Source organism: Dendrobates tinctorius, unplaced genomic scaffold (genome assembly GCF_039654945.1).
Source record: "Dendrobates tinctorius isolate UK_male_01 unplaced genomic scaffold, ASM3965494v1 ptg000314l, whole genome shotgun sequence".
NCBI lineage: Eukaryota > Metazoa > Chordata > Amphibia > Anura > Dendrobatidae > Dendrobates > Dendrobates tinctorius.
Window position 1 is genome coordinate 1,337,605 of NW_027361981.1, and position 281,587 is coordinate 1,619,191.

The 281,587-nt window shown below is 44.0% G+C and overlaps 1 protein-coding gene across 6 annotated transcripts; it reads left to right on the plus strand.

Moving 5' to 3' along the window:
• Nucleotides 1–9,038: 9,038 nt before the first annotated feature.
• RHOH (ras homolog family member H) lies at nt 9,039–216,887 on the plus strand. 6 transcript variants are annotated; one of them, XM_073561107.1, is made up of 18 exons: nt 9,040–9,241; nt 21,915–22,200; nt 22,307–23,237; nt 25,774–25,898; nt 41,401–41,489; nt 64,425–64,501; nt 65,976–66,125; nt 76,040–77,982; nt 80,991–81,076; nt 84,880–84,922; nt 88,134–88,312; nt 88,433–88,545; nt 91,583–91,706; nt 108,837–109,019; nt 109,119–109,287; nt 114,026–114,149; nt 114,992–115,022; nt 215,464–215,623. In XM_073561107.1, the coding sequence occupies exons 2-18, from the start codon at nt 21,993–21,995 to the stop codon at nt 215,488–215,490; spliced, it is 4,602 nt and encodes a 1,533-aa protein (XP_073417208.1). In that variant the 5' UTR covers nt 9,040–9,241; nt 21,915–21,992; the 3' UTR covers nt 215,491–215,623. The 6 variants fall into 6 exon arrangements, with proteins under 6 accessions (XP_073417209.1, XP_073417208.1, XP_073417210.1 ...); XM_073561109.1 differs by lacking the exons at nt 21,915–22,200; nt 22,307–23,237; nt 25,774–25,898; XM_073561110.1 differs by lacking the exons at nt 21,915–22,200; nt 22,307–23,237; nt 25,774–25,898; nt 41,401–41,489.
• Nucleotides 216,888–281,587: the final 64,700 nt, after the last annotated feature.

Genomic DNA, 281,587 nt, shown 5'->3' on the forward strand with positions numbered 1-281,587 from the left:
TAGGTCAGTAGACCTTTCGGGTCAGTAGACCTGCGGTTGGGTCAGTAGACCTGCGGTTGGGTCAGTAGCCCTGTGTACTGGTCAGTAGACCTGCAGTTGGTCTATACGCTTGTAGGATAGGCGAGGGGAGGGGTGATCCAACAGGAATTGGCGCCGACAGACACGAGACAGAGGCAAGAGTTATATTCAACAGGTTCCGCTTTTATTGGCCGCCTCTCTGATGACCAGCACAATTCTTGACAGGAATTTTTCACTGTTCTCTTGCTCACAGACCGGGTTCCTTCACTTCTTGATTGTCACCGTCGTGGTGTCCTTCGTGGCTCTTCCCACCGTGGCTGCCCTAGGCACATCCACCACGGCGTTTCACCCTTCAAAGTACACCGAACACTTGGTACTCACAGACCGACTCCGTCCGCGGCTACTGTCCTTTTGGGTCACCCCCCGTGACCGTCTCCACTGTCAGTTACTCTCTGTAGGTTTTATCCACCTTCCTCCCTACAGCAGGTCCTCCTCTCTAGTGAGCTCCCTTGGCTGACTCGACTTTCCAGAACCTTCCCTGACCTCTTATACTCCCAGTCCCAGTAGCCCCGCCCACTATCACCTGACAGTTACCTTTGACCAATGGCAGTTACCTTGACTCATGGCAGTTACACAATCACCCTCTCCTATACTCCCCACTGCCCTCTAATGGTCAAACTGCTACATGACACTCTTTTCACTATCTCTCTGTCTCTTACTACAGACAGACCTGTCTATCAGCTCAACTTCCCCACACACTTAGGTAGCTGGACCTTGAATGTCTGAGGTGTAACGCGGCTTCAGGCCTCTGGCGGACGTGAGGCTTTCATCACTTTGTTGATTGATGCCCTCATCAGTGTTCGGCCTTGTTCAGTCGCACATGTTTTTCACAGACAGAACATGTTCCCATTATAATCTATGGTTATGGTCATTTTTGACTGCACCAAGGTTTGAAAACCAGGACTTTTGGCCACATGAGATTTTTTGCATGGTATTTGTTGCTGTTGCTTTCATACAGAACTTTGGGCCATGGATATTCCCACCATTTCCTGTATAAGGCTACGTTCACACGTAGAAATACAGCACAAAAGTGGATTAAATACCCACAAATTCTCACGATACAGAGTAGCAAATCAGCAATAGAGAAATAACATAAAACATAACTTTTAATAATTAATGTAAAAGCTACCAACGATAGTAACAGATTACTACCAATATATACATGTGGCTATTCCAAGTCCAAAATTTTGAGAGATTGGACCAAAAAGGTACTTGGACTAAACCAGTGCAAAAAAGGCCAAGTAAAAAATGAACAGTTTCCTTATCAGAGGAACTAAAGAGACCTCTACCCTGTAAAGGTTATCAAGGAATATGCCTATTCATGTATATAACAAAGACATCATAATAATAAGGCCATCAACATAATGTGAAAAGGAAAGATCTCACCACATGAAGATGGAGGATGTCCAGGATCAGATGTCCCATCAGAGTCATATCAGGTCAGGAAGAAAAGGGGGTTCACCCTATACAAGCCCTGTTTGAGCTACAAATACTGACACCCATGACTCCCGCCCTAACAAGGGCAGTCCACATCTAATCCCTATAAACCATAGCCCTACAAAGTCCCTGTGCATCCCGACGCGTTTCGTCACTTAATGACTCTTCAGGGGACCTATTAGCACAAATTGGGCATCATCACAGAGTATACAGGCTGCCTCCTAAGATGACAATGGAGTGAGGCAGACTGATGAGGAGGGCACTTAAATAAACTGCCAATCAAATAGAACACATCCACCTGAGATGACTTGGAACGCACGCCGTCCACCATTACCCCTTGTGGGACGCAGGCACATGATGAGTGTGTTAATAAGAAACGCCCACCTCCTATACCAAGCAATAGTGTGTAAACGCCGGCGTATCCCGCGGCAAAGGCCGCCCTATTTCCGGTTGCGTCATACTGCCCAAAAGCAAAATGGCCGCCGCACTTCCGGTCATGCGCACTCATCGGTGCCAGCAAGAAAAATGGCCGCCACACTTCCGGTCATGCGCACTCATGTTTAAGCAGTGCCAGCAGGGCGGAAGTAAAGCATGCGACAAAGGTCGCAATACTGCTAGAAGGCAATATCGTCATGCGCGCTTTAATCAGTCCGTGAGCCGATATTAAACAAGCGGATAGACAGATCATGCATCTCTAAAAGGCCTCAACCACCAAAATGATTGCGAAAAATAGTACCCAACAACCTAAATCATGGGATGGATATTGTCCCAATCAGAAGGCCTCAAGAGAGCATTGCCAGAATCAAAATAAAACAAAGGTGGAAAATAACAAAAATTCAAACTCAGAATATAAAGGTAGCAAACACATATATAAAAAGGGGGTATTTTACAGTATATACAAAGAAAATAATAAAAAACACACATATCAAACCCTAGATATAGCAGCCAAAATTGAGTTGGTCATTAAGCCCTCTTGGGGTCATGGTGTTCAAACAAAAGATCCACTTAGTCTCTTTTTGTAGAATGATGCGATCCCAATTACCACCTCTTGGTGGTTTTTTTACCCTTTCAATCCCCAGAAATTGGATGGAATTAACATTCCCTCCTTGACACTGATTAATGTGGCGTGAAATAGGGGTATCTCTCTTATGGATAATGTCTCCAATATGTTCCCCAATCCTACGTTTGAATTCCCTAATGGTTTTACCCACATATTCTTTGCCACATGTACATGTGGCCTTATAAATGACTCCCTTGCTGCTACAATTAATAAATTCCCTAATTTGATATGCCTGTCCTGTAACATTACTGACAAAGCCAGCACCAGGGGAAATGTGGGAACAAGCAACGCAGTGGCCACATCTAAAGCAACCATTCACATTGGTGGGCAACCAAGTTGTATGGGAAGGTCTGGTGAAATGACTGTTGACCAGCCGATCCTTCAATGAACGGCCTTTCTTGTACGTGATTAGAGGTCGTATCGAAAGTTCTCCTCCAACATCCTTATCCATTAATAACACAGGCCAATGTTTGGCCAGGATAGCACGTACATCACTTGCTCCATTATCAAAAGTGGTAATCAACCTCATTTCACCTTTATTTTCAACTCTGGGTCTGGGTTTAAGGAGTTCCATTCTGTTTTTACCCTTAGCATGTTTGTAGGTACGTTTCAAAACATCAAGAGGATAACCCCTATCCAAAAATCTGTCTCTGAGTTCTCTCGCCTGTCTCTCAAAAGATTCATCTGTAGAGCAATTTCTACGTATCCTGAGGTATTGAACCTTAGGTACTCCATGTTTAAGATGTATAGGGTGACTGCTGTCCCACCTCAACAAAGAGTTAGTAGCCGTGGGTTTCCTGTAAGTGCAGGTGGTAATAGTGCCATCATTTTTCCTCTCAATCAATATATCAAGAAAGGACAATGAAAACGGGTCAATCACAGAAGTAAAAAATCGACCACACTCATTGTGATTCAGTGTATCTACAAATACAGAAAAACTATCCTTAGAACCCTTCCACAAAATCAGGATGTCATCAATATATCGAACCCACAGCTCGATTCGTCCCATGACATCCAAGCCACTCCTAAAGACCTGGGTCTCCTCCCACCAGCCCAGGAACAAATTTGCATATGCCGGGGCACATGGACTCCCCATAGCGGTGCCCCTGAGCTGGTGGTAGATCTTATGATCAAACAAGAAGAAATTCTTAGTGAGACAGAAACGAAGTAGTTTGATGACAAACTCGCTGTGGGCCCGGTATTGACATCCTCTAGTGTTCAGGAAATATAACACAGCTTCAAGCCCCTTATCGTGAGGTATGGAAGTGTAAAGCGCCTCCACATCAATACTACCCAGATTAACCTCAGGATCAACACATAATCCCTCTATTCTCCGAAGAAGATCAGGGGTATCCTGCACGAAGGATCGCAAAGAGGCAACGAAGGGTTTCAGGACACGATCTAAATAAATAGTAGATTTAGTAGAATAGTAGATCTTTTCCAGGTATAATTGTACGAAAACAGAAATGGCAGTTATCAATAAGCTTGAGCAGGATGACCGCATTGTCATTAAACCCTCAGATAAGGGTGGCAATGTGGTCATCCTTGACTCTACACAATATTCTAAAATGTGTGAGACCCTCCTTGAGGACAGAGTGAGCTATGAGATTTTGGATCATAACCCTACCTCTGATTATTTGTTTGAACTTAAAAGCATCTTGGATGAAGGTCTATCCATGAGAGTTATTGACAAATCTGAATTTGATTTTTTAATGCCTAAAGATTCAATAGTTGCTACCTTTTACTGCCTACCGAAATTACACAAGGGTCTTTCCCCTTTAAAGGGGAGACCTATTGTGTCAGGAATGGGCAGTATTAGCCACAACATTGGCATTTATTTAGATCGTGTCCTGAAACCCTTCGTCGCCTCTTTACGATCCTTCGTGCAGGATACCCCTGATCTTCTTCGGAGAATAGAGGGATTATGTGTTGATCCTGAGGTTAATCTGGGTAGTATTGATGTGGAGGAGCTTTACACTTCCATACCTCACGATAAGGGGCTTGAAGCTGTGTTATATTTCCTGAACACTAGAGGATGTCAATACCGGGCACACAGCGAGTTTGTCATCAAACTACTTCGTTTCTGTCTCACTAAGAATTTCTTCTTGTTTGACCATAAGATCTACCACCAGCTCAGGGGCACCGCTATGGGGAGTCCATGTGCCCCGGCATATGCAAAATTGTTCCTGGGCTGGTGGGAGGAGACCCAGGTCTTCAGGAGTGGCTTGGATGTCATGGGACGAATCGAGCTGTGGGTTCGATATATTGATGACATCCTGATTTTGTGGAAGGGTTCTAAGGATAGTTTTTCTGTATTTGTAGATACACTGAATCACAATGAGTGTGGTCGATTTTTTACTTCTGTGATTGACCCGTTTTCATTGTCCTTTCTTGATATATTGATTGAGAGGAAAAATGATGGCACTATTACCACCTGCACTTACAGGAAACCCACGGCTACTAACTCTTTGTTGAGGTGGGACAGCAGTCACCCTATACATCTTAAACGTGGAGTACCTAAGGTTCAATACCTCAGGATACGTAGAAATTGCTCTACAGATGAATCTTTTGAGAGACAGGCGAGAGAACTCAGAGACAGATTTTTGGATAGGGGTTATCCTCTTGATGTTTTGAAACGTGCCTACAAACATGCTAAGGGTAAAAACAGAATGGAACTCCTTAAACCCAGACCCAGAGTTGAAAATAAAGGTGAAATGAGGTTGATTACCACTTTTGATAATGGAGCAAGTGATGTACGTGCTATCCTGGCCAAACATTGGCCTGTGTTATTAATGGATAAGGATGTTGGAGGAGAACTTTCGATACGACCTCTAATCACGTACAAGAAAGGCCGTTCATTGAAGGATCGGCTGGTCAACAGTCATTTCACCAGACCTTCCCATACAACTTGGTTGCCCACCAATGTGAATGGTTGCTTTAGATGTGGCCACTGCGTTGCTTGTTCCCACATTTCCCCTGGTGCTGGCTTTGTCAGTAATGTTACAGGACAGGCATATCAAATTAGGGAATTTATTAATTGTAGCAGCAAGGGAGTCATTTATAAGGCCACATGTACATGTGGCAAAGAATATGTGGGTAAAACCATTAGGGAATTCAAACGTAGGATTGGGGAACATATTGGAGACATTATCCATAAGAGAGATACCCCTATTTCACGCCACATTAATCAGTGTCAAGGAGGGAATGTTAATTCCATCCAATTTCTGGGGATTGAAAGGGTAAAAAAACCACCAAGGGGTGGTAATTGGGATCGCATCATTCTACAAAAAGAGACTAAGTGGATCTTTTGTTTGAACACCATGACCCCAAGAGGGCTTAATGACCAACTCAATTTTGGCTGCTATATCTAGGGTTTGATATGTGTGTTTTTTATTATTTTCTTTGTATATACTGTAAAATACCCCCTTTTTATATATGTGTTTGCTACCTTTATATTCTGAGTTTGAATTTTTGTTATTTTCCACCTTTGTTTTATTTTGATTCTGGCAATGCTCTCTTGAGGCCTTCTGATTGGGACAATATCCATCCCATGATTTAGGTTGTTGGGTACTATTTTTCGCAATCATTTTGGTGGTTGAGGCCTTTTAGAGATGCATGATCTGTCTATCCGCTTGTTTAATATCGGCTCACGGACTGATTAAAGCGCGCATGACGATATTGCCTTCTAGCAGTATTGCGACCTTTGTCGCATGCTTTACTTCCGCCCTGCTGGCACTGCTTAAACATGAGTGCGCATGACCGGAAGTGTGGCGGCCATTTTTCTTGCTGGCACCGATGAGTGCGCATGACCGGAAGTGCGGCGGCCATTTTGCTTTTGGGCAGTATGACGCAACCGGAAATAGGGCGGCCTTTGCCGCGGGATACGCCGGCGTTTACACACTATTGCTTGGTATAGGAGGTGGGCGTTTCTTATTAACACACTCATCATGTGCCTGCGTCCCACAAGGGGTAATGGTGGACGGCGTGCGTTCCAAGTCATCTCAGGTGGATGTGTTCTATTTGATTGGCAGTTTATTTAAGTGCCCTCCTCATCAGTCTGCCTCACTCCATTGTCATCTTAGGAGGCAGCCTGTATACTCTGTGATGATGCCCAATTTGTGCTAATAGGTCCCCTGAAGAGTCATTAAGTGACGAAACGCGTCGGGATGCACAGGGACTTTGTAGGGCTATGGTTTATAGGGATTAGATGTGGACTGCCCTTGTTAGGGCGGGAGTCATGGGTGTCAGTATTTGTAGCTCAAACAGGGCTTGTATAGGGTGAACCCCCTTTTCTTCCTGACCTGATATGACTCTGATGGGACATCTGATCCTGGACATCCTCCATCTTCATGTGGTGAGATCTTTCCTTTTCACATTATGTTGATGGCCTTATTATTATGATGTCTTTGTTATATACACGAATAGGCATATTCCTTGATAACCTATACAGGGTAGAGGTCTCTTTAGTTCCTCTGATAAGGAAACTGTTCATTTTTTACTTGGCCTTTTTTGCACTGGTTTAGTCCAAGTACCTTTTTGGTCCAATCTCTCAAAATTTTGGACTTGGAATAGCCACATGTATATATTGGTAGTAATCTGTTACAGAGACTTATACAGTTACCTCCATTATGATTTGTGGCATTTGATCTAGTGATTTACTTGCACTACTATCGTTGGTAGCTTTTACATTAATTATTAAAAGTTATGTTTTATGTTATTTCTCTATTGCTGATTTGCTACGTTCACACGTAGCAGAACTCTCGCGGAAATTACAGCGAGAATTCCGAATTCCATGCCGTGGGAAAATCGCATTTTAAATTCCCGCGATTTTCCCGCGGAAAAACTAGCATTTTGCAAGCGTTATTAGCTTGCAGAATTGCTAGTGTTTTCCAAACGATCTGTAGCATCGCTTGGAGAACTGATTGACAGGTTGGTCACACTCGTCAAACATAGTGTTTGACGAGTGTGACCAACTTTTTGCTATTGAGGCCGCCTATGCGGCCTCAATAGTAAAAGATAGGATGTAAAAAATAATACTAAAAAAATATATTGTTATTCTCACCTTTCCGGCGTCCCGTGCAGCCTGCCCGCCTCTCTCCACGCTCCCGGTCCCAGTAATCCTTTGCGAGAATTACTGCGATGACGTCCATTCACATGGGATCGCGACGTCTCGCGGTCATTCATGATGACGTTGCGCGAATGACCGCGAGACTTCGCGATCCCGCGAGAACGGACGTCATCGCGCGCAAAGGCTTACTGGGACCGGGAGCGTGGAGAGAGGCAGGAAGGCTGCGCGGGACGCCCGAAGGTAAGAATAACAATATTTTTTATTATAAATTCTATTTTTTACAGGGATATGGTACCCAAAGCCCGGAGGACAGTCTCCTCTCCTCCGGACAGTGGGTACCATCCGCAAATGTTCTGCTTACTTTTCGCATGGAGACACAGCCACATGCGGGAAATAAGCGGAACAATGCATTCCTATGGGTGTGGGATCGCCGCGATTCCACTAAATTAATGAGCATGCTGCGTTTTTTACCGTGAAGCGATTCTGCCGCGGTAAAAACCGCAGCATTAGCACAGCATTGCGGAATCCCATAGGAATGCATGGGATGCTTATTTTTCGCGGCAAAATCGCACGGTTAAAACCGCCGCGGAAACGCGAAAAAACCGCCACGTGTGAACTCAGCCTAAGGCAAGGTGCACATGATGCAGATATCCCGCGAATCTGCAGCGGATTTTACCGCGCAGTAACGCTGCATATCCGCATTGTGATGTACAGTAGCATGTTAATCAATAGAAAAAAAAACGCTGTGCAGACGCTGCGGATTTTTCCGCGCAGTTTTCTTGTGGTTCAAAATATGCAGCATGTCACTTCTTTTGTGCGGTTTTCCACCTGCTCCATTCTCCAAATCCGCAGGGGGAAATCGCCCAAAAACCGCAAGAAAAATGGAAGAAATCCGCAGGAAAAATGCAGGTCATTTAACCTGCGGATTTCTTCAATTCTGCGCTGAATAATCCGCAGGGCAAAAAAGTACGTCTGCACTCAGTCTAAGGCTGTGTGCACACGCTGCGGATTTTGCTGCGGTGTACAGTACCATGACTCCCTATGGGAATCAAAAACCGCAGTGCAGACGGTGCAGAATTTTCCGCGCGGATTATCTGCGGTTTTCAATTGACATGTCAATTCTTTCTGCGGATTCTCCTGCGGTTTGCCATCTCCTCTATTGAGGAAATGAAAAACCGCAGGGCAAAACCGCAGAGCAATCCGCAGGTAAAACCGCAGGTCCGACCTGCGGATTTTATAGAATCCGCACCTAATCCGCAGCGTGTGCACACAGCAGGGCCGGACTGAGCGTTCCCGGAGCAGCTGCTGTGACTTGCGCCCACTGCCCTGAGGAGTCGTCCAGCAGCCTCCTACACGTCTAGAACGCAGGCGCAGAGTAGTGAGGTCCTCCAGGCCACATGAGGGCGCTCGGCGGTGAGCGCGGGAGCTCCGGCGGCGCTTTGTCGTGCAGCGCAGCACGCTTCACCTTGTTGTTTGGGTCATGTGATGTGCCCGGTGTGTTGTTGTTGGCTCCGGTCCCTGTGTGTCTGGCGGTGCTCGGTACAGGTCGGGAGGCAGAAGCTGCGAGGTGTGAGGAGGCGGGGTGACCGGTTCATGAGGTACCTAATGGCCAGGAACGTGACTATGGGAGTTGTAGTTCGCAGGACTAGTTGTTTGCTGTGAGTGGCCGACCTCATGCACGTATGGCAGTGGGGACCACCAGTGCCAGGAGCTGCCGAGCAGCCGTGCTGTCCTCCTGACAACTGCAGCCATGGGATGGGATTTTTAGTTTCTCTCTGCTGTTGTCACCAGGTTTCACCATACAATCTGGGTGCATCATTAGGGGTTGTGCAGGACTCTTATAGTGCAGGCCTATCATTATGGACGACACCGCACACCCCTCGCCGATCAGTGCCGGCCCGCTGCACAGCACCGCTCCACCACCTGCATTGTGGCCGCAGCGGGTATGGCAGATTACCCTTATTTGTTCGTATAGGGGAGATGTGCTGTACCCAGTCACGGCCACTATACAGTGGATGGTTCTTGTACAGCTCCGCAACCTATCAGCTGGGGTGCTGGGTCCTGTATCCTAAGGACAGGCCATCAGTATAAAAGTACAGGACTACCCCTTTAATTAGACCTGATGGGGAAGGTGTACTTACTTCCATGCCAGAATGGCTGTATAATAATGATAGTAAAGAGGCTTTCTCATCATAGTAAAAGGTCTGCATTTTCAAAGCATGTACTTATTAAATTCCCTGTTCTCAAGAATGAGATCGTTGCCTAGGTTACCTGCCACCTCTGCAGTGTGTCTGCTGAGGCCACGTGATGCAAGGAGCACATGTTTGGAAGCTGTTTACAATAGAGTTGGCTGGATCCGGCCAACAGCAGCCCCCTGGTGCTCCTCCAATGCTGTAGAGGCGAAGTTGCAGAGGACAGTTCGGGGCAGGGGCTCAGCCAATTTTTATTTTCGTCCTGTTTTAACCTACACTTTTAAGGTATGTGCAGACGTTGCGGATTCTGCTACGGATCCGCAGCAGTTTCTGCAGTACAGTACCCTTTTAATCTATGTAAAATGAAAACTGCAGTGTCCACGGTGTGGAATTTTCTGTGCGGATTTGCTGCGGTTTCTAATCCACAGCATGTCACTTATTTGTGCGGATTCCGCAGCGGTTTCGCACCTGCTCCATGACAGGTGTCAAACCGCAGGCTAATTTGCAGAAAATCCGCAGATAAACCGCAGGTCTTTTGACCTGCGGATTCAGACAAATCCGCTCGGAAAATTCCGCAGCAGAGTGTGCACATGCTGCGGATTCTGCTGCGGATTGATATGCGCAGATTTTCAAAATCCACAGATAAATCCGCAGGTCAAAAGACCTGCAGTTTTACCAGCTCCACAATGGAGGAGATGGTAAACCGTTGTGGAATCTGCAGCAAAATCCGCGTGGACAATTCCGCAGCATCTGCACTGCGGTTTCCTTTTCCCATAGGGAATAATGATACTGTACACCACAGCAGAAACTGCTGCGGATCTGCAGGGCCAAATCCGCTGCGGATCCGCAGCAGAATCTGCAGCGTGTGCACACACCCTCACAGTCCCTCTATGTGACTGCAGACTTGAGTCCTCACATTGATTGCCCTGCACACTGTGAGGATTTTCCAGTGCTGGGATAAGAGGAGGGGTGACCAGAAGTATGTGATTTTCATACATTTGGTCAAGTGGTAATTCTGTATCTGGCTTCTCTCTATATGCTCACATTGAGCAAGGCAGGAAGTAGTTTAGTCAGCATGTGACCGCATGTATGCCGTCCTCCTATACCAAGTGAGTTCCTGCATGTTTCCAATAATGAACTTAAAACTAGAGATTGGGAGCGCATTTCCCGAAAACTAATTTCATATCAACTTCATTCTTCAACTCTTCCTGAATATCACAGATTACAGCAGATTCCAAGAGGTCTCCTAGTTCCAACCTACGACCTACGTTATTTTCATATAATATTGACTCTTGCAATAAATTTGAAAGTATCATTAACAAATGTTTTTTTGATTTAAAAATCATCTGTGCTGTGGTGTGTATACTATATCACTTCTATCCTGGTGCCGGAGAATCCTCGGTGTTTCAGAGTGAAGTATGCCTTGCTGTAAGGGTTCCGTTTCACATAGCGACGCACCAGCGATCCCGACAACGATACAACCTGGTAAGGATCGCTGGTGCGTCTCTTCATGGTTGCTAGTAAGCTGCCAAACATGCAGATCTCTTCAATGACGCACCAGCGATCCCGACAGCGAGACGACTGGATCGCTGGTGCGTTGTCACACAGCAGCTGTTCTGAACGATTCCCGCCTGCGTTGGAGTTCTGCGTCACCAACGAGGTCGCTCGTCGGCGTCAAACACAGCGATGCGTGCTGGCCAGCGGGATGCCGACAATGAAAAAATGGCCCAGGACATTTGAGCACGATCAGCGATATCCAGCAGGGGGGCCGCTCACCGCTATGTGTGACAAAATCGGTGACGCATCAGCAATCTCGCTATGTGAGACGGGGCCTTAAACGTGCAGTCAGGATCTGATATACAGGCCACATGAATCAGATAGCCGGTTCCTTTTAACACCTGGATTGTGGATGCCCCATTTGTGCCATCATTTGCATCAAGTAGAGCTGACAATCTGCTTGCAGCAAGCTTTTTGTTGACTTCAATGGAAACACGGGGCGATATTTCACACCTTGTTTTAGTGGGAAGGGGGAGCGAAATGTAAATTTGTGGCACGTATTCCTCGCATACATCATTCACACAAAAGGCACCAAAATATGTTTGTTTTCAGGGACTTTTTTGGCTTATATATAAACAGCTTTTTTTTTTTCTTTCTGGAATCCAGCGATGATAGGAGAGCTCAGAGTTTATAGTTTGATTGTCTAACGTGTACCTCTTTTTTTTCTTTAACATGAAATTCAGATTATTTTGAGTAGATTTATTCTACATATTCGGTGTTGATGCATCATGGGTTTTAAGTTGTCTAAATAATATAACGTATTCCAATGGAGAGCACCATAGTCCTTCAATTGGTGGTTCGGTATATGCGCATCAGCGTTTCCAGAGTGACTGTAAGGCTCTATTCACATGTGAAGTAGCAAACACAAATGTTCTTGTCCAGCACCCAGTCTTTTAAGAGGGAACAGAAGTGTCCCTGCTGTTATCTGTTTATTAGCTGGGCTAAAAAAGAAACATGGTCTGAACAACTTTTTTTTTCCAGCCTAAACATAGATCGCAAATGGATTCATTTTGCGTTTTTTTAACCCATTAGTGACCAAGCTAATTTTGACCTTAATGACTAAGCCAAATTTTGCAATTCTGACCACTGTCACTTTGAGGCAATAGCTCTGGAACACTTCAACAGATCCCACTGATTCTGAAATTCTTTTTTTCGTAACATATTGTACTTCACGATGGTGGTAAAATTTAAATTTGTTCGCTATAAACTGCATTTTATTACTGAAAATTTCTCAATTTTTGGTGAAGATTTTGAAATCAAATCTCAATTATCAATCAATTCAATATCCTTAAACCAGTTAATTATTCTGTACAGCACGACTAAAGGCCCCGTCACACACAACGAGATCGCTAGCGAGATCGATGACTTTGTGACGCAACAGCGATCTCGCTGTGTGTGACATGCCTCAGCGATCGGCCCCCCGCCGGGTATCGCTGATCGTGCAGGAATGTCCTGGGCCATTTTTTGAATGTTGTTCTCCCGCTGGCCAACGCGCATCACTGCATGTGGCAGCGGGAGACCAACGATCAGCGAGCTCCCACAGCTATAAGCAGACACTGGGAGCTGGTATCCACGGTAAACAGCGGGTAACTAAGCGCGTGCGTCGCTTAGTTACCCGCTGTGTACCCTGGCTACCTGCGTGCTCGCGCTGGGAGCTGGTATCTAGGGTACACAGCGGGTAACTTAGAGGCGCACGCGCTTAGTTACCCGCTGTTTACTGTGGATACCAGCTCCCAGCGCGAGCACGCAGGTAGCCAGGGTACACAGCGGGTAACTAAGCGACGCACGCGTTTAGTAACCCGATATTTACGTTGGATACCAGCTTCCTCGCTGGTTCTGATCGCTGGTGAGATCTGCCTGTTTGACAGCTCACCAGCGATCCTGACAAGGTCGTATCGTTGTCAGGATCGCTGGTGCATCGTTTAGTCTGACAGCACCCTTATGTTTATTTTACATCCGCATCATTTTTAAAACATGATGTTAGGGGTCAATAGTTTAGCAGCAATTTCTCTTTTTTTTTTTTTCTTTCCCAGCAAATTTTCAAAACCTGGCTCTTTAGGGACCTATTCAGATTTAAATAGACCTTGATGGGCTTATATACTGGAAACGCCCCAAAAGTGGTACAGTTTTAAAAACCGCACCCCTCAAACACTTCAATACTGTTGTTGGGAAATTTTTTAACCCCTCAGGTGCCGCACAGGAATTAATGAAAAGTTAAAAAAAAAAAAAAAATAAATAAATTTTCAAACGTTTGCAAGAGTTAGCACAAAATAAGTGGACCCCATAGTTTCTTACTCACTTTTTTTCGAGTTCAACAATACCTCACATGTAATCAAAAAGTTCTCTTTGGACAAATGGCAGGGCTGGCTCGGAAAGAGCAATATTTGAAATTTGAAACAAAAATTGGCTGAAAAGATGGTGGGCATCATGTTGCAACTGCAGGGCCCCTAAAGTGCCTAAACATCAGACGCCCACACACACACACACACGTGACCCCATTTGGAAATGACACCCCTCGAGGATTTTATCCAGGGGTAATAGTGAGCATTTTGAACACACAGGTATAACACAGAATTTGATAATATTAGGTCGTCATATTAAATGTCATTTTTTTTTTTTAACGCTAATGGCAAAGAATGAAAGAAATAAAAATTATAAAATAAAAATGTAATCTCACTTGGGGGATGACGTGGGGGGTAATTAGGAGCTAAGGGAGGAATTTATTAAGACTGTGCTAGAAATGTGATGATTTTTTTCTCTGACAGGACATCAATTGCACGTAGTGTATCTCTTCTTTCTCACAGAACAATTAGGCTATGTACCCACGTATGCAGAAAATTCCTGACTGAAAACCTGACTCCTTCCCAAAAACCGCTCGTTTTTTTGCGCGTTTTTTATGCATTTTTTTCCAGCGCGTCCCCAGTCTCATAGAAAATAGTTAGAAATGTGGATTTTTCCGCAAAATTAATGAGCATGCTGCGTTTTTTTACCGCGATGCGTTTTTTCGCAGAAAAAAAAGCATCAATATGCACAAAAAGTGCAGAATTCATTAAAATGAATGGGATGCTTCTTTTAAGTGTTTTTTGCTGGTAGAAACGCGAAAAAAAACTCTTGTGTGCACACAGCCTTGCAAGGAGAGAATAGAGAGGCACAGCCCAAGTGGTGCCATATTTATGAAATAGTGGGCTTTTGATCACTGTGATAGGGTTTATCACATTGATCAAACGTCAGGAACCAATAGGAACATTCCCTGTGGTTGTCAGGTCTTGTGGCCACAGTAGAACTGGGGACATACGTCTCCTGTTCTGGGGTTCAGTAGTGGTCTCAACAATGGGAACCGTTTTGGAGTAAATTCTGCCTCAAAATCCACGTAAAATCCTCCTTGAATAAACATCCTACTGATACCAATGGGAAAACGTATCCATAGTTCACACTGTGCTGTTTTTTTTAATCAGGTTTTGAAACTTTAAAAAAATCTAAATTTGACCACTGAAGGATCCCCCCCCCCCAAGAAAAAAGCTATTCACAAACTGTCAAAATTCTGAGAATTTTTTTTATCCTGAAAAAGCAACTACAAATAATTGTTTAAAAAAATACTCCCTGCCACCTGAAAAAAGTGTCTCATTAATATATATAAGACAAAAATGTATCTTGTATGCCCCTGCCTATGTAATATAAATGTTTATACATACATGTAGTCTGTGCCCCCTGGCTATAATGAATACCCATTCACCTGACGTGTGCCGGCTGCTAGAGATGCAGGAAGCCGCACCGCAGGGCTATTCAATTACCTTTGTGCTTTAAAGATGAAATTGACTATTTTAGTTGTTATGCCAAGAGTGGGTTCCTGCCCAAATCAAGTATTTTTTTTTTTTTTTTGTGTTAATTTGGCTGCCATCTTTAACTGGGAATCGCTGCACTAGGAAATTTTTAGTCTGTTTCTACCCCGTGTGGAGTAGTTTTATCAGTTTGCATTGCACAGGTAAAACCCTATACGTGGTTCTTCAGTTCATTCTTGGCGACTCCTAATTATGCCATATAAACTCTGGCCAGGGGAGAGGACGAAGAACTTGTGTGGCTATGGCAAAGTCCGACCCGAAATAGCCAGCTACTTACATTTACAAGACGTTGTGAGAGCATCACATACATGCCACCAATTACTAACATGACTTTGAGGTTTACCAACAATCAAACTACAAAACAATACACTAACAAGTTACAGAGTCACGTACCAGGACCCGTGTCTGGTGGTGGATATTGCAAATTACCTAGAAATATAATTAGGGCTGAGCACAGAGTCTGAAACGTCCTCATAGATGATACTAAAATCCAAGGCCAGAGAGATAACAAATGAGCCTTGGGGCTACCGACGAGACATCGAGACTAAAAGTATAATAACATGATAGACTGAGACTCAAGGTTAATATAATATGTGCTGAAGGGATACGTCAGAAACAGCAATATCACAATTACGCCATCACCCTTTAGTAGATGTATTCAGTTCTGGACATTCCCTCACATGTCTCTAAAGCAATGGCTTTTATTAAGCTGGACGTACACTGACTTGTCCTCGCCTGTTAAACAGCGACTGATTGGCAACATGCAAGCAGATCGGCAGTCACTTAGCAGCCTGTTTCACCAGGACGCAGCCCGTTTTGTAGAGCTAGAATATCGCTGTTACAAGCAGCGCATGTCCTACTTACACAGGACAATGTGCTGCAGAGAAAGATGATTTCTAAAGGAAACCTGTCAGGAGATTAATGCAGTCCGAACTGGGCAGCATGAATCACAGCCAGGCTGCATGATTGTATCCAGAGCGTTACAGAGAAAATATATTTAGAGTCTGGTGCTGCCTACAGCCATGTGTTTCCATTGCCGCTGCAGGTGATTGACTGACAGGTTCTCTCGCTTGTACGTAGATCGAGACCTGTCAATCACCTGCAGCAGTGCTGGAAGAAGCTGTCCGGGGCCTGTACTAGACTAGTCTGTTTCCCGGCTACGGTACCGGGTCAAATCTTCAAAGTACATTTTGTCTGAAACATCTGGCTGTAATCGTGCATTTCATGCTGCCATGGTTTGGGCAGAATGAATCACCTGACAGGTTCTTTTTAATCCAGAGTTCGCTCTGCATATAACTCTACTACTAACGCATGGCGACGCAATGCAACTATGCGTTAATTCATGTGTTGACGCATTCACCAAACAAAAAGGCAATTTGGGGCACATGGTTAGCGCATCCAATTAACGGATCCGTTAAACGGATTGCACTAACGCGATGTGAACCCAGCCTAAGGCAGAGTACAAAATATTGCAATCCTTATTTTTTATAAAACCAATACGTGTGTGTGAACAGTGAGTACAGATGGCATAATGTTATCAGTCCTGTGAACGTTTGCTGCTGATAGTCTGCACAGAAGACCTTGGCCGCTGATAAGAGTTACTAGAAAAATGTTGCTATGCAGTGGGACAATATTCCGGAGAGCGGCTCGCTGCTGGAAGGTAATGACTCTGCTTACATTTATTTTAGGGGAGTTAGTGTTAAATAACTTTTTTCGTTATGTTTTCCTCTCTTGGATTTTTGATAGCACTGCCATGTGCAATGATTTTTCTGCTGGGTGTGTGACATTTTCTGTAGATATGCCATGACGGTCTGCGGTGGGAAGCTCTAGATTTGCTCACTGACATAACTGATCAACTGTGCAATGCATATAGTCAACTGTTATCGCATCAGTAATTGCTTCCTCTGATCCATCCATTTCATGTTCTTAGGCTGAGTACATAAGTTTTTATTATGGGATGTAATCAGCTATGCTGAGAACAGGTTTTTTTTTTTCTGTGCTTCATCAAAATTTAAGAAGTATGGTTTCTCCTTGCGGAGAATGACATGCTAAGCATGCCGAGATGAGGAGACTTAAAGCCTCAATGCTCCCCTGGGAAATATGCAAATTGTCTCATCAGAGAGGAAGAGGACTAGAACTCTAGTGCCACCTATTGGAAGTAGCAATCCTAAAAGTCAATGTCGACCCTTTAACGAGCCTTGTTACATGACTTAGGATAAAAGCCAATCATCAATATTTGACCCAGAACCGCAGCAGTTCACAGGACCGCATTGTATTTTGCCATTCTGGACCCTGCAGCTGACTTTTCATTCCCTTGTAAACACAATTTGCAGTAAACCTGCAGCTGTTGCATCTGGAAGTTGCTAATGTATATATTCTTCTATTAAAGTCATAGTCGCCAAGAAAACCACTTGCCAATTGTTGTCAACCTTGGACATTTGTTGCGTATCAACGGCGCATTGCTAGACTGCTAGGGGTAACAAAATAATTGCTAAAATCAACTGTGCAGGGAAATTAATTACCCCAGAAGTTTGTTCTTGAAGGGAACCTGACAATCTGATCCATGCTGCCAAATCCAGGAGCAGCTTGTATCTGGCACTGGCTGTACAACCTCATCCAGGTGTTTGACTCTGAAACACCGCAACATTTCGGAGAAAAACATACAGCTCTGGCAAAAATGAAGAGACCACTGCAAAATTTTCAATTTGTCTGATTTTTCTCTTTATAGGTATATTTTTGAGTAAAATGTAAATTGCTCTTTTATTCTATAGACTGACAACATGTCTCCGAATTTCCAAGCATTAAATTTTGTATTTATTTTCAGAAAATGAGAAAAGGTCAAAATAACAAAAAATGCAGAGTGCTTGCAGACCTCAAATAATGCTAAGAAAACAAGTTCATAATTATTTAGAAACAACAATAATAATGTTTTAACTCAGGAAGAGTTCAGAAATCAATATTTTCTGGAATAACCATGATTTTTAAAAACAGCTTTCATGCGTCTTGACATGCTTTCCACCAGTCTTTCACACTGCTTTTGGGTGACCTTATGCCACTCCTGGTACAGAAATGTAAGCAGTTCTTCTTTGTTTGATGACTTGTGACTATCCATCTTCCTCTTGATTACATCCTGAGGTTTTCAATGGGGTTCAGGAGATTGGGCTGGCCATGACAGGGATTTGATGTGGTGGTCCTTCATCCATACATTGATTGACCTAGCTGTGTGGCATGGCGCATTGTCCTGCTGGAAAAAACAGTCCTCACAGTTGGGGAACATTGCCTGAGCAGAAGAAATCAACTGTTTTTCCAGGATAACCTTGTATGCGGCTTGATTCATACGTCCTTCACAAAGATTAACCTGCCCAATTCCAGTCCTGCTGAAGCATCCCCAGATCATCACCGATCCTCCACCAAATTTCACAATGACTTGTACGCCTCTCCAGGTCTCTGTCTAACCATTAGACGACCAGGTGTTGGGCAAAGCTGAAAATTAGACTCATCAGAGAAGATTACCTTACTCCAGTCCTCTATGGTCCAATCCTTATGGTCTTTGGCAAACTTCAGCCTGACTCTCCTTTGGTTCTCATTGATGATAGGCTTTTTTCTAGCTTTACATGACTTGATCCCTACCTCTAGTAGCCTTTTACGAACTGTTCTTACCGTGCACTTCACCCCAGCTACCATTTTCCATTCCTTTTGTAGGTCACTTGACTGTGGTTGCTGAGTGACATTCGAATAAGGTGACGGTCATCCCAGTCAGTGGAGAGTCGTTTTCGCCCTCTGCCAGTCTGAAACTTTGTTACCCCAATCTCTGCAGCTTTACCTTGTTGTAATGGACTGCTGTCTTAGAAATTTTAAGGATGGAGGCAACATGACGCTCGCTGTATCTCTCTGCTAGTAAAGCCAGAATTAAGCCCTTCTTTTCAACCCCTTTGGCAAGGTTATAAGTTATTTTTTCGTTCCTATTACTTTTGGGATATTACTAGCAGTTGTTTTGCCATCCAGCTTGTCATATTGTAAGAGAATTGTGAACACCACAGCAGGGTTTTTTTTATACTTTCCTTCGTTATATAAGATTTGGTTCAGGTGATCACCTAATCAGAAGCACATTAAGCAGAATGAGGTGTACTCTGGTTGGAATTCAACTGACACTGGAATGGAATGGCTGTCAGTCATGTAGAGAAGCTAATTTTTATAAAACTGTGCAACGGTCTCTTAATTTTTGCCAGAGCTGTACATTATTCAGGGACAAGTGTTATATGTAACAAACAAATTCGCAAGATGACTTCACTACATTCAAACAGGCAACACTCTATTTCAAATCTGCCCTCACCTCTGCTAAACAGGCCTACTTCACAACCCTCGTATCTTCCCTATCTTACAACCCAAAACAGTTATTCAAAACTTTTAACTCCCTCCTCCGCCCACCCTCATCTCTGCCGAGGACTTTGCCGCACACTTCAAAAACAAGATTGACCAAACAACGCAAGTATTCATCACTCAACCACCACAACCCCTTTGTATACCAGACCAATGCCCAAACCCCATAACCTCACTCTCCAACATCACTGAAGGGGAGCTTAATCGCCTCTTCTCCAAATCGCACCTCACAACCTGTGCACTTGACCCAATCCCATCCCACCTCCTCCCCAACCTCACCACCACACTTATCCCATCCCTAACCCACCTCTTCAACCTATCACTAACGTCTGGTACCTTCCCTTCTGCTTTCAAGCATGCCACAATCACGCCTATCCTTAAAAAGCCACCCCTCGACCCAACCGCTGTGTCCAGCTATCGCCCAATATCGTTGCTCCCATTCGCTTCCAAACTCCTGGAACAGCATGTCCACGCTGAACTTTCCTCCCACCTATCATCTAACTCGCTCTTTGACAATCTACAATCTGGTTTCTGCCCCCATCACTCCACTGAGGCAGCCCTGACCAAAATTACTAACGACCTACTTACAGCCAAATCAAATGGACAATACTCTATACTCCTGCTTCTAGACCTGTCCGCTGCATTTGACACAGTTGAACACTGCCTCCTACTACAGATCCTCCTCCTTCGGCATCAAAGGCCTTGCCCTATCCTGGATCTCCTCATACCTTTCCAACCGCACATTCAGTGTCTCCCACTCCCACACCACCTCCTCATCCCACCCTCTCTCTGTTGGAGTGCCCCAAGGCTCTGTTTTAGGACCCCTACTCTTTTCAATCTATACACTTGGTCTGGGGCAACTCATAAAGTCCCACGGATTCCACTACCACCTTTATGCTGATGACACTCAGATCTACCTCTCTGGCCCAGACGTCACCTCTCTGCTGTCCAGAATCCCAGAGTGTCTATCAGCCATATTCTCCTTCTTCTCCTCTCGCTTCCTCAAACTCAATGTAGACAAATCTGAACTCATCATCTTTCCTCCATCTCACAGATCTTCTTTACCCGACCTAGCTATAACAATTAATGACATCACACTTTCCCCAGTACCAGAAGTCCGCTGCCTCGGAGTAACCTTTGACTCTGCCCTGTCCTTCAAACCGCACATCCAAGCTCTTTCTACCTCCTGTCGCCTCCAGCTCAAAAATATTTCCAGAATCCGTCCTTTCCTCAACCCGCAATCTACTAAAATGCTTGTGCATGCCCTCATCATCTCCCGCCTCGACTACTGCAACATCCTTTTCTGTGGTCTCCCTGCTAACACCCTCGCACCTCTCCAGTCCATCCTTAACTCTGCTGCCTGACTAATTCATCTCTCTCCTCGCTACTCCTCCGCTTCTCCCCTCTGCAAATCTCTTCACTGGCTCCCATTCCCTCAGCGTATCCAGTTCAAATTACTAATTCTGACCTACAAGGCCATCTATAACCTGTCTCCCTCATATGTCTCTGAACTAATCTCCCGATACCTTCCCTCACGTAATCTCTGGTCCTCCCAAGACCTCCTTCTCTCCTCCACACTTATTCGCTCCTCACCCAACCGCCTCCAAGACTTCTCCCGAATAGCCCCTATTCTCTGGAATTCTTAGCCCCAACAAGTCCGACTATCAACCACACTTGGATCCTTCAGACGGAACCTGAAAACCCACCTCTTCAAGAAAGCCTACAGCCTGCAATGACCCCGCTACCTCCTTCTCTCTCACCACTACCGGTGATATCACCTCAACCAACATCGGAACTGCTGCAACCCACCAACCTACTGTCTCCTTCCCCACCATCCTATAGCATGTAAGCCCGAAAGGGCAGGGTCCTCTCTCCCCTCTGTATCAGTCTGTGATTGTTAGTTTGTTTGCTGTAAGTGATATCTGTAATCTGTATGTAACCCCTTCTCATGTACAGCACCATGGAATCAATGGTGCTATATAAATAAATAATAAAATAATATGTCAAGATTTATTTTTTTAGTACATGCTGTGATATGAAAAATAATCATTGGCAAAGACTAAAGCGAAAAAAGTGATTTAGATAGTAGGTTATTATATGATGATGCATTCCTTTTGATGCCACGCATATTAATAAAACAGGTTTCAGTGAGTTGTTTGACGAGTCTGGGCAGAATATACCAACCACTGATCATTTGGTGCCTTTTTTGAAATTTTTTACAATATTGTTAAAATCTCTTATTCTGTATTAGACTTTTTTTTCCAGCACATCTTTACTTGCTAACAGTGGTCTCACTTTTCCAGGTATATATATATATATAGATGTTAAGAATGGAAATTACGGTAAATAAAACACAAGACTGATGAACATCCAAGTGTGAAATGCCTAGAAAAAGAAAGAGTTTATCGTCAAGTCCTCAGAGAAGGGTTTCTCTCACCGGCTCGCCATCAGTCCCATCGTTCTCGGCTGGCCTACCCCTTCCTCCAGCAATGAGCAATAACAGGGAGGAAGTTTTTAGCAATATGTGCGAGATGTTCCCCAACCTTGACCCGTCCTTGGTTGAGATGGTGCTCAGTGAGTATAAAGAAGGTAGGTAATACTACTAAATAACATACTATTCATGATGTAAGTCTATAAACCTGATTTAGAAAAGCAGCAAGGTTTTATTTCTGCATGTTTCTGTTTTTTGACCTAGTTGAGACCGTGATGGACTACCTTTTGGAGCTATCTACATCAACCAAAGGGAATACTCAAGAGTCAACAGGTTTTGCCAAGGTGCCTTCATTCCTGGATGATTTTGAGGTGGAATCACAAGTTCCAGATAATTTTCCACATGTGCCTGATCAATTAGAAGAACAAACAAATACCTCATATATGGATGAGACTGTGTGCAATGACTTGGATATGCTCTTAGATGAGGCACTTGATAAGTACAGCCTAAACTGCGCAGAACGATGTGAGGATATACTGAAGCCAGAGCCGGATCACACTGGGAATATTCACGATACTTCATGCCACACAGATCATACATTAGCTGAGCAATCCAAAGCAGATCTGCAAAGTGAGGATCACACATATACCTTGGATTCAGATGTTCTATTAGATGAATATGACACGGGTGCAGTTTTGGGTGTCGCAGAACCAGATGGGTTGGTAAATGAAGACTTTTCTAATTGTAGAGCCACATATTCCCAAGAAAATGTCACAAGTGTTGAGAAACCTCTGGAAGTAGATGAGCCAGTTACTGTGCCCATGACAACGACAACACATGTGACAATGCAAAATGCATCTCCAAACTCTCAAGCAAAGTGGAATCCTATGGCGTCCTGCTTTTATCCAGTATCCAATATAAATCCTGCATTCATTGCACCAATAGCTATTAATCCGTTGCAGTGGCCAGGTGTAGCTGGTATAAGGTCACCTGTTGCAGGAGTTTGCTATAACCCTCCCCCATTAGTCTGGAATTTTAACCATTTTCCCCAAACCCACTGGATTGCTGAGAATATTAAACCTATAAATATGGCTCAGAATGGTCCTCAGATCTCAAAAAAAGTGACCCCGTATGTAGGAAAAGTACTGGTTCTTTTGAGGGGCGCTCCAGGCTCTGGAAAATCTACATTAGCAAGGTAATATATTTTATCATTAAATGTTGTTGCAGTGGTTGTTCATTCACTAGTGCCCTTTTCACTAACATTTTTAGGACTTATGAATTTTGCATGATAAACAGTTATTTTGAGATTTTAAAGAATTACCAGCCTGTGCCCTAATTTGTCATTTTTCTTGGTCTCATTCCAAGACCTATAACTTTTTTTTTTTTTCTCTATGTCATTGTTACTCGGTGTTATGTTGATTTTTGGTTAACATTGCACCTTTGAAGCTGGACGGATGGCTTCTCCGATGCCTCAGAGGCAGAGCCGCCCAGTTCAGACCAGTGACTCCATGCCGCCAGTATGAACTCTCAGGCTATGTGCCCATGTAGCGATTCTAAAGCAGAATAAACCTGAGCAGAATCGCACACCCTGCTCCCAGGAAAACGCATGCGTTTTTTGACGCGCTTTTGTAAGCGTTTGTCAAGCGTTTTTGCATGCATTTTCCTAAGCGTTTTTGCCAATATAATTGATGGTACGCGGAATCGCGGGCGATTCCGCAAAATTAATGAACATGCTGCATCGCAGCGGTTAAAAACGCACCATTGGCACAACATGTGCGTTTTTCATTAAAAATCAATTGGATGCTTTTCTTAAGCGTTTCTGCAGCAGAATCGCTTATCTAAAAGCGCTGCAGAAACGCTTAAAAAAACGCTACGTGGGCACACAGCCTCAGGCTATGTGCCCACGATGCGATTTTTAAGCGTTTTTGCCGCAATTTTCAGCGCGAAAACTTTTAAAAATCGTGTACAAAACGCCCCCCATGCATCCCTATGGGATTCCGCACATGCTGTGCATTTTTCCGCAGCGGAAACGCATCGCGGAAAAAATCGCAGCATGCTCATTCTTTTGTGCGGAATCGCAAAGAATTGCCGCGATTCCGCACCCATAGGAATGCATGAGAATCGCTTAGTTCCCGCATGTGGCTATGCCCACCATGCGGGAAGTTAAGCGTCTCATGTGCGGTTGGTACCCACGGTGTGGAGGAGAGGAGACTGTCCTCCAGGCCCTGGGTACCATACCCCTGTAAAAAAAGAATAAAAAATAAAAAATCGGGGTATATTTACCTTCCGACGTCCCACGCTGCATTCCCGGCCTCAGCGTTCCCAGTAATGCCTTGCGGCAAGGTCCTGTGATGACGTGGTCTCGCGAGATCGCTATAGTAACGTGAGACCAACGTCATCACAGGTCTCGCAAGGCATTACTGGGAACGCTGTGGCCCGGGATGGCAGCGCGGGACGTCGGAAGGTAAATATACCCGGATTTTTTTAACATTTTATCTTTTACTATTGATGCCGCATAGGCAGCCTCAATAGTAAAAAGCTGCTCACACTTGACAAACACTATGTTTGATGAGTGTGAACAACCTGTCAATCACTTTCCAAGCGATGCTTCAAATCGCTTGGAAAGTGCTTGAGAAAATCGCGGCAAAATCGCGAACAGAATCGCGGTGAAATCACGCGGAAAAAAAACGCGTGATTTCTGGGAAGGAGTCCGGTTTTTAGTGTGCGTTTTAAAACGCTACGTGGGCACACAGCCTCAATCTTTCCTGAAGAATGAAGGGAGCACAACCCAAGAGAGGGTTAATTTTTTTTCCGTAGTGTGAATTTAAAATAAAAGTAGTTATAATTTTATAGGTTATATTGCTTTCACGTTTACAAGACCCTTAACTTTTTTTTATATTTTTTTCTGTCGACCTAGCCCTGTGAAGGTTTGTTTTTGCTTACCCAATCGTAGTTCTAATTTAAACCATTAAATTTACCATACAATGTACTAAAAACAGGAAAGTAATACCAAATAAGTTTAAATGGTCGGGGGAAAAAAATAAATTTTGATTTTTGTGTTTTATTTTTACAGTATGCATCGTGCAGTAAAAATTACCTGGGAATATGTAATTGTGGCACATGGCCAGCTGACTTTTTTTTTACTAATTTTATTTTTGGTACACACTACTTTTTAATTGCTTTTCATTACGGAGATGCATCAAGTGAAAAAACTGCAATTTTTTTTTTCTTTTAATACATTGTTTACCCACTTTTGCAGACGTGGCAATACTAAATATAGTTTTTAATTTTAAATTAAAAGGGAAGTGATTACAACTTTTTTACTTAATTTCTTAGTATGGTTAAAGGACTTGAACCTGAGATCATTTGACTGCTCGTTCTATATACTGCAAGAGCCACAGTATTTAGCAAAAATGCTGATCTCCAATGAAGCCTAGCCTGTGGTTAGGGCTTAACGAGGGTACCAAGATGGCAGCGACAGGTGTCTTCATCAGGCCTCTGACTGTCATGGTAAGACATGCCGATCAGTGCAGGTCCCAGCGGTCAGATCTCACCGATCAATAAGTTATCATCTGCCCCATGGATAGGTGATAAATAGTTTTACCAGACAACCTGCTTAAACAATGAATCCATACTCGTGAAAGGGAACATGAATTACTCATACTGTTCTTATTTTGATGATCTCTGTTTTTATATTTTTTTCCTTAATAGAAAATATCCTTGTCTTCCAGATTAATATTAGAGCAGAATCCAACTGGAGTTATTCTAAGTACTGATGATTACTTTAGCCAAAATGGTGATTACCATTATGATATAAGCTGTCTTGGTGAAGCCCATGAGTGGAATCATAAGCGAGGTAACAATCTGCTTTTTGTGACTCCTGAAATTTTATTAATATGAAAAAATCTAGCAGAGCAGCACTCCCAGCTAAATTCCTTCGTGCACTAAATAGTGGTTTATTGCTTCCAAAACACAGACCGCTTTAATAATTGTATTCCCTGGAACGAAGTTTCGATATGTTCACATACAGTATGTATTAACCCCTTCACCCCCAAGGGTGGTTTGCACGTTCATGACCGGGCCAATTTTTACAATTCTGACCACTGTCCCTTTATGAGGTCATAACTCTGGAACGCTTCCATGGATCCCGGTGATTCTGACATTGTTTTCTCGTGACATATTGTACTTCATGATAGTGGTCAAATTTCATTCAAATAACTTGCGTTTATTTGTGAAAAAAACAGAAATTTGGCGAAAATTTCGCAATTTTCCAAATTTGAATTTTTATGCCCTTAAATCACAGAGATACGGCACACAAAAAACTCGATAAGTAACATTTCCCACATGTTTACTTTACATCAGCACAATTTTGGAACCAAAATTTTTTTTTTGTTAGGAAGTTATAAGGGTTAAAAATTGACCAGCGATTTCTCATTTTTCAACACCATTTTATTTTTACGGACCACATCACATTTGAAGCCACTTTGAGGGGTCTATATGATGCAAAATACCCAAAAGTGACAACATTCTAAACACTGCACCCCTTAAGGTGCTCAAAACCACATTCAAGAAGTTTATTAACCCTTTAGGTGCATCACAGGAATTTTTTGAATATTTAAAAAAAAATGAACATCTAACTTTTTTTCACAAAAAAATACTTCAGGTTCAATTTTTTTATTTTACCAAGGGTAACAGGAGAAATTGGACTGCAAAAGTTACTGTGCAATTTGTCCTGAGTGCGCTGATACCTGATATGTGGGGGGAACCACTGTTTCGGCACATGGCAGAGCTCAGAAGGGAAGGAGCGCCGTTTGACTTTTTCAATGCAAAATTGTTTGGAATTCAGATCGGACGCCATGTCACGTTTGGAGAGCCCCTGATGTACCAAAACAGTGGAAACCCCCCTACAAGTGACCCCATTTTGGAAACTAGACCCCCAAGGAACTTATCTAGATATGTGGTGAGAACTTTGAACCCACAAGGGCTTCACAGAAGTTTATAACGTACAGCGGTACAATTAAAAAAATCATATTTTTACTCTTCGCCATGACAGCACACACTTGGAGAGAGGGATCCGCCCATAGGAACAGGAAACCTACAGAGATAAGAGGGCGGTCCGCCTCTCCCCCTCAGTTGGTTTCCTGTTCCGAAGGGGAACCGCAGGATACGCTACAGTCTTACCTGGGCCCAGGAACTGCCTGTGCAGGGGTTCCGGTCGAGAGGCAGCGACGGGGGAGTGCTGGAATCCGGCTCCCTCCTCGGCTGGTATGGATGACGGGCAGAAACCCCGGTACCTGGTGGCGCCGACCGGGGTTCTTCTGTGGACAACATGACACCGGGCGGGAGGATCCATTCCGGTCCATGTGGGGGCGCAGGAACCGGAGAAAACGACAGCCTCCGGCGTTCCTAAAGAGCTTCAGCGTCCAGGAGGACGCACAGGCAGCGCGGCAGGAAGTGGTAAGGAGGAACTTCCGGGTTACCGGAGGTTCCTCGGCTCAGAGCGCACGCGCGGCTGGGCGGTGCTGCAAGCAGAGAGGCGCTCCCCGCCCCCTCCAGAAGAAAAAAAAAAAAGTGATTTGATCTGCAGAGCGCGGGCGGCTAGTCTCGGCGCTGTAGCGAGGAGCCGCAGATAGGCGCACCTGGAGGGGGAGGTACCAGGTATGAAGGGGCTTATAAAAGGCCTGGGGCACAGAAATATGGCGTGCAATCATGTCTTCACCAAGGCAGGACACGCATCCCCAGGCAGGCGACGCAGCAGCAACCAAGGACCACGCAAGACGAGGGTCCTCGGATCGTAGCCACAGAAGCCATACCAACAAGCCTCCTTCTCAGCCTCCTGAGCCGGTACCTACAGCTTCTCTGGGTGAGTGGACGACGCTCTGCCTATCAAGCTGATAAAATGTCTGTCTCTCTCTCTCTCTCTCTCTCTCTCTCTCTCTCTCTCTCTCTCTCTCTCTCCCCGCCGTCATGATGTCTCTATCTCAGACTAAGAGGAAGGAAAAATCAAAAAATAAAGAATGTGCCCTGTGTACACGTCCGCTACCGGACTCTTACACAAAAAGACTGTGCAAAGGATGCATAAACAAAACGGCAAAGCAGGCGTCAACATCAGCCGCAGACATAAGGGCTATAATTAGAGAAGAACTACAGGCCCTAAATCAGTCTAGCAGGCCTACTAATATCGAAACAACTAGGCCAGCAGACGCCGTAGACACCGATGAGGGCGAAATAGCCTCGGATAGTTCTAATGCATCTACATCGGCATCCTCCTCAGAGATGGAGGGCCGTTGCTGTTTTCCATTAGATCATATGGATAATTTAGTTAAATCCGTGAGGAATACAATGGGTTGCACAGATACAAAAGAGCCGCAAACGGCTCAGGAAATTATGTTTGCAGGTCTAACAGACAGAAAGAGGAAAGTTTTTCCGGTTATTCCAGCAATAAAATCTCTGGTTAAGAAGGAGTGGGAGAGACAGGACCAGAGAGGGTATCTTCCCTCAACTTCAAAGAGAAGGTACCCCTTTAACGACGAAGACTTGTCGACATGGGTTAAAGTCCCGAAGGTAGACGCGGCAGTGGCCTCCGCCTCAAAGCAAACAATCTTACCAGTGGAGGACTCGGGTGTGCTAAAAGACCCTCTGGACCGTAAAGCTGACGCCTCATTAAAGAGGGCATGGGAGGCAGCTACCGGCACGTTTAAACCGGCAATAGCTAGTACTTGCACAGCTCGCTCTATGCTGGTCTGGATCGACCAACTAGACCAGCAAATAGACCAGAAGATCTCCAGAGACAAGCTACGTGCCGCCATACCTCTAATCCGCGGCGCAGCGGCATATATAGCAGATGCTTCGGCTGATTCCTTACGTTTGGCAGCCAGAACAGCAGGGTTGGCTAATAACGCCAGACGTAGCCTATGGCTAAAAAGCTGGAGAGGTGACACCCAATCCAAAGCAAAGCTTTGTACCATTCCTTGCGAGGGTGAGTTCTTATTTGGGAAAGCCTTAGATGAAATCCTTACGAAGGCAAAAGAAAGGAAAAAAGGATTCCTTAACCCTCCTCTCCCATTTTATAGGAGGGCGTTTAGGAGAAGACCATTTGGCCGAGGAAGACCAGCAGAAAATCAAAACCGCTGGGCTACAAAGGAAGGAAAGGGCAAAGGTGCCATGTTTAGGGGATCCTCCTTCCGCAGGGACAGGAACTGAGGAGCCAGTCCCTCCAGTAGGGGGGAGGCTAAAAAATTTTTTTCGAGAATGGGAGAAAATTACGCTTAGCCCTTGGGTCCTGGGCATTATTAAAGAAGGGTTAAAGATAGAATTTCATCAAGTACCCCATAATTCGTTAATCATAACATCCTTCAGCTCGCCAATTCAACAGCAGGCCCTGGAGGCTGAGATTTGGAGCCTTCTGGACAAAAAAGTTTTGGTCCATGTGCCTAAAAGGCAGGAAGGGAGAGGATTTTACTCCCCTCTCTTTCTGATACCTAAACCAGACGGGTCATTCCGGACGATAATCAACTTGAAGAAATTAAATTCATTTATAATAAATCATAAATTTAAGATGGAATCCATAAGATCCACGATTAAGCTCCTCTTCCCTAATTGTATGATGGCAGGCTTGGATCTGAAGGATGCTTATTATCATATTCCCATCCATTGCAGATATCAGAGATACCTCAGAGTGGCGGTCCTCCTCGATGGCACCATACAGCATCTCCAGTTCACAGCCATGCCATTCGGCATTTCCATCGCACCACGAGTATTTACAAAGGTGATGCTGGAAGTGATGGCTTTTTTACGCCAGAAGGACACACTAATAGTACCCTATCTGGATGATTTTTTGATAGTAGGGAATTCAATTCGGCAGTGTAATGAGCGGGTTACTGATACAATCTTGTCCCTACAGGCCCTAGGGTGGATAATAAACTTCAAGAAGTCCAGAATTGAGCCGCAGTCTGTTCAGTCCTTCCTAGGTCTCGAGCTAGACTCCATACACCAAAAATGTCTACTGTCTCAGGTAAAAATTTCAGCAATTAAAAAGAAAGTGAGGATAGCAATAGATCGGCCACACATATCTTTAAGGGAAGCAATTTCCCTCCTGGGATCCCTTACTGCCTGCATCCCCGCAGTTCGCTGGGCTCAGTTCCACACGAGGGAACTACAACACCAAATTCTCTTAGAGGAATCCCGGGATCGGGGTAATCTGACAAAGAAAATCACGCTATCCCAGGAGGTCCTAATCTCCCTTACATGGTGGCTAAGGGATGATAACTTAGCGGGAGGAGTACCTTGGGTTATAACACCCTCCCGTATAATTATCACGGACGCTAGCCCCACAGGATGGGGAGCCCATATGGGAAATAGTTTTGCCCAAGGCCTATGGGATATAGGCGAAGATCAGGATTCGTCAAATTTAAAGGAACTAAAAGCAGTCTATCATGCATTGTGTCATTTTCTTCCGCAGTTACAAGGGGAAAACGTGAGAATCCTTTCGGACAACACCACAGTAGTCGCATATCTGAACAGACAAGGCGGAACTCGATCAGTCACCTTAATGTCTTCCGCAAGAAGGATTTTATCCCTAGCAGAAAAACAATTTTTGTCTCTCTCAGCCCTCCACATAAGGGGAAGAGACAATTGGGAGGCAGATTTTCTAAGTCGCCATACACTGCGACAAGGAGAGTGGTGTCTAAGCCGGGAGATATTCACACGCATCGTGGCACTATGGGGTCGTCCCCAAATAGATCTCTTCGCCACCAGAGAGAACAGACAGGTGCGAAGATTCGCCTCTCTAAATATGACAGACAATCCGGAAATTCTGGATGCCCTCCAGGCCCCGTGGCAATTCAAACTGGCATATGCATTTCCCCCAATCATACTTCTACCGCAGGTGATCAGGAAAATCAGAGCAGAGGAAGCACGAATAATCTTAGTAGCACCATTCTGGCCCAGGAGGCCTTGGTTTTCTTGCCTGCAAGCAATGTCAGTGACAGACCCGTGGGTGCTTCCTTCAACCCCCAGGCTCCTCTCACAGGGGCCATTCTTCCATCCTCAAGTGGACAATCTCCACTTGACGGCTTGGAACTTGAAAGGGAAATGTTGAGATCAAGAGGTTTCTCGGAGGGATTAGTCAATACACTCCTACAAAGTCGAAAAGTGACAACGACAAAAATTTACACCAGAGTATGGAGAAAATTCCTAGAGTCTCACGCAGAGCCGGATTTCGGAGAAATTCCGATTACAGCGATCCTAGAGTTCCTACAGAAAGGGAAGGAATTAGGGTTAGCTGTTAACACACTAAAAGTACAGGTGTCGGCTCTAGGGGCCCTCTATAGTTATAACGTGGCAGGCAATAGATGGGTAAGCAGATTCATCTCGGCCTGTGAGCGGAGTGAGCCGGTGCACATACCTAGAGTTCCTCCTTGGGACTTAAACCTGGTTCTGGAGGCTCTAACACGTCCTCCCTTTGAACCTTTAGATTCAATATCCCTTAAACACTTATCCTTCAAAACAGTACTGCTAGTTTCACTAACCTCAGCCAGAAGAGTTAGCGACATACAAGCCCTTTCAATAGAACCCCCTTTTCTGTTGACATTTCAGGATCAGTTAATATTAAAACCAGACCCCTCATACTTACCAAAGGTAGCAGGGAAGTTTCATAGATCACAAGAGATCCACCTCCCTTCATTTTTTAGTAACCCTTCTACTCCAGAGGAAGAAAAGTTCCATACACTAGACGTTAGAAGAGCCTTATTACAATACATCGAGAGGTCTAGCAGCTGGAGGAAGAGTAGGGCTCTGTTTATTTCCTTCCAGGGCCAAAAGAAGGGACATGAAGTCACAAGGGGTACTTTGTCTCGGTGGATCAGAGACGCAATTGGGCTGGCATACTCCGAGAGCAATGAAAATCCTCCGGAGGGTATCAGAGCACATTCCGCCAGAGCTATGGCTTCCTCCTGGGCAGAGAGGGGAGACGTCGCAATCGAGTCTATATGTAAGGCGGCAACCTGGTCTACACCCTCTACCTTTTATAATCACTATAGGCTTGATTTATCATGCTCATCCGACCTAGCCTTTGGTAGAGCGGTCCTCAGCACGGTGGTCCCTCCCAGGTGAAAGTCTCTGAAAGTCTCCAAGTGGGTGCTGTCGTGGCGAAGAGTAAAAAGCCGGATTACTTACCGGTAATGCTCTTTTAATGAGTCCACGACAGCACCCGTTCACTAACCCTCCCTAGATGTTAACATTTAGTATATACACCTTCTTAGTTGTAAAGTTAATACATTTAGAATACTGGATAATATAATGGCCTAATAATTGGCGGTTCTCCTGGTACTCTGAAATCCAACTGAGGGGGAGAGGTGGACCGCCCTCTTTTATCTCTGTAGGTTTCCTGTTCCTATGGGTGGATCCCTCTCTCCAAGTGGGTGCTGTCGTGGACTCATTAAAAGAGCATTGCCGGTAAGTAATCCGGCTTTTTTCCACAAAAATGATCTTTTCACCCCAATTTTTATTTTCCCAAGGGTAGCAGGACCCTAAATGTTATTGTGCAATTTGTCCTGAGTACGCTGATACCCCACATGTGGGGGTAAACCACTATTTGGGCGCATGGCAGAGCTCGGAAGGGAAGCAGCGCCATTTGTCGTTTTTGGCTGGAATTGAGATCGGACACCATGTCGCGATTGGAAAACCCCTGATGTACCAAAACAGTGGAAACCGACCACAAATGACACCATTTTGGAAACTAGACCCCCAAAGGAACTTATCTAGATGTGTGGTGAGCACTTTGAACCCCCCAGTGCTTCACAGAAGTTTATAACGCCCGGGCGTGAAAATAAAAAATTCGTATTTTTTCCACAAACATGATCTTTAAGTCACCAATTTTTTTTTATTTTCCCAAGGGTAACAGGAGAAATTGGACCCCAAAAGTTGTTGTCCAATTTGTCCTGAGTACACTGATACCCCATATGTGGGAGAAAACTATTGTATGGGCACACGTCGGGGCTCGGAAGGGAAGTAGTGAAGTTTTGGAATGCAGACTTTGATGGAATGGTCTGCGGGTGTCATGTGCGTTTGGAGAGCCCCTGATGTACCTAAACTATTGAAACTCCCCACAAATGACCCCATTTTGGACACTAGAACCCCCACGGAACTTATCTAGATGTGTGGTGAGCACTTTGAACCCCCAAGGGCTTCACAGAAGTTTATAATGCCCAGGCGTGGAAATAAAAATATTGTTTTTTTCCACAAAAATTATATTTTTGCTCCCAATTTTTTATTTTCCTAAGGGTAACAGGAGAAATTGGACCCCAAAAGTTGTTTTGCAATTTGTCCTGAGTAGGCTGATACCCTACATGTGGGGGTAAAACACTGTTTGGGCGCATGGCAGAGCTTGGAAGGGAAGGAGCACCATTTGACTTTTTCAACTCAGAATTGGCTGGAGTTGAGATCAGACGCAATGTTGCATTTGGAGAGCACCTGATGTGCCCAAACAGTGGAAACCCCCAATTCTAACTCCAACCCTAACCCCAACACACCCCTAACCCTAATCTCAGCCCCAAACCTAGCCCTAACTCTAATGGGAAAATGGAAATAAATACATTTTCTTTTAATTTTATTATTTTTCCCTAACTAAGGGGGTGATAACAGGGGGTTTGATTTACTATTTATAGCGGGTTTTTATGTTTGGCAGCTGTCACACGCTAAATTGTAAAAATAGTTTTTGCATCACCACATATTGAGAGCTATAATTTTTCCGTATTTTGACCCACCGAGTCATATGAGGTCTTATTTTTTGCGGAACGAGTTGACGTTTTTATTGGTATCATTTTCGGGCACGTGAGATTTTTTTGATTGCTTTTTATTCCGATTTTTGGGACGCAGAATGAACAAAAACCAGCGTTTCATGAATTTCTTTTGGGGGGGTGCATTTACACCGTTCCACGTGCGGTAAAATTGATAAAGCGGTTTTATTCTTCGGGTCAGTACGGTTACAGCGATACCTCATTTAGGTCGTTTTTCATGTTATGTCGGTTTTATGCAATGAAAACTATTTTATTCTGCGAGCTATAACTTTATTTTTTTCGCTGATGATGCTGTGTGGCAGCTCGTTTTTTGCGGGACAAGCTGACGTTTTCAGCGGTACCATGGATATTTATATGCGTCTTTTTGATTGCGCGTTATTGCACTTTTTGTTTGGCGGTATGATAATAAATCATTTTTTGCTTTGTTTTTTATTTTTATTTTTTAAGGGGTTCGCTAAAGGGGTTAACTAATGGGACAGTTTTATAGGGCGGGTCGTTACGGACGCGGCGATACCTAACATGTACTTTTATTGTGGTTTTTTTTTCCAAAAAATGGATTTATTGGGGGAATTTTTTTTTTTTCTAATTTATTTGGCGATTTTTAAAAAAAATTATTTTAACACTTTTTTTTTTGAATTTTTTTAACTTTATTAAATAGTCCCAGGTGGGACATCACTGTCCTGTGACAGATCGCTGATCTGTCACATCACAGATCACTGTGACAGATCAGCGATCTGTCACAGGCACTGCTGCAGACTTCCTCATGCCTGCGCTTTGCAGGCACTGAGGAAGTCGGCTACCTGCAGGCCCCCGTCGCCATCTTGGATTCGGGGGCCTGCAGGAAAGGAGCCCCCCGCAGCAGCGCTGCACATTGCGCTGCTGTGGGGGGCTAAGGGAAGCACGGAGGGAGCCCCCTCCCAGCCGATGCTTCCCTTTAACCCCCGGTACACCGCGATCATGTTTGATCGCGTTGTGCAAGGGGTTAACGTGTCGGGGGCGGTCCGTGACCGCCCCTGACACATTGTGCCGGGTGTCAGCTGTGATAATCAGCTGACACCCGGCCGCGATCAGCGGCGCTCACCACGTGGGTCATAAAAAAATGAGTTGAGTCATAAAAAATGACTAAGTATGGAATGGACAAGGCAACTGTTAGGTGGATTCATAACTGGCTTAGTGATCGGACCCAAAGAGTGGTCGTAAATGGCTGCACATCCAGTTGGAAGAATGTCTCAAGTGGGGTACCACAGGGCTCTGTCCTGGGCCCTGTATTGTTCAACATCTTTATCAACGATTTAGATGAAGGAATTGAGGGTAAACTGATTAAATTTGCTGATGACACAAAGCTAGGAGGGATAGCTAATACTAGAGAAGAGAGAGAGAGGATTCATAAAGATTTAAATAAACTGGAGAAGTGGGCAGCAACTAACAGAATGGTTTTTAACAGGGAGAAATGCAAAGTACTACATCTGGGCAATAAAAATGAAAAAAGCATATATAGAATGGGAGGAATAGGGCTAAGTGACAGCACATGTGAAAAAGACTTGGGTATACTAATAGATCACAGACTGAATATGAGTCAACAGTGTGATGCAGCAGCAAAAAAGGCAAATGCAATTCTAGGATGTATTAACAGAAGCATACAGTCTAGATCACGTGAAGTAATTATTTCCCTCTACTCCTCTTTGGTCAGACCTCATCTGGAATATTGTGTCCAATTTTGGGCACCACATTTTAAAAAAGACATCAACAAACTGGAGCAAGTTCAGAAAAGAGCGACCAGAATGGTGACCGGTCTGCAAACCCTGTCTTATGAGGAAAGGTTGCAGGATTTGGGAATGTTTAGTTTGCAAAAGAGAAGACTGAGAGGAGACTTAATAGCTGTCTACAAATATCTAAAGGGCTGTCACATTGTAGAAGGATCAACTTTATTCTCATTTGCACAAGGAAAGACTAGAAGCAATGGGATGAAGCTGAATGGGAGGAGACACAGATTAGATATTAGAAAAAACTTTTTGACAGTTAGAGTGATCAATGAGTGGAACAGGCTGCCACGAGAAGTGGTGAGTTCTCCTTCAATGGAAGTCTTCAAACAGAGGCTGGACAGACATCTAACTGGGATGATTTAGCGAATCCTGCTTTGAGCAGGGGGTTGGACCAGATGGCCCAGGAGGTCCCTTCCAACTCTACCATTCTATGATTCTATGATTAGATGGTGGGCTGGTCTAGGTGAGAGCGACACGTTTGCCGCTTCAGTGTTTTTATTCACTGAGCCACTTGGATATCGCTTATTTCTCAAATAACCCCAACACATTAGTGGTCTCAGAATAGTTTACTGTTGGTCTGACACAAAGCTCAAGGTAGGAGAAAATAACTTTGCCCCCAGTCTTAAGCAGTCCACTGCCTGTACTTCTTGCATAGTATTTGCTCTGATGAAGTCCAAGAAAAGGTTAGCGCTACCGCGAGTCCGGTGTCTGTCAGCAGTAAGGCATTCCGAGACCATTCCTTTGTGGGGACTATTCATTCATGGAGTGGGCTTACTTACAATTTTGGCTAAGGCGATTGCCATGAATAAAGAATTTGATTTAAATGTCATCCATCCAAGAGCAACAACTCCCAATGATACTGGAGCTGTTTGGTGATGAACACTGCTTTTTTTTTTTTAACATGATGGAGGACATGTCACTAGGCAAAAGTGATGACTAAATGGCTCAAAATATTGAAATTTTTGATTAACGGCCCGAAAACTCTCCAGATCTCAACTTGTGGTCAATTTTCAAAAAGTGGGTTGACAAACAAAAACCCAGAAGTTATAATCTGCAAGCACTGATTATCCAAGAATTGGCTGTCATCGGTTAGTCTACCCCAGAAGCCGATATCCAGCCACCAGGGTGAAGGTCAGAAAGCTTAAATTATAAGGGACAACTCTGTAGATATTGAGTCTTGTAACAATAGAAACATCTGTCTAAAAGATCTAAAAACACTAAAGAACCAAAATATGTGTGGGTCTCAAAAACTTTTCGCCACAACTGTATATCTAATCTGTATGGCCAACTTAACGGAAGCTGTAGAGAACACAATTTTTAATCCTAGATAAGAAACATGAATTTTACACACTGACATTTTGTACCACTCTGCAAATGATCCATGTGATTTTGTGTGTTAGCGCCTACAATATTTCAACAGATTTTGTTGTATATAATACATAACACAAACCATACGAGGTTCATTGATCACCAGTAATCTATATACACTTCACTTTTAGTTTTGGTGTTTTTCTTCTGTTTTTAACTACTTGCAACCGACCAAAGGCTTAAAATGTATAGATGGTCTGCAGATTACACTGCTGTGACCTTCTAAGACGTAATTGCTGCACGGGAATGTTCAGCTGCAGAAGTGGGAAACCCCATAGAGATGACGAGATAATTTATTGCAATCCTTACCTTCCTGATGGCTGAACAAGCGCTGTGTCTATAGTATGGGAAGTGCCAAGAAAAATTCGCCTTTGGACCCAGCAGTCATGTGATTTCTGGGTGCATGGACGGAGCATGAGACTGAATTTGTCCTGTAACTTGAGCTAATATATCAGCCCCAGAAACAGGACAAATTTGATATATAAAAACTAAGTAAATATTGAAATGCCCCAAAAGGTTTTTTAATGATTTATGGAAGGCACAATGTATAAAAGTTTATAAAAAGCTGCTGGCAGTCCAGTTCACAGTTACTAGCACTGCCCCTCCTGTGAGGTGTGAGGGAGATATAGATATACACTGCTCAAAAAAAATAAAGGGAACACTTAAACAACAGAATATAACTCCAAGTAAATCGAACTTCTGTGAAATCAAACTGTCCACTTAGGAAGCAACACTGTTTGACAGGTAGGGACCACAGACCACACCTCAGTACTAATGCTTTCTGGCTGATGTTTTGGTCACTTTTGAATGTTGGTTGTGCTTTCACACTCGTGGTAGCATGAGACGGACTCTACAACCCACACAAGTGGTTCAGGTAGTGCAGCTCATCCAGGATGGCACATCAATGCAAGCTGTGGCAAGAAGGTTTGCTGTGTCTCTCAGCGTAGTGTCCAGAGGCTGGAGGCGCTAGCAGGAGACAGGCCAGTACACCAGGAGACGTGGAGAGGGCTGTAGGAGGGCAACAACCCAGCAGCAGGACCGCTACCTCGACCTTTGTGCAAGGAAGAATAGGAGGAGCACTGCCAGTGCCCTGCAAAATGACCTCCAGCAGGCCACAAATGTGCATATGTCTGCACAAACGGTTAGAACCCGGCTCCATAAGGATGGTCTGAGGGTCCGACGTCCACAGATGGGGGTTGTGCTCACAGCCCAACACGTGCAGGACGCTTGGCATTTGCCACAGAACACCAGAATTGGCAAATTCGCCACTGGCACCCTGTGCTCTTCACAGATGAAAGCGAGGTCATACTGGGCACATGTGACAGACGTGACAGAGTCTGGAGATGCCGTAGAGAGCGATCTGCTGCCTGCAACATCCTTCAGCATGACCGGTTTGACAGTGGGTCAGTAATGGTGTGGGGTGGCATTTCTTTGGAGGTCCGCACAGCCCTCCATGTGCTCGCCAGAGGTAGCCTGACTGCCATTATGTACTGAGATGAGATCCTCAGACCCCTTGTGAAACCAAGGTTTGCCCTGGATTCCTCCTAATGCAGGACAATGCCAGACCTCATGTGGCTGGAGTGTGTCAGCAGTTCCTGCAAGATGAAGGCATTGACGCTATGGACTGGCCCTCCCGTTCCCCAGACCTGAATCCGATTGATACATCAAACTCGACAAAAAAGTTCAGCCATAAAATTACAACTTTATTAAACCAATAGTGTGCAATCAATAAAAAACATATTAAAAGGAGATGCCAATCCATACACCGAACAAGGGAATATGCAAGTACTTATCCTATGTGGAAAAATGTACACAGCAGGGAGATCAAAAATACAAATGCCTGAGTGGTAACTGCTCATTCAGTATACCCTGCAGAGTACATAGTGTATCCTCAATGTACAATACTCATAATAAGAGTAATAGTAGTGATGTACACAATATACATAGCCCTCAATATGTGACTGTCCAAAGAAATGACATCATTGCCTAAACCGTATATAGCTATTTTAACATATACCATATGCTGGTTGTGAACAATTAAGCCACAAAGTTAGCAAAATGCATGATAGACAAATACATATGAACACCAATGACACAGGCGTTCCCAGATGTAAAAAAGAAGATATTTCACGCAATATTGGGCAGTAGAATATCTCAGTCTAACTTGTGTTAGCAATGACTGCCCACAGCTAATGGATTGGGCATGTTGTAAAAACAGTCACCCTATAGTCCCCACATTGTTAAGACAAATTCATGGGAGTGCAAAATACATTAAGGAAACATACAACCTTGTATGGTGTTATCCCCGACTCGCGTTTCGCCACAGCTTCGTCCAAGGGGGTAGATTGAGTGGTTCTCATGGGCTCCTATCCTTTAATAACCCCATCAAGCTAGAAAATTGTGCACCATATGTGCTGAGAGAAAATACCGCCAAACCGTGCTAATTCCAGCAGTATGCATCCTACCAGACATTGCGCTCAGCTCCCGAGGTGTGAACATGTACCTCCGTCTCACCGGAAATGGTCTTCCAACAGTCTTGAAGGAGTTCCCAGAGATGCTTAGCTCTTGTTGGCCCTTTTTCCTTCACTCTGCGGTTCAGCTCGTTCCAAACCATCTCGATTGGGTTCAGGTCTGGTGACTGGAGGCCAGGTCATCTGGCGTAGCACCCCATCACTCTCCTTCTTGGTCAAATAGCCCTTACACAGCCTGGAGGTGTGTTGAAAAATAAATGATGGTCCAAATAAACGCAAACCGGATGGAATAGCATGCCGCTGCAAGATGCTGTGGTAGCCATGCTGGTTCAGTATGCCTTCAATTTTGAATAAATCCCCAACAGTGTCACCAGCAAAGCACCCCTACACCATCACACCTCCTCCATGCTTCACGGTGGGAACCAGGCATGTAGAGGCCATCCGTTCACCTTTTCTGCGTTGCACAAAGACACGGTGGTTGGAACCAATGATCTCAGATTTGGACTCATTAGACCAAAGCACAGATTTCCACTGGTCTAATGTCCATTCCTTGTGTTCTTTAGTCCAAACAAGTCTCCTGCTTGTTGCCTATCCTTAGCAGTGGTTTCCTAGCAGCTATTTTACCTTGAAGGCCTGCTGCACAAAGTCTCCTCTTAACAGTTGTTGTAGAGATGTGTCTGCAGCTAGAACTCTGTGTGGCATTGACCTGGTCTCTATTCTGAGCTGCTGTTAACCTGCGATTTCTGAGGCTGGTGACTCGGATGAACTTATCCTCCGCAGCAGAGGTGACTCTTGGTCTTCCTTTCCTGGGGCGGTCCTCATGTGAGCCAGTTTCTTTGTAGTGCTTGATGGTTTTTGCCAATGCACTTGGGGACACTTTCAAAGTTTTCCCAATTTTTCTGACTGACTACCCTTCATTTCTTAAAGTAGTGATGGCCACTCGTTTTTCTTTACTCAGCTGCTTTTTTCTTGCCATAATACAAATTCTAACAGTCTATTCAGTAGGACTATCACCTGTGTATCCACCAGACTTCTGCACAACACAACTGATGGTCCCAACCCCATTTATAAGGCAAAAAATCCCACTTATTAAACCTGACAGGGCACACCTGTGAAGTGAAAACCTTTTCCGGTGACTACTTCTTGAAACTCATCAAGAGAATGCCAAGAGTGTGCAAAGCAAAAAATCAATGCAAAAGGTGGCTACTTTGAAGAACCTAGAATATAAAACATATTTTCAGTTGTTTCACACTTTTTTGTTAATTATATAATTCCACATGTGTTAATTCATAGTTTTGATGCCTTCAGGGTGAATCTACAATTTTCTTAGTCATGAAAATAAAGAAAACTCTTTGAATGAGAAGGTGTGTCCAAACTTTTGGTCTGTACTGGATATAATATATATATAATTTTTATGGTCTTTAGAATTGGGGTTGTTCACAAGATTCCCTGTGGGCCTGTCTTTTGGCTGCTCTATATTACTCTGTGAACTGCGCCCCATTGGTAGAAACAATAAAAATGAGCACAAATAAAAAGGGCCATTTCTCTGGAACAATATGGCGGATTAAAAAACAAACAGGAAAGCAGGGAAAGTAAAATAAGAGCAGAAATTGGCTACTCTTGACCTGGGGACAATCCTCTTTAATGTGTGTATGAATCCCAGTTAAACATATTTTGCAGGTTGGATGCTTATTCGTTTCTTGACGTTTTTAAAATTTTGGGTGATGACTTTGTTCCTTTTGTGATGACAATTGTAAGCTTGTCTAGGCTAATAGTGCTTGTTTTTTGCTAGACTGCTCATTCTTAAGACATGCAAAGGTAATACGTGTGTACTTACTGGCACTGAGGGCTGCAGTTCCTGTGCTAAAAAAAGGGACAAATTGTTCACTATTTTTGTACTTCATCTTTGTACAGTCTGTGAGTAGAAATTTACTTTATTCTTTGCTCCTGTATTTCAGCTAAGGAAGCCTTTGAGAAGAATGTCTCGCCCATCATAATAGACAATACCAACTTACAAGGATGGGAAATGAAGCCATATGTTTCTATGGTCAGATTTGCTTAATTACATTTTGGAAGTTCTATATTTATGAAATATATCTTCGTTTTTTTTCCATGCGCGTCGGTGTACTATAAATTCTGTGTACAGGGTGGGCCATTTATATGGATACACCTAAATAAAATGGGAATGGTTTGTGATATCAACTTCCTGTTTGTGGCACATTAGTATATGGGGGGGGGAAACTTTTCAAGATGGGTGCTGGCCATTTTGAAGTCAGCTATTTTGGATCCAACTTAATTATTTTCAATGGGAGGAGGATCATGTGACACATCAAACTTATTGAAAATTTCACAAGAAATTCTACCCATTGGAAAAAATAAAGTTGGATCTAAAATGGCCGACTTCAAAATGGCCGCCACGGTCACCACCCATCTTGAAAAGTTTCCCCCTCCCATAAACTAATGTGCCACAAACAGGAAGTTGATATCGCCAACCATACCCATTTTATTTAGGTGTATCCATATAAATGGCCCACCCTGTAGTTTCAGCACATAGATGCATTCTTTTTTGCAAAAGGATTGGATTCCACTGTTGTGATTCTCTTGGTGGCAATGAGGTGCTGTCTAGCTAAACATTGATTCAGACTAACTACTCCTTTTCATGTGCAATAGCCTGTTCACAAAGGAAGAAGACAAAACTCTAGTCCCTCTTATTGGAGGTAGCAATCTTAAGTCATTATGTGCCCTTTAATGTGCCTTTCTACATGGCTAAGAATCTCCAATTACAGACATGTTTCAGGGTATTTGCCCCTCATCAGTGCAAAGCAGGTGATAAAGTTTGGCTGGGTGAGGATGAGCGGTCTTTGACGCAGTCAGAGGTAAGGTTTTGTTTTGTTTTTCCCTGTCAGAGGCCTCTCACCCAGCCATATCAAATGTCCTGCTTTGCACTTATGAGGGGCAATTATTCCTCTATGAAGAAGCTATTTCCATATTTAAATACCCATAGGAACACATGGCCTATAAGACTCAAACTTCAACTTGGCAGTCTCTGCAGGGAGAAACCTTAGAGATTACCAAGTTGAAGTAAGATTCTCTTAGTAGTCCCTAATGTAATTTGCAGTTTGCGGTACTGATGGCTTTGTGCCATCAGTGTCTGTTAGATATGTATTTTACAGTAGTTGTGATAATGGGCTGGACCCGCTGCTTTGCTGAGTAATTTGCTTGTACTTATGAGGACTTTTCAGAGGAATATGGATAGGGTTTAGCTGAATCCCTCACGTGTCAAGCATGTGTGTCTTGACAGACTTGAAGGGCTACAAGAAAATAATTTCACACCGGTGCTAGGCAAATCTTTGCAGACCGCTGGCTTTGGTGTCTACTGCAGGGAAGCTGTAGGCCATTACATTTCCCAGCTTGGCTCCAGGCTTCCCATGCATGATGCTCTTACATGTAAATGATGAAAATATATTAGGAAAATCTTATATGTTTGATACTCTGATATACTATTGTTGTAGGTTCACTGAAGACTTTATATGATGCCATGTTGTGCTTTGCAAATGATAGCAGTTGAAATCACTCTCCTTGTTAATAGCCACACAAAGAACAGTCCTTTAGATAACAGTGTAGCCTTTACCAGTAAAAGTGCTTTCAGCCAATGCCACATGCAAACCTCCCATCTTGGCAGCGTGTGAATGCAGATTAAAGTTAGGCTATGTTCACATGCCCAGTAATTATCCGTTAGAACAGATCCAGTAGAAGTCTGTTAGGATAGAAGTTGTGCTGCCACAAGTTTTTGGTTCCTTATTCACTAACTGATCTCTGCTGGATTTGTTTTTCTGACATCCGAGTCAACGGGCCACGGATATGTTGGGCTATGCGCACATGTTGCGGAATTCCCCGCGAGAATTCTGCTACTCCCTGCCGCGGAAAATACGCTAGAATTCTGCATGCGGAATTCCTGCATATTTCCTGCGTTTTAACTAGCGTTTTGCAAGCGTAATTAGCTTGCAGAATGCTAGCGTTTTCCAAGCGATCTATAGCATCACTTGGAAAACTGATTGACAGGTTGGTCACACTCGTCAAACATAGTGTTTGACTAGTGTGACCAACTTTTTTACTATTGAGGCTGCCTATGCAGCATCAGTAGTAAAAAGATATAAAGTTAAAAATTAATAAATATAAAAAATGGTGTTTTTCTCGCCTTCCGGCGTCCCACCAGCGTTCCCGATCCTCGTGATGCTCCCGGCAAGTCCCGTTCCCAGCGATACCTTGCGACAATGACCTTTGACGTAGCGGTCTCACAAGACCGCTACATCATCAAAAGTCATTGTCGCAAGGCATTGCTGGGAACGGGAGTTGGCGGGAGCATCGCTGAGTCCCAGGGACGCTGCGATATGGTACCCAGGGCCTGGAGGAGAATCTCCTCTCCTCCAGACTGTGGGTACCATCCGCACATCTTCCGCTTACTTTGTGCATGGTGGGCATAGCCACATGAGGAAAGTAAGCGGAACAATGCATTCCTATGTGTGCGGAATTCCCGCGATTCCGCACAAAGAATGAGCATGCTGCGTATTTTTCCGCGATGCGTTTTTGCAGCGGAAAAATACGCATCTTTAGCACAGCATGTGCGGAATGCCATTGAATACAATGGCTTGCTTATTTTATGCGTTTTCACAGCGTTTGCCGCGTTTTTGCGGCGGAAAAACATGGCAAAAACGCAAAAAATACACGAGAATTCCGGACGTGTGCACATAGCCTCAGTGCAGCATTCGTTATAGTCTATTTTTAACAGATCTGGCAAGAAAAAGGTTTCAAAAACACGTGATTAAAGGAAGTGCATATCACTTTTTTGAAGCGGCTCCTGATGGAAAATTCTCCAAGGTAGTCTTCAAGAAGTAAAAAACTCCCAAAAGAGCGAGCCTTTTCTGAAGGATGTCCCACTAGAAAACACTTAGTTTTTGATTGCCTCAAAAAAATCACTGTATGCACATATCTGAACAGCAGCGATCAGAACTAAAATCTGATCGCTGCTGTAAGTCTCTGATTTCATGCTCCAGTCGGCCCTCCCACTGCTTGATTGTGGGCTGCTGCTGGTGTGCCATGGCAGACAGGGGCCTGCTAATGGTCTCCATGCCTGCCATGTGCATATTCGTGGCTTGGCTTCATATGTCACTTCATAGGTTTCTCTATAGACCGCAATTCTGTGGTACTGCAGTATATAAAGTATGAGACCATTGGAGGCTCAACCCCTTAATGAAATTTAAAACGAAGGTAAAAAAAATTTAAATAGCCGCTATTAATTCGATTCACCCTCCCCTAATTTAAAAATAAAGATTTGATATATCACATTAGGTATCGCTGTGTCGATAAGAGTCCAATCTATGAAATTATAAATTTATTTAACCTGTACAATAAACGCTGTAAAGCAAAAAAGCAAATCATCAAAGCAACAGAATTGTTATATACAGTGACATGTAAAAGTTTGGGCACCACTGGTCAAAATTACTGTTGTTGTGACCAAGTCGGAAATGACATAAGCTCTAAAAGGCCTAAAACTCTAAAAGGCCTAAAGTTAAAGATGACACATTTCCTTTGGATGTTAGCCAAAAAGTCTTTTTTTTTTCTTTTTTACGTTTTAAAAATAACAAAACTGAAAATGGCCAATGCAAAAGGCATTATCGAACTCAGGCTCCATAGCACGGCCTTACTACTACTGAGAGAGTACATAAAGTGCAGCACAGATTAATCTTAACTAAAGGCCTAGATCAAGAAAAGAACATAGGATATTTCATAGCTTTCTCATATTATGAAAATATTTACAGCACAAACTGCACTGAACTACTGAACCCAATTTTATACCGACTCCAACAAAATGGACACCAATTTCACAACTCCATAACCCTGATGCCTTGTTCACTATTGTCGTTAGGAAAGGCCAGGTGATGCAAATTTCCCAGTTTTTTTTTTTTAAACCCAGCCATCTCTAATCTTGTGCAAAAAAAACAGCAGCCATGGGGTTTTCTAAGCAGCTGCCTTGCCCTCTGAAAATGAAAATAGTGGAGGCCCACAAAGCAGGAGAATGTTATAAGAAGACAGCAAAGCGTTTTCAAGTTGCACTTTCTTCAGTTTGAAATGTAATTAAGAAATGGTAGTTAACAGGAACATTGGAGGTCAAGATAAGATCTGGAAGGCCAAGCAAAATTTCAGTGAGATCTACTCGTAGGATTGCTAGAGAGGCAAAACAGAACCCCCGCTTGACTGCAAAAGACCTTCAGAAAGATTTGGCAGACTCTGGAGTTCTACTGTTCATAGAAGAGCCATCAGAAGAAAACCTCTCCTGCATCCTCACCATAAAATTCAGCGTCAGAAGTATGCAAAATAACATCTAAACAGGCCTGATGCATTTTGGAAACAGCCTCAACCTTCCACGGGACTTAACATAGAACTCTTTGGCCACAATGATCAAAGGTATGTGTGGAGAAAAAAGGACACAGAATTTCAGGAAAATAACATCTTGCCAACCCATAAGCATGGGGGTAGATCAATTATGCTTTGAGGTTGTGTTGCAACCAATGTCATGGGGAACAATTCATGGGTGGATGGAAGAATGGATTCAATTAAATTTCAACAAATTCTTGCTACAAACATAACAACCATCTGTAAAAAATCTGAAGTTGAAAAGTGGATGGCTTCTATAAATGGATAATGACACGTCAAAATCCACAAGAGACAACCTCAAAAGGAGTAAGCAGTAGGTTTTACAATGGCCCTCACAGTCCTCTGATCTGAACATCAGTGAAAATCTGTGGCTAGACCTCAAAATAGCAGAGCATGCAAGACTACCAGGAATCGCACAGAACTGCAAGAATTCTCCAAGGAAGAATGGTTGAAAATCCCTCAAACAAGAATTGAAAGACTCTTGTCTGGCTACAAAAAGCATTTACAAGCTGTGATTCTTTGCAAAAGAGGTGCTACTCGGTACTTGCCATGCAGGGTGCCCAAACTTTTTCATTGGCCCATTTTCCTTTTTGTAATTTTTAAAATGCAAAAGATGAAAATATATATATTTTCTCTAGTCACCTTCCATGACAGCAGTGTCGAAGGATGTCTCCCCACCCTAATGGGGGACAAGAAACAGAGGTTAAATACCCCTCCCCTTCCTACCACCACCAGTGTTTTTCCTGTCCTCTATGGGACATGAAGAGGTCTTAGTGCTGCTGGGGCCGGCGATTGGAAGCGCTTTTTCGTGTGCATGCCGGGGTCAGGGGCTCCGCTCACCTCCAGTGGCTGCTCCCATCTCCACGATCCTCATGCGACTCAGGACCCTTTCTCGTCCACCTGCCCCTCCTCAGGGGGTAAAGCGGGGCGGTGACGGGGTCCTCCTGCAGCTCCTCGGCGTCCTCCTCTCCCCATTCGGCTGGTTCCGGAGTCGCGCGCGCATCGGAATTGACGTCGGTGTCGAACTTCCGGTTTGCTTCCTATGCGTTCCACGCTGGAACGCACGCGCGAGCCGTCTGGTGTCCGCATTCGCCAAAGCAGCTGCATGATTGGGGCGTCCACTTCGGGGCTTCCCCCTATGGACCCAGGGGAGGAGGAGCACAGAACTACGCTGGGACCTCGATTCTTTAAATCCTGCTCAGGGGTTGCCTCCAGGTAAGGCCCATTTGTCTGTGTCCTTCTGTGACTGACAACAGACTGACCAATGGACGGTGACAAACCCTTACTGTCTGCTTCTGCAGAGCCCATCGTTCACCCTCCTACTGTAAGTAGTGGGTCCCTTGCTGTCCGGGGTATAATCATAGTATACCTTTCTCTCTCTCTTTAGGGAGACAAGGTTCCTGCCCCTAAAAAGGATAAGGTGCCCAGCCGCAAATGTGGTATATGTGCTTCCAGGCTTCCCTCTGCATATAAGAAGAAGCTTTGCACGGATGACGTGTTGCGTGCTGAACAGCCCTCTCTTGGACAGCATCAAAACCCTCATAAAACAGGGGTTTCAATCCTCTATGGCTACCCTTTCCCAAGCCCCGGTACCACAACCCCCTCCTATTAAGAGAAGGAAGATGGTACCCGTGGAATCTGACTCGGGCGAAATCCGTACCTCTGGTTCAGAGGATATTTGGGAGAATGAGAGTTCCACTTTCACCCCCAAGTACGATAATAAAAAAATATTTTTTCTCCGAAGATATGGAGGAGCTGATTAGTATGGTGAGATGCACCATGGGGATGGAGGAAGAGGAAGTAAGACACTCTGTATAGGATGAAATGTTTGGGGGGCTAAAATCTAAGGATGAGAAAGGGTTTCCCATACATGAGAATATTAAGAACCTTATCCTTCATGAATGGGGACTCCCTGAGAAAGGACTTAGCATCCCTTCGGAGTTGAAAAATCGCTTTCCCCTTGAAGGAGATTGTTAATTATGGGAGATTCCCAAAATCGATGTGCAGGTGTCGAGGGTGACCAAAAAGACTGCTCTTTTCAAATATTCTTCCCAGTTCAAAGATCCCATGGATCGTAAAATCGAGAGCTTGTTAAGAAAGTTCTGGGACACTTCCACCAATCTGCTGAAAGCAAATGTGGCTTCAACGTGTTGCCAGATCTCTATTCCGCTGGCTACATACTTTGGAAAATCACCTTATTCAGGGGACTTCTAGGGAGGAGATGCTTGACTCTCTTTCCCTACTCCAGAAGGCAATGGGTTTCCTTGCTGATGCCTATGCTGAGTCTGTCCGAGTAGCGGCATGGTCAGCAGTCCTCTCCAATTCATCCAGGAGAGCACGTTGTCTGAAGTCTTGGGAAGGGGACTTTACCTTCAAAACTAAACTCTGCGGTATTCCCTTTCAGGGTCACTATGTGTTTGGCCCAGCCCTTCCAGGGGTTGTGGCCCCCAGACATCAGTTCCAGCACCTCGAACCTGAGGGAACTGAAAGCAGTAGAGAAAGCGTTGAGAGCTGCATCAATCCTCATCCAAGGTCACCACATGCGTGTCTATTAAGACAATGTGACCACAGTGGCCTATCTCCGACACCAGTGAGGCACGAAATACACCAGCCTGAAATTAACTGCTGTAATGATTTTTTCCTGGGCAGAAAAACATCTTTTGTCCCTCCACAGCAGTACATCTAAAGGGATCGGACAATATCCAGGCGGATTTCCTCAGCAGGAAGGACGTCCACCCGGGAGAATGGTGACTGAACCAATAGGTCTTCTTGTCCTTGGTATCAAGGTGAGGGAATCCTGATGTAGACCTGTTTGCCAGTGGTCAGAACACAAAGGCCAAGATGTTCTTTTCCCTCAGTCCCACGGATGGAGCGCAGAGGATAGACTCCTCCCATCCTTGGAAGTTCAGCCTGGCATTCACCTTCCTACCGATTCCAATGCTAGCAAGGACGCTCCTGAAGATTCAGTCAGAATTGCGCCCATGTGGCCAGGAAGAAGCTGGTACGGCACGTTGATGGACATTGGTCAGGACGGTCCACTACGTCTGCCCCAGAAGGTCGACCTTCTTCAACAGGGTCCCCTGGTACACTCAGATTTACACAGATTGAATCTTGCAGCCTGGTTACTGAGGCCAAGATTCTAAAGGCTAAAGGACTCTCAGATGGAGTAATACAAACTCTCCAGAAGAGTAGGAAGCCAGTGACCAACGCCATCTATGGCAAAGTTTGGAAAATATTTTCATCAAGATTTTTCACACATGTTAGACTTTCTTCAGAGGAGGTTTGATTTAGGGCTCACACCTAGTACACTGAAAGTACAGGTGTCAGCTCTTAGTTCCTTTTTTGATCAGGACTTAGCTGGCCATTGCTGGGTTAAACGCTTCATGACCTCTGCAGCTTGGATTAGTCCTAGACTTCATAGTCAAGTTCCCCCCTGGGATTTCAATCTGGTCCTTAATAGTTTTAACTCAAGATCCATTTAAACCCCTACCATCCATGAGTTTAAAAAACCTGATCCTTAAAACCATTTTTTCTAGTGGCAATTACTACCGCTTGGCGGGTAGGAGAGTTACAGGTCCTTTCAATACAGGAGCCATATCAAACTGTCACTACGGATAGCATTGTCCTTCGGTTAGATCCCTCCTTTATGCCTAAGGTAGTCTCGAACTTCCATAGAGACCAGGATTTTGTGCTACCCTTATTCTGCCCAAATCCCTCCAATGTGAAGGAAGAAGTCTTCCACACCCTTGTTTTCAGGGTGGTTCTCTTTTACCTCCAACAAATGGAAAATTGGAAGATTGACCAAAACCTATTCATTCAGTTCTCAGGTCGAAATAAAGGCAAGATGGTGGCTAAAAATTCAATTGCTAACTGGATCAAGCAACCTATCTGTCTGGCTTATTCATCACGGATCTTCAGCCTCCTGCATCAGTGAAGGCCCACTCTACTTTCAGTATCAACATCATGGCAGGGAGGAGAACGTATCTTCTGAGCAGATATGCAGAGCAGCCACCATACATTCACCAGGCACTACAGACTGAATTTCAATAGGTATTTATGGTTTGGCAGATGAGTTCTGCAGGCTGTTATCCCTCCCTAAAGAAATTAATTGTTGGTATTTCTCTGATACTGCTGTCGTGGAAGGTGACTAGAGAAAAAAAAAATTAGTCTTACTGGTAATTTGTATATCCTAAATAGTGAGGTCTACCAAAAATGGCACTTCAAAATAACACAAATATCATAACAGACAGAGAAGTAATGCCATAAAATATAATATTTTATTAAGGCACACAGGCCAAACATTAAAAACCACAATAAAAGGCGATTCCGGTTCAAATAGTCCAGACAAGGTAAGTATACAGATAAGTGTAAAATAGTAAATGGCAACAATGTTCAACCAGTAGGGAATCACATTATATCTCATGTAACATCATAATGACAGATATCTCCCTACAAAATTATTATGCTCTTACTGCACAGGTTATAGTGTACTGAAGACAGGTAGAGCATGCCTAGTAACCACCTAAGATGTAAATCATCCTGTAATATAGCCCAAGTGATATGTCAATATAAATGAAGGTCATATAGTATTGGTGTACTAGACATGTGGTCTCCACTGCGCAACAAAAAAAGGTCAAGCACCAATGCACACATAAAGTGCATATAATGAGGCCATACAATGTCTACATAGAGTAAACTATCGTATGAGTAGTGTCCACCCAGAGTATCTCTATAGATATATATATTAGCTGATTTATAATAAATATGCCAAGTGCGATCATAAAGGCAGGTGTACACATAGAGCCATGTTACCCCAGTGTATATTTTAAGCGGAAACCTGACCACACATCTATAACCGCAAAAATGCACAGTATATGGTGCGAACTAACAGATGAGACGTCCGCACCCAAGGTAACCCTATATATGTACAGTCATGGCCAAAAGTATTGACACCCCTGCAATTCTGTCAGATAATACTCAGTTTCTTCCTGAAAATGATTGCAAACACAAATTCTTTGGTATTATTATCTTCATTTAATTTGTCTTAAATGAAAAAACACAAAAAGAATTGTCCTAAAGCCAAATTGGATATAATTCCACACCAAACATAAAAAAGAGGGTGGACAAAAGTATTGGCACTGTTCGAAAAATCATGTGATGCTTCTCTAATTTGTGTAATTAACAGCACCTATAACTTACCTGTGGCACCTAACAGGTGTTGGCAATAACTAAATCACACTTGCAACCAGTTGACATGGATTAAAGTTGACTCAACCTCTGTCCTGTGTCCTTGTGTGTACCACATTGAGCATGGAGAAAAGAAAGAAGACCAAAGAACTGTCTGAGGACTTGAGAAACCAAATTGTGAGGAAGCATGAGCAATCTCAAGGCTACAAGTCCATCTCCAAAGACCTGAATGTTCCTGTGTCTACCGTGCGCAGTGTCATCAAGAAGTGTAAAGCCCATGGCACTGTGGCTAACCTCCCTAGATGTGGACGGAAAAGAAAAATTCATAAGAGATTTCAACGCAAGATTGTGTGGATGTTTGATAAAGAACCTCGACTAACATCCAAACAAGTTCAATCTGCCCTGCAGTCCGAGGGTACAACAGTGTCAACCCGTACTATCCGTCGGCGTCTGAATGAAAAGGGACTGTATGGTAGTAGACCCAGAAAGACCCCACTTCTTACCCCGAGACATAAAAAAGCCAGGCTGGAGTTTGCCAAAACTTACCTGAAAAAGCCTAAAACATTTTGGAAGAATGTTCTCTTGGTCAGATGAGACAAAAGTAGAGCTTTTAGGGCAAAAGCATCAACATAGAGTTTACAGGAAAAAAAGAGGCATTCAAAGAAAAGTACACGGTCCCTACAGTCAAACATGGCGGAGGTTCCCTGATGTTTTGGGGTTGCTTTGCTGCCTCTGGCACTGGACTGCTTGACCGTGTGCATGGCATTATGAAGTCAGAAGACTACCAACAAATTTTGCAGCATAATGTAGGGCCCAGTGTGAGAAAGCTGGGTCTACCTCAGAGGTCATGGGTCTTCCAGCAGGACAATAACACAAAACACACTTCAAAAAGCACTAGAAAATGGTTTGAGAGAAAGCACTGGAGGCTTCTAAGGTGGCCAGCAGTGAGTCCAGACCTGAATCCCATAGAACACCTGTGGAGAGATCTAAAAATGGCAGTTTGGAGAAGGCACCCTTCAAATATCAGGGACCTGGAGTAGTTTGCCAAAGAAGAATGGTCTAAAATTCCAGCAGAGCATTGTAAGAAACTCATTGATGGTTACCGGAAGCGGTTGGTCGCAGTTATTTTGGCTAAAGGTTGTGCAACCAAGTATTAGGCTGAGGGTGCCAATACTTTTGTCCGGCCCATTTTTGGAGTTTTGTGTGAAATGATCAATGTTTTGCTTTTTGCTTCATTCTCTTTTGTGTTTTTTCATTTAAGACAAATTAAATGAAGATAATAATACCAAAGAATTTGTGTTTGCAATAATTTTCAGGAAGAAACTGAGTATTATCTGACAGAATTGCAGGGGTGTCAATACTTTTGGCCATGACTGTATACTGGCAGTCCTATTGCACAAATGTCAAACGGTCATATAGGTTAGTGTACATATACCACCATAGGCCTAGTATATACACTAAGTAGAGACCTGGACATACATCTATAACAGCAAAGGTGCCAGTGCATAAGAGAAGTATACAAGCTTGTCAGGCCCTGTCCCCGACGCGCGTTTCGCCACAGCTTCACCCAAGGGGGTAAAGTATGTGGTACTCATAGATTGGCGTCCTTATGTAGCCCCAGGCTGTCAATCAGTAGCCTCACATGTGTGCTCAAATATGTTGCTGAAGGCGGGTTAGCTGACTTCATCAGTGCGGTTAATTGACAGCGGTTACCTGTCAGCAGTGTAAACCAGGTCACAGGAGCCCAACGCCACCATCTGCGGCAGTCAGCCAGCGATGGTACTTGTTCAGCACGTGTCGCTATCCTGCGGCACGCCAACTCACCGCGCTATCGCTCCCCCTTACGACACGTCAGGAAAGGGGAGGTCCTGGAAGCGCCCGGAGTGACGTAACCACCTGACAGCGAACCACAGTGCAAGGGCCCGCCGTCTGCCGCTCAGCCACACCCGCATTTGACGTGTCAGAACAGGGGAGCTGCATGTGCTGGTTAGACGGACATGTCCTACACCATGTGGAACATAGTCTGAACAGAAGTCTTCATAAACTATGTAACGGAATACTAAGGACTAAATGCCAACTATGTATGGGTCCACATAAATACCAAAGTAATTAACACACTAAGCGTGGTACAGGGCACAGAGAATTATACAGATAGTATACAGAATATATATATAAAGAGATTCAAAGCTTATTATTAAAAAAACACCAACATTACATACAGATGTACATATCTGTATTTTCACATGTGCCCATTAATACAAACACAATAGGCCTGTTGTTTAACCCTTACATGGACAATATTATATGTACCAAAGATGCCCATATGGTAAAGATCTATCAAAAAGCTGAGGTACTGAATGGACTAATATATATATATATATATATATATATATATATATATATATATATATATATATATATATATATGTATGTACCTAATAGGATATACGGACTGCATACGCAGTACATTGTTCTTAAAAAGAGGATATTGTATGACCCAAACCAATAATGAAAAAAGCTTCATATATAAATGTAACAACGCTCAACATCCAAAGGCAAAAATTCTCCACAGGTCTTGACCACGTCCCAGAGGCCGGCCGTCTTTTTCAGGTATCCTCCCGGGAGCCAATACTAATCCCATGGGTCCTCTCATGCAAGGTGAACCACACTTAGAAAGAACATCTGCAAAACAATTCTCATATTAAAACTCTTAAAACCCAACATAAAACCACATTACAAGAAAGGGGCAAAGCTTAAGACCTCGTTCAACCCTTTTGGTTGAACTGAGCCTATTTTATCTATCCATCGGGCGTCTAACTGGGCCAGTCTCTTCCTCAGATTCCCACCTCTCTGATCCATATGTATCCTATCAATGCCAATGACCTTCAGTAGGTCTGGGTTACATTGATGATGACTCTTAAAGTGCCTAGGTATAGGTTTTAAGGTAATGGTCTCATCCGTCCCAAAGGCATTCCTGATGTCTCTGTAGTGTACCCTGACACACTTTCAAGGGTCTCGAGGTCATCCCAACATAGATCCTATTACAGGGACACGTAGCATAGTATATGACTCCTACTGTGCTGCATGTTATATGTTGCGTGATATTAAATATCCTCTCACCATCACTCGAGGAGAAAGTGAATGCTCTCCTCATATTTGGGCACGCAATGCAACTATTGCATGGGAAAAAACCCCACTTCAGACCCTTAAAGGTACTGTCACACTTAGCGATGCACCAGTGATCCCAACCAGCGATATGACACGGTCAGGATCGCTGTTGCATCGCTAAGTGTTCGCTAGGGAGCTGCCACACAGGCAGATCTCACCAGCGACATCGAAGGGGTCGGGGGTCGCTACTTACCTGTCACACTAGGCGATCCTGACGTCCTCCCGCCCGGCTCCACGCTCGTCTGTCCACAGGAAGCGCCGCAGGAAGCTAACGACGAGAAATGGTCCAGGACGTTCTCGCGCGATCAGCGATAACCAATGGGGGAGCGGGTCGTAGGTAAGTATCAAACATAGCGATATCGCTAGCAATATCGCTATAACGTCACAAGTTATAGCGATATCGCTAAGTGTGACAGTACCTTTAGGCCAAAGGCTCTATCAGGTCTGGGAGCACCATGATAGCTATTCACAAGGTGATCCCTTAAGGGCCTGTCACACTAAGCAATATCGCTATAACATCACTGGTTTTTGTGACGTTATAGCGATATTGCTAGTGATATCGCTATGTCTGATACATACCTCCGACCGCTCCCCCACTGGTTATCGCTGATCGCGCGAGAACGTCCAGGACCGTTTCTCGTCGTCAGCTTCCTGCTGGGCTTCCTGCTGTGGAGACGAGTGACGCGTGGACGCGGGCGGGAGGACGTCAGGATCGCCTCTTGTGACAGGTAAGTAGCGATCCCCGACCCCTGCGATGTCGCTGGTGAGATCTGCCTGTGTGGCATCTCACTAGCGACCACTTAGCGATGTACCAGCGATCCTGACCGCGTCATATCGCTGGTACATTGCCAAGTGTGACAGTACCCTTAGATTCTCTGACCTCCTATAGGTGATTGAAGGCCATTTGGATACATATTTCTCCAGACATTTGTCCGTAAGGAGGATGGGCCAGAATTAATCCAAGGCCATTCTTACCTTGGACCACCCATCACTATAGGTGGAAATAAATCTGACTTGATGACAGTTCGCAGCCGAATGTTTCTTTTTGGGGATCAGAAGGTCCCCTCTATCCGCCTTACTAGCCTTATAGAGTCCCCTTCTGATACTCCGGTTTGAATAACCTCTGGCCCTAAACCTCTGAGAGAGGTCTTCCGCTTGTTCTCGAAAATCTGATTCTGTAGAGCAAATTCTTCTAGCTCTTAGGAATTGACCCAGTGGTATGCTGTTGATAAGAGACTTGGGGTGTGACGATCTAGCATGCAACATCGAATTTACGGCTGTCTCCTTGCGGTATACATTAGTATTCAGGAAACCATCCGCACCCTTGGATATCATGATATCAAGAAAATCCAGACTGGTCTGACTGTATCTGCACTTTATGTGTGCATTGGTGCTTGACCTTTTTTTGTTGTGCAGTGGAGACCACATGTCTAGTATACCAATACTATATGACCTTCATTTGTATTGACATATCACTTGGGCTATATTACAGGATGATTTACATCTTAGGTGGTTACTAGGCATGCTCTACCTGTCTTCAGTACACTATAACCTGTGCAGTAAGAGCATAATAATTTTGTAGGGAGATATCTGTCAGTCATTATGATGTTACATGAGATATAATGTGATTCCCTACTGGTAGAACATTGTTGCCATTTACTATTTTTTCTGTATAACGTTATACTTATCTGTATACTTACCGTATATACTCGAGTATAAGTCGATCCGAGTATAAGTCGACCCCCCCTAATTTTGCCACAAAAAACTGGGAGAACTTATTGACTCGAGTATAAGTCTAGGGTGGGAAATGCTCCATAGATTATTCCCCCATATGGTGTCCCCAGAAGAAGCTCCATAGATTATTCCCCCATATGCTGCCCCCATTAGAAGCTCCATATTGTTCCCCCATATACTGCCCCCATAAGCAGCTTCTTAGATTATTCCCCCATATACTGCCCCCATAAGAAGCTCCATAGATTATTCCCCCATATACTGCCCCCATTAGAAGCTCCATAGATTATTCCCCCATATGCTGCCTCCATAAGAATCTCCTTAAGATTATTCCCCCATATGCTGCCCCCATAAGAAGCTCCTTAAGATTATTCCCCCATGTGCTGCCGCCGCTGCTGCATGTAAAAATAAAAAAATGACATACTCACCTCTCCGTCGCTGGGTGTCAGATTCTCACCTGTCCTGCGTCCATGGCTGCTCACCGCTATCTGCCACGTCATCAGTCAGTGACGTTCGACTTCAGGGGGCGCGGCGCGCACTAATCACGTCACCGCGCCCTCTGCTGTCTGAAGTCACTGACCGATGACAGACACAGACAGCAGCAAGCAGCCATGGACGCAGGACAGGTGAGTATCGCTATACTTACCCGTCCTGACGCTGTGTCTTGAGCCCCCAGCTTCTCCGCGCTCTCTCTTCCTGCCTTCAGCGGTCACGTGGTACCGCTCATTAAAACTCATGAATATGCGCATATTCATGAGTTTTAATGAGCGGCACCACGTGACCGCTGAAGGCAGGAAGAAAGAGCACGGGGAGAAGCTGGGGGCTCAAGACACAGCGTCAGGACGGGTAAGTATAGCGATACTCACCTGTCCTGCGTCCATGGCTGCTTGCTGCTGTCTGTCATCGGTCAGTGACTTCAGACAGCAGAGGGTGCGGTGACGTGATTAGTGCGCGCCGCGCCCCCTGCAGTCTGAACGTCACTGACTGATGACGTGGCAGATAGCGGTGAGCAGCCATGGACTCAGGACAGGTGAGAATCTGACACCCAGCGAAGGAGAGGTGAGTATGTCATTTATTTTATTTTTACATGCAGCAGCAGCATGGGGGCAGCATATGGGGGAACAATCTATGGAGCTTCTTCTGAGGACACCATATGGGGGAATAATCTATGGAGAATTTCCCACTCTAGACTTATACTCGAGTCAATAAGTTCTCCCAGTTTTTTGTGGCAAAATTAGCGGGGTCGACTTATACTCGGGTCGACTTATACTCGAGTATATACGGTAATTCTATTTTTTCGCCTAAAACAGAAAGGAAAGGTGTCATCTTTTAACTTTAGGCCTTTTAGAGATCTTTTTATCTTCAATTTGCTTAACTGTTCACAATAACAGTAATTTTGACCAGAAGTGCCAAAACATTTACATGCCACAATATCTACAGAAAAATAATAATAATAATAATAATAATCTTTATTTATATAGCGCCAACATATTCCGCAGCGCTTTACAGTTGAACAGTTTCAAACACAACAGTCATAAGTAACAACGTTAACAATACAATAATTAAAGCGAAATAAGACGACCCTGCTCGTGGAGCTTACAATCTACAATGAGGTGGGGGGGATACAAAGCACAGGTTTGTAAAAATGAAATAAAAAGTATTTGAAACGTATTAACCTCAAATGGATACTACTAAAAGTATCATACCTGGACCCGTTGAAGCGTCTGATGGACTCAAAATGGCCATCGCCCTCCGCTGCACCTGCTCCCCTTAATCCATGTACTACTTGTAATGAATAAAGAAAGGATTGTTTGACTGCATCACGGAGGTCACCTATTTATCCTCTTTGGCCTAGATACTGACCTGAAGAATCACATTGCCAGATCATGTTTTCTGCACAAGTGGATGTCTTTAAAACAAACGATGGTGGAAATGCAGTTTTTTCACAGTTTCTCGACACTTGGAATTTTATTCCCATTTTATGGTAGATTGTATGGTAAAATAATTGTTGTCATTCAAAATTGCAACTCCTCCGATACGGCTATGAAGGCAGAAAAATAAAGTTATGGTTCTTAGAAGATGAAAAGGAAAAACGAAAGTTGTGCGCAATGGAAAAGTAGTAAGTCATTTCAACTAATGAACGAGTGTTTTTGCACTTTGTCAAAGGTCGATAATTGTGAGCATTCCTGGTTATTGGCCTGTAAACGGGCTCTTAACCTTTTAGAATCATTTTATGTTTTTCTGCTTCTACCTTTTTAATCGAAGATTTTGCGTAACATTAGCGCTAATTGGTGGCTCTGTTTGCATGACAGCCATTCTCAGTCGTGTAACTATTTTAGTGAAACCAGCCAAATTGCCGACTAGTCGTATACAACTTGCAATAAATAAAGCCTATGGGGGCAAAGACGCAAGCAGGTTACAAATTCTGTGCATCCGGCAGTATAGTGCTGGTAATGTGCTTGGGCAGCTAAACTCTTATTACGGTAGAGACCGCTTCCCACCAGTTGGATGATACGTCATGGGCCCTATTGGGTCACCTTACTTCATCCCATCGCTGCAGAGGGATACTGTACATAATCTAGTTCAGACCCTTTGTCTTGCAATGATTATAGAGTGAGTCTAAGAATGAAAGATTCCACCGATCGACACATGGTACATGAGGCTGTGGTTTTTTTAGCAGGTGTTTCCTTGTGAGATGGGTGTGCACCTTGGAAAGTAACAGACAAGTGCAAATACTGCTGCTTGTGTACAGATGTATTGTTTGACGTCGCCCTTCTCACTCCCAGTTTTTAGGTATTTTTGTGTTTTCATGTGATACAGCAGTGCAGGGACTAACACAGGAGCATTAGTGTATGCCGTGACATTCTCACATTAATTCTGCTGCTATGTTCAACGCTGAGTCTTCTCATGTTTATTATGTGAGCATGTGAAAGCTGAAGTGGCAGCCACGAAGCAGAACGTGTTTGCTGATATAGTCCCAGTTGACCTTGAATTTCAGATTTCCAGTTTCACATGAGACGTGGGCCTATCATTTACTGGCAGGTTTTCTTCTTCCCACCCTCAGCTCTCTGTAGCGGTGAATTGCTGATAGATATATACACGTTTGTACTCTTAACCTGCCAGGACTGTCCAGGAAAATATTGATTTCAGTGGAGAGCGGATGGACTGCCAGATGTCATCATGAATGCGATACATTTGCAGTAATTCGTCAAGTGTCCTTGTGTGACAGAATCATCTCGCTGTCTTAGCGATGCCATTATTTTATTTTAGCACAAGCGATCAGTCTTAAAGGAGTTGTCCACTACTAGGACAACCCCTTCTTGAACTAAATGTTTGGCCAGATTTAAAAAAAAAAAAAAAAGAAATGAAGCCTATACTCTCCTCCCGTACTGGCGCAATTCCAAGGCTGATCTCCCTTTCTTTTTCATGTTCAATCCACACGAAGACGGAGACAGTGACACCTGCACTGATTGGGCGATGGGCACCACGTGTCATTCCACCGTACCAGAGCTCTGGACCATGAGTGCTATTACCGCTGGAGCGGCTCCAGCATGGAAGCTGAGTATAGGTTTTTCTTATTTTATTGGGGTCAAACATTTAGTTCATGAAGGGTCTAGACGTCTTAGCAGCCGACAATATATTTCAGATGGTCAAATACGTGAGATCGCATCTGCAGTGCCACTTGGCTCCTCGTCACTCTTTTAGGCATGAATGAAGCAGCAGCTGCCATATGTTACCATAACACTTTCCTGGTGACTCTGGACTTTGACTCAAAAAACTGAAATGGGAACTTCATGTGTGAATGCCACTTAAAGGAAAACTGGGCTTTTTTCCCCCCTATTTTTGGATTCTCTTGTATTGCGTCTACTTTTTCTCACTATTCGGTGGCATTCAGATAGCCATGATTTTTTTTTCAGTACTCAAAAAATAGACAGTTTTTTATCAGTGTTTTGGATACGATTTTGATCAGTGTCTGGTCAGTTTTTACCATCTTTGACTGATCAGTGACTTTCTCTTCTAAATAATTATATTGCAAAACGTCTACACATTGTAGGGTTAATCATTGACGGCATTTGGATTACACAAAGTTGACAGTATGTGCTATTGTTTTTTTTTTTTTATTTTCATGGGTTCAAAGACTCGGATGTGTAATGTTGATCTTTGACTCGGATCAAAATGATACCTGTCTCCATGAGTGTTTTTGCGGATGTATGGTTTGCAAAAAAAAGTTTCCCCAAAAATAAGCCCTAGCATGATTTTAGGAGTATGCTTGAAATATAAGCCCTACTCCAAAACTAAGCCCTAGTTACAGTCAGGGCCATCGTTAGGGTAAGTCAGACTGGGCAGTTGCTCAGGGCCCCCCCAGCCTTTCTATTCCAAGGTTAAGACTGCTTAAGGACATTTGGTGAATTCACAGACATGTGACCGTTAACTACAGGAATCTAGCTATACTGATCAGGAGACAGGCTGGCATGCAGGGCCAGCGTTAAGGGACATATAGTGGAAACTGGGCAATTTCTCAGAGCCCTCACTCTCTTGGGGGCTCCCAGCATTTCATTTCTGAGTTTAAGATTATTTAAGGTCCTTTGGTGACATGTGCACATACATGCGTGTGTGTATGTATGTGTGTGTATATATGTGTGTGTGTGTATGTATATATATGTGTGTGTATATATATATATATAATATATATATATATATATATATATATATATATATATATATATATATATATATTATTATATAGTATATGTACTTACATTCCTGCCAAAGGTACTCAGCACTTGTAAGATTCCTATCTTTTTAAGTGGCATGCGCCTTTTAATGAATAGGGTGCAGCTTAGTTCAGCGACCCCCGTTCATTGAGATCGGCATGCACAGGGGCAATTTAAATGAATCTGGGCCATTCTTCTCGTTAGCAGATTGCACGGTGTAAACGGGAGAAGTGCTGCCTATAACATAATGTATGGGGACAGAATGATGTGTTGGTGATTGTTCTAACCCCATCGGTATTCATTAGCATGGGTAAAGTAGACATTGTACATGGAAATAGGATATAGGTTCTCAAGAGATTCATGATGGAATTCAGGGTTTGGAGAGTTATGGCGATGTTCCAGAATGTGATCACACGATTATATTTGAATAAATGTTGATTTATTTTGTTCAAAAATAAATGTTGATTGTTGATGATAGAGGGGAAAAAAACAAGACATTCCCTGAAACCCATCTTTCAGAGTAAATTATTATGTAAGAAACTCTCTTATTTTCTGAGAAACATGGTATGTGATCAGCCCAATAGACTATAAGGGTTACGTGTTCTATGTGCGAAAAACAGTGGTAGAACATGCATGTGAAAAGCAGACTGCTGAATGAGGCCTTAGGCCTGTTTCACACTTCAGTTGTTTGACGTCAATCAAAATCCGCCGTTTTTGAAAAAAACGGATCCGCCCCTTCTTTTGGCAGATCCGCCTTTTTCCCCATAGACTTGCATTAGCGGCGGATTTTGACAGATGGTCATCCGTTGCATCCGTTTTTTGACGGATCCATCATAGTTTTGGCGTCCGCTATCTGGAGTGGACGGACAATGAAAGGTTTTTTGTCTGCGTTAAAACAGCAGATAGCATCGGATCCGTCGCTGTCCACCATGCGTTATAATGGACGCCTATGGGCGACGGATCCGTTGCTAACCGCTAATTGACGGAATCCGCCTTTTTATACTGAGCATGTCCGGAAGAATTTCCTTGCTTGAAATTTAACTCCAAAACCCGTTCTGGCAGCAATCTCTCTTTCTCTCTTTGTCTCTTTGTCTCTCTCCTCTCTCTCTCCTTTTCTTTCTCTCTCTCTCTCCCTCCCTCCCTCTCCCTCTCTCGCTCTCTCTCCCTCTCTCGCTCTCCTTCCCTCCTCGATCGCTCTCCTTCCCTCCTCGATCGCTCTCCTTCCCTCCTCGATCGCTCTCCTTCCCTCCTCGATCGCTCTCCTTCCCTCCTCGATCGCTCTCCTTCCCTCCTCGATCGCTCTCCTTCCCTCCTCGATCGCTCTCCTTCCCTCCTCGATCGCTCTCCTTCCCTCCTCGATCGCTCTCCTTCCCTCCCTCCTCGATCGCTCTCCTTCCCTCCCTCCTCGATCGCTCTCCTTCCCTCCCTCCTCGATCGCTCTCCTTCCCTCCCTCCTCGATCGCTCTCCTTCCCTCCCTCCTCGATCGCTCTCCTTCCCTCCCTCCTCGATCGCTCTCCTTCCCTCCCTCCTCGATCGCTCTCCTTCCCTCCCTCCTCGATCGCTCTCCTTCCCTCCCTCCTCGATCGCTCTTCTTCCCTCCCTCCTCGATCGCTCTCCTTCCCTCCCTCCTCGATCGCTCTCCTTCCCTCCCTCCTCGATCGCTCTCCTTCCCTCCCTCCTCGATCGCTCTCCTTCCCTCCCTCCTCGATCGCTCTCCTTCCCTCCCTCCTCGATCGCTCTCCTTCCCTCCCTCCTCGATCGCTCTCCTTCCCTCCCTCCTCGATCGCTCTCCTTCCCTCCCTCCTCGATCGCTCTCCTTCCCTCCCTCCTCGATCGCTCTCCTTCCCTCCCTCCTCGATCGCTCTCCTTCCTTCCCTCCTCGATCGCTCTCCTTCCCTCCCTCCTCGATCGCTCTCCTTCCCTCCCTCCTCGATCGCTCTCCTTCCCTCCCTCCTCGATCGCTCTCCTTCCCTCCCTCCTCGATCGCTCTCCTTCCCTCCCTCCTCGATCGCTCTCCTTCCCTCCCTCCTCGATCGCTCTCCTTCCCTCCCTCCTCGATCGCTCTCCTTCCCTCCCTCCTCGATCGCTCTCCTTCCCTCCCTCCTCGATCGCTCTCCTTCCCTCCCTCCTCGATCGCTCTCCTTCCCTCCCTCCTCGATCGCTCTCCTTCCCTCCCTCCTCGATCGCTCTCCTTCCCTCCCTCCTCGATCGCTCTCCTTCCCTCCCTCCTCGATCGCTCTCCTTCCCTCCCTCCTCGATCGCTCTCCTTTAAATTGCAGACATTGGTGGCTGAACGGATCCGTCAAAAAATGGATCCGGTGCATCCATTTGTTGTGAAACGGAAACAGATCTGTTTTTTTTACTCCTTGTTGGATTTCAACTGACGTCAAACAACTGAAGTGTGAAACAGGCCTTAGATGTATTGTCAGTGACCCATTTCTAGAGTCCAGCTCCATTCTGCTCCTCTTCTCAATGATGTCACCGCTCTTCACACTCTTCTGGTCGCTCTATGTATGAGCTGGAAGTCTCTTTCACAGTGTAAGCCTATTGAGCCTCGTTCTGACACTATATACACTTACATTGCAGAAAAGGAAGAAGTTTTCTCCAGCGATTACAGGTAAGGTAATACAATTTCTAGTTTATTAGTCCATGGTAAAAATCAACTTTACTAGCAAACCACCAAATGTCCATTGACTAAACCAACGCGTTTCGGCTAACAAGCCTTAGTCATGGTCTATTTTAGAAGATTTTTGTAATACTTATATACTAATCTATCTCTTGCTAAAGAAAAATTGAAATCATACTGGATTTTTAAGCTCCAAACAAGAGTCCCCTAGGGAATGAATGTAAGACCAGATCTGATTCTGCAATATAATTAGCCAGTTTTTTTGCATGATCCTCATGTATTCAAAGTTTTTAATACATTTTTCCTCTGTATATATTTTTTCCTACCGCAAAATATAGGGTTAATCATTGCTTTTTATTTGAATTTATTATTCACACTGGTGATAAGTGGGAGGAGATGGATTAGTATATAGGCATTACAACAACCATCTATAATAGACGAAGGCTTATTAGCCGAAATGTGTTGGTTTAGTCGGTGAACACTTGGTGGTTTTCTACTATTGTTAGTTGTTAACATGGACTAATAAGTTTGAAATTTTATTACTTTACCTGTCATCGCTGGAGAAAACGTCTTCCTTTTAAGCACTGCTGATGCGACCAGGACTACGGCAGCTCGGTGTGATGATTTCTACCGAAACAAGGTGCATCCAGACACTTCCTAGTCATGCAGAGTTGACCCCTAGAGTCTGCGTCACTCGGAACAGAGCGGCACTAGATGCCGGAGAAAGTGGCGGTAGGTGAGTGTATTAATACACTCACACTACATTACATGCACATTAACACAGATATAGTTATAAAAAATATGGGAGAACTTCTTTAAATAAATTCTTGAGAAAAAGAGTGATATCTAAAGTAAGAATATCTTCTCAAACAAGAATGATACATGTCCTATGTGTCAGGGAATGCGCTAGCTAAAGTCCTGCGATCACATTCACACTGATTCAAGCAAACTTAAATGAGTTCATTTTTTTTTAAAAAAATGTCTACCGTAACTTTCACCTTCTGATCTGTGTCCTATTTTCTGTGGTGAATAAAATAGGGTTCTAATTTTTTTTTTTTTTTTTTGGTAACGAAAAGTAAAATAGTGCTGCTTATGACCTTCATATGTGTTTATTACTAGGCTTTGAAGCACAAATACAAAGTAACATTTCGGGAACCTGACACTTGGTGGAGGTGTAAACCGAAAGAGCTTGAAAGGTAATATACCAAGCATTAGTAAGTACAGTAGTAATAAGTGTTTTTTTGCAGCTGGATCTTGGCTTCCTTACTGTAATACTACTTTGTTTCTGCTCAGCTTCCCAGCTGCCATTCTTCTGGGAAGCAGCAGAATTGCAGTGTAAAATGTGAATTATACCCAATGTGCCCAGGGTAGACGGCTGTGGTATTTTATATCTTCATGTCCGCAACTGCTGCAAGATCCAGACCTCATGATGTTCTCCTGAAAATATTTTTGTTTTATAATGGGTATACATATTTTACAGCCGTATGACAACTCTAAAATATGCACCTGTTGCAGCTTATCCCATCAATATAGCGTGCCCATAGACATGAGATGGATGTTGGTTAAACAGTTGCTGACGGTACATGTGTTCAAATTCTCACAAACACATGAAGACTCAGTCAAATGTTTGTATTTTAATAGGTAGAGGGAAGTAAAGGTCCATTTACATGGCCCGACCGGCAGCACAATATGACCGCTGATTGGTAAACTTTCACTGATCGGCAGTCATGCCTCTTTACATACACAGGCCAGCGTAAACACTGTACTAGATCACTCGGTGCGCATAGGCTGCCATGGTTCTTGGCAATACGAGTCCTGTTTACACAAGACAATGCACCTCAAAGTGTAATGATTTTTTTGCGTTATGCAAAAGATCATTTCGCCCAAATAACGAGGGTTTTGCTCGTTCATCGGGTGAGCGGCTGCCTGTTTGCATGGCAAGAGAATCGAGTTTTCACCAACGCTGATATCACAGTTGTCTTGCTGTATAAATGCCCTTAAAAGGTGTTATCCTATCTTAAGCTACAAGTCTGAAGTCACTTTGTGGCGGGCAGACTTGTGAATCCTCGCATCGTGCACAATGTGCACTGTGAGGATTCTTTGGTGCTGCATGTATTTACGGTCACATAACAACTAAACGTCCTTGCTCAACGCAAGTGTATTGAGCGAGGCTGGACGCAGTCTAGTTGGAATATGGCCACAAGTATGCATATCAAATACTTGCGATCACATGACCGCCCTCTCCGAGCACCAGAGAATCTTCATAGCGTGCAATGTGCACAATGTGAGGATTAACAAGTTTGCAGACTTATAGCTTAAAACCAGGCAACCTCTTTCAGAGGCTGTCCGACACCTGCAAGTGTTTGTGAATGCAAAAGCGTTGGGTATTTGCATTTATAATTTCCAATTCTTATTTCATCTGATCTGTCATGGGAGAGTCAGATAGTCATCTCGTCCCACTAAAATCGTCTGGTTTGGCCATCTTTTATCAAATGTGTATGGGGCCATTACAGTACAGATGTGGAATAGTAGATTAGGACAGCAGCAATAATTGTGAATTGCTGCATGCCAGGTCAGTAAAATTTCACTATAGGAATGATGTAACCTAAAATTACTTACATTATTATAGTGTCATATTTGCTAACGTTCGTGTGTTGATTTTATCTCCAGGCGTAACCATCATGGCGTGAAAAAAGAGAAAATTATAAAAATGTTAGAACACTTTGAACGTGTGACTGTGAATTCTTTATTAAACCTCTCGCATTCAAAGGCATTGAAAAATGCTGATAATTCTCAAGAAAAAATAAACAAAAGAAATGGGTAAGTTCTCAAGTTTTGGTATTACTAAATGCAAAACGGCATTTTTCCACAGCCATCTTTGACTAAGACTAGCTTTATGGCAGGAGAATATACATCCATGTTTCCTTCCATTTATCAATCTTGTCTGGATATTCGTGGTCAACAAATGATATATAAAACAATATTAACAAATATAAGAAACGTTCGAAGATATCTTTTCAGAAAAAATTTTTTTCTTTCTCCCTCCCCTTGCCTCCTGATTTGATCATTTACCCAGAAAAATTGTTAAAATCCATCTTGCTCAAGACAAGACAGACTGCCAACTCACTCGCTGAAGGGGATCAGATTACAGTTGCATATTGTAGTCTATGAACAGGGGAGGGGGATTATAAAGGATTAACAGAGTTATTCTGAGAGGCACCTATGATGATGCTTTTTTGTAAGTTTTCTCACCCCAGTGTTGGATTCACAGCTACATTGCTCAGTACTGCTGTATGTTGTCCTCCTTCTGCTTTTGAAGATGTGCTAAATAGAGACAGGAGAGTAGGAATCCCTCATCTTTCTGTGTACTATGTATAGGAGACTTTCTAGCAATTAATCTGCAACTACTAACTCGGAGACAACTAAAAATTAGACAGGGAGCCGCCTGATGAATAGTGCGCAATAGTCTATTAATGGCAAGAAAGTGTTTTTAGTCATTTACATTCACACACAATAGCTTAGTCTGAATTTTTCACCTGAAAATACAGATATAACTTCAGGTAAAAAAAAAAAAAAAAAAGTGGTCTGATGCCGAAAATGTCCTTTTATAAAAATTTATTTTTACACCCTAAGCACTTTTGACATTTGCATTATTACTAAATACCTTATACTTCTTCCTATCTAGCTAATCCCTAATTGTGTTTTTTTACTCCACTTTTTGTGACGTTTTGTTTGAGGGAGTCTCAAACGGGATATCACGGGAGCCTGGGGTTGCACTCACTTCCCTGCAGTGTCTATCACCTCTCTAGGAACAGGACGTCTTCAGATCGTGGCAATGAAAGAATCTGTCGTAAGTGACTGCAGCACCGCGCTCTGACGTCCTCTTCCTAGCTGGATGATACACACCGCAGGGAAGTGAGTGCAGCTCCAGCCTCCTGTGATTTCCCATTTGAGACTTTCCTCAAAAGAAATGTCACTTGAAGTGAAGTTAAAAAAAAAATAAAAAATCACATTTAGGGATTAACTAGATAGGGAAAACTTAAGGGTATTTTGTAATGAAGCAAATTACAAAAATGCTTCGGGTGGAAAAATAGCTGTAAAAGACGTTTTATGTATCGGACCACTCTTTTATTGGTGAGATAAATTGCTCTAATTTTCAACAATCTCTTTTAGCAAAAAGGGTCCCAAAGCCTTCCTGGGACAATCAGTTTTGGCCCCACCCGGCAATCGCTGTGATTGATTTGTCTGTATACACTAGGGTGACCGGATCTCATATGGGGGGAAAAAATGTCAGAATCTTGTTCGTCTGGACCCCACAAAACGATTCCCCTTTCCAGATATTGAGAGATCCAAAATTTGAGCTCGATCAAACGACGTTAACCCGTGCCGCTCGTCGCTCTAAGTTTGAAAAAATCCAAATTGAGGTATTTTAAGATTTAGGTATTTTGCATAGTCTGTTAGACTATAAAGAATGTGACAACAACATTGCAGAAATAGCCCTGACCAAATTTTCGAACCATTTGTGGTATTTGAATGCAGAGTTGGTGGGATTATCGTTTTTTGATCCCACCATTACAGACAATGAAAAGTTGTTAATGGCTAATAAATTGCTCAGTAGCACAGATGAACCATCAGAGCACGCTAACCTACATGAGTTGATAATTTTACATAGTTATCTAATCTATTCTAGAGCTTTTGTTAAAGTAGTTTTTGAAACGTCAGAATATAATGCTCGGCATTTGCTTACAACTTGCAGGACATATTGCTTTTTTTCTTCATCTTTTGTCAGAAGGTCGTTAAAGTCGGTTACTTCCTACCTCTTTTAATTTTTCTTTCCTAACTTTTGGATTTACAACCCTAGCGTGCTCTGATGGTTCATCGGTGCTACTGAGCAATTTATTAGCCATTAACATCTTTTCATTGTCTGTAATGGTGGGATCAAAAAACGATAATCCCACCAACTCTGCATTGAAATACAAATGGTTCGAAAATTTGGTCAGGGCTATTTCTGCAATGTTGTTGTCACATTCTTTATAGTCTAACAGACTATGCAAAATACCTAAATCTTAAAATACCTCAATTTGGATTTTTTCAAACTTTGAGCGACGAGCGGCACGGGTTAACGTCATTTGATCGAGCTCAAATTTTGGCTATCTCAATATCTGGAAAGGGGAATCGTTTTGTGGGGTCCAGACGGACAAAATTCCGACATCGATTTTTTGCGGTCACCCTAGTATACACAGACAAATCACAGTGGAGCAGGCTGGTTTAACCTGTCTTTCTTTTAGTTTTTCAGTGATGTCACAGAACATATCAAAACCAGCTGTCAGGTAGTGCATCAGGGTGTAGCCTCTGTCACGATCAATGTTTTTCTCTGATCATGGTCTTTTAACCTCCTAGATGCTGCTGTCCGCAGCGATAGCAGCATTTAGATGGTTAACACCATTGGTACCCTGTGATAGTTAATCATGGCATGCCCAAGGCCAAGTAATGGCCTTATGGTCTGCTAGCTACAGCGGCCCAGTGGCTCGTTAGGACCTGCTAAAAGCAGGTTATAACAGGCCAAATGTCAGCATAAAACTGACAGCTCTCATCACTGCAGTATATGAATACTGCACTGTATGAGACCAGTAATCGACTTGTAAAATATTCAGCTTCCTTCATAGGGCTAAGTAAAAAAAAAAAAAAAAAAAATCACTTATAAAAATATTTTGCAACTAATAGGTTTTATCTAAAAACAAAAACAAAGTATATATAACTGGCATTGCCACATTCAGAATGACCCAAACTATAAAACTCACCTTATTCACCCCGTATAGTGGACACCATTCAAATAGTAAGCATTAAAAAATTAATCTGTTTCATCATGCAAAAAAACATGGAATAAAAACATCAAAAAACCGTATGTAAATAAAATGGTCTCACTGAAAAACGTCCTTGTTCTGTAAAAAAAAAAGCAAGCCTTCATACACTTTTGTCTGGGGAAAAATAGAAAGTTATAGTTATTAGAATATGGTGAATAAAATGTAGCAAAAAAAAATGTTTTATATAAATTTGGTTTGGTACCAACGTAATCATACTGACTGTAGAAGAAACTCTGTCTTATTATACTGAATGATCAGCAGCATAAAGAATAAAAATAAAAGCAGTTCTCAAATTTCGGTTTATTTGTATATTTTTCCTCCCGAAACTCAGCATAAGGCTCGGTTTACATTTATCCTCGCTAGCACCAACGTCAAGATTTTCATCTAAATCCCCAAAGAAATGTAATTCCTATGAAACCCCTGAAAGAACCATTCACTGCAATGAGGCAGGTTATGTCCATTCTGGATTCTCTTCTTGTGTTCTCTTTATTTTTAGGCATCTATTTAGCATGAAAAGTGTGATTGGACTTGTTTTTGTGCATCTCTAGAAAGATTGTACTCCAATGAAACCGAGGCCGGACAGAGTCCAAGGTTACTCAATTTGACTCATTATAGTGAGTGCTTCTGCCTGAGGTTTTGTCTAATTTGCGTTTGTCTAGACAGAAACCTCGAGTTAAGGGGGTTGTCCTACAAACAAATTACATTATAAATGATATATCTTGGAACAAAAAGTTCTAGAATTGGATGTGTTTAAAAAATGTTCCTGTGCTCAGATAATCTTACAATTGTGCCCCTACTATGTACTGTGAACTGCTAAAGTTCCCGATCATCTCATACCGCAGCTCCTGGCCAGGGGAGGAAGCATAAGTCACTAATGGTAAGGGAGTATACAGATAAGACAGCAGAGGCACACACATACTGCTTTTTGAAGTAGCATATTTCCATGCCTGTTTTATCACAGGAGTGAGTGTTACTACCACATCTCAAGCCTTTTGATGGCATCATAACTCAAGTCAGTGATATAGGAGCTACAGCAGCCGCTGACCTTGAGCTTATATGTAACAAAAATGTGTAAATTTGCTGCTGAACTTTTTGCCCTTCTAACATCTAAACAAAATAAAAGATTGTTGGAAAAATGGTGCTGTTGTAAAGTAGATGTATTTCTACTGTAAGATCATGCAAATTCAAAGTTTGGAGTTTTGAAAAGTTTTCACCAAATGTCATAAATGAATGCTAATTTTATTGACCTAAATTCACCACTAACAGATTACATCAGATTTTTTCGTGACACATTGTACTTTATATTTAGAAGCAGATTTTTTTCAAACATCGCCGGCCTTCCTCGTTTAAGATAAATGGCCTTCTCTCTGCACAATGTGAGGTTAAGCTTATTTACATATTCTTTCCGCGTGGGGACTTTATCTGAAATCCAGTGATACGCTATTAGTTTCCTAGCAATAAAGAGCATTCTAGCAACTGATGTTTGTAGAGGATCGTCACCCTCACCTCCTCCACATATCCCAGTACACAGACAGTGGGATCTCTGGGAATGTCCTGCTCAGTGGCTACATATATTAAGTTAAGAACCATAATCCAAAATATCTGTATGCACGGACACGTCCAGAGCATATGTAGAATATCTGCATTGTCAAGCGCACATTTGGGACATTTTGAATCCAGTCTCAAACCCAAATCAAACAACCACTTTGGAGTTCTATAAACTCTGTAGAGGATGCATAGTTGGGACAGATGCATTATTGATTCCCATTGGTCTGCCGAAATCCCACCTACTTGATGTTCCTTTTTCATTAGCGCCGTTATCGGGTGACCTAATAGCACCTTTGAAAGGAGTTCCCCATTCGCTCATAGTCTGGTATGTTATTAGATACATTAATACCCAGGTATTTAAGGCACGACACTACGGGCACTTGAGGAACTCTGATCACAGTTGGGTCTAATGGGAGAATAGCAGACTTTTCCCAGTTTATAACTAGTCCCGAGACAGCTCCAAATGAGGTAAGAAGTGACATTGCACTATCCAGTGATCTGTCAGGGTCTGCTAAGAACAAAGGAATATCATCTGCATAAAGAGCCACTTTCTCCTCCAATGACCCATACCTATATCCTTCAGTTTCCGGGTTTAGTCTTATCCTCGAAGCCAAGGGCTCCACCGCCAGGGCAAAGTGCAGCGGATATAGAGGACAGCCCTGCCTCGTACCCCTGTGAAGAGGGAAGGGCCCAGACAGCACTCCGTTCACCCGCACTCTTGCCAGTGGTGCAGAGTACAGAAGCTTAATCCAACCAATGAAGCCTTGACTGAAACCCATGCATTGAAGCGTGGCAAAAAGGTATTTCCACTCCACGCTGTCAAATGCCTTGGCAGCATCAAGAGACACTTGCATGTTAAGATACAATCTTCTAATATTTAGGGCCGTTGACTTTTACGAGGCATAAATCCCGTCTGATCCGGGTGTACTAAAGATTCCACTACCTTCGAAAGACGAGTGGCCAGTACCTTTGCTAATAATTTAATGTCTACTGTCAGAAGGGAAATTGGCCTGTACGAGGCCGGGAGGGTAGGATCCTTATCTTTTTTCGGTAAGACAGTAATAATAGCTTCCCGAATGGACGGCGGGAGGATCCCAAGTCCAAGACTATCATTAAGTGTAGTCAGCAGCAGTGGGAGTAATACCGACTTATATTTTTTATAGACTTCCACTGGCAGGCCGTCCACCCCCGGTGCCTTACCATTAGACATGGTGCTCAAGGCCTCCTCAAGCTCATCCAAACCCAGGGGTTCGTCCATCAAATTTCTGTCTGCGTCAGAGAGACGTGAGAGCTTAGCTAATCCCAAAAAAATCCTCAAGATCTTCCGCGGAAGCCCCAGAATGAGAGGAATACAAGGTAGTAAAGAAAGCCCCCAAAACTCCCAGGATTCCCGGCGCATCAGTAACAAGTGTCCCATTTTCACCACTGAGCCCAGGTATGAACGAGGACCCCTTTTGTGCTGACGTTATAACTGAGAGTAGGTGCCCCACACTTTCTGCATTTTCAAAGAATTGGGTCGATTGGAACATGCGTTTCTGCGCTGCCGCTTCCAGAGACATTTTGGTCACTCACAACTGAGCATCCTTAAGTCTCTGTTGTGCACTGGGAGTGACCTGTATTGAAAAAGCCCGCTCTGCATCTTCCAATTCCTGGAGCAAAAGTTTGGATTTCATTCTAGAACTAGACTTAATCTTTGAAATATCACGTATGAACATGCCACGCAAATATGCCTTCAGAGACTCCCAAACCACCAGACTAGAGGCCGAGTTCTCATTAAACCCAAGAAATTCCTGTAATTCAGATGTGATTGAATCAGTCTTGTCCACTAGTTGTAGCCAAAACGGATTTAAACGCCAAAGCGGCCTATCTCGTGACATATTATTATCTCCTTTAATTATAATAGACAGGGGTGAATGGTCTGACACTGTCCTCGATAGATATTCAACATTCATAATTTTCCCCAGTATGAGACCGTCGCCCAGAGCCAAGTCGATACGAGACCAGGAGGAAAAAGTAGAGGAGAAGCATGAGTACTGATATACCACAGGATTCCTGCATCTCCACAAATCAGTTAAGGCTAGTTCACGCAGGAGCGCCCCGAATGGTGTGCAGTTGCCTTCCGGTTTTATAGGTGCATGATTACCTCTATCCCAATGGGCGTCCAAAATGTTGTTAAAATCACCCACCACTAAATATGGGACTCCTGGAAAATCTCTCAAAATAGTTAGGATTTTATATATGATTTTGCTACTATATGGCGGAGGAATATATATAGATATGAGTACCATCGTGACCGCAGACAACGTACAATACAAAAGAACAAATCGCCCCTCATCATCTACCACTGTCCGATTACATGAAAATTGAGCACCCCGTCTAATTAGTATACTGACACCTCTAGAGTACTGGGAATATGTAGAATGATATCCCGCCAATATCCACCTTTTATCCAGAATATTAAGTGTTTCACGTGTAAGGTGCGTCTCTTGCAAGCAAATTACAGTTGGTTTGCGGTCCATAATAAAAGAAAAAATCGCCTGTCTTGTTACTGGGGATTTCATCCCTCTAACATTAAAGCTAAGAATTTTAACATCCCCCATAATTGGTATTTTTTAAAAACAACAATATCCAACTAATCTTAGCTAAATACATTTGGACATATGTGCACCTATCAAAGGACCTAACACCCCCCCCCATTCCCTCCCTCCCCATTAATAACACATCCCAACGTAACTCTCAACTGTATTAGGCCCATCACAAAGAAGGACAATGTTATCCCCCTTAAAATGTATAAAGCCAAATACCGGGCGCTTTAGTTCCTATCTCGCCCTCCACATATTTCAGGATAATACCCCACAGCACAAAGCAACCATCTAGACACAGGAACAGCTCAAAACGTCCAGAACGTCCAAAAGATTCATGTTTCTTCACCACAGTCCTCCACCTCCCTTCTTAGATGTTGTTCATTCAGATCCAACCATTCAGCTGCCTCTGTAGCTTCCAGAAAAAAATGAGATTTGTTCCCAACTTCGACCCGCAATTTGGCCGGAAAGATCATAGAGTACTTGAGGTCAAGGGTCCTCAGTCGTTTTTTAATATCAACAAAATTGAGCTCTCATTTTTTGCACTTTTGGTGAAAAATCCGGATAGAATGAAACTCTAGAACCATCAACAGTTAGATCAGGGTGGTCTCTTGAGAACCGAAGAATACTGTCCCTGTCTCTGTAGTGAAGTATTTTAGCCAGGATGGGTCTTGGTGGATGGCCAGGGGGAGGGAGATGAGCCGGGACCCTATGAGCGCGCTCCACCGCATACAAGTGAGTCAGATTGTCTGGCCCAACTTTTTCCTTTATCCAGGCTTCAATAAAAGTAGTAGGGTTTTTGCCCTCGCAGCGTTCCGGGACACCGACAATATGGACATTATTGCGCCTGGACCTGTTTTCCAGGTCGTCCGTTTTATTCCATACAGCAGCAAGATCTTATTTGAGCTCCTTATTATGCTGCGCAGAGTTAGAGACTGTATTTCCACCACACCAACTCTTTTTTCTAATTGCCCAGTTCTGTCCTTAACTGTGTGGAGGTCATATTTTACATTCTGCATTGACTCCTGTAGAAAGCCCAGCTGAGTGAGCACATTAGTATTGGCTGATCCACATTGCATAACAGCCACCAGCACGTCTTTTATAGTGGGTTCAGCAGGAACCTAAAAACTTCAGCGCTGTGAGCTGTTTCTTATTTTGCTCCACCAGTTCTTCGCAGTTAGCCAGAGCCTCCTGGTTCCTCTGCCCTCCGACACTCTGTCTCCTCCTCCCCCTCTTCACTCATCCTCCACTCTGTACCTTTTCCTCCGGTGCCTGGATCTTCTCCAGCTATTTGAGGAGATTCCTTCTCCACTTCCTTCACTCGGGCAAATCGCTGCAGACGAGCCGCTACTTCTCTATTTCTGGCTGCACTATCAGCTTCTGCATCTGCCAAAGCACGCGCTGAAGCAGCGACCCCATCTTGGGAACCAGAGGCCATCTCTCCTGCAATACTCTTTTGACCTTTTTTCGGCATGTTGCACGCCAGGAATGCTCCCACGATGGCCCTACGACCTCCACCAGTCCCCAGGGCCTCTCCACAGGTAATTACCGGCTGTGCTGTGGGGATTTAGCAGCATCAATTAACTAGGACATGCGGGAGCTCTGCAGGCACACGTCCTCCTCACATGCTGCTAGGCCACGCCCCCCCAGATATTAAGATTTTGATTTTGTTGGTGTGCGCTATGTGAAATCTTTGCTTTCAGTCCAACTGGGAATTTCTTCAGTCTTCTCTGGAGGCATGCGTCTTCATCCCTCCCTGAAAGTGGTTGCCAATCACAGCTTGGTAGTGTCTAAAGCTGCTAGATCAGCTGTCGAGCTATGACTGGCTGTGTCTGGGAAGGAGGAAGGTTCCCTCCTCCAAAGAAGGCTGTGAATAAATGCCCAGTTGGACTGCAACAGAGATTTCACCTAGTGCGCTTCAGGAGAAACAAACGTGAATATCTTTGCAATGAAGCGACAAAGTGCAAAATGGAAAAGAGCAGCAAAAACAGGGGAGCTCAGGGTCTCATCTAAGTTATTTAAGGGCGCATTTAGAGAGTTTTTCTCGTATGAGTGCAATCCTGGTCTATGGGGTAGTTCACTCGTTCGTTTTTATTTTCTCTTCTAAGAGCAAGTGATCTACACAAAAGCTTGAAGACTTTTCCGATATTGCTGCTATTGTCAGACCATACTTGCCAATTCAAGCCTATGGGTCCGCATAAAATCAGACAGCGCTCAGATGTCTTCGGTGTGCTGTTCATTTTTCACGTACTGTTAGATAGCAGAAGCCTGAGGAACCTCAATCCATTCATTCTGTCATCTGAGAAAAACTGATGAAACTCTGGCCAAACTCTGATGATATCTGACACTCTGCTGAAGCTCTGATAAAACTCTGATCAAAAACACTGATAAAATTCGAGCCATTTTTTCTTTTTTGTGTATGTGAGAATATCACATCTGACTGAGCCCTAACTCAACTTTTTTTTGAGAAAGTGACAGGTCCTCCTCAAGACATCTTGGTCCTTAAGGAGTTAATCTCTATGCACAGATGTACAGAGTTCTCCACAGAGACCGGCATATATAGCTGCTTTCCTTCATGTATAATAGATGAGTATCCTGATAGTGGGACCCCTGTATTAAGTCCCTCAGCCACTCCTATTGTTATACATTACTTTGTTTTACTTCTCCCCAGTATTGTACTGATGTGTATTAATGCATTTATTCTTGTAAGAAAAGTAAAATAATCTTGTTGTACTTGCAGAGAACCTAGCGTCTTTCCACAAACACTTAAAGAAGAAGAAACTTGTTTTTCTGAATCTACTGAATCCGGAAACACAGCAGATGTAGATAGTGCATCCCAAGCCATGCAGAAGAGCGTTGAAGTGTCTAAAGACGGCCTAGAAGTTCTTCCCGATGCTGCAAAATCACAGATAGAAGATCTGACAACTGCGGAAAGTGGCAACAGTGTGGACTTAACTCAGATTGTCCAAAATAATAGTGATAATGAGGTGCAGAGTAATGACTGTTCTATAGAGGCAGCTGCAGATGATCAGGGCCCAGATATAGAGAGAGAGTCTTCCCAGATAGGTGAAAGTTCAGAATTGCTCAACTTCGTAGGAGACTGGCCTGTAGAGCAAACCATGAGTCAGAGGACCCCGCGGAGCAAAAAACCTAGAGCCAGACAGGAAAAACATACACCTTGTGTGCAAGAAAATGATGAAGCCACGAATTCTAATGATGAACAAATGGATATGGTTATTGAACATGAACAGATAGATAATGGATCTAGTGAACAAGACCAGATAAAAGAAGCTGCTCTAACAGTGGAGACTAATCATGACTCTTCCACTGTAGATAATAATGAAGAACCTTTATTGGGATTGGGAAATGAGTTGTGTATCCCATTAACCCTACAGAATAAAGAGGATTGCACTGAAGAAGGCAAATCTGAGGGCAAGTGTAGTAACGAGATGACTGATGATCAAGACAAAGTAGCTGAATGTATTGATCGTGAAGACATGCAAAGCTCCAGTGAAGATGTTAAAATAGAGAAGCTGAGGCATAACGCTACTCATTGCATAGCACTAGACTTCACAAACAAGTGTGCCATCTCCTCCAAACACGAGGAGCCGGAGGGCTTCCAGCAGCCCAATGTTGGCCTATGTGAATGTACGCAAACAGAACCTCAAGATTTTGCAATAGCGTGGAGGTTAGAGAGAAGAAATGTAGATGTTTCAGATTCTGTAAAAGTTATAACAGGTATAAGTAGTAGGTTCACATCCAAATCATTAGACGGAAGCTCAGATACGCAGGAGAATATACCATACAGAGTGGCACATCATAAAAGTACCTTTGTGGAGGAGGATGATATTATTAGGTTGGGAGATCAGGACGGGTTAGAGATTCTTTGCAAACTCTTTCGATCCCTTTCTTTTGACATACTGAAAGATTTGTTTGAGAGATGCAATAAGGATATAGTATGGACAACAAACTTGCTTCTTGATTCTGGAGAGAAAATCTACAAGGATGAGGAATATGAAACCGAGGAAAGTGACGACTTAGAGTCCTGTTCCCAATCCGATAATGAAACCAGTTCTGTAATAATTGAGGAAAATTCTATTTTCGTCCCTGAAGAGGACTCTGAACATGAGGAAACTGATTACAGTTTAAAAGAATATTCTCCTTTTGTAAACGCATTGCCCCTTGTCGTAGCACAAGAAATGAAAAATGGCAATGTCTTATCTTCTAATGAAATTAATTTTGGCCAACAGTGTTCTGCAGAGCTTCAAGAAGTTTTTCTGAACCATGAAACCATAACTGACGCCATCACCTCCGACCTAATGTGGTCTTCAGATTTACTGGCACGCCATTCTAATACACTTGATTCATCTCTCAATATATTACAAAGCACTAACAAAGTGAAACCTATGAAGAAAGGCGTCACGGAGGAAATTAATTTAGATCATACAGATTTGTCTAAAGATTCTGATATTCAGCGTTCTGGAATATTAGCTGAGAATAATGAAGAGCGAGAGTTTATAGAAGTCACAGCACTTGCCGAAGAGGAGCAGAAAATGCAAAATAAAGGCAACCCTGGCTCACAATCTAAGGAATCCTTACAATTTGACTATTTGGAGTTGGCTTTGCCTCCAGAATTTGCCTTTCAGCTCACTGAGTTGTTTGGCCCAGTTGGAATTGATCCAGGTAATTATTGCGGAGCTGTGAAAACATATTCATACTATACAATACATACTATACAATACATACTTTACTATTCTAATACAAAAAAATAATGAGGAAGGGCGCAGGTTTGGACTACCTCCATTCTTAAGGCCAGCAAACAAATTAATGCAAGGGAAAAGCTGACCTAGCCCACCAAGATTTTTTGGGGAAGGCGATTTTCTTGCTTGTACGGTGGGTCCCCCGACTTTTCCCTGACAGCTAATGCTGGCCAAAAGCATGATGATTTCATTATAAGGACCAACTCTTTTGTTTCCGAGATGAAAGACCTCTGCCTAACTTTCCTAGAAGTGGTTTATTTTCTTCTTCCCATCTCTCATTTGAGCCAAGCATATGAGGGGTCGGCAGTAGTGATGAGGGAACGTGCTTGGATGAGGTGTTATCTAAGCATGCTCAGGTGCTATCCGAGTGACTTTGTCGTGCTCGAAAAATATGTTTGATTCCCTTTGCCTGCATGTCTCGTGCCTGTTCGACAGCTGCCACACATGCAGGGATTGACTGTTTGTTATGCAATCCCTCCCAAGTATTGCGGCTGTCGAACAGCCATGAGACATGCAGCCGCGGGGACTTGACCTTATTTTTCAAGCTCGCCGGAGTCACTCGGTTAGCACCCGAGCAAGCTCAGATAACACCTCATCCCAGCACATTCGCTCATCAGTAGTCAGGAGGAAATGCTTGTTTGCCTGACAGCTATCTTGGGTTTATGGTCTCCTTAACATTTACCACCAATGCAGTACCAAGATAAAAATAATGTAAACTTGACATTTGTTTAATGTGGATATTAAAGAGTAACCATTGTTTTAAAGGGAACCTGTCAGATATGCGATACAGCCACCACCTTTCAGGACTAATATAAAGCGTTCTATAATGATGTATATCTGCCCCCAGCCCGACCTGCAAGACAAGAAAAAAGCTTTTATAATACTCGCCTACGATGCGGCCCGGTCCAAGGGGTGTTGCTTGTTCTGGTCCTGTTCCTTCCATCTTTTTATGATCTTGCTTTCCTGTGGATGACGCACCCCTATCTCATTCACACAGTCACATCGGCATCACACTCCTGCATGAGAGTACTTCCCTGCCCCGGCCATGGTAGAGTTAAGTATTGCAGTGCATGTGCGCCGGGGCGTTTTGACCTTTCCCGATCCCCTGTGCACTGCAGGACTTTACTCTGCCCTGGTCGGGGTAGAGAAGTACACCCGTGCAGGAGCGCAGTGCTGGGGAGACTGTGGATGACGTAGGGATGCGTCATCCACACAAAAGTAAAAAGATGGGAGGCGCCAGATCAAGACCAGCAACATCTCTCAGGCGAGTATAATAAAAGCTTTTTTTTTTTTTTTTTTTTTTTTTTTTTTTTATATGTCTTGCAGGTCGGGTTGGGGGCATATGCACAGCAATATAGAATGCATTATATCAGGCCTGGTGGTCTTATCTCATATCGGTCAAACCTGGTGACAGGTTCCCTTTAATTTATATTTATTAAATCAGTGGTACACATGAAAATAAGCAACTTTGTAATATATCTTTTCAGAGAAATCTGCTTCTTTCTCCTCCCGAACTGATCTTTTACTCTTTTTTGCAAAGGGAAATTTCGTATTCAGTGAAGACAGACTTTCCCCATTAGGCCTTTTTCACACTTCAGTTTTCTGGCGTCAGTCAAAATCCACCAGAGTGTGAAAAAATGGATCCGTTTCCGTTTTGTGACAAACGGATGGCACCGGAACCGTTTTTTTTGTATGGATCCGCTTTAGTCGCTAGTGGCTGAAATTTACAGTAACACGAGTCGAGAGAGAGAAGAAATTTTTGCTGCCACAACGGGATTGGGTGTTCCGGGCATGCTCAGTATAAAAAAGGCGGATCCGTTGGCGGATTCCGTCAATTAGCGGTTGACAACGGATCCGCCGCCCATAGGCGTCCATTATAACGCATGGCGGACAGCGATAGATCCGTTGTTATCCGCTGTTTTAACGCAGACAAAAAACGTTTCATTGTCCGTCCACTCGAGAGCGGACGCCAAAATTATGACGGATCCGTCAAAAAAACGGATGGCAATCCACGACAATGTAAGTCAGTGGGGAAAAAAAATGGATCTGCAAAAAAAATGGCGGATCCGTTTTTTTTTTGCAAAACGGCGGATTTTGACTGACGTCAAAAAATTGCAGTGTGAAACAGGTCTTACTGAGATGGCAGTTGGTGCTTTTTAACATTCTATGTAGAGGTAAGGGACTAGAGGCCGACACAGACATTCTGCTGCAAGTTATACAGAAACGACAGTTACAGTTCTCCATAGAACTTTATGAGCACCAACTGTCATTTATCTAATCAGAAAATCTGAATTTACTGGAGACAGGTTTTTACCATGAGTTGAGAATGAATGATCATTCCAGAGGGGAGAAAAAAGCTGATTTTTCTGTTATATGTTGCAAAGATTTTTATTTTCTTGTGTGCTATTGATTTATGAAATAATTAAAAAAAAAAAAAAAACAATGCTATTACTCTTTCAATGGAACCTTTCACCAAGAAAATTCTGCCTGATGTGTAGCAATCGTTACAGAACAGGGGAAGCAGAGCAGATTGATATATAGCTGTGTGAGCAAAGATTCAGAATAACTTGTGTTTTAATCATTTTTTCTGGGATTTTGGGTCCAGTGGGCTGTCCTATCAGTGACTGACAGCTATCTCTGTATGCACACTGATACGCAGGAGGCTGGTAGTCACTGATGGGACCACCCACTGGACCCAAAATCCCAGAAAAAGCTGAGAATTAAAATCCCAGAAAAAGCTTAAATGATGAAATCACAGATTATACTAAATCTTTTCTCTCACAACTGCGGTATACATTAATCCTCTCCGCTCCTCCTGCTCTATACCATGGTGCCTGTAGATTGGACAGCATTTTCATGATGACAGGTTCCCTTTAGCAGATTCAAAGTATTTAATCTTTTTTTTGTTTTGTTTTTATTTTTTTTGCCTAGGGTCATTAACTATTCAAGATTGTGTAGTACCAATTGACCTCAAATTGGCCGAATCCATCCATAGGAAGTGGAAAGAATCAATATTGGTTAGTTACCATATCTATCCTCTGGAAAGGGCATCAATAGGAGATCGGTGAGAGCCTGACACCAAGCTGCTACTTAGCTCTCGCTGCGGAGGGAAGTAACCTGTGCATGGATTCGGGACCCCACAGCTCCACACTCTGTAGTGGCTGTCCTCATGTACTGCAGCTGTCTTATTCCAGGTCCCTACACTCTAAGCCAGTGATGGTGAACCTTTTAGAGACCAAGTGCCCATACTACAATTCAAAACCCACTTATTTATGGCAAAGTGCCCTGAATACCGAGATTTTAGATTAGAAAGACAACTCGTTAGCGCGCTGTAGAGACAATATCAAAGAGCTGGTAAGCGCTGCACTCCAAGCTTAAGATACCAGCCACCGGATGGCAATGGAGGTCTGTTCTTGTGAATGGAGATTATTTTTAATCAAAAGTAAAATTGCAAAGTTGTTTGTTTTTACAACCTCTTTGCAAATGTAACCCTTTCTCAGGATGAGAACAAGCCCTTTAAGGCAGGGATATCTAACTCAAATACACAGAGGGCCAAACTTAAAGCTTTTAGAAAGTTGCAGGCCAACCTTGATATTTGTTTAAAAAAAAAAAAAAAGTCTACAAATGAGGAAGTCTTTCCTTATCATATAAAACGATGAACTTTTGGACTTATTGTGGAATAATATAATATGTTAAGTAACAGCAGTAAAAAGCATATGGCTCAATGGCCTAATTTAAATATATAATAACAAAGGATAGAAAACCTTGAATAATACAGATAATAAAGTATGATGCAAACAAAAGTGCTCCCAAACACAGTATGATATCCCCACAGTGAACTCCTCCACATACACAGTATGATGACCCTACTGTACCCCCCCCTTTCAGTTCACCAACAAATAATGGTGACCCCATCACAGTATGATTCTCCAACTGTAATCCCCACACAGCCCTCCATACAGTATAACGGGAACATAAAGTCCTTCATACAGTACAATGGCTCCACATAGTTATTAAGGTTGAAGGAAGACTTTAAGTCCATCTAGTTCCACCCATATCCTATCCTAACTTGCCCTAACATGTTGATCCAGAGGAAGGCAAAAAAAAAAAACCCATGTGGCAAACAGTAAGCTTCACATTGGGGAAAAAAATTCCTTCCCGACTCCACATACGGCAATCAGACTAGCTCCCTGGATCAACGCAATATTAAGGAAACTAGTGGTTATACCCTGTAATATTATACTTTTCAAGAAAGGCATCCAGTCCCTTCTTAAATTTTAGTAGGGAATCACTCATTACAACATCATATGGCAGAGAGTTCCATAGTCTCACTGCTCTTACAGTAAAGAATCCGCGTCTGTGATTATGCTTAAACCGTCTTTCCTCCAGACGTAAAGGATGCCCCCTTGTCCCCGTCACAGGTCTAAGAGTAAAAAGACCATTAGAAAGGTCTTTGTACTGTCCCCGCATATATTTATACATTGTAATAAGATCACCCCTAAGCCTTCGATTTTCAAAACTAAATAACCCCAAGTGTAATAACCTGTCTTGGTATTGCAGACCCCCTGGTTCCCTAATAACCTTGGTCGCTCTTCTCTGCACCCGCTCCAGTTCAGCTATGTCTTTCTTATACACCGGAGACCAGAACTGTACACAGTATTCTAAGTGTGGTCGCACTAGTGACTTATATAGAGGTAAAATTATGTTCTCCTCATGAGCATCTATGCCTCTTTTAATGCATCCCATTATTTTATTTGCCTTTGCAGCAGCTGCCTGACACTGGCCACTAAATGTGAGTTTGTCGTCCACCCATACACCCAGGTCTTTTTCAGTGACAGTTTTGCCCAGTGTTTTACAATTAAGCACATAATTATACATCTTGTTCGCTCTACCCAAGTGCATAACCTTACATTTATCCCCATTAAAGCTCATTTGCCATTTATCAGCCCAAGCTTCTAGTTTACATAAATCCTCCTGTAATATAAAATTGTCCTCCTCTGTATTGATTACCCTGCAGAGTTTAGTGTCATCTGCAAATATTGAAATTCTACTCTCTATGCCCCCTACAAGGTCATTAATAAATATGTTAAAAAGAAGCGGGCCCAGTACTGACCCCTGAGGTACCCCACTGCTCACCGTGACCCAGTCCGAGTGTGCTCCATTAATAACCACCCTTTGTTTCCTATCCCTGAGCCAGCTCTTAACCCACCTACACATATTTTCCCCTATCCCCATTGTTCTCATTTTATGTATCAACCTTTTGTGTGGCACCGTATCAGAAGCTTTTGAAAAGTCCATGTACACCACGTCCACTGCATTCCCTTGGTCCAGTCCTGAACTTACCTCTTCGTAAAAGCTTATCAGATTAGTCTGACAGGAACGGTTCCTCATAAACCCATGTTGATATTGGGTCATGAGGTTATTCTTCTCCAGATACTCCAGTATAGTATCTCTTAGAAAACCCTCCAGGATTTTACCCACAGTTGAGGTTAAACTTACTGGCCTATAGTTTCCAAGTTAAGTTTTTGTCCCCTTTTTGAATATTGGCACCACATTTGCTATACGCCTGTGGTACAGACCCTGTTATTAGATCTCCATAAAGTATAATGGCTCCACATTAACAGCTGCGGGTGGAACTCTATTCCACCAGCGGCTGTTAATCACGTAATTTAATATTCACCAGATGGAAGTGCGTTACAAATCCTGGCATAGGCGCTGCTGTCACATGATCAGAGGGTGCCTATGGGTGGTCATGACAGCCGGGGGTCTGCAGAAGATGCTTCTATGAACTCCAGCTGGCGTTTATAGGAGATTGTCATTTTTATTATACCTTACAGTGCTGAAGCCCTACTATGTATAACACAGGCGATTGTAAGATCACAGCTTTAAGTCTCCTAAGAAGACTATTAAATAAAGAAAAAACATTTTTTTTAATATAGAAAACTCTAAACATCACTCCTTTTTTGCCATATTGAAAATAATAAGTAAAAAATACACATATTTGGTATCGCTGCATTCAGAAATGTCCGATCCATTAAAATAAAGAGTAAAATAATCAGATCTGTAAACAGCATAATGAGAAAAAAAAAAATCAAAATGCAAGAATTACCATATGTGGAGTTTGTTTTTGGCTGTCACACAACATTGCAATAAAATGCAATAACCGGAGATCAAAACCTCGCATGTTCCCCCAAATAGTATCAATGAAACGTCAGCTCAGGGTGCGAAAAATAAGCCCTCACCCTGCCCCAGATCTCGAAAAATAAAAACACTAGGGGCGTCAGGAAATGGCGACAAATTCAAAAACTTTTTTTCATACAAATTTTGGAATTTTTTTCACCAAATAAATAATAAAAATAAATTATGCATGACTGATATCTGCATACTCGTACTAACTTGTAAAATCATATTGCCAGGTCAGTTTTACCATATAGTGAACAAAAATCAATTGGGAAATTGCACTTTTTTTTTGCAGTTTCACCACACTTGGATTTTTTATCTTATTTTCCAGTACACTATATAGTAAAACCAATGGTGTCGTTTAAAAGTACAACTCGTCCCACAAAAAACAAGCCCTCACATGGCCATATGTACGGAAAAATAAAAAAAAGTTATGGCTCTTGGAATGCGGGGAGGAAAATATAAAAATGAAAAGAATTGCCATGGGGTTAAGCTACAAAACTTTTTAGCAGTTTCCTTTATTCACTTTTCACTCCTCCCTCCGTTCGTCTCAGAACACTTTTTTGTTTCCCTCTCTCGAGATGATTAATTTGCAGTTATGTTTTTAATCGTATTGTTTTTCTCTTTTTTCATTTCTCAGGAAAGACACCGTCAAGAAGCACTCTCTTATCAGCTGATTGAATGTAAGTACCGTATTTTTCAGATTACAAGACGCACTTTTGTTCCCCCAAGTTTTGGGGGAAAGTGGGGGGTGCATCTTATAATCCGAATCCGTGTGCTGTAGAGGAGGGGGGCAACTCTAGCGTGGTGTCGGGGGCTGGGATGGGCTGGCTGCGGGCTGCAGAGACAACGGGAGGTCCTGTACTCCCGCTCATTAGGCTCATTTAATATTCACTGCACCCGCTGTCCATCACCTCGGTGCTTAAGCACCGCCGAGTTGGTAGACGGGGAGCAGCGCATATTACATGTGCCTGCACTGTCTCCCCCCCCCCCCCCCCCCCGTCACTATAGTCGCTCTCCGATGATGGCTCCTGCTTCCAGCTCCCCCCGTGGCTTTCCTCCTGTAGGGCGCGCGGCAGCAGCTGCTCATTCAGGCAGTTCATGGTAGCTTCAGCACCTTCCATGATGTGACCAATAGGCCCTGCGGTCACGTGACTCTCAGTGTGCACTGCGAGTCGCGTGACTGCAGGTCTTATTGGTCACATCATGGAAGGTCCTGTAGCTACAATGAAGTGCCTGAATGATCAGCTGCTGTCGTGCGCCCTCGCAGGAGGAGGATGTCAGCACAGACACAGGAAAGCCATGGGGGGAACTGGGAGCAGGAGCCATCATCGGAAGTTGAGTTAACTGTTTGTTATTTTATCATGTGCTTGCCAGCAGGGGTGAAATATAGGGACGGGGGCCATGTGTGACAGCAGGGAGGAATATAGGGACGGAGGGGCCATGTGTGCCAGCGGGGGAGAATATAGGGACGAGGGGGACAATATGTGCCAGCAGGGGGGAATATATGGACAGGGGGACAATGTGTGCCAGCAGGGAGGAATATAGGGATAGGGGGTACAATGTGTGCCAGCAGGGGGGAATATAGGGACGGGGGGGTCGTATGAATGCTAGCAAGGGGGAATATAGGAACGCGGGGGCCATGTGCATACCAGCAGGGAGGCATATAGTGATGGGGGGGACTATGTGCCATCACAAGGGGGTAATGTGCCAGGATGGGGGTTATATAGATACCAGGATGAGGGACATATACGGTATATGATTTGAAAGACGGACACTGGCATTATAATACACCTCCATTTAACATAAAAAAAACCTTTTTCTCTTTTCTTCTTATAATCTGGTGCGTCTTATAAAGCGAAAAATACGTATTTTATTACTGTTGACCTCTAATATCCAATGGCGTCTTAAAGGGAAATTTAGCAGTGCATAAGAACCTTTCTAGAATAGAGATATCTATATATATAATTGCCTTAAATTGTCCATACCCACTTCCGTCTGGATGTCCCCGAATCCCTCAATCCACTGCGCCGACCGGAAGTACGCCGACCGCCATATTGAAATACCCAAGTGATGGGTATTTCAATATGGCACCCGCTGGTGGTACCAGGCCTTTCCACAGTACCACCAGTGGGACACTGCCGGGACCCCCCCGCCGCCACCGCTGGACCCGCCGCTGACGGACACCCCCGGCCGGACCCGGACAGGCCGCAAGCTGTGGTCTCTCCTGCCGGCTGGCCGCCGCCAGGACCCTCCCCCCTGCCGGACCCGCCACTGCCTGCCCACCCACCTCTGTCACAGCCGGCAGGAAAGACCACCGCTTGCGGCCTGTGTACAGGCCGCAAGCCACGGTCTTTCCTGCCGGCTGGCCGCCACCAGGACCCCCCCCCCCCGCTGCTGGACCTGCCGCCACCAAATCCCCCCGCCGCCGCCGCTGGACCCGCCGCTGACGGACACCCCCCGGCCGGACCCGGACAGGCCGCAAGCTGTGGTCTCTCCTGCCGGCTGGCCGCCGCCAGGACCCTCCCCTCTGCCGGACCCGCCACTGCCTGCCCACCCACCTCTGTCACAGCCGGCAGGAAAGACCACGGCTTGCGGCCTGTGCACAGGCCGCAAGCCACGGTCTTTCCTGCCGGCTGGCCGCCACCAGGACCCCCCCACCGCCGCTGCTGGACCCGCCGCTGCCTGCCCACCATGTGCATACACACACACGTACACACACCCGTACACACACCCCACACACACGCTTCCCTCCCGATGTGATAGCATTGGGCACACCTCTAGTTGGTTACATAAGACTTGAATCTCCACAAATCTGGCGCCATTGCTACCTGATGAGCTGCAGGGCCATGAACAATGGAGCGTCTTCCTAACAGAAGTGATGTGTTCGTCTGCCTGAGATCTTATGGTTTATTGGTCTTGTGATATATTGGTGTATTATATGTTCCAGTGAAAACATGCCGTGATTAGAACATTGAACTTTTACACCGGTCTTACTCTTTTAGTAGAGTAAAAGTTATCAGAAAATAAAAAATGCTGTTGTGAGATGTGATCATAGTCCTAGGAAGAGTGACGGAGTGGGGAGGGGAATTTACTATCGCGTTCTGCTAATTGGTTTCTAGATAATTCAGTATAGCAGTCCGCTCCCGACATAACTACCTTGAAAGGAAGCTGATCTGTGAGGTTTATTGCCGTTATAGCATATCCTAGCAGGTTATTGGTTATTGCTAGGATGTGTTTTCACCTTGACTAGTGATGGGCCCGGCCACTTACCCCCCCCCCCCACCAATCCTGAGACTGAAGGGGCCGCAGGTCAGAAATAACTCGGGAGAGGACGCGGTGCTAAAGCAGTCTAGTGATGCCTATATTTTCAAGATTGTGAGGATCACAGAGATCAAACACCCACCTATTATAAATTGACGGCATATCCTTGTGGCAAGTAGTCACGTTATACGATGATGATAACCCTTTAAATAAGCCCTCACCCATAGACTGATGTCACAGTTTCTGGAAGCAAGCAGCCATGTTTTTTTTTTTTTTTTTTTTTTTTTATATATATACAGGCATTTTTATTTCAATTTAATCCTGTGAGCCACTCGGTCTTGTAAAGACCATAAAAACTTGCACAAAATAAATGTCCCATATTTCTGCAATGAAATACTTGTACTGTAAATATCAATTCTAGAGAACCATGTTTTAATGATCTGTGTTGTGCCGTTTTTTCTCTTTGAAATGTTAGAATGAATGACCAGAAGCGTGCAACGTGCTGCAGAACTACCAGGCCATCTATAAATTGCATTTATGTAATTATTTTGCAGTTTAGTTGCTGTCATTGCAAACTATTGTTTAATTGACACACTCCATTTTAAACCACACTATTTTATTTTTCTGTAGACAGCGTACCCAGTGACCCAGCCGAATTGGAAAATGTGGAAAAATCTGATTCCGCTGTGTCACAGGGAGACACAGACCTGTTGCCGTTCATGGATCAGTGGAGCACAAGAGTAAAGAAGGTGTCATCATTACGTCAGATAATTGCAGAGGAAATGGCATTTCAGGCCCATGAAGACTCGGTACGGCTGTCTGGTGTCTAAATGTCTATTAAACATATGACGGCATTAATGTTTTACTGAAACCAAAAAATGATTTACTTGAAAAAACAAATATTTACCAAAATGTGCTTACCTCTGTAGAAGAAGTCTTTATCAAGCAAGAACTGTGCTGTGAAAATGAAGGAAAAGCAACTCCTGGAATTGTTCCCTAACATTGAGCAACAACTACTATTGGATATCTTTAAGGAAAACAAGTAAGGAAGAAATATTATATCAGACCAACATATGTTGGCATATCTTCAGGGTTTGTCCATGTGATGGTCGGATGAGCCAGGTCCTCCTCGATCTATGCAGTGGCTTTCTGCTGTGATTCCTGTTACACAAGTATTAATCAGACATAAGGAGGAGTTGTGTAAAACACATGAACTTTAAAAAGCCATAGCTTTATGATAGGATAATGTAAAAAATTGCAGGGACAACCATTATATGAACATACAAATTGCAAGTATTTAGGTCCCGATTCATAAATCACTTTGCAAGTCCCACATTTTTTACAGAATTTAGCAAAAAAATTTGCGACTTTTGGCTTTTTTATGACTGTTTTACCCAGCTCTGCCATATGGAAGAAGCGGAGACATGACACCAAAGCTTGTCTAATTCGTGATGAACTGTGGCATTCCTTAAGCCAAATATTTTACTCCAGTCCTAGACGAGTAAGATTTGTGTACAAGCGTATGACACTTTTTAGACGCTTCTGAATCATTAAGAGGCACCTCTTATGAATCGGGAGCGTCAGACTCCACCTTTCATCATCATCAAGAATGGCGTGAACATCGCTGGTTTTTATGATTCAGGGCCATAGTGTTTGCATTGATGGTACAGGTATTGTGCATGGTTGGCTGGTATACCACAATAATAATTATTAGGACGAGTGCATGATACCTGCTGGTCATGCAAAAACCTGCCAACCCTTGGTAAGTGACCATTTGCTCAACCTCAGCTTTTCATGCCCCAATGCTGATATGAGAGAGTCTAGATAGCCCCTAATCTATGACTGATATACCAAACATCAATGTCTCATATTGTGATATATCCTTCAATGAATCCATGGGCATAGCCACTGTACAGATTCTAGTAGTTAAACCTTTTTGCAATGTGCAAGAAGCCTTTCTGATGTAATTGCATATTAGTGATTACTAGAGTTGAGCGACTTTGGTCGGATCGGGTTTCATGAAACAAAATTTGTTTCAGATGAAACTGGTCCGACTAGGGCAAAAAAAGTCGGCGTTTCGTCCAAAACCCGACCCCAATGCAAGTCAATGGGAAATAAAAGTCGGCATTGAGCGGAAGACATTCATCCACTCAATGCCGACTTTTATTCCCCATTGACTTGCATTGGGGTTGGGTTTCGGACGAAACTCCGACTTTTTTTGCCCTAGTCGGACCAGTTTCATCTGAAACAAATCTTGTGTCATGAAACCCGATCCAACCAAAGTCGCTCAACTCTAGTGATTAAAGGGAATCTGTCACCCTATTTTTGGCCTTTCACCTGCCAGCATAGACATCGGGGGCTTATCTACAGCATTCTGTAATGCTGTAGATAAGCCTCTGATGTAACGTGAAAGAGAAGAAAAACACGTTATATTATACTCACGTAGGTGGGCGGTCCAGTCTGATGTGTGTCGCCGTCCAGCGCCTCCCTTCTTCATGCGATGACGTCCTCTTCTCCCGTCCTGTAATGGCTCCGGCGCAGGCGCACTGCTCAGCCCTGTTGAGGGCAGAGCAGAGTCCTGCAGTGCGCAGGCGTCGGGAAAGGTCTGGCGCCTGCGCACTGCAGAATTCTGCTCTGCCCTCAACAGGGCAGAGCAATGCGCCTGCGCCAGAGCCATTTCAGGACGGGAGAAGAGGACGTCATCACATGAATGGAGGTGCCGGACCGGACCGCAACACCCATCGGACCGGACCACCCACCTCCGTGAGTATAATATAACGTGTTTTTCTTCTCTTTCAGGTTACATCGGAGGCTTATCTACAGCATTACAGAATGCTATAGATAAGCCCCCCGATGTCTATGCCGGCAGCTAATAGGGGAAAAAAAGGGTGACAGATTCCCTTTAAGGCGATGGACACATTGCCAGGTTGCTAGTGAGCTGCAAGCAATAAAGTATACGTACCTCAGAATGATAAATATAGAAAATACAACTTGCAAAGTCCTGAATCTTTGTAATTTCTATTACCTTATTTTGATTCAGTTTCTCCCATATTCCATGCTGTAAGTTCTGTTTTCATTGCTAAGCTGTGTTCACACATTGCAGCTGCATTACATTAGTTGCCGCAATCAAGATAGAACCACAAAGTTAGTGCCGGGATTTTGGAAATTTTCATCAAAAGTTGTGTTTTTTGTTTTTTTACTGTAGTGTGCAAAAAATAAGTACAACACGGCCAAAAAGCTTGAGGTCAGTCTTAAGGCCCTTTTACATTTAGCGATGCACCAGCGATCCGACCAGCGATATGACCCGGTCAGGATCGCTGGTGCATCGCTAAATGATCGCTAGTGAGCTTTCATACAGAAAGATCTCACAGCGATACAGCAGCGACGCAGCGGATGATACTTACCTTTCACACACAGCGATCCTGACGTCCTCCCGCCCGCGTCCAGCGTCGCTCGTCTCACACAGCAGGAAGCCCAGCAGGAAGCAGACGACGAGAAATGGAGCCGCCCGATCAGCGATGGACAGCGGGGGAGCCGGTCGGAGGTAAGTATCACACATAGCGATATCGCTAGCGATATCGCTATAACGTCACAAAACCAGTGACGTTTTAGCGATATTGCTAGCGATATCGCTATGTGTAAAACCCCCTTTAGAATAGATGATTTGAGCAGCAGCTGTACCAAAAATCCACACTCCATTGTGAGCTTTTCGTCTCCCTGCCCCCTCATGCTCTGACATTGAGAGATCTTGTGAACATTGTATGGGGATGGGAGCAGAGGTGCTCCCATCCCCATAATCAGCAGCGATTTACCATGCTACAATAACTGCATGGACATCGCAGTTGAAACAGCACTTTCAGCATGAAGTTTGTGAGCAAAGGAAGCAAAATAAAGTAATGGATAAAAGATTCATAGCTTTGCAAAGTCTAATCAATAATTACATTTAAAAAAAATTGTTACTCCTTGAGCCTTTTGGCGCAATCTACTATATGTCCTGTCTGCTGTAAAGGCCTACCTAGTGACATACGTTTAATACACTTGGTGTATTAAGTTGAGTTATGACTTTCTTTGGCCCACAGTTATTCTTTAGAGAAGACTGAGGAATTCATGAGCTCAGTTTTGGAGGCCGATCCAGTGCAGAATGTGATCGCTCAAGGCTTCAAGCCTCCGGTATCCACAACGACTGAGAAAAGCAAGGAAAAGGTACTTCTGCATAATCCGTTGGTTAGAGATTATATCATTTTTTTGTAAAGTGTATTTTATTTTTCCCTCAGCCTCTTTTCCTAATTGGCTATGCTATTTTACAAAGAAAAATTCTGTAAAATGTACAGCACAGTTTAAAGGGAACCTGTCACCAGTTTTTTGGTTTATAAACCCTGCCCATTACATTTAAGATCTTAAGAATGGGGTTCCTGCCACCCCTTTTTATATATTTTTTTATTACTTATTATTTAACTCACTTGTATAGAACCATTAATTCCTCAGCGCTTTACAGACATCATTATTACTGTCCTCATTGGGGCTCACAATCTAGATTCCCTATCAGTATGTCTTTGGAGTGTGGGAGGAAAACGGAGAACCCGGAGGAAACCCACGCAAACACCGGGAGAACATACAAACTCCTTGCAGATGTTGTGCTTGGCGGGATTTGAACCCAGGACCCCAGCGCTGCAAAGTAACAGTGCTAACCACTGAGCCACTGTATATCCACAGACGTACGCATGCACACCTCAGAAAAAGTGTTTTATACTTGTCCCACATTGAAAGCAAATTGTCTGGTCCGATGAGTGTCTCCACATTGTGATCGGTGCCGTGCATTTAAATGGATGACGTCTTTCCATCGCGCCATACGGGCACTGCGTGGATGAGGGAATCACTGGCCGCGATATTTCGGCCACTATGTGGATTACGGGAGACGTCATCCACTTAAATACACTTATAAGAGGTGGCATTTGAAGGGATCGGGGCGGCGTTGATCGCCATGTGGAGATACCCAGGGACCAGATCGCGCAATTTACCTACAGCACGGGACAAGTATTAAACACTTTATCTAAGGTATGCAGGGTCACTTCTGAGGATATTAAAGGGAGTTGCTGGAACACCATTCTTATGGTCTAAAAGGTGATGGGCAGGGTTTATAATCCAAAAAAACTGGTGACTAGTTACCTTTAAAGGATAATAGTGCTTTCAAATAACTTTTCAAAACAAACTATACTGTGTGTGCCTGAGTAATAACACTAGTGATTGCCATTATATGGCTTGCGTCATGCTTTTCCCTCCAGTTTTTTCCTCTGCTGGTGGGTGGCGAATAGCTACTGTGATCTTTTTATACATAGCATGCAGAGAGGGATGCCTTCCCTTCATTCCTTAGCACTTAGAGACAAACAGCAGTATGGAGGACATTATACAGCAGTACTGTTCAGAGTAGATGTGAATCCAGCTCTGGGATTAAGTAAAACACTTGTTAGCAAGCTCAGCATGATTTTTCTGTGTCACCCTCTGCTATTTTACTAACTCTGCTCCTCTTCCAACCCCCTCTCAATAGAGAATAATAGAAGTTGTAAACTGACACCTCATTGAGATAGCAATAGACTCTTGTCTTTTAGCAAGGTAAATTTAAGCATTTTTTTCCCAGAAGGGATGGTTGATGAGTTCAGGATGAAAGGGATTTGTTTGATTAGTGGAGAAAGAAGCAAATATCTCTGTTAAGGCCCCGTTACAGGCAGATCTCACTAGCGATGCAGCAGCGGTCGGCGGTCGTACTCACCTGTCAGACGCGGCGAGTGTGACCGTCTTCCGCCTGTGTCCATGGCTCACTCGTCGACGCCAGCAGGAAGCCGATGACTAGAAATGGACCAGGCTGATCTCACGCGATCAGCGATAGCCAGCGGGGGAGCCGGTCGGAGGTGAGTATCACATGTAGCGAAATCGCTACCGATATCGCTGCTGCGTCACAAAATCGGTGATGCTTTAGCGATATTGCTAGCGATATCACTATGTGTAAAGGGCCCTTAAGGGTATGAGCACACGTTGCAGATTAGTCTGCGGAATTTTCTGCACAAAATCCGCATCTCTTGGAGAGCGAGAGATACACACACTGGAAACCGCTGCTGCGGAACCGCCAAAAGAATTGACATGCTGCAGAAAAAAGCCGCATCAAGTCTGCACGGATTTTTCTGCAGCATGTGCACAGCAGTTCTTCATTTACCAGAGACTAACATTCCCTGTGCAGTACACTGCGGATTTGATGCAAATCCGTGCGGCATAAAACGCTGTGGATCCGCATCAAAATCCGCAACGTGTGCACATACCCTAAAGATATAGCGCAAAGTTTACTCTGTCGCCTCATTGGGGGACACAAGACCTTGGGTGTTATGCTTTCCGTCCACTAGGAGGCGACACTATGCTTAATCTGAAAAAGATTTGGCTCTGGCTCCTCCTCCACAGCATACACCCCTGGGAGGCATCCGCCTTACCTCAGTTTTTGCTTAGTGTCGCAAGGAGGCACACCATAAGAAGATTCTTCTTGACACAGATGAAGAAAAGAGGGTCTCTCTGAGACTCCCGACATGGCTCCCTCCTCGGTCCTCTTTTTAGCGGTACCCGGTTGAGGTAGAGATGGCTCTTCCCCATGTCGCTCCCTCCCCAGCCCTTCGGGTGCATGGTTCGAGGTCGAGAACCCCCCTCCCTCCCCAGGCCCTGGGCCTTTTGGGTTGAGGCTGAGGTGAGGAAGAATTCCTCCTGATGGCGGTGAAGCGCCCTCCCTAACCCCCTCTAGGGATGTTAGGTTGAGACACCGCAGGTAGGAGCTGCGTTCGCAGCGCTAACTTTATTGTAGCCCCAGCACTGCTGTGGTCTGCTATGGGGCCGGGGGCTGTCATATTTGGGCCACAGTATACAGGGATTCCTGTCCCTGCGGCAGCGTCAGCCCTCTAAAGGGGTCAAAAAGACCCTTCACAGGGCTGCGCTGCGTATATAGGGGCGTCCGGGCGATATGGCACTCATCCGGGGGGGGGGGGGGTTTGGTTCGTTTTCTGCCCCCCTCCGGACTACCGCGCCGCTCTGGAGCCCTTCCCGGTCAGGATTTTGTACTTTAGACCGCGGCTTCGGCCTAAGCCGAAGCCGCCGCCCTTGTTACCGCCCCCGGCCCGCCCCCCTGTATGATGATAACGACGCTGCACAGCGTCATACAGGGGGCGGATCGAACCAGGAAGGCGCGGTTTTGCCTGGCTGCGCGCCCTTTTTCTGCTCTCCGCCCCTCCTCCCTCCCACCTCTTTACCTCAGGGAAAGAAGAAGAAGAAAAAAAAAAAAGCAGCGCTGCTATATTACTCAAGAACGCTGCACAGTCTCCAGGGGGCGCAGAACCGAAGTTTTTCTGCTGGCGCCGGATCTAGGAGCACACCGGTGGGGTAAGGCACAGCAGGATATTATCCTGCTGTGGACGCAGACTCCCTATAGGTTCCCTATAGCACTCCTCTGCATAGCCACCCAGTAAGGTTTTTGGTCAGAATAACCTGCCGGCACTCAGTGCACTATGTCGGTCTCCAGGTCCGAAAGAAGGAAGGTTTATCTGCTGTTACGCAGTCTGTTCAGCCTGTAAAGCCAATCTTCCCAGTGGCAACATGCACCGTACTGCTAGCGTTGTTCCCAAAATGCTGGGTCAGTGCCCCAAGAGGCTCCTGTCACTGTTTCAACTCCACTGACATGCCGGTATGGGCCGCATCTATGTCACAGTCCATAGATACGCTGACTTCCACATTGCTTCAGGCTATGCAGGGTCATATCCCAGCTATAAGCGGACAGGCAGTCCCTGGCAATGCTAGTAGTGAACGGCTCCATAGGTCACGTTCAGCTACGTCCTCCCATGGCTTACGGTCGTCCCGCTCTACGCAGAGACACCGTAATTCTAGGTCTCCTAGACTGTCTCGTTCCAAAGACGGGCGCAGCAGATCTCCACAGAGATCTTCGGGCATGGAAAAGCGGCGGTCCAGATTTCCCTCCAGGCAACGCCTCAGCGATGCGCAGGATTCAGAGGGCATCTGTGACTCCGAATCAGAAAAGGAAACATAGGAGTCTCAGGCTCCTTGTCCTCCTAGCAATACAGCGCTAGTTGAGGACATTATCACTTCTATTCATCGGGTGCTGGTTTTATCCGATGCTCCCCAAGAACCCCCAAAACATAAAATCTGTTTTGAGGGGTCCCTGAAGTCCCTAAAGTTTTTTTCTGATCACCCAAGCTTTCAGGACATCCTTGATAAGCTTTTTTCGCAACCTGCCAAAAAAAAAAAAAATAATTCGCCAACCGTAAATAAAACCGTAAAAAAGGGCTAGATACTCTCTTTTTTCTCAAAAAGACCAAGAAGTGGACAGTTCCACCAGAAATCGATCCCCCTATCTCTAAGCTTGCAGCACAGTCTCTCCTCTCACTGCCAGATAGCTCAACCCTGAAGGATACAGCAGATTGGCAGGTTGAGCGCATGGCTCGTTCAATTTTTAGAGGCTGCAGGAGCCTCCCTGGCTCCCGCGGTCACCTCAACGTGGGCAGCCACTGCCATTCTGGCATGGGTCAAAAGATTGCAGGAGAGCCTCCAAAAGTCTGCTCCTCAGATGTTCGATCAACTAGTTCAGATAGCGGTGGTGGCAGATTACATACGCCTTGCAGCTTTTGATTCTGCAAGAGGCGTAGCAGGTATAGCAGCGAATGTAATTACAATCAGACGTATCCTCTGGCTGTGAGAATGGGAAGCGGACACGTCTTCAAACAAGCCTCTTACGGATCTCCCGTACGTCAGTGGGAGATTTTTTTCGGGGAAAAAATTAGACAAGATGATTTCCAATGCCACGGGGGGGTAAGAGTACCTTTCTTCCCCAACCGCAACCTAAACGTACGTTTAAGCGACGTAACCAGGCTAAGTTCCGGTCTTTTCAGAACTCCTCAGGCTAGGCCGCTTCATGTCCTTCACGGAATTACAACCGTTCCTCCTCACAGGGACAACCAAAGGACAGCACAGAGGACGGACAAGAATTGGCGGTCAACATCAGGCCAGGCAAAGCCCAAAGGAGGGGAATTCCAGAATTTCTCCTCATCATGACTCACGAAATACAGAAGACACCCCACCTGTAGGTGGTCGATTTTTAATTTTTCAGCAAGTCTGGCTGCCTATTACAGAGGACAGGTGGGTCAAGGAAATAGTGTCTCTCTCTCCTTCAAGCAGGAGTCATAATACGGGTTCCCGAAAACGAGAGATTCCAAGGACTCTACTACAACCTATTCGTGGTTCCCAAAGAAAGGAGGCAGCGTTCGGCCAATTCCTGGACCTAACGCAACTCAAAAAGTTTGTAAGAGTTCGGCAGTTTCGCATGGAGTCCCTTCGATCCATCATTGCGGCTATGGAACAGGGAGAATATCTCGCCTCCATAGACATACAAGAGGCATACCTACACATCCCTACTGCGCCTGCTCATCAAAGATCTCTCAGGTTCACAATAGGGCAGAATCAGTACCAGTTCGTGGCTTTGTCTTTCGGATTGGTCACGGCTCCCAGAACATTCACCAAGGTTATGGCAGCCACCATGGATGTCCTACACTCCAGAGGCATAGTGGTCCTCCCATGTCTCGATGATCTACTCATCAAGGCACCTTCTGTCAAAGACTGCGAAGACAGCGTCTCGATCACGATCGACACACTAACTCGTCTAGGCTGGCTAGTCAACTTTAAGAAGTCGTCAACTACTCCCGAGTCAGTCACTGATCTTCCTAGGGATCCTATTCGATACCTCCAGGGGTCTGGTACACCTTCCCAAGGACAAGGTACAAGCTATCCGCGGTGCACTTCGCATGTTAATACACATACCTTGCCGATCTCTTCGGTTTGCCAGGAGACTCCTTAGCAGGATGGCAGCAGCAATGGAGGTGGTACCATTTGACCAGTTCCACCTCAGACCTCTTCAACTAGCCATTCTCAGATCCTAGGACAGGAACCCTTTTCTCCCTCGAAAGGGAGTTCCGACTGACGGAGTCAACCAGGAAATCACCGTACTGGTGGCTCAAACCACCCGTACTGGCCAAAGGAAAATTCTTTCTTCCCAGTCAATGGAAAGTCCTGACCACCGATGCGAGTCTAACAGGATGGGGTGCAGTGCACCTACTTCACAGGGCACGTGGTCTCCAATAGAAGCGACCATGCCCATCAACATTCTGGAGATACGAGCTATCTTCCTGGCGCTAAAAAATTTTTTTTTTGCCATCTGCTGAAGGCCTCTCACATCAGAGTGCAGTCGAGCAATGCCACGGCAGTGGCATATGTGAACCACCAAGGTGGGACTCGCAGTGCCCAGGCAATGAGAGATGTGGCGCGTCTCCTTCGCTGGGCAGAAAACAAGAAATCAGTACTCTCACTGGTCCACAGTCCGGGTGTGGACAACTGGGAAGCCGACTACCTCATCAGACAGGAAATGGACTTGGGGGAGTGGTCTCTCCATTCCAAAAATCTTTCGTCGGATCTGTTATCGCTGGGGGACTCCGGACGTGGACCTAATCGCATCTCATCTCAATGCCAAGGTCTCCATTTTCATGGCAAGGACACGCGGTCCGAGGTTGCTCGGGACGGATGCCCTGGTTCAGGACTGGACTCAGTTCCAGCTTCTGTACATTTTCCCACCTCTTCCCCTGATGGCCAGAGTCATGAGGAAGATCAAACAGGAAGGAGTTCCAACCATCCTAATTGCGCCGGACTGGCCCAGACGTACATGGTACGCCGACATCCTTCAGCATTACAGCAGACACCCCTTGGTGTCTTCCAGACCGTCCCGATCCCCTGTCTCAAGGCCTGTTCTACCACCAGAATTTAGGGACTCTCAATTTGACGGCGTGGTCCTTGAAACCTGGGTTTTAACCCAGGCAGGGTTTGCTCCAGACGTCATTAGAACCATGATCAGGGCACGGAAACCAGCTTTCGCCAAAGTTTATTATCGTACCTGGAAAACGTATTTTACTCGGTGCGACTCTCGCGGGCGAATTCCGTTCCCTTACTCTCTTCCGAAAGTTCGTGGTTTCCTTCAATCAGGTCTGGACGCCGGCCTATCCTTAGGATCGCTTAAGGGTCAGGTGTCAGCGCTTTCAGTGCTCTTTCAGAAGCGTATTGCTAACAAACCTCAAGTCAGGACGTTTCTTCAGGGAGTCTCCAGATTGGTCCCTCCTTACAGACGTCCACTGGATATGTGGGACCTTAATTTGGTCCTAACTGCTCTACAGGCACCTCCTTTTTTCAACCTCTTAAGGAAGTTCCACTTCGAGTTTTATCACAAAAGGTGGTCTTCCTCGTGGCAATCACCTCGCTACGCAGGGTGTCTGAGCTGTCAGCGCTCTCCTGCAAACAGCTTTTCCTATTCTTCCACCAGGACAAGGTGGTTCTCCGTACAGTTCCATCCTTCCTTCCAAAGGTTGTGTCTGATTTCCACCTCAATGAGGGCATCTCATTACCGACCCTTTGCCCGGCTCCGGTTCATAGACTGCAGAGGGCCCGGCATACGCTTGACCTTGCCGGGGCATTGCGTACGTGTGTGTCTAGGACTCCACCCTCCCGGAAGTCTGATTCCTTTTTTTTTTCCTTGTTCCAGAAGGCATTTGCAGGGGTTTACCGGCTTCAAAAGCTACCCTTGCCAGGTGGATCAGGTCCACCATCCATGACGCCTACCGCCTAAACAATTCTCCTATTCCGGCCGGTATCACGGCACATTCCACACGGGCGGTAGGAGCCTCCTGGGCCATTCGACGCCAGGCTTCAGCACAACACGTGTGTTAAGCGGTCACTTGGACTAGCTTACACACGTTTACAAAACAATACAGTGTACATACTCAGTCCTCAGTGGAAGCGAGTCTGGGTAGACTGGTACTGCCGGCGGCAGTGTCCCAAGTCTAGGGACCTGTCAGCACAATATTCGTCCATTGCTTCCCACCCAGGGACTGCTTTGGGACGTCCCAAGGTCTTGTGTCCCCCAATGAGGCGACAGAGTAAAGGAGATTTTTGTGTACTCACCGTAAAATCTCTTTCTCTTAGCCTCTAATTGGGGGACACAGCTCCCACCCTGTTGCCCTTGCGGGCTGTTATTATGTTGGGTACTCATATTGTTCCTTGAACTGTACATAGTAGCCTTTGTTTATAGGCTTGGTTATGTTGGATTTGTTATCTCCTCCTACTGCTTGGGTACAAAAACTGAGGTAAGGCGGATGCCTCCCAGGGGTGTATGCTGTGGAGGAGGAGCCAGAGCCAAATCTTTTTCAGATTAAGCATAGTGTCGCCTCCTAGTGGACGGAAAGCATAACACCCAAGGTCTTGTGTCCCCCAATTAGAGGCTAAGAGAAAGAGATTTTACGGTGAGTACACAAAAATCTCCTTTCTTATAGTTTTCCTGTAGTATTGATTTATACAAAGTTTGTTTTAAGTACAATTCCTGCTAAATATAGTAGCACGTTCCTATATAGTGTCATACATTGGAAAATCCTCTCGATAGTTCGTATACACAAACTCCGTGATCTGTTATTTCCAGGCTTTTTTTTATTTATTTTTTTACACATTCCTGACTGACTATGGGTCTTCTGACCCAAACTCCACAGCCCCATACTCAGACCGTGAATGTCAGACGTGTGAAACCGGCCTTGAGATGAATCAATACTTGGTTGTGATTTGACACTTCAGACTCACCCCAATCATTTGAATAAAGGGGCCACAGCATTTCCCTCAGGAATGTGGTCTCTGTATTGTTTATGTAGGCACACTGGCATAAGTATAGTTGCATGGAAATGTAGCTTACTATAAGTGAGTCTAGTAGACGTCATATGTACTGTGACGTGCCAAGGGGAAACCATGAGGAGGACGTATCATGTGCTAAAGTGATGCCCCCTCTAGAGTCAGCTGATTGGATATTCATGGCCTATGCTAAAGAAACCGGCCAAAACATTAGATGGGTGTCCCATGCACAGGAGCGCACGCTCAGCCGAGTGCTCCTGTGCTCTCTATGAGAGAGCTGCCAGCTGAGACGTCGGCCAATAGCCTATGTCTGTGAACAATGCGATTGCTAGTTCAAAATAGGGTTATGCCCCCATATACATTAGACTGCTGGCCGAACAGGTCGCTATCTGTGGTTCGTCCATCATTAGTGTATGGGTGGGCCCTTATGGTTTTGAAGTATTTATAGGTTTGTTTTTGGTATTTCTTTTTATTTTATTCCATGCATCATTGCACAAAAAATGCTTAATATGAACCTGAAAGCTGATCCATTCTGCCTGAATATTGGGCAGCACGAGTCAGACACAGGCTGTGTCATTGCAGCCATCTATGTTTTACGCTTACGCTGCTGCGTTTCCCAGAAAACATTCTTTCAAAGGCCTAACGTAGACTGACGGGTCTCTCTCTATACACACAAAAAGAGATGAAACGGAGTGTGCAGACATAATCCACCAGAAATCTGCCTCTTGGAAGCATCGTCCAGTAAGCTCGGTCCCCGGTCGGCTTTTTAGAGTAGGTTTTCTCTGATTTGCTGCAGCTTTAAAGAGTAAAACCTACAACTGCAATAACGTAGCCGTATCTGATTCATGCTGTTCGGGGTCCGTACAACATGAATTAGCTGTCGGATTCCCATTAATAATGAAAAAAAGTTGATTTAGAAAAAATAATAATTAAGAAGCCACACAGCCAAAATATCTCATGTTCCTGATCTTGAAGAGGTTATGGAAAAATGCTGGCTTGCAAAACATACATGTCCTTATTGGGGGACACAGATTACCATGGGGTGTATGCTGCTGCCGCTAGGAGGCTGACACTATGCAAAACAAGAAAATTAGCTGCTCCCCGGCAGTATACACCCCCCGACAGGCACCAAGCATCTCAGTTTGTGCTTAGTGTCTGTAGGAGGCGGACCGTGATCTCCCCAGATCCGCAGTTAACTTTTTTCCCTTAGGTTTTCTAGTAGAACGTTTTAATTCTTTGTCTTTTGTTTTTCAGATTCAAGTCGGGAAACAGGGTGTAAGTTTCACCCTGCTTTCCCATATCAGGCGGCTGAGCGAGCAGTGTGGCGTGCCCCACATCGCAACTCTCAGTACCGCTGGCAGGACTTTTTCCCTATCACCTTCTGGTGCTATGGGTTGTGGACAGGTGGCTGGTCCTTGTCAAATCCCCCTCCTCACCCCTATCTCGGCTCAGGGCTGAAAGGAAGACAGCGATCGCAAGTAGTGCATCCTCCTCATCCAAAAAGAGGTTAACGCCGTCTTCTGCAGGATGCGGGTACAGAGGACATTTCCCAGTGGCTTGCCTTATGCTCGTGGGCCCCTGTGATCATCCTCTTCAGGGATGTCAGGTAGGTGCCTGTACGATCCCTCCAGCCCCGCAGTGTTACCAGAGAACCCATCGGCAGTAACATCTACAGGCTTCCCTGTTTGAATTTCCCGCCTCTCTCCCCTGCCTGCCGCACACCGCTCTCATCAGCCACGCGCCTTCCTTTCTATATTCAGGGGGGCACAGAACAATTCACAGCCTGGGCAGGGATTTCAAGGGAATCTGCGGGCATAGTACCTTAATATCGGCGTTTTTATTGTCCTGACTAGTTATCAGGCACCGGGATGCGGCGACGTCAGTTTCACTTTAACTTTCGTTTCATCCCGCTTTCAGCGCGCTCCCTCCTCCTCCTGAGCACGCTTTCCTTCGCACCTTTCCTAGCCTATCACAGGGTTCCTTTCTCTTTTGCCCACGCCCTCCCCGCTGCTCTTTTCCAATCGAGGCTCAACCGCTAAGCGCCGCCCGCCGCTTCCTTTATACAGTATTTCCTAGTCGTTTTTTCTCTTCCTGTGTTGCGTGGGGGACACCGGCGTTTTCTGCTCGCCTGAATCTCGGTAGGCTCTGCTCTGAGGCTCAAATTAGCTCCTCTCCGCAGTTTTTCTCTCTAACTCGTGTGGCTATTCAGCGCAGGTTACTTATGCCCAACCCTTCAAGGGATCTCATCTTCAGGCCCACCGCTACCCACTACGCTTGTGCGCGCTGTAATAAGAAGTGGGCTTCAGGTCAGTCGTCCCCCTTCTGTCCGTCCTGTAGACCTTCCATTATGTCGGCCTCTCAGGAGCACACCGAGTCCCGGGATGAGGATACTACACCTCCCCCAGAGTGGGCCGTGGTAATGTCTCAGTCGGTCGCTGACTTGACTAAAGTTTCTCAGTCTCTGGTCCAGGTCTTAGAACGATTGCCTCAGCTAGCTACAGTCACCTGCGCACCGACCGCCTCTCAAGGTGAGTTGTCCGCACCTGACCGCGACCTTCAGAGGGACAGACCGGGCAGGAGTTCAAGGAAGCGAGCTCTGTCTACTTCATCCTCCAGCTCGCAGGGTCCTTCTGCCTCTCCTAGGGTTCCTTCGCCCTCCTCAGAAGACGACCTTAAGTCAGACGATGACTCCCAATCGGGATCTAGTTCAGACGCCGACAGCGCATCTAAAACACGGACATGGTCGATAGTCTCATTTCGGCTATCTTCCAAACCCTTAAAATTAAGCAAGATAAGGCTCCCCCTCAGGAATGGTCTGTGCTCTTTAAACGAGCAAGGCCCCCATCTCGAACCTTTCCCAATCACAAAGAGTTCGATACTACCTTGTCCAAACACTGGGAGCGCCCTGAGCAACGTTACTCAGGCCGCAGGTATTTAGACGTGCTGTATCCCTTTGATGCGGACCTGCTCACAAAGTGGACTAAGGCTCCTGAGGTGTATCCCCCAGTTTCACGGATAGCCTCAAAAACGGTTCTATCCCTTCCAGATGGGGCATCGCTTAAAGATCCTACTGACAGGCAGATTGACTTAGCCAGAGATTCAATCTTTGAGGCATCCGGCGCCTCCCTCTGTCCTATTTTCGCATCCGCCTGGGTGGCGAAAGTCATTTCCGCTTGGGCTAAAATTCTTTGCAGGGGCATCTTAGCGACAGCTCCTCACGACGCGTTAGCAGATCTGGCAGATCAGATTAACCATGCGGGTAAATACCTTTTGGCCGCCTCCTTGGACGCGGCCGGGTGCGTAGCAAGGTCTAACAGCAACGTAGTAGCTATACGCCGAGTCCTTTGGCTAAAGTTGTGGAATGCGGATACTACTTCAAAAAAGTCGCTTACTAATCTGCCATTCCATGGATCTAGGCTCTTTGGAGCCAAGCTGGATCAGATAATCTCCTATGCCACTGGTGGTAAAAGCACTTCTCTCCTCCAGTCTCGACCAAAACGCTTTTTTAACAGGGTTTTCGGCCGTTCAGGTCTTTTCGTCCCTTCTCTTCCACGGAAAGATCTGCTCAGCAAGATCATTCTTCCACCACTAGGGAGCGGGAGCAGAAAAAACCTTCTTACAAACCCGCTCCCCGCTGGAGATCTAGAGGTCAATACTCCAGGTCTTCAGGCGCCAGTTCTGGCAGGTTTTCCTCCAAGTGACGGGTCACCCCCACCTGGAAGTTCTTCCAGGGTGGGAGGCAGACTTTCCTTTTTCGTCGGTGCTTGGCTGTCTGCTGTCGACGACGCTTGGGTCAGAGAAATCGTTGCATCCGGTTACAAGATCGAATTTGCTTCCCCCCAAACAGACGGTTTTTCCTGTCTCGACCTCCGAGACAACGGTCCCAGATTCCAGGGTTCCTTCAGGCCATTTCCTTCTTTCTTTCCGCCGGAGTGATTGTTCCCGTCCCCCCAAACGAACGGTTTTCAGGGTTCTACTCAAATCTCTTCGTAGTCCCGAAGAAAGACGGCTCCCTTCGTCCAATCCTGGACCTCAAATTGCTCAATCGCCACATGAAGATTCTTCATTTCAAAATGGAGTCCCTTCGGTCGGTGATAGCCTCAATGGAACTCGGAGAATTCCTCTGCTCTGTGGACATACGGGATGCCTATCTTCACATCCCTGTTTGTTTGCAACATCAGAAATATCTTCGTTTTGCGTTTCAGGAAAATCACTACCAGTTCACGGCTCTCCCCTTCGGCCTAGCTTCCGCTCCCCGTGTGTTCACGAAGGTGATGGCGACCGTCATGGCCATCCCTCGCTCCAGGGGGATCCTCATCATCCCTTATCTGGATAATCTCTTGATCAAGGGCTCGTCCCATCAGGACTGCCTTCAGAGTCTTCAGATAACCCTGGACACTCTCTGCCGCCTCGGATGGATAGTCAACAAGGAGAAGTCCATTCTGGTCCCCACTCTGACCTTTCTGGGCATGGAATTCGACACGAACCTGGCCCGGGTATTTCTTCCGAGGGAAAAATTTATGGCTCTTTCCAAGGGAATCAAAATCCTCAAACGGCCAGCACCCATTCCCATTCGGTCCTGCATGAAGGTTCTGGGGAAGATGGTAGCTTCCATGGAAGCAGTGCCCTTGCACAATTTCATCTTCGTCCCCTCCAGCTATCCCTTCTTTCAGCCTGGGACAAATCCACGCGGTCCTTGGACCAATCCACGCGGTCCTTGGACCGTCCCATTCTCCTCCCTCTGAGTGAGGCAATCCCTGACTTGGTGGGCAATGTCAGCGTCAGTTCTACAAGGGAGGTCCTTTCTTCCGCTTCAGTGGCAAGTCATCACCACCAATGCCAGCCTTCTAGGCTGGGGTGCGATGTTCCATCAGAAAACGGCCCAAGGACGCTGGAATCCACAGGAGGCTCTTCTACCTATCAATCTTCTGGAGATCAGAGCAATCTTCCTGGCCCCCCTTCGCTGGCAGCCCCTCCTCGTCGGCAAGCCAGTCCGCATTCAGTCGGACAACGCCACGGCTGTGGCGTACATAAACCACCAGGGGGGGCAATCGCAGCAAGCAAGTAATGTCAGAAGTGGCCAAGATACTGCGCTGGGCAGAACGGTACATTCCGGCAATCTCAGCCGTTCACATTCCAGGGGTGGAAAATTGGGCAGCCGACTTTGAATCGTCAAGGTCTAGCATCAGGCGAATGGGCTCTTCATCCCACAGTCTTCGATCAGATATGCCAGCCCTGGGGCTCACCGGATGTCGATCTCATGGCATCTCGGATGAACCACAAAGTTCCGCACTTCGTCGCCAGGTCCAGGGACCCTCTAGCCGTCGCTTGCGATGCCCTAGTAATTCCGTGGTCCCAGTTCCGACTTCCTTATTTGTTTCCGCCTCTTGCCTTGATCCCACGAGTGGTCAAAAAGATAAAATCTGAAGGCGTACCACTGATTCTAGTGGCGCCAGGCTGGCCGAGACGACCTTGGTACGTGGAACTGGTGAACATGCTCGCGGATGTTCCCTGGAGGCTTCCAGACCGTCCGGATCTTCTCTCGCAAGGCCCCCTTTACCACGAGAATTCTCAGTCTCTGAATTTAACGGCATGGCCATTGAGGCCGCAATCCTGAGAGAATCAGGTTTGTCCGACCAGGTGATTCAGACTATGATCAGAGCCAGAAAACTGGCCTCTTCCCACATTTACCATAGGTACTGGAAGGCTTTTTTCCGTTGGTGCGACGATAAAGTCTTTCCGATGTCCTTTTCTATTTCATCCATACTTGGTTTTCTCCAGTCTGGTTTAGAGGCGTGTCTGTCCCTCAGTACACTCAAGGGCCAGGTCTCCGCTCTATCTATTCTCTTCCAAAGAGAGCTCGCTTCCTTGTCGCAGGTTAAGACCTTTCTACAAGGGGTCGCCCACGTGGCTCCTCCTCATCATTCGCCGATAGACCCGTGGGATCTAAATCTCGTCCTTAGCGCTCTTCAAAAGGCGCCGTTCGAGCCTATCCAGGACATTCCTTTATCCCTTCTCTCATGGAAGGTAACCTTCTTGATTGCCATTACATCCATCAGAAGAGTTTCTGAGTTGGCGGCCTTGTCACCTCGTTCTCCATCAGGATAAGGTCGTCCTCAGGCCCGTTCCTTCCTTCCGAAGGTGGTGTCCTCTTTCCACATCAATGAGGATATCGTTCTCCCATCTTTTTGTCCTGCTCCTTCTCACCCTCTTGAGAAGTCTCTCCACAAACTGGACGTAGTTAGAGCCTTGCATGTCTATCTCGCCTGGACCTCTTCTTTTCGTCAGTCCGAATCTTTGCTGGTCATCTCTGAAGGTCGCCGGAAAGGGCTTCCGGCATCCAAATCCACGATCGCTCGCTGGATTCGTTCTACCATTCTGGAAGCGTACCGACTTCAGGAAAAACGTGTGGCGCCTTCGTGGGCCGTTCGTCACCAGGCTTCAGCTTTACAAAATTGCAAGGCCGCGACCTGGTCGTCCTTGCACACCTTTGCGAGGTTCTACAGGGTTCATGCCCAGGCCTCGTCTGATGCAGTTGTTGGTAGGAAGGTTCTGCAGGCGGCGGTGGAACACCGGCCGACCTAAGCCTTTCCTTTTCTTTCGTTCCTTATTGCTGTTCCCGCCCTTGGGACTGCTTTGGAATGTCCCATGGTAATCTGTGTCCCCCAATAAGTCGATAAAGAAAGATGGATTTTTGGTTCTTACCGTAAAAGCTCTTTCTTGGAGCCTTCATTGGGGGACACAGCACCCTCCCTGTTTAAGTTGTACTGTGTTGGGTCTTTGAGTCCCTTGTTGGGTTGGTACATATGTTTAGAGTTTTCTCGTTGCTTCTCCTACTGTTTCTCACCAACTGAGGTGCTTGGTGCCTGTCGGTGGGTGTATACTGCCGGGGAGGAGCTAATTTTCTTGTTTTGCATAGTGTCAGCCTCCTAGCAGCAGCAGCATACACCCCACGGTAATCTGTGTCCCCCAATGAAGGCTCCAAGAAAGAGATTTTACGGTAAGAACCAAAAATCCATCTATTAAAAGTTTCATTTAAAAGTATGCATCCCTTTATGACAAAGGTTTGTTTGTACTCTGTGATCAAGAAGACACATACTGAATTTTTTGGACTGTAAGATGCACCCCCCCCCAAGGAGTCGGGCGATTCTTCCAGTGGTCCTGGTCTGACGCTGCAGGGCGATGATTGTGCGGCTTGGTGCAACAGTTCTCGGTGGTGCCGGTGCTTGGTGGTGCTGGGGGCTCCGGCAACATTTTCTGAAAGCCTGGAGCCCCGCACTTCTATTGCCTCGATGCTGTGGCCTCCGGGAAAATGGCTGCAGAGTCGGCACATGCACAGACTGAGATCTCAGCTCAGATCTCGGCAACGAGATCTCAGTTTGCACCTGGGGAATCAATTTGGCCTCAAGGAAAATGGCCGCCGGAGGCGGCGCATGCGCAGATTGAGATCTCATTGCTGAGATCTCAGTCTGCTCATGCGCCGCCTCCGGTGGCCATTTTCCCAGAGGCCACAGCATCGAGGCAGTAGAAGTGTGGGTGCTACACCCTTTCAGAAAATGTCTTGGAGCCCCTGGCACCACCGAGCACCGCCGCACCATCATCGCGTTGCATCGTCAGACATCAGAAAATGTCACGGGAGACCCCCACACCACCAAGCACAGCCGCACCAGCCTGGGATGGGAGCGAGATCATCGCCATGCAGCGTTGGACCACCGGAAGAATCGCCCGACTCCCGCTGCAACCAACGTTGCCGATCCCTCCTGGGTGAGATGAATTCAAGACTGTAAGACGGACCCCCATTTGATGCATTAATTTTTTTTCCTATTTTCCTTATGAAAATTTGGGGTGCATCTTATGGTCCGGTGCATCTTATAGTCTGAAAAATATGGTAGGTCTGTATTGGTGCTGTAATCACTTGGGGTATGTGACCATGATCCGGAATCGCTGGAGTTTTGACTCTGAGTAATAATGCAGCATCAAAAATGCAGCTTCCAGATGTTACTGCATTTTTTTCCATGTAAATAAATAAAAAAGACTATAGAAGTTAAATATAGCTGTATCGTACTGACATAAAAAAAAATCATGGTAATTTTCTTTTTTTTTTTTTTTTTTTTTTAAATTGAACATTGGAAATCGTAAAAACAAAAAAGCCGAATTGGAAATACATTTTGTTTTGTACTCTCACCATTTTGCTACACTTGGATTTATTTTTTTACACCAATATATTGTACAGTATATTGAATGGAGTCATTCAGAACTTCATCTTCTTCTGCAAAAGACGCTCAAATACTAAAGTCGTCAGAAAAGGTAAAAAAAAAAAAGTCATGGGGAGGAAAAAAACAAAAGTGCAAAAATGAATATTGACCACGGCGGGATGCGGATTGGCTAGGAGAATTATTTGCACAACTGCTTTATTTTAGGAGCATTATTTGCACAGGTGGACAAAACTTTTCCAATTTTCTGCAGTGTTGTTACATATCCCATATTTACTGATATTTTGCTCTTGTCATCAATTTGTGTTCATCTGTTATTTGACCATGTGCACTAACCAAATGTGTGTTTTATATTTTATGATGTACAAAGAAATTGAAGCCAGATGATGAAATCTCGAGTGAGCGATATTTCCAGGACCTGAAGTTCCCAAATTATGATGACTTCAGGGCTGAGGCTTTCCTCTATCATCAGAAGCAGCAGGAGAGCTACAGGAAAGCGGCAGAAGCCCATAACCGGGGCATGAAGCAAGTAGCGGCCTACTATGCTCAGCAGGTTTGTTCTGGCAAATTTGGAGCATGAATTACGATTACTTTATACATTGTATAATGTACAGCTGATGGATGGGATTTTATGGTCATTGCTTTACTATAGGGATATCTCTATGGACAGAAGATGAAAGAGGAGAATCTGAGAGCAGCTGTAGAGATCTTCGAGAGGTCTAATGAGTATCTATTGCCCGAGAATATATTAGATTTACATGGCCTCCATGTGGATGAAGCAATGAAACACTTGCGCAAGGTGCTACAGGACAAAGCAGACGGTATCTATATTAACATTTTCATTTCATTTAGATTCACAAGTAGGATCTACAGTACATCTTAAAATTATGTGTATTAAAGTGGACCTGAAATAATTTTATAAATGTATTTTGTGTTGCAAAATGAAACCTATTCTTGTGAAACTGATGCTACATACTGCTGAAGAGCCTATTAATTACAAATGAATGGGTCACGATTGTTGTAAGTGTATTCACACATTGCAGTGACATTACATTTTTGCTGCAGTTTTGTGCAAAATTGCTGCAAAATGTAAAGGTTTTGCTGAAGCCAAAAGTTCAGCAGCTCCTTACCCTTTTATTTTCCCTCCTGGGCTTTCTAAACTTTTGCGAGCAAAGGCTATTAGCTTTTGACTCTTTTGCAAGGCCTTTTGGCATAGAAGGGTAGGGCACAGTATAACAGACCACATCCTTTACACTTTGCATGATTCACTTCATGCTTTTTAATACAAGTAGACAGATGTACAGTGCCGGTTAAAAGTTTGCATTGGTTTTAGTTCTTACTGGGATGTGCATATTGTAGATTCAGACCGAAGGCAGCAAAAACCGTGAACAAACAGATTTTGAAATAAGGATTAAAGAAATACACACGTGGTCAAATTTGTTGGTACCCCTCTTTTAATGACAGAAAAACCCACAGTGGTGACAGAAAAACTTGAATCTGGCAAAAGTAATAATAAATCAAAAATCTATGAAAATTAACAAATGAAAGTCAGACATTGCTTTTCAACCATGCTTCCACAGAATAAAAAAAAAAAAAAAAATGAAACTCTTGAAATAGGCCTGGACAGAAATGATGGTATCATTAACTTAATATTTTGTTGCACAACCTTTTGAGGCACTCACTGCAATCAAACGATTCCAGTAACTGTCAATGAGACTTCTGCACCTCTCAACAGGTATTTTGGCCCACTCCTCGAGCTCACTGCTCCAGTTGTTTCGTGTTTGAAAGTTGCCTTTTCCAGACGGCATGTTTCAGCTCTTTCCAAAGATGCTCAATAGGTTTTAAGTCAGGGCTCATAGAAGGCACTTAATAATAGTCCAATGTTTTCCTCTTAGCCATTCTTGGGTGTTTTTAGCTGTGTGTTTTGGGTCATTATCTGTTGCAAGACCCATGACCTGCAACTGAGACCAAGCTTTCTGACACTGGCCAGCACATTTCTCTCTAGAATCCCTTGATAGTCTTGAGATTTCATTGTACCCTACACAGATTCTAGACACCCTGTGCCAGATGCAGCAAAGCAGCCCCAGAACATAACAGAGCCTCCTCCATGTTTCACAGTAGGGACAGTGTTCTTTTGATATGCTTCATTTTTCCATCTGTGAACATAGAGCTGATGTGCCATGCCAGAAAGTTTAATTTTTGTCACATCTGTCCATAGGACATTTTCCCAGAAGCTTTGTGGCTTGTCAACATGTAGTTTGGAAAGTTCCAGTCTGGCTTTTTTATGTTTTTTTCAACAATGATGTCCTCCTTGGTCGTCTCCCATGAAGTCCACTTTGGCTCATACAACGACGGATGGTGCGATCTGACACGGATGTTCCTTGAGCTTGAAGTTCACCTTTAATCTGTGTAGAAGTTTTTCTGGGCTCTTTTGTTACCACTCGTATTATCCGTCTCTTTGATTTGTCATCAATTTTCCTCCTGCGGCATGTCCAGGGAGGTTGGCTATAGTCCCATGGAGCTTAAATTTCTGAATAATATGTGCAACTGTAGTCACAGGAACGTCAAGCTGCTTGGAGATGGTCTTATATCTTTTACCTTTAACATGTCCCTTTTGTCATTATTTTCAGGGGTACCATCATTTCTGTCCTGGCCTATTTCATGAGGTTTTATTTTTTTTTATATTTTTTTTAAATTCTGTGGAAGCATGGTTGAAAAGCAATGTCTGACTTTCAGTTGTTCATTTTCAGAGATTTTTGCTTCCTTAATTTTGTCAGATTCAAGTTATTTCTGTAACCATTGTGGGTGTTTCTGTCATTAAACGAGCGGTACCAACATTTTTGACCACGTGTGCATGTGTGAAACAAATCAGAATCTGTGTCAAGCCTTAGATTTCTCAAAAGTACTCCCCTTTTGCTCTGGCAGTTTTACACCGCCTTGACATTCTTTCAAGCAGCTTCATCAGATATCACCAGGAATGGCTTCCAGAGATTAAGAACTCCTAAGCGCTTGTTGGCTGCTTTGCTTTAACTCTATGGTACAACTCATTCCAAACAATCTCATTTGGGTTGAGGTCTGATGGTTGTGGCGGCTATGCCATCTAATGCAGCGCACCATCCCTCCTCCTCTTGGTCAGAAATTCCTTACCTAGTCTGGAGGAGCGTTTTGGGTCATTGTTCTGTTGCAATACAAATTATGGTCCCATTAAGTACCAACCGGATGGGGTGTCAGTGCAGAATGCTGTGGTAGCCACGCTCACACCTCCTTCTCCATGCTTCACGATGGGCACCACACATGTAGAATTCATCGTCTTGCGTTTTCTGTCACAACGCAAATTTCAAATGTTGACTCATCCATTTATCTAATGTCCAGTCCTTGTGTTGCTTGGCCCAGGCAAGTCTCTTCTTTTATGGGGTCTTGATGGACCTACAGTTAGGTCCATATATATTTGGACAGAGACAACATTTTTCTAATTTTGGTTCTAGACATTACCACAATGAATTTTAAACAAAGCAATTCAGATGCAGTTGAAGTTCAGACTTTCAGCTTTCATTTGAGGGTATCCACATTAAAATTGGATGAAGGGTTTAGGAGTTTCAGCTCCTTAACATGTGCCACCCTGTTTTTAAAGGGACCAAAAGTAATTGGACAATTGACTCCAAGGCTATTTCATGGACAGGTGTGGGCAATCCCTTTGTTATGTCATTCTCAATTATGCAGATAAAAGGCCTGGAGTTGATTTGAGGTGTGGTGCTTGCATTTGGAAGGTTTTGCTGTGAAGGAAACATGAAGTCAAAGGAGCTCTCCATGCAGGTGAAACAAGCCATCCTTAAGCTGCAAAAACAGAAAAAAAAACCATCCGAGAAATTGCTACAACATTAGGAGTGGCATAATCTACAGTTTGGTACATCCTGAGAAAGAAAGCAGGAACTGGTGAACTCATCAATGCAAAAAGACCTGGGCGCCAACGGAAGACAACAGTGGTGGATGATCGCAGAATAATCTCCATAGTGAAGAGAAACCCCTTCACAACAGTCAACCAGGTGAACAACACTCTCCAGGAGGTAGGCATACCAATATTCAAATCTACCATAAAGAGAAGACTGAATGAAAGTAAATACAGAGGGTTCACTGCACGGTGCAAGCCACTCATAAGCATCAAGAATAAAAAGGCTAGACTGGACTTTGCTAAAAAAAAAAACATCTAAAAAAGCCAGCACAGTTCTGGAAGAACATTCTTTGGACAGATGAAACCAAGATCAAGCTCTACCAGAATGACGGAAAGAGAAAAGTATGGCGAAGGCGTGGTACAGCTCATGATCCAAAGCATACCATGGCTTGGGCATGCATGGCTGCCAGTGGCACTGGGTCACTAGTGTTGATGATGTGACACAGGACAGAAGCAGCCAAATGAATTCTGAGGTATTCAGAGCCATACTGTGTGCTCAGATCCAGCCAAATGCAGCCAAACTGATTGGTTGTCGTTTCATACTACAGATGGACAATGACCCAAAACATAAAGCTAAAGCAACCCAGGAGTTTATTAAAGCAAACAAGTGGAATATTCTTGAACGGCCAAGTCAGTCACCTGATCTCAACCCAATTGAGCATGCATTTCACTTGTTAAAGACTAAACTTCAGACAGAAAGGCCCACAAACAGCAACTGAAAACCACCGCAGTGAAGGCCTGGCAGAGCATCAAAAAGGAGGAAACACAGCGTCTGGTGATGTCCATGAGTTCAAGACTTCAGGCAATCATTGCCAACAAAGGGTTTTCAACCAAGTACTAGAAATGAACATTTTATTTACAATTATTTAATCTGTCCAATTACTTTTGGTCCTTTTAAAAACAGGGTGGCACATGTTAAGGAGCTGAAACTCCTAAACCCTTCATCCAATTTTAATGTGGATACCCTCAAATGAAAGCTGAAAGTCTGAACTTCCACTGCATCTGAATTGTTTTGTTTAAAATTCATTGTGGTAATGTCTAGAACCAAAATTAGAAAAATGTTGCCTCTGTCCAAATATATATGGACCTGTTAGTCTTTTTCTTTAATGATGGAGTGACATTTTTCTTTACTTCCAGTTAGAACAAGGAAAACCAATATGTGAAGAAATGTGTCCAAACTTTTGACCAGTACATTATATCAATTATTGCAGACTTAGTGTTTCGAACACAATGCATCAGGATCAGCCAACTATTTCTAATTTATATGTTGGTGTCCACTCTCAACCAAAGGAAAATGTCATCAGAAGGATGGAGCATGTTAGATTACAGCATTGCACCATCATAACTCTTAGAGGGATAAACTGAGGCCATACGTCTTGACAGTGGCTTATACCCCTCTACCAATTTAAAACACATGCATGGTTAGCTTAGGAACATGATGGTATGTGTGATATTATGAGCTTTACAGGATTCTCTGAAATAATCAGTCTTTGCAGATTTTAGTAGTGATAGTAATTCAGCTAGGAAGACTTCAGCTTGCTTCTGAAATAAAACACAATTCAAAAAATGTTTTTTAATTTCATGATAACAATTATTTTTACATTTGCCAGCGTTCAAACAGAATGGAGGCAAGTCATATCTCCTTGTGATCACGGGAAAGGGAAACCATAGCCAAGGAGGTGTTCCTCGCATTAAACCTGCTGTTATAGATTTCCTCACTAATCACAACTACAGGTAATCCTATCACCATACAAATGCAACAGTTAAGGATTGGTTGTGACTTCCCATCTTATCTGCTACATTCTTACAGAAGCTCAGTGGTTGGTTCCAAAGGAATTGGAACCTTTACAATCTACTCTATTTCCTAAGAGACTGCCACCTACCCTCTTGACAATTTAAAGGGAATCTGTCAGTAAGATCAACACAAGACAAATGTCTGAATGCAGATCTTTGAAAACTAAATCCATCAATTGTTTCTAGATCTTTTACCTGTTGCTGCATTCCTGAGAAATCAATGTTTACATTCATATGTAAATGAGATAAAGTGCTCTGGGCATGACAAAGCATTAAAGGGAACATATAACTTTATATTACTTTTTGATAATTAAAACCCAATCTACAGTAAAAAAAAAAACATCAGAAAAACTGAAAAAAAATAATGCTGTGTTCTTCTTTCATTTACTTTTTCCTTTCTGTACATGATTATGGGCACAGCCATTATGTTAGTTTTTGTATTAGCCAGAGGTCACTGGCATTGGGTAGTGGTCACAGGCTAATGCAGAACAGCAGGGGACACGTCTGTATTACATCCATGCCCTATTAGACAGCCACTTGAATTTATTCCACCAGAAGTTGGAGCCCTTGTTTTCCATGCTAACCTGTTAACATCTCAATGGCCCTCAGATGCATTTATGGGTGTGAGTCATGTACGTCTCCTCCTGAACTTAACTCAGTCTTAAAATTTGATTCTATAAACACAATTGTTTTTCCCTCCCTCATTATAGTCATTCTCTTACATCCAGAGCTTTAAGTTATAGTATAGAAACCTAATGAACATTGTATTTCTTTTTATTTAGATTTCAAGAAAAGACCCCCGGAGTTCTCCGTGTAAGATTGAAGTGAATCTGCGACTATACTGTGATCTAATCAGTTGGATGTTGGAAGTGAATAGTACTCATGTTGTTCTGAGTAGCACACCAGCACCATACAACTAAGAAAATAATGTTGTATTTATTTATATATTTTTTAAACCTGGCTGTGCTATGTGACAGGTCGAGTGCTGACAATATAGAAGTGTTTGCTTGTTTTATATATTTTACCATGTGTGGAGTGTCCGCCGTGCGCCCCTGTGGCCACTGACTGTTTTTATGTAAAAAAAAAACTGGCGCTTTATTGGCAGACCTTTAGTTTGCTCAATAGACATTTTAGTGTGATCTTTTATGTTTCCATATTTGAAACAAGTAATTGGTGTCAATGTTACTAGTACAGACTGGTCTTACTGTTCTTTGGATTGTAGGGACCTATGATATTGGAGTATGATGGTGCTGACCCAAATAATTTACCACTTTTGTAGCCACTTTTAACGCTTCTTTGCAAGTCTGTCTATGGGGCTAGCCGTAGAAGCAGAATACAGCATTTGGCATGCATATCCACTAGAGATGAAGCACATAAATTTACAGGACCCTTGTCTCGCACACACATTGGTAGCCACTGAATATGTGCCCTGTAAATCGCCTCCTACCTGCTGGAATCCTGAGCACCTCTTCTGATTTGTAAGCGCGGTGCAACATCATTAATGCAGCATGACACACATGATGCCACACTAGGCCTGCTGATCAGTAGAGATGCCGGCAGATAGAAGATGGGTTGCATGGCCCTCTTGTGGTGGCCTTGGACTTCTGACGTAGCTGTTTGAATAGGGTCCCGCAAATTGATTTGCTCATACCGAATATCCACCACTGTGGTGCTATACAGTGAGGTTGATCAGCAGTGTCAGGACCACTGTTATAAGCGGTAGCGGTCCCATCACCAGCATTTATTATCTATCCTGAGGAAAGGGAATAAATGTGTTCTGGGAGAGCTCCACCATGATAGCACCAAACATGCTGCTCAGCTTTAAAGGGAACCTGTCAACAGACAGGTCACTGATCCCTCACTGACTTGCCCCCTAGTTTGCATAATGAATATATTAATGTGTGTATTTGAAAAAAAAAAATGTCACTTCATCAAAATGGTGGCACCTGCGCACTTGTCACTTAGTGCCTATTATCTTGCACTGTTGAAAAGAAAAAAATACTCATCGAAATGGCGCTGTTGGCTGTTCCTGCGCATTAGCATCTATCGCGTTCCGATCGATGCTATTGCGCAAGCGACTCCGCAAGCTCCTAGTTGCTGCGGACAAAATTAAACTATACTACAGCAAAATGGCGCCGTGGGCTGCACCTGTGCATTAGTATCTATTGTGTACCAATAGATGCTACTGAGCAAGCGCCTCCGCCCGCGCCTTGTCGCTGCAGCAAAAAAAATACACCACAACAAAATGGCTCCAGAGACGGCGCATGCACAGTAGCATCTATCGCCCATTGGGCCATTTTGATGTAGTGTAAATTTTTTTGGCTGCAGGGACAAGGGGCAGGCGGAGGTGCTTGCGCAGTAGCATCTATCATTACACGATAGATGCTAATGTGCAGGGGCAGACGACGGCGCCATTTTGATGGTGATTTTTGTTTCTTTTCAACAGCGCAAGATAATAGAAGTGACTTGCTGCAGTTTTGATATTAATGGACAATCCCATTAATTACTGCTGGTATCTGTGCAGTTAGCAGCTTAGCACAAAGTAGGCTGCGTTCTGGTGACAAATTTGAAGTTTAGTTTTCATGACCTGAATTGAGAAAACCGATACAGGGATTGCTAAAAGCAGCAAGGTCACTTTCTCAGTGAGATGCAGATCTTCATCTTTTAGTTCCTTGCCAGGTTTGGAGATCTGTATAGAGAATGGAAACATTCTGGTTTTATGTCCATATGCTGAAAACTTGTCTGAACCACTTCTCAAATCAAGTAATTGTATAAAGCTTGATTGCGACCATAAACACATCCACAGCACCAATGCCTCTCCTGTCCAAAACATTGCTTACAGTGTCTGTGTGTGGATAAATGTTAGCAGTGTGGACTAGTCTTTTTATCCAACTGGTTGTGGTCCTTAAGAAGACTCGTATAGAGAAGTGTTGAGGCTCACACCCACCTGGCTAGATTTAGGGTTCATACAGACATTCGTTCAGTGCAAATTGCACACTAAGGGTACGTGCACACGCTGCGGAATCCGCTGTGGATTAATCCGCACAGATTTTGCAAAAACCGCAGATAAACCTTAGGTCAAAAGACCTGCGGATAATCTGCGGTTTTGCCTGCGGTTTGGTCCTGCGGATTCACCATCTCCACAATGGTGGAGATAGGAACCCGCAGCGGTTTCCGCAGAAAGAATTGACATGTCAATTCTTTCTGCGGTTTCAAAGCCGCAGCAAATCCGCGCGGATTTTTCCACTACGTCTACACAGCGGTTTTTTTAGACCATTCATTTGAATGGTACTGTACACCGCAGCTAAAACTGCTGCGGGTCCACAGCGGCCAAAACCGCTGCGGAAACGCAGCGGAATCCGCAGCGTGTGCGCGCAGCCTTATGCTCGGACTGGCAGCTGCTTTCCCTATCCGGACAGCCTCATAGAAACATATGACGCAGTCATGCTCGGGTGGGGAGAGCTGTCGGCCAGTCTGTGCATATCTGCCAGAGATCCATGGACGTCTGCATGAGCCCTTACAGATATGGATCAGGGGATGTATCTTAGGAACGGAGAGGTGCAAAAATAAGAGAAAATAACCATATTCAATAGAGCAGTGGCGTTTAGTCCAGATTAAAAAAAAAATTCTGTATGTGTCAGGAATACTTTAGACTGGATAGAGCTGTAGCAAATTCTCAGCTGTGAGTAGAAGCAGGTCTGGGCCCATTTATAGTTTCTGGGTGTTCACACTCACCCGCCATATGTTTATAGTGCCGCATCCAGCACAGTGGTCTATAGTCTACTTCTGTATCCTAACGCTCCGATCATTTTCGTTTTTCCTTTTTCACAATTTGGAATATCACAATCTTTCATTTTTAGAAGTCGTCACTTTTTTGTGTATTTTTTTTTCAACACTTTTTGTTTTCATTTGGAAGGGAAGTTGAACACGAAAAACTATTAAATTTGAGGTTTAATACTTGTTAACTTGCAAAACAATTCTTTAAATTATTTTGTACTATATGCCGTACCTTAATAATGTCCTGTGCTTGGCTTTCTTCTCTTTAACACAGTCTATTTAATTCATAGGCTACAAGCAACACTAATGTATTTTTTAATCACAGAAACTATGTAGATAGGTTTTTACATGATGGATTGAATGAAGAACCAAATTGTTATCTCTGCTCAGGTGTTTATTACTTATTTTTAGTCTGAAAAGAGAATGGAGCAAAAAATTAAAAATGCTCTGATGTTTAATGCATAAAAGAGTCTTGGGCTCTGTGCACACTGGCATCATTGCTTCTGCTCATAATAGACTCATGACCTGTTTCAATCTGCTAGAGGCAGACACTGATTCACCTCATTAACCTTTTATGGGGTTTCCCGAGATCAGGAAAAAGAATTGGGTCAAGGGAGAAGAATATTTATTTTACTCGCTTATATAGCGCCATTAATTACACAGCGCTTTACAGACATATAAAATAATATACCTAGCTCAAATTCATCATAAATTCTCTGCTGTTCCATCACCGGTACTGCAGCCATGTTACTAAAGGTAACCTGCTAATGGAATTCACCCCTCCCAATCTACATACACAGGCATTCAGGCCTTTGAAAGCTAAATCCATTTACGCTTTATTTTATCTGTTGTTGCATCCCAGAAATTGACTTTTTAACTTACACACAAGTGAGGCGTTAAATGTTTTGTTCGTGACAGAGCGTGTCCTGAGCTTCTGCCTACCGAGGTGGTTTCCCCACTTAGCACCAGACTGACCACTGCAGGTGCTAAACAAGGAAACTACTTTGGGAGGCAGAGACCCAGGAAGTGCTCGGTTATACCCTGAGCACTTAATGCCTTATTTGCATATACATTAAAATGCTGGGAATACAAAATGCAGCAACAAATAGAAGGTACAAAGGTGTCAAAAACTTTGTCTTTCAGAGACCTACAATTTTTTTCTGATATCGGAAACCCCTTTTAATAGATTCTATTAGGCTACTGGTAGTTTTTCCGTGTGCTCAGAGCCTTATTAATGCCAAAAATGGAGAGCTTATTGGAATTGAGCTTCTGTTTTATGTTTTTTTCTTGGATGTGAACAAATGTACAGTATTATATATTGTGGTGTGTACATACTGGATTTTTTATGTGGAATGTACATATTTTGAATTGTCTTATAATATTTTTTTTACAAGGGAGCATTATGCTGCCATTTCGTTCCAAAAGAAAACTATTACCAAGTATTGTGTCTGCCATATATTGGATGTGTGGACCACTGCTTAGAGGTAAAGTCTATATTCTATTTTTATAGTTTGGTAAAAGCATCTTTTATGGCATGTATGTTTTTTGTTTTGGAAATGTAAACAGTTTTATGGATATTTTAAAAAGAATACAAATAAACTTGATTTTTAATAAGTGATGCCCCCTTGTTCATATGTGTTTTATAACTCTATACAATGTAGCGAAGGCATAAAGTGCAGTGACAGGCATCTTAGAAAATATTTTCTCTATCGCTCCACTAGAGGACACAGGAACCATGGGTGTATGCTGCTGCCACTAGGAGTCTGACACTATGCACATAAAAAAGTTAGCTCCTCCTCTGCAGTGTACACCCCACCGACTGGCACCAAGCTAATCCGTTTTAGCTTAGTGTCAGTAGGAGGTGGACACGGGTCTCTCTGAACACCCATATCTACCTAATGTGCGTCGTTCCTTTTCATGTTTCCGGAGGGATACAGTTTTAACGGTCACTACTGTACTCCCACGTAGAGACTGAGTACGGCGTGTACTGCCACCCCGTATCCTCATATGTTTTCCTAGCAGGACCAGAGCCCCTAACACAGAAGTGTGTTCAGGTGACGCAGACCCGATCCTGCCTTTGTCCCCCTACGCACTCACCCACCAGAGCCTGTCAGTTTGAGGAGATGTGGACGTCCCGCGGAGGACCCTCGAGTGGGCCCCGGACGTCCACCCTTCAGAGTATTGGGAGGTACCTTCTTTCCACCCCCCCCAGGCCGGAGGACCCTCGAGGCGGCTGAAGCCGCTGCAAAAAGATTGGAAGAAGGAAGAAAATGAAAAAAAAGAGGATTTTATGAGTGTATGCCCTCTTTATTTCCACACACCGGGTATACCTTTTTTTCTACGGCGTTTTGGGGACAGCGCCGATCCAAGGAACACGAGCTCCATGGTTCCTGGGGAGATCTGGGCTTTTTGGACACAAGGGCTTCTTCACTTGGGATTTTTTTCTGCTGGCACTTTGTTTGCGCCGTTGAAGGAAGCTCTCCGCCGCTATGGGGACCTTTTGGTGCCACAACAGAATCCTCAGCGCCCCTTTCCCCCCTGCTCCGGCGGTCACCGCCTGTAATTTAGGTCCCAGCTTCAGCTCGGGCCTAGTTACAGCGCTGGCTCTGCCCCCTTCTCAGCCTTTCCGGGTGGGCTTTTCTCCCGCCCGTCTCTCTCCCTCTTCTCTTCCTAGTGCAGTGTGAGACTCCGCCCACTACTCTCAGCCTCCACAGTGGGCTGGAGCTGCCGCCATATTGCTCCTCCGGACCCTGCGCTTTGTTCCGCCCCTCTTTCGGCTGCTGAGAGCGGGATTCCTCAGCAGCGTGCGTGGTTCACCGGCCGGGTCCCCTGCTAGACGCCATCTTCCGGCTTGTGCACAAGGAAAAACCTCCTGGACGGCGGCTCCTCTCAGAAGCTCTGCATGCCTGCCTGGTCCTGCGCTCGTCTCTTCACATCCTAGGAGCAGACGTCAGGATACCGTGAGTAGCTCTGCCCTACAGAACTGACACTCTCCTCTGCTTCTTTTCTGTCCCCTAACCTTCTGGCATCATTTAGTGGGTCTGCTCACCATACCTAAGCTCAAGGGAGAGCCTTCTCAGCCTCCAGCTTCCTCTTCCTCTTCTACTCTAGTCAGACACTTTGTGTGCTCTTCTTGCAATAGCAGACTCCCTTCAGGTCAGTCCTCTCCCCTCTGTCAGGCCTGCAGCAACCCCACGGTACCCACAACCCGGGAGTCCCTTTCTGCCGCAGGCGAGTCTGACACCCCTTTCCCGGGGTGGGCTTCCTCTCTGTTGCAGTCTGTGGTGGACCTTACCAGGGTGTCACAGACCCTGGTGTCCGTGCTAGACAGATTGCCCATTCCTGCTCCCACAGTCGCCAGTGGGTCACAGGATCCTCCGTCTGGCCCTTCAAACTCAGGCCGCAAAAGACCCAGACAGGAGCACCGTTCTAGGTCCTCTTCCCGCTCCATCTCACCAGCCGGTCCTTCACGGTGAGATCCCACTTCCGGATCGTCCTCTCCTGAATCAGGCGAGGCGTCTTCGGACACGCGTTCAGAAGACGAGTCGGACCTAGATTTAGAACAGGCCTCCAGCATGACAGATATGGTGCAGAGCCTGATTGTAGCGGTCAACCAGACATTAGGCATCAAGGATGCCTCTACGGAACCCGCAAATCAGGCGGTTTAGTTCAGACGGTCAAAACCACCTTCCAAGATCTTTGCCCCACACAGTGAATTTGTGGACATACTCAAGAGGGAAAGGGAGAATCCTACCAGACACTTTCAAGGAGGGAAGCGCCTCGGCATCCGATACCCCATCTCCCCTGAGCTCACCACTAAGTGGACAGTTTCCCCTGCTGTGGACCTGCCAGTATCCAGACTGTCCACCAACACGGTCCTCAAGGATTCCAACAATAGAATTATAGAATCGCTGGCAAAATCGGCCTTTGAAGCGGTGGCTTCTACATTATGCCCGGCCTTTGGGTCTCAAAGGCCATAGCCAGATGGGCCAAACAGCTTTGTAAGGGCATCTGTTGTAAACTCATTTTCTTGTCTGCCTCTGGTTTCTGGCGAGGGAGCTGGTTGTGCTGACAGAGGAGTTGAGTGTTCTCTTTCCGGGCTCCCTCTGGTGGTGGCAGGAGGTAATGAAGCTGATGTAATTAACAGAGACCTGCCACCTGATAATGAGGATGAGGATTGGGTATCTGGAGTCTCAGACTGGATTTAAGACAGCCGACTCCCTATTCCCATGCTAGTGATTTTTTCCTGCCTCCTGAGGTCTTAGTTTCCAGCTCAGTTCCTGCCTTCTCAAGCTAAGTTGTTCTCTGCTTATTTTCACATTTGATTTGGTTTGGTCTATTCATTTTTTTGTGTTTTCAGCCAGCCCCGGCTGGGGCTGAGCTGAATTTCCACTCTTATGTCATTGTATGTGCTAGATTGCTTTTTGTCCCTTATTAGATTGGCCTCTTTTTGCTCTGTTCTCAGAATATTCCAAGAGTGCTGATATAGTGGGAGAGGTCTAGTGACTTCAGGGTATTTTTTGCTATCAGAAGTGTTGGACATTTTTGCAGGGTTTTTTGGCGTGATTGCAGACAGTATCTTTCCTTTCCTGTCCTTTCTAGTTAGTGTTGGCCCCATCGTTTGCTCAGCCTATTTTCCTACCTGTGTTTGTGCTTTCATCTTGTCTAACCGTCAATACATGTGTGGGGGCTGTCTAATCCTTTGGGGTCTGCTCTGGGGGAGTTTAGATTTCCCCTTTCTTGCTTTAGGCTTATTTAGTCCTCCGGCTGTGACGAGGCGTCTAGAATCATCGTAGGTACGCTCCACGGCTGCTGTTAGTTGTGTGGTTAGGATCAGGGGTCTGCAATCCGCGTAGTTACCAACCTCTCTGGTTTTCTGTGACTTGGCTTGGTCTTGTTTTCCTCCTCGGTGACCCATTCATAGCAGAATCACCAGCCATACCGCAGATTCTAGGGTACTCAAAAGCAGGAAAGAATTGTTAAAAAAAAAAAGTGTCAGAATTTTTTTTTTTTTAATGTATTTTTTCCTCTTTCTATGGGGCCGTAGGAGGATTTTTTCTCTAATGGAGATTAAGCAATTGTCTGATCGTGTGGAGCAGCTCGCTGCTGAAGTGCGGAAAATTTCCGCCTATCTTACTCAGTCACATGCTGTTGAACCAAAGATCCCTACTCCTGATGTGTTTTCTGGGGATCGGTCTAAATTTTTGAATTTTAAGAATAATTGTAAATTATTTTTTGCCTTGAAGCCTAACTCATCGGGGAGCTCTGTGCAGCGGGTTAAAATTGTCATCTCCTTGCTGTGCGGCGATCCCCAGGATTTGGCCTTTTCTCTGACACCTGAAAATCCTATTCTGACTAATGTGGACGCATTTTTTCAAGCCTTGGGGTTGTATGATGAACCTAATGCTGTTGATCAAGCTGAGAAAACCCTGTTGGCATTGAACCAAGGTCAGGATTCTGCAGAGTTATACTGTCAAAAATTCCGAAAGTGGGCGGTCCTTACTACATGGAATGATGGTGCCTTGGCAGCTCTCTTTCGGAAGGGTTTATGTTATGAATGAGTCACTGTAGGAGGCAAAAACAGAAATACAAGCTAAGTCCAGAAAACCAGAGAAGTTGGCAACTATCAGATTGCAGACCTCTGAACCTATCAACACAACTAGCAGTAGCCGTGGGGGGTTCCTACGATGCCCTAGACCCCTCGATCACAGCTGGAGAATTAAATAGGCCTAAAGAAATAAAGGGGAAATCTAAACTGCCCCAGAGCAGACCCCAAAGCAATAGGCAGCCCCCAACATATAATGACGGTGAAGCAAGATGAAAACACTGACACAGACAGAAAGATAGACTGAGCAAAGACGGGGCCCAAAACTACCTAGATAGGAAAGGACAGGAAGGCTGCTGTCTGCAATCTGCCAAAACCCTATCAAAGACATAAGCCAACAAGCTGATATGAAAAAGGCCCTGAAGCAGCTAGGCTTCAAAAACTAAATCAGCACTCAGGTATTTTCAGAAGACAGAGCTAAAGGAATTCAGAACACCCCAGCAGGGAATGGCAGAAATCCAGAAAAACAAAGCAAACAAAGTCAAAGCACAAATGCAAAAGGCCGAGCAGCAAACTTAGCTTTAGAGGAGCAGGAATTCAGACTGGTCTCCAAGGATCCCACAGAGAAATCACCCGCAGGGCAGAAGGGCGTCGGCAGCCTTATATCCAGTCAGTAACTCCACTCAGCCAGTCATCATCATCAGCCTCAGGTGTATGATAATCAGGCTCACTACCTTTCTTTACCAGAAGAGGGAGTTCCTCGGGCCTCAGTAATGAAGGGGAAAATGAACTCACAACAGTACCTCCCCCTTGAGGGGTCACCGAACCCTCAACTACGCCACCAGGGCGATCAGGGTGAGCCCGATGAAAGGCACGCACCAATCTTTTGCCATGAATATCAGAGGCAGAGACCCAGGAATTATCCTCCTGACCATTACCCTTCCACTTACCCAAATACTGGAGTCTCCGTCTAGCCAGACGGGAATCCAGTACTTTCTCTACCTCATATTCCATGTTACCTTCAACCAATACAGGGTCTGGAGGTGCCACCCCCGGAACAACAGGTTCAACAAACCTCTTCAACAAAGATTTATGGAACACATGGATTTTAAATGTGACAGGAAGAGCCAAACGAAAAGAGACCGGATTAATAATCTCCACAATCTTGTAAGGTCCAATAAATCTAGGCTTAAACTTAGGAGAAGCCACCTTCATAGCAATATTTTTTGATGATAACCACACCATATCACCAACCTTAAACTGGGGACCAATGGTCCTATGTCGGTTGGAAAACCGCTGGGCCTTTTCCTGGGAGAGAGATAACTTATCCACCACTTGGTCCCAGATCTGGTGCATTCTCTCCACCACAGTGTCAACACCTGGGCAGGCAGAGGGCTCCACCTGCCCTGAAGAAAACCGAGGATGAAACCCAAAGTTACAAAAAAAAGGTGACATCAAAGTGGCAGAACTAGCTCTATTATTTAACGCAAAAATGAAACCCAATCATCCTGATCAGCAGAAATAAAACATCTCAAATATGACTCCAAGGTCTGGTTTGTTCTCTCTGTCTGCCCATTGGTCTGAGGGTGAAAAGCAGAGGAGAAGGACAACTGAATTCCCAGCCTGGAACAGAAAGTTCTCCAAAATCTAGACACAAACTGGACTCCTCTGTCAGATACAATGTTCTCAGGAATCCCGTGCAAACGAACCACCTGTTGTAAAAACAGGGGCACCAACTCAGAGGAAGACGGCAACTTAGGGAGTGGTACAAGATGAACCATCTTAGAGAACCTATCACAAATCACCCAAATAACAGTCATCCCTTGAGAGACAGGCATATCAGAGATGAAATCCATTGAAATATGGGTCCATGTCCTCTTGGGGACAGGGAAAGGCATCAACAACCCACTAGAGCGAGAACACGATTTAGACCGGGAGCACGTCCCACAGGACTGCACAAAATTCCTGACATCACGAGACAAGGAGGGCCACCAAAAAAAACGACTCACCAGATCTCTAGTACCAAAAATGCCTGGATGACCAGCCAAAGCAGAGCAATGAACTTCAGACATCACTCTCTTCTTCCACTGGTCAGGAACATACAACTTTCCACTGGGACAACGCTCAGGTTTGTCCTCCTGGAACTCTTCCAGAGCACGTCTCAAATCGGGCGAGATGGCAGAAAGAACTACCCCTTCGCCTAAGATGGTAGCAGGCTTGGTCACCACAGGAGAATCAGCAAAGAAGCTCCTAGAGAGGGCGTCTGCCTTGACATTCTTCGTTCCAGGAAGAAAAGAAACCACAAAATCAAAACGTGTAAAAAACAAGGCCCACTTAGCCTGTCTAGGGTTCAAGCGCTTAGCCGACTAGGTAAATCAAATTCTTGTGGTCAGTGAGGACCACGACTTGATGCTTAGCTCCCTCCAACCAATGTCTCCACTCCTCAAATGCCCATTTCATGGCCAACAGTTCCCTATTCCCCACATCATAGTTACGTTCAGATGGAGAGAACTTTCGGGAAAGCACAGGATTCATTTTAGATGTTACAGGATCCTTTTGGGACAAAACAGCTCCTGCACCAATCTCAGAAGCATCCACCTCTACCTGGAATGGAAGTGAGACATCAGGTTGCCGCAAAACCGGGGCGGAGGTGAATCTTCGCTTCAGCTCCTGAAAGGAAGAAACAGCCTCCGGAGACCAATTTAACACATCAGCACCCTTCTTAGTCAAATCAGTCAATGGCTTGGCAATACTAGAAAATTTTTCTATAAATTTCCGATAAAAATGAGCAAAACCCAAAAACTTCTGGAGGGCCTTCAAAGAAGTGGGCTGAACCCAATCGTAAATGGCCTGTACCTTGGCCGGGTCTATTTCAATAGTTGACGGGGACAAAATAAATCCCAAAAAAGAAATCCTCTGTACTCCAAAAACGCATTTAGATCCTTTGACATACAGGGAATTCTCCCTCAAGATCCGGAACACAGTCCGAATATGTTCCACATGAGAATCCCAATCCTTGGAGAAGATCAAAATATCATCCAGATAGATAATCAAAAATTTATCGACAAAATCTCGGAAAATATCGTTCATGAAGCACTGGAAGACAGAAGGGGCATTAGTGAGCCCAAAAGGCATCACCAGGTACTCAAAATGTCCCTCCGAAGTATTAAACGCCGTCTTCCATTCATCCCCATGCTTAATGCGAATAAGATTATACGTCCCCCTGAGGTCAAGCTTGGTAAACCAGCAAGCACCTTTAACTCTGGAGAATAGATCAGAAATCAGGGGTAATGGATACTGATATTTAACAGTAATTTTGTTGAGGGCACGATAATCAATACAAGGTCTTAATGATCCATCCTTTTTGGCTACAAAAAAAAACCCGGCACCTAAGGGTGACGAGGATGGTCTAATATGACCCTTCTCCAACGCCTCCTTAATATAGGATCGCATAGCCTCGTGCTCGGGTACAGATAAATTGAAGAGCCGACCCTTGGGAAATTTACACCCCGGGCTCAGTTCAATTGCACAGTCATAACTCCTATGAGGAGGCAGAGACGCAGACTCATTCTCACTAAATACATCATAAAAGTCCGCCAAATAATCAGGAACATCATGCGACTGAGGAGAGGTGGAAAACACCGGCGCCTCACTAAAGGCACACCGACAACCCCAACTCACCACAGACACAGATTTCCAATCCAAAACTGGATTATGAATTTGTAACCAGGGAAATCTCAGAACAATAGTATCATGCAGATTATGCAACACCAAAAATCTGCAATTTTCTTGATGGTCTGGGGCGACCCGCATTACCACCTGGGTCCAAAACTGAGGTTTATTTTTAGCCAAAGGAGTAGCATCAATCCCCCTCAAAGGGATAGGCGTCTGCAGAGGTGTCATCGGAAATCCACAACGTTTAGCAAAATCCAAGTCCATTAGGTTTAGGGCTGCTCCCGAATCCACAAAAGCCTTGGCGGAAAATGTGGACAGGGAGCAGATCAGAGTAATAGCCAGAAGAAACTTAGGTTGAACACCCCCAACAGAAAACGTGTGTGCAAAGTGTTTTACCCTTCGCCACGACAGCACCCACTGGAGGTATCGGATCCGCCCCATTTGGAACAGGAAACCCTACAGGAAAGATAAAAGGGGCGGTCCGCCTTTCCTCCTCAGTTTTCTTTTGAAATAAAAAGCGCACAGCAGCGGTGGCGGTGCATAGAGAGGGGGACCGCATGGAGAGCGGGGGCCGCACATCAAAGCGGCGCGGTAGCCGGCCGGCGCAGAGTCTCCTGATCCCCCGGAAGTAATGGTTGAACTTCCGGGGCGGGATGGCTGAGAGCGCGTCGGGACATGCGCGCGGTGATCCCAGGGAGGAGGAGCAACTTCCTGGGGGACGGCAAGAAAAAAAAAAAAAAAAAGAGGCAAACTATTTAAACAGCGGCGCAGCTGAGCTGCGATGCAGCAATATCGTCCCCAACGGAAGCGCACGCTCCAGCGGGGGATTCTGCAGGAGGTAGCTCCACCAGGGACCGCAACACCGGCCGCAGGAATGAAGCAGGAGAATCAAGGCCTAGGACGGGATCTCAGCCATCTGATCCGGTAATATAAGGCTTCACTGGGTGAGTGTGCAAAGTATATACTCTGCCTACTAAGCTGACCTCCCCTCCCGCCTTGGTGTCCCCTTCTAGACAAAGAAAAAGGATAAATCCAAGCATAAAGAATGTGCGTTATGCTCTGAACCTCTCCCTGACTCCTACCCTAAGAAGCTCTGTAAGCAGTGCACCAAAGAGACAAAGCAAGGGGCCTCATTGTCGACAAAAGACATTAGAGCAATAATCAGGGAGGAGATACAGGCTATTAACCGTGCCAAAACTCCCTCAGAGACTGGCAGCAAAAAGCAGTTAACCCTCAGCTCAGAGTCAGAGGAAGAAGGGGGGTTAATCTCTGACTCCTCACTCACATCCTCGTCGTCATCAGACATGGAGGGACGGTCATGTTTCCCCCTGGATAGTGTGGACAACCTAGTCAAATCGGTGAGAAGCACTATGGGGTGTGAGGAACCAAGGGGTGCCCAAACCGCACAAGACATAATGTTTGCGGGATTGGCGGAAAAGAAAAGGAGAGCGTTCCCGGTAATACTGGCAATTAAGGCCCTAATAAAAAGGGAATGGGAAAAACACCACCAAAGAAGTTTTCTCCCATCAGCCTCAAAAAGAAAGTATCCATTTAGCGATAAGGAGCTATTAAAATGGACCAAAGTGCCAAAAGTGGATGCCGTTATATCCTCTACCTCGAAACAATCAGCTATTCCAGTAGTGGACGCAGGCTTGTTGGCAGACCCGTTAGACCGCAAGGCAGAATCATCATTGAAGAGGTCTTGGGAATCTACCACGGGTATTTTTAAGCCAGCGGTAGCCAGCACATGCACCACTAGATCTATGCTCGTGTGGTTGGACCAGCTGGATCAACAAATCGAGCAAAAGATGTCCAGAGAAAAATTACGGGCCGCTATCCCATTAATTAGAGGGGCAGCTGCCTTTATGGCTGATGCGTCGGCGGACACTCTACGGCTGGCAGCAAGATCAGCAGCTCTTGTGAACAACGCCAGAAGGGCGTTGTGGATGAAGAGCTGGAAGGGGGACGCGCAATCAATGGCTATGATTTGTGCAACCCCATGCGAGGGTGAGTTTCTCTTCGGGAAAGAGTTAGACAGTATACTCGCCAAAGCAAAGGAGAGGAAGTCGACCCTCCCTGACCCTTCTATCCCTTTCTATAGGAGAACCTTTAAGAGGCGACCGTTTGGAAGAAGGAGGCAAACGGAAAGATCAAATAGATGGGCCGCAAAAGAAGAGAAACAAAAGGGTACCATGTTCAGGGGTCCAACATTTCGAAGGGAAAATAGAAATTAAAAAATCAGACCCACCTGTAGGGGGTAGATTACGTTTCTTTTATCCAAAATGGGAACAAATATCCTCAAACCCATGGATCTTGGGTATTATTAAAGAAGGAATGAAAATAGAATTCCTTCAAAACCCTTATGATTTCTTTATCCTAACCCACCTTAACTCTATGGCCCAACAAAAGGCCCTCGAAGAAGAAATTCGGAGCCTACTATGCAAGGGGGTTTTAGTGGAGGTCCCAGAGGGACAGGAAGGTAGAGGCTTCTACTCTCCTTTATTTTTAATTTCCAAACCAGATGGTACGTTTAGAACAATTATTAATTTAAGGAAGCTTAATACGTTTATAAAAAGTTATAAGTTTAAGATGGAATCAATCAGATCCACCATAAAGCTTCTCTTTCCAAATTGTGTGATGGCGGGGATTGACTTAAAAGATGCTTACTATCATCTTCCTATCCATAATAGATACCAAAAATATCTAAGGGTCGCAGTGGTGTTCGATGGCAAGGTCCGTCATTTTCAGTACACAGCCATGCCTTTCGGCCTCTCTACAGCGCCAAGAATCTTCACCAAGGTGATGGCAGAGGTGATGGCCTATCTTCATCAAAAAGATACTTTAATCGTACCTTAGACGACTTCCTAATAATCGGGAACTCGGATACCCAATGTACCGAACGAGTGGCTGATGCAATCTCATCTTTGCAGGACCTAGGCTGGATCATCAATATACAGAAGTCCAGGCTCGTTCCGCAATCCCTCCAGATGTTTTTGGGGTTCCAATTGAACTCCATAACCCAGAAATGTCTACTTCCTCAGGTAAAGATTGCACTAACAAAAGAGAAAGTAGAGGCAGCCATAGATAGACCACGCATGTCTCTGAGAGGGGCAATGTCGCTATTGGGGGTCGCTAGATTCCTGTGCCCCTGCAGTCCGGTGGGCCCATTATCATGTCCGCACACTTCAGCATCAGATCCTCCAGGAGGAGAGGCGACATGGTGGTCACCTCGAGAGCAAGATAACTCTAACTCAGGAGGTCTTGACTTCTCTGGAATGGTGGTTAGATGATGACCATCTATCCTCAGGAGTCCCATGGGTCATAGTACCATCTGGTATCCTAACCACCGACGCTAGCCCCCAAGGCTGGGGAGCCCATATGGGGAATAGCTTTTGTCAAGGAAGATGGAATAGAGAGGAAAGAGAATACTCGTCTAATTTAAAAGAACTGACAGCAGTATACTATGCTCTACATCATTTCCTTCCACAGCTCCAACAGAAACATGTCAGGATCCTGTCGGACAACACCACCACAGTGGCCTACATAAACAGACAAGGAGGTACTCGATCAGAGACTCTGATGTCTTCTGCGGCAAGAATCTTAAGCTTAGCCGAAAGCAATTTGTTGTCCCTCTCAGCTCTTCATATCAGAGGAGAGGACAACCAAGAAGCAGATTTCTTAAGCCGACACACACTTCGGCAAGGGGAGTGGTGCCTCAATCGCCAAATCTTCCAGGACATCGTAGCTCTATGGGGGCATCCTCAAGTGGACCTCTTCGCCACAAGGGAGAACAGACAAACAAAGACCTTTGCTTCCCTGTCTCCAGCAGATCACCCAGACATACTGGATGCCCTCCAGGCCTCATGGAAATTCAAGCTGGCATACGCCTTCCCTCCATTGATTCTCCTACCACAAGTGATTCGGAAAATCAGAGAGGAAAAGGCGAGAGTAATCCTGATAGCACCATTCTGGCCCAAGAGACCGTGGTTCTCGTGGCCACGAATTATGTCAGTGACAGATCCTTGGGTTCTTCCCTCAAACCCCAACCTACTCTCCCAAGGCCCTTTCTTCCACCCTCAAGTGGACAACTTACACTTGACGGCGTGGAACTTGAAAGGCACCTATTAAGATCAAGAGGTTTTTCGGAATCATTAATTACTACGCTCCTACAGAGCAGGAAGCAGTCCACAACCCAAATTTATAAAAGAATATGGAAGAAATTCCTACAGTTTCATACAGCATCTCATACAGCAGAAGTCCCGATAGTTCCTATCTTAGAATTCCTACAAAAAGGGAAGGAATTGGGCTTGTCAGTAAACACACTGAAAGTACAGGTGTCTGCGTTGGGGGCGCTGTATGGCCATAATATCGCAGGGAATAAGTGGATATCACGATTCATTACAGCATGTGAAAGAATAACTCCGGTTCACATACCTACAATCCCTACATGGGACTTAAACTTGGTGTTAGACGCCCTGACAGAAGAACCTTTTGAACCGATAGATACGATATCCCTTAAATATTTATCATTTAAGACGGCCCTCTTGGTAGCACTGACATCCGCTAGTAGAGTGGGTGATATCCAGGCCCTGTCCATAGATCCACCCTTTTTGCAGGTATACCGGGATAGATTAATATTAAAGCCAGACCCCTCATACCTGCCTAAGGTATCAACAAAGTACCATAGGTCTCAGGAGATACTCCTCCCAACCTTCTTTGAAGATCCCTCCACTCCGGAAGAGCAGAAATTCCACACTTTGGACGTCAGAAGAACTGTCCTAAAGTATATTGAAAGGTCCGAGAGCTGGAGGCAGTGTAGGGCTCTCTTCATTTCCTTTCAGGGCTGTAAAAAAGGGTATGGAGTCACAAAGAGCACCATTTCCCGATGGATCAGGGATGCCATTCGTTTAGCCTACTCTGCAAAAAAGGAAGAACCTCCGGACGACATCAGAGCACATTCCACCAGAGCAATGGCGGCCTCCTGGGCGGAGAGGGGAGACGTTCCAATTGAAACCATATGTAAGGCGGCAATTTGGTCATCCCCTTCTACCTTCTATAGACACTATAGACTTGACCTTTCGTCTACTTCTGACCTAAGCTTTGGCAGGACTGTCCTTAGCACGGTGGTCCCACCCAGGTGATGGTCTCTGGAATCTCTCCAGTGGGTGCTGTCGTGGCGAAGGGTAAAAAGCCGGATTACTTACTGGTAATGCTCTTTTAATGAGTCCACGACAGCACCCGCTCACTTCCCTCCCTGCTAGAAATATCAATATTAAAAGTATATCTGCTAAAGTTGGATAAGTAAAGTTACAAGTACAAGACATTGCCTAATCCTTGGCGGTCCTCCTGGTACTCTGAAATGCAAAACTGAGGAGGAAAGGCGGACCGCCCCTTTTATCTTTCCTGTAGGGTTTCCTGTTCCAAATGGGGCGGATCCGATACCTCCAGTGGGTGCTGTCGTGGACTCATTAAAAGAGCATTACCGGTAAGTAATCCGGCTTTTCTCTCGTTTAGGACAGACAGAAATAATATGCGAGGCATCTCCACAGAAAAAGCACAACTTATTACGCCTTCTGAACTCCTGACGCTGCTCTCTGGAAAAAACTCTATCACATTGCATAGGTTCAGACATTTGTTCAACAGGTGGCAACACCTCTCGTGCAGCTTTGCGTTAGCGCAAACGCCGATCAACAAGAATGGCTAATGACATAGAATCGTCAAGACCAGAGGGAACAGGAAATCCCACCATAGTATCTTTTACGGCTTCTGACAACCCCTTCCGAAAGAGAGCAGCCAAGGCATTATCATTCCAGGTAGTAAGTACTGCCCACTTTCGGAATTTTTGACAGTATAATTCTGCAGAATCACGACCCTGGTTCAATGCCAGCAGGGTCTTTTCAGCCTGATCAATGGCATTAGGTTCGTCATACAACAACCCCAAGGCCTGAAAAAATGCGTTCACATTAGTCAGAATAGGATCATCTGGTTTCAAAGAAAACGCCCAATCCTGGGGATCGCCACGCAGCAAAGAGATGACAATTTTAACCTGCTGCGCGGAGCTCCCTGACGAGTTAGGCTTCAAGGCAAAAAATAATTTACAATTATTTTACTCTTCGCCACGACAGCACCCACTTGGAGAGAGGGATCCGCCCATAGGAACAGGAAACCTACAGAGATAAAAGAGGGCGGTCCACCTCTCCCCCTCAGCATCATATTTCAGACTAAGAGGAAGGAAAAATCAAAAAATAGTGTGCCCTGTGTGCACTTCCGCTACCGGACTCTTACACAAAAAGGCTGTGTAAAAGATGCTTTAATGAAACGGCAAAACAGGCATCAACATCAGCCGTAGATATAAGGCATGGGAAGCAGCTACCGGCACATTTAAACCGGCAATAGCTAGTACTTGCACAGCTCGTTCTATGCTGGTCTGGATTGATCAACTAGACCAGCAAATAGACCAGAAGATCTCCAGAGACAACCTACGAGCCGCCATACCACTAATCGGTGGCGCAGCAGCATATATAGCGGATGCTTCGGCTGATTCCTTACGTATGGCAGCCAGAACAGCGGGGTTGGCTAATAACGCCAGGCGTAGCCTGTGGCTTAAAAGCTGGAGAGGTGACACCCAGTCCAAAGCAAAGCTGTGTACCATTCCTTGCGAGGGTGAGTTCTTATTTGGAAGAGCCTTAGATGAAATCCTTACGAAGGCAAAAGAAAGGAAAAAAGGATTCCCTAACCCTCCTCTCCCATTTTATAGGAGGGCGTTTAGGAGAAGACCCTTTGGCCGGGGAAGACCAGCAGAAAATCAAAACCGCTGGGCTACAAAGGAAGGAAAAGGCAAAGGTGCCATGTTTAGGGGATCTTCCTTCCGCAGGGACAGGAACTGAGGAGCCAGTCCCTCCAGTAGGAGGGAGGCTAAAAAAAAATTTCCGACAATGGGAGAAAATTACAGCTAGCCCTTGGGTCCTAGGCATTATCAAGGACGGGTTAAAAATAAGATTCCATCATGTACCCCGTAATTCTTTGATCATAACATCCTTCAGCTCACCAATCCAACAGCAGGCCCTGGAAGCTGAGATTCGGAATTTACTGGACAAAAGAGTTTTGGTCCATGTGCCTAAGGGGCAAGAAGGGAGAGGATTTTACTCCCCTCTCTTTCTGATATCCAAACCAGACGGATCATTCCGGACAATAATCAACTTGAAAAAATTAAATTCATTCATAATAAATCATAAATTTAAGATGGAATCCATAAGATCCACGATTAAGCTCCCCTTCCCCAATTGTATGATGGCAGGCTTGGATCTGAAGGATGCTTATTATCATATTCCCATCCATTCCAGATATCAGAAATACCTCAGAGTGGCAGTCCTCCTCGATGGCAAGATACAGCATCTCCAGTTCACGGCCATGCCATTCGGCATTTCCATCGCACCACGAGTATTTACAAAGGTGATGCTGGAAGTGATGGCTTTTTTACGCCAGAAGGACACATTAATAGTACCCTATCTGGATGATTTTCTGATAGTGGGAAATTCAATCCGACAATGTAGCGATCGAGTTGCTGATACAATCTTGTCCTTACAGGCCCTAGGGTGGATAATGAACTTCAAAAAGTCCAGAATCGAGCCGCAGTCTGTTCAGTCCTTCCTGGGCCTCGAGCTAGACTCCATAAGCCAAAGGTGTCTGTTGTCGCAGGTAAAAATTTCAGCAATTAAAAAGGTTAGGAGGGCGATACGTCGGCCACACATATCTTTAAGGGAAGCAATGTCCATCCTGGGATCCCTTACTGCCTGCATCCCGGCAGTTCAGTGGGCCCAGTTCCACACGAGGACGCTACAATACCAAATTCTTTTAGAGGAGTCCCGTGATCGAGGGAATCTGACAAAGAAAATCACGCTGTCCCAGGAGGTCCTAACCTCCCTTGCGTGGTGGCTAAAGGACGATAACCTAACGGCGGGAGTACCTTGGGTTATAACACCCTCCCGTATAATTATCACGGACGCTAGCCCCACAGGATGGGGAGCCCATATGTGGAATAATTTTGCCCAAGGCCTATGGGATATAGGCGAAGATAAGGATTCGTCAAATTTAAAAGAACTAAAGGCAGTTTATCATGCATTATTTCACTTTCTTCCACAGTTACAAGGGGAGGACGTGAGAATCCTTTCGGACAACACCAACGTAGTCGCATATCTGAACAGACAAGGCGGAACTCGATCGGTCACCTTAATGTCTTCCGCAAGAAGAATTTTATCCCTAGCAGAAGAACATTTGTTGTCTCTCTCAGCCCTCCACATAAGGGGAAGAGACAATGTAGAGGCAGATTTCCTAAGCCGCCATACACTGCGGCAAGGGGAGTGGTGTCTAAACCGGGAAAAATTCACACACATCATGTCACTTTGGGGTCTTCCTCAAATAGATCTCTTCGCCACCAAAAAGAACAGGCAAGTGCGAAGGTTCGCCTCTCTAAATATGTCAGACAGTCCGGAAATTCTGGATGCCCTCCAGGCCCCGTGGCAATTCAAACTGGCATATGCATTCCCACCAATCATACTACTACCGCAGGTGATCAGGAAAATCAGAGCAGAAGAAGCACGGATAATCCTAATAGCACCATTCTGGCCCAGGAGGCCATGGTTTTCATGCCTACAAGCGATGTCAGTGACAGACCCGTGGGTGCTTCCCTCAACCCCCAGGCTTCTCTCACAGGGGCCTTTCTTCCATCCTCAAGTGGACAGTCTCCACTTGACAGCCTGGAACTTGAAAGGGAAATGTTGAGGTCAAGAGGATTCTCGGAGGGACTAGACAATACACTCCTACAAAGTCGGAAAATAACAACGACAAGAATTTACACCAGAGTATGGAGAAAATTCCTAGAGTCCCACACAGGTCCTGAGTCTGGAGAAATCCCGATTACGGCGATCCTAGAATTCCTACAGAAAGGAAAGGAATTAGGGCTAGCTGTCAACACACTAAAAGTCCAGGTGTCAGCTCTAGGGGCCCTCTATAGCTATAATGTGGCAGGCAATAAATGGATAAGCAGATTCATCTCGGCCTGTGAACGGAGCGAGCCAGTACACATACCTAGAGTTCCTCCTTGGGATCTGAACCTGGTTCTGGAGGCCTTAACACGTCCGCCCTTTGAACCTTTAGATTCAATATCCCTTAAACACCTATCCTTCAAAACAGCACTGCTAGTTGCACTAACCTCAGCCAGAAGAGTTAGCGACATACAAGCACTTTCAATAGAACCCCCTTTTCTAGTGACATTCCAGGATCAGCTAATACTAAAACCAGATCCCTCATACTTACCAAAAGTAGCAGGGAAATTTCATAGGTTACAAGAAATCCATCTCCCTTCATTCTTTAGTAACCCTTCTACTCCAGAGGAAGAAAGATTCCATACACTAGACGTTAGAAGAGCAGTATTACAATACATTGAGAGGTCTAGCAGCTGGAGGAAGAGTAGGGCTCTATTTGTTTCCTTTCAGGGCCAAAAGAAGGGATGTGAAGTCACAAGGGGTACCCTGTCTCGATGGATTAGAGACGCGATTAGGCTGGCATACTCAGAGAGCAATGAGAATCCTCCGGAGGGTATCAAAGCACATTCCGCCAGATCTATGGCTTCCTCTTGGGCAGAAAGGGGAGACGTCGCAATCGAGTCTATATGTAAGGCTGCAACTTGGTCTACGCCCTCTACCTTTAATAACCACTATAGACTTGATTTATCATGCTCATCCGACCTAGCCTTTGGTAGAGCGGTCCTCGGCACGGTGGTCCCTCCCAGGTGAAGTTCTCTGAAAGTCTCTCCAAGTGGGTGCTGTCGTGGCGAAGAGTAAAAAGCCGGATTACTTACCGGTAATGCTCTTTTAATGAGTCCACGACAGCACCCGTTCACTAACCCTCCCTAGAAGTTAACATAATGTATATACACCTTCTTAGTTGTGATGTTAATAAGTTAGAATAATTGGATAATATAATGGCCTAATATTGGGCGGTCCTCCTGGTACTCTGAAATTCAACTGAGGGGGAGAGGTGGACCGCCCTCTTTTATCTCCGTAGGTTTCCTGTTCCTATGGGCGGATCCCTCTCTCCAAGTGGGTGCTGTCGTGGACTCATTAAAAGAGCATTACCGGTAAGTAATCCGGCTTTTTTGAAATTCAAAAATTTAGACCGATCCCCAAAAAATACATCAGGTGTAGGAATCTTTGGTTCAGCAGCATGTGAATGAGCAAGGTAGGCGTAAATTCCCCGCACTTCCGCAGCGAGCTGCTCCACACGATCAGACAATTGCTTTATCTCCATTGAGAGAAAAAAAAAAATTCCCCCTACGGCCTCAGAGATATAGAGGAAAAAATATACACACCTTTTTTTTTTTTTTTTTTACAATTCTTTCCTGCTATTGAGTACCCTAGGATCTGCGGTATGGCGGGTGATTCTGTTATGAATGAGTCACCGTAGGAGGCAAAAACAGAAATACAAGCTAAGTCCAGAAAACCAGAGTTGGCAACTATCAGATTGCAGACCCCTGAACCTATCAACACAACTAGCAGTAGCCGTGGGGGGTTCCTTTGATGCCCTAGACCCCTCGATCACAGCCGGAGAATTAAATAGGCCTAAAGAAAGAAAGGGGAAATCTAAACTGCCCCAGAGCAGACCCCAAAGCAATAGGCAGCCCCCAACATATAATGACGGTGAAGCAAGATGAAAACACTAACACAGACAGAAAGATAGACTGAGCAAAGACGGGGCCCAAAACTACCTAGATAGGAAAGGACAGGAAGGCTGCTGTCTGCAATCTGCCAAAACCCTATCAAAGACATAAGCCAACAAGCTGATATGAAAAAGGCCCTGAAGCAGCTAGGCTTCAAAAACTAAATCAGCACTCAGGTATTTTCAGAAGACAGAGCTAAAGGAATTCAGAACACCCCAGCAGGGAATGGCAGAAATCCAGAAAAACAAAGCAAACAAAGTCAAAGCACAAATGCAAAAGGCCGAGCAGCAAACTTAGCTTTAGAGGAGCAGGAATTCAGACTGGTCTCCAAGGATCCCACAGAGAAATCACCCGCAGGACAGAAGGGTGTCGGTAGCCTTATATCCAGTCAGTAACTCCACTCAGCCAGTCATCATCATCAGCCTCAGGTGTATAATAATCAGGCTCACTACCTTTCTTTACCAGAAGAGGGAGTTCCTCGGGCCTCAGTAATGAAGGGGAAAATGAACTCACAACAGGTTTATCAGAGACTGTAAAAGATGTTATGGTGGGATTTCCTGTTCCCTCTGGTCTTGATTCTATGTCATTAGCCATTCAAGTTGTTCGCCGTTTACGTGAACGTAAAACTACACGAAAGGCGTTGCCACCTTTTGAACAAATGTCTGAACCAATGCAATGTGATAGGGTTTTGTCTAGGGCGCAATGTCAGGAACTTAGAAGGCGTAATAAGCTGTGTTTTTTCTGTGGAGACGCCTCTCATACTATTTCTGTCTGCCCTAAACGAGAAAAACGTTTTGCACACACATTTGCTGTTGGCAGTGTACAACCTAAGTTTCTTTTGGCAATTACTCTGATCTGCTCCTTTTCCACATTTTCCACTAAGGCTTTTGTAGATTCAGGAGCAGCTTTGAATCTGATGGATTTTGACTTTGCTAAACGTTGTGGTTTTCCTATGATACCTATGCGGACGCCTATTCCTTTGAGGGGTATTGATGCTACTCCTTTGGCAGAGAATAAACCTCAGTTTTGGACCCAGGTGATAATGCGAGTTGCCCCAGACCACCAGGAAAATTGTAAATTTTTGGTGCTGCACAATTTCCATGATACTATTGTTCTGGTTTTTCCCTGGTTGCAAACTCATAATCCAGTTTTGGATTGGAAATCTGTGTCTGTGGTGAGTTGGGGTTGTCAGTGTGTTCTTAGGGACACTCCTGTTTTCTCCACCTCTCCTCAGTCTCATTATATTCCTGATTATTTGGATGATTTTTCTGATGTATTTAGTGAGAGTAAGTCTGCGTCTTTGCCTCCTCATAGGAGTTATGACTGTGCAATTGAGTTGATGCCTGGGTGTAAATTTCCCAAGAGTCGGCTTTTCAACTTATCAGTACCCCAACGTGATGCTTTGCGATCCTATATTAAGGAGCCGTTGGAGAAGGGTCATATTAGACCATCCTCTTCACCCTTAGGTGCTGGGTTTTTTTTTGTGGCCAAGAAAGATGGTTCATTAAGACCTTGTATTGACTATCGTTCCCTTAACAAGATGACTGTTAAATATCGGTACCCGTTACCCCTGATGTCTGATTTATTCTCCAGAGTTAAAAGTGCCTGCTGGTTTACTAATCTTGAGCTCAGGGGGACGTATAATCTTATTCGCGTCAAGCCACGGTGATGAATGGAAGATGGTGTTTAATACTCCGGAGGGACATTTTGAGTACCTGGTGATGCCTTTTGGGCTCACTAATGCCCCTTCTGTCTCCCAATCCTTTATGAATGATATTTTCCGGGACTTTGTGGATAAGTTTTTGATCATCTATCTGGATGATATTTTGATCTTTTCCAGTGATTGGGATTCTCATGTGGGACATGTCCGGACTGTGTTCCAGATTTTGACGGAGAATTCCCTGTTTGTTAAGGGATAGAAATGCCTCTTTGGTGTACAGAGGAATTCATTTTTGGGATTTATTTTGTCTCCGTCAACTATTGAAATGGACCCGGCCAAGGTACAGGCCATTTATGATTGGGTTCAGCCCACTTCTTTGAAGGCTCTCCAGAAGTTTTTGGGTTTTGCTAATTTCTATCGTAAATTTATAGGTAATTTTTCTGGTATTGTCAAACCACTGACTGATCTGACCAGGAAGGGTACTGATGTGCTGAATTGGTCTCCAGAGGTTGTCTCGGCATTTCAGGAGCTTAAGCGGAGATTCACTTCTGCTCCGGTTTTACAGCAACCAGATGTCTCACTTCCATTTCAGGTGGAGGTAGATGCTTCTGAGATTGGTGCAGGAGCTGTTTTGTCCCAAAAAGATCCTGTGACTTCTAAGATGAATCCCTGTGCCTTCTTTTCTCGAAAGTTCTCCCCATTTGAACGCAACTATGACGTGGGGAATCTGGAATTGTTGGCCATGAAATGGGCATTTGAAGAGTGGAGACATTGGTTGGAGGGAGCTAGACATCAAGTTGTGGTCCTCACCGACCACAAGAATTTGATTTATCTGGAGTCGGCCAAACGCTTGAAGGCTAGATGGGCCTTGTTTTTCACGCGTTTTAATTTTGTGGTCTCTTCTTCCGGGCACTAAGAATGTTAAGGCAGACGCCCTTTCTAGGAGTTTCTTTGCTGATTCTCTTATTGTGACCGAGCCTACTACCATCCTAGGTGAGGGGGTAGTTCTTTCTGCCATTTCGCCCGATTTGAGACGCGCCCTGGAGGAATTTCAGGAGGATAAACCTGAGAGTTGTCCTATGGGAAAATTGTATGTTCCTGACCAGTGGAGGAAAAGAGTGATGTCTGAAGTTCATTGCTCCGCATTGGCTGGTCATCCAGGTATTTTTGGTACCAGAGATTTGGTGAGTCTGTCTTTTTGGTGGCCTGCCTTATCTCGTGATGTCAGGAATTTTGTGCAGTCCTGTGGGACTTGTTCTCGGTCTAAACCCTTTTCTCGTTCTAGTGGGTTGTTGATGCCCCTGCCGGTGCCCAAGAGGCCATGGACCCATATCTCAATGGATTTTATTTCTGATCTTCCTGTCTCTCAGAGAATGACTGTTATCTGGGTGATTTGTGATAGATTTTCTAAGATGATCCATCTTGTACCACTCCCAAAGTTGCCATCTTCCTCAGAGTTGGTGCCCTTGTTTTTACAACAGGTGGTTCGGTTGCATGGGATTCCTGAGAACATTGTGTCGGACAGAGGAGTCCAGTTTGTTTCCAGATTCTGGAAAGCCTTTTCTTCCAATCTGGGAATTCAGTTATCTTTCTCCTCTGCGTTTCATCCTCAGACCAATGGGCAGACGGAGAGAACAAACCAGACTTTGGAGTCCTATTTGAGATGTTTTATATCTGCTGATCAGGATGATTGGGTTTAATTTTTGCCCTTGGCCGAATTCGCTTTAAATAATAGAGATAGTTCTGCCACCTTGATGTCGCCCTTTTTCTGTAACTTTGGGTTTCATCCTCGATTTTCTTCAGGGCAAGTGGAAACTTCAGCCTGCCAAGGAGTGGACACTGGTAGAGAGAATGCAGCAGATTTGGGACCAAGTGGTGGATAAGTTGTCTCTCTCCCAGGAAAAGGCCCAGCGGTTTTCTAACCGGCATAGGACCATTGGTCCCCGGTTTAAAGTGGGTGATATGGTTTGGTTGTCATCAAAGAATATCTCTATGAAGGTGGCTTCTCCAAAGTTCAAGCCAAGATTTATTGGACCTTACAAGATTTTGGAGATTCTTAATCCGGTTTCTTTTTGATTGGCTCTTCCTGTTACGTTTAAGATCCATAACGTGTTTCATAAGTCGTTGTTGGAGATATGTTGAGCCAGTAGTTCCTATGGCGGCACCTCCTGATCCTGTATTGGTTAAAGGCAATGTGGAATATGAGGTAGAGAAAATATTGGATTCTCGTTTGGCTAGACGAAGACTCCAGTATTTGGTCAAATGGAAGGGTTATGGCCAGGAGGATAATTCTTGGGTCTCTGCCTCTGACATTCATGCCAATAGATTGGTTCGTGCTTTTCACCGGGCCCATCCTGATCGGCCTGGTGGCGTGGATGAGGGTTCGGTGACCCCTCCTCAAGGGGGGGGGTACTGTTGTGAACTCATTTTCTGGTCTGCCTCTGGTTTCTTGCGAGGGAGCTGGTTGTGCTGACAGAGGAGTTGTGAGTTCTCTTTCCGGGCTCCCTCTGGTGGTGGCAGGAGGTAATGAAGCTGATCTAATTAACAGAGACCTGCCACCTGATAATGAGGATGAGGATTGGGCATCTGGAGTCTCAGACTGGATTTAAGACAGCCGACTCCCTATTCCCATGACTGGTGATTTTTTCCTGCCTCCTGAGGTCTTAGTTTCCAGCTCAGTTCCTGCCTTCTCAAGCTAAGTTGTTCTCTGCTTATTTTCACATTTGATTTGGTTTGGTCTATTCAGTTTTTTGTGTGGTCAGCCAGCCCCGGCAGGGGCTGAGCTGAATTTTCACTCTTATGTCATTGTATGTGCTAGTTTGCTTTTTGTTCCTTATTAGATTGGCCTCTTTTTGCTCTGTACTCAGAATATTCCAGAGTGCTGATATAGTGGGAGAAGTCTAGTGACTTCAGGGTATATTTTGCTATCAGAAGTGTTGGACATTTTTGCAGGGTTTTTTGGCGTGATTGCAGACAGTATCTTTCCTTTCCTGTCCTTTCTAGTTAGTGTGGGCCCCATCGTTTGCTCAGCCTATTTTCCTACCTGTGTTTGTGCTTTCATCTTGTGTCACCGTCAATACATGTGTGGGGGTTGTCTATTCCTTTGGGGTCTGCTCTGGGGCAGTTTAGATTTCCCCTTTTCTTGCTTTAGGCTTATTTAGTCCTCCGGCTGTGACGAGGCGTCTAGAATCATCGTAGGTACGCTCCACGGCTGCTGTTAGTTGTGTGCTTAGGATCAGGGGTCTGCAATCCACGTAGTTACCAACCTCTCTGGTTTTCTGTGACTTGGCTTGGTCTTGTTTTCCTCCTCGGTGACCCATTCATAACAGGCATCATTGCAGGAGCTCCATCGAGGGAGCTAGCCGACTTTGCAGACCAGATTTCCTATGCAGGGACATATTTGGTATCTGCCTCCCTGGATGCCACGTCCTGCGCTGCTCAGGCATCCAGCAATATGGTAGCCATCCGGAGGAACATTTGGCTCAAAGCTTGGCAAGCAGACCTTTTGTCAAGTCGCTAACCTGCCTCCGTTTCCATGGAGAGACCGCCTGTTTGGCTCCATGTTGGATCAGATCATGAAGCAGGCAACTAGAGGCACGAGGTCCCTCCTTCCTCAGTCCAAACCTCGCAAGCCTTCTCTAAAACGTCAGTTCCGCTCCGCTCCTTTCGGCCCTTTCGCCGTTTCACAGTATGGGAAGAGACATTGTTCTCAGTGACAGGCTTATATGAATATTGGTAACAATACAGATCCTAAAGAGGATAGCTGATAGGGAAGCCTATGTCATGGCAGTGAAGATACTGTGGTGGGAGCCATGGGTGTACTCCCTGGGGTATAAGGGGGAACTCGTATGCATGAGGGTACATACCAGGAAGCTGCTGTGCTGGGTGAGAGGACCTACAGTGCCGAACCCCGACGCACGTTTCAGACCAGACCTTCATCAGGGGGGTGGGGTCTAAGTGTAAGTCGAGGGGTTAATAAACCCTTAACAGCCAGTGAACCTGTCACTGTGAACTATGTCTTCCCATACCCTTTGGTAATATTTCCACTTACCTTACCTCCTTATCCCTCATGTGTATGGGCCTGTACTAAGTTGCTCCATGCATTGCACTGTCTGCAGTATTTACGTCACATATGTATGTGCATATATATATTCTCTTATTATCTATATCCCTTGTACTTGCTTGTGCATATCTATGGTCACATATGTCCTTTGTACTATTTGTATGTTGCACTTTATTTGTGAATACCATCCATTTCTATACACGATTTGCTACTGTGTTTCCATCATATCAGATTATTACTTTTTATATATATTTTACCCTTCGCCATGACAGCACCCACTGGAGGTATCGGATCCGCCCCATTGGATCAGGAAACCCTACAGAAAGATAAAAGGGGGCGGTCCGCCTTTCCTCCTCAGTTTTGGTTTCCTGTTCCCAGGGAACTCCAGGATTATCCTACAGGAAGACATACCTTGGCCAGTGCACGCCGCCTGTGCAGTATCCTTGAGAACGGCAGGGGCTGCGGTCCAGAGGCAGCGTCAGGGGAGGTTCCGTTAGACGGCTCCCCCCTCGTCTGACGGATAGGGTGATGACCGGGTCCGGGGAGGGCCGCCCGGTCTCACCTGAGAGCATGCCGGGTGAACGCCGAACTCTCAAGGCCGCCGCTGGGGTAAGTGCGTCAGTGGCGCGAAAAAAAAAAGAGAGAGGCAGCAGTGGCGGCAGCAGTGAGAGACGCAGGAGAGCGGCGGCGCGGGAGCCGGCCGGCGCAGATGCTCCAAGCCCCGGAAGTAATGGGTGAACTTCCGGGGCACGATGGCTGAGGCAGCGCAAGTGCGCAGGTGCGAGGAACCCAGAGTGGAGGAGCGATTTCCGGCTAGGAAAAAAAAAAAAACGAGAGGGGAAACTATTTAAAGAAGCACTGCGAGGTAAGCGGCAGTGAGCCATGTCGTCTCCAGGTGAAGTGCATGCTCCGGCAGGGGACTCTGCTGGGGGCAGCTCCTCCAGGGACCGCGCCAAGGGATCCACGGACACCGCTCGCAGGAGTGAGGTGGGAGAATCAAGATCCAGGACGGGGTCTCAGCCATTTGATCCGGTACTATAAGCTTCACTGGGTGAGTGTGCAATATATATACTCTGCCTATTAAGCTGACTTCCCCCTTGTCTTTCGCCATGTCTCCCCCTCTTCCAGGCGAAGAAAAAAGAGAAATCTAAACACAAAGAATGCGCTCAGGCTCTCCCTGACTCCTACCCCAAAAAGCTCTGTAAGCAATGCACCAGAGAGACTAGACAGGGGACCGCAGTGTCATCAAAGGACATACGGACCATAATTAGAGAGGAACTACAGGCTATCACCCGTGCCAGTACTCCCTCAGAAACAAGGAGCAAAAAACAAGTGACTCTCAACTAAGATTCGGAGGAGGAACAGGGGATAATCTCTGATTCATCACTCGCGTCATCATCGTTATCTGAAATTGAGGGACGATCATGTTTTCCCCTGGATAGTGTGGATAACTTAGTCAAATCCGTAAGGAACACTATGGGGTGTGAGGAGACAAAGGGCGTCCAAACCAAGCAAGATATGTTTGCGGGTTTGGCGGAAAGGAAAAGGAGGGCGTTCCCAGTAATACTGGCGATTAAGGCTCTAATAAAGAGAGAATGGGAAAAACACGATCAAAGAAGTTTTCTCCCATCGGCCTCAAAGAGGAAATATCCATTTAGCGATGACGAGCTATTGAAATGGACCAAAATTCCAAAAGTCGACGCTGTGGTAGCCTCTACTTCGAAGCAGTCTACTATTCCGGTAGAGGACGCAGGCTTACTGTCCGACCCACTAGACCGTAAAGTGGAGTCATCATTAAAAAGGTCTTGGGAATCTATTACAGGGATTTTTAAGCCAGCAGTAGCCAGCACATGCACCGCCAGGTCAATGCTCGTGTGGTTGGACCAATTGGATCAACAGATCGAGCAGAAGGTGTCTAGGGAAAAGCTACGGGCCGCTATTCCATTAATTAGAGGGGCGGCACCCTTCATGGCCGATGCATCGGCAGACACCTTGCGGCTGGCAGCGAGATCGGCTGGTCTTGGCGGGCGCTATGGATGAAGAGTTGGAAGGGGGACGCGCAATCAAAATCCAAGATTTGCGCAACCCCGTGCGAGGGTGAGTTTCTCTTTGGGAAAGCTCTAGATGACATACTCGCCAAAGCGAAAGAAAGGAAGAAGGCTTTCCCTGATTCTTCTATCCCTTTCTACAGAAGAACCTTTAAAAGGCGACCGTTTGGGAAAAGGAGACAAGCGGATAGATCAGCTAGATGGCCCACAAAGGATGAAAAGCAAAAGGGTAGCATGTTTAGAGGTTCAACATTCCTAAAGGAAAATAAATACTGAACAAACAGTCGACTGAAAATTTTTTTTTTTTCAAAGTGGGAACAAATAACTTCCAAGTTCATGGATTGTAAATATAATTAAAGAAAGAATAAAATTAGAATTCCTTCAAATTCCTCACGATTGTTTTGTGGTAAGCCGCCTTAACTCAATAGTACAACATAAGGTCCTCGAAATAGAAATTCGGAGCTTACTATCCAAGGGGGTTTTAGTGAAAGTCCCAGCGGGACAAGAAGGTAGAGGTTTCTACTCTCCTTCATTTTTAGTTTCCAAACCAGATGGTACTTTAGGACAATCATAAAATTGAGGTAGCTTAGCTTAATACGTTTATAAAAAATTATAAGTTTAAAATGGAATCAATCAGATCCACCATTAAACTTCTTTTTCCAAACTGTGTAATGGCGGGAATTGACTTAAAGGATGCTTAGTACCATCTTCCTATTCATAATAGATACCAAAGGTACCTAAGGGTCGCAGTGGTATTCGAAGGCAAGATCCATCACTTTCAGTATACGGCCATGCCCTTCGGTCTCTCTACAGCACCGAGAATCTTCACCAAAGTGATGTTAGAGGTGATGGCCTATCTTCGTCAGAAGGATACCCTTATCGTGCCGTACCTTGATGACTTCTTAGTTATCGGGAACTCGATCACCCAGTGTACTAAACGGGTGGCTGATACGGTCTCATCTTTGCAGGATCTAGGCTGGATCATCAACTTCCAGAAGTCCAGACTTGTTCCACACTCCCTTCAGATGTTCTTAGGGTTCCAGTTATAATCTACAACCCAGAGATGTCTGCTCCCTCAGGTAAAAATTGCGCTGAGGCAGCAATGGATAGACCACGAATGTCTGAGTGTGTCCCTATTGGGGTCGCTCACTTCTTGCGCCCCGGCAGTTTAGTGGGCCCAATATCACGTCCGCACACTGCAATATCAAATCCTCCAGGAGGGCAGGCAACACGACGGTCACCTCGAGAACAAGATAACTCTATCCCAGGAAGTCTTGGCTTCTCTAGAATGTTGGCTAGATAGTAATCATCTGTCCACGGGAGTCCCATGGGTAATAATACCATCCCATATCTTAACCACCGACGCTAGCCCCCACGGCTGGGGAGCCCATATGGAGAATAGCTTCTGTCAAGGAAGGTGGAATAGGGATGAACTGGGCTACTCATCTAATTTAAAGGAACTGACAGCAGTATATTATGCTCTCCATCATTTTCTTCCACAGCTCCAGCAGAAGCACTTCAGGATCCTATCAGACAACACCACTACAGTGGCATATTTAAACAGACAGGGAGGTACTCGATCAGAGACTCTGATGTCTTCTGCGGCAAAAATCTTAAACTTAGCCGAAAATTGTTTGTTGTCCCTCTCTGCCCTCCATATCAAGGGACGGTACAACCAAGAGGCAGACTTCTTAAGCCGACACACACTTCGGCAAGGGGAGTGGCACCTAAATCACCAAATTTTCAAGGACATAGCAGCTCTATGGGGACAACCTCAGGTGGACCTCTGCCACGAAAGAGAACAGACAAATAGAAACATTTGCCTCCCTGTCCCCCGTCAGATCATCCAGACATACTGGACGCCCTCCAGGCTTCATGGAAATTCAACCTGGCATATGCCTTTCCTCCGATAATCCTTCTGCCACAGGTCATTCGGAAGATCAGAGAGGACAAGGCGATGGTAATTTTGATAGCACCATTCTGGCCCAAGAGACCGTGGTTCTCATGGCTACGAACCATGTCGGTGTCAGATCCTTGGGCTCTCCCTTCGATTCCCAACCTACTCTCCCAAGGCCCTTTTTTCCCACCCCCAAGTGGACAGCTTACACTTGACGGCGTGGAATTTGAAAGGCAGCTACTGAGATCAAGAGGGTTTTCCGAAACACTAACTACTACGCTCCTACAAAGCAGGAAGCAGTCCACTACTCAGATTTATACAAAAATATGAAAAAAATTTCTGCAGTTCATACAACCCCTCATACCACAGAAATCCCGATAGTTCCTATCCTGGAATTTCTACAAAAAGGGAAAGATTTAGGTCTGGCAGTAAACACGCTAAAGGTCCAAGTGTCCGCATTAGGGGCACTGTATGGCCACAATATAGCAGGGAATAAGTGGGTATCACGATTTATTACAGCATGCAAACGAACGACTCCGGTTCACATACCTGCAATCCCTCCATGGGACCTAAATTTGGTCTTAGACGCCTTAACGGAAGCTCCCTTCGAACCAATAGACACAATATCTCTAAAATATTTGTCACTCAAGACGGCCCTCTTAGTAGCACGAACGTCTGCTAGGAGAGTGAGCGACATCCAAGCTCTATCCATAGACACACCCTTTTTTCAGATATACCAGGATAGGTTAATATTAAAGCCAGATCCCTCATACCTTCCTAAGGTGTCAACAAAATTCCATAGATCTCAAGAGATACTCCTCCCGACCTTCTTTAGAGATCCCTCCACTAATGAGGAGCTGAAATTCCACACCTTGGATGTTAGAAGAACTGTCCTAAAATACATTGAGAGGTCCAGGAGCTGGAGGCAGTGCAGGGCTCTGTTCATATCTTTTCAGGGCTGTAAAAAAGGGTATGGAGTCATGAAAAGCACCTTATCCCAGTGGATCAGGGATGCCATTCGTTTTGCCTACTCCGCGAGAAGTGAAGACCCTCCGGAGAGCATTAGAGCGCATACTACCAGAGCAATGGCATCCTCCTGGGCCGAGAGGGGAGACGTTCCAATCGAAGCCATATGTAAGGTGGCAATTTGGTCATCCTCTTCTACCTTCTATAATCACTATAGACTTGACCTTTCATCAACTTCTGACCTAAGCTTTGGCAGGACTGTCCTTGGCACGGTGGTCCCACCCAGGTGATGGTCTCTGGAATCTCTCCAGTGGGTGCTGTCATGGCGAAGGGTAAAAAGCGGGATTACTTACCGGTAATGCTCTTTTAATGAGTCCACGACAGCACCCGCTCACTTCCCTCCCTATAAAGATAACAATAGCGATAAATACACCACATATTAAAGTGTATCTCATGATATGAAGAAATAAAATCTAGAAATGCTAGAATATTGCCTAACTCTTGGCGGTCCTCCTGGTACTCTGAAATACAAAACTGTGGAGGAAAGGTGGACCGCCCCCTTTTATCTTTCTGTAGGGTTTCCTGTTCTATCTTTCTGTAGGGTTTCCTGTTCTATCTTTCTGTAGGGTTTCCTGTTCCAGTCGGGCGGATCCGATACCTCCAGTGGGTGCTATCGTGGACTTATTAAAAGAGCATTACCGGTAAGTAATCCGGCTTTTTTTACCTATTTGTTTTTTATTGAGTGCCTTCTGTGCCACCACTTACCGTACTAATTAATAAAGGTAATTTTACTTTATAAACACTTTCTTTGTCTTGATAATTTGATTTTGCAACAAGTAACCTGTGTCCCTGTTATGCAATTTTACCATCTAGAGGGCACAAAAGAGGCATTTTACTTCGTAAGGGGCACAGTGGTGGGCATTAATAGGAGCAATGTTATTGTACCACGCAGCAGGTGCAGTAATAGGACAACATACAGCAGGATGAGGAGTTTGTGCAGGTTGGTGATAGATGGAGACGGGGCTGGAAATATGAGAAGTCAAATGTCTTTGTTGTACTCTGTGCTGATGAGTCCTGGCTGGAGAAGTTGTCATGGTGGTCTTCGCCAGATAGAAAAGTGAGCGACTTGAATCAGAAAGAACGTCATGTGTAAGTCACTATCTCTAACTGTGCTGTAATCACGTGTATGGCCTGCAGCACTGGTATCTACCACTATATGGTCACTGTATGGCAGTAATATCAGTTCTGGTCCTTGTATAGAGATGTATCTTCAACCTGGTCATCTGCTGAGGTTCCCCTAGACCTACAATTAGTGCACCACCGTATAGTCGGGGTTACCTGGTTAGGGGCCCACTCAGAAGTTTTTCCCCTCTGACCTGAACACCTAGCTACACCTCTGCCAAATAGGAGTAAAAGGAAAACTTGAGGTGAACAATTCCCAGCATTTCTATTGTTTTTGTCGGATTTAGGAGAGGAACTTAGATAAGGGGACAGAATATAAGCCAGGCTTACAAATGTGTTAGAAATTCTATTTTTCCATTCTATTAGAGAATAGAAAATCAAAATTCATCAGTCAAATACACAAACTGCACCAGATGGACCTCAGGTGCCTATAATAGGGTGCGTCATTTTACTGGAAAATCGGTTACAAATGGCTTGAAAAATAGCAGTGACATTTTTGGTAAAAATGGCAAAATTTGTAATAGAGCTCAAATGCCGCTGTGAGCACGACTATAGGCTGCATATTGCACACACAGCAGTGGGAAGGTTTTTTTTTGCTGCAGTACTCGGCCTTAGGCCACACACAGGATTGTTACACGGAGGAAAGAGCTGAACACCTGGGGTTACGATGTTATTTTGTTTAATATACTGTATATAAGTACTCATTTAGATATCCATTGTCTTATGTGTGAAAAAACTGACCATTTTTAGGCCATGGTCACATATGCTGCGTATAATTGTGCTTTTTTTAATCTGCATGACTTCAGCAAGTGTCTGCATTGACCTACCAATAACAATCTTCACGTTTTGTTTTTTTGCTGTACTTTTTAGCTTCCCCCTTATTACATGCAGATTTGAAGTAGCATTTTAATGCACTTTTTATTATAATGTAAAGCTTTAGTTCCGCACTTAAATGCATTTTTTTTTTTTTTTTTTTTTTACATGTTTCTTTTAGAGTATTGATCGAAACCTATGGAGAGAAAAATGCACTAAAAACGCACAGTTCAACAGCAACTTAAAACATCAATGTGGCTTACCGTAAAAAAAAATTCAAAGCTTCTTCTACACATTAAACAGTTTAATAAAAAAGAAAAGAAGAGACAGTACTCAGGGTGTTCCTATAATAAGAATTGTACCATTTAATAATGTCCCGAGTCTACCCCCTGTACAGCTCCCCTTTACACAGTGTGATATGTTCCTATACACAGTATAATGCCCCCACACTGTATACTGACCCCTTAGTGCCCCTCATTTGTTTGTTGGCCCAAACATTGTACTAAGGTCCCACATTAGCTCCTACACAGTGTGATGGCCCCCTCACAGTAGTCCTCACACTGTAATATTATTTATTTATATAGCACTATTAAGGCTATGTGCACACGTTGCGGATTCTGCTGCGTTTCCGCAGCGGTTTTGGCCCTGTGGAAACGCAGCAGTTCCGCAGACCAAGTATAGTACAATGAAACCCTATGGGTTTTCAAAAACGCTGTGCTCACGGTGCGGTTTTGCTGCGGTTTACAAACCGCAGTATGTCAATTGTTTGGGCGGTTTCCGCAGCGGTTTCACACCTTTAACATAGTAGAGGTGTGAAACCGCAGGGCAAAACCGCAGGTCACTTTACCTGCGGTTCCGCGCGGAAAAACCTGCAGGTGATTCTGCACCGTGTGCACATAGCCTAATTCCATGGTGCTGTACATTAGACAGGTTACATCAAAATAAAAATATCACTTGCAGTAAACAAACTAACAATGACAGACTGGTACAGAGGGAAGAAGACCCTGCCCTTGCAGTAGCTCTGAGGGTGTTGAGGTGGCCGTGTGGTCATTACAGATTGTAAGCTTTTTTGAAGAGATGGGTTTTCAGGTTCCGTTTGAAGCGTCCAAATGTGGTAGATAACCGGACGTGTTGGGGCACAGAATTCCAGATAATGGGGGATGTTCGGGAGAAGTCTTGGAGGTGATTGGGTGAGGAAAGAATAAGCATGGAGAAGAGAAGGAGGTCTTGGGAGGTTCGGAGATTATGTGAGAGAAGATATTGAGAGATTAGTTCAGAAATATATGTAGGAGAAAGGTTATGGATGGCTTTGTAGGTCCGTGTTAGTAGTTTAAACTGGATATGCTGGGAAATTGGGAGCCAGTGAAGGGATTCGCAAAGAGCGTAAGCAGGAGTGTAGTGAGGAAAGAGATTAGTCGGGCAGCAGAGTTAAGGATGGACAGGAGGGGTGCCAGAGTGGTAGAAGGTAGGCCACAGAGGAGGATGTTGCAGTAGTCGAGGCGGGAGATGATTAGGGCATGCACAAGCATTTTGGTAGAGTGAGGGTTGAGGAAAGGATTCTAGAAATATTTTTGAGCTGGAGGCGACACCACGATTTTGCAACAAGTAACCTGTGTCCCTGTTATGCAATTTTACCATCTAGAGGGCACAAAAGAGGCATTTTACTTCGTAAGGGGCACAGTGGTGGGCATTAATAGGAGCAATGTTATTGTACCACGCAGCAGGTGCAGTAATAGGACAACATACAGCAGGATGAGGAGTTTGTGCAGGTTGGTGATAGATGGAGACGGGGCTGGAAATATGAGAAGTCAAATGTCTTTGTTGTACTCTGTGCTGATGAGTCCTGGCTGGAGAAGTTGTCATGGTGGTCTTCGCCAGATAGAAAAGTGAGCGACTTGAATCAGAAAGAACGTCATGTGTAAGTCACTATCTCTAACTGTGCTGTAATCACGTGTATGGCCTGCAGCACTGGTATCTACCACTATATGGTCACTGTATGGCAGTAATATCAGTTCTGGTCCTTGTATAGAGATGTATCTTCAACCTGGTCATCTGCTGAGGTTCCCCTAGACCTACAATTAGTGCACCACCGTATAGTCGGGGTTACCTGGTTAGGGGCCCACTCAGAAGTTTTTCCTCTCTGACCTGAACACCTAGCTACACCTCTGCCAAATAGGAGTAAAAGGAAAACTTGAGGTGAACAATTCCCAGCATTTCTATTGTTTTTGTCGGATTTAGGAGAGGAACTTAGATAAGGGGACAGAATATAAGCCAGGCTTACAAATGTGTTAGAAATTCTATTTTTCCATTCTATTAGAGAATAGAAAATCAAAATTCATCAGTCAAATACACAAACTGCACCAGATGGACCTCAGGTGCCTATAATAGGGTGCGTCATTTTACTGGAAAATCGGTTACAAATGGCTTGAAAAATAGCAGTGACATTTTTGGTAAAAATGGCAAAATTTGTAATAGAGCTCCAATGCCGCTGTGAGCACGACTATAGGCTGCATATTGCACACACAGCAGTGGGAAGGTTTTTTTTTGCTGCAGTACTCGGCCTTAGGCCACACACAGGATTGTTACACGGAGGAAAGAGCTGAACACCTGGGGTTACGATGTTATTTTGTTTAATATACTGTATATAAGTACTCATTTAGATATCCATTGTCTTATGTGTGAAAAAACTGACCATTTTTAGGCCATGGTCACATATGCTGCGTATAATTGTGCTTTTTTTAATCTGCATGACTTCAGCAAGTGTCTGCATTGACCTACCAATAACAATCTTCACGTTTTGTTTTTTTGCTGTACTTTTTAGCTTCCCCCTTATTACATGCAGATTTGAAGTAGCATTTTAATGCACTTTTTATTATAATGTAAAGCTTTAGTTCCGCACTTAAATGCATTTTTTTTTTTTTTTTTTACATGTTTCTTTTAGAGTATTGATCGAAACCTATGGAGAGAAAAATGCACTAAAAACGCACAGTTCAACAGCAACTTAAAACATCAATGTGGCTTACCGTAAAAAAAAATTCAAAGCTTCTTCTACACATTAAACAGTTTAATAAAAAAGAAAAGAAGAGACAGTACTCAGGGTGTTCCTATAATAAGAATTGTACCATTTAATAATTTCCCGAGTCTACCCCCTGTACAGCTCCCCTTTACACAGTGTGATATGTTCCTATACACAGTATAATGCCCCCACACTGTATACTGACCCCTTAGTGCCCCTCATTTGTTTGTTGGCCCAAACATTGTACTAAGGTCCCACATTAGCTCCTACACAGTGTGATGGCCCCCTCACAGTAGTCCTCACACTGTAATATTATTTATTTATATAGCACTATTAAGGCTATGTGCACACGTTGCGGATTCTGCTGCGTTTCCGCAGCGGTTTTGGCCCTGTGGAAACGCAGCAGTTCCGCAGACCAAGTATAGTACAATGAAACCCTATGGGTTTTCAAAAACGCTGTGCTCACGGTGCGGTTTTGCTGCGGTTTACAAACCGCAGTATGTCAATTGTTTGGGCGGTTTCCGCAGCGGTTTCACACCTTTAACATAGTAGAGGTGTGAAACCGCAGGGCAAAACCGCAGGTCACTTTACCTGCGGTTCCGCGCGGAAAAACCTGCAGGTGATTCTGCACCGTGTGCACATAGCCTAATTCCATGGTGCTGTACATTAGACAGGTTACATCAAAATAAAAATATCACTTGCAGTAAACAAACTAACAATGACAGACTGGTACAGAGGGAAGAAGACCCTGCCCTTGCAGTAGCTCTGAGGGTGTTGAGGTGGCCGTGTGGTCATTACAGATTGTAAGCTTTTTTGAAGAGATGGGTTTTCAGGTTCCGTTTGAAGCGTCCAAATGTGGTAGATAACCGGACGTGTTGGGGCACAGAATTCCAGATAATGGGGGATGTTCGGGAGAAGTCTTGGAGGTGATTGGGTGAGGAAAGAATAAGCATGGAGAAGAGAAGGAGGTCTTGGGAGGTTCGGAGATTATGTGAGAGAAGATATTGAGAGATTAGTTCAGAAATATATGTAGGAGAAAGGTTATGGATGGCTTTGTAGGTCCGTGTTAGTAGTTTAAACTGGATATGCTGGGAAATTGGGAGCCAGTGAAGGGATTCGCAAAGAGCGTAAGCAGGAGTGTAGTGAGGAAAGAGATTAGTCGGGCAGCAGAGTTAAGGATGGACAGGAGGGGTGCCAGAGTGGTAGAAGGTAGGCCACAGAGGAGGATGTTGCAGTAGTCGAGGCGGGAGATGATTAGGGCATGCACAAGCATTTTGGTAGAGTGAGGGTTGAGGAAAGGATTCTAGAAATATTTTTGAGCTGGAGGCGACAGGAGGTGGTGAGAGCTTGGATGTGCGGTTTGAAGGACAGGGCAGAGTCAAGGGTTACTCTGAGACAGTGGATCACTGGGACAGGGGAAAGTGTGAATTCATTTATTGTGATAGATCAGGTAGGGAAGGTATGCGAGATGGAGGAAACATAATTAGTTCAGATTTGTCCACATTGAGCTTGAGGTAGCGAGAGGAGAAGAAGGATATGGCTGATAGACACTCTGGGATTCTGGAGAGCAGAGAGGTGACATCTGGGCCAGAGAGGTAGATCTGAGTGTCATCAGCATATAGATGGTACTGGAAGCCATAGGACTTTGAGTTGTCCCAGGCTAATGGTATATAGATTGAGAAGAGAAGGGGTCCTAGGACAGAAAAGGAAGAAACTTGTCCAGCTTCACAATGTAGTGAAAAAATAAGATTTCTTTAATTCACTTCAATCCAATACAAATACGAGGTTAAAATGCCAGCACAGAAGATTTAAGTGCTTGCGTTCTCAACGCGTTTCTGGTGACTTCACACCCTTAGTCAAGATACCAAGCTTTGTTACAAACATCTTTTATGCTATGTCCGGTTGGCGCACCGGTAAAATGATTAACACTTAGCAAAGTGAGAACACGTGATAGAGTTAAAAATCACAAAAAAAAAACATAAATTTATACATGACACAATGTGCAATTAAACAATGTTGAAATCTGCATATAAATGATCACATTTTTATAAATAAGGTTTCTTTCCTTTTTTCATGTGTGTGTGTATGTGTGTGTGTGTGTGTATATATATATATATATATATATATATATATATATATATATATATATACGCATATATTTCTGTGAGCCAAATTGTTTGCTTGCGAAAAGGAGAGAAACAGAAGTCACCATTAATTCATGAATAGACAATATTCCATCTTACAATTAATTACTGTATATACTCGTGTATAAGCCGAGATTTTCATATACCTGGGGGTCGGAGGGGGAGCGGGGGTGTCAGAGATCATACCTGTCCTGCCGCGGTCTCTGCAGCCTCACTCGCTTCTCCACTGTCTCCCTGTCTTCAGCGGTGACGTGGTGCCGCTCATTACAACTCATGAATATGCGCATATTCATGAGGGGTAATGAGCGGTACCATGTGACCGCGAAGACAGGAAGGGAAGGGAGACAGTGGAGAAACGAGCGAGGCTGCAGAGACCGCGGCAGGATGGGTGAGTATAGCGATATTCACCTGTCCCCCGGTCCATCGCTGCTCGCCGCTGTCTCTGCTGCATCCTGTGTCAGTGACGTTTAGGCAGCAGGGGGCGCGGTGACGTGATTAGTGCGCGCCACCCCTCTGCTGGCTGAACAGTCACTGACACAAGAAGCGTCAGACAGCGGCGATGGACCCAGGAGAGGTGAGTATGTTTTTTTTTTTTGCAGCATATGGGGGCATATTCTATGGAGCAGCATATGGGGGCATAGTCTATGGAGCAGCATATGGGGCATATTCTATGGGGTAGCATATGGGGGCATAGTCTATGGGGCAGCATATGGGGGCATAGGCTATGGAGCAGCATATGGGGGCATAGTCTCTGGGGCAGCATATGGGAGATATTCTATGGGGCAGCATATGGGAGAATAGTCTATGGAGCAGCATATGGGGCATATTCTATGGGGGGGAATATGGGGGCATAGTCTATGGAGCAGTATATTGGGGCATAATCTATGGAGCAGCATATGGGGGCATAGTCTATGGGGCATATTCTATGGGGCAGCATATGGGGGCATATTCTATGGGGCAACATATGGAGGCGTGGTCTATGGATTCCACCCTCGGCTTATAAACAAGTCAATAAGTTTTCCCAGTTTTTTTGTGGCAAAATTAGGGGGGGTCGGCTTATACATGAGTATATACGGTAATAGATTATTAAAAAATTAAATTTTGACAATACTTATAATAATTTTCTATAATGCATGGTACAGCCAATTCGATTTAGTTTTTTTATAGAGAAAAATGATCACATAATTTTTATCTTAACACGTCTATCTATCACGTGTTTTCACTTTAAGTGTTAATTATTTTACCGGTGTGCCAACCGGACATAGCATAAAAGATCTGTTTGTAACAAAGCTTGGTATCATGACTAAGGGTGCGAAGTCACCAGAAACGCGTTGAGAACGCAAGCATTTAAATCTTCTGTCCTGGCATTTTAACCTCGTATTTGTATTGGATTGAAGTGAATTAAAGAAATCTTATTTTTTCACTACATCATGAAGCTGGTCAAGTTTCTTCCTTTATTGTGCAATTTAAGCGCCCTGACACGGCGGCGCCGTGCTCCGATGACCAAGATGCTTTCTCTGGTGAGCTGTTTTTTATTGAATTTATTGTCCTAGGACAGAGCCTTGAGGGACACCAACATAGAGGGGCGAGATGAAGAGGTAGTATGGGAGTAGGAAACGCTAAATGTGCAGTTGGTAAGGTATGAGGAGATCCAGGACAGGGCAAGGTCTTTGACACCAAAGGAAGAGAGGATCTGTAGTAGGAGGCAGTGGTCAACTCTGTCGAAGGCAGAGGACAGGTCTATAAGGAGGAGTATAGAGAATTGTCTGTTAGCTTTGGCTGTAAATAGGTCGTTCGTAAGTTTGGTCAAGGCAGTCTTAGTGGAATGGTGGGGACGGAAGCCAGATTGTAGGTTGTCGAAGAGCAAGTTAGATGCAAGGTGAGAGGAAAGTTCAGCGTTTACGTGCTGCTCAAGGAGTTTGGAAGCAAATGGGAGCAAAGAAATGGGGCGTTAGCTGGACATAGCGCTTGGGTCAAGGGATGGCTTTTTGAGGATAGGTGTGATTGTGGCATGTTTGAAGGCAGAGGGGAAGGTACCAGAAGTTAGTGATAGATTGAAAAGATGGGCTAGAGATGGGATCAGTGGTGGTGGTGAGGATGAGGAGGTAGTGGAATGGGATGGGGTCAAGTGCACAAGTGGTGAGGTATGATTTGGAGAGAAGATGAGCAAGCTGTCCTTCAGTGATTTTGGATAGGGGAGTGGCATGCAAAGGGGCTGTGGTGGTCGGAAAACAAAGACTTGCCTTGTTTGGTCTATCTTATTTTTGAAGTGCATGGCAAAGTCCTCTACAGAGATTAGGGAAGTCTGAGGGGGAAGTGGTGGGCGGAGGAGGGAGTTAAAAGTGTTAAACAACTGTTTGGGGTTATGGGATAAGGAAGATACAAGGGATGTAATGTATGCCTGTTTAGCAGAGGTGAGAGCTGATTTGAATGCGAGTGTTGCTTGTTTGAGTGCAGTGAATTCATCTTGTGAATGCGTTTTCTACTAATCCCCTTCTGCAATTCTGGATACTTGCTGAAGCTTTTTAGTGATGTTATTGTGACAGGATTGTCTTTTGATTCGTCGCACTCTGCTATGCAAGACAGGGGCAACCGAGTCGATGGTCGTTGCAAGAGTGGCATTATAGAAACTAGTAGCAGTCTCTGTGTCGTGGAGTGAAGCTATGGAGGACAGTGGTCGAATAGAGTCAAAGTGTGCGAGGTTTCTGCGGGGGTGCGCATGTTGCTGGACATGGGTGACAGGTGTGGAGGAAAGTGATGAGAAAGTAAGTAGATGGTGGTCAGATAGAGGGAGACGGGAGGTTGTGACGTTAGATAGGGAGCAGAAACAGGTGAAAGCCAGGTCTAATGTGTGTCCATCTATGTGGGTGGCTGAGGAGGACCACTGGGTAAGTACAAAAGATGAAGCAAGGGACAGGAGTTTGGTGGATGCTGACTGGAAGGGTGTCAATAGGGATGTTGAAGTCACCCATGATGATGGTGGGTATATCAGCAGAGAGAACGTGAAGAAGCCAGGTGGAGAATTGGTCAATAAAGGCAGTGGTCGGGCCCGGAGGTCGGTATATGACAGCCATTTGAAGGTTGGAGGGAGAGTAGATGCGGACAGAGTGGACTTCAAAAGAGGGGCGGATAAGGGAGGGAAGATGTGGGATTGGGTTAAAGGTACAGATGGAAGAAAGGAGAAGGACAATTCCTCCACCATGTCTGTTGCCAGGACAAGGAGTGTGGGTGAAGTGGAGGCCGCCGTAACATAGCGCAACAGGGGAGGCTGTGTCAGAGGGTGTCAGCTATGTTTCGGTGAGGTCCAGGAAGGAAAGATTGCTAGAGGTAAAGAGGTTGTGAATCACGTGGAGTTTATTGCAGACGGAGCAGGCATTCCAGAATAATCCAGAGGGAGCAGGGCTGTGGGCGTCAAGGGCACGGATTTGAGGTGGGCAAGATTTCGGGTGTTTATATTGGTTTGGGAGTGATAGAAGGGGGTAATAATGGGAGGTATGAGATGTGACGGTCCAGGATTGGGAGATATGTTGCCAGCAGTGAGGAGAAGCAGTGAGACAGATCAGGTGGGAGGAGAGTGGGCGGCTTGTTTTGTGTTTTATTAGGAGAGATCTGAGGTTGAGGGGCAGGTCACGTGGGGAGGCAAGAGGTAAGGAGAGATTACTACTTTGGCTAGAGTGTGCTGGGGTTTGGGGATAGCGAAGGAGTGTGAGGAGTAATGGAGCCAAAACTGTTAGTGTCAGCATGATGATAGTAAGTGTGGAGGAAAGAGAGAGAAATTTAGTATATTTAATATCCGTGGTTAATCGTACCTTCTGTTACCTTCTGGCTGATTTCTGGCATAGTTCTGCTGTATCTGTTAGAGACATCCATATGGAGACAGACCACGGTAAAAACAGACCTGTGACTCTGAATTTTTAACATGAAATAGGCCAGGTGTGATCAGGAGGGAGGGGCAGCAGGAAGACTCATCACAGACACAGGAGGGGATTAATTAAAAATCAGACACAAAAATGCAAACAGGAAAGTAATATGACCTCCTTCCATATAGTATAATGCAGTCCTATAGTCCTCTATATAGTATATTGCACCCCACAGTCCTCCACATACTATAATGCACTCCCTATAGCCAATATAGTATAATGTACCCCCATAGTTCTTCATATAGTATAATGCAATCCCTTTTGTCTTCCATACAGTATAATGCATAAAACATCGTGCTCCATATTTTATAATGCACTTCCCATAGTCCTCAATATAGGATAATGCACTCCCCCTACACTTTTATCATGCATGGTGTGAGGCCGATCGCGGCTGTCTTGTCAGCTGATTGTCACAGCTGACACCTGGCACAGACCGCTCCCGTCACTTTAACCCCCATAATGCTGCGATCGAGCACGATCGCAGCATTCCGGACCCGGCACAGGGGCTGATAGCCCCTCTTCCTTTGGATCGGATACCCCGCGACTTGACGCGGGGTCCCGATCGCTGCCATGGAGCTGTCATGCGCACTGATGATCAGGAAGTCTCTCAGGTCAGTGTAAAATACATGCAGCACTGACAGCTTCTATGGCATGCAGATCTACATGCTATAGAAGCGTTCAGCCTGCACAAAATGAGTTTCCCGTAATAGGTCTAAATGTAAGACATAGAATGAAATAAAAAAATTAAGTAATTGTAAAAATATTTTAAAAACAATAAAAAATAATTAAAAAAATCAATATTTATTCGATCAATAAATATTTGAATGAAAAAAAATCTAAACAATAAAAGTACACATATTTGGTATCCTCACGTCCGTATTGACCCGACCTATAAAACTGTATTAATACTCAAGAAAAAGAAGTGTGAAAAAAAATTGGCCAGGATCACCATGAATAAATTTCAAATATTAGAAACAATACATTTTATTAAAGCATGATTACACAGGATCACACAAACAAAGTACAAACCACATATTAAAAACCATTGGAGTTATGAACCATAACACTTGAAGGACCGGTTAGGTGCCCTGCAGCTATCTCCACTGTGTGCACCAGACATTTCAAAAGTAACCCAACACTGGACAAATGAAAATCAGTCAATAGTCTAAATGCAGTAAATGACACCAAGCAAAGACCAAATAATCAATTCCAGTGGCTAACACTCCACTGAGAATCCCAATAGAGCAAATACAAAAGACCCTTAAACAATGAGGTCAGTTGATGTACAGGCTTATTAAATATAAAGGCTATAGCATGTGATAAAAGCCATTAAGGGAAAAAATGAAGGCAGCAAAAAAGCCTGTGGGTGGATGCGAAGATACAGATACCCGGTCACAGCATGGTGTGGAAAGATAAACCCCACGCATATCGCCACTAAGCGTGGCTTCCTCAGGGGAAAGAATAGGTTACCTAGAAAGTATCAAGTTTATATAACCCCGAAAAATCAATTACCTGTGAATCAGGTGTCAAAGAAAAGGTGGATCGAAAAGATCTTTTGAGACCACGCCCTCGCCAGCATTCAGACATGATCAATGTTTTATATTGGCCAGTGGCCACCAATGTTATATTGGCCCCCACATAGCCCTCCAAATAGTATAATGAGTGCCATATAGTTCTCCTTACAGTATCATGGGCCACATGTAGACCTACATACATTATTATGGGCCCCATATAGTCCTATATACATTACTAAAGGTCCCATGTAGTCATCCATACATTATTTTGGGTCACATATAGTCCTACAAACACCATTATGGGTCTCATATAGCTCTACATAGATTACCGTATATACTCGTGTATAAGCCGACCCCATAAAACCCCAAAAAACTGGGCAAACTTATTGACTCATGTATAAGCCGAGGGTGGAATCCGTAGACTATGCCCCCATATGCTGCTCCATAGTTTATGCCCCCCATATGCCGCTCCTATAGAATATGCCCCCATATGCTGCTCCATAGATTATGCCCCCATATACTGCTCCATAGACTATGCCCCCATATGCTGCCCCATACAATACACCCCCATATGCTGCCCCACAGAATATGCCCCCAAATGCTGCCCCATAGAATATGCCCCCATATGCTGCCCCATAGAATATGCCCCCATATGCTGCTCCATAGAATATGCCCCCATATGCTGCTCTATAGAATATGCCCCCATATGCTGCTCCATAGAATATGCCCCCATATGCTGCTCCATAGAATATGCCCCCATATGCTGCTCCATAGAATATGCCCCATATGCTGCTCCATAGACTATGCCCCCATAAGCTGCTCCATAGACTATGCCCCCATATGCTGCAAAAAAAAAAGCCATACTCTCCTCTCCTGGGTCCATCGCCACTGTCTGCCGCTTCTTGTGTCAGTGACTGTTCAGCCAGCAAAAGGGCGGCGTGCCCTAATCACGTCACCGCGCCCCCTGCTGCCTAAACGTCACTGACACAGGATGCAGCAGGGACAGCGGTGAGCAGCGATGGACAGGTGAATATCGCTATACTCACCCACCCTGCCTCGCCCTCTTCTCCACTGTCTCCCTTCCGTTCCTGTCTAAAGCGGTCACGTGGTACCGCTCATTACCACTCATGAATATGCGCATATTCATGAGTGGTAATGAGCGGCACCGCGTGACCACTGAATACAGGAAGGGAGACAGTGGAGAAGCGAGCGAGGCTGCAGAAACCGCGGCAGGACAGGTAAGTATGATCTCTGACACCCCTGCTCCCCCGCCGACCCCCAGGTGTATGGGCTGAAAATCTCGGCTTATACACGAGTATGTACGGTATTATGGGCCCCATAGATTCCCAAATACAGTATCATGGCCACCATATAGTCTTATATGTATTATGTGGGTCTCCTATAGTCCTACATACGTTATTATGGGCCCCATATAGTCCTACATATATTATTATAGGTCCCATGTATTCCCCCCATATAATATTATTGGTCCCATATACTCCTCCATTCATTATTATAGGCACAATATCTATTATGGGTCCCATGTAGTCCTCCATACAGTATTATGGGCCACACATTAAACCTAAATACTCATCTCTCCCTGTTCACCTCTGCTACAGTCTTTGCAGCGCGTCTTCTGACCCTCTGCACTGATCATAGGGTGCTGTAGTGACGTCACCGTGCCCCCTGTGCTGAGATGTCAGAGAGCAGACACAGAGGGAGAATGATGGGAGCAGGAGGAACCAGCTGATGGCTCGCTCTCCCATCATTGTTTTAAACTATATAGGCATCCAGAACCAGGATGCTGATACAGTTGAAAGTACGATGCTGGGCAGGGTAAGGGCCCAATGCTAGCGCTGGATCAGGGTCCCATAATGGCCACATGGTCTTCCGCTGTATTGTGGCATGGGAAACACTCGCCCCGGTTTGGATTTCTACATCTTTATCTAAATGCATTGACCTCGGTATCATTCATTCGCTATGGGACTGCTCTGTACTCATATTGTGCATTTACGCACTTAGTAGGGCTTAATGGAATTATTGTACAGCAAATCTGTAGATGCGATCACTAATCAGACTGGTTAGAGCAACTTTAAAATATAATAATGATAATGGTCCTGTCTAGTGACAAGTTTATTTTACAGGCTTCTGGAGAAAGGCACAATGCCAGTCATTCAAGGGTTAATTCTTTGGAACACTGGGAGGAACTTTCTAGCCAATGAAACATCAGTAATAAACACCTGTGGTAACTACGGCAACTGTGCTGATGTCATAAACACATACATCTATGATACAGGAGAAGATTCTGGAACCACCAGTCATTCAGCCGTATGAGGAGCCGTGCTTGATGTGTCTGGAGACCTGCAGCTTCATCACTCCACAATGGGAGGAAGGGGACACCGCCTAGCCAGCCAGATCAGCCATACCGCCTAGCCAGCCAGATCAGCCATAGCGCCTAGCCAGCCAGATCAATGGGGTGACAGATGTTGCAGCCAGATCTCCCTCACGTCCGGTACTCGCCGCCTTTACCTTTGTGTACGGCCTGGAGAGGTCGCATTAGGCTTCTCCATAACAAATATGTCACAATGTACAAATTCCGGTACAATTTGCTGTTATGTGTCGGCATTAACCTTCTAAGCCCAAGGGAAGGGCAGTCCTCCAGCCATGGTTCCCTAGAGGTTTCCACCACAGGGGGTTTTTCCTCTCCTGAGTGCTGGAGGATGATTCTTCGTGAGTCGGGGGTTGTGCCATTTTCAGTGTCTTTTTCATAGTAATTGGCTGATTCTAAATTTCAGACACTGAAAGAAATAATAATAATGAGATTTGGAATAAAATTCACTCAATTTAACATCCAATAAAAGTGTTTTGTGCATTTCTTTCACAATCTTGCGTTGGTGGGATTTTCTTGGGAATTTGGATCCAGCATCTATGATCATGCCATGAAGCCAGATATGGAGTCGGAGCAATTTAACCCTGCGCTGGAAGACAGGACGGAGCAGAGATGACAAAGTGTTACTGCACAAGTTCTCATTCTTCCAAGCATTCAGATAATGGGGGAGATTCTGGACTGAGACAGAAAAGCAGCCCTGGCACACAAAATTCACCAGCCCACATACAGTAAGGCTATGTGCACACGTTGCGGATTCTGCTGCGTTTCCGCAGCGGTTTTGGCCTTGCGGAAACGCAGCAGTTCCGCAGACCAAGTACAGTACAATGAAACCCTATGGGTTTTCAAAAACGCTGTGCTCACGGTGCGGTTTTTTCCGCGGTTTACAAACTGCAGCATGTCAATTGTTTGGGCGGTTTCCGCAGCGGTTTCACACCTTTAACATAGTAGAGGTGTGAAACCGCAGGGCAAAACAGCAGGAAAACCGCAGGTCACTTTACCTGCGGTTCCGCGCGGAAAAACCCGCAGGTGATTCTGCACCATGTGCACATTGCCTAAGTGTCCTCAACCCAAATCATAGAACAGACAGGCTGAATTTTGATATACTTGTTACACCCCTTGCGTAAAAGTGTTGGATAACCGCTTTAAACAGTTGTCTACTACTCGGACAACCCCTTCTCAATCTGAATATTTTCCCCTTTAAACATGCTAAAACTTATGCTCACCTCCAGTTTCGGCGCCATTGCAGGGGTGTCGACACTCGGTTCGTGTACCAGTGTTACATCATATGATCCCTGTAGCCAATCAGCGCTGGGTTCACACTACCCACTTTCAGACGTATCACATACATCCAGAGGAAGAAAGAAAGCAGCAGCACACCTACAGTGGCTTGTGAAAGTATTCACCCTTAGCTTTTTACCTATTTTTTTTTACACCACAGCCTGGGTTTAAATAAGTTTGTAACCTGATTTGTGTGTGATGGATCAGCACAAAATAGTCTAAATTGCAATGAGAAAAATATAGGCATATATTACATTTATAGAATCAAATAACTAAAAATTGGCCTGCCCAGATCCACCATCCGGGGCCATCATATGTTAATCCCCCGAGAGAGGTTCAAGTTGTGCCTCCAACGCAGCAAACAGGGCAAGCTGCCCTTCCGCCATGACCGCCCCCAACGTACCATAGCTTATAATTTGTTTATTTTATTTTTTTTGCTAAACTCTACTTTATTGTTTTTATTCTGCTAAGTTTTTTTTATTGTTAGTTGTCCCATTTGGATTGGGAAAAGAAACAATATGCTGCTAATATTGTTTTGTCTTATGAGTAAGTCTACTTTTTGAGTAAAAACAGTTTGTACAAACTGACTAATGTGTAATGTTCTGACTAAATGGTTAATTTTTACAGTTATACATTTGCAACATTGTAAGGGAAAAACTACACACACATGAAACCCAAAAATGTGTTTACTCACACTACATAATTCAAAGTTACAACATAGAAATAGCATTGTGTTTCCATGGAGTAGCTCCCTCTGGTGTCATAAAATAATTAGTAAAAACATCCCACACTTTTAATCCAGAGGGCTGACGACGGAGAGGTATCACGTGTGTAATAGGCCTCACAACATTTGACAACACAACTTCATCACCTTCAGGAGAGGAGCAGTCTTGTAAAGTTATGAAGGATCACACACACTTTAATAACTTCATTTACATTGGATTCACTAAGCTGAATGACAGACTGCAGGACATGCCATTTGGCACAAAGAATGCCAAAGACACATGTGGTGCCCCTGAGGGCCCAATCACCACAGAGGTACTGCACCTCATCCAGAGGTGTGGTCTCTCATGTAAGGAGGGGGCACTACCAAGAAACCCAGACACTTGCATCCAACACTAAACCTCTCATGGCCCAGGAGGAGCTAGGCAGAGGGTGTGGGTGGAGAAAGCAGCAGGGGGAGAGCTGAAGGAAGTGACAGAGCAGTGAGGCAGTTGGTGCTGGGGACTTGACCAGAGAGGAGCTCATCTCTAGACTAGAAGACAGTAGAAAGAGAGAGAAAGGAAAGACAGAAGCAACAGAAAGATAAGCTTCAGTGGAAGAGAGGAGGAAGGGGGGGTTCTAGGGGCATGGAAAGTGAGGAATCCGCCCGAATCCAAGCCGACCATAGTCGGGTGGAGGAACCAGGTCGCAATAGAGGACCCCGGCCCCAGACTAGTGGAGAAACTGAGGACTCAGCTAGCTAACCGGAGGTTACAGTATCTGCATGTGCTGCAGTCACATCCATACACATTCGCTGAAAAGGCAGCCATATAGGATCAAGGGGACTAAGAGAACGTCGCCCCAGAAGATCCGAGGCTGTTTGCATGGGATACTGTGTGTGAAGGTGCAGGGCAGAAGAGGGAGCCAGCGCAGTGAGACGGCCAGAGAAGGAACATCTAAAGGGGGTTCTGACACGGCGTACCCCCTCTCAGAGCTGGCTGGACCACCGACCTGGAGGACACAGCACCCCGGCTGGGGATTGTAACTGGAAGAACAGTGAGTAAAAGTGTGAAGACTACACTCCACTGTGTCCTCTGAATTATTTACAGTGTCACCTGCCTTGCACCACAACCACCATCATCTTTTACACCTATAACTGCCCTGGGGCCTAGCTCTACCCATGGAGAGCTGTAACAACTCTGCTGCATCACCAACAGCCCCAGCGGTCTCTTTTGCAGCTGTCACCTTCATTGCCGAACACCACGGGTGGTGTCACGAATATATTTCCCCATTGTGGTGCTAATAAAAACATGGATATCTTATAGCCTACATATTGTAATATATTGATTAGTCCATATTGTGAAGGCCCTATATCCAGTTCTTGGAAACCAGGGTTCATGAGGTCAGACCCACAATGGCTATTGAAATGCAGCCTTAGTGTTGAGTATACTAAAAGACAATGCTTGTTGAAACAGTATGTTTAATCTTGATTACTGGAAAGGATTAACCTTTGTGTATGCTGTTGACTTACTTGAATTTTAAGAGCAGTGAATGGTGTGAGTATATTGACAAAGCTCACCTGATATTTGTAGCATATGGGGGTTAAAAGTGGACTAGGCATATAGACAATTACACATTATTGTACATAAGGCTATAGAAATATTGCTGGGGAAGCCTAATGTAGAACCAGGAATATAGTTGGCGATCTGAAACCCATTATAGTGTATCCAATCTTAAAGATCTCTTTAACTGTAGTCTAAAATGTATATATATTGTGCTAGGGCTCTGATCATAGCATGTTGTTGGAAACTTTGTTTTGGTGTATGATTTACTCTTATCATATGTAAATATCAGGGCAGGAGTAAATAGTCCGAAGAGGCAAGTCTTGTTTGATGCTATTTATTCATGATAGCTGGCCACTGTCGTGATTGGAAGATCAGACAACTAACTTGTGTATTTTCATGTTTACACAATATTATATTGTGTAAACCTTTTAAAGCATATAAAAGCCGGGGAGGCAGTCAGAAGAGGCAGGAGCTTTGTGGACCTGTGTAAGAGGACGCTCTTCACAGTGTAGATTCTAGGAAGCATTCTGTCTTCGCTGACCGCTCCTCCAGCTGAAGTATTTCCGGACAGATGTAAATGCCCCTAGTGAAGATTCTTTTCTTCTTTCTGATGTAAGTATATGTACTAAAATCTTTGTAGTTTGAATATATAAGTATACGTCCCGTAAGTGCTAGATCATTGTCATATATTTCATTAATTTGGTGCTTTATCATTTAAATTAATCATTGTATAATAAAATTGTGTCATATCCAAGTGGTGCTTTCTTTAAAGCCGTATCCGAACCTTATTGCTAAACAGTTGGCAATACACCCATAAACTACTACCCCTATTCTTTTATTTAAATTGCATGCCCAGGGTCATGGACCGGGTCCCTGCTGCCGTGATATATTCCCTGAAAGATCTACCGGCCCGGTACCGAGTAACCCCGGCCCTAGGGGGCGCTGCACATGCTCAACCAGTCCTCTTGCGCTGGATAGGCGCAAGTTAAAAATTCTGTGCCGGTATTCCAGGCCTCTGCGGGGATAGGGACTCATGACACGATGTGTTAATTGAAAGGCCTCATCAGAAAACAAAACATGGCACAGCATCCATAGTGGACCCTGGTAGGTGACGTGGGGGTGGTAGATCCAACTGATTTTTGCGCAGCCGCCGACCCATAATGGAAGAATTGAAGACTCTGGAGTCTCTATTTTTTCCATAGCCCACAATATCTACAATTATAAACCTATTGCGACTTGACCCGGGCCAACAATATTACAGAAAAATATTGTTTATAATTATAGTATTGGGACCGAGTTTGGCGGCTTATGCATACAGATGTGTTTCCCATCCAGGGCTCCAATACAGTTTGGAAACTGGCACGTTTCCTCAAAACCATGGGCTATCCGCAACCAGTCTTCCATTTTTGGCTCAGGCATGACCACTTGATGAAGTCGTGACCATATTTCCGAACACGTAGACCGGACTATGCCTGAGATTGTTGATTTTCCTATTAAAAATTCATGATGCAGTGCCGCATAGGAAACGCCAGTTGTAAGGAAGATAAAAGTAAACGGGGAAAAAAAAATAAGATAACATTCTACATAAACCATTTTCACATTCAGCAAAGTTATAGTCTGCACCTAACAAGCCATGCCATAACAACATTAAAATACATGTAATGGCTTTGGGGTTGCAAAAATATACAAATATTATGATTAATCACATGTTGTATTTTGATATTTCAAAGCAAACTGAACAAAAGTAAAGTATAAGGGAAGGAAAAAACAAGGAAGTTGGAAACATCAACATGGAGGAATACATACCGCAACATAAGGATAAGGCGCTCCTCGGCAAAAATACACTTGCGCATCCTGGTGTCCTTAACCCCTTCACCCCCAAGGGTGGTTTGCACGTTCATGACCGGGCCAATTTTTACAATTCTGACCACTGTACCTTTATGAGGTCATAACTCTGGAACGCTTCCATGGATCCCGGTGATTCTGACATTGTTTTCTCATGACATATTGTACTTTATGCTAGTGGTAATATTTCATTCAAATAACTTGCGTTTATTTGTGAGAAAAACGGAAATTTGGCGAAAATTTTGAAAATTTCACAATTTTCCAACTTTGAATTTTTATGCTCTTAAATCACAGAGATACGGCACACAAAAAACTTGATAACTAATATTTCCCACATGTTTACTTTACATCAGCACAATTTTGGAACCAAATTTTTTTTTTGTTAGGAAGTTAGAAGGGTTAAAGGTTGACCAGCGATTTCTCATTTTTACAACACCATTTTATTTTTACGGACCACATCACATTTGAAGCCACTTTGAGGGGTCTATATGATAGAACATACCCAAAAGTGACACCATTCTAAAAACTGCACCCCTTAAGGTGCTCAAAACCACATTCAAGAAGTTTATTAACCCTTTAGGTGCATCACAGGAATTTTTTTGAATATTTAAAAAAAAAAATGAACATCTAACTTTCACAAAAAAAGTACTTCAGGTTCAATTTTTTTTATTTTACCAAGGGTAACAGGAGAAATTGGACTGCAAAAGTTATTGTGCAATTTGTCCTGAGTACGCTGATACCTGATATGTGGGGGGGAACGACTGTTTCGGCGCATGGCAGAGCTCAGAATGGAAGGAGCGCCGTTTGACTTTTTCAATGCAAAATTGTCTGGAATTCAGATCGGACGCATGTCATATTTGGAGAGTCCCTGATGTACCTAAACAGTGGAAACCCCCTACAAGTGACCCCATTTTGGAAACTAGACCCCCCAAGGAACTTATCTAGATACAGTCATGGCCAAAAGTATTGACACCCCTGCAATTCTGTCAGATAATACTCAGTTTCTTCCTGAAAATGATTGCAAACACAAATTCTTTGGTATTATTATCTTCATTTAATTTGTCTTAAATGAAAAAACACAAAAGAGAATGAAGCAAAAAGCAAAATATTGATCATTTCACACAAAACTCCAAAAATGGGCCAGACAAAAGTATTGGCACCCTCAGCCTAATACTTGGTTGCACAACCTTTAGCCAAAATAACTGCGACCAACTGCTTCCGGTAACCATCAATGAGTTTCTTACAATGCTCTGCTGGAATTTTAGACCATTCTTCTTTGGCAAACTACTCCAGGTCCCTGATATTTGAAGGGTGCCTTCTCCAAACTGCCATTTTTAGATCTCTCCACAGGTGTTCTATGGGATTCAGGTCTGGACTCATTGCTGGCCACCTTAGAAGTCTCCAGTGCTTTCTCTCAAACCATTTTCTAGTGCTTTTTGAAGTGTGTTTTGGGTTATTGTCCTGCTGGAAGACCCATGACCTCTGAGGTAGACCCAGCTTTCTCACACTGGGCCCTATATTATGCTGCAAAATTTGTTGGTAGTCTTCTGACTTCATAATGCCAAGCACACGGTCAAGCAGTCCAGTGCCAGAGGCAGCAAAGCAACCCCAAAACATCAGGGAACCTCCGCCATGTTTGACTGTAGGGACCGTGTACTTTTCTTTGAATGCCTCTTTTTTCTCCTGTAAACTCTATGTTGATGCTTTTGCCCTTAAAGCTCTACTTTTGTCTCATCTGACCAGAGAACATTCTTCCAAAATGTTTTAGGCTTTTTCAGGTAAGTTTTGGCAAACTCCAGCCTGGCTTTTTTATGTCTCGGGGTAAGAAGTGGAGTCTTCCTGGGTCTCCTACCATACAGTCCCTTTTCATTCAGATGCCGACGGATAGTACGGGTTGACACTGTTGTACCCTCGGACTGCAGGGCAGCTTGATCTTGTTTGGATGTTAGTGGAGGTTCTTTATCCAACATCCGCACAATCTTGCATTGAAATCTCTTGTCAATTTTTCTTTTCCGGCCACATCTAGAGAGGTTAGCCACAGTGCCATGGGCTTTAAACTTCTTGATGACACTGCGCACGGTAGACACAGGAATATTCAGGTCTTTGGAGATGGACTTGTAGCCTTGATATTGCTCATGCTTCCTCACAATTTGGTTTCTCAAGTCCTCAGACAGTTCTTTGGTCTTCTTTCTTTTCTCCATGCTCAATGTGGTACACACAAGGACACAGGACAGAGGTTGAGTCAACTTTAATCCATGTCAACTGGCTGCAAGTGTGATTTAGTTATTGCCAACACCTGTTAGGTGCCACAGGAGCTGTTAATTACACAAATTAGAGAAGCATCACATGATTTTTCGAACAGTGCCAATACTTTTGTCCACCCTCTTTGTTATGTTTGGTGTGGAATTATATCCAATTTGGCTTTAGGACAATTCTTTTTGTGTTTTTTCATTTAAGACAAATTAAATGAAGATAATAATACCAAAGAATTTGTGTTTGCAATCATTTTCAGGAAGAAACTGAGTATTATCTGACAGAATTGCAGGGGTGTCAATACTTTTGGCCATGACTGTATGTGGTGAGAACTTTGAACCCACAAGGGCTTTACAGAAGTTTATAACGTACAGCGGTACAATTAAAAAATCATATTTTTTCCACAAAAATGATCTTTTCACCCCAATTTTTATTTTCCCAAGGGTAACAGGACCCTAAAAGTTATTGTGCAATTTGTCCTGAGTACGCTGATACCCCACATGTTGGGGTAAACCACTATTTGGGCGCATGGCAGAGCTCGGAAGGGAAGCAGCGCCATTTGACGTTTTTGGCTGGAATTGAGATCGGACACCATGTCGCGATTGGAAAACCCCTGATGTACCTAAACAGTGGAAACCCCCCACAAATGACACCATTTTGTAAACTAGACACCCCAAGGAACTTATCTAGATGTGTGGTGAGCACTTTGAACCCCCCAGTGCTTCACAGAAGTTTATAATGCCCGGGCGTGAAAATAAAAAATTCGTATTTTTTCCACAAACATGATCTTTTAGTCACCATTTTTTTATTTTCCCAAGGGTACCAGGAGAAATTGGACCCCAAAAGTTGTTGTCCAATTTGTCCTGAGTATGCTGATATCCCATATGTGGGAGAAAACTACTGTATGGGCACACGTCGGGGCTCGGAAGGGAAGTAGTGACATTTTGGAATGCAGACTTTGATGGAATGGTCTGCGGGTGTCATGTTGCCTTTGGAGAGCCCCTAATGTACCTAAACAGTGGAAACCCCCCACATATGACCCCATTTTGAAAACTAGACCCCCTAAGGAACTTATCTAGATGTGAGGTGAGCACTTTGAACCCCCAAGGGCTTCACAGAAGTTTATAATGCCCGGGCATGAAAATAAAAACATCGTATTTTTTCCACAAACATGATCAATTAGTCCCCAATTTTTTTATTTTCCCAAGGGTAACAGGAGAAATTGAACCCCAAAAGTTGTTGTCCAATTTGTCCTGAGTACGCTGACGCACCATATGTGGGAGAAAACTACTGTATGGACACACGTCGGGGCTCGGAAGGGAAGTAGTGACGTTTTGGAATGCAGACTTTGAGGGAATGTTCTGCGGGTGTCATGTTGCATTTGGAGAGCCCCTAATGTACCTAAACAGTGGAAACCCCCCCCACAAATGACCCCATTTTGGAAACGAGACCCCCTAAGGAACTTATCTAGATGTGTGGTGAGCACTTTGAACCCCCAAGTGCTTCACAGAATTTTATAACGCTCGGACGTGAAAATAAAAAAATCATTTTTTTCCACAAAAATGATATTGTTGCCCCCAATTTTTTATTTTCCTAAGGGTAACAGGAGAAATTGGACCCCAAAAATTGTTTTGCAATTTGTCCTGAGTAGGCTGATACCCTACATGTGGGGGTAAAACACTATTTGGGCGCATGGCAGAGCTTGGAAGGGAAGGAGCACCATTTGACTTTTTCAACTCAGAATTGGCTGGAATTGAGGAATTGAAATCAGACGCCATGTTGCATTTGGAGAGCCCCTGATGTGCCCAAACAGTGGAAACCCCCAATTCTAACTCCAACCCGAACCCCAACACACCCCTAACCCTAATCTCAGCCCTAACCCTAACCCTAGCCCTAACCCTAACCCTAATGGAAAAATGGAAATAAATACATTTTTTTTATTTTATTATTTTTTCCTAACTAAGGGGGTGATAACGGGGGGTTTGATTTACTATTTATGGCGGTTTTTATGTTTGGCGGCTGTCACACGCTAAAAGATGCTTTTTATTGTAAAAATAGTTTTTGCATCACCACATATTGAGAGCTATAATTTTTCCGTATTTTGACCCACCGAGTCATGTGAGGTCTTATTTTTTGCGGGACGAGTTGACGTTTTTATTGGTACCATTTTCGGGCACATGACATTTTTTGATCGCTTTTTATTCCGATTTTTGGGACGCAGAATGAACAAAAACCAGCGTTTCATGAATTTCTTTTGGGGGGGGTGCGTTTACACCATTCCGCATGCGGTAAAATTGATAAAGCGGTTTTATTCTTCGGGTCAGTACGGTTACAGTGATACCTCATTTAGGTCTTTTTTTATGTTTTGTCGGTTTTATGCAATGAAAACTATTTTATATAAAAAATAATTATTTTTGCATCGCTTTATTCTGCGAGCTATAACTTTTTTATTTTTTTGCTGATGATGCTCTGTGGTGGCTCGTTTTTTGCGGGACAAGATGACGTTTTCAGTGGTACCATGGATATTTATATGCGTCTTTTTGATCGCGCGTTATTACACTTTTTGTTTGGCGGTATGATAATAAATCATTATTTTTTGCTTCGTTTTTTATTTTTATTTTTTAAGGGGTTCGCTAAAGGGGTTAACTAATAGGACAGTTTTATAGGGCAGGTCGTTACGGACGCGGCGATACCTAATATGTGTACTTTTATTGTTTTGTTTTTTTTTATTTTCAAAAAATGGATTTATTTGGGGGAATATTTTTTTTTTTTGTAATTTATTTGGCGATTTTTTTTAAATAATTTTAACACTTTATTTTTATCTTTTTTTCACTTTATTAAATAGTCCCAAGTGGGACATCACTGTTCTGTGACTGATCGCTGATCTGTCACATCACAGATCACTGTGACAGGTCAGCGATCTGTCACAGGCAGTGCACAAGGCTTCCTCATGCCTGCACTTTGCAGGCACTGAGGAAGCCAGCTTCCTGCAGGCCCCCGAAGGCCCAGTCGCCATCTTGGATTCGGGGGCCTGCAGGAAAGGAGCCCCCGGCAGCAGCGCTGCACATTGCGCTGCCGTGGGGGGCTCAGGGAAGCAAGGAGGGAGCCCCCTCCCTGCCGATGCTTCCCTTTAACTCCCGGTGCAAGGGGTTAACGTGTCGGGGGCGGTCCGTGACCGCCCCTGACACATTGTGCCGGGTGTCAGCTGTGATAATCAGCTGACACCCTGCTGCGATCAGTGGCGCTCACCACGTGGGCGCCGCTGATCGCGGTAGACGTACTATCCCGTCCATGGGCATAGGGGCCCGGGTCCCATGGACGGGATAGTATGTCTGATGTCAGGAAGGGGTTAAAGGTAATCCCAGGGTGCACTGTCTCCAACAGAATGTTAAAGGTGGAAAGGCTCATCCGACAATATTGGAAGAACTTGTCAGGATGCGTCCCCAGAGATGCAGAGAGACGGTGGAATTGGCCTTTAGTGAGGCGTTGCCTCAAAAGTGGATGTACCCACATTCGTTTCCTCCTCCTCGGATCCACAATCACTGGGTATGGCTGCCCAAAGCACCGTGACAAAACCCAGTTGTAAAGCACCCGTTCAGTTGTGTTGAAAGTAAGCTTGTCTGACATGTTTGACACAAAGCAGAAATACCCCAACACAAGCACGGCCTGAAAATGCTAAGATTGGAGGCTCCCGCCTGTTGTAGAGGCAATAAATAGGGTTGTTGATTATGATTTAAATTATTTTCAGGCCTAAAAAGCGTTAAATGTCCATTTTGCAAGGTTGCGAGAAAAAAACACCATACGGATGTCATACGGATACTTAGATGCGAGAAAATCGCATCCTCGTATTGCACACTGATGACATACAGATCACTGTTCAGGGAATATTTCTGCGATTCTTGTCCGTAGAAAACAGACCAGATTTTTATACGCTAATTGTGACTCCAGTCTAACACACTCACCTCTGGTGCCGTTCCACATTATGTCACAGGATCTCTGGAGACAATCAGCGCTGTCTTCACTTTTCCCTCATTCGGACATATCAGACATCCGGAGGAAGCGAAAGCTGCAGCTCTCTCATTTCCTCCGAATGTTAATTCCAGAGGGAAAAATGAAGCCAACGCTGATTGTCTCCAGACATCCTGTGACATAATGCACTTGTCACACTGTTTCTCCTCTAATCCTAACTTTAGCCTAACCCTAACTTTAGCCTAACCGTACCTTTAGCCTAACAATAACCATAACTTTAGCCTAACAGTAACTCTAACCCTAACAGTAACCCTTACCCTAACAGTAACCCTAACTTTACCCTAACAGTAACCCTAACAGTAACCCTAACTCTAACAGTAACCATAACCGAAACCCTAACAGTAACCCTAACTTTAGCCTAACAGTAAAACTAACTCTAACAGTAACCCTAACTTTGCCTAAGGTAACCGTAACAGTAACCCTAACTTTAGCCTAATTACAGTGTCCATTTTAGAACATGATCATATCAAAATACTCTGATACCTGATTCTGATCCTGGACATGGATCAGAATCAGTTATCAGACTCAAGTATCAGAATCATGTATCAGACAGAGTATTTCTGATGTTTGACTTTGATATACAGTATGATCATGATCATGTCCTAAAATGGACACTGTATGTGTGCTTCTTTCCCCACTTGCAATTTTTGCCATTTCCAAAGAGCTTAGTTTGCTTTGTATCCTGACACTTCACTATGTTGGGAGTCTGTTCTGCTTTTGCTATGCCAGATTTGAGCTGTTTTTCAAATGATAAGCTTAGGAGTGAATTATAAGACCCGGAGGAGGGGTGAAGGGAAAAGTGTCTGATAAGTGGAGAATGCACAAATAAAGTCCGTGGAGCCTCATTTAAGAGTCTCAAACACGGGACCAGCCAGATCTTCTTCCAGGGAAGGACCCAGCCAAGGGGTGGCTCCTTTCGGAAACCACCATTACCACCATATTAAGTGGCCCTTTAAGTCAATATCCAGCTCTTTACGAGTTTACAGATATGACAAGGGAAATACCAAGGCCAGGGATCCATCCACAGACAGCTGTTTCGGGGTGTTGCCCCTCATCAGTGTGGAGTAGGATTCTGGCTAGGTGGGAGCAAGGCCTAGTAGACCAACATCACAAAACAATCACTGACCTCAGGGAAACCAGTCCCTGTGGATGGATACCTGGCCTTGGTATTTCCCTTGTCATATCTGTAAACTCGTAAAGAGCTGGATATTGACTTAAAGGGCCACTTAATATGTTGTTAATGGTGGTTTCCGAAAGGAGCCACCCCTTGGCTGGGTCCTTCCCTGGAGGAAGATCTGGCTGGTCCCGTGTTTGAGAATCTTAAATGAGGCTCCACGGGCTTTATTTGCATATTTGTATTTCCCAGGGAGCATTGCACCTAGGATTTCACTGATTGAGCGCCTTTGCCGGCTGCCGCAGTGTTTTCTTTGACTGGTCTCCCTGAGGTCAGCGATTGTTTTGTGATGATAAGTGGAGAAGGAATACTTTAATTTTATTAAGATATATCACAAATTTTCTTTTATTTGCCTATACTATTGATTTATTCAAAGAATGTTGAAATAGCAGAGACCGTTTAACGTGGCTGTCTAGGACTTTTATATTGATGGCTTATCCTTAGGGCGCAGTCAGACTGCTATATTAATTGGAGCTAGATCGGAATGCATTGCTCGGACTGGCTGATGGCTCTCTGAAACCGAATGTGACAGTTGAATAGAAATATATGAAGCTGTCATGCTCGGGTCGGGAGAGCCACAACCAATCTGAGCATTGCGTTCCGATCTTGCTCCGATTTATATGGCTGTCTGATTGCGCACTTAGGATAGGTCATCAATATGTGATCGGTGTGGGTTCGACAACCGGTAACCCCACCAATCAGCTGTTCACATGTGATGCTAGTCACGTCTCACGGCCAAGCCGTGAGTCAGAGTGGTCAAGGAGTCCAAGATCAGAAGCCAGGAGGGTACATCATAAACAGAAGGAAAAGACAAAAGCGTAGTCAGGTAACGTTCCGAGGTCAGAGTAACGGGAGTATAATGGATCAGAGCTGAAGCGGTTAAACAGGCGGATGGTCAGAACGAAGTCCAAAGTCAGGCAACAGATCAAGCATATTGAACACAAGGCACAGAAGAGCACAGACCTCACAAGATGAATGTACGTCTGACAGTGGTCTGGTGGGAGAAGCTGCTCAGTTAAGTAGGCATGGCCATTACCCGGGATAGTGAACACCTGAAGCTGCCGACGCCTCCCAGTCACAGATTGACTTGTCGAGCTGTCAATAAACACACCGACACTTCATCACGCTCAGAACCAGACTGGACAGTCATGCTGTCAATCAAAGTACTGACAACTTCAGCATACCCCTGTACCAGACTGGACTGCCCAGATGTCAGTAACTGCATCCCAGACACCCTGAGGGGTGGAACAGTGACATCACAGTTCTGTCAACTGCATAGTGGCTACAACTGGGTACTGCACTATTTGCATCAATAGGGATCGGCCACTATGCAGTTGATAGAAGTTTGCTGTACATCTCCGTAACTGGCACTGGGAGCAACTGATTGGTGTGAGTGCCGGGTGTCACACCACCACCAATCAGATATTGATGACCTATCCCAAGAGCAGGGCACACGATCGTAGATTCATCCGAGATAATGGTGCCAATTATGCAAAGGACACACTGATCAAACTCTGATCAGAATTTGATCAGAGTGTCAGCATAATATGGTCTGATTCTCACGGATGAGAGAATTGGAGCACACTGGAGAAGAAGATGGAAAACAAAATCTCTCCATCTTCTCCATTGTGTCAACTTGTGGAAATCAGACTGTACTCTGATGTCATCTGTGTGCAGTCCAATGATTTTAACGCACTCATAGACTTGCATGGCCAAGTGCGATCTGAATATTAGATCAAACTCAGAGATGCTGCGATTTTTTTGCTCAGACCAAGACGTACATGTGCATGGCCCTTTACAACAACATTGGTACGAGTGTGATCCGATGTTTTATCGGATCGCACTCAGATGCAAAATACACTGGTGTGAGCAAGTCCTAAGGATAGGCGATTAATGTACAAGTCCTTGACAAACCCTTTAACCTTTTCAGAACCTTTGGGAATTGGTTTGATTGGGGATATTTGACCTTGCTGCCTTATCCCTTGAGTGTGAATGAGTTCTAAGGTTTTCTGCGCATTAACGTCACACACGTGCCATTCTTTGGCTAAAAAAGACACATTCCCATAAATCCCATTTGATCTACCCCCAAATGTGCACCCATAGATGCAATTATTAGGCTATGTGCACACGCTGTGGTTCCGCTGCGGTTTTGGCCGCAGCAGAATTTCAGCAGTTCTGCAGACAGTGTACAGTAGCAAGTTATCCTATGGGATTTACAATTTTCTGCGCACATGCTGCGGATTTTTATCTGCGGAAAAGCAGCGGTTTTGAATCCGCAGAAAGAAATGACATGTCAATTCTTTTCTGCGGATTCTGCTGCGGTTTTCCATCTCCTCTATTGTAGAGGTGATAAACCGCAGGTAAAACCGCAGGTCATTCTACCTGCCGTTCCGCAGATAAAAAATCCGCAGACCAATCCGCAGCGTGTGCACATAGCCTTAAAGGAGCAGGTCTGTTTTCCCATTAGACTAACTGGCAGAAAAAAAAATCAAAACAGTTAAGAATCCCCTTTATTAGGTGAATGTCTCTTCCGCCTTCCCCTCCCACTAGTGACTGCCGGCTGACTGCTTTGTAATGTTGCACTCCGCATTTTTTTGGTGAAATTGTAGAAAATTAGTTATATTTGTAATGTGTAAAAGAATACCGTATCCTTTAATGCTGTTTGTCTCATTCTTACACTAAAACATATTTTTGTTGTTAATTGAACACTTAGATAATACAGGTTTGCATTTGATTTTGGAGTCTTTCAGCATCCCCTCGGCTTGGCGTTGTTAGTTGTTACCTTGCTGCCTGCGTGTGACAGGAAGCGGATATCTACATGTACTTTTATCATACATCACATATGGCACATCTGGCTGAGTTCTTCCTACTTCCCCCTCCTCTACGCCAAAGCAGCCCCTTACACGGTTTACAGGAGGCCAAGGCCGCATCTATTGTTCCTATAGCGAGCGATACGAGGGTCTGCAAGCAAGTTTCTACCTCTCATCTCCGAGTTATGTCTCTTTCTACACCCACGGAATCACAGAGAAGGCAGAATTTGATCAGCACTTCAGAAATGGCAGGAGGTACAGTAATATCTTATTGTCAGGTCTCCCTTTAGGCTGTTTTGTATAACTGCACTTTAAAAATGTCCAATTTTGAAATGATACTACAGGATTTTGTCATCGGCAATATGAGGCATGAGCAAAGTTTTTGGTGGGACAATATGCGGTAGAAAATATGCGCAGAGGTACAAGGATGTTAGAATCGCTTTTTTGTCTTACTGTATATAGGCACAAAGGACAAGTGATTTCATACCTTAGCTTCACAGATTACAGTTTAACCGTACAAATATCAATAGCGCCTTCCACTTTGATTAAAAAAAATATTAATTTTAATAATCTGATACTTTTTTAATAAGAAAATGAATTGCTCATTAGCATCTTGCTCAAAGGCCGATCCAGACGAAAACGTTGCATACGTTGTACTGACGCCTCTGTATAATGTGCGCATAGAAAAAGTCGAAAACTATTGTGAGAGAAGTTGTTGTTTTTCTTTTTTTCCCATTTTGATTGAATTGGTAATGTTTGCCTATAGTGAGAGTCGATTCTCTCCTTTTCTGCATCCACCTCTACAAAACTGCAATGAACCTTATTCCAGTTGATTTTAATACAGCCGATGATTTATCGAGCATGATTTCGCCAAGGGATGGTCACCAAGTTGCTAATGAACCTAAAGATGATTTCAATAGCTTCGCAAATAAATTTAATACTGCAGAGAATATATTATATTAACTAGAACTTTTTGCCAGAGAGTTTTATTTAATGTGAATATACCACTTCTGCCTTAATGTTAACCGCATATAATAACTCATTTTAAAAACTAATTTTTTCAACCCAAACTTAAAACAATTGTGAAACGTTAAAATGTTATCAAGCAAAGATAAAATTCTATGTAACAGTTTGCTAATAGTCAAAAAATGAATTGAAACGAAACATGAAAACTTGGCCTATGTAGCTCTGACTAAAGGGCGAAACTCCCCGGATCGGAGGGAATATGGTGCGAACATATAGTGTATGTTGTAACGTACATTACTAGGAAAGGTTTGGGCTGACATCTGAGATGATAGTTGGTTAGGCCAACCACTGGCTTTTATGTGGCATCAATTAGGAAGGCTTCATTGCTGATAAGGTGCTCATACAAATGTCAGGGTTAAAAAAAGGTTTTATTGAGATCAAACCACATTGCGTCTAAGAATCCACTTGGTCAATAGGATTCTGTGTGGATCAAAGGAAGTTCATACATGTTGGCAGTAATAATGTACATACAAGGTCTGTCCTAGGGAGGGGGTGAAAAATGGAGAACGGCGATATGTGAGTGCACGATATACTTCTTATAAAGCAGCGTAAATTGTTGTGTGCGCCCAGACACAAACTGAATAACAAACATAATATTAGTGCGGGATGATTGTGAATGTGAAGTTCAGTTTTAGGTACCATGCATGGCATGCAAAAAATGCCCCGATTGGAAAAAAATTGGAAAAGGTGCGAGGAAGAGCCACAAAACTGATGAGGGGCATGGAGTGTAAGAGACGGCAAAAATAAAAAACTCTATTATCTTGAAAAAAGTTGTCTATAAGAGGATAAGACCAACTTGTAAAAATATTTCTATGGTCCATTAACACCATATTGCAGTTAGGTCATCATAAGAAAACAAGGATGCGCTGACGGTACGTGCACACGCTGCGGATTAATCCGCACGGATTTTGCAAAAACCGCAGATAATTCGCAGGTCCAAAGACCTGCGGATTATCTGCGGTTTTGCCTGCGGTTTGGTCCTGCGGATTCACTATCTCCACAATGGTGGAGATAGGAACCCGCAGCGGTTTCCGCAGAAAGAATTGACATGCAATTCTTTCTGCGGATTCAAAACCGCAGCAAATCCGCGCGGATTTTTCCGCAGCGTCGGCACAGCGGTTTTTATTTCCCATTCATTAGAATGGTACTGTACACCGCAGCTAAAGCTGCGGAAACGCAGCGGAATCCGCAGCGTGTGCACGTACCCTGAGTCCTACTGGGGGGGGAGTTGAATTACCGAGATGTAAAAAGGCTTCTTTATGTCAAGCGAATAAATGATCAGTTCATAACAGACCCCTGATTTCTGGAAGCAAAAAAAAAAACAACATAGAAATATTAGATGTGGATCCAGTCTTCAAACTATAACATTGCGAGTTACAGTTAGTGACAAAATGTACAGTTGGTGGAGAAAGGTTTAACTCGATGGACCGGGGTATTTTTTCAACCTACGTAACTATGTAGCTTTTGTCATACATGAGTTTTTAGATAAAACTGGAAAAGTGAGAATAGTTACGGACAATTGTGCTCACCTGATCAGATTGTGAGCTCGCAACCTCTGAAAAAGCTTTGGCTGCTGCAGACCCATGGTACTGGTAAACGTGGATTTTTGTGAGAAATAACAATACGATACCCTTTTTACACTTTTTTTATTCCTGTATGCCACATTTCCCTCCTTTGGTTTGACTTGATGAGTTTTTTTTTTACTTAACTGCATCAATAGAAGCCAAATAGCGATGAGGGAACGTGCTGGGATAAGGCGTCATCATATCATTCTCAGGTGCTGATCGAGTATCTTCGGTGTGCTCGAATACTATGTTCGAGTCCCCGCGGCTGCATGTCTCGCGGCTGTTTGACAGCCATAACACATGCAGGGGATTGTCTAACAAACAGGCTATCCCTGCTTGTGTTGTGGCTGTCAAACAGCCGCAAGACGTGCAGTCGCGGGGACTCAAACATATTATTTGAGCACTCCGAAGATGCTTTGTTAGGCCATGAGCATGCTCAGATAACACCTTATCAGAGCCCCTTTATTCATCATCAGAGCTATTAGCTAGGGTCACAGAAGCGTATTAAAAATCGGTCTGATTTTCATCCAGAAAAGGAGGACGATACTTTTTTCACTACTCATCCGTGTGTTGTCCGTATACTATCTGTTTTTATTTACTCAGCTGCTAATAATCATTTATAGGACCATTAACAGTATTCTATGATACAGAATTGTAATGTATCCGTAAAAATCAGACACCATATTGTGGTTTCGTATTTCATCCAATTTTCCTTTTCACAGACAAATTCTGTCAGTGAAGAAATCAGTCATCGACACTACCCATTTAAATAACCTTAGTCCGAGTTCTATCCAATAAAAACGTGTAGTACCCGTCCGATTCATACTGTGGTGTGAGCGAACCCTAAGGCACATAATGCGATTCTAAACATTGGATTTTGGCAAGAAAGAGACTGCACACCAACATTTGTAAGGGAGCAAATGCAAAGTTAATTCACCCGGGCATGGATGAATAGACAGGGCCTTGGGTTTCTTGGACTTGTCGGGCGTGCGTGGGTCTGTCTGGCAGTTTGACCACTTATGGACATCAAACACCTAGAACTGTGCAACGGAAATCATTTGCTTGTTCACTTCGGGTTGCCAAAACCAAACTTACCTGTGTTTAAAAAAAAAAAAAAAAAAAAAAAAATAGTCATCTAACCACAAGTTATTTCTTTAACTTTAATGTTTTCTAAACATTACTACAATTTTACTTCTGTATTTTAATTAAGCATCAGCCAGATGGTAACTATTTATTTCAGATTACAATTATATTTGAGATTGATAGAAATTCTATTTTGCTGTAAAATATATTTTACAGGAAAAAAAAAGCGTTTGAAAATTCTTTATGAACTTTTTCTTAAACTGTGCCATGATTTAAGTGTTGGCAAGTGCGTCAGGAAAATACCGGTAATTGGAACACATTACATATATCAGTGCTTGCACCAGAAACGCTCGAGTCTTGGCACACTGCACGCTATTGACACTGCAACGGCGCGCTATCAATAGAAAAGTGCAGCAAATTACAATGGGGCTGAGCATTGTCACTGGCCTGTATGTAAGCATCAGCTAATAACGCAAAAAAAAGCAAAGAATTAACTGATTTATACAAAGCAGGATGGAAAAACGAATAAAACTTACAGAGGAAGAATGGGCAAAAGATAAAAAAAAAGAACAATTAGTAAAAAAAAAGGCTGATAAAGACTGATATAAAATAGGAGGCAATCTCATATTTATCGATCTATCAATCTCTCTATCACATATCTATCTCTCTATTATCTATCTAATGATCTCTATATAATTGTCTACCTATTATCTATCTATCTATCTATCTATCTATCTATCTATCTATCTATCTATAGTATCTAATGATTCATTTGGAAACCTAGAGGACTGCAGCACTCCATTAACAATGTATAGTTTATTGATCCGTATTTGGTGCAACATTTCAGTTGTTTCACTTTTTTCTGTCTAAGGCTGCTTTCACACATCCGGCTTTTTGAATCCGGCATGATGCGGCGAAAAGTGTGAAAACCGGATCCGGAATTGGATCCGGTTTTGACACATAGAATTTAATGATCGCCGCATCGTGCAGGATGGACATGCGGCGCCTCCGTTTTTAGCCGGAAGCGTAAAATCTGCGCCATCCGGCGTCAGCAAAAAACGTTGCCTGCAACTTTTTTTGCAGCGCCGGAACGGCTTTTTCAACAGCGCATGCGTGGGCACTGTGAGGTTTAACCCACAAGTGCCCGGCGAGCGCGCGTGTATCTCTCCCCCCCACATACCGCTGCCTCTCTCGTCCCCGGTGCAGCTCCTTTAAATACTTTCCAACCGGATCAGGCGCCGCATCTGCATCCGGTGTCACCGCTGCAGGCCTGATCCGGCGGTACAGCTTTTCGCCGCACGCCGCCGCACCCCTGACACCGGATGTGTGAAAGCAGCCTAACCTATTTCATGTTCTTACAGAGAATAAGACTAAAATATGGCAGAATTTATAATGATATTTTGTACATGTTAACAAATTTTGTTTCAATTAATATTTAAAGGAAAATCTCAAAGAAGACTTTGGGTCTGTGCACACGTTGCGGATTCTGGTGCGGATCCGCAGCAGATTCTCCTGCGTTGTACAGTACCATTATATTCAATGTAAAATAAAAACCGCTGTGCACATGCTGCAGAAATTTCCGTGCAGATTTGCTGCAGTTTTCAATCTGCAGCATGTCAATTCTTTGTGCGGATTCCGCAGTGTTTTTACACCTCTTCCATTATAGAAATTCACAGGTGTAAAAACGCAGGTAAAATCCACACAAAAACTGCAGAAAATCCACAGTAAATCTGCACTCAATCCGCAGGCAAAATGCAGGTAGGTAAAATGCAGGTAATTTTACCTGAGGATTTAGCAAAATCCGCAGCAGAATCCACAACATGTACACATACCCTTTAAGATCTTATTCTGTCCGCATGTGTGGTTTTTGCTCTCTTAGGCGGGTTTCACATTTGCGTTACAGGCCGCAGCACCGGCCTGCGCACGGCCGCCACTAAGCCCCGCCCCCTGCCGTGCCTCCGGTGGTAGCTCCACCTCCGGGCGCATGACGCTGCATGCGTCATGCGTCCCCTATCTTTATCACTGAAGACGCAGGCCGTGCGCAGTATGCGTTAGGCGGCGCCAGCGTCCTTTTGACGGTGCGCCGACCAGCGTCAAACGCAACCTGTTGCAATTTGGTTGCGCTCGGCGCACCGTCAAAAGGACGCAGGCGCCGCTAAACGCATACTGCGCACAGCCTGCGTCCTCAGTGATAAAGATAGGGGATGCATGACGCATGCAGCGTCATGCGCCCGGAGGTGGAGCTACCGCCGGAGGCACGGCAGGGGTGGGGCTTAGCGGCGGCCGTGCGCAGGCCGGCGCTGCGGCCTGTAACGCAAATGTGAAACCGGCCTTATTCATTAAGTATAAATGGCTTCCAAATTACTTGCGTCTTTGAAAAACTCCAGCAAGAAATTGTCAGCTCACCAAAGTCGGTATCTGCAACCATCTGCAGCTGGAGACTATGCACAGACCAGCCAATGACCATGGAAAAGTGAGAGGAATGTCCAGCGAGAGGCGCTGTGAAGAAAATAAAACTTCACTTTCATTGGTCACAATGAAAAATCCATCCAGTAGTTAAATGCCCATGAAGGGATGGATGAACACAACCTGCGTGTTTCATGACTGGATGTAGTTTTTATTTTTTCCAATAAATGTGAAGATTTACAAGGAGCGCCTCTGACATCTCACTAAACTCCCTCCCTTAATTTGATGCCCTTTCACAAAATAGAGAAATGCATTCACAACCAGTAAGTTTGCATTGCCAAAAAATTTCAGTATGATAATTGTGTTTTCCACTAGCAACAATGGGCGAAATCTGCCGCAGTTGTGCACATGTAGAGTAATGCAGCAGGTTGCAAATTGTAGGTGCAGAATATGCATAAAAAAATCTTTACCAAATCCTCCACATCAAAACGTGCCCTAAAGTTGTCATTATCGGTCATTCAGCAGCTGACATTAGAAAACAGACACCAGTGGCACGATTATTCCAGGGATAGAGCTGGTAAACTTTTAAGAGTATGTTGATTTTTTTTGTAAAATTAGGGCAACTCTTTCCATTTTGCTGCAGTTTTGCTGAAGTCTCTGTGAAAATGCAGTGTGTCCACAGTGTGATCATTCCCTGCCTGATGGGATGAAATGTAATGTTCTTGTCAGACTAAAATGGCGTATAGGAAAGAGCTACATGCTTTTTGGGGTCTTCATTTTTATAGTAAGCTATAGATTTCAGTGTGTTCCGTTCTATGATCTATTTATTATATAGGCAAATAGCAAGGAGGATTTTGCAGTATATCCTATTCTGGACAAAACCTACGATAGAAACAAAATGAGTATCTACCCTGCTGTGAGTAAATAGTAAAAGTACATATAAGTAACATAGGATACTTAGTAAACACTGTTTTTTATAAAAAAAAAAAAAAGCATAAAAGCCATCCCACCACAACAAGGTGTACCCTAATTGGAATGGTCTTATCCTCTAATATTAAAACCACATACTTAAACATTGAGCATATACCAACTTATGCTCCGGCTCATTTGTTTGGTTTTACTGTATTTTTTTGTACCATGTACAAACAGGGGCATTGTTCCTCCTTTTGAGCTTGGCATTTCATCTACATATCTTCCCTTGACCAGAAGTGATAAACGAGTATACTCGTTGCTCGGGTCTCCCTGAGCATGCTTGGGTGGTCTCCGAGTATTTTGGGTTGCTCGGAGATTTAGATTTCGCCGTCTCAGCTGCATGATTTGCGACTGCTAGACAGCTTGAATACATGTGAGTAATGCCTGTTTGTTAGGGAATTCCCACATGTATTCAGCCGGTCTACAAGTCGCAAATCATGCAGCTGAGAAGACGAAAACTAAATCTCCGAGCACGCCAAAATACTCGGAGATCACCTGAGCATGCTCGGGGAGACCCGAGCAACAATGCTACTCGCCCATCACTAATGACCAAGTGTCTGAACAGTCGGAAACCGATCCTGATTTGCCCTCGTCTACATTGAGCTCGTCTTAAGGGCCTGTCACACTAAGCGATATCGCTAGCAATATCGCTATAACTTGTGACGCTATAGCGATATTGCTAGCGATATCGCGGTGTCTGATACTTACCTCCGACCGCTCCCCCGCTGGTTATCGCTGATCGCGCAAGAACAGGCTGGACTTTTTCTCGTCGTCAGCTTCCTGCGGCGCTTCCTGCTGTCACGACGAGCGACGTGTGGACGCGGGTGGGAGGACGTCAGGATCGCCTCGTCTGACAGGTAAGTAGCGACCCCCGTCCGCTGCTATGTCGCTGGTGAGATCTGCCTGTGTGGCAGCTCACTAGCGACCACTTGCACCAGCGATCCTGACCGCGTCATATCGCTGGTCGGGATCGCTGGTACATCGCTAAGTGTGACAGTACCTTTACACTAAGTGAGGTTTTAATACTAGAGTATAGAAGCATCCTGATTGAGGTACACTTTGTTGTGGTGGGACAGCTTTTATGATTTTTTTGATCAAAAACTGTGTTTATTAAGTAGTCCATGTTATTTATATGTATTGTTGCTATTTTTTTTTTACTGCAGGGTATATGCTCACTTTGTTTCTAGCTTAGGTTTTGTGTGTTAAATGGACAGAGTGTGAACATGCTCTTATATGTTGCATGTTTACCAACTTATGCTCCAGCTCATTTCTTTGGTTAGGTTTTAATGGAGTCTGTTATATTGCCATGCTATGTTAATGGTGTCTGCAATGTTTCTGAAATACCACAACTATAACCGAACAGCATGAAGCAGCTGCAAGGATCTCACTAACATGCTTGATCTTTTATCATGTAGGATAAATTGTATTAACCTAAATAGGCATTAAAGTGAGTCTAAAGGCCCCTTTACATTTAGTGATGCATCAGCGATCCGACCACGATACGACCCGGTCAGGATCGCTGGTGCATCGCTAAATGGTCGCTAGTGAGCTGCCAAACAGGCAGATCTCACTAGCCATGTAGCGACGCGGCATCGGTCGTTACTTACCTTTCACACTCAGCGATGCTGACGTCCTCCCGCCCGCGTCCACATGTCGCTTGTCGGCGCCAGCAGGAAGCGCCCGACGAGAAATGGACCCGTCCGATCTTGCGCGATCAGCGACAGACAGCGGGGGAGCCGGTCGGAGGTAAGAATCACACATAGCGATATTGCTAGCAATATCGCTGCTGCGTCACAAAATCGGTGACGCTTTAGCGATAATGCTAGGGATATCGCTATGTGTAAAGCCCCCTTAAGAGCACTAGATAAGTAAAGGGTAAAGCAGTTTATACATAGCTAGGATGTTGCTGATAATTCTCAAGTTTAAATTACAAGTGTCCCCTGGGAGGTGCTATGTATATACAGAGTCCTAGGTTTTCTGCACTGACCAGTACCCAGAAAATCTCCTCTGAGGGGACAATTCTGGTGGTCTCCTGGGTGGACATGTAACGTGGTGTGGGGCGGTACCTGTGGGCGAGGTACTCGTCCTTTGCGCCTCGGCATGTTACATGAAGATTTGGGTCCAGGCTGGGTGTTGTAGACTTGTGCTGTGAGGGTGTTACGTCCATGCAGGCCGCATGATGCCAGTGACTTTGGCTGGTCAGGACTAGAGATGAGTGAATTTGTTCGGTTCCCTCTTAATCGGCAAGCTATGGCGCTTACCGAATAAGCTGCAGAGGGACCCCAGCTTCCTGGATTGCACCGGCTGAACAGCTGATCGGCCCCACAGCTGCATGTGTCGCGGTTGTGTCACAGTCACAGCATATGCATGGAGAGCCTGTGTGTTGGACTTTGCTGGCTTGTAAATGCAGTTCTGGGTGTGATGGTGAATATATTTTTTAATTTGATATTCTTATGACCTAATGATAAATGTACACTACTGTTCAAAAGTTTGGGGTCACCCAGACAATTGTGTGTTTTCCATGAAAACTCGTACTTTTATTACTCAAATGAGTTGCCAAATGAATTTAAAATCTAGTCCAGACATTGACAAGGTTCGAAAAAAAGATTTTTATTTGAAATAATAATTTTCTCCTTCAAACTTTGCTTTCGTCAAAGAATGCTCCCTTTGCAGCAATTACAGCATTGCAGACCTTTGGCATCCTAGCAGTTAATTTGCTGAGGTTATTTGGAGAAATTTCACCCCATGCTTCCAGAAGCCGCTCCCACAAGTTGGTTTGGCTTGATGGGCACTTTTTGCGTACCATACGGTCAAGCTGCTCCCACAACAGCTCAATGGGGTTGAGATCTGGTGACTGCGCTGGCCACTCCATTACAGATAGAATGCCAGCTGCCTGATTCTTCCCTAAATAGTTCTTGCATAATTTGGAGGTGTGCTTTGGGTCATTGTCCTGCTGTAGGATGAAATTTGCTCCAATCAAGCACCATCCACAGGGTATGGCATGGCTTTGCAAAATGGAGTAATAGCCTTCCTTATTCAAAATCCCTTTTACCTTGTACAAATCTCCCATTTTACCAGCACCAAAGCAACCCCAGACCAACACATTACCTCCACCATGCTTGACAGATGGCGTCAGGCACTCTTCCAGCATCTTTGCAGCTGTTCTGCAATTACCAAATGTTCTTCTGTGTGATCCAAACACCTCAAATTTGGATTCTTCTGTCCATAACACTTTTTTCCAATCTTCCTCTGTCAATGTCTGTGTTCTTTTCCCCATATTAATCTTTTCCTTTTATTAGCCAGTCTCAGATATGGCTTTTTCTTTGCCACTCTGTCCTGAAGGCCTGCATCCCCGAGTCACCTCTTCACTGTAGACGTTGACACTGGCGTTTTGCATGTACTATTTAAAGAAGCTGCCAGTTGAGGACCTGTGAGGTGTTGATTTCTCAAACTACAGACTCCAATGTACTTGTCTTGTTGCTCAGGTGTGCAGCGGGGCCTCCCACTTCTCTTTCTACTCTGATTAGAGCCTGTTTGTGCTCTCCTCTGCAGGGAGTAGTACACACAGTTGTAGGAAATCTTCAGTTTCTTGGCAATTTCTCTCATGAAATTGCCTTAATTTCTAAGAACAAGAATAGACTGTTGAGTTTCACATGAAAGTTCTTTTTTTCTGCCCATTTTGAGAGTTTAATGTAATGAACAAATGTAATGCTCCAGATTCTCAACTAGCTCAAAAGGAAGGTCAGGTTTATAGCTTCTCTAATCAGCCAAACTGTTTTCAGCTGTGCTAACATACTTGCACAAGGGTTTTCAAGGGTAGTCTAACCATCCATTAGCCTTCTTACACAGCAAACACAAAGTACCATAAGAACACTGGAGTGATGGTTGTTGGAAATGGGCCTCTATACACCCATGAAGATATTGCACTACAAACCAGACGTTTGCAACTAGAAGTCATTTACCAGATTAACAATGTATAGAGTGTATTTCTGAATCATTTAATGTTAGCTTCATTGAAAAAAACTGTGCTTTTCTTTCAAAAATAAGGAAATTTCTAAGTGACCCTAAACTTTTGAACGGGCGTGTAAATATTCAGCTTTTTTTTAAATCACAGTACATGGAAGATTAAGGCTATGTGCACACATTGCGTTTTTTCCACGCGGAAATGGGCCAAAAATGCTATGGCATCCTTATGCAAGCTAATTCAATGACATTTCTGAAGTGTTGTGCACATGATCAGTAATTTTCCTTAAGTATTTGCAGTGCATTTTACCTACATCATGTCAATTCTTTGTGCGTTTCTGCAGTGTTTTTTACCCATTGACTTCAACTGAGTCAGTCAAATTCGCAGCAAAAACCCAGGTATAAAAATGTTTGCTGATTTGCTGAGTTTTTGTTTTGTGTTTTACCAGCTTCCTATGATCCTCTGTGTGACAGCGCGGAAAACACAGGAGTGTTAGTTCTTATCGGCGGTAACGCTACCGCTGGTAAGACAGTTGGTCAGAGTGCTGTGGGGTAACGCTGTCAGATGTCAGCATGACCCCGCACCTGTGACTGTGACCCACGGTATCGCTACCGCAGACTGTCGGTCAGAGTGCTGCGGGATCATGATGTCAGCGTGATCCCGCAGCTGTGACTGCAACTCACGGTAACGCTACCACAGACCGACGGTCAGAGTGCTGCGGGATCATGGTGTCAGACTGCGGACCGTCGGTCAGCGTGACTCTGCAACTGTGACTGACTCGCAGCTGTGACTGTGATCTGCGGTAACACAAACACGGGTAAGACTGTAGGTCAGAGCACTGCCGGGTCATGCTGTCAGATGTCAGCATGACCCACAGCGGTGACTGTGATCCGCAGAGGTGACCTGCGATAAAAAACTTACTGCAGGTCAGCAGGCGTGGGCTGATGAGACGACTGCTCCCATCAGGCTACATCTGTTGTCACTGATAACAGTGACAGAAGGGGCCGCTGATGGGAGATGTAGTCTCTTCTGCCGACGCCTGTGCTCACAGTTAAAAAAAAGTTAAATAATTACATACACATTCACATAAAAATAAAAACCCATTATACTCACCTAACACCAAATCCCTGATGCCCTCGTCTCCTAGAAAAAAAGGAAAATAATAAACCAACATATACTCACCTGTCTGCTGTAGTCCACATAATCCAGAGTGTCCCACGGTGATCTCAAGTGTAGAACAGTCACATCTGCTCTACCCGGCCGCCGACCATACACTGACAGGAGGTAGTCACTCCCGCAGTGTATCACTGAGCTGCTGTGAGAGAGTTCACCGGAGTTCATCAGCTGATCAGCTCCAGTGCTCTCACTTGCGAACTTTCCCATGCAGCAGTGGTGCTGAAAGTGAGATCACCGGCCCTGATCAGCTGATGAATGCAGGTGAAGTTTCTCACGGTAGGTCAGTAATACACTGCGGGAACGATTACCTCCTGTCAGTGTATCGCCAGCTGACTTTGAGAGCAGTCACATCACTGAGGTGACTGCTCTCAAAGTGATCAGGATCACCGTGGGACATTATGGATTATCTTCTTGGTGGACAGGTGAGGAATATTGTGGTTTATTACGGTACATCAGGTTACTAGACAAAAAAGACAATAATAGAACTTTTTGCCAACCCTACCCATCACAACCATAATAAACCACTTTAACCAAAAGTAATTATGCAATAAGACCAGCCAGAAAAAATGTAGAGATAATATATTCAATACAACACTTCACAATGTATATCTCCATGACATAATGACACAGTCAAAATACAAATAAAGTCGTCAGATAGCATGTAGTTGGTATAACATAGTGAAAAATATACTACCAGCACAGTCAGAAAAAAGTGGAAACCCATAGAAAAATAAAGTGAATACCCCACGTATATCGTCACTAAGCCCTTGAACTTCATCTGTGGCAAAAAGGGCAGTTTTCTGTAAACAAAAAGCAGACAAACGTTATTAAATGCAAAAACAAATTAATATACAAAAATGTGATATTGGCACCACTGCATCAACCTCTACATAATTTATGATAATTCATGGGTCATAAATATTGGGAGAGGATTGACTTAGTGTTTTTTCATAAAATAATTTTATAAAAATTAAAGTGATTTTCTCAAAAATCTATTCTAAACTGCTGCTTCTACATAAAAACATGGATGTTGACAAAAAAAAAACCTTAGTCAGATCATTTTGATTTATATTGCATAAGACTGTATAGTGGGCATACATTGTGACATGTACATAGGGAATTTTTTTCAACAGTATCTACAAAGGAACAACTACTTCTTGTTGGAAAGTTTCTAAAGAACATCAGTGGCTATTAATATATTGAACAAAATGTACCGTAATTATCACTATCATTACTGCTTTAGTGTGCTTGACATTAAAATTTCAGAAAAGTATCTACAATATTCATTGTAACTCGAGGAACATGATAGAGAATCATTAATTAAGAATCCATATAATCCCAAATAACACTCAGTCTTGGCGGAGGGGTTTTGGTGCCTGCTATCCCATGAAGCTGTTTGCCAGCGGCGGCTACACTTAGAATGGAGCTGCACTTTGAAGCACCAAAGTGTATTTATCCTGCGTTCAGTGGAGCAAATAACAGCTGATCAGTGGGGGTGTCAGTGGTCTCAGACTGATCCGAAATTGGTGACCTAACCTATAGATCGCCACACTGTATGAGCAATTATCTATTAATATGAGAAATTATCACTTTAATTAATTTTTCAAGATAATAGTTAACTGACAGCAAATTCAGAAAAAATGTACAGTTGTGTGAAAAAGTGTTTTCCCCTTCCTGATTTCCAATTCTTTTGCATGTATGTCACACTTACATGTTTCAGATCACCAAACAAATTTAAATATTAGACAAAGATAACACAAGAAAACACAAAATGCAGTTTATAAATGAAGGTCTTTATTATTAAGGGAAAAAGAAATCCCAACCTACAGGGTCCTGTGTGAAAAAGTGATTGAGCCCTAAACCTAATAACTGGTTAAATTTATCATGCTCTGTGGTCTTGAGAGACCCCAGAACATAAAGAACATAAAAGGAAATGTTCAATTAGTGGAGAATAACTTTGCTGCAAATTGAATTTATATAGCTATTTACACACCATGAACAGAAAATCACTTAAACGTTAATCACTTAATCATTTTAGATGTTCCGATTGTCCTATGAATTTTTAAAACATTTTTGATGGATTTCCATATCACAAATAAAAAAATGTAAAAAATTTAAAAAAAAGAGAAATCTTCAATTTTTTTACATCGGCCTAATAGCAACCACTTCACTACATTTAATGTACAATTAGGTCAAAGGTCATGTCCCTATCTTTGATGTGGGCTCAGACATTTATTAACTTAATTGTAATTTTTATAAAATGTTGACAGGTCTAGATAGACAATAATAACAATAATAATCCATACTCCTGGAATTAAAAAAAAAAAAATGTATAAATCCTGTTTTTAAAACATGAAATAATCCTGGCAAAAAAAAACTGTAAAATAATCCTGACTAGAAAACAGGTAATATTATAAATTATAAAGCATCTAATAATCCTGCCTATAAAAAATATGATAGTTCTTGTTTTAATACATGCATCAGTCTTTGATATAAAATATGTAATAGTCCTAGCCATAAAAACATGTAAATGTCTTTGTTATAAAATATAATAGTTCAAGTTATAGAATATGTAGCTGTCTTGATAAAACATGTGAGAATCCTGGTTTTAAGAAACAAATTAATGACATAACAAAGATTCTACAAATTCAAGAAAAATTTTTTCGGACTATAATGTGGAAGAAAATGGGGGTGCGTCTTATAGTCTGGATGTACTGGCTCTGGTGGGGAGGTGGTGGAGCGGCATCGGTGGAGCAGTGGGTCACAGGGGGCTGGAGCCGGCGGCTGTGGCTAACTCCTGTGCCCGCTGCTCCAGAGAATTGAATATTCACTGCTTTCCATGCCCATGGGTGTGAAGGACAATGAATATTAATTTCTCTTTAATGACATCCTAGTATGATTGGCCCCCATCCCAGTCCTGGTATGCATGGTCCCATCCTTTCCTTATCCAGTTATGATTGGCCCCCACCCCCATCCTGGTATGCATGGCCCCGTCACAAAACTTAAAAAAACCCCATACCATTACACTTACCTTCCTGGTGCTCCTTCGCAGCGTCTTGCTCCAATGCCAGCAGCTGTTTAAAGCTTGTAAGCAGCGCATGGCAGGGACATCATGCACTGCTTGCAAGCCGAAGGGCAGCTGCCAGAATACTTAATGCTCTGCAAGCCAGGACTGTGTGCGCTCAAAGCAGTGAGTATTCATTGCTCTCTAGTGAACACAGTGTCAGCCAGAGACTTCCTGTGGCTGCTGGCAGTCACGTGTGCCGCTACTTAAGAGAAATGAATATTCAAGGAATGAGGTGAATATTCATTTCTCTTAAGTATCAGCACATGTGACTGCCAGCAGCCACAGGAAGGCTCTGACTGACACTGTACGTGCTACTGAAGAGCAATGAATACTCACTGCTCTCTGCGCACACAGTCCCGGTGTGGAGAGCAGTGAGTATTCCGGTAGCTGCCCTTTGGCTTGCAAGCAGTGCATGATGTCCCTGCCATGCGCTGCTTACAAGCATAAAGCAGTTGCTGGCATCGGAACAGGATGCTGCAAGGGAGCATCGGGTAGGTAAGTGCAATGATTCTTTTTATGTTTTCTGATGGGGCCATGCATATCAGGATGGGGTGGGGGCCAATAATACCAGGATAAGGATGGGACCATGCATACCAGGACGGAGATGGGGTCCCTGCATACCAGGTTAAGGATGAGGTCATGCATACTAGGACGAGATAGGGCCCTGCATATCAGAATAGGGATGAGGGTGATCATTCCTGCCAGGATAGGGATAAGTGGGACCATTCCTACCAGGATAGGGAGGAGTAGCCATGCATACCAGGGTAGGGATGAAGGGGGCCATGCATACCAAGATAGGGATAAGGGGTCCATGCATACCAGGGTAGGGATGAGGGGGACATGCCTACCAGGATAGGGATGAGAGGGCCATGCATACCAGGGTAGGGATGAGGGGGCCATGCATGCCAGGGTAGGGATGAGGGGGGCCATGCATATCAGGGAAGGGATGAGGGAGTCATGCATATCAAAATAGGGATAAGGGGGCCATGCATACAAGGGTAGGGATGACAGGGGCAATGCATACCAGGGTAGGGATGAGGGGGGCCATGCATACCATGGTAGGGATGAGGGGGGCCATGCATACTAGGATAGGGATGAGGGAGCCATGCATACCAGGGTAGGGATGAGGGAGCCATGCATACCAGGATAGGGATGAAGGGGCCATGTGCATCAGGATCGGGATGGGGGGACCAAATATACCAGGATAGGGATGAGGGGGCCATGTGCATCAGGATGGGGATGAGGGGACCATATATACCAGGATAGGGAATATTAAGTACAGAATTGACCACATTTTTTGCTTCAATTTTTTTCCTAATTTCCTCCTCTAAAACCTAGGTGGATCTTATAGTCCAGTGCGTCTTTATTGTGTGAAAAATATGATACTTCATTGTGTAAGCACTACCAAAACCCACAGAAACATTTAAAAACATAACAAATTCCGAAAATCATTTATATAGATGTTTTTAGCTAGCTCAGACAACCCCAAAATCGGGCATTGGGCCAAAAAAATATTTGTCTACGAACAAAGCAATAATAAAGCAATAAATATTGTTAAAAAAATCCTTTAAAAATCCTTAAAAATAATATAGCAAATATGTAATTAAAAAGAATACAAAAAAATGCCATATATCTCACACGAGATAAACATGGATTGTGGAGGCGGAGTGGACCAATAAGGTCAGCTAGCTGCTAGAAACCTCACACGTAGCACTCTGAAACAGCTTTGTCAGGGTCCTTGCATTGAAACATGTAATAATATTGGTCATAGAACATGTCATAAAACCCCAATTCTCAAAAATTTGGGACGTTGTGTGAAATGTAAAGAAAACAAGGATGCAATGATTTGGAAATCTCTTACTGGCATATTTTATTCACAGCAGAACTCGTAGATGACGGATCAGAATGAGAACATTAGACACATTTAATTTCATTTGAAAAATTAACTAAAATAAGTTGGCATAGGGCTATGTCTATCATTATATAGCATACCCTCTATTTTTTCCATCAATCTGTAAACAGCAGGGAAAAGAGTAGACAAGTGCTGGGGTTTTGGGAGAGGAATGTTGTCCCATTCTTGTCTGATGTGGGATTCTTGCTGCTCAACAGTCTTGGGTCTTCTTTGTTGGAAACAAGCTGGATGGTCCTTCTCCTCCTGAGTCCGCAGGATAAGGCGTCCGTGGTTTCCATAAAAAATTTCACGTTTTGATTCATCTGATCACAGAACAGTTTTCTAGTTTGCCTCAGTCCATTATACATAAGCTTGGGCCCACAGAATACTGCAGCATTTCTATATTGGGTTGATATACGAGTTTTCTTTGCACGAAAGAGCTTTAACTTGCATTTTTGACCTGTACAGCAAACTGTGATAACAGATAATGATTTCTGGAAGTATTCCTCAGCCCATGCAGCGATTTGCACAACAAAATCATGTTGTTTTTAATGCAATGCCATCTGAGGGTCCGTAGATCATAAGCATCTAATATTGACTGTCAGTGTTATCCCCTGTGCACATGGATTTCTCCAGAATCTCTGAACCTTTTGATATTATGTTCTGAAGATGGTGGGATATTCAAAGTCTTTGTAATGTTATGTTGTGGATCATTTTTCTGAAATCGTTCCACAATTTTTAGATGCAATTGTTCACAGATTGGTGAACCCCTGACCATCTTTACTTCTGCGAGACTCTGCCTCTCTAAACATGCTCTTTTTCTACACAATCATGTTAATTGAAATTTGACTTTCCAGCTGGTTTTCACTAGTACCATTTACTTTTTCAGCCTTTTGCTGCCTGTTCTCACTTTTTTGAGATGTATTGCTGCCATCAATTTCTAAATTAGTCAATTTTATCAAATGAGATGGAAAATGTCTAAAATTCAACCTCTGATCTGTGTTCTATGTTTTGTAGTGAACATAATATGCCTATAAGATATTTACAAATCATTACATTCATGTTTTCTTTAACCCCCTTCCAACATCGGGTGTAATAGTACGCTATTGTCTGACTCCCTCCCTTTGATGTGGGCTCCGGCGATGAGCCCATATCTTTCCTGGGACATGTCAGCTGTTTTGAACAGCTGTGTGGAATCATGATCCACCTGTGGCTATTAACCCTATAAATGCCGCTGTCAAACGCTGACAGCGGCATTTAACAAGCGCTTCCGGCAATCGCGCCAAAAAATCCACCCACCGGTGACCCACGTCACGTGATCGCGGGTCACCGGTGGATTGGCATGACAACCGCAGGTTTCCTGGAGACCTCCTATGGTTGTCACTGACGCCCAGTGGTTGGCGCTCATAGCAAGTGAGTTTTTCTAGTACATACAGGTGAACTGATCATCGCCCCTATTTGGCTGAGCTGATTGGGTTGTGGCAGCTTCTAGTCTCCCATGGAGGCAATTGAAGCACGCCAAAAGTTAAAAAAATGTTTTTAAAAATATAAAAATTTTATAAAAGTTCAAATCACCCCCCCTTTCACCCCATTCAAAATAAAACAATAAAAAAATCAATCATACATATATTTGGTGTCGCCGTATTCAGAATCCCCAATCTATAAATAAAAAAAGGATTAACCTGATCGCTAAACGACGTAGCGAGAAAAAAAAGTCAAAACTCCAGAATTACATTTTTTTGGTCACCGCGACATTGCATTAAAATGCAATAATGGGTGATCCGAAGATCGTATCTGCACCAAGATGGTATGATTAAAAGCGTCAGCTCGGCACGCAAAAAATAAGCCCTCACCCAACCCCAGAACACGAAAAATGGAGACGCTATGGGTCTCGGAAAATGGCACAATTTTTTTTTTTTTTAACAAAGTTTGTGATTTTTTTTTACCACTTATATAAGAAAGAACCTAGACATGTTTGGTGTCTATGAACTCGTAATGACCTGGAGAATCATAATGGCAGGACAATATTAGCATTTAGTGAACCTAGTAAAAAAGCCAAACAAAAAACAAGTGTGGGATTGCACATTTCTTACAATTTTGCCACACTTGGATTTTTTTTCCCATTTTCTAGTACACAACATGGTAAGGTGTCGTTGAAAAGTACAACTCGTCCCGCAAAAAAACAAGCCCTCACATGGCCATATTGATGGAAAAATAAAAAAGTTATGGCTCTGGGAAGAATGGGAGCGAAAAACAAAAATGCAAAATCGGAAAAAGCTCTGGGGGGGTTAAGGGGTTAAATTATTTTCCAACTTTTTGGAAATTGCAGTTGTAGTTCAGGTTATAAAACATGCAGGAGATCTGGATCTAATAATTTGTTATAATCCTTGTAATAAACCTGTAATAATCCTGGTTAGAAAATGGCAGAGGTGCAGGGCTTTCTTGTTCGAACTTCAGATTGAGTCATAATTTCCACACAGGGAGCTCTCACTCACCAACATGAGTAGAGAGGCTATCAGTAACAGAACATTTACCTCTCACCTTAATGAATCTGTTGAGTTCTTTGTGTGGAAGTTTCGATTCTTGTTTTCAGTTTAAACAAGAAATATTTTGTTTATACTGTAGTCTATTATATTCATTGGCATGAAGAAATCTACCATTCTACAACAGAAGATGTCCCTTTCTTGAAGCTTATCTCCTTCTATCTTTCTTTCTGTGTGCAGCATTACAGCATTGAAACGAAAAATTAAGTTTATGATTGAGGTTCTGAAAGTAATCATGCACACTTCCTTTAATTTCTATATGTACGTCAATAGCTTTTAGGTTTGAGCTTCTTAAAGGGAATGTGCAGGATTACAAAAACATGGCCGCTTTTTACTCATATGGGTGTGTAAGTAAGGCCTCATTCAAGCACCTTTTTTTTGCACACGATGAGAAGCAGACCGTTTTTCTTCAGTTTGCTGAATTTGATTTTCCCTCTGGCATCCATATTTTCTCAATAGTTCCCTTTTCTGTATGCAAACTCCTGATATGTCATGACGGGCATCTGTGCTTTGTGTTTACTGAAAATAATTGACTTTTTAATGCCAAAGTAAACTTTCCCTGATTATATATAAAGAGCTGCGACTGTGCAGGTGCGGGAACAGATGGCAGCCGTGCACAGTCATAATGTAGATTTATTTAAGATGATTTCAGGAAGATCTCGTGTTTAGCCTGTAGCACTTCCTTCAGTTTAATTAATGACTCTGGTGTTAGTAGCAGAACTATTACTTATAAAGTACAAAAATAAACAGTTATTTGTATGGTGATTTTACAGACACAAAGGAATGACTGTGACTTAGCGCAAACTTTACTGCTTTTCTTTTTTTTTTGCAGTTACATTTTCTGGTCTATTTTTACATCATGGGAGAAAAAGTTTTTATTTTTATTGATTTTTTTTTTATTGATTTGAATTGAGCTAAAAAAAAAAGGTTCCCGGTCCAGTGGCCAAGTTAATAGTCCTCCTACCGTTTGGCTTCCCGAATGTCTCTTCTGATTATAGTCCCAACCCCATATGGGAATCGCCCCACAATGATAATGTCGCGCTTGGCCTACTAGTCAAAAGAGGAGCCATTAATGCATGCAGGTAACAGGAGGCTCGCAAGGCTTTGGTCTGATGGCCATTGACTTCCAACATGGTTGCTGGACCAGGGTCATGCAAATCTGTTTTGCTCGACTCTATTTGATATTGATGAGTGGTGCCATTTATGATTGGCCAATTGAGTATTTGATATTTTTTAATTCAGGAGACCAGTCTGGGATGCCAAGGGCCCACCAGTAACATAGACACAAGGGGGGCCATTGCTCTGTGCCCAGTGTCGGTCTGGGATGCCATGGGCCCACCAGTAACATAGACACTAGGGGGCTATTGTTCTATGCCCAGTGTCGGTCTGGGATGCCATGGGCCCACCAGTAACATAGACACTAGGGAGTCATTGCTCTGTGCCCAGTGTCGGTCTGGGATGTCATGGGCCTACCATTAACATAGACACTAGGGGGCCATTGTTCTGTGCCCAGTGTCGGTCTGGGATGCCATGGGCCCACAAGTAACATAGACACTAGGGGGCCATTGCTCTGTGCCCAGTGTTGGTCTGGGATGCCATGGGCCCATCAGTAACATAGACGCTAGGGGGCCATTGTTCTGTGCTCAGTGTCGGTCTTGGATGCCATGGGCCTACCAGTAACATAGACACTAGGGGGCCATTGTTCTGGGCCCAGTGTCAGTCTGGGATGCCATGGGTCCATCAGTAACATAGACACTAGGGAGCCATTGCTCTGTGCCCAGTGTTGGTCTTGGATGCCAAGGGCCCACCAGTAACATAAACACTAGGTACACATTGTTCAGCTACAAGCAAATGTTACATTCCTTTATTCACATTTTTTTCTATAATAATAAACTTGATAGTTTGTTAAATGAATGATGAGATGTGGTGAATTAATTATATTGCGCCAACTACTGCCCATACAGGGTGAGGCGTAGCTCACTCCTGCACAATGGCCCATCAGAAGAGTCACCTGTTCCCTAGTGGGCCAGTCCAAACCTACATGCGCCCATATGTACAGTATACCCTATTCTTTATATAGGTCGGTTCTGCAGTTGAATTCTTTTCCATTACGGAAATACCGTAGATCCATCCATGGGAGGAGCCCAAAGAATTCAGAACATCGTTAGCTTTTCAGTCTTTTCTGAAATGTTTGGATCATGCCCAACCCTTTCATCTTATCCACAGCTGGGACCCTCAACAATGATATTTATCAATGGGTGCAGTGCTCAATCAGTACCATAACAATGAATGGAACAGTAGTGCACATGCATGACCTCTTCTCTATTCAAGCAGGGATCATTGAATCACGATTCTCAGTATCAATGGGGGTCCCAGGTGTTGGCTCTTTTTCAATTATATACTAATCAGCTATTCTGTGCATAGGACATATACGGTATATTGTTTGTGGACATATAAAGTGGGTATGATAATAAGAGGCATTGTTCTAAGGACGGGTTGGTACTTTTGCCCAAAGCCTTATTAGTATAAACTTCTGATTCTATGACACAAGTGTAACTCATCCTCAGGTGATGTGGTATCAAGTATTCCGTTCTTGTAAAATCATTCGGGTGAGAACAGAAGGTCCTGCTCTAAGCAAGTGGCCAAGTGGCTTTGGTTTGGTCCCTTGTTTTCAGTCGTCAGATTAATCTCACCCACAGAGTCTATGATCATTTAAAAGACATAATAGATCTTTCTAAGAATGCTCACTTCCTGATAATTGTGCCATGGAAACAAGCTGCCAATCGCCCAGTGCGCAAGTATAGCGCACATTTGTGAGCTTGCTTGAAAATCGTTTTTGGGAGCACATCTTTCTGTGTAACTATCGCATGTGCTGCCGAGAGCTATGTGCACAGAACGACCTATTACTGATTGTTCTGTTCTCATCAAAAGTGCGGTTGGCCTGTTTAAACAAGCTATTAAGAATATAACCTATCATCGGCCATTTAATGCCACAGGTTGGCTAGTGTAAACCCACCCCTAGTACAGGTTTTCTTTTATGGCCTTAATCACAGTAGAGGAGTTTCTCTATTCATCAGTGTTCTGAGTTTGTTTAGGATATATTCGGCATCAGCAGTTATGAAAGTGGCAAATGTGTTCAACAGCCATAGACGAATAAAGTTGTTATCTGAACGATCATTTGCCCAAAAGCTTGTTTTTCTAATTCTTCAATAAATATGCCTGCAAGACTTGCCCAACTAGACATATGGGCCCAGATTCATCAGAATTTTTGCAAAAAACACTTTAAAAAATTGAAAAATTTCTGCACAACTTGAGTTTGCCGTTTTCACACCTGTTTTGGTCATCTCTGTCAAAATGGGCATATCTGGGGAGAGATGGGGGTAGGATGGAGCATGGCTATGTCCGCTTGGCTAATTTATGACGAGCTCCGGCGTACCTTACCGCCAAATGTTACTCCAGCCTGGAGTAAGATGTGTGGTAATGTGCACAAAAGCAATGCTGGTCTGGGTGAATCGGAGCCATTGTTTATGTAGGGGAGAATAAGAGCCGCTACCAGACGTCTCTGAGAGATAAAGTATTATTAGATATGCTTAGAACACTACTCCAGTCTTTTTTAAGTTTTACAGCTGGATTATGGCTGCCAATGTAAGGGCCCTGTTAAGCGCTTCAATGTCCCAGTGATCCCACCAACGATCCGACGTGGATGGGATCGCTGGGACATAGTTAGCTGATCGCTGGTGAGCTGTCACATAGGCAGACTCACCAGCGATCAGGACCAGCGAGCAAGCTGGTATCCAGGGTAAACAGCGGGTAACTAAGCACAGCGCTATGCTTAGTTACCCGCTATTTACCCTGGATACCAGCTCCCAGCGTCTGCTGTATGGCGCTGGGAGCTCGCTGATCGTTGGTCTTTTGCTGTCACATGCAACGATGTATGTTGCCCAGGGGGAGATCAACGATAGATTTATGGCCCAGACCCTTAGGCAACAATTAACGATCAGCCAACTGATCGTTGATTGTTGCTACGTGTCACACGCAATGATGTCGTTTCGACATTGCTGCAACGTCACCAAACTGTGACGTCGCAACAGTATCGTTCACAATATCGTTGTGTGTAACGGGGCCTTAAGTTCCCCACCCTAGTAATATACTCACCAGCCCGCATCTCCAGTTCCTCCCAGCACCACTCCAGTTGCCTTCTGCAGGTTGTGATCTGCTGGATCACTCCAGTGTTTGCTGGACGAGTCAGATGTCACATCTCAATTATAAGTCCATGAGAGCCAGAACCAGGTAAGAATTAGTCTCTCATAGACTTACACTGAGAGCTTGTGACTGTTACCTCTGACTTCTAGTCAGGCAGAAGTTGTGTTCACAAGATGGCAGATCGGGACTGGAACGGTGCGTGGAAGAGCTGAAGACGGCGGCTGGTCGGTATAATTCTAGGGTCATGGAACTTACTTATTGGCAGCACTTTAGCGCTGTAATAAAAAAATCTGATGGTGTGGTGCTATAAATCCAACCTTTTCCATCCAAGTGTACCCCGATATCTCCAACAGACAGGCTGTCCACACTGGCATTATTTCATTTTCCAGGTACACAGAGTGTTGATGTTTTGTCATCTACTTGTCTATGGCCAGCTAGTGAAAGATTTAGGGGCCCTAAAATCGACTCATTTGTTTGCAAACCTGCGACACAAATAGAAAAGTTTCACTTCTCCATTATGTTATTTTCTTCATTGTTATTTATTGTAAACTAGTTTCAATAATTATAGGGGTTTTCCAGCAGATAAATATAGCATTAAGACTGCTGTAAATATTGGCAGGCACTGTACTGTATAAGGATGGTGCCTCTGACTGTAGAGCCCCCCCATGGATTTGATGATAAGCAAACTCTGTGCAGTGCCTCCTCCTCTCACACTAATCCCCCCACCCCAGGTGATTAGGTCGCCCCACTGACCAATGGGAAGTGAGTGGAAGGGGCGTCCGGCCATACCCCCAGGGGTTAAAATTCAGGTGGTGAGGTGGGGGTCTCTCTCTTTCCTCCCCGGGCTGATACCTAGAAGCTTTTGTCCCACCCTCCCTCCCCTATAGATTAGCAGGTGTGTGGTGGTTTTGTATTAAAACCTATAATTTCTAAAAAAACAACAAAAAAAACAAAACACACAATGTATATACAGTGGGGCAAAAAAGTATTTAGTCAGTCAGCAATAGTGCAAGTTCCACCACTTAAAAAGATGAGAGGCGTCTGTAATTTACATCATAGGTAGACCTCAACTATGGGAGACAAACTGAGAAAAAAAAATCCAGAAAATCACATTGTCTGTTTTTTTTTTCATTTTATTTGCATATTATGGTGGAAAATAAGTATTTGGTCAGAAACAAAATTTCATCTCAATACTTTGTGATATATCCTTTGTTGGCAATGACAGAGGTCAAACGTTTTCTGTAAGTCTTCACAAGGTTGCCACACACTGTTGTTGGTATGTTGGCCCATTCCTCCATGCAGATCTCCTCTAGAGCAGTGATGTTTTTGGCTTTTCGCTTGGCAACACGGACTTTCAACTCCCTCCAAATGTTTTTTATAGGGTTGAGATCTGGAGACTGGCTAGGCCACTCCAGGACCTTGAAATGCTTCTTACGAAGCCACTCCTTCGTTGCCCTGGCGGTGTGCTTTGGATCATTGTCATGTTGAAAGACCCAGCCACGTTTCATCTTCAATGCCCTTGCTGATGGAAGGAGGTTTGCACTCAAAATCTCACGATACATGGCCACATTCATTCTTTCATGTACCCGGATCAGTCGTCCTGGCCCCTTTGCAGAGAAACAGCCCCAAAGCATGATGTTTCCACCACCATGCTTTACAGTAGGTATGGTGTTTGATGGATGCAACTCAGTATTCTTTTTCCTCCAAACACGACAAGTTGTGTTTCTACCAAACAGTTCCAGTTTGGTTTCATCAGACCATAGGACATTCTCCCAAAACTCCTCTGGATCATCCAAATGCTCTCTAGCAAACTTCAGACGGGCCCGGACATGTACAGGCTTAAGCAGTGGGACACGTCTGGCACTGCAGGATCTGAGTCCATGGTGGCGTAGTGTGTTACTTATGGTAGGCCTTGTTATATTGGTCCCAGCTCTCTGCAGTTCATTCACTAGGTCCCCCCGCGTGGAACTGGGATTTTTGCTCACCGTTCTTGTGATCATTCTGACCCCACGGGGTGGGATTTTGCGTGGAGCACCAGTTCGAGGGAGATTAGCAGTGGTCTTGTATGTCTTCCATTTTCTAATTATTGCTCCCACAGTTGATTTCTTCACTCCAAGCTGGTTGGCTATTGCAGATTCAGTCTTCCCAGCCTGGTGCAGGGCTACAATTTTGTTTCTGGTGTCCTTTGACAGCTCTTTGGTCTTCACCATAGTGGAGTTTGGAGTCAGACTGTTTGAGGGTGTGCACAGGTGTCTTTTTATACTGATAACAAGTTTAGACAGGTGCCATTACTACAGGTAATGAGTGGAGGAAAGAGGAGACTCTTAAAGAAGAAGTTACAGGTCTGTGAGAGCCAGAAATCTTGATTGCTTGTTTCTGACCAAATACTTATTTTCCACCATAATATGCAAATAAAATGAAAAAAAAACAGACAATGTGATTTTCTGGATTTTTTTTTCTCAGTTTGTCTCCCATAGTTGAGGTCTACCTATGATGTAAATTACAGACGCCTCTCATCTTTTTAAGTGGTGGAACTTGCACTATTGCTGACTGACTAAATACTTTTTTGCCCCACTGTATATTTTACATAATTGGTTTGTGCACATTTATTATTCATGTTGTCTGGTTATTATGTCACAGCGGTAGTGTAGAGGGGGGCAAGGTTCGTAACCTCTCATCAGCCGACGTGCCCAGCGGTCGCGGGCTTACAGCTGTGAGTCCGTTGCGAATTGTACTTGCCTCACTCTGCTTATTAATAAACTGTGACCGACCTGTTCAACCCATCCATGCTTGTCGGTTTTTTGTTATTACGGGATTGGTGGGAGGCGGGAAGGCACTGCTTACGACACACAGGTCTCTGCAGTCTAAGTAGTACAGCTTATTTATATAATTGTATCATCCCCGATGCCCTGATTTGCTTGTAGCCACTGTACCCCAAGTGCCTGCCTTGGCCTTACGATCTTGCGCTCAATACTCAACAGTGTTTTCTGAGGGCACATGACCCGAGCAGTCAGCCAGCCCCCTTCACTCAGTGCTCAGGTCACTGGCTGATACTGGAAACACTTTTTTCTATTTATCTGGGACTTTTTTCCTATTGATCATGAGCACAAGAGAGTGACCACATTTATATTGTATCCTCCTGTCTTTGTTTTGCATGTTGTCACGATGGCCAGGTTTCTTTAGTTTCAACCCACTAAGAACCAGATCTAATTTGGCCTTAAAGCGGTTGTCCACTACTAGGACAACCCCTTCTCATTCCCCATGTTTGGCCACGATAAAATAAATACACATCTGCTCACCTCCCGTGCCGGCAACGTTTCAGTGGTGTCGGCACTCGCTCTCCCGGTCCTCACGTGCAGTTGTTTTTACATATGAGCCCAGAGCCCAAAGTATACTTTTTTTTACATTATTTTTTCATTAATCAGATATCTTTTATCGTTCAGAGTTTTATCCAGAAAATTGAGTCGATTTTTTTTTCTCACTTGCCATCCAGGTGCAGTCTGTATGCAGTCCTTTTTATACAGCAGTTATTATTAATTTACAGGATCATTTACAGTTTGCTATGCTACAGAACCGTAATGCATCTGTAAAAATCCGAAAATTGGATGCTATATTGTGGCTCCGCATGGCATCCATTTTGTTTTCATGCACCTGAAACAGAGGCCAGGGGGGTAGTCGTGGCTGACGGTGGCACTACTGGCACACCCTGGCTCTCTAGCACATTAGTACATTGTCGTCCACTCACTTGTAAGTCAGGGTCCGTTCCACACTTCCGCGGCTCCTTTTCTCTTAGCACCACACAATGATAGTCAGAGTCCAAGCTCATTTTCAGCAAAACAACTTTACTCAGCCCGTCCAGTTTAGTCACAGAAACAGCACAAGATTCTTCACAGAATATCACCATTCCGTTCCCTGTACTGTCCCTCACTCCTCCAGGAATATCACATTTCCGTAAAGTATCCGCCGGTACCGCAGCTTACTGACTGGTCAAACTAACCTGCTTCAGGAGTTCCCTGCCATAGGCCTCGGACGTTAAGGGTTGTTCCCACGAAGTTAGCGGCTACCATTCTTATGCCGCCCTGATATTCCTCCACCACCGTGTGACTGTCAGCTCTTAGGCCCTGGACCGCTGGGCTCCTCTGCTTAAATGTTCCCCCCGGACATGACTCTCCTGTCCTTGCTCCCCAGCTCACACTAACTCCAGGAAGCTCCCCATCTACTCTTTCCTAGCCCCTCCTAACCAGACAAATCTTATTGGTCTAACTAATCCCTATCCTATCCTATCCACCAATAGACTTGTATGGGTGAGTCTCATCTGATTTAAGGAACAGACTCGTGCATGCTGCAATTTTTTTCACAAGCAAATTCAGTCCATGAAAAAAATCAGTCACCTGCACTGCCCCATTGAATAACATTGGTTCGAGTGCATCCGTTTCTTTCATGGACCCAATGTATGGTCGTGTGAACGAGCCCTGATACTGTCAGGAAGTCTAATACATTGTGCTTCTAGCAGGATATATTACTTTTTGATCTGTGGCAGAATTAGGGCCATTATTAGGCTTTTGGTTGCCATAGCAACCATGAGCTCCAACTTGGACACCTGAATCAAGTGAAGCAGAAAAAAAAAACTGTATACAAAAAATATTTTTAAAAACACTCCCCAAAATTTTTTTTCCTTCTTAAAAAATAAAGTTGTCCTGCTGCTGCGTCTAGGTCATAACACACCGAACCAAGGCAATACATATATATCACAGCTAGTACTTGAGTATCAGCATATCCGTGGCGACAGTGATATATATGTGCACACGACAGAATGGCAGATCATTCAGATATATACAGTAAAACCAATAGAAGAAAGACCGAGTATGGGTCCCGGAGGAGTCAAATAAAGGATGAAATAAAGTAGATTGAAAATAAAACACCTTTATTTAGGACAATTGGTGAAGTGGTGGCACAACTAACAGGAGTGCCTGCACATTCAAACAGCATAGAGCCATAGAAGACATATACAATGAGATTATACTGTATGCAAAATAATACACCAAGATAGAGACTGGTAGTGTAAAGAGAGCAATAATATAAGATAGATGTAGTGTTGTCCAAGTGGGCAGGGCTTGAAAGAAGTAAGACTAGTAACAAACCATTAGAGTGTATAGATAATATCAAGAGTAAATAGTCTGGATCATTAAGCTGGAGGTATGTATCGTTGGTGTAAAAAGTGCAGATGATGTACTAAGGTGCTAAAAAGGTATAGGAAAAGTAAGCACAAGGATAAGTATATGCCAAAGCTAAGGGAGGGTACACTATGGGTTAAGTATACATGGGAAGACCTAGATGGAAATGTTGCAATAACAGTATGTCACACATAGTATGGTACTGTGCATATAGACAAGGTCAGTGAAACCATGATGCGAGATGAAAAGGCATAATTACCTGATGGTATGCTGTGTAGGTGCAGCACATACCCCGACGCGCGTTTTGGACCACGTCCTTCGTCAAGGTGTTTTATTTTCAATCTTCTTAATTTCAGACTTTTTTTGACTCCTTTATGACCCATATTTAGTCTTTCCTATATTGGTTTTACTGCTGCTACTGTGTCTGCAAGCCATCAGCTGTAATATATTAGGCAACCTGGCAGCTAGTTTTACCTGTAGCACCGCTGCAGGGAAAATTAAGTATTACATGTCCATATACTGCACAAATGTCCATATTGGGCTTTCTGCTCCACCTAGTAGATGAATGTCTTAAATGAGGGACGTTCTTTTACTCAGAATTACCCAATAAAATGTTAAATAACGGATTATTAAACCATTTTTCATATAGTACCCTGAGGATAGGGAATATAAAAGGGACAGCACCGCGCAGGATCTAAGTGCAATATTAAAAATGTCCCAAATAAAAATACAAAGCTGATGCACTCACCAAATTGAGGTTGAAGGAACAGCGTATTGGCCCTGGGGAATGTCCCAAACCAAGGTCCTAATTAATCGGTTTGATGCACGGCTCCTGATCAGCTGGGCGATCCTCAGTTGTCCGCAGGTATAAGGTAAAAGAAAAGAATCCAGTCTGATGCCGGCGCTCCTGAAAAAAGTGAAATGTGAGAGATCGGTTTACTTGAAATCTTTTTTTTTTTTTTTTTTTTTAAAGATTTTTATTCTGAAGTGTAGCAGTAAAAACAACAACGCGTTTCGGCTTAAAAAAAAGCCTTCATCAGGTAAAATATACATCTATTAATTTTGGATTATTAAACCAGACAACCCCTTCAGTGCCTTTTTACTGGTGTACTGTGACGCTCAGTCAAGGCTTCTCCATCCAATCATAACAAGCTCTGTACCACATGGTGTGGGGCCACAATCCTCCCCGCCCTCTGTATAAATGCTACCTGAGGACTAATCTGAAACGATATCTGAGAGCTTAATGGCAGCACTCTGTGCAAGTGCTCAAAGTCAGACGGAAGAACCCACAAGATCATGAGGCCCCGGGTAAGTGAGGGCCTTTGAAGATGGCTTCGTTACCACAGACTCAAGAGCAGCACGCACGACCTCTGTGTCTGGCAATCTATTTTGATGCAATAGTGACTAGATCATATGTTTGGCCATATAATAGTAAATGTGAAGGTTGTAATGGTGCAGAGATGAGGGCAAAAGATGGCAGAAAGTTATTTAGGGTTTGAAAGCTTTATTAAAGGTCCAGGGTTATACAGTCCTGTTCATCAGGAACATTCACATAATAATTAAAATAATTTGTAAAGACATATGCTCCCTACTTTTTTCCAAAAAGGTAATGTTTGAATACATGTGTAGCATAGAAAACATCAGTCAGCAAGAATTACCTTGGTTCGTTACAGATGAGAGAATAGGACTGGCCCACCGGTGGATAGGATGACCGTCCGGTGGGCCTTGCCCTGAGATGAGCACATACTTTAGGAACAACTGGGTTTGTGGGGTCAGTAGAGTTTGTGACCCAATGAAATCCTGTACCTGTTCTGTATAGCTGGATGGGCTTCACTGTGTTTACTGCAAAATTTCTCTTTTAATAATCATTAGGCTGCACTTTCATAGTAGGTTTTTATGGCAATTTATTTTTGTGTGCTCTTTAATGAAATCACTTCATTTACTTTCTTTAAATGTGTTTTTTTCTATGATGTACAATGTGAATTTTAGTGACATGGCTTATCCAGCTTTTCCATTTCTGGAATGTTTTTCACCTTCAAAAATTGTTTACAAAAATGCATATCACTGCAGCAATTCAATAATTTTAATTATATTTCCTCTTTAATGTACTTTTGAAAGTGTTGAAAGTGAATTAAAAGTACAATAAAAATGCCATACGGGAACTCAGCTTAAACCAAGCACTTCATTAACATGCCTACAGTTCTATCAGAGAAGTACTATTGTTGTCTACTGCAATATTTATTCTAGAAATCTCCGGGGTTAATTCATAGCTGCCAGTGGAAATAATTATATATATAGTAGAGTGTAGGAAATAATGCATTACATATGGCTCGGTGCACATCATTAAGTGCAGCTTGTCTGTGTTATCAGGCTATTAAACGCCTGCTGACCAGTAAACGTTTACCTGTCAATGCTGTAACGCTACAAATTGGTTAATGTCTACCCACTTTTAGGTTGGGGATGGAAGCCATGTAATGATTTCATTTATGTTTTAACCTCTTCCATTCCTGAGAACAAAATCTAAATGCACAGTCCCCTTTTAGCCTGGGGTCAGACGTCTGAACTAAACCTTGGACCAATCACATCGGCAAATTGTGGACGTTACTGGTTCCTTGTGCCGTTCCGGGTGCTCGTTGGCATAGCTGTCTGTTATTGATATATACTAGACGAAATCGCACCAGATTTGTGCATGGTGCATTTTTTTTTACATAGACCATCAGTTTGGGTGAGATATCACTGGAGTACGAAGGCACGCTGGTTAACATTGGATCAGTGTGCTGTCCATTGAGTACAAAGACGGAACACAGGCCGAAAACACGATCGTCTGAACTTTTCCTTATAGATGTACTAAAATGAATGAGTTACCTTAACCTGAAAACCTGAAATGTTTCATTATTAAACACTCAGCAATTCACTTCCAAGGACTCACTATGATACAAAATGTGGAAATGTATTCACCTAGTAGAAAAAAGGTAGATAGATATGGGATAGATAGATAGTGTGAAAAGCTTCCCAGGTAAGACCAGTCCTCCAATATATCCAGAAAATGGAGGCAGTACACCAATGTAGCAAAATAGAAAAATACTTAATGGCCCAAAAGGGCGATGTTTCGGTCCATATGAGAACCTTTCTCACGTGTGACAAAGAGTTGTCATGAAATAGTTTTCTATTTTGCTACATTGGTTTACTGCCTCCAATTTTCAGATATATAAATACAGTAGATACGTATATGAGATAGATACTGTACATAGCTTGATAAGTAGATACTGCAAATTGATATACGGTAGATAAATATTATACACAGATACTATAGATATACAGGTCAACATACTAAACACACACACACAAATATATATATATGTATTTGTCACTATGATACAATATTTAGGATACTAACTTGTGAATAACGTACAAATTTTTTTTTTCCCCAGTGGAAAATGTTTTGTTACAGTTGATTATACTATTATTTCCATTGTTTGCCACGTACAATTATTAGTGACGTTGCTGGATGGCTTGTCTGTACTTTATTGACCAGCCATAGATACATTACCAATCAATACAAAAGACAATTCTGTAGTATTAGCAGGAAACCGTTTATAGAGAATCACAAATTGAACCAAAAGTCATCTTTGTTATTGTTCTAATTGTCAGGATTCAAGAGTGGGTGAAATCATCTGGATGTAGAATTACCTCTCTGTTTTTGTGGCAGATAATATGTGTCGGATTGCTATTGGTTTCATCACTGTTACTTGCACTACTTTTTGGTGCCTTCACATGTAAAATTAACTGCTACAGTTTAGTAGTAGCTACAAATTGAAACCATTATTGCACCAACTAAGATCAAGAGAAGATACCAAGACATCAAAATGTCAAAGCAGGTGGATCGTGCGTGGAATAAAAGGATAAAATCATGTATAGATCTTGCACGGAAAAATGGCAGAATATATAGTATCATTGTGTCCTTAACATTTCTGTCTAACTTAGGGCTTATTCATATGCTTACAATGTGGCTACATATTAGTATTATTTTACAGCCTCAATTTCTAGGTGGGTCTTATAACCTGAACTTAGAACATCCGATATTCCTGTGATGCTGTACGTTTTTGACAAGTCTGGGAATTGCATCATAATGCAGATGCTAAAATCTGGATATAGTTACAGTATTCATTAGCATTAAATCATATCTATCTATCCATCGATCTATCCATCCATAGCAGGTCTGCTCATGCAGGAATGTTTCAGTTATTATAATATTCTGGAGAGTCTAGTGTTACAGTATCTGCAGAAATGTTACATTACTAAGAGAGGAAAGGGAACATTCTGGCTAAGACTAGTTTAGTGTGTGGGACTTATATAACTAACCACATAGAACTAGAAACCCCACACTACAGCGCTGCTGCCTATGTGTAAGTAGTCTGGACAGCTTGCTATCTATTACCATCATTTCAGTTAACCATTACAAGGTATCTGCCACTGACGACGGTCAATCTTGTAAGTAACAAATTCTTAGATACTATAGAATCCACTTCTGCCTATAAAATTATCAATATATTCCAAAAAGCTTATATGCTTCTGTGATTGCAAAGTGTGAAACTTCCACAAAATACATCCATTATACCTTTAAGTATATATATAAATATATATACATTTGAGCAATATCAGTCAACAGACTATTATTGCTCGTTCATCAAGATGTACCATTACATAATACACAGCGTTCTACTTCAAATAGATGCTGATTATCTCGCTATCATATGTGCTTTGTCTTTAAGTCATTATTTGTGATATTTAATTTTCAAGTGATGCATTATGCTATTGTATAAGTCCATACAGACACATGCAGGAGCACATGACACGTTTGGTTCATATAACTGTTGTGTGTGTGTTATGGCGCTTTTGAAATTGGGATTTTTCTAAATGAAGACTTAAAATATTATTTGCATCTACATGAATAATTTATCATAATAATTATTCGTAAATACACTTTGCCGGGGAAAGCTATTACAAGAGAGATGTTACTTTCAGCCGGTATAGTCAGTGTTTTGCGTGGTTGTTTGAATAGATGTATTCACGTACAAATTATTCCTAATTTTTATTGTGCCGCGCCCAAGACCAGTAAATATTTACAGTGTGCGATACTGTAGTTTTTGTGATTTTTAATTCGCACAGTTTTTGGCTTCTTGTACATTTTTAAAACTGAAATATTCTACTACCTACATCATATCGAAATCTTAAAATTGTAAAAAAAAAAAAAGGGGCATCTTGTAGTGTTCCTACTGATAGAATATTCGACACTACATCAGGACTGCCATGCTAATCACTGACATCACCAGTATCAGCTGAAGCACAAAGAGATTATAGCTACAGTATATAAAATGCTTGTACTGAAGTATATATATATAATTGTGCACCTCTTCAGTGTATATATACATAATCCAATGGCACAATGACAATCTTGGTTCAGATAAGCCTTGGTCTTTGGGACACTGAGAGCATTAATCCATTTAAAAGTATCCGACCCATTTCCTTACAAGATACAGGCATGGTCTTGCTGTGCTTTTCAGTAGCCAATTGTGGCTTTTGGAGTATTTGTGTACATTTTATATGTTTGCTTTTTTAGAGATGTTTCTGCATATTTCTAAGGCTGGTTTCACATTCGCGCTTTTTAAGCGCACGCACGGCCGGGGGTAGCTCCGCCCCCGATCCGGCTCTCTGCCCGGCGTGCCCGCCCCTTCCTTGTAGCGCCGCCTCCTAGCGCACAGCGGCGCCTGCGATCGGCGCACCCTATCTTTAGCATAGGGTGCGCAGATCGTGCGCAGGCCGTGCGCTAGTTGCGCTTTGACCTGCGCTGCGCACTTTTGACGGTGCGCCGTGCGCGCCAAAATCAAACTTTTCGGAATTTGGCGAGCACGGCGCACCGTCAAAAGTGCGCAGCGCAGGTCAAAGCGCAACTAGCGCACGGCCTGCGCACGATCTGCGCACCCTATGCTAAAGATAGGGTGCGCCGATCGCAGGCGCCGCTGTGCGCTAGGAGGCGGCGCTACAAGGAAGGGGCGGGCACGCCGGGCAGAGAGCCGGCTCGGGGGCGGAGCTACCCCCGGCCGTGCGTGCGCTTAAAAAGCGCGAATGTGAAACCAGCCTAAATCTGTCTTTTCTCTGTACTTTGGTTGTTAATTTCTTAAATGCACTGACCAGAAATCCAAATTCAACAAATTTAAAGAAACCAGAGCATTACAATAATTTTTAAAACATTTATTCAATGATTGCACTTTTATATATATTTTGTGATGTTATTTTAAACAGTTGTATTGAAAATGTGATTTTTGTCTCTCCCCATTTTGAACATTTTGCTAAGTGTAGTTCATGATCAGTCAGGCTGGTTTTACACTTGTCGTGTTTTTTACGGTCCTTTTTTGCGGGCGGTATGGTCGTAATTTCCACGTTCTTCCGCAAAAACGGGACGCAAAAAGCCTTCTTGGATCGCCGTTTTTCCCTGTTATAACAAATAGCAGGGAAAAAAATGGTGATCCGCAAATACGGTGTACCGCAAAAACAAGCTAACGTTGTTTTTGCAGTCCCATTGAACTGCATTGCGGCCGTGTCTGTAAGCCGTGAAAAATATCGAGCAAGCTCGATATTTTTTTGTGGCCGGAAATACAGCCCTCACGGCCATATGGAGCATGGCCCTCCTACTAATTTTTGCGGTCCGTTTTTGCGGCCCGATAGAAAGGCATTGGGGCTGCAAAAACGGCCAGCAAAAACACGGCAAGTGTAAAACCAGCCTCAGTCTGAACAAGGGGTTCTTGATTGTGGAGACTCTTTGGATTCATAGCCATTTTATCCTTAGTTTATTTGCAGTTAGTAAGAATTTTAATGTTTAAAGGATGTCTGTCAGCACAAGATGACTGTACAAACTAAGCACCCTTGGCATGGCTGAGCCATGTAGTGCATTTCTCCTTCTATGTACTTGTTTTCCATATATCCCTCCTCTTACTTGATTGACATCTCTGAGTTTTCAGTAGCCAGAGATAGATGGAGAACATGTAGATGGGAACTGCTCTGTCACGCCAAGGGTGCTCTGAGCACCTGTGCATGGTTTGTACAGTCATTTTCTGCTGACAAACTCCTCATATGAAATATGGCTTGTTTAATTCGCAGAATAAAATCAAATTTAAGGATTGCGGTTTTTTTCTCTCCCACAGAGAACTGATCCTGAGACTGAACAGTGAAAGAATAGTCTTCATATAGGAATATCTAAGTGGCTCATTTATCAAAAAGCTGAATGTCTAAAAATTGATGGAAATCCAGGAGCGGCTCCTCTCTTATTAGCCGGCCGCGCATAACTCTCAACATTACAGGAAGATGAACGCCATTAAATGTGTCTTGGTTGGGGATGCTGCTGTTGGGAAGACGTCACTTCTTGTCCGTTTCACATCCGAGACGTTTCCGGACACCTATAAACCAACAGTCTACGAAAATACAGGAGTCGATGTCTTCATGGATGGGGTCCAGATAAGCCTCGGACTTTGGGACACTGCGGGTAACGACGCATTTAAAAGTATCCGTCCCATTTCATTACAGCATGCGGACATAGTCTTACTCTGCTTCTCCGTCTCCAATCATGCATCATTTCTAAGTGTCAGAAATAAGTGGATTACTGAGGTCAAACACCAACTGCCCCATGTGCCAGTGCTTGTGATCGCCACACAGACTGATCAGAGAGAGCTGAACCAATCTCGGGTGCCATGCATCAGCGCCGCCGATGGTAAACAGCTGGCACAAGACGTCCGAGCCAAAGGATACTTGGAGTGTTCATCTCTGCATAATCGGGGAGTCCAGCAAGTATTTGAATGTGCCGTAAGGACTGCAGTCAACCAAGCCAAAAAAAGGGCGAGACGGAAGCGTTTCTCTGTCAACGAATGCAAAATTATTTGAACTGAGTCTTCTTCTGTGATACGTCTACTCATCAGTGACAGTGAAAAGACACTTTATTTGCGCCCCATTTCATTGTTCCCTTGTAGGAGGCATTTTTAGTAAATTTTAGAAAAATGCATGATTTCTCTTTAGGCTCTTTTTTTTCTGTTTAGTTATATTATTGCATTTTTCTTGCAATATGGAGACTGGGCGAAGCCAGGAGCATGAAGAAGTTTGATGAAACAGTTTTTTTTTTATTGTTCTGCAAAACTCAACTTACATATTTATTTAACTTTTAGAAGCGATGGTACATCAACAATGTAATATAGAAAAGTGGGCTAATGTTACACAGGAGCTGCAGGAAGTAGGAGATATGAATTCTAAGTAGTTCAGGCGAAGGAACCACATGAAAACTATTTGATGTGCATTGATGTGCTGTTTTCACGTTTTTGTTAGAATGAATCAGTGCCACAAAAGCACTTGGTGGGTGCTCTACGTCTACCTGTCCAGATCGGCACCCAGACATCACATAAATCAATATTTTTATATTCAGAACTGAAATTAAATGTGAAGGGCCATCCTTAATACTGCACTGATTAATTTCATAAAATGTATTTATTGTTGAAATAGCTGTGCACTTGTGATACTTGTGATACAAAGAGTGGCTGCCATGCATAAATGAAGAATTAAAGAATCAATTTTCATAGCAAAAGTCCAAAAATATTGTCAATAGCTGTTACCGTGCTTCTAGCATATATTAACACAATTTTCCTCTTTTTGTTTCAATGTGTCCACCTTGGTGATGACACTATACCATTATGTCAAGACTAGGATCTTAGCAGATTCAGACTCCTTCCCCATCTGGCAGCTGACCGTATAGACCCTTCTTATTTTCCCTGCAGATGGACAAAATGGGATCCAGATTAGTAAAAGTATACAGTGGGGAAAATAAGTATTTGATGCACTGCCGATTTTGCAAGTTTTCCCACCTACAAAGAATGGAGCGGTATTTTATCATAGTTACACTTCAACTGTGAGAGACAGAATCTTAAAAAAAAACCAGAAAATCACATTGTCTGATTTTTACATAATTAATTTTCATTTTATAGCATGAATTAAGTATTTGATACAATACAAAAACAGAACTTAATATTTGGTACAGAAAACTTTTGTTTGCAATTACAGAGGTCAGACGTTTCCTGTAGTTCTTGATCAAGTTTGCACACACTGCAGCAGGGATTTTGACCCACTGCTCCGTACAGCTCTTCTCCAGATCTTTCAGGTTTTAGGGCTGTTGCTGGGCAACGTTGAGTTTCAGCTCCAATCAAAGATTTTCTATTGGGTTCAGGTCTGGAGACTGGCTAGGTCACTCCAGGATCTTGTATAATGCTTCTTATGGAGCCACTCCTTGGTTGCTCTGGCTGTGTGTTTCAGGTCATTGTCATGCTGGATGACCCAGCCATGACCCATCTTCAATGCTCTTAAGGCCCCGTCACACACAGAGAGATCGCTAGCGAGATCGCTGATTTTGTGACGCATCAGCGATCTCGCTAGAGATCTCGCTGTGTGTGGCACGCATCAGCGACCGGCCCCCCGCCGGGTATCGCTGATTGTGCAGGAATGTCCTGGGCTATTTTTTGATCGTTGGTCTCCCGCTGGCCAGCACGCATCGCGTGTAGCAGCGGGAGACCAACGATCAGCGAGATCCCAGCACTGTAAGCAGACGCTGGGAGCTGGTATCCAAGGTAAATATCGGGTAACTAAGCGCGCACGTCGCTTAGTTACCTGCTGTGCACCTTGGATACCTGCGTGCTTGTGCTGGGAGCTGGTATCCAAGGTACACAGCGGGTAACTAAGTGACGTGTGCGCTTAGTTACCCAATATTTACCTTGGATACCAGCTCCCAGCGCCAGCATGCAGGTATCCAAGGTACACAGCAGGTAACTAAGCGACGCGCATGCTTATTTACCCGATATTAACCTTGGATACCAGCGTCCTCGCTGGTCCTGGTCGCTGGTGAAATCTGCCTGTTTGACAGCTCACCAGCGATCATGTAGCGATGCACCAGCGACCCTGACAAGGTCTTATCGTTGTTGGGATCGCCGGTGCATCATTTAGTGTAACGGGGCCCTTACTGACAGAAGGAGGTTGTTGGCAAAAATCTCGAAAAAGATTACCCAATCCATCCTCCCTTCAATACGGTGCAGTTGACCTGTCTCCTTTGCATAAAAGTACCCGCAAAGTATTATGTTTCCCCCACCATGCTTGTGATGGCGTTCCTGGGGTTGTACTCATCCTTCTTCTTCCTTCAAACATGGCGAGTGGAGTTGATACCAAATAATTCTAATTTGGTCTCATTTGGCTGCATGACCTTCTCCCATTCCTCCTTTGGATCATTCAGATGATCATTGGCGAACTTAAAACTGACCTGGACATGTTCAGGCGTGAGCAGGGGGACCTTGCGTGCCCTGCAGGATTTTAATCCATGACGGTGTAGTGTGTTACTAACGGTAATGTTTGACACTGTAGCCCCAGCTCTCTTCAGGTAATTGAAACAATCCTCCCATGCAGTACTGGGCTGATTCCTGACCTTTCTCAGAATCTTCCTTACCCCACGAAACGGGATCTTGCATGGAGCCCCAGTCCACGGAAGACTGACTCGTTGAAAATTGATTCATCTTGTGTTTCTATAATTTTCTAATACTTGTGCCAACAGTTGTTGCCTTCTCATCAAACTGCTTGCCTATTGTCCTGTAGCCCTTCCCAGCCTTGTGTAAGTCTACAATTTTGCCCCTGGTGTCCTTAGACAGCTCTTTGGTCGTGGCCATGGTGGTGAGGTTGGAGTGTGATTCATTTATTGAGTTTGTGTACAGGTGTCTTTTATACAGTTAATGAGGTCAAATAGGTGCAATTAATGCAGGTAATCAGTACAGAGTAGGAGGCTTCATAAGGAAAAACTAACAGGTCTGTGAGAGCCAGAATTCTTGCTGGTTGGTAGGCGATCAAATACTTTTCATGCAATAAAATGCAATTTTATTATTTCAAAATCTTAGCGTGATTTTCTGTTTTCTTTTATTTTTAGATTCTGTCTCTCACAGGTGAAGTGTACCTACAATAAAAATTACAGAGCTCTCCATTCTTTGTATGTGGGAAAACTTGCAAAATCGGCCGCGTATGAATTACTGATTTTCCCACTGTATATCACATTCTTGTGATTTAAAATAAACAACATTTTAATACAAGCAACATGCAGCGGAAATAAGGGTGTTTAACTATAACTCTGCCTGTTAAAAGAGCAATTGGCTGTAAAATCAATATACTGACACTTATTTCATGTAAATTAAGAAATAAATATATATTTTTTTTAACAGTTAAGAAGTATTCAACCTTCACTCTCCAAACCAAACTCATTAAGACGCAGATACATTGAGGGAAATTTCCCCAAACCAGCGAAGGTGGAAAGGAGGATGAAAGCAAAGCAATGAGATGCCTGCAGCAACCAATCAGATTCCTCCAATCAAAAATGTTAGATAAAAAATCTGGAATCTTATTGGTTGCCAGACTTCTCCACTCTCCCTTGTATTCCTTTTAATTAAAGGGGTTGTCCCCTTTTTGGAAATATTGATCACCATTGTGAGGTAGCGCTGTCATTCAAGTAGGGAATTCTCGTTTGGCAGCCAAATAATCACAACCGGCAGGGGTTTTCCATAAAACAATCTCAGTCCGTGTGGTTTATTCAGGCATCATAAACCATAACCAGCAACATAAAGTTCTTATTCACAGCATAGCGTCCTTGACAGAGCTTCACTCTGTCCTCCCTGTAGTCACACAGGTTATACCATGCTCCATACGCAGGCTCTTCAGCCTCATAGTTATCTCACACACGTCAGGGTTTCCTCATGGTTCCTTCACCATGCTGTAGACATCCATTCCCTCCAGGGAATCATCAGGCACGTGCAGCCATTACACACAGCCACTTCACATGCTGTTAGCCAGGAGACACATCTCCCAGCGAGACCTTCCACAACGGACCAACCAGGTTCCTGCATTCACCACATGACCTACCCTGGCCACCTTATATGGTCCGTAGCCACGCCCACTGGGTTACATGGCTATGACCTCATCACTGGTCCTTGAACCATTCACACACTCCCCCTGGGTGGGTTTGTAGGTAACTGGGTCGCCCATCTACCCAGCAACCTGGAGACTTCTCCCTGACACATTGAAACAACACCTCAGCAATATCACTGCTGATCAACACACACATAAGTCTCCATCTCAAGGCCACCCACCTTGAGATACATAATGGTCATTCAGGACTCAGCCATTCATCCTCTCTCCTAGGACATCCACACAGCGCCCCCTAGCGGACACAGTGGTCACTACACCACACCACGTACAAAAAATAATCTGCGCTGATCTTTCCTGCCCAAGGTCCACTGCTGAGCCTTTGTGCTTACAACTGGCCGTGAAGCTGACGTTATAGCCGCCACACTGTGAGCTCCACACTGTTGAGAGCTGCTGAGCTCGCTGATTGTCTGCCATGATGATGATGTGATGTCATCACTGCAAGCGATGCCAGACACTGGGAGCAGCAGCAGACACTCAGCGGTGGACCTGGGGACGGTGAGTACAGAAAATCATGAAAGATAGTTTTTAAGCACAAATTGCGGCATAATTCTGGACTATTTAGCTTGATAAATACAACCTCATTGCTTTCAGAGTCATAAAAGAAATCTAGACTCATAAATTTGCCTAGTCAGTAAAAAATACATAACTATTGTATTATATTAACACTAGGGGCCATAGTTGGTGAAACATTGTTCTTCTTTTTGGGCTGGTGCTACTTCTGCTATTGTTCTCCTGCTGCTTTAGGTGCATGGAGGTAGTCATCTGATGTGACCACATGTTCAGCGGTGTATGGGAGCACTGTACATGGGATCTGGAAAATGCCATTCACAAAAACTTCTGCAAAGAAAAACTATCATCCTCAGATTCCCAAATACACAACATGCTTGCTATACTGTATTATATTATATTGTTTTGCATGTATATTTCAAATCAGCAGCTTATAGTTAAAAAATATGGTAATTACAGTATGATTTACATTACATAGAAATAAGCTAATGATCAGAAGTTTTAATGGAGTAGAAAGTAAATGGTCAGAGCTTTAGCGTGGTAATGATGCTGGATGATACCATAAAGCAATACGAAAAATATTAACAAATTCTACATAAATTTTTTTTTCTAATGTGGATAAGGTGAAACAAGGGATAGCTTACTTATCACTGAGGGTCTGCTCACTGGGACTGTCAGTGATCTTAAAGAAGTTGTCCACTACTATAACTTTTTTTTTTTCATAAATCTTGCTATTATGTGCCACTCAAAACATCCACTGTGTTTATTTTAGCAATATTACCTTTTACATACTGTAGCTCCCAAGCATCCCGGATATGGTGGGACAGTCCCGTTTTTGACTGCCTGTCCCAAGCGGGACTCTTTTTTTCCCGCACTGCACTGAGCCGCCACGCCCCCCATGCACCACCCCATCCTCACCCTCCCAGAGGTCACAGGAGGGGAGGAGTCAGGAGTCACATGATCAGGGGCCTCAGTGTATGCAGGACTCTGCTGTGCTGGTTGTCATGAGACTGGTGAGGAGAAGTTTATGTGTGGGGTCAGGAGGGGTTTACAGGATGGATGTAGCAGAGCTGTGTGTGTATGAGGTTATGCAGAGCGGAGCCGTGTGTGTACGTGGTGTACGGAGCGGAGCCACATGTATATGGAGGGGAGCCATGTGTTTGTACGAGGTATATGGAGCGGAGCCACGTGTGTATGAGGTGTACGGAGCGGAGCAGCGTGTGTATGAGGTGTACGGAGCGGAGCAGCATGTGTATGAGGTGTATGGAGCAGAGCCGCATGTGTACGAGGTGTATAGAGCGGAGCCATGTGTGTATGAGGTGTATAGAGCGGAGCCGTGTGTGTACGAGGTGTATGGAGCGGAGCCACGTGTGTATGAGGTGTATGGAGCGGAGCCGTGTGTGTGTACGAGGTGTATGGAGCGGAGCCACATGTGTATGAAGTGTATGGAGCGGAGCCGTGTGTGTGTACGAGGTGTATGGAGCGGAGCCACGTGTGTATGAGGTGTATGGAGCGGAGCCGTGTGTGTGTACGAGGTGTATGGAGCGGAGCCACGTGTGTATGGAGCAGAGCCATGTGTGTGTACGAGGTATACAGAGCAGAGCCACGTGTGTATGAGGTGTATGGAGCGGAGCCGTGTGTGTGTACGAGGTGTATGGAGCGGAGCCACGTGTGTATGAGGTGTATGGGGCAGAGCCATGTGTGTGTACGAGGTATATGGAGCAGAGCCGCGTGTGTGTATATGAGGTGTATGGAGTGGAGCCACATGTGTACAAGGTGTATAGAGCAGAGCTGTGTGTGTACGAGGTGTACGGAGCGGATCCACGTGTGTATGGAGTGGAGCCATGTGTGTATGAGGTATACGAAGCAGAGCCGCGTGTGTGTATGAGGTGTATGGAGCGGAGACCCGTGTGTACGAGGTGTATAGAGCGGACCCGTGTGTGTACGAGGTATATGCAGTGGAGATTTGTGTGTACGAGGTGTACGGAGCGGAGCCACGTGTGTATGGAACAGAGCCATGTGTGTGTACGAGGTGTACAGAGCAGAGCCACGTGTGTATGAGATGTATGGAGCAGAGCCGTGTGTGTGTACGAGGTGTACGGAGCAGAGCCACGTGTGTAAGAGGTGTATGGCGTGGAGCTGTGTGTGTATGAGGTGTATGGAGTGGAGCCGTGTGTGTGTGTATGAGGTGTATGGAGCGGAGCTGCGTGTGTACGAGGTGTATAGAGCGGAGCCGTGTGTACGAGGTATACGGAGCAGAGCCATGTGTGTATGAGGTATACGGAGCGGAACCACGTGTGTACGGAGCCACGTGTGTATGAGGTGTATGGAATTGAGCCGTGTGTGTGTACAAGGTGTATAGAGCGGAGCCGTGTGTGTACGAGGTATACGGAGCAGAGCCATGTGTGTATGGAGCGGAGCCTTGTGTGTATGAGGTGTACGGAGTGGAGATGTGTGTGTACGAGGTGTACGGAGCGGAGCCACGTGTGTATGAGGTGTGCGGAGCCATGTGTGTATGAGGTGTACGGAGCAGAGCCGCATGTGTGTATGAGGTGTATGGAGCGGAGCTGCGTGTGTACGAGGTGTATAAAGCGGAGCCGTGTGTGTACGAGGTATACGGAGCAGAGCCATGTGTGTATGGAGCGGAGCCATGTGTGTATGAGGTATACGGAGCGGAGAAACGAGGTGTACAGAGCGGAGCCACGTGTGCATGAGGTGTATGAAGTTGAGCCGTGTGTGTGTATGAGGTGTACGGAGCGGAGCCACATGTGTATGAGGTTATGGAGCGGAGCTGCATGTGTACGAGGTGTACAGAGCGGAGCCGTGTGTGTACGAGGTGTACGGAGTGAAGATGTGTGTGTACGAGGTGTACGGAGCGGAGCCACGTGTGTATGAGGTGTGCAGAGCCATGCGTGTACAAGGTGTATGATGGGGAGCATTCATACCTCCCAACTGTCCCGGATCCAGCAGGTCAGTCCCGATTTTGAGAGTCTGTCCCGGAAGGGAGCTTACTTTTCCTGCGGATACAGGAGTACACGGCGGAGCCCCGAGGAGCACTTTAAAATTCGCACGTGACGTTCCACCGGAAGTGACGTGCTATAAGCTGACCGGAAATGAGGTAATTTTGGGAGGAGATTGTGACGGAACCATGGAGGCACTTCAGGGAATGCTTCAGCTCCATCACCATGTCTTCCTCCGACAGCGCGGACAGCGGGATCGCCTTGGAATCGGGGATGCCGGCCATGTGAGTGGATCATGATATGTCCTGCACCGGGAGGCTCAGGTGGGCATTACAATGGGAGCCAGGCTGCTATAGTATCTTTAACAGTATTTACACAAGAAAATCCCATGACAGATAACATGATCAGTGATAAAAAAATTCTCCATTAAATGTCACCTGTTTAACCCAGCAGGAAGTACGGCGGCGTCTAAAAATCACTAAAATTGACAAATCCCTGGGCCCGGATGGGATACACCCCCGAGTACTGCAGGAATTAAGTACAGTCATAGATAGACCATTATTTTTAATCTTTAAAGATTCCATAATAACAGGGTCTGTACCACAGGACTGGCGTATGGCAAATGTGGTGCCAATATTCAAAAAGGGGACAAAAACTGAACTTAAATTATAGGCCAGTTAGTTTAACCTCAACTGTGGGTAAAATCTTGGAGGGTTTTCTAAGAGATACTATACTGGAGTATCTGAAGAAGAATAACCTCATGACCCAATATCAACATGGGTTTACAAGGGACCGTTCCTGTCAGACTAATCTGATAAGCTTTTATGAAGAGGTAAGTTCCGGACTGGACCAAGGGAATACAGTGGACGTGGTGTACATGGACTTTTCAAAAGCTTTTCATACGGTGCCACACAAAAGGTTGATACATAAAATTAGAACAATGGGGATAGGGGAAAATATGTGTAAGTGGGTTAAGAGCTGGCTCAGGGATAGGAAACAAAGGGTGGTTATTAGTGGCACACACTCGGACTGGGTCACGGTTAGCAGTGGGGTACCACAGGGGTCAGTATTGGGCATGCTTCTTTTTAACATATTTATTAATGACCTTGTAGGGGGCATAGAGAGTAGAATTTCAATATTTGTAGATGACACTAAACTCTGCAGGGTAATCAATACAGAGGAGGACAATTTTATATTACAGGAGGATTTAAGTAAACTAGAAGCTTGGGCTGATAAATGGCAAATGAGCTTTATTGGGGATAAATGTAAGGTCATGCACTTGGATAGAACAAACGAGATGTATAATTATGTGCTTAATTGTAAAACACTGGGCAAAACTGTCACTGAAAAAGGCCTGGGTGTATGGGTGGACGACAAACTCACATTTAGTGGCCAGTGTCAGGCAGCTGCTGCAAAGGCAAATAAAATAATGGGATGCATTAAAGCATAGATGCTCATGAGGAGAACATAATTTTACCTCTATATAAGTCACTAGTGCGACCACACTTAGAATACTGCATACAGTTCTGGTCTCCGGTATATAAGAAAGACATAGCTGAACTGGAGCGGGTGCAGAGAAGAGCGACCAAGGTTATTAGGGAACAGGGGGGCCTGCAATACCATGATAGGTTATTACACTTGGGGTTATTTAGTTTGGAAAATCGAAGGCTTAGGGGTGATCTTATTACAATGTATAAATATATGCGGGGACAGTACAAAGACCTTTCTGAGGCTACAGTTGTAGCCAAAAGTATTGACACCCCTGCAATTCTGTCAGATAATACTCAGTTTCTTCCTGAAAATGATTGCAAACACAAATTTTTTGGTATTATTATCTTCATTTAATTTGTCTTAAATGAAAAAATACAAAAGACAATGAAGCAAAAAGCAAAACATTGATCATTTCACACAAAACTCCAAAAATGGGCCAGAAAAAAGTATTGGCACCCTCAGCCTAATACTCGGTTGCACAACCTTTAGCCAAAATAACTGCGACCAACTGCTTCCGGTAACCATCAATGAGTTTCTTACAATGCTCTGCTGGAATTTTAGACCATTCTTCTTTGGCAAACTGCTCCAGGTCCCTGATATTAGAAGGGTGCCTTCTCCAAACTGCCATTTTTAGATCTCTCCGCAGGTGTTCTATGGGATTCAGGTCTGGACTCATTGCTGGCCACCTTAGAAGTCTCCAGTGCTTTCTCTCAAACCATTTTCTAGTGCTTTTTGAAGTGTATTTTGGGTCATTGTCCTGCTGGAAGACCCATGACCTCTGAGGGAGACCCAGCTTTCTCACACTGGGCCCTACATTATGCTGCAAAATTTGTTGGTAGTCTTCTGAATTCATAATGCCATGCACACGGTCAAGCAGTCCAGTGCCAGAGGCAGCAAAGCAACCCCGAAAAATCAGGGAACCTCCGCCATGTTTGACTGTAGGGACCATGTTTTTTTCTTTGAATGCCTCTTTTTTTCTCCTGTAAACTCTATGTTGATGCCTTTGCCCAAAAAGCTCTACTTTTGTCTCATCTGACCAGAGAACATTCTTCCAAAACATTTTAGGCTTTTTCAGGTAAGTTTTGGCAAACTCCAGCCTGGCTTTTTTATGTCTCGGGGTAAGAAGTGGGGTCTTTCTGGGTCTCCTACCATACAGTCCCTTTTCATTCAGACGCCGACGGATAGTACGGGTTGATACTGTTGTACCCTCGGATTGCAGGGCAGCTTGAACTTGTTTGGATGTTAGTCAAGGTTCTTTATCCAACATCCGCACAATCTTACGTTGAAATCTCTTGTCAATTTTTATTTTCTGTCCACATCTAGGGAGGTTAGCCACAGTGCCATGGGCTTTAAACTTCTTGATGACACTGCGCACGGTAGACACAGGAACATTCAGGTCTTTGGAGATGGACTTGTAGCCTTGAGATTGCTCATGCTTCCTCACAATTTGGTTTCTCAAGTCCTCAGACAATTCTTTGGTCTTCTTTCTTTTCTCCATGCTCAATGTGGTACACACAAGGACACAGGACAGAGGTTGAGTCAACTTTAATCCATGTCAACTGGCTGCAAGTGTGATTTAGTTATTGCCAACACCTGTTAGGTGCCACAGGTAAGTTACAGGTGCTGTTAATTACACAAATTAGAGAAGCATCACATGATTTTTCGAACAGTGCCAATACTTGTGTCCACCCTCTTTTTTTATGTTTGGTGTGGAATTATATCCAATTTGGCTTTAGGACAATTCTTTTTGTGTTTTTTCCATCTAAGACAAATTAAATAATAATACCAAAGGATTTGTGTTTGCAATCATTGTCAGGAAGAAACTGAGTATTATCTGTCAGAATTGCAGGGGTGTCAATACTTTTGGCCACAACTGTATGTGCAGACGGTGCGGATTTAATTGCGGTTCCACAGCGTTTTTTTCCGCGCGGAATTGCATCAAATCCGCAGTGTAGAGCACAACCAATGTTAGTGTATGGGAAACGCAGACTTGATGTGCACATGCTGCAGAAAAATCCGCACAGAAACATAGCGTTTTATTTTCTGCAGCATGTCACTTCTTTTCTGCAGAACTGCAGCGTTTCTGCACCCATAGACTCCCATTGTGTCAGGCAAATCCGCAGCAAAAGCGCAGATCTAAAAAAGATCTGCGGATTTGCTGCGGATTTGGTGCAGTTTTGGGTGTCAAAAACCGCAGGAAAGGGAAGTGATGTCACAGGAGGAGTGTATGTGCTGAGCTTAGAGAAAATGGAGTTGTACCGTTGCATGAGGATCGACGTGAAGCGTATGGTTGACTTGGTAAGTATGGTCTGTGTGTGTCAGTCTGTGCGTCAGGTCTTTCCCCGGGAAGGAACAACCACGGGAAGGGCAGTCTCCAATGAAGGAAGCCACCTATGCCAAAACATGGTATCCATCCACAGACAGCTGTTTCGGGATATTGCCCCTCATCAATGTGGAGTAGGAAACTGGCTGGTAGGAGCAATGCCTAGTAAAAGACTGTGAAAAATGAGGATGAATGAACTCATGGAGATCAACATCCAACACTGCGGAGACACCATCACGTGTTTCTCAACGCAGTGATTCTAGAGCAATGCCCCCATCCCTTATGGGAAATATGAGTTCATTCATCCTCATTTTTCACAGTCTTTTACTAGGCATTCCTCCTACTAGCCATGTTTTGGCATAGGTGGTTTCCTTCATTGGAGACTGCCCTTCCCGTCGTTGTCTCGAGGGAAGAAGTGGGGTCTTCCTGGGTCTCCTACCATACAGTCCCTTTTCATTCAGATGCCTTGAGATTGCTCATGCTTCCTCACAATTTGGTTTCTCAAGTCCTCAGACAGTTCTTTGGTCTTCTTTCTTTTCTCCATGCTCAGTGTGGTACACAGGACAGAGGTTGAGTCAACTTTAATCCATGTCAACTGGCTGCAAGTGTGATTTAGTTATTGCCAACACCTGTTAGGTGCCACAGGTAAGTTACAGGTGCTGTTAATTGCACAAATTAGAGAAGCATCACATGATTTTTCGAACAGTGCCAATACTTTTGTCCACCCTCTTTTTTATGTTTGGTGTGGAATTTTATCCAATTTGGCTTTAGGACAATTCTTTTTGTGTTTTTTCATTTAAGACAAATTAAATGAAGATAATAATACCAAAGAATTTGTGTTTGCAATCATTTTCAAGGAAGAAACTGAGTATTATCTGACAGAATTGCAGTGGTGTCAATACTTTTGGCCACAACTGTAAATAAGGGACATGCCAGTTATCTGGGACCCGGCCGATGAGGCCTACAAAGATAAATATGCAAGGGATATTTGTTGGCACAGAATCTGCCGGGAACTTTATCCTGATTTTGATGGGTACACCAGTGCCCTGCAGCAGAAAATTAGTAATTGCTTTTTTATGGTCTTTAAACATAACTACTATTCATTTTAAAACGTATTGCAAGGATCATAATGTGTTGTCATTTTTTATTTTAGATAAAGATCTTAAGCAACGTTGGAGGTCGGTACGAGATCGATTCCAAAAAATACAAAGCAATATTGGGAAGAGTGGTTCATCACCGGCCAAAATCCACTTTAGTCTCTAAGACGACTTGAGTTTTTTGATAACCAGCAGAACTTTGAGGAGGTGATTTGTTAGATATAATTTGAATGTCGTAATGATGACTAAAAATTGAATTAATACTGAAGACTTGTTTTTTTTGTTTTATCAGAGAACTGAAGGAAACATTTTGGCTCCTGAGCACGCAGAAAACAGCAGCCAAGAGCTAGCAGGAACCACTGATTCCATGGATGGATCTTCATTCTGTGGACCTAACTCTTCATCTAATTCTGTTGTAGGTTTGGCTGCGCCATCTTCAGGGACAGCATCTTGTTCTGCGCCCCAAAATGCTTCCGCCACAAACACAGAAAGAGCTGCCAATCCGGTGGCATTAATCGAGCCACAGCCCACAAAAAGCAAATCCAAAAAAAAATGGATGAGACAACTGAAAGGGTAAATGACACCATCGATCTCATCAACAAATCTTCAAGGGAAGATTACTTGGATTTATTTGGTGCCAGTATATCCAGCAAGGCTCGGTTAATGTCACCAGAAAGGCAGACAAAGTTCATGACAAGTGTGCATGCTCTACTATCGGCATTTGAAGACCCTGCACCGATCGCAACATTACCGGATATTGTCATGGGGGTCACAGAGTGTGCGGGCAAGGCCTCCGCCACCACCACAACAGCGTGATGACCAACGCTATCAGCGGCCTCCAATAAAATATTCCTACTACTGTGATTCTAACTCGGAACACATGGGTTACAGCCCAGAATACACCATTTTAAATTAGTTGAAAGGGTCAAAGACAAGCAATAAGGCAGGTGTGCATGATGATAAAGTCTGCCATAAAGTTCAGCGTTGCCAACACCAGACCTGCTTACACCTGTTTCTGAGACCATATTCGTTCTTGTAAGGCAACAGTCTTGTTTGTTGCACCAATTAATTAATTTTGAAACATTTATATATTTAAAAAAGAAATTACCATGTTGGTCATAAAGTCTTTATCGTTTTTGGAATAAAGTTATAATTTCAAAATTTCATGGAGTATTTTTTGAACTATAACATAAGGGGTATATACCATTGCTCTTTGGATAAAGAACAAAGTTTGCTATGAGGCTTTCCAAAATGGAGATTGAGAAGAGGTTGGACTAGGAAATTACATCACATTTTATTTCTTTTTTGAATTTGTTCTTTCTTTCCCCTCTTTCTTTCTTTCTTTCTTTCTTTCTTTCTTTCTTTCTTTCTTTCTTTCTTCTTTCTTTCTCTCTGTTCTTTCTTTCTTTCCCCTCTTTCTTTCTCTCTCTGTTTGTTCTTTCTTTCTTTTTCTTTCTCTCTATTCTTTCTTTCGCTCTGTTCTTTCTTTCTCTCTGTAATCTTTCTTTCTATCTATCTCTCTCTGTTCTTTCCCCTCTTTCTTTCTTTCTTTCTTTCTCGCTGTTCTCTTTCTTTCCTCTCTTTCTTTCTCTCTCTCTGTTCTTTCTCTCTCTGCTCTTTCTTTCCCATCTTTCTTTCTCTATATCTCTGTTCTTTCTTTCTTTCTTTCCCCTCTTTCTTTCTTTCTCTCTGTTCTTTTTCTTTCCCCTCTTTCTTTCTTTCTGTTCTTTATTTCTTTCCCCTCTTTCTTTCTCTCTGTTCTTTATTTCCCCTCTTTCTTTCTCTCTCTCTGTTCTCTTTCTCTCTATCTCTCTGTTCTTTCTTTTTTCTTTCTCTATCTCTGTGCTTTCTCTTTTTCTTTCTTTCTTTCCTTCTTTCTTTCTTTATCTCTTTCTTTCTTGCTTTCTTTCTCTCTCTCTGTTCTTTCTTTCCCCTCTTTCTTTCTCTTTATTTCTCTCTGTTCTTTCTTTCTTTCCCCTCTTTATTTTTTCTCTCTCTGTTCTTTCTTTCTCCTTTTCTTTCCCCACTTTCTCTCTCTGTTCTTTCTTTTTTTCCCCTCTTTCTCTCTCTGTTCTTTCTTTCTTTCTCTCTTTTTCTTTCTCTATGTTTTTCTTTCTTTCCTCTCTTTCTTTCTCTGAGTGTGGTTGGGGCATGGACATGGGTGTGACTAGTTGTGAAATGGGTGTGGTCGGGGGTGGCCTAAAATTTGCCACGGCACGCTGCACGCGCCGCAATCTTTGTCACTCTTTCCCTTCTTCAAAAGTTGGGAGGTATGCCTTTTATCATGCTCTAGCAGCACATTGCTGGCTCCATCTCTCATGGGGTTAATCGACAACTTCCTTTCTCTTGAGTTAAGGCCCCGTTACATGCTTCAATGTCCCAGCGATCCAACCAATGATCCGACGTGGATGGGATCGCTGGGACATAGCTGATTGCTGGTGAGGTGTCACATAGACAGAGCCACCAGCGATCAGGACCAGCATGCACACTGGTTTCTAAGGTAAACAGCGGGTAACTAAGAGCCGCACGGCTCCTAGATACCCGCTGTTTACATTTGAAACCAGCTCCCAGCGTCGCTGATCGTTGGTCTCTCGCTGTCACACGCAGCAATGCGCACTGGCCAGTGGGAGACCAACAATCAAAAACTGGCCCAGGACGATCGAGCGCGATCAGCGATACCCGGCAGGGAGGCCGGTCGCTGATACATGTCACACACACTGCAATATCGCTGGCGAGATCGCTGTGGCGTCACAAAATCAGCGATCTCGCTGGCGATCTCGCTGTGTGTGACTGGGCCTTTACTGTGCTCTAATCCTACAAGTTCCATGATGCACACCTTCTCCAAAACACACCCAAACCCCTCCCTCCTCTCCCTCCTCTATCTTCAATCTGAAGCATCTTAGGCCTCTTTCACACTTCCGTTTTTGACAATCAGTCAAGATCCGCCAATTTCGAAAAAAAAGGATCCGCCATTTTTCTGTGCGGATCCGTTTTTTTCCCCATTGACTTTCATTATTGGCGGATCCTGACTGATTGCCGTCCGTTGCATCCGTTTTTGTGAGGATCCGCCACAATGTTAGTGTCCGTCAACATCCTCAAAGATTTCCAAACGGAGCTTGCAACGTTTTTTTTGCCGGCGGATCCTCCAGACACCGAATTAACCCCAAATTCTGTCTGGGTGCGGGACAAAAAAAAAATTCTCTCTCTCTCTCTCGCCAGCAGTTCCTTTAAATTTCCTCATTTTCAGGATCCGTCTAAAAACGGATCCTGTGCCATCCGTTCACATCAGTTGAGAACGGATCCGCTTCTCTGCCTTTTTGGCGGATTATAACTGAAGTGTGAAAGAGGCCTTATTGTAACACATTGCAAGCACCTAGACTGATGAGGAGAGGTCACATCAGGGTCACAAGCTCAAAAGCAGCATCAAGGACTGCACAACCATGGTGATAAAGCTTTTAGCTTTTTCTCTTTATCATCTATTCCATAGTATATACACTGTGTTCCAAATTATTATGCAAATTGGATTTAAGTGTCATAAAGATGTAATTTTTTATTTATCAAATAAACTCATAGATGGTATTGTGTATCAGGGCTCTTTGGATCACTGAAATCAATCTCAAATGCCTGTGATAATTAGTTTACCAGGTGAGCTCAATTAAAGGAAAGCTACTTAAGAATGATGTTCCACATTATTAAGCAGGGCACAGGTTTCAAGGAATTTAGGAAATAAAAAGGATCTCTCTGCTGCTGAAAAGCATCAAATAGTGCAATGCCTTGGTCAAGAGATGAAAATATTAGATATTTCCCAAAAACTTAAACGTGATCATTGTACTGTTAAGAGATTTGTGGTTGATTCTGAGCACAGACATGTTTGTGCTGTTAAAGGCAGAATGAGGAAGGTTTCTGCCAGGCAAATTCATCGGATTAAGAGAGTGGCTGCTAAAAAGCCATTACAAACCAGCAAACAGATATTTAATGCTGCTGGTGCCTCTGGAGTCCCTCCAACCTCAAGGTGTAGGATCCTTCAAAGGCTTGCTGTGTTGCATAAATCTACTATTCGGCCACCCCTAAACAGTGTTCACAAGCAGAAATGGTTGCAGTGGCCCCAGACATACATGAAGACTAATTTTCAAACAGTCTTGTTTACTGATGAGTGTCGAGCAACACTGGATGGTCCAGATGGATGGAGTAGTGGATGGTTGGTGGATGGCCACTATGTCCCAACAAGGCTGCGACGTCAGCAAGGAGGTGGAGGAGTCATGTTTTGGGCCGGAATCATGGGGAAACAGCTGGTAGGGCCCTTTAAGGTTCCTGAAGGTGTGAAAATGACCTCTGCAAAGTATATAGAGTTTCTGACTGACAGCTGTCTTCCATGGTATAAAAAGCAGAAATGTGCCTTCAGGAGCAAAATCCTCTTCATGCATGACACTGCACCATCTCATGCTGCAAAGAATACCTCTGAGTCATTGGCCGCTATGGGCATAAAAGGAGATAAACTCATGGTGTGGCCACCATCTTCCCCTGACCTCAACCCTATAGAGAACGTTTGGAGTATCATCAAGCAAAAGATCTATGAGGGTGGGAGGCAGCTCACATCAAAACAGCAGTTCTGGGAGGCTATTCTGACTTCATGCAAAGAAATCCAAGCAGAAACTCTCCAAAAACTCACAAGTTCAATGGATGCAAGAATTGTGAAGGTGACATCACAGAAGGGTTCCTATGTTAACATGTAACTTGGCCTGTTAAGCTATTTAACTCCAAAATATCCTTTTTGTTCAGTGAATGTGACCTCCTAATGCTGCAAATTCCACAAATGAACATTTTCAGTTCTTTAAAACATATCAAATGTTTAGAAATTCTAATGTGCCTAATAATTTGGAACAGTGCAATTTGAGTTTTTATTCATTTTGAAGATTATACTGTTATTATTGGGAGGTTTCTTCAATAAAATTTGATGTATACTCTAACCGGTGATTACTTTTATTAGACTGACTGTCATTTGTACCGACTATTTAGGAAAATCAGAGAAAAATATCATTTGCATAATAATTTGGAACACAGTGTATACGGTAGTTTAGTATATATGTATGATATAAAGAGATCTCACTGCACATATGTCTTAAGGGTGTGTGCACACGTTGCGGATTCCAGTGTGGATTTTTCTGCACAAAATCCGCATCTCTTGGCAGAAAACGCAGGTGCATTTTTCATGCGTTTTTTACATGCAGATTTGTATGCGTTTTTGTAAGCTAAATAAAGATATGTTATTTAACAAAAAAAAAGATTTGTGATGTCATTTCTGTCCAACCTCCTCATCTACATTTGTTCAACCCACACTACATTAAACACACAGATAGATAGATAGATAGATAAATATGGGATAGATAGATATGGGATAGATAGATACATAGATACAGTATATCCATATATCTATAGATATATCCATAGATATATATATCCATAGATATATCTAGACAAAAAAAAACGACCAGCATCTCCTAGTGTGAACACGTGCAAGCTGCAAAAACTGCACAATATAGACAAAAAGAATACAGCAGCACATGTGCAGGAATCTAGGCCATATGAAAACACAAAAAAACATTAAAACCATTCAATTTAGATAATAATCCTCAAAAATATTTTTTTCACAATTTTTTTCCACCTTGCCATGGTTGATTGGCTTACATGAATTGGCCAATTTGTGCACTAAGAACCTTCATTTTCATCTTACTGTAAGTTTAAAAATTTTTTTTGAAAAAAATATTTTTGAGAATTATTATCTAAATTGAATGGTTTTAATGTTTTTCTGTGTTTTCACATGGCCTAGATTCATGCACATGTGCTGCTGCTTTCTTTTTGTCCATAGATATATCCAGATATTTCCATAGATATATCTATAGATTACTTCCGACCTGTCATTTTATCGCTGGAGCCCCTGGAGAGCGGCGCATCAGTTGATGCAGCTACTCGGCACGGGAGATCATTGTGAGACCCTCGCTATTAACTGGACTACGATGGAAAGGTAAGTATAGGTTGTTTTATTATTTTATTATTAAAGGAGACGAGGGCTTCGGGGATTAGGTGATTGCAAGTATGTACTCTATGTTATATGTTGTATGTTTTATGTAAGTTCTGTATGTTATATGTTGTATGTTATATGTATGTTCTCTATGTTATATGTTCTGTATGTTTTGTTTTTCTTTACATTCAACACATTAGCAGGATGATGGGAGTACTACTGTCCCATCATTGGCCAAAGTGTCAATCACTGTCACTGTAGCAGGCATAGCCTGATGGGACTTGTAGTCCCATCGGACGATGCCTGCATATACATACACATGCACACACACAGCTCGCAGACCCCCCGCACAGCCCGGGCAGACCCCCGCACAGCCTGCAGACCCCCCACACAGCCTGCAGACCCCCCGCACAGCCCCCGGCAACCCCCGCACAGCCCCAGCAATGTTGATGAGAGTGACATGCTCCATACTGGGCTGTGTCGTGCGGTACAGCACCGCCCACAGCCCAGTCACTCTTGATGACTGACCGCAGGCTGGGTCCCGCCTGGCTGACGTCACGTCAATTTCCAGAGTCAGAACTTGTGACATCGGCGGATATTAGCTGCAGCTGCAGCCTGGAGGTCACGTGACCCAGACTCAGCCGCCGGCATAGCGCCGCTGACAGGCATTATCAGCAACATAAGGTATTTCCAAAATTCATTAGGGGCCCCGGGGGGTTACATTGGGGGTTAATTTAAAGTAGTGGACAACCCCTTTAAACTATATAAGGTTATATAACCTTATATAAGGTGTAAGGTAGCGCTTGTTACTCAGGTTGGGGATACTCGCTTGGCAGCCAATTAACCAGGTCCGGCATGGGTTTTTCATATAGCATCAACAGGCTTATATCAAACAGCATAATGTTCCTGCCAGAGCTCCGCTCTGTTAAACCTGTAGTCACACAGGCTGTGCTATGTCCAATATGCAGGCTCTTGCCTAGAACACAGTTAGCTCACCCTGTCCGGGTTACCTTCTTAGTTGCTTTCTCATTCAGGACGTCCATTCCTTCCTGGGGACTGTCCTACACAAACAGGCCAATATACACAGGCCTCACCAGGTCCGCGGCCTCAGCATGTGCTGTTCAGGAGGGCAGCAGACCCACTAGCACATCGGCCTTCTGGAACCTTCCACACGTGCTCCAATCAGATCCAGGCACTCTCTCATGTGACCTACTCTGGTCACCTTATATGGTCCATAGCCACGCCCACTGGATCACATGGCTATGACCTCATCGCAGGTCCTAACCCAGCCATACACATACATGCTTAATATGGGCGTTTAGCCACACGCCCCTGGGTGGGTTTGTAGGTGACTGGGTCCACCCGTCTCACCAGCCACCTGGAAAGCTCGCATACACATTGTAACAGAAACCTCAGCAGTACCTCTGCTGATTAACACTTGAGCTTCCATCCTAAGGCCACCCACCTTGGGATACATAACGGTCATTTACCATCCTATTCCCACTACCATAATGGATATGCCTGTATGCCCATCCTGGGACATCGACACAGCGCCATCTAGCGGACACTACACCACAAAGGTTAAAATATGCACACGTCAGGAGGAATTTTGGTGCACTCCTCTTTGCATGTCTAAATCATTAAGATTTTGAGGCTGTCGCTTGGCAACTTGGAGCTTCAACTCCCTCCATAAGTTTTCTATGGTATTAAGGTCTGGAGACTGGCTAGGCCACTCTATGACCTTAATGTGCTTCTTTTTGAGCCACTCCTTTGTTGCCTTGGCGGTATATTTTGGGTCATTGTCTTGCTGGAAGATCTAGCCACGGACCATTTTTATTGTCCTGGTGGAGGGAAGGAGGTTGTCACTCAGGATTTTACGGTACATGGCTCCATCCATTCTCCCACTGATGCGGTGAAGTAGTCTTGTGCCCTTAGTAGAGAAACCCCCCCAAACATAATGTTTCTAGCTCCATGCTTGACAGTGGGACGGTGTTCTTTGGGTCATAGGCAGCATCTCTCTTCCTCCAAACACGATGAGTTGATTTAATGCCAAAGAGCTCAATTTTTGTCTCACCTTCTACTAATCACTCACAGAATCATCCAGGCGTTCATTGGCAAATTTCAGATGGGCCTGCACATGTGCCTACTTGTCATAAAAGGCTGTGCAGCACTCCACAGAAAAAGAGGGGGGGGTGCATGAATATGATACCACTCCAATTAGTTCAAAATTAAATTCGGCACTCCAAGGTTGATTGCAGAAAAACATAGGTAGTGTTTTATTAGGTAAGGTACATGCACTATGTATAAATATTGACGTTTTGGCCAACACTAGGCCTTCATCAGAACTACAAACAATAAACAGACAAAATTATTGTCAATATAATGTTTATTCTATACATAGAGACCTTATATAAGAAATGAAAAAGAAAAAATATATAATAAAACAATCAAAAAACAAAAACAAATTGAAAACAAGGTCCATATTATCACTATATGACCGACTGGAACTAACACACTTAAGAAACATATCATATGTAGCATTGGAGTTCCATATGCACTGGTTTACAAATAATAATGAAATTTGACGCAGAGTCCAAGAAGTGAAACACAGAAACAGAAGGCAGAATAAAAACAGAAAAATATAATCACATACATAGTCTTCCGTTCAGAGATGACACAGCAGGTCAGATGTAACTGACCTAAAAAGAAGAATGTACATATTCAATCAGTATAATGTGCCTACTTGAACAGGGGGACCTTGCGGGCACTGCAGGATTTTAACCATGTACAGCATAATGTGTTACCAATGGTTTTCTTGGTGACTGTGGTCCCAGCTGCCTTGAGATCATTATCAAGTTCCCCCATGTAGTTTTAGGATGATCTCTCACCTTCCACATAATCAAGGATACCCCAAGAGGTGAGATTTTGCATGGTGCACCATATCAATGTCGATTGATAGACATTTTGTATTTCTTTAATTTTCTTACTATTGCACCAACAATGGTCTCCTCACCCAGCATCTTACTTATGGTTTGGTAGCCCATTCCAGCTTTGTGCAGGTCTATGATCTTGTCCCAGACATCCTTTGAAAGCACTTTGGTCTTGCCCATGTTGTAGAGGTTACAGTCTGATTGATTAATTGAGTTTGTGAACAGGAGTCTTTTATAAAGGTGACTATGTAAGACAGCTGTCTTTAATGCAGGTAATGAGTTGATTAGGAGCGTCTAACTGGTCTGTAGAAGTCAGAACTCTTAATGGTTGGTAGGGGATCAAATACTTATTTCTGACAGCAAAATGCAAATAAATTTATATAATTTATACAATGTGATTTTCTAGATTTTATTTTTGATATTCTAGCTCTTAATGCTAGAATTAACCAACCCTTAAAATTATAGACTGTTCATGTCCTTGTCAATGGGCAAACTTACAATATCAGCAAGGGATCAAATACTTATTTCCCTTTGTGGTTCAATAAAATATTACCACACTGTTTTACCCTCACCCTGTGTTATTTGAGTAGCACTCTCAGGCATTCAGTAGGATGAGCCTTGGTCCATGCGGTCTTTCTAAAGACAGCCAGGCCAGCGGACAAGAGCACCCACTGACCCTCATGTCTCCACAGGCATTGTTTCATTCTGATGTCACTATTGCTACATGAATGTATATATTTTGTATCTGTGTTTTAAACAGAATTCTTGCTTAATACAATAACTCAGTATAACGAGTAGATCACGCTTGTTCCTGTAGTGGGACTGAGCAGTCTTGAAATGATGGGGAAGGAAGTGGGGCCTGCGGTTGTCAGAGACATAACCAACATCTTTATGAAACTCTGTTACCAAATTGCTTTGTGTCTCTCCAATAAATTTCCGTAAATTAATGGATGATCTGATCCATAAAACTTTGGTATCACTTTTACCAAACACATTTAATTGTACAGAATAAAGCAACTTGTACATGTTCAGTATTTAGTCAGTATTTCACATCAGTATTTGTAAGCCAAAACCAGTAGTGGAACAACCAGACGAAAAGTATAATAGAAACATGTCACAACTTCTGTATTTTTCACCCACTCCTGACTTTGGTATATAAATACTGATGTAAAATACTGACCAAATACTGATTGCGTCAACGTGGCCTTAAAGAAAACCTGTCAGCAGGAGTTTTCTAAGTTAGCTACAGGCATTGTCAGGTTGGCAGTGTTAAACTGAATAAAATGATACCTGAGGTGAAGAAATCCGTCTTGTAGTTCTTGTGTAATCAGTGTTAGAAGTTTTCAATTAATGAAATGCTCGTGCTCCGGGGCGGGACTGTAGTCCTGACCAGAGCACATGCCACCCCGAAGCACAGTCTGTCTCTCTCTGTCTCTATGATGAGGAATATGTTTGTGCTTCGGGCAGGCCTGTGGGCAAATCTTTCCTTGGCTTCTTTAGCTTGGAGCAGGAAGATAAGACTCTACCCACCGTCCCGCCACAGAGCATGAGCATCTCATTAGCTGAAAACTTCTAACACTGATTACACAAGAAACACAAGATGGATTTCTTCATCCCAGTTATCAATTTAATCAGTTTAACAACGCCAACCTGACAATGCCTGTAGTTTACTTAGCAACATCCTGCTGACAGGTTCGCTTTAAACTCTTAACGTGGTTCTCAGGTCATACCACCAACTACTGTACTGGCCACTAAATTTTCAATAAGTTTGTAGATGTGACACTTCCTCCAGTCAAGGTCCCAGGGACTTGCTGCAGTGTGGATAGTTAGGGATTGCCAGGATCAGAATGATCATGGTCCATTCTTAGGGTAGATTATCATGATCAAATCGGTGAGGATCTGATTCTCTGCATCCACACGGATTAGCTATTTAAGAGGGTGGAGGTGCACATTGGAGCACTGCAGACTCTTCAATATTTACCATATACCTGATCTCCTACTAATAGGCCAATTTTTTGCTAATATTGGAAAAACACTTCAGTACTTCCCTGACTTTAATATGGACTCATGACTAGAGTTGAGCTAATTTTTTCAAAATTCGGTTCCAATTATGATCGGCTCCGAACATTGTTTTTACAATATTCGCCGAACACAGCCGAACGTCATTGGGTGCTGAAATGAATTAATATGTTCAGAACTGATCACCAAACATTAATTCGGCACAAATAGGGTACCAATATGGCACGAATATGGTAAATTTAGATTCGGCAACCGATTTCGAACATATTCGCTCAACTCTACTCATGAGCTGACTGAGTAATTCAGTCATCATCCACCTCTAACAGCAGCAAGTGCAGCTGAACTCAGCGTATGGCTGTTAACGACAACAATCTCTGACAGCAGCATTTATAGCACCAAGCCATTCTATGTGCCCATCGGCAACACCCACTTGAGACTCTGTGCCTGCCATTACGATACTCCTATGAAGTCCAGCCTATGGCTAGTGTTCCTAGGAGCAGGTGATTTTTGCTACACACGGTCATAACTGTTGGTACCCCTCGTTTAATGACAGAAAAACCCACAATGGTAACAGAAATAACTTGAATCTGACAAAAGTAATAATAAATAAAAAATCTATGAAAATGAACAAATGATAGTCAGACATTGCTTTCCAACCATGCTTCCACAGAATTAAAAAAAAAAAATTAAATTCATGAAATAGGCCTGGACAGAAATGATGGTACCATTTACTTAATATTTGTTGCACAACCTTTTGAGGCAATCACTGCAACCAAACGATTCCTGTAAGTGTCAATGAGACTTCTGCACTTCTCGACAGGTATTTTGGGCCACTCCTCGAGAGCAAACTGCTCCAGTTGTCTCGTGTTTGATGGTTGCCTTTTCCAGACGACATGTTTCAGCTCTTTCCAAAGATGCTTAACAGGATTTAGGTCAGGGTTCATAGAAGGCCACTTCAGAATAGTCCAGTGTTTTCCTCTTAGCCATTCTTGGGTGTTTTTAGCTGTGTGTTTTGGTCATTATCCTGTTGCAAGACCCATGACCTGCGACTGAGACCAAGCTTTCTGACACTGGGCAGCACATTTCTCTCTAGAATCCCTTGATAGCCTTGAGATTTCATTGTACCCTGCACAGATTATAGACACCCTGTGCCAGATGCAGCAAAGCAGCCCCAGAACATAACAGATCCTCCTCCATGTTTCACAGTATTGACAGTGTGCTTTTCTTGATATGCTTCATTTTTCCGTCTGTGAACATAGAGCTGATGTGCCTTGCCAAAAAGTTCCATTTTTGTCTCATCTGTCAATAGGACATTCTCCCACAAGCTTTGTGGCTTGTCAACATGTAGTTTGGCAAATTCTATTCTGGCTTTTTTATGATTTTTTTTCAACAATGGTGACCTCCTTGGTTGTCTCCCATGAAGTCCACTTTGGCTAATACAATGACGGATGGTGCAATCTGATACTGATGTTCCTTGAGCTTGAAGTTCACCTTTAATCTGTTTAGAAGTTTTTCTGGGCTCCTTTGTTACCATTCATACTATCTGTCTCTTTGATTTGTCATCAATTTTCCTCCTGTGGCCACGTCCAGGGAGGTTGGATACAGTCCCATGGAGCTTAAATTTCTTCATAATATGTGCAACTGTAGTCACAGGGACATCAAGCTGCTTGGAGATAGTCTTATAACTTTTACCTTTAACATGTTTGTCTATAATTTTCATTCTAATCTCCTGAGACAACTCTTTCCTTCGCTTCCTCGGGTCCATGTTGAGTGTGATACACACCATGTCACCAAACAGCACAGTGAGTATCTGTAGCCCTCTACACAGGCCCACTCACTGATTCCAAGATTGTAGACACCTGTTATGCTAATTAGTGGACACACATTGATTCACAGGGGTACCATCATTTCTGTCCAGGCCTATTTCATGAGTTTTATTTTTTTTAAAATTCTGTGGAAGCATGGTTGAAAAGCAACGTCTGACTTTCAATTTTCATGTTCATAGATTTTTGATTTATTATTACTTTTGTAAGATTCAAGTTATTTCCATGACCATTGTGGGTTTTTCTGTCATTAAACGAGGAGTACCAACAATTTTGACCACGTGTGTATATACTGTAATACACAAATCCCAAGGGGATTCAAATACAGTAAAAATAAATGCTTTTAAAAATATGAAAACAACATACAAAACAAATCTAAATTCCCATTTAGCCCATCAATATAAGAAATAAAAAATGACATATACAATATGTGGTATCATTGTGTCTGTAAAAGTCCAATCCATCAAAATATAAAATGAATTCACCTGCTTTGTAAGTGCCGTAATGTGAAAAAAAATTCTAAAATCCAGTATTGCAGTTTTTTTGTCAGTTGCAATACCATAAAAAAATATAATAGGAAGTGATCAAAACAACACACAGTGATGGTTTAAAGTCTTAGCACCACTAAAACTGTTACAGAAAATGAAATCTTTCTACCAGGAAATGATTGCAATTACACATGTTTTGATATATATGTTTAATTTCTTTATGGGTATTGGCGCAAAGCAAAACACAGAGAAAAAGGGCAATATGGACATAATTTCACACAAAACCCCATAAATGGGCCTGACAAAATTGTTGACACCTTTCCAAAATTCTGGAAAAACAACTTTGTTTCAAGCATGTGATGGTCATTCAATCTCACCTGTGGCAAGTAACAGGTGAAACCTGTTAAAAAACAGGTAAAAAAGGGAGAAGTTGACTCAATCTTTGCATTGTGTGTCTGTTTGTGCCACATAAAGCACGGAGAAACGAAAGAGGAAAAGAGAATTGTCTGAGAACTTGAGAACCAAAATTGTTGAAAAATATCAACAATCTCAAGATTGCAAGTCCATCTCCAGAAATCTTGATGTTCCTTTTCCACGGTGTGCAACATAATCAAGAAGATTACAAGTCATGTCACTGTAGCTAATCTCCCTCAATGTGGACAGCTGAAAAAAAATTAATGAAAGGTTGCAACTCAGGACAGTCCAGATGGTGGATCAGCAGACTCAATCCAGGTTCTAATGAAATTCTAGCTGTCTTGCAGGCTCAGGGTGCATCATTGTCAGAGTGAACTGTCGATATTTGAATGAAATGAGACGTTATGGCAGGAGACCAAGGAGGGTCCCACTGCTGATACAGAGACATAAAAAAGCTAGACTGTAGTTTTCCAAAATGTACATGAGTAAGATAAAATCCTTCTGGCAAAAAAGAGTGCTCCAAAATTCCAGTTGAGAGGTGTAAGAAACTGGCTGATGGTTAGAGGAAGTGATTGATTGCAGTTATTTATTCCAAAGGGTGATTTGTGTGAAATGATGTACAATTTGCCCTTTTCTCTGTTTTTTTTTTTTGTGTTGATCTAATACACATAAAGGAAATAGACATGTGTATTGCAAAACGTGTAATTGCAACAATTTTCTGGGAGAAATACTTCATTTTCTGGAACAGTTTAAAGGGTGCCAACACTTTCTGTCTGTAGCTTTCATTGACCCCTTACCGGACATGAATGACACAAGTCATGAGTGAGTGTATGGCTTACCAGGTGATCTCACACAGTACCCGGCAGATAATGGCTGTGACACATAGCCAGAACCTGCCTCTAACAACCTCAGGTGGATCAGAGATTGCAATTAATAACCTGCTAAATGCCACTATCTATCTCTGACAGCTGCATAAAAAACGTGACGGCATGGGGACTCGTACTTCTATATGCCCATCGACTGCCCTGTGTCGTGATTACGTGGCGTGATTGATTGCTATGACAGTCAAAGATCTATTGAATTTTTTTGTGCCAGTTATCACATAGCTCCCCTGAAACACAGCCTGTGGCCTGGCTTTAAAGGAGACCCCATGGTTCTTGATATATACAGCAATACTGAGGTATACAGGACAAGCGATCAGACTTCAAGTTACCTAAAGGGAATAAGAGGTACAGTAAAAAAAAGTTTGAAAAGTATAAAAGTTCAAATCATCTAACTTTTCTACTATTTAAAATAAAGATATTCCAAAAATACACCTATGTGGCATCACTGCATTCAGAAAAGTCTGATCTATCAAAATATAAGAATAATTAGAAGGAAAAAAGAGGGAGAGCGGCACTTCCAGCAGCTCAATAAATCAAGGAAAAAAAGAGGGAGAGCGGCACTTCCAGCAGCTCAGTAAATCAAGGAAAAAAAGAGGGAGAGCGGCACTTCCAGCAGCTCAATAAATCAAGGAAAAAAAGAGGGAGAGCAGCACTTCCAGCAGCTCAATAAATCAAGGAAAAAAAGAGGGAGAGCGGCACTTCCAGCAGCTCAATAAATCAAGGAAAAAAAGAGGGAGAGCAGCACTTCCAGCAGCTCAATAAATCAAGGAAAAAAAGAGGGAGAGCGGCACTTCCAGCAGCTCAATAAATCAAGGAAAAAAAGAGGGAGAGCAGCACTTCCAGCAGCTCAATAAATCAAGGAAAAAAAGAGGGAGAGCAGCACTTCTAGCAGCTCAATAAATCAAGGATTTTATTTAGCAAGCCATAAAACAGACAAACGTGGTTAAAAAACTGACGTACTTCTAGCATAGCATCCAGGACAACCTTAATGGTTGTATACAGTAGCAAGAATAACAATAGTCTCTTTTTAAATTAACCAGTGCCAATCACAGAACCTATGATTGAGGAAAAATGCACAACAGGTGTGTAAGGAGAACAGGCATATGAATCAATTGACAGAGGTAACAATACAAATAGCCAAACTTCAATAAATATGAAAAAGTCACTTTTGTAGTTCATACCTCTAGGGTAATTGCTATTTATATTTATTATCCAGTATGCCTCCCGTAACATGAGACGCTTTTGCCAACTGCCTCCTCTCGGGGATAATAGACTTTTTATAATCCATAAACTTGTAAATGATTCATTGCCAGTTATTGCAAACGCTTGAATGCTGCTCAGGTGGCCCAACCAGTTATTAGGTTCATTAGGTTTAAGAGGTGAAGCATTTGCGAAACGGCGTTGGGGTTGGGGATGTGCAGCTGTCCTGGTTCTCCTCTGGGTCTCTCCTTATTTTTATTCATTTCAGGTGATGTAATTGAAGTGCCCGCCAGGGCTATCGGGGTACTCGGCACCGGGCCCGTTGATCTCAATGGGAGTTGTCACCGAAGCTGTGACCCGGTCCGTGGCCCTGGGGCTCCATGGCAAAAGGGGGGTAAAAGAACAATGAAATAGAATTGATGAATAGTTTGTGACGCCACCTGTGGTGTTCGGCCAGGGAGATGTTAAGCCGACGCTGCATGCAGATCCTCTGGGACTGGTGGTGTGTTGCAGCCAAGATGGTGAAGCTCCCCACAGGTGGAGCTGTAGACCCAGGGCAGTGTAGAAGCTAGTACCCAGATGTAGCGGTACCAGGTGTGTTGGCGCAGGAAAGAATGGAGGACACCAGGGCTTGTAGTTCCAAAGCTTTACTCACAGACTGTAGTACACATAGGTGCCTGCCTCCGTGCTGTGTCCTCCGGGTCAGGGACTCAGTCGACCTCTAGGCAAGATAGGACGCTCCCTTCCAACACTCCGCCAACATGTGCCTTTCTGAACGTCTCCTCTATAGCGCCTTTAAGAGTGAAGATCTCCTAGTACTGAGTTACACTGGAGTTCCTCCTGACAGATGTTCCCAAGAACTCTACTTGTTCGGCAGACAGCTGTAGCCTGCTTCGGGGACTCCTTACTCCTGAATCCTGGCACACTATCAATGTTGCTGTTGTGCCCCCAAGTCTTAGATGGGAGTAGTGTATTTACAGCCGACTACTCCACCGGTGTCTGCTGCAGAACCATTAGGCTGAGTTCACATGTGGCGTTTTTTTCGCGTTTCCGCGGCGGTTTTAACCGCGCGATTTTGCCGCGAAAACGCGAAAAATAAGCATCCCATGCATTCCTATGGGATTCCGCAATGCTGTGCTAATGCTGCGTTTTTTTCCGCGGCGGAATCGCTTCGCGGTAAAAACCGCAGCATGCTCATTAATTTGCAGAATCGCGGCGATCACGCACCCATAGGAATGCATTGTTCCGCTTATTTCCCGCATGTGGCTGTGCCCACCATGCGGAAAGTAAGCAGAACAATTGCGGATGGTACCCATGGTCCGGAGGAGAGGAGACTGTCCTCCGGGCTTTAGGTACCATATCCCTGTAAAAAATAGAATTTAAAATAAAAAATATTGTTATTCTCACCCTTCGACGTCCCGCGCAGCCTTCCCGCTTCTCTTCACGCTCTCGTTCCCAGTAGTCCTTTGCGAAAATGCTCGCGATGACGTCCCTTCTCGCGGGATCGCGAAGTCTCGCGGTCATTCGCACGACGTCATCACGAATTACCACGAGACGTCGTGATCCCGCGAGAACTGATGTCATCGCGGGCATTTTCGCAAAGGATTACTGGGAACGGATGCGCGGGACGTCGGAGGGTGAGAATAACACAGTTTTTTATTTTTTTTTTTACATTCTATCTTTTACTACTGATGCCGCATAGGCAGCCTCAGTAGTAAAAAGTTGGTCACACTTGTCAAACACTATGTTGGATGAGTGTGACCAACCTGTCAATCAGTTCTCCAAGCGATGCTACAGATCACTTGGAAAACGCTAGCATTTTGCAAGCTAATTACGCTTGCAAAATGCTAGTTTTTCCGCGGGAAAATTGCGGGAATTTAAAATGCGATTTTCCCGCGGACTGGAATTCCGGAATTCTCGCGGTAATTTCCGCGAGAGTTCCGGTACGTGTGCACTTAGCCTTAGTGTCCATACAACCTCGGGGACCGGGCCCGGCCTTGCGCTTAGAACGTCTAGGCAGGGTTCTACCTCTAACCCACGTCCTCTGTTCCCTTTTACTCCTACGTTCCGTACTAGTCTTTCCTTCTTATGGAAGATCAGGTTTCGGTTCAATGTCTTTCTCTTTCTTTCCTTTCCCATGCCAGCAGACCCAGGTCACTGAGATCTGCTGCAGCACCTCCTTCCTCCATCCCTCTCCCAGGGATCTTCTTTCCTCACTCCTCTCTGAGTGACTCTCCGACTGACTGACTGAAATTCTAAACCTTCCCACTCTTTTATGTATTCTAAACTCCACCCGCCTCACAGCACGTTTCGTGTTCCAAGCAGGGAGCCACCAAAGGTGCTCTGCTACACTCCAAGCAGGGAGCCGCAATGTGGCTTTGCTGAACTACCATGTTGTGTGGGATGCGAGTGTTGGAGCGTGGTTAGGAGCCCCCAACTCACCTGGATGGTGGGGCACCACACCTCAGGAGGAGATGCACAAAATAGAACACTTTTTTCATCTACAAATTTTCTTTTTAGGATAAAATGCAATGTCTTGTTTACAATCATGATATGACAACGAGATAAAAAGATATAAACCACTTCAAGAAACTTCTGCCGACTTGTGTATCTCTTCATGTAACAAAGGTTTCTCACACTCCTGTCTCTGCAATGTTACGGCCGTTCCTTTTTGCAACTGCTCGGCTTCTTCCTCTTCCTTTCTGTGCTTTCTGTAATCAATATTTCTATGTTTGTTTGTTTTCTTTGATTCTTCTGATGCCTTTCGGATTGTATGATCCCATGTCTCAAAAACATTTCACGGATCAGTACATTCCTCAACCAAGAATCTGCAAAAACCGTAGACCATGCCCTCATCATCTCCCACCTTGACTACTGCAACCCCCTGCTCTGTGGCCTCCCCTCTAACACTCTCGCACCCCTCCAATCTATTCTAAACTCTGCTGCCCGACTAATCCACCTGTCTCCCCGCTATTCCCCGGCCTCTCCCCTCTGTCAATCCCTGCACTGGCTCCCCATTACCCAAAGACTCCAGTTCAAAACCCTAACCATGACATACAAAGCCATCCACAACCTGAGTCCTCCATACATCTGTGACCTAGTCTCCCGGTACTTACCTGCACGCAACCTCCGATCCTCACAAGATCTACTCCCCTCTTATCTTCTCTTCCCACAATCGCATACAAGATTTCTCCCGCGCATCCCCCCGACTCTGGAACTCTCTACCGCAACATATCAGACTCTCGCCTACCATGGAAACCTTCAAAAAGAACCTGAAGACCTACCTCTTCCAACAAGCCTACAACCTGCAGTAACCACTGATCCACCAAACCGCTGCATGACCAGCTCTACCCTCGCCTACTGTATCCTCCCCATCCCGTTGTAGATTGTGAGCCCTCGCAGGCAGGGTCCTCTCTCATCCTGTACCAGTCGTGACTTGTATTGTTAAGATTACTGTACTTGTATTTATTATGTATACCCCTCCTCACATGTAAAGCGCCATGGAATAAATGGCGCTATAATAATAAATAATAATAATAATGTCCAAGGCTTGTAAAGAACAATGTAATAAGACTGTCAACCAACCTTGTAATACAAATGACGACCTTTGAGACATTAATTTCCTAGTGATTCTGAATGTCATTTTAAAAAATTTGAGTAAATATCTAAAATTGTAAAAATAAAGTATTTACAAAACATACATACAATATATAAAGACATGGAGGAAATTAGTGCAAAATTAAAAGAAAAAATCATTGCATCATTACCGAGAGGAAATTCTTGTAAAAAGCCCGAGTATCATTGATCTGCTGACTGATGACTAAATCAGTGGATCAGACCTTTATAGCAAGTCTCATGTAAGGTAATCCCCAGCATGGCCTCCCACTACTTCATTTGTGTTATTATATAGGTTTATTTTGCACTTGTGAGTCACAGTTGGTGTGAAATATCTGTGTCCTGATTGATATAGGTATGTGCAGTGAAATAGCTAAAAAGTATGGTATATCCCCGGAATACTATAAAGCCACACTAATAACAAGTAAAAACCAAGTACTTTTAAGTTTGTTATGTTTATGGAGAGGATGTGGGTGCATGGAGCAGGTTCAGGAGCTGAGTCTGCTCCAAACAGGAGAGGTGACGGCACTGACATAGAGTCATCACCTGCACCTAAAGTAGTGACTGATCTTCATAAGAGACAGTGATTTTCACTATGTACTACAAATAATAAAATATTGCAGAATATACATTAAGCGATCAAATGATCATAACCACAAGTCCCCTACTGGCAGCAAAAAAAAAAAATCACCCTCCTCTTTTGCCCATTGAAAAATGAAGACATTTAAAACTTGGGGAAAAAAAACATATTCGGTATTACCGAAACCATAAACACCCAATTTAGCAAAAAAAATATCGAAGGATCAAAACTTTGACTTTTGACTAATAAACCTTGACTTTTCAGGAAGTGTTTTCAGTAGACTCATTATCATCAGAGGAGGTTATTATATTTCTTGAACACAAAAAAGTCTCCATTTCATCAGTGTTTTGCTCAGCTTAACCTTTGGGTTTGGCCAGTGTGTCAGTTTCAGAGTTCCATAATTTTTTCTTGTATGAAGAAAAGAAAAATGTTGGCGGTTTTTCAGGCTTTTAACAGTCCATGAAAAATGAACTGCACACGGATGGTATCCAAGTACTGTCTGATCTTTCATGGACCCATAGACTTGTAATGACGATATTGATGCAAAGCTTGGATCAAAATCGAACAAGTCTCCATGATTTATTATGAACCAATGATTCTGCAAAAAAATAAGGACATGTATTACCCGTGAACACCGAGGATAGAACTCAAACATGAAAACTGACGTCTGAATGAGCTATTGAGATGTCAGTTATTTTTCTCGCAAGCAAAAAAGGTTCGATTTTCATGAGCATTTGTATCACATCTTCATGAATGTTTGGTCAAGGAGTCGGCTTTTATCACCAAGGTTTCATCAGTGATTTTTTTCCTATGCATTCTTCTATATGGGTCGCCCTCACACCCAGGGCGGCGGGGTACTCGGTACCGGGCCCGCGGACCTCCACGAGTGGGGTTGTTGTCACGGCGGCTATGACCCAGTCCATGGCCCTGGGCGCCCATTGTAAATAGCAGAAATGTTCATTGAATGATTCGTGACGCCACCTGTGGTGTTCGCCAAGAAAGGTGTTAAGCCGACGCTGCAGACAGATCCTCTGGGACAGATGGTGTAGTGCAGCAATGATGTTGTGGCCCTCCACAGGTAGGGCAGTAGTCCCAGGGCAGTGTAGGTGAAAAGATAGGGGAGAGACGTAGATAGTGCAGTTTCAGGCACAGAGATGTAGCAGTGCTGAGGGTGTTGGCGCAGAAATAAGCGGAGGACACCAGGGCATGTAGTTCCAAAGCTTTACTCACAGTCTGTTGTGCATACAGGTGCCCGGATCCGTGCCGTGTCCTCCGGGTCAGGAGCTCAGCCAACTTCCAGGCAAGATGAAGTACTCCGTTCCAACACTCCACCAACATATGTGCCTTTTCTGGTACCTGGTTCGTCACCTGAATATTCTTTATTGAAATTTTCATCTCGTTACTCCTAATCAGATACATAGTCATTACTATCAGTTTAAACTTTATATAAAAGCTAGTCTGTAACTATGAATACTCTCATAAGACACATTATATAACTCTTCACATCAAAACAGCACAATTCTTGTAAGTGCTGGACACCGCTCCCAGCTGGGATTTCTTGCAGTGTCCTTAGGTTGGAGCAATGCTCTAGGTTGAGGTAGTCTTCACTCTTAGAAAGCCTACATAAAACCAAGAAAGGGCACCTAAAGAGGCGCAACTATATACAAGAAAGTTTGCGATTCACTGCAAGTTCATGATCACTGCAGTTCAGTAAAAATGTTGCCAACGCAACTAGGCAAAAAAAAAAACTGGAACATAATTGTAAACAATGGGGCACAACAGTGCCAATACCCTCCTGGGTAACAGTTAGTTAGTTTGGGCATGTTCTTTAATGTGGGTTCCCTGCCTGGGGTGATGGAAGCTGGTTTCTTGAGCTGCTTCCAGGGGAGACTGTCTGTTTTTCCAACTCCTGGTGGGTTTACAAATTGCAGGTATTCCTTCTGTTGGGCTTTGGGGATGGCTGCCTGTGGTGGTAGCTTAGCAGCTTCAAGTGGTATCTCTGCTGCCTTGGTTTTTGGTCGGACTGCGGGTGAAACTTTTGCCTGTGGCCGCTTGTAGGGTGAAACGCGGGGATCATGAATCTCTAGAAGGGGGAACCCATGATGCATAGTAACACCTATCAGCTGTTCAGACTCCTCTGCTGAGATCAGAAGATGTCGAATGGGACGCGCTTGCTCCAGCCTCACTCTTTTCAACAGGGACTTCTTCCACTTCCGCATTGCAGTCAGCTTAGTGCTTCTAAATTGAGAACACAGCTATTCCATTTGTCCCTTGCGGAGCTCAGGCATGCTGGTCACAGTAAGCGACAACTCAGGGGGCAACCCGATGACAGGGGTGATGGTTATACCTGGAGCCTCCTGGCATGGTGATATCAGCTCCGGTGCAGGCTCTGGACGGCTACCGGTGGCAGTGGTGGTGACTGAGGCTGCCCGGTCCAAGGTTGGAGATGGTGGTGGAGCACATGGCGGCTCCGGGTCCACAGGGGTCTCCGGTGTGACCTGCGCAGCCGCGCCAGGTCCAGGAAGGAGAGTAGCTTCAGCTCCCAGGTCCTCCGATAACTCCTCCAGACAGGCAGCGCCCAGCGGCAGTGGCAGCGTGGAGGTGGTGACAGACGCGGCCGGTGATGTCTCAACAGCCGCGGGCTCCACAGGTGCTGCCTGAGGAAGAACTGTAGCAGCGACGGTGGGTACCGGTGGTGGGGGTACCGGAGATATAGACCTCTCATGGGCGCGCCGCAGGTTCAGGGCTCAGAGAGCCTCTTCTCTCAGCCACAGGCGGTGTGTCAGCTGGGCAATTTCACCCTCCAGCTGCTGGCGGTCCATTTTGGAAGCAGGGTCGGAGCCTTCAGCTTATGCGCTGGGGAAGTTTTGCTCGACCTCCTCGCACTCTTCGGGCCTCCTTCCTTCTTCCATCATGGCGTCCTGGCATTCTCCTACCTTCCCGGGCTTCTTTCCCGCCACCGGGCCTCGCTGCTCCTTCTGGGGGCTGCGTCTTCTCCCTACTCCTCCATACCAAGCCAGTATACGAACTCCTCTGGGGGTGGGCCATGTTGCTGTAGCATAGAAGTTAAGGCAGGGGAGGCCCAGGACAGTCCGCGCTCTTTTCTTAGCACCAGCCATGTTATCACGCTCTTCTTCACCACGCCGGCGGCCATTTTGAGAGTCCATTTTACAGTCTATCAATTTGGTTATTTTGCACATTCTCAGCAATTAAGTCCAATAAATCTTCAGCACACAGAACCCGGTGGTACCGGGCTTCGTTATCCTGTTCGTGACGCTAAGTTGGGTCGCCCTCACACCCAGGGTGGCGGGGTACTCAGTACCGGGCCCATGGATCTCCACGAGTGGGGTTGTTGTCACGGCAGCTATGACCCAGTCCATGGCCCTGGGTGCCCATTGTAAATAGCAGAAATGTTCATTGAATGATTCGTGACGCCACCTGTGGTGTTCGGCAAGAAAGATGTTAAGCCGACACTGCAGACAGATCCTCTGGGACAGATGGTGTAGTGCAGCAATGATGTTGTGGCCCTCCACAGGTAGGGCAGTAGTCCCAGGGCAGTGTAGGTGAAGAGATAGGGAAGAGACGTAGATGGTGCTGTGTCAGGCACAGAGATGTAGCAGTGCTGAGGGTGTTGGTGCAGGAATAAGCGGAGGACACCAGGGCATGTAGTTCCAAAGCTTTACTCACAGTATGTTGTGCATACAGGTGCCCGCATCCGTGCCGTGTCCTCCGGGTCAGGAGCTCAGCCAACTTCCAGGCAAGATGAAGTACTCTGTTCCAACACTCCGCCAACATATGTGCCTTTTCTGGTACCTGGTTCGTCACCTGAATATTCTTTATTGAAATTTTCATCTCGTTACTCCTAATCAGATACATAGTCATTACTATCTGTTTAAACTTTATATAAAAGCTAGTCTGTAACTATGAATACTCTCATAAGACACATTATATAACTCTTCACATCAAAACAGCACAATTCTTGTAAGTGCTGGACACTGCTCCCAGCTGGGATTTCTTGCAGTGTCCTTAGGTTGGAGCAATGCTCTAGGTTGAGGTAGTCTTCACTCTTAGAAAGCCTACATAAAACCAAGAAAGGGCACCTAAAGAGGCGCAACTATATACAAGAAAGTTTGCGATTCACTGCAAGTTCATGATCACTGCAGTTCAGTAAAAATGTTGCCAACGCAACTAGGCAAAAAAAAAACCTGGAACATAATTGTAAACAATGGGGCACAACAGTGCCAATACCCTCCTGGGTAACAGTTAGTTAGTTTGGGCATGTTCTTTAATGTGGGTTCCCTGCCTGGGGTGATGGAAGCTGGTTTCTTGAGCTGCTTCCAGGGGAGACTGTCTGTTTTTCCAACTCCTGGTGGGTTTACAAATTGCAGGTATTCCTTCTGTTGGGCTTTGGGGATGGCTGCCTGTGGTGGTAGCTTAGCAGCTTCAAGTGGTATCTCTGCTGCCTTGGTTTTTGGTCGGACTGCGGGTGAAACTTTTGCCTGTGGCCGCTTGTAGGGTGAAACGCGGGGATCATGAATCTCTAGAAGGGGGAACCCATGATGCATAGTAACACCTATCAGCTGTTCAGACTCCTCTGCTGAGATCAGAAGATGTCGAATGGGACGCGCTTGCTCCAGCCTCACTCTTTTCAACAGGGACTTCTTCCACTTCCGCATTGCAGTCAGCTTAGTGCTTCTAAATTGAGAACACAGCTATTCCATTTGTCCCTTGCGGAGCTCAGGCATGCTGGTCACAGTAAGCGACAACTCAGGGGGCAACCCGATGACAGGGGTGATGGTTATACCTGGAGCCTCCTGGCATGGTGATATCAGCTCCGGTGCAGGCTCTGGACGGCTACCGGTGGCAGTGGTGGTGACTGAGGCTGCCCGGTCCAAGGTTGGAGATGGTGGTGGAGCACATGGCGGCTCCGGGTCCACAGGGGTCTCCGGTGTGACCTGCGCAGCCGCGCCAGGTCCAGGCAGGAGAGTAGCTTCAGCTCCCAGGTCCTCCGATAACTCCTCCAGACAGGCAGCGCCCAGCGGCAGTGGCAGCGTGGAGGTGGTGACAGACGCGGCCGGTGATGTCTCAACAGCCGCGGGCTCCACAGGTGCTGCCTGAGGAAGAACTGTAGCAGCGACGGTGGGTACCGGTGGTGGGGGTACCGGAGATATAGACCTCTCATGGGCGCGCCGCAGGTTCAGGGCTCAGAGAGCCTCTTCTCTCAGCCACAGGCGGTGTGTCAGCTGGGCAATTTCACCCTCCAGCTGCTGGCGGTCCATTTTGGAAGCAGGGTCGGAGCCTTCAGCTTATGCGCTGGGGAAGTTTTGCTCGACCTCCTCGCACTCTTCGGGCCTCCTTCCTTCTTCCATCATGGCGTCCTGGCATTCTCCTACCTTCCCGGGCTTCTTTCCCGCCACCGGGCCTCGCTGCTCCTTCTGGGGGCTGCGTCTTCTCCCTACTCCTCCATACCAAGCCAGTATACGAACTCCTCTGGGGGTGGGCCATGTTGCTGTAGCATAGAAGTTAAGGCAGGGGAGGCTCAGGACAGTCCGCGCTCTTTTCTTAGCACCAGCCATGTTATCACGCTCTTCTTCACCACGCCGGCGGCCATTTTGAGAGTCCATTTTACAGTCTATCAATTTGGTTATTTTGCACATTCTCAGCAATTAAGTCCAATAAATCTTCAGCACACAGAACCCGGTGGTACCGGGCTTCGTTATCCTGTTCGTGACGCTAAGTTGGGTCGCCCTCACACCCAGGGCGGCGGGGTACTCAGTACCGGGCCCATGGATCTCCAAGAGTGGGGTTGTTGTCACGGCAGCTATGACCCGGTCCGTGGCCCTGGGTGCCCATTGTAAATAGCAGAAATGTTCATTGAATGATTCGTGACGCCACCTGTGGTGTTCGGCAAGAAAGATGTTAAGCCGACACTGCAGACAGATCCTCTGGGACAGATGGTGTAGTGCAGCAATGATGTTGTGGCCCTCCACAGGTAGGGCAGTAGTCCCAGGGCAGTGTAGGTGAAGAGATAGGGAAGAGACGTAGATGGTGCTGTGTCAGGCACAGAGATGTAGCAGTGCTGAGGGTGTTGGTGCAGGAATAAGCGGAGGACACCAGGGCATGTAGTTCCAAAGCTTTACTCACAGTATGTTGTGCATACAGGTGCCCGCATCCGTGCCGTGTCCTCCGGGTCAGGAGCTCAGCCAACTTCCAGGCAAGATGAAGTACTCCGTTCCAACACTCCACCAACATATGTGCCTTTTCTGAACGTCTCCCTTTTGCGCCTATAGTGAAGTACTCTCAGTACTGAGTTACACTGGAGTTCCTCCTGTCAGATGTTCCTATGAACTCTACTTGTACGGCAGACAGCTGTAGCCTGCTTCAGGGACTCCTTGCTACTAAGTCCCGGCTCACTCACGTTGCTGTTGTGCCCCCAAGTCTTGTGTGGGAATAAAGTGGTGACCACTTCTATTCCTCCGGTGTCTGCTGCAGGACCATTAGTATCCATACAACCTTGGGGACCGGACCCCGGCCTTGCGCTATGAACTTGGGAAGGGTTCTGCTCTAACCCTAATCCTCAGTCCTCCTCTTCTCCTTACGTTCCGTACAAATCTATCTTTCTTATAAAGAGTCAGGCTTTCCATCAATGTCTCTTTCCTGTGCCAGCAGACCCAGGTCACTGAGGTCCGCTGCAGCACTTCCCTCGTCCATCCCTCTCCAGGGATCTTCTCTCTCCTTCTGACCCCATCAGACTGACTAAATCCTAAACTCTTCCCAATCTTTTGGTGCAGACTAAGCTCCAGCCACCTCCCAGCACTCTTCGTGTTCCAAGCAGGGAGCCACCAAAGGTGCTTTGCTACACTACTATGTTGTGTGGGATGCAGGTGTTGGAGTGTGGTCAGGTGTTTCCACCTTACCTGAATGGTGGGGTGCCACACCTCAGGAGGAGGTGCAGTACCTCTGTGGCGACTGAACCCTCAGGGGCGCCACATATATATGATGCTAAAATTGGACAGTACGCAGTTTGCACATAAATGGCACCAAGTTTAAGGGACTCATAGACTTGTATGTATAATTTTGATCCGTAACTCAAATCACAAGTGAATGTTTCCGTTTGTTTTGGCAGATTACTCAGTCTGCAAAAAATATGGACACGTGAGCAGCCACATACATTATGAAGGGTACGGGCTCTACCCATGAGAAACATTGATAGAACACATATGTGAAAAACAGGCATCCTAAATGGTTTTCCATAATTGAACCCATCAATCACAATAGATAATTTAACTCTCCTGCCCCTCCATTTGCAATGATCTTTGCACCTGTTCATTAGAGGCTTCCCTACAAAATATATAGTCTGAGTTAGTGTATTGCTGCTAATATACATGTGGATTTCCTGAAAGATCAGGAAGTTAGAGTGTAAAATAGATTTCTAATTTATATTTCTAAAAAATATTGTCAAATATTTTCATAATCGTTTATAAAAAATTAGATATAGATAAAAAAAATATTGTTGTTCAAACATCTTGGAGAACTAAAATGAAAATTAAAAAGTATATTTTATTGAATATTGATTCAAAATTGTATATACTGTACATAAAATGTGGGACACAAGAGTGTTGGGACTGGTGATTAATAACATATTTTACAGATATTGAGTCAAACCAAAGTACTATAAACTCCGCAAAAGCAGATGGATTCAATATATGCAATGGCTCACATGAACCAATATGCGGTAAGTGAGAAATAAATAAAGAAAATAGTGACAATATTGCTGACGGATACCACTACATATAGACCATAGTAAAATCTCAATAAATATAAAGATATGTAGTATCATGTGGTGCAAGGGCTAAATGTACATATACAGGTGCTTCTCACAAAATTAGAATATCATCAAAAAATTAATTTATTTCAGTTCTATATAAAAAGTGAAACTCATATATTATATAGAGTCATTAAAAACAGAGTGATCTATTTCAAGTGTTTATTTCTGTTAATTAGAGTTGAGCGACTTTAGTCGGATCGGGTTTCATGAAACAAAATTTGTTTCAGATGAAACTGGTCCGACTAGGGCAAAAAAAAGTCAGAGTTTCGTCCGAATCCCGACCCCAATGCAAGTCAATGGGAAATAAAAGTCAATCCACTCATGACCAATAAACATCGCCAGAAGAGTCTTACCTGGGTCAAGGAGAAAAAAACTGGACTGTAGATCAGTGGTCCAAGGTGTTGTTTTCAGATGAAAGTAGATTTTGCATTTAATTTTGAAATCAAGGTCCCAGAGTCTGGAGGAAGAGTGGAGAGGCCACAATCCAAGCTGCTGGAGGTCTAGTGTGAAGTTTCCACAATCAGTGATGGTTTGGGGAGCCATGTCATCTGCTGGTGTAGGTCCACTGTATTTAATCAAGACCAAAGTCAGTGCAGACATCTACCAAGAAATTTTAGAGCACTTCATGCTTCCCTCTGCCGACAAGCTTTTTGGAGATGGAAATTTCTCTCTCCAGCAGGACTTGGCCCCTGTCCACACTGCTAAAAGTACCAATACCTGGTTTATAAACTACAGTATCACTGTGCTTCATTGGCCAGCAAACTCACCTAACCTTAACCCCATAGAGAATCTATGGGGTATTGTCAAAAGGAAGATGAGAGACACCAGACCCAACAATGCAGATGAGCTGAAGGCTTCTATCAAAGCAACCTGGGCTTCCATAACATCTCAGCAGTGTCACAGGCTGATCACCTCCATGCCACGCCACATTGATGCAGTAATTGATACAAAAGGAGCCCCGACCAAGTACTGAGTGGATTTACTGAACATACATTTCAGTAGGCCAACATTTCAGATTTTAAAATCATTTTTCAAGCTGGTGTTATAAAGTATTCTAATTTACTGAGATAATGACTTTTGGGTCTTCATTGGCTGTAAGCCATAATCATCAACATTAACAGAAATAAACACTTGAAATACTGTAGATCACTCTGTAATGACGTTATATATATATACACAATATAGAAGTTTCACTTTTTGTATTGAAGAACTGAAATAAATTAACTTTTTGATGATATTCTAATATTGTGAGAAGCACCTGTATATAGTATTATGTAGAAATGCACACGGCATAAAAAACTTCACTGATCAATTAAAAAATGTACTCAGCTGAAGTGCAGATAATGGCAGCAGGTGCTCTGGGCTGATGAGTCAAAATGTGAAATTTTTAGCTGTAACAGAAGGCAGTTTGTTCACTGAAGGACTGACATAAGTGTCTGCATGCAGCAATGAAGCATGGTGGAAGGTCGTGCAAGTTTGTGACTGCATTTCAGCTGATAGAGTTAGGTATTTGGTCAAGATTAATGGTGTCCTTAAAGAACAACTCCCATATTTTTATTATCCCCTTAATATATTTTAATCATCATATTATATCGCACTCTCTACTTATAATTACAGATGGCAGAACCGAACAGTAAAATTCGGCATCCGCACCAAACAACTACTGTTCAGGCACGGACACCGAACACAGACTTCACGAGGAAGTCCGTGTTACTGTTTGGGTTCGGCCCCCTTAAAAATCATCAGCCGGTCAAACAGCCGTGTTCCCATGCTGTAATCGGAGGTATACAGTTTACCTCCGGTGACTGGTGTCAGCTGATGGGCCCACTGCTCCCATCAACCGCTGCTGCTGCTGCTGCTAATAATAGTGAATATTGAAAAAAACACGGCACTCTGTGAGCGAGAGGGAGGTGCACAAGTCAGGTATCAAACCAACTGTAGAAAATATAAAAAAAACTTGGCACTCAAAATCAAAGGCAATTTCACAGTTCCTTTATTGTTATCGCATCCAATTCAACACAATCCTTTGAACGTTTTTGGTCCAACAACAGACCTTCATCAGAATAAATTTCTCATGGTTGATTTAGCTGAAGTCATTTTAGAAGAGAAAAGCAAAAAAGATTGCAATTAACATCCAAGATAATATCCAAGATAATACACAAAGTTAGTAATAATAATACGATGCTACAAAATATCGCATAACGTACTACAAGAAACATATAAGTCGTTCAATTAATTATTTTTTAAGTTTAGTATGCCGAAAATTAAGGTTCAAGTGAGCTCAGTGAAATTCCTTGGCTTCCATGGGCTGTGATTCGAAGTCTGTGCTGTGATGGTAAATAATGAAAACAGTATTGTGTTCCAAGAAAATGGTGATGGAGAAAACATGTGTATCAGAGTATAAAAAGGATACGGTGAGGTTCACTGGAATGATATGGTGTATAACACCATACGTGAGGTGTTGAATTGGATGCGATAACAATAAAGGAACTGTGAAATTGCCTTCGATTTTGATTGCCAAGTTTTTTGATATTTTGCTAATAATAGTGAGAGCAGGAGCAGCTGATGGAAGTATTCATTAGCCGATGCGTGCGCTGTAAATGAATAATAATAATAAAAGAGCGATGTGGGTTCCCCTGTAGGTTTGATAACCAGCCAAGCAAAACTCACAGCTGGGGCTGCAATCCTCAGCTGTCAGCTACAGCTTTATCGAGAATAGAGGGGTTCCAATGCCGTATTTTTTAATTATTTAAATAAATAATTTTAAAAACAGGCATGGAGTCCCCTCCATTTTTGACAACCAGCCAACCTAAAGCAGACAGCTGGGCGCTGGTATTCTCTGGTAAAGGAACATGGATAATGATCCTCCCAACCTAAAAATAGCAGCCCGCAGCTGCCCAGAAAACGCACTTCTATTAGATGCGCAAATTCTGGGGCTTTGCCCGGCTCTTCCCACTTGCCCTGTAGCGGTGGCAAGTGGGGTTAATATTTGTGGGGTTGATGTCACCTTTGTATTGTCAGGTGACATCCAGCCCACGGATTACTAATGGAAAGGCATCTATAAGACACCTATCCAATACTAATCCTATAGATTTCACTGAGATCACCGTACAGTAGTTCATTGGCCCGGCTGGGAAAATTTCCTCAGTGACCAGCAGTAACCCTGATGACATCACTGCTGGTCAGTGATGCTGAATTCGCAGCAGCTCATTCCCCAGTGGTTCTCAACCTGGATGGTCACATCTTGACACCGTCAAGGTTGAAACCTGTTTATCCCCCAGACATGGATTATGCCATGGGACAGAATGACAGACAGGTGAGGGATATTGTTGCTTTTTATTTTAGTTTTATTGCAGAAGACGAGGGATTCAGTGGAATTAAGTGTTAGGTGAGTATAACTGTGTTTGCTATTTTTAAATAAAAAAGTAAAAGAGTTTTGTTTTATTTCAAATAAAAGACTTTATTCTGACTGTGTCTTTATTTGTGTCATATAACTATAGGATTAGTAATGGATGGGTGTCTTATAGAAGTCTCTCCATTAGTAATCCTTGGGCTTGATGTCACCTGACAATACGAAGGTAACATCAACCCCACAAATATGAATCCCACTTGTCACCACTACAGGGCATGTGGGAAGAGAAGGGCAAAGCCCCAGAATTGGCGCATCTAATAGATACCCCTTTCCTTGGCGGCTGCAGGTTGCTATTCTTAGGCTGGGGACCAATATCCATGGCCCCTTACCAGACTGAGAATAACAGCCCCTAGCTGTCTGCTTTAGCTTGCCTGGTTGTCAAAAATGGGGTGACCCCACGCCGCATTTTTAAATTATTTATTCAAATAATTAAAAACAACAACGTAGGGACCCCTCTATTCTTGATAACCAGCCTTGCTGAAGCTGATAGCTGAGGATTGCAGCCCGAACTGTGAGTTTTGCCTGGCTGGTTATCAAAAATACATCGGAACCCATGCCTTTTTTTTAAATTACATATTTACAACACAGGCGCCGGCTGATGAATACTCCCATCAGCCACTCCTGCTCTCACTGTTATTAGGGGCAGCAGGCGTCGGCTGATGGAAGCAGTAGTCCCATCAGCTGACATCAGTGACCGGAGGTAAACACATTATACCTCCGATCATAGATGCTTGCTCATACTGTCTTTTCACAGCGTGGGAACCGCAGCTGTCTGACCAGCGTTGATGATTTTACCACCGACTAGAAGTGGTATTTGCCGCGCTGTGAGGCAAACACTGGATGTTTGGGCCCTCAATTCAGGTGAATTGGGACCTGGTACTATTCTGATACCCGATCCTAAACTTTTTGTAACTGTTTGGACGAACCCGCTGGACCCGACATCCAGGTGTCCTCCCATCTCTACTTACAATTGCTCATTTTGCTTTTCTACCCAGTTAATTCTTCTGTTTTACATTAGGTCTATGACATCACTTGATTAAAAACTGTCAATCTGAATCCTTCTAAGCTTTATGTAGGAGGTCAATTTTGTCTGCACAAGTCATCAATCACCACAAAAGTCCCTGGCAGGGGGGAGGACGGAGCAGCTGGATCAGGAGATGAAGGAAGAGATGATAAATGCAGGTACAAGAGTATTACTTTTTCTACATAGAGCGGAGAAAAGAGAAGAATTTGCTGGGTAGAAAGGCAAAATGAGCAATTGTAAGTAGCGTGTTATATAATATGATGACTACAATATATTAAGAGGATAAAAAGATTCTGAGAGTGTTTCTTTAAGTGTACCTAGAAGAATTGAAATATTGATTTGTTTAGATTTATCTTTTGTTCATTATTTTTATTTGATAAAAATAAAAGAACTCTTACTTTGCAGCATTTTTTCCACACCTGCCTAAAACCCGTACTAGAACTCAAGACATAATTTAGACATTAGGTCATGTCCTGATGACTCAATCTCTTTAATATCCAACTTGCTTGTTCCATTTAACACCAGTCAAGAAATGGTTGGAAATCCCCCACTTCAATTAACAATCCATATACTTAGACCCAATCCCTCCCCACATACATTTTTCAGGGTGTCCCTTTTAGCCGTGGTGGATGACAATAAATTGGTTCATTTTGATTGCATTCTGACATGAGGTGCTATGTAGACATTTACATTAAGGTGCTCTTCAATGAATTATTGATACATACCTGATAGTTTTACATTGCATTTTCTTCCTGGAGCGACTGAAGCAGGGCGATGACTTGTTGTATAATTGCAGTGGTACAATGGATAGTCAGTATGTTAGGAGAACAATACACATCATATAAGCACTGTGAACGTTTAGATGTACAGAAACGTATTGCTTTCTTATTTGTTTTGGCACAATATGAATCTTCAGCATTGCTTTTTTGACTCATGTGGGGGAGGGTCTCCCTTATTTGGAGGTGACATATAACATTCCAGGTAGGTGGGATACTTTATATATTAACTTGTGCCTTTCCATAACAAAGACCTACACAACCACAGAAAGAGAAAGAGTTGCTGAGAACAACAGCGAGACTGTTTGGTAAATTCTCATTTGTATTTTGCATAGAGGATGTAAGGCTTCTACAGTATCAGGCAGCAAAAGTCCATCCTGTTTTTGGAGAAAACTTGATATCAGCAATCCAATGTCTTATTCCAGAGATATCCACATTATTCTTATATGTATATGAGCTGTTAAGTACTGCGGGCCGTACACTGATATCTTGAGAATCTGCCTCCTGAGTGTTTTCTAAATAATAGTGGGCGTTGCCGTGGTGAGATATGTAGATCAGGAGAGCGGACTGTCAGACATTACATATCTCATACTGGTAACTCCCCCTTTCATTTACAATAATCTCTGGAGGCAGATTCTCCTGGATATCAGTGTCCAGCCCATAGATCTTAACAGCTAATTTACATAAGAAGAAAAAAAATGCGGATTTCTATGGAATGAGACATGGGATCACAGTTATCAAGATATCATTTTATTCATCTTTCTATGACCTACATGCCCGTATAGATGGCTTAAAATTCACATAACTCTCAGACAATTGATGGCTGACATCTATGCCAGGATTTACTGTATGATGAATCCAGGTCATGTATTCATTTCCTTAGTTTTACTACTAGCATGCATATAAAACATTTTGAAGAATTCTGCTGTAACTTGTAGCTGCACAAAAATGTTGCAACTTCTGGCATTTTATGACTTTAAGGATTCCATTTATTAACAACTAATTTCAATTATCTGGAAATTTCTTAGCTATTTGTATGTCTCAACCTTTGAACTATTAGAAGCTGGACAGACTGTCTGAGATGGTTTAAGCACCTTGTATTGAGCAGGAGGTTGGACACGATGACCCTGGAGGTCCCTTTTAGCTATTAATACTATTTGGTTTGCACAGGTAAAATACCTAAAGTCAATGATATGGTTGCTGATCAGATGTTCTTTTGATGCTGTTGTAGTCATAGATGAGCTAAGTAATATTTATGTGTACTCATAATATACCTCTGTGCCAGAAGTTTTCGCCAACCAAGAAAAATTGGCCCGGATCCTTCATTCCTTCACCCCGAAGCCTGCTTTCACCTTCCTTACCACGCCAAATTTTTCAATTCTGACCAGTGTCACTTTATGTGGTTATAACTCTGGAATGCTTCATGTACTTCATGATAGTGGTAAAATTTGTTATGACTTGCATTTATTTGTGAAAATATCAGAAATTTGGAGAAAATTTGGAAAATTTAGCAACTTTAAAACTTTTAATTTTTATGCCCATTAAAACAGAGAGCTATGTCACACAAAATAAATAAATAACATTTCCCACATGTCTACTTTACATCAGCACAATTTTTTAAACAATTTTTTTTTACTAGGAAGTTATAAAGGGTTAAAAATTGACCAGCAATTTCTCTTTTTTTCCAACAAAATTTACAAATCCATTTTATTAGGAACCTCATCACATTTGAAGTGATTTTGAGGGGCGTATATGACAGAAAACACCCAAAAGGGACACCATTCTAAAAACTGTACCCCTGATGGTGTTTAAAACTACATTCAAAAAGTTTATTAACACTTCAGGTACTGCAGAGGAATTTATGGAATGTGGAAGGAAAGAATGAACATTTAACTTTTTTCACAAAAATTTTATTTTAAACCCAATTTTTTTTATTTTTGCAAAGGTAACAGGGATAAATGGACCTCAAAATTTGTTGTGAAGTTTCTCCTGAGTAAGCTGATACCCCATTAGTGGGGGAAAAACACTGTTTGGGCACATGGCAGAGCTCATAAGGGAATGAGCGCCATTTGACTTTTTGAATGTAAAATTTGCTGGTATAATTAACAGACGCCAAGTCGCATGTCATTTGGAGAGCCCCTGATGTGCCTAAACAGTGGAAACCCCTGACAAGTGACCCCATTTTGGAAATTAGACCCTTCATGGAACTTGTCTAGATGTGTGGTGAGCACGATGAATCCCCAGGTGCTTCACAGAAGATGAGCAGTGAAAATAAAAAAAAGAAATCACATTTTTCACACAAAAATATTCTTTTACCCCCAATTTTTTTTTTTATTTTCACAAGGTTAACAGGTTAAAATGGATTCAAAATTTGTTGTACAATTTCTCCAGAGTACACAATACCCCATATGTGGCTGTACAGTGTTGCTTAGCTATATGGCATACTTAGGAGGGACGGAGTTCTATCTTCCTCTTGTAACACGGATTTTGTTAGAATAGTGTATGGACGCCAGATACAGAGCCCCTAAGTGCTGGAGGAGCAGAATCCTCCCTCAACTGACCCCATTTTGGAAATTACCATATCTTTCAGACTATAATTTGTCCCGGACCATAAGACCCACCTAGGTTTTAGGGAAGAAAAGTAGAAAAAAAATTGAAGCAAAAAATGTGGTCAATGCTGTACTAATATCCTCCATCCTGGTATATATAATAATAGTAATAATAAATTTTATTTCTATAGCGCCGACATATTCCACAGCACTTTACATTTCAGAGGGGACTTGTACAGACGATAGACATTACAGCATAACAATAATCACATAGATTATAACAAATACCAAGAGGAATGAGGGCCCTGCTCGCAAGCTTACAGTCTATGAGGAAAGAGGTAGACACAAAAGGTGGGTGGTAACAGTTGCCCTGATTGTTTGGACCAGCCATAATGTTAAGTGTGTAACAGTACAGACACAGAGGGCTAATGGATGCATAAAGCATGTGGGAACATGATGCGGGGAACCTGGTTATGGTAAAAGTTTTGACTGTGCCACACTGGGATAGTTAGGTTAATGTGTTGAGGCAGTAGGCCAGTCTGAATAAATACGTTTTCAGGGCACGCTTAAAATTGTAGGGATTGGGGACTAATTGTATTGTCCCCAATCCTGGTATAGATGGCTCTCTCATCTCTATCCTGGTTTGCATGCCCCCCTCATCCCTATCCTGGTATGCATGGCCCCCTCATCTCCATCCGGGTATACATAGTCCCCTCATCCCCATCCTGGTTTGCATGGTCCCCTCAACCCCATCCTGGTATGCAAGATACCATCATCCATATCCTGGTATGCATGGCTCCCTCAACCTTATCCTGAAATGCATGGCCCCCTCATCCCTTTCCTGGTATATATGATCCACTCATCCCTATCCTGGCATGCATGATCCTCTCATCCCTATACTGGTATGCATGGCCCCCTCATTCTTTTCTAGGTTCGCATGGTCCCCTCATCCCTATCCTGGAGTGCATGGTCCCCTCTTCGCCATCCTGGTATACATGGCCTTTTCATCCCTATATTGATATGCATGGTCCCCTCATCCATATCCTGGTATGCATGGCCCCCTCATCCCTATCCTGGTATGCATGGACCCCTCATTGCCATCCTGGTATGCATCAACCCCTCATCCCCATCCTGGTATACATGATCCCCTAATACTTATCCTGGTATGCATAACCCCCTCATCCCTATCCTGGTATGCATGGACTGCGCATCCCTATCCTTGTATGCATGGCTCCCATTCCCATACTGGTATGAATGGCCCACATCCTGGTGTGCATTGCCCCATCAGAAAAACATTCAAAAAACAAACCATTTTACTTACCTTTCCTGGGCTCCTTCCCAGCATCCTGTTCTGATGCCAGCAGCTGATTTATGCTTATAATCAGAGCATGGAAGGGACGTCATGAGCTGCTTACACGCAGAGGACAGATGTCGGAATACTCACTTCTCCCCACTCTGGGACTATGGGCGTGTGGAGCAGTGAATTTTCATTGATCTTTAATAGCGGGCACAGTGTTAGCCGCAGCTGCCGGCTTCCTGCAGCTGCCAGTTGATCACATGTGCCCGCTACTCCCATGGGGGTGGAGAGCAGTGAATATTCATTATCTTTAATAGTGGGAACACGTGATCGCTTCAAAAATTCGGCTGCTGCGATTACTGTGCCAGCCATTAATAATCAGTGAATATTCACTGCTTCACACTAAACTGTGGTCGACTGCACTTTTATGCACGCCTAAAAAGATGGACACCACCGGACCATAAGCGGCTAGATGTCATCCACAGTGCCTCCATATGCCTCATTATAGGGAACCTTCTGCCTGGTTCTGGCTGAATTATGTTTTCCAGAGATTTACACAAAAACCCCTGTGTAAGCGCACAGCGTAGAGCGCAGGATAAGGCCCGGCCATTCTGTGTGTAGCGAGAAATTCGCACAAGTCTCTTGCATCATTACCCGGCACTGCCGCAGACACTCAGGAGAGAAGCTGCGGCTGCATGTATTTCTATGCAGCCGCAGCACCGGTCCTAAGTGCCGGCGGTAACACAGGGTGTTGATGCGAGAGACTCGTGCGAGATTCTCGCATCACACATGATAGTGTGATCCCGGCCTAACTGTGAGCTGAGTCATACTGTGATCTTTGTGAGGCAGAATGAACAAATTAACCGCAGTTGAAAAATTGGTTTCATTTATTTTTTACGCCATTTCTTGTGCGGTATAAGAGATTAGACAACGTTATTCTTCAGGTCGGTGGGTGCAATTACAGTGATACCAGAGTTATATCGGTTTTTGTGTTTGGCTGCTGTCACACACTTAGAGATCCTTTTTATTGCAAAAACTAGTTTTTGCATCAACATATTTTTATAGGTATAATTTTTCCATATTTTCGCTGGCAGAGTCATATGAGGGCTTGGTTTTTGTGAAACGAGTTGAAGTTTTTATTGGTACCGTTTTTGGGGAAATGACATTTTTTGATCACTTTCTATTCCGATTTTTGGGAGTCAGAATGAACAAGAAACAGCAATTTAGTGATTTCTTTTTTTTTTTAATGTCTTTCCGTGTGTAATAAAATTGATAAGGCCACTTTATTCTTCTGGTCCGTATGATTACAGCGAAATCTCAGTTATATCTTTTTTTATGTTCTTGGCGCTTTTACACAATAAAAACTATTTTATAGAAAAAAATAATTATTTTTGCATCTCTTTATTCTGAGAGCTATAACTTTTTTACTTTTCCTCTGACTAAGCTGTGTGGCTGCTTGTTTTTTGCGGGACAAGAAGATGTTCTCAGCTGTACCATTTTTATGGAGATTGTTTTTTTTAGTGTGTTTTATTCCACTTTTCGTTCGGCGGTATGTTGATAAAGCATAGTTTTTTGCCTCATTTTTTTTACGGTGTTCGCTGAAGGGGTTAACTAGTGGGACCATTTTATAAGTCGAGTTGTTCCGGATGCGGCGATACCAAGTATGTGTACTTTTCTAGTTTTATTTTATTTTTTACATAAATAAGTGTAATTATTGGATTAATACATATATTTTTTTGTTCTTTATTTTTTTAAAAAGGCACATCAACTGCATAATGAAAGATCGTTGATCTAATCCTCTGCAATGCTTCTACACTGCAGAACATTAGATCAGCATCTGACATGCAAGGAGGAGGCATGTCAGCTTGTGCTCTCAACATGCGCTGACAGGCCACTGTCCCTGAATGACCCCTGCTGCCATCTTGGGACTCATATCCACCATGGAGACCATTGACACAACGCGATTGCATGCCGATGGGAGCACAGAAGGAGCTCACTCCTTCTGCGATGCGCTGCAATGTCGCTCTCACATAGAGCTAACACCTGCACACGATCGCGGCAGCGCTCAACGTGAGCCCGCATGATCACAGTGCCGTGTATGTACGGCAGTTTATCGGGAAAGAGTTAATACAACCTTGTCATAGGCATTGTAACATGGCCAGATATGTAGAGTGTAGTGAAAAAAATTGACAACATGCAAAGTATTTTTGCAGCTAACTGAAAAACATAATTTATAATTTGCATGTTGCAGTTGTGGAGGGTTTTATGCAATTTTTTCCATTGATTTAAATACAGAAATATTTATAACATATCACATAATATAATTTAAAAGCATTTACATATTTACATATTAGACTCAATCAGGATTTACAACATTTTCTCAGTGTGAATGAGAATTTAGAGAAATCACCATGATAAGTACTGTGTTCAAATTTAGCTGTATGTAGCATGTAAAATAATAAAGCTGCCACTGCTTGAATAGAGTTCTGTGCAAAAGTTGTAAGCTGGTGCAATGCTGCAAAGTAGTGCTAATAGTTTATTTTTATAAATTAACAAAATGCAAAGTGCATGAACAAAAGAAAAATCTACATCACATCAATATTTGGTGCGACCTCCCTTTGGACTTCAAAACAGCATCAGTTCTTCTTTGTACACATTTGTTGAAAGAACTGGACAGGGAGGTTGCTACAAACATATTTGAGAACTAACCACAGATCTTCAGTGAATGTCGCTTGTGCAAATCCTTCTGTCTTCATGTAATCCCAGACAAACTTGATGTTGAGATCAGGGCCCTGTGGTGCCATATCATCACTTACAGGAATCATATAGTTCTCAGTGATATTGGCTGTATGTGTTTTGGGGCCAGCTGCAAAATAAAGTTAAAGCCAATCCGATAACTCTCCGATGATATTGTATAATCGAACATTATTGAGTCTGTCTGAGATTAAATGAAGAGACAAAAGGATTTGCATAAGCGACATCCACAGACAGCGTCAGACTGGAGTACCTTGGGCCCACCAGAGAAAAATCATTCTTGGGGCCCATCATCATACCTCCCAACTTTTGAAGAAGGGAAAGAGGGACAAAGGCTGAGGCATGCTGCAGCAAATTTTAGGCCACACCCTGCCCACACCCATTTCACAACTAGTCACACCCATGTCCATGCCCCAACCACTCCCATTTAGCACTGTTGATCACAGTGACTGATACTGAGGGCACAGTGGCTGGCATTGTGGGCACAGTGGCTGGTACTGTGGGCACACTGAACTGACTGGTACTGAGGAAAAGAAAGAGCAGAGAGAGAGAAAAAAGAAAACAGTGAGAGAGAAAGAAAGGAGAGAGAGAAAGAAAGAACAGAGAGAGAAAGAAAGAACAGAGAGCAAAAGAAGAGAGAGAAAGAAAGAGGGGAAAGAAAGAACAGAGAGAGAGAAAGAAAGAAAGAAAGAAAGAAAGAGGGGAAAGAAAGAACAGAGAGAGAAAGAACAGAGAGAGAAAGAAAGAACAGAGATAAAGAAAGAACAGAGAGAGAGAGAAAGAAAGAGGGGAAAGAAAGAACAGAGCAAGAGGGAAAGAAAGAGAAAGAACAGAGAGGGAGAGAGAAAGAAAGAACAGAGAGAAAGAAAGATAGAAAGAAAGAAAGAACAGAGATAGAGAAAGAAAGAGGGGAAAGAAAAAACATAGAGAGAAAGAAAGAAAGAACAGAGAGAGAAAGAAGAAAACAGAGAGAGAGAAAGAAAGAGGGGAAGAAAGAAAGAAAGAGGGGAAGAAAGAACAGAGAGATAGAGAAAGAAGAAACAGAGAGAGAAAGAAAGAAAGAAAGAAAGAGAGAAAGAAAGAACAGAAAGAGCAGAGAGAGAAAGAAAAAAAGAAAGATTAGAAGGAGAAAGAAAGATTAGAGAGTGAAAGAAAGAACAGAGCGGGAGAAGGAAACAGAGAAAGAAAGAGCAGAGAAAGAAAGAAACAGAGAGAGAGAAAAAGAAAGATGAGAGAGGGAAAGAAAGAACAGAGAGAGAAAGAAACAAAGAGAGAAAGAAAGAAACAGAGAAAGAATGAAAGAACAGAGAAAGAAAGAAACAGAGAGAAAGAAAGATTAGCGAGGGAAAGAAAGAACAGAGAGAGAAAGAAAGATTAGAGAGGGAAAGAAAAACAGAGAGAGAAAAAAACAGAGAAAGGAAGAACAGAGAGAGAGAAAGAAAGAGGGGAAGAAAAAAAGAAAGAACAGAGTGAGAAAGAAGAAAACAGAGAGAGAGAGAAAGAAAGTGGGGAAGGAAAGAAAGAAAAAGGGGAAAGAAAGAACAGAGAGAAGAGAAAGAAAGAAAGAACAGAGAGAGAAAGAACAGAGAGAGAGAGAAAGAACAGAGAGAGAGAGAAAGAACAGGGAGAGAGAGAAAGGAAGAGCAGAGAGAGAAAGAAAGAGCAAAAAGAAAGCAAGAACAGAGAGCGAAAGAAAGAACAGAGAGAAAGAGAAAGAAAGAGGGGAAAGAAAGAACAGAGAGAGAAAGAAGGTAAGAAAGAAAAAAAGAACAGAGAGAAAGAAAGAAAGAGAACAGAGAGAAAGAAAGAAAGAAAGAAAGAGAAAAAGAAAGAAAGAAAGAAAAAGGGGAAAGAAAGAGAACAGAGAGAAAGAAAGAAACAGAGAGAGAAAGAATGTACAGAGAGAGAAAGAAAGAAAGATTAGAGAGGGAAAGAAAGAAAAGAGAAAGAAAGATTAGAGAGGGAAGTAAAGAACAGATAGAGAGAAAGAAACAGAGAGAAAGAAAGAAACAGAGAAAAAAAGAACAGAGAAAGAAGGAAACAGAGAGAGAAAGAAAGTAAGATTCTATAAAGATACTATAGCAGCCCAGCTCCCATTGTAATGCCCGCCTGAGCCTCCCGGTGCAGGAAATATCATAATCTTCTCACATGGCCGGCATCCCTGATTCCAACGTGATCCCGCTGTCCACATTGTCAGAGGAGGAAACGGTGGATCTGAAACATTTCCTGAAGTGTCTCCATGGTTCCGTCACAATCTCCTCCTGAAATTACCTAATTTCCGGTCAACTTCCAGCACATCACTTCCGGTGGAACGTCACATGCGAGTTTTAAAATGCTCCTCGGGGCTCCACCGTGTACTCCTGTGTCCGCAGGAAAAGTAAGCTCCCGGCTGAGATAGTGGGGCAGACTCTCAAAATCGGGACTGTCCCGCTGGATCCGGGACAGTTGGGAAGCATGAATGCTCCCCACCATACACCTTGTACATGCACGGCTCCGCTCACCTTATACACACACAGTTCTGCTTTGTATGCCTCGTACACACATGGCTCCGCTCCATACACCTCGCACACACACGGCTTCACTCAGTACATACATGGCTCCACTCCATAAACCTCGCACACACATGACTCTGCTCTGCTCTGTACACACACGGCTCAGATCCCTACACCTCATACACCCAGGGCTCTGTTTCGTACACCCCATACACACGCGGCTCCGCTCCGTACACCCCGTACATATACACGGCTCTGTACACCTCATACACACACGGCTCCGCTCCGTACACCAAGTACACACACGGCTTCACTCCGTACACCTTGTACACACGCGGCTCCGCTCCGCACACCCCATACACACACGGCTCCAATGGAACACCCCATACACACTTGGCTCCGCTCCGTACATCTCGTACACACATGGCTCCGCTCCGTACACCTCGTACACACATGGCTCTGCTCCATACACCTTGTACACATGCAGCTCCGCTCCATACACCCCATACACATGTGTCTCCGCTCCGCACACCTCATACACACATGGCTCCGCACTGTACACCTTGTACACACACGGCTTTGCTACATTCACCCTGTAAACCCCTCCTGACCCTGCACATAAACTTCCCCTCATTCAGCACCATGACAACCAGCACAGCAGAGTCTTGCATACACTGAGGCCCCTGATCATGTGACTCCTGACTCCTCCCCTCCTGTGACCTCACTACAGGTCCTGTGCGCACAGAACAGCCCAGCGACGTCATTGCTGGGATTTATAGGATGATGTGGAAATGCCTGGCACAGTGCTCTCAGCTGGATGAGGGGAGTTTGCACCTAGTCTAGGAGTAGTGCCCAGCCACCGATGCACCTGACATCTGCACACAGCACGGCCAGTCAGTTGTAGGCACTGTTGACATGCAGAACAGGGACTAATGAAGGAGGCAGGAGCTGGGGGCAGGGTCCACTGGAGGATCCTCTGGTGTCCCGGTGCCTCAGTCCATCCCAGTCCACAGAAGATCTGAGGTCAGTTCTCCAAGATGTTAGGAACAACTTCCATATTGAATTCCTTCAAAAACTGCGTGCAAGGGTACCTAGAATGTATTCTGCTTTGCAAGCAAAGGGCAGTCACAGCAAATATTGATCTGATTTTGATTTTTCTTTTGTTCATACACTTTGTATTTAATTAATTGATACAAATAAACTATTAACACTTCTATTTTTGAATGTGTAAGAATATGGACCGGACCGGGGGTACTTCTCTTGCGCTGGTTCGGGAACTGTCGGGGCTGTCACCACTGTTGCCCAGGGGAAAGCTTTCTGACCCAGACCGACCTTTGCACTCAACAGCAGGGGGCGTATCTTTAATAAAAGGCGCTGTGCGCCGGAAAGGGAGAGGAGACTTGGCGGAAAGACAAAGCGCGCAGCAGGGGAAGGTTGGTGCTCCGTCCCTTGAGCATCGTGATAGCACAGGCCCTGCATCCAGGGACACTGACTATGGACAGCAATCTGCCGCTTGCCCATTGTCTCCCGTGACCGAAAGTTGCAGACTCCATGGGTCGCTGGCTGCTGTGCGCGTACCACCTAAGACAGACCAGGTGACTCAGCTAGAACTGTGTAATTCCTCACCCGCATGCTACGGGCGAGCTGAGTCATGCTTCGGCAGTAACATAGACTGATTGCTCTGCATCCTGTATGACGAACCGTGGATCAAAGTCCCCGTTTAGGACAATGGGGACTCACCGCCAACATCGGGAACCGGACCCCAGCTTCTTCAGGATGACACCAGAGACATCACGCGCCACTTGCGTGAGCGCCACCATTGGAACCTACAACTCTGCAGCCAGGAAGACGGCTGACTGATAGGTTAACCCTTTCATTAACAGTTGCTTTACCTTATACCTTACTTTGCATCCATACCGTGCTAATATCACCTCCCTTACCCCCATTCTTAACCCATTATCGCCCTGCGTGGAGTATACCTATGTTAATATATCTGTTAATCCTTGCTCTGCCTCCTGTCCGTCACTGCATCCCGCAACCTGCTCACAAAAGCATGCTTGCTTACTTTGCACAATTTTTTCCACAGCTGCCTAAACTTTTGCTTTTGCACAGTACTATGTGTACATTTACTGTATATTTAAAACTTATATTTTCTTCTATGTGTACAATGTAAGTCATTTGCATAGGACCAAGGCCATAATAACACATTCAAATTATAAACAACTTATTTGTAGCAATACAGCTTAATAGTGAAGAGAAAAATGTACACAGCTTAAAACGGTAATGTCTTCTGCTTGGTTTCCTGTAAATTGTAGTTTATGTGACCTATTTGTGGCTGGTCGTTGTTTCCTCCCATTGATAGTAATTGCTTACGTGTATTACTTGATATTTATGCCTGTATGCAGATGTAATATCACAACCACGTGGTTAGATTTCCCCCATTGGGAATATCCATTCAAGTAGTAGCTGTCTAATAGTAAGAGAAAACCTTTTAACTTGCTGATAAAACAATTCTTCAGCAGGAATTCACTTTCTTACATTAATGAAATCCTAGAAAAGTAAATTTGCTGCCTTTTTGCTGCTAATTTTACAATGTAAACTTGGCATATATTTGCATTTATCAGAAGGTAAAGTGTTATCTAAAGTTGGGCAATTCTGTTTCTTTCTTTTAGTTACATAGTTACATACAGTAGGTTGAAAAAAGACCCTGGTCCAGCAAGTTCAACCTTTCTTCACCAATTGTTCATTTTTTCACTAAATTACCTATAACCCACAACCTTATATGTATCAAGGAAATCTTCCAGCTCTTTTTTAAAAGCTGTTATATTGTCTGCCATTACTACCTCTTGCGGCAGGGCATTCCACAATCTGACTGCTCTGTTATGTTAGAAGGAGGTGACAATGAAGCAGACCCTGATTGTCTGCAGAGTTCACATGGCATAACAACAACGTTATGCAAGCCCTGGGAGACCCAGTGCCATCAGAACGACATTGGCAACGGAGGAGAATATTGTTTTATTGCATACAGGGGAATATAATAATTGAGAAGAGGCTGTCAGAGTAGTGCTTAACCCCTCTAAAGGAATATTCTAAAGAACTAATTAAGCACTTAGCCATATGGATATTTTACAATGTGACTGATGGACTATCTCCAATTTGAAATGAAAATGACTTAAAGAAAATTTAGTGTGTGAACTCGTGACTAGGGAGCTAGAACATATGGTATCTAGATAATACTGCCAAATAGTTGGGGGCACAAATGCTTGAGACGGAGTCATCAGGTACATAGAGGAGCCAATATAACGGCCCTTAAGACAGCAATTAGAAAGGTTATGGTGGGCACTTCTGGTGGATGGTGGAGCTCAGTGGTGGGATGGATAAACCAACAATATATGAAAAACTAAGGCACTCCTTAGTTTCAGTGAAGAAAACTTAATTTATTGATTTGTCAGCTTGTTATGTTCAGGAGTACCACACTTTACACGATGACAAATATTTTGGTCCTCCTGGACCTTGACAATGGCCTGCTAGGAGCAGTGTGATGGATGCTAGGTAAAGAAACTGACAGCACACCTGATTCAGATCATGATCAAGGTCCAGGAGGATTGACACAATGTGCATCTTGTAAATTGCAATAGTCCCTGAACATCATGGGTGGATATACCGCATGTGCAGCCTGTGCGGCTGTACCAAGACCCGGAGGTGAAGGGGGGCCCATGCAGAGTGGCTATCAATGGGGGCAATCTGGCCTGTTTATCCGACTCTGAAGATGTGGGGGGCTCCTGGCCAGATTTCCCTCATATGCGGCGGGCAGGGAGTGATCCCTGCAGCTTCACTGCCTAAATGAAAAAATAACAGCGGAGCGGAGCTGCAGGGATCTGTCCTTCCTGCCCGCGCTTCCTGTCTGTGACACAGCGTGGCTGGATGACGTAATCATTCAGCACAGCTGTGCCAGAGAGCGGAAACTGCCGGGACAATGATGCTGTGGCTGTGAGAGAGCTTGCGGAGCGGTGAGTTGTGCTGTGTGTGTGTAGAGATGAGTGGTGGTGTGTGTGTTAGAGCTGGCGGAACACACCAAATTATAAAATAATAGTAGGCGCGTTCGCCGCCCGGGGTCCACCGTGCAGAGTTGGTATGCTGCTGCAAAGTAATGGGGGACGCTCAATATGGCGGTATAACACATGCGGGTTAAACGTCACCCGTGTGCGCTGGGCGAACTCTGTTACCTCACAGAGCCGCACTAACGCTAATACACAAATGCCGAGCCAGTTCACACTCACAGCGCTCAGGGAGAAAACCGCTCGGTATATGGTCACAGGACTCTGGCCCCAGGACATAAGACCAGCGTCCCTCTAGACCTACCGAGCATGTGGCATCGCAGCTGCGAACACCGCTAACAGAAACCGACTGTCGTGAAGCAACAGTACCTGCCATGGTACGATGGTGCCCTATGGCAGGCGACACCATCGGACGCTAGTGCTGGGAAGTGATGAGCACTTGTGGCCTATGGCTAACCACTGGCTGACGCTGACTCTGCAACTAATTCTCTAACCACATGTGTAATATCAAAGGGAGGGGAATTTTAATGAGTCATTCACAGGTGCATGCCTCCATCATAATCCACACATATAGCAACTAGAGTCTATACTAGCGCATGGCCAAGTGGCCATGCGGACCTTTTATAGCCGTGCGCTTCCGGGACCTTCCTGATGCTCCAGATTGACCAATCGGAACAGGAGAAGGACCTGAGCATGTGACTCCCGATCCCCAATGGGAGATCGTCTCATGAGCATGCTCAGTGGGTCGAAGGAAGGACTTAGCCTCTGGAGTTTTTTACTGCTGGCCAGGCTGCATTGCCATAACTGAACCAGAGATGGCAGTAGCAACTGAACCCACAATGCTGGTGTGGGCTGAACACCGGGATCGTGAAGTCTGCTGAGCAGACTCCACTGCGGCCAGAGAGGAATGGGAGACCGAAGGTGGCAAGGCTCGGGATTCCCGCTGTGCAGCGCCCGGAACCCGACGCCTAACAGTGTGTGCGTGCATGCATAGCGCTGCGGGGGAATGTGTAGAGAGGTGAATGGTGCTATCTGTGTCTGTGTGTAGGTGGAAGAGAGGGCAGTGATGGGGGTAATGGGGAGAAAGCAATGATGGGGTTATGGAGAGGGCAATGATGGGGATGGTGGGGGAGGAGGAAATGATGGAAGTAGTGGAATGGGCAATGATGGTGATGGTGGGGGAGGAGGAAATAATGGACTTGGTGGAATGTGCAATGATGGTGGTGGGGAGAAAGCAATGATGGAGGTGGTGGAAAGGGCAATAATGGGGGTGGAGGGGGAGAAAGTGGTGGAATGGGCAATGGTGGGGGAGGAGGAAATGATGGCGGTGGTGGAAAGGGTAATAATGGGGTGGGGGAGAAGGCAGTAATGGAAGTAGGGATGAAGGCAATGAAGGTGTGAGTGGAAAAGACAATGATGGGAGTGGTGGGGAAGAAGGCAATGGTGGAGGAGAAGGCAGTGATGGAGGTGGGGGAAAGGGCAATGATGGGAGTGAAGGAGAGGGCAATGATGGAGTGGTAGGGGAGAAAGCAATGATGGGGTGGTGTAAAGGGCAATGATGGGGTGGTGGCGGAAAAAGTAATGATGGTGGTGTTGGAAAGGACAATGATGGGGGGGTGGTGGGGGAGAATGCAATGATGGTGGAAAGGGCAATAATGGGGGTGGTGGGTGAGGAGGAAATTATGGAGGTGGTGGAATGGGCAATGATGGAGTGGGGAGAGGACAATAATGGGATGCAGGGGGAGGAGGACAGTGAGGGGTGTGGGGGATTGGGATGAGAGGAAGGGGGACTTATAATGGACTTAGGAACAAGGGGAGGTGTAGGAAGACATTATTATCGCTTATTATGGCTAACACAGTCCCTTAGTATGTAGTGTATGAACTTATTATGTATAACACAGTCCCTTAGTATATAGTGTACTCACTAATTCTGTATGATACCATCCTTAGTTACAGTTTCCTCTTTTGTTATGTATAACACCGTACCTTATAACATACCATCCTCTCTAGTTATATATGATGCTGTCCCTTATTATATAGCTTCCTCTGCTGTTATGTACAGTGCTGTCTCTTACATAGTGTATTCTGGTTATTTTTGTTATTCACAGCGCCCTTTTTTATTACATAGTCCCCTCTCTTTTTAGATATAAAATGACTGTTGATGGACAGTCGGTGACCAGACCACCAGTCCATCAGCTCTTCTATTAGAAACAAAGCTTTCCCATGCTCCATCAACCATCACTGCATTAGACATCTACCAAGACAGGACGGTATGTAATAAAAAACAGGGCTCTATAAAATCCAATATGTAAGGGATGGTGCTGTACATAACAAGAGAGGGCACTGTATAATAAGGGATGCCAATATACATAATAAAGGAGACTATGTAATATATATACATGTATGTGTGTGTGACTGTATATATATATATATATATATATATATATATATATATCTTTGTCACCATAAAAGGAAGGGGGCCCAGACACATTTCTTGCACAGGGGCCCCAAGCTGCCAGTGTTCGCCCCTGCTGAACATGACATAGTACAAAACTGCTGAACACTGGTTTTGCCCATGTAAGAGCCAAAGAAAGAATTTCTAAGTACACAGTAAAACTGACGTAGGAATGATATGACCTTTAGGATTGCTAGTGATGTGTTCTTTCACAGAGAAGAATGAGGAAAGTAGATATCTGGCATATATGAGCTTGGGGAGACGTGTTCAGTGCATATAGCAGAGTTAAGGCTAGGGATACCTTGCATTTATAGCTACTGGCACAAATGCTCAGGAAGTGTACGCCCAACCAGAGGCTTACCTAGGGTTTTGGTTCAGGGGGGGCGAAACTTCTGATTGGGCCCCTAACCAGGTAACCTTGATTATAACTGGATGACACACCCTAATAGTGGAGGAGAAACTCAGCAGATGATTGCGCTGTTGCTGAAAATAATCTCTATTTAAAGAACAATATTGATATTACCGCCATATGGTCAGTGGTAATAATAATAATAATAATAATAATAATAATCTTTATTTTAGTGGTAGATACCAGTCCTACAGAACATATAAGAGATTACAACAGAGTTACAGATAATGACTTACAGCTGATGTACTTTCTGATGGAATCGTTCACTTTTCACGCCTTTTCCATCTGGCCCAGACTGACATGACAACTCCTCCAGCCAGGACTCGACTGCAGAGATTACAACAAAGACACATTTCATATCTCACATTTTCAGCACTGTCCTAAACGGGACTATTACCAACCTGCACAAACTCCTCATCCTGCTGATACCCCAATGCTGAGCCGCTGCTGCCGTATGTGTCCCTATTACTTCACCTATTGTGTGGTTCTGTGTGACCTCTAAATTCTAAAGCAACCCTCTAATGTAGAAAATAGTAATGCCGGGTGCAAGTGCCCTAGAAAACAGTGCCCACATTTTCTCCCCTAAAAAGTAATAGTGCCCTGTGTGCCCCTTTGACAGTCACAGTAACCTGAATTCCTCTATAAAAATAAGTGCAACTTTACATTTAATAATGTCCCGAGTCTCTCCCTGTACAGCTCCCCTATACACAGTATGATGCCCCATCACTGTATATATACTGACCCCTTAATATCCACCAAACTGTTTAATGGCTCCAACGCTGTACGATGGCCCCCTCTGGCAGCCTCTGTAGTGTAATGTAGCCCCATAAACTAAATACTCACCGCTCTTCCTCCAGGTTTCTGTGCTGCAGGTTTCCCGCTCATCTCTGACTGCAGGTGCAGAGTACTGACGTCATCGCGCCCGCTGTCAGTGACGCCTTCGGTGACGTCAGATGCTGACAAGGGGATGGTGTTAGAGGTAGCATAAAGCTCCCTTTCTCATCACTGTGGTCAGCTATATCGGCATGAAGCCGATACATCTGACCCTGCGAAGACTGGCGGGGGGCCCACTGCTGGCACAGGGTCCTCCCGTTTGCTCAGGGGCCCATAGCGGCCGGGCGGCAGTGCAAGGAGATCGATTCTCCCTGCTCTGCCGCAGAATGTAACTGTATTGGCACAATATGCACAACAATATAGTTACAGTAGCGTAGCTCCGGGTGTGCCCCCTCAGAGTGCGGGGCCCTGGGCGACCGCCCCCTCTGCCCCTCGGTAGCTACGATACTGTGGCCCAACAGTGGCCACAGTCAACATGAACTCCTAAGCATTAAGCTACTATAGAAAACCAATGTAAAAACAATGCATACCTCCTAGTATAAAATTTTTTTTTGCTTTGGCCCTCTGCATAGGAAAGTGTAGTCACCAAATGGAGGTCAAAACCCTTTCGTCATCCATTTGGTGAATGGAGGCATATGTTAATGCTAAAGTATACATTGGGAAAAGCTCCTGATGTGTGCTTCAAGCTAAAGTACTGTAAGTGCACAGATGCAACATGCACTTACAGCTTTATTGTGCCAAGAAGGATGGCACGAGCCCAGGAGTGATGAAGTTCAGACAAAATCATATATAAGAAGCAAAGGAAGGAAGAAAGGAAGGAAGACTTTAAGTTCATCTAGATCAACCCATATCCTTACATGTCCTAACATGTTGATCCAGAGGAAGGCAAAAAAACCCAACAAACTTACTGCTCAACATTGGGGAAAAAAATTCCTTCCCAACTCCACATACGGCAATCAGACTAGCTCCCTGGATCAATGCATTATTAAGGAAGCTAGTGTACATAGCCTGCAACATTATATTTTTCAAGAAAAGCATCCAGTCCTCTCAAATTTTAGTAGGGAATCACTCATTATAACATCATATGGCAGAGAGTTCCATAGTCTCACTGTTCTTACAGTAAAGAATCAATCCGCGTCTGTGATTACGCTTAAACCTTCTTTCCTCCAGACATAGATGATGCCCCGTTGTCCCCATCACAGGTCTAAGAGTAAAAAGATCATTAGAAAGGTCTTTGTACTGTCCCCTCATATATTTATACATTTAAATAAGATCACCTCTTAGCCTTCTTTTCTCCAAACTAAATAACCCCAAATGTAATAACCTGTCTTGGTATTGCAGACCCCCCAGTTCCCTAATAACCTTGGTCGCTCTTCTCTGCACCCGCTCCAGTTCAGCTATGTCTTTCTTATACACCGGAGACCAGAACTGTATGCAGTATTCTAAGTGTGGTCGCACTAGTGACTTATATAGAGGTAAAATTATGTTCTCCTCGTGAGCATCTATGCCTCTTTTAATGCATCCCATTATTTTATTTGCCTTTGCAGCAGCTGCCTGACACTGGCCACTAAATGTGAGTTTGTCGTCCACCCATACAGCCAGGTTTTTTTCATTGACGGTTTTGCCCAGTGTTTTACAATTAAGCACATAACTATACATCTTGTTCGTTCTACCCAAGTGCACGACCTTATATTTATCCCCATTAAAGCTCATTTGCAATTTATCAGCCCAAGCTTCTAGTTTAGATAAATCCTCCTGTAATATAAAATTGTCCTCCTCTGTATTGATTACCCTGCAGAGTTTAGTGTTATCTGCAAATATTGAAATTCTACTCTCTATGGCCCCTACAAGGTCATTAATAAATATGTTAAAAAGAAGCAGGTCCAATACTGACCCCTGTGGTACCCCACTGCTAACCGTGTACCCAGTCCGAGTGTGCGCCATTAATAACCACCCTTTGTTTCCTATCCCTGAGCAGCTCTTAACCCACTTACACATATTTTCCCCTATCCCCATTGTTCTCATTTTATGTATCAACCTTTTGTGGGGCGCCGAGTCAAAGGCTTTTGAAAAGTCCATGTACACCACATCCACTGCATTTCCTTGGTCCAGTCCAGAACTTACCTCTTCATTGAAGCTTATCAGATTACTCTGACAGGAACGGTCCCTCATAAACCCATGTTGATATTGAGTCATGAGGTTATTCTTCTTCAGGTACTCCAGTATAGTATCTCTTAGAAAACCCTCCAGGATTTTACCCACAGTTGAGGTTAAGCTTACTGGCCTATAATTTCCAAGTTCAGTTTTTGTCCCCTTTTTGAATATTGACACCACATTTGCTATACGCCTGTCCTGTGGTACAGACCCTGTTATTATGGAATCTTTATAGATTAAAAATAATGGTCTATCTATGAAAGTACTTAATTCCTGCAGTACTCGGGGGTGTATCCCATCCGGGCCCGGGGATTTGTCAATTTTAGTGATTTTTAGACGCCGCCGTACTTCCTGCTGGCTTAAGCAGGTGACATTTAATGGAGAATTTTTATCCCTGATCATGTTATCCATTATGGGATTGTCTTGTGTAAATACTGTTGAAATAAAGTCATTTAGCATATTGGCTTTTTCCTCATCCTCATCCACCATTTCACCCAGATTATTTTTAAGGGGCCAACACTATCATTTTAGTTTCTTACTATTTATGTAATTAAAGAATATTTTGGGATTATTTTTACTTTCTCTGGCAATGAGTCTCTCTGTCTCGATCTTTGCTGTCTTGATTTGCTTTTTGCATAATTTATTTAATTTTCTGTATTTATTTAATGTCTCATTACTACCCACTTGCTTTAATTCTCTAAATGCTTTATTTTTATCTCTTATTGCACCCCTTACAGCTCTGTTTAACCATAGTGGTTTCCTCCTATTTCTAGCATGTTTATTCCCATACGGTATATATTGTGCACAGGTCCTATTCAGGATGCTAATAAACGTCTCCCATTTTCTTTGTGTATTTTTATGTCTCAGGATATCGTCCCAGTTAATTGCA

What these genes read in the sequence shown, in the direction of transcription:
- RHOH (XM_073561107.1), top strand. Translation starts at nt 21,993, where the DNA reads ATGCCTAGAAAAAGAAAGAGTTTATCGTCAAGTCCTCAGAGAAGGGTT. An exon ending in AAACCGAAAGAGCTTGAAAG is followed by an intron (nt 64,502 to 65,975) that starts GTAATATACCAA and finishes TTTTATCTCCAG; the next exon opens with GCGTAACCATCATGGCGTGA. An exon ending in GCTACAGGACAAAGCAGACG is followed by an intron (nt 109,288 to 114,025) that starts GTATCTATATTA and finishes TACATTTGCCAG; the next exon opens with CGTTCAAACAGAATGGAGGC.